The sequence below is a fragment of the Delphinapterus leucas genome, chromosome 3, assembly GCF_059928025.1.
Source record: "Delphinapterus leucas isolate spDelLeu-1000000601 "Yukka" chromosome 3, BTC_Dleu_Yukka2, whole genome shotgun sequence".
In the NCBI taxonomy this organism is placed as follows: Eukaryota; Metazoa; Chordata; class Mammalia; order Artiodactyla; family Monodontidae; genus Delphinapterus; species Delphinapterus leucas.
Window position 1 is genome coordinate 45,383,858 of NC_143131.1, and position 266,623 is coordinate 45,650,480.

General features: G+C 39.6%; 4 protein-coding genes and 1 non-coding gene across 12 annotated transcripts; 2 read left to right on the forward strand and 3 right to left on the reverse strand.

Annotated features, from left to right (window-relative positions):
• Positions 1-74,159: 74,159 nt before the first annotated feature.
• LOC149749554 (uncharacterized) lies at positions 74,160-80,894 on the reverse strand. The gene is made up of 2 exons (XM_089908877.1): positions 78,927-80,894; positions 74,160-78,270 (listed from the first exon to the last, which is right to left on the reverse strand). The coding sequence occupies exon 1, from the start codon at positions 80,569-80,571 to the stop codon at positions 80,104-80,106; it is 468 nt and encodes a 155-aa protein (XP_089765003.1). The 5' UTR covers positions 80,572-80,894; the 3' UTR covers positions 74,160-78,270; positions 78,927-80,103.
• Positions 80,895-80,997: 103 nt separating this feature from the next.
• MAP3K1 (mitogen-activated protein kinase kinase kinase 1) lies at positions 80,998-162,701 on the forward strand. 2 transcript variants are annotated; one of them, XM_022597267.3, is made up of 21 exons: positions 98,527-100,927; positions 102,384-102,465; positions 121,823-121,973; positions 122,620-122,820; positions 126,546-126,746; positions 127,172-127,288; positions 127,671-127,819; positions 137,131-137,252; positions 137,853-137,934; positions 138,049-138,232; positions 140,118-140,396; positions 149,925-150,046; positions 151,670-151,761; positions 152,033-152,222; positions 152,535-153,816; positions 154,192-154,344; positions 155,437-155,599; positions 156,741-156,872; positions 157,897-158,039; positions 158,652-158,783; positions 160,087-162,701. In XM_022597267.3, the coding sequence occupies exons 2-21, from the start codon at positions 102,416-102,418 to the stop codon at positions 160,234-160,236; spliced, it is 4,095 nt and encodes a 1,364-aa protein (XP_022452975.1). In that variant the 5' UTR covers positions 98,527-100,927; positions 102,384-102,415; the 3' UTR covers positions 160,237-162,701. The 2 variants fall into 2 exon arrangements, with proteins under 2 accessions (XP_022452965.1, XP_022452975.1); XM_022597257.3 differs by lacking the exons at positions 98,527-100,927; positions 102,384-102,465 and adding an exon at positions 80,998-81,494.
• Positions 161,919-222,678, reverse strand: MIER3 (MIER family member 3). 6 transcript variants are annotated; one of them, XM_089908871.1, is made up of 15 exons: positions 221,590-221,876; positions 221,142-221,166; positions 218,050-218,195; positions 209,573-209,707; positions 208,243-208,363; positions 207,212-207,297; positions 206,947-207,019; positions 205,053-205,204; positions 202,543-202,624; positions 201,095-201,189; positions 196,786-196,913; positions 196,560-196,702; positions 191,716-196,448; positions 181,133-191,437; positions 161,919-177,696 (listed from the first exon to the last, which is right to left on the reverse strand). In XM_089908871.1, exons 1-13 carry the CDS (start codon positions 221,710-221,712, stop codon positions 195,991-195,993), a joined length of 1,767 nt encoding a protein of 588 aa, XP_089764997.1. In that variant the 5' UTR covers positions 221,713-221,876; the 3' UTR covers positions 161,919-177,696; positions 181,133-191,437; positions 191,716-195,990. The 6 variants fall into 6 exon arrangements, with proteins under 6 accessions (XP_089764997.1, XP_089764998.1, XP_022452939.1 ...); XM_089908872.1 differs by having other exon boundaries at positions 181,133-183,169; positions 191,224-196,448; XM_022597231.3 differs by lacking the exon at positions 221,590-221,876 and adding an exon at positions 222,611-222,678 and having other exon boundaries at positions 181,133-196,448.
• Positions 172,204-172,367, reverse strand: LOC115801646 (U1 spliceosomal RNA). The gene has a single exon (XR_004021963.1). It is a non-coding gene; the product is annotated as a U1 spliceosomal RNA (small nuclear RNA).
• SETD9 (SET domain containing 9) lies at positions 181,075-188,345 on the forward strand. 2 transcript variants are annotated; one of them, XM_022597238.3, is made up of 6 exons: positions 181,282-181,440; positions 183,027-183,394; positions 184,607-184,730; positions 184,953-185,068; positions 185,788-185,893; positions 187,865-188,345. In XM_022597238.3, exons 1-6 carry the CDS (start codon positions 181,343-181,345, stop codon positions 187,950-187,952), a joined length of 900 nt encoding a protein of 299 aa, XP_022452946.1. In that variant the 5' UTR covers positions 181,282-181,342; the 3' UTR covers positions 187,953-188,345. The 2 variants fall into 2 exon arrangements, with proteins under 2 accessions (XP_089765002.1, XP_022452946.1); XM_089908876.1 differs by lacking the exons at positions 185,788-185,893; positions 187,865-188,345 and having other exon boundaries at positions 181,075-181,440; positions 184,953-185,780.
• Positions 222,679-266,623: the final 43,945 nt, after the last annotated feature.

Below are 266,623 nucleotides of genomic sequence, written 5' to 3' on the forward strand. Positions count from 1 at the left end.
ACTTTCAAATGCAACAAAATCATTCCTCAGATGTTGGTTGAAAAACGTGAAGACTCCAGAACCTTGTGGAAGCACTGGTTTTTAACTCAAGATGCATTAACTTTAGAAATGCCAACCAGGTAAAGCCCTTAGTTTTTTTTTTCAGTTTCTTCATAATAAGCACAATTGTACACTTTGCTCAAAATTTAATGAGTCTTAATGTTATCCTTTCAAGCAAGGTGTGCCTTGTATCCACAGAAACATCCCTATAAATCTGAACAGAAGTATATCTTAATTTCCTCCACTAGATAGAATCTTGGTTTAAAGTTTGCAGTGAAAAGTTGCACTGCATAGGAATTGAACGTTGAGTTCTCATCCTTTGTATATGGCTTATTGTTCTCAGCTGTGCATTAAGATCTCCACCTGATGTCAAATAGGTTGGCAGTTTTGGCAGATATGCTAAGTATAAACAGGGAGAGAGAATTAGATCCAAAATTCCATCAAGAGCATGTGTCATCACACAAGTCGAAGACCAAGCATCACAGGAGTATTATTGCCACAAAGGTCTTTACAAATCTACTTAATTTTTCCATTTGACAGAGGAGGAAACAAATTATAATAACTCTGGCTACCATCAATAAAGCACTTTGCTTTAATGCATCCTCTAATTCTCAATGCTACCTTATGAGGGAGGTACTATCATTATCCCATTTAGGAGGAGAAAACTGAGGCTGAGAAAGACTGAGACTTCCTTTAGATCTCCCCTCAAATGTTACCTTATCTGTGAAGTGCTCCTTTCATAAAATAGCAACCCCTCCTCGGCACTCCCTTCTCCCCCATTATCTTGCTTTATTTTTCTCCCTGCCATGTATTGCCAACCTGACACATCCTACATTTACATTTTTTGCTGTCTATCTTACCCTTGTAGCTTATAAGCCTCATGGGAAAGGGGCTTTTCTTTGTCCACTACTATATCCCCAGCACAGAGAGTACTAGGCACGTACTTGGTGCTTAATAAATATCTGTTCAATAATGAAATTGTTGAAGAAATCTGTCTAAGGCCACTGAGCTAGTATTTGGTGGACCCAGTATTTGGATCCAAGACTATACCTCTTGAACACACGCTTTTAAACATTTTGCTATTACTTGAGGTCACTTCATCTTCTCTAATATATTGGCTTATTTCACATCAAGATATTTTGCAGGAATTCCAGGTCGTCCTTCATTTTCTCTGGTTGCCTCTCTTGCTGTGACTACACTAAGAGGATACTTATTTGAAGGACTCCCAAACGGGCTGGGAGTCCTAGATGAGATTCTACACTCAGCTAACTGGTCATCAAATCTCTCTACATCTCATTTCATCAACAAGGAGCCTTCTTTCTGTTCCAGCTCGAACACTATCATTCTAAATTCTCAGAACAGAGATTTACAATGTGCTGAAGACGCCCCAGTGACTCCAAATGCTGGTGGAAGCCTCCAAACCAAATTCATTTTAATTGAATTAAATTAAAAACTGTGTGTTTACCACATTCCACCTTCCCAATGCCTGCCGCCCCCACCAAGAACAAAAACAAAAATGTACCTCTTGATGGAAAAGTCTGCAAGAAAATACACAAAGATATTAACAGAGGAGGTCTGTAACAGCAGGGATATTTTTTTTTTAATTTTTACTCTGTATTTACCATATTACTTTTGTAATGAAAAAAATACACTTTAATTTTAAAATAAATCTAAAAATAAAGATACAGCCAACAGAACTCTTAGGGAAAATAGAGTTTTATCAAGAAAGCAACAATTCATTTGTTGTATTATTTTTTAAGTGCCATTATGTGTTAGGCACTATATTATTCCTCCAAAAATAGATGATCAGTCTTTATAAAGTTTAAAAACAGCAAGAGTCCAGGATAAAAAGTTTTGCTAGATCTGATTTCATTTTAAGAATGGGTTAGATTTAATGATAAGATAGAAAGAAGAGAGACTACTCTGACCCTTTAACATTTATCTTTTCCACAGACACCATGCAACTGCCAGGTTTCATTCTGGTTCAGGTATGTGTGACAGTCAACTTAAGATTGACTTGAGTCTTGATCAGAGTAGAGACACTTTTCTAACGAACATAGGGTGGAATTCTCAGTTTTGAATTCTCCCCCTTTCCTTTCTCCCATTATGGTGGTCCACTTGACTCTCTTGCTCTCCTGGTCCCTGGAGTCTCCACCCACCTTGATATTTTCTTTATCAACCAGTGCTCTCAGTCATACTGACAGCCAGCTTCCTGGTGCCCATCCTCTCAGATTTGCCATAGCAGAACAACACACCTAACAAGATGGGGCAAGAGGAAAGCAGCCAGGCTCGCCTGCAGCCCCAGTTTATTGACTCATTAATAGCCTTGGTGTAACCTAGTCTTCCTAAAGCAATAGGGCAGTAATTAGCTTGGCCTGGCCTGTCAGCCAGCCCACAATAAAAGGCAATAAAATCGGAATAAATGGAAAGATAAAAAATAAAATCAGTTTATAAGCAGCATACCTTTAAACATTTTATTATCTTTTAAAATTAGAGGGCTTTGACTTTTAATTCCATAATGAATAGCCCACGAAGTTACTTGTCTGGACAAAAGGCATAGCAGCTTCAAGCACCAGAACAAGAGTGCCTGGGAGCACAGCAAGTTGCAAATTATAAATTCCTTTATAGACAGCAACAATGTCTCCAATCCTCTGATCTTCCTCATGAAGCTGCTTCCAGAGAGTAGTAAGTGTTCTGCTGTCCCTGAAGGAGCCTAGGACCGGCAGCCTAGGAACCTCACAGCGCAATTAGCAAGCAGTTCCTTACTTTTAGTGGAAGCAACAATGTTTATTTCTGGACTTGGTGCCCACTTCACAAACACCCCAGTATGTTTTCAGTGTATATACATGTATGTATGTGTATATATATATATATATATTTCAGTATATATGTATTTTTATAAATATATTTATATATATATACACACACAAATATATATATATAAAATGAACCAAGCACGAAGCCAAACAGAAATGTCACTTCAGTTTACATCAATGCTGGATTTCAATTTAGTTATTCAATTGTTTCCATGGTCATCCTGACTTGCAATGTTATGATGGAGAAGCCTCAGATGTTTCAAACTAGAAATGAGGAAGTGGGGATCTTACCACCACTGTCTGGTTCATCCCCAAATCTGTTTCCTCATCAGCGAAAAAAAAAGTTACCAGTGTCATTGAGAACGATGGTCTTGGTGGCATTGTCCCCACGGTCTCATCTGAGCAGGTGCTGCTACTGCGGTGTCTTGAGTGGGGCAGGAGCAGTGAGCTGTGCTGAGACCCTAAAGCCCAGAGAAAACCAAGAGAGGAAGGAGCCGAAGCTAAGGAAGTGTGGCCAGCAGGAAGTGAGCCCCTAAGGGGAGCAGCCAGAACTAGAGTGTACAAAGGAGCAAGGCGACCTCAGGCTCAGCACAGACCAGGATGCATGACGCTCTGAGTTGCTAAGTGGACACAGCGCCTGGAGACCCCAGACAGACAAGTACCAGCACACTAATTCTAGGCTGTCCTGGTTCAAAGCAGGATCTAGCCCAGAAAAAAATCTCTCTAGAAAGGATTAAGGAGTACACATATAGACTCCGACTATGCAGGCTACACTTCAAGCCTCGTTCCCAGAGGACAAAAAGTAAGGCATGAGGAGGAAGGCCGAAGCTCCTACTGCAATGCTCAGACCCACAACCATCCCAGCGATGAGAGCCAGGTGTAAGCCAGGAAGAAGAAGCAGAGCTGCTAATACCCTCCAAGCTTTGATCAAGATTGGCTCCAGATTGGAATCTATTGGTGGAAGATCCTTGATATTACAGCAGAGCCGGATTGGGGGAGTAAACTAAGGGAAATCAGAGACTACCTTGAGATTCAATGAAATTCACCAGTGAAGGTTCTCAGCACCCTGGCATTAAGTAACTGAAAGGCCCCAATGGGAAAGAAAATGTACTGAGATAACTACAATAGTTATTAACATTTGACATCTACCCTAGCCTGAGTGTTGGTGGAAAACTGCTTTCAAATCTTTGTGTTTCCTGAAAGTGAGCATTTGCATGAAAAATCAGTACTTTGAATTCCTCAGTGTGTGTCTGCTGTCATTGGACAGGGGACATGGCTCCTCTGGGCACAGGCCTGGGAACCGTCTCCTTAGATATCAAGATCACCGGCAGGGGCACCAATCTGCCAGGTTCTACATGGAGCCACCCTCCAAAGCCAGAAGAGAAGACTAGGAATTTTAACGAGCTACTGTCTTGACACTTTCAAGTGACTCCAGTGGTTTACTTCCGCTCTTGGCCAGGAGTTTCCTAACCAGCTGCTGGGTAAATGCTTAGTTAGCATTATTTTCACTCCGTCTGGGTCTGTGACTAAAAGGTTAGCAGTGTTTTGTTTTACAACATGAGGGGAATTTGGTGCCTTGGAAACAGAGTGGCTAACTCAGACCAGTGGTTTTCATCTTTTAGAAACTTAAAAAAAAAAAACAAAAAAACCGGCGTCAGGGCTCTACCCCTAGAGATTCTGACGTAATCTGTCTTGGGTAGGCAGTACGCCAGGGAATGTTTTAAAAGCTCCTCAGGTGATCCTTAGCACTTCTCAAACTCTAATGTGCAGCTGAATCCCTCAGGATCTTGCAGAATTCACAGATCCCAATCCAGGAGGTCTAGGCTGGAGCTTCAGATTCTGTATTTTTAACTAACTCCCAGGTGATGCCCAAGCTGTCTGACTATAGGCCATAGGTTGAGATGTCAGAAAATGGGGGGGAAAGTGTCAGGAAAGAGGATTCCACATTCATTTCCTCCTGGGGCTTGGGGGGCGGGGCAGTGAGTAGATGAGCCCTCCCTGACCAGGGCAGACTCCACACCCCTCCACACCCCAAGATCCATGGCTCTTTCTTCAACCATCTGCCAAGTTGAGCAGATGCTCCCAGATCTCAAAGATGACCTTCTGAGTTAGCTATGAAAATAAGCAATTATCCAAATGTCCAGTAAGGCCTCAAATCAATCAGGGCGACACTAATGGGAATCCAAGAGTCAAGCAGTGAACTTTAAAAAAAAAAAAAAAAGAATATGCCTTTGTTTCGCTTTGGCTCTGGGCCTGTGGGGAAACTCCGTAAGCAGAAGCTTAGGTAGCCCTTGCCCGTCAGATGGTGAGCAGGGGCTGAAGGAGGAAGAGGGCTCCGTGTACACACAGCGGCTCGGTAGGGCTCTCTACGCAGTCCACAAACCTCTGAAGACTTAAGTCTTTGGCCACCTTGAGACTGGACCCAGTGAGGTCCTCCTGCAGTGGGTACCACTGTCTCCTTTGCCTTCACCTTCCAGACATTCTGCTTTCCTCACCTCCCTCCCCGATCACACATGTCTAGCAAGTTGAACTGCAAACTCTCTGTGACCTCTAGATCTATGGGATCCTCAGCCTTACTTCCCAGGACATTCTTTTTTCTCCTCCCAAGCTCAGAAGCCGTCTCCTCAGCCAGGTCTCACAGCATGGATTCCCCTACCTGGAAAGTCTCCCTTTCACATTTCCAGTGACTGAAATACTCCTACTTCCCAAGGCCCCGCTTCAGTCCTATCTTTCTTGTCAATCCTTCCCACACCCACCAGGTCCCACCAGGTCCTGGACACTTCTAGGACCTTCCTTGTCATCCACGGCTTTTACATGCCCTGCTACTCCCGAGTTACTATCTTTTCACAAGAATATGGTGTATCTCCTTAAGCACATCATAAACTTCTGTCCGGCAGTACTGTGCCTATACTTCCTTGTACCTCCTGTCCCTGGTACAGTCCTTTGTAAATAGATGCTCAGTAAGATTTCTCACCTGTTTACCAGAGAGCTCACCACAGTTGATGAAACTGAGATTCCCAGAAGCAAGATTCTCAGGAGCGTCCGCTCACAGACAAGACTTCCTACCACTAACAGAAGTATCAGTTGCCTTGGTGCCTCAGATCCCTCTCTCATCCAGGGATGTTTGCCATTATGCAGCACCAAACAGTCCCTCTTCTGGATTCCCTGAAAGCCCTATGCTTTATAATCCGACAGGCCTCCTGTCCAGGCCAACCCTTGTGTTGGGATGTGCGTCCAGTTCAATAACTGAATCTCAGGCCTGTGCAATTTTTACTCCTTGTAAGGAAGTCAGACGTCTTTCAGGATCAGGCCCTCGGTCTGTTCCTCTGAAGAGAAAAACAACAGGGTGTGGTTGGGAGAAAAGTAGAGACCCAGCCAAACAAATGTCTCCTGGAAAAACCACTCATGCAGCTAGAACAAACAGGTATGACCACTCCACTAGCCCTGAGCAGAACCCTGCACCAGTGCAGGCCGCAGATGTATACCTAGCAGCACCATCCAATGCCGTCTATCCAGGAACCACCACCAAACTTTCCGATGGGGGGAAAATTTTCCCAAAAAACAAAAATGCTGGAAATTACCGTGTGATTATTGGAATGCACCATGGGAATACTTGGAAAGCAGAACCTTGCTGAGGGGTCTCAGGAGTGTCCTAGTGTTCTGGCAGCCCTTGACTAACAGCAAAAGAGAAAGGAGAGGGCCCAGTGCTCAAAGGCTCTGCTCCTTTCTCCCCCAGGACACAAGGCCAAAGATGCTGCCTTAAGATGCACGTGGGACTTGCCCTGGCCAGGTTCTCTGTTGGCCTTGGGCACTAAAGGCTGCTCTGAATCCTCCCCCGCTGCCCTCAGGCTCCTCTTTTGTTTCAGTCAGACTTCTCCCAGGACCCACTCCTCAGGCATTACAGAGAAGGAAGAGAGTTAGATTCAGTCAAGGTGGAGGGGGGAGAAGACTTTGCAATTAAATTGCTAATTAAGGAAATACCAACCTGAAGAAGCTAATTTGCACTGACCTATTTAAAATATCTAGCAGCAGATCAGGCATGCATTGAGGTACGGCCCTTTTATGCGCCAGCCAACTGGCTTTCTTTCAGAGCAGCGGCTATCAATAATTCCATGCTGAGGAGCATCTGATAGGAAATCAACCGCTGGCCCCTGGAATGCCAGCATTCCCCACTGCTCTGTTTTCCCAGTTGTCAGCTCTGTTTATAAATTGTCCATTTATAGCAAATCCAGCACCTGCTATGAACACCTCATCCTGCCAAGTGTTGGAGTGCATCTCAGAAAGAGCCACTATAGACTTTTTCAGTTCCTTTTAACCTTTTCCCAGTCCTTGAGTTTGAATATTTGCATAGGAATTCTGTACAGAAAAAAAGGCTAGATAGTCTATTAAAAGTTAGCATTTTGCTCCACTAAAAAAAAGAGAGAGCAAGAGAGCAAATCATCATTCTCTTGGGAGACACAGTGCTCTTTCTGAACAAGTCTGACATTGGGACACATTTAAAATAACCCTAAAAAATTCCACAGGGTAAAAATGCTCTGGAGAAAACTTAAGGAAGGCTTTCTTTTGAACTCTATTATGTAGCTTTTTAGCTCACTGTCTCTACAGCCACTTAGATAATGCTGCCTGCTGCTCAAACACATTATGTAAAATATATTTAAAAACACCTTCTTCAGTGCTGGAAACCCACTATGTGACCTAGATTTGGGGTTTTTTTTTTTTTTTTCCTTCTCAGTTATCCATTTGCAAAGTACTTAAAGTTAATTCTCAAAATTCCACCCCCTCCCCCCAATCCCAATATGCTTCTGTTCATTTTGTTCTATGCAAAACAAAATAAAATCAATGGCACACGTAGAATATTGGTGGAGTGTGGGTTCATGGTTTCTAGAGGGCTGTGAAGGTCAAACGAGGTGCGTGTGGATAACCTTGGGGTGGTGGGGCAACAGGCTTGATGCTTCAGTTTACAATTTGCCACAATAATCCTCCTCGAGCTAAGATGGTCACCCTTTGAAAGCCCTGAGGGAGACCCTGATTAAGACCACGTGAGCAGAGGCAGCTGGGCTGAGGGGGGCAGCATTCCTGAGCCCCAGCTCCGCCTTCATCCAAGTGGGCAGCCCCATATTTTTATGAGAGGTCTCAAGGGCTTGATGCTTCTTCTTTCTTAAAAATAAAGTTGAGGGCTTCCCTGGTGGCGCAGTGGTTGGGAGTCCACTGCCGATGAGGCCGACGCGGGAGAGTGCCCCGGTCCAGGAGGATCCCACGTGCCGCGGAGCGGCTGGGTCCGTGAGCCATGGCCACTGAGCCTGCGCGTCCGGAGCCTGTGCTCCGCAACGGGAGAGGCCACGGCGGTGAGAGGCCCGCGTACCGCAAAAAATAAAAAATAAATAAAATAAAATAAGGTTGAGTTATCTGGATATAAAAGACAACCCAGGCGAGGTTATTATTATTATTCGCGGTCCAGCAAAGTTAGGTGGTCGTGAAATCGGGAAAAACTGAAGTGATTCAAGAAATAGAATCAGAGGACATGGAATTAAATACCCGTGAAAGTGGAAATGTTGCTCTGACACAATGTGTTTTCCTTTGCACAGGTCAGGGTTGTCAGCATTCCAAAACATTCCAAAAACGTGTAGCTTTTGTTGCAATCCGTATAGATTAAGCTAATCTTAGATTACATAGGCATCAATTATTTCTTTCCAGAGTGGGATTGTGCTTAAGCAGTTACACGTTACTCCAATGCAAATCATCCTTGCTTACCTTTTGCTCATTCGATGGCCATCTGTTTTACCAACCTGGATTCTCTCACTCATCACGGAAGTCAAGCCCCTGGAGATGATCTCTGAGATGCCCCTGCTGGAGAAAGGAATGTGCAAATTACGAGACCACAAATCAGTTTGAAAACTCAATGACTCCTTCCCATAAATCTGTGTCCTTAATATTAAAAATCATTTAGAGGTGCTGAAAAGAAAGAGAACTGATCGCTAACAGAAAACAGCAGCCCTACTCTCTTCGGGGCTCGGATTAGTAGTCGAGAGGGGTAACGCAGGTCTAAATCCATATTCTGCTACCAAAAATAGAAGAGAGGAAACCTTTGAAGCCAAAGAAGGCCTAAGAATAACTGTCAGCAAAGAGCTAGAGGGACATGGGCAGGAAGCAATGCTCAAATGCCAGTTTTGTGCTGCCTTTTTTTTCTTCCCCTCCCAGTGGCTTTCACATTCGTCCTGTTAAAAAGATAGCTTTCAAAGACTTCCCTTCCTCACAGATACGGAGCCCTTCACAGCCTGCCTTTCCGCAGTGGCTCAGGGGCCTGGCACTCCACATTGCTTCCATGCAGCCCTTGGATTTGGTGCTACTTCCCCACATGGATCACTTCAATCTGTTTAAGGTTGAACAGTGAGCCCTTCATAGACCACGTTCCACAGAGAGCCCTCAGTAGGAAATGGTTGGCTGAGCAAACATTTGTTTCCTGTTTTGCTTTTGATAATTTTACACTTCAGCTCAACCTAGCTTTCCTCTTTTAAATTGTTTTTGTAGTCATAAAAATGAACGCACCAAACCAGTGAAGTTTGTTTGATCTCATGTGCTTTGAATGATGCTATTAAAAATATACTTGAATACATCTTATAAGAGGTAGTGGAATTAGAAGAGATTCCTTGGAAACAAGAGGGTGAGGGAGCTTTGGGATGGCCTTGGGATGCCTGGAGAGACACAGAGGGTAAGAGGGTTACTAGAAGGAGATCAGCTTCATGGGTGGTGATGAGGTAGCTTAAAGGCCTGAGAATGGAAAATAGGGTATGGGGGAGAATGTAGGTAAGACAGACATTAAGACAGCACAGCCTCTGCTAGCCGTACAACTTTATGCAAATTAGAAGGAGGCACCCCTTTTTCTGAGCACACACAAACATGTGAGGGCACAGGGCTAGATTTCAGCCCTCGCTCTTCCCTTTGGCCAGGTGCCCTTCTGCAAGGCAGAGCCTGCACATATAACATGTGGGGCTCGGGAAGAATGTGTGCAAGAGATTGAAAGGCCCAAATGGGGAAATTTAGAATTGGCAAAAAAAAAAAAAAAAAGGGTCACGACGAATGCTTCTGGTAGCGTACAGGAAATCCTGTTTTGAATCATAGATCTGTGCTGGCATGTATGGGTGGGAGGATGGTTGGCAAAATGGATTTCTCCACACCAGCTGTATCAAAACGTCTCCGTGGAATGTTTGATCCTTTGTCATGTTTCATATGATACATGTATTGTTCATTTCACAAGAACTTTGTGTTCCTTACATCTAATGAATAACGTCCAGGATTAATACAATTTAATTTGTCAGGATCATAACCCATGCCTTGGCACAAATTATTGTGACTAGTTATAATGTGAGCAATCCTCAGCCAAGACCTGAGAACATTTAGACTTCACAGGATGAACAGTTGCGGACACTTAACTGCCTTTATCTCAAAACTCTTGAATGTCTTATCGAAACAACTGGTTAAACTTCAGCCAGACAAAAAAATGTAACAACCTCCACTCCTCAGACAGATTGTTCTTCCAAGGTCATGGCCCCAATTTGTAATATAATCCTTTATCAATCTGTCTGGGTTAGGTCCATGAATTGCATCATGGTTAGCACAACTGAAGTGGGCAAAAATCAAAATCTCATAGAAAATAGAGAAACAAGAAAAAAAACAGAACATGACATTTCATACCGATAACATAATCAATATGTAGTAAATGCACTACTCTTGCTCAGGACCTGGGCATTCAGTGACTACTAGGGAACCATTAACGTTTATGTGACAATTTACAGATTTTACAGTTCCTCAGCAACGGTTCCATGCACCATATTGTCAAATCATCAGAACAGTCCTTTGAGGTAAGTATGGTTTTGTCATCACCTTTCGATAGATGAGAAAATTGAGGATTCAGACAAGCTGAGAGACTTGCCCAAGACTGTCCAAATAGTAAATGACAGAACCAGGCTTCAATCCCAGGCCTTCTGGCTCAAATCAAACGAGCAATCTTGCTAATATACCGATTCGCTAGTTCAAACGGAAGCATCTCCTAATGGCTTTCTGCATCACAGACAGGGTCTACCTATTTCTGGGATGAAAAATAGCCTGATATGCGATGGGATTAGCAATTATACATTCTGGCAACTTCAATGACTTAGCTTTTGAACATCTATTTTACTTTCTAAAGATTTTGGTCTGATTTTTATATGTAAAACAATATTCTCTGTTGCAATTGACCCAGGCATGTAGCAATCAAAAGATTCAATAAAGGGCTTCCCTGGTGGCGAAGTGGTTAGGAATCTGCCTGCCAGTGCAGGGGACACGGGTTCGAGCCCTGGTCTGGGAAGATCCCACATGCCGCGGAGCAACTAGGCCCGTGAGCCACAACTACTGAGCCTGCGCATCTGGAGCCTGTGCTCCGCAACAAGGGAGGCCACGACAATGAGAGTCCCACGCACCGCGATGAAGAGTGGCCCTTGCTCACTGCACCTGGAGAAAGCCCGCGCACAGAAACGAAGACCCAACACAGACAAAAATAAATAAATAAATTTAAAAAAGAAATTCAATAAAATCTATGGAACTATAAAAGCCAATAGCAATATTATTAAAAATCATAATTTAAATAGGATAGGTCTTTTGGGTTTTTTAAATTTTTAAAAATTTGTTATTTTTAGCAAATAAAAATTGTATATATTTAAGGTATACAAAGTAATGTTTTTATATATGTTTACGCTGTGAAATGATTACGCGATCAAACTAATTAACATATCCATCGCCTCCCATAGTTACGTTTTCTTGGTGTGTGTGTGCTGAGGACACTTGAGATCTCTTGAAAATTGCTAACTATAGTCACTGTGCTATACATTCATCTTATAACTGTAAGTTTATACCCTTTGATCAGTATCTCCTTTTTCCCCTACTCCCCAGCCTCTGGTAACTACCATTTTACTCTCCACAAAAAGCAGGTTTTGTCAGGTTTTGTTTTTATTGTCTTTGGCTGGTTTGGAATGTTGGGGAGTGTGATGTTTATTTTAACATGAAAGCATTTAATGAAGTTTAAAGTAGGTCTTGCAAAATCGGCTGAGGCCGATTCTCAATGTTGGTGTATAGTCGACCAGTTCTCACTGTTTGATGACCAGCCATCCAGGTGAGAGGACAGTCTGGTGTGCTGCCTCGGCATCCAGGTCAGTAATGCCACATCAGAGGCTAAGAATAAGGTCCTTTATGCAGTCCCTCTGCCAAACACATTTTTGGAGAAGTAAGAGGTTAACTGATTTCAGTTAACAACTGCCTCTGAGTTATCTGCTTCTATAATAACCACTCTATCTTAATTCAGATTCCTGATTAAAAAACTATTTTTCAAAATTGAGGATACCTTTGTATTTACCATTTCAGGAGTCTGAAACCAATTTGATTGGATTTACAATATCATTATCTCAAGTTGTCTAACAAGTGACAAAATACTTTGGGAAGTTGTAAGGCCAAGGCTGGCAGCAATCCATTGGAAGGCCTGCTTTCTAGAAGATTCAGGCATGTAATCAAATGATGACAACAGATGGTCAAACTCATCCAACATTACATCTTTACAATAAAAAACAGCAGCCCTTAGAATAAATCTAGTAGAAATGACACATAATCTAATCAAGTAACTAGTGATAGTTCCAATAAGTAGTCCCTTACTGTTTACATCCACTTCAGTTCTGCATGTCCAGGTTACATTGTTAAGTTATCACTTCCCAACCTGCTCTATGATACCAATTCCACTTCTAGCTTTCTAACCTAGAAAAATTCTTGTTTGCGTGAGATGTGTGCAAAAATGTTTGTGGCAGTGCTGTTTGTTATTTTTTTTAGCTTTTTTAAAGGTTTTAAACACCCTAACTGGCCCTCATGGAAGAAATGGATTTGAATGTTTTGACTCAATGTGAATACAGCAGAATGATAAACAATGAATACAATGAATAAACTGACGCACGCATTTCAGGATGGATAAATCTCAAAATATTGTTGAATGAAGAAAAGCAAACTGAAAAACGCTGTGTTTAGTGTGCTACTTGTCATAATTCATTCGGGCTGTTAACAACAAAATACCACAGGCTGGGTGGCTTATAAACAGCCAAAATGTATTTCTCACAGTTCTAGAGGCTGGAAAGTCCAAGACCATGGTGTCCGCATGATCAGGTTCTGGTAAAGACGCTCTTCCGGGTTGCAGATTGCCAACTTCTCACTGTGATCTCACATGGAAGGGGCAAGGGACCTCTCTGGAGCCTCTTTAATCCCATTTGTGAGGGCTCTGCCCTCAGGACCGAATCACTTCCTAAAGGCTCCACTTGCTAATACCATCATCCCGGAGGGTTAAGATTTCCACCTATGGATTTAAGGGAGGTGGCACACAAATACTCAGGCCATAGCACTAGTATCTAAGTAAAAAACTTAAAACGTACAAAATAAGTTATAAATGGGTACATACAAACATGTATCCTTCTGGGGAAGGATAGAAGAGATGAAGAGAGCTTTGCTCTCCCTGTAATTCTTTTCATCTTTAGCTAGATTTAAAACTTTTTTCACAGTAATCAAAACATTATGCTAGGGGCTTCCCTGGTTGCGCAGTGGTTAAGAATCCGCCTGCCAATACAGGGGACATGGGTTCGAGCCCTGGTCTGGGAAGATCCCACATGCCACGGAGCAACTAAACCCATGCACCACAACTACTGAGCCTGTGCTCTAGACCCTGTGAGCCACAACTACTGAGCCCACGTGCCACAGCTACTGAAGTCTGTGCACCTAGAGCCCATGTTCTGCAACAAGAGAAGCCACTGCAACGAGGAGCCCGCACACCACAAAGAAGAGTAGCCCCCGCTCTCCGCAACTAGGGGAAAACCCGTGCCCAGCAACGAAGACCCAACGCAGGCAAAAAAATAAATTAAATAAAAATTAAACAAAAAGGGGGGGGGGAAGGAACATTAATTCATTCATGTGTTTAGGGAAAGGGGCTAAAAATGTTAAAAAAAGAAAAAAAAACAGTATGCTACTGGCATAAAGACTGGCATATAGACCAGTAGAATAGAATACGGAGCCCAGCAATAAACACCCCTGTGTATTTGGTCAAATAATTTTTGACAAGGGTGCCAAAACCATTCAATGAGGGAAAAGATAGTCTTTCCATCAAAATAAAAGGGAAAACTGGATATCCATGTGCAAAAGAATGATGTTGGACTCACACTTTGCACTATATGTAAAACTAACTATATAAAATTAACCCCAAATGGATTTAAGACCTAAACATAAAAGTGAAAACTATAAAACTCTCAGAAGAAAGGATGGGGGAAAAGCTTCATGGCATCGACTTTGGCAATGACTCCTTGAATATGACACCAAAAGCATGGGCAACAAAAGAAAACATAAATTAGACTTCATCAAAATTTAAAACTTTGTGTTATCAACAGAATGAAAAGGCAGCCCACAGAATGGGAGAAAATATTTGAAACTCATATACCTGATAAGAGATTAATATCCAGAATATATAAAGAACTCTTATAAGTCAACAACAAATACAATTTTAAAATGGGCAAAAACTTAAATAGATAGTTCTCCAAAGAAGATATACTAATGGGCAATGAGCGCATAAAATGATGTTCAACATCACTAATCATTAGGGAAATGCAAATCAAAAAAAAGAGATCCCACTTCAAATCCATCAGGATGTTTATTTTTAAAAACAAAACAAAACAATAAGTGTTGGGGAAGATGTAGAGAAATTGGAACCCTGATGCATTGCTGGTAGGAATGTAAAATGTTGTAGCCATGGTGAAAGACCACATGTTGGTTCCTCAAAAAACTAAACATAGAATTATCACATGATCCAGCAATTCCACTTCTAAGTATATATTCCCCCCCCCAAAAAAAAGGTGAAAGCAAGGATTGGACAGTTGTTTGTACACCAACATTCATAACAGTGTTATTCACAATAGCCAAGAGGTGGCAACAACCCAAACGTCAATTGACAGATACCTGGGTAAACAAAATGTGATACATACACGGAATGGAATATTATTCGGCCTTAAAACGGAATGAAATTCCGATGCATGCTACAACATGGATAACGCTTGAAAACATTATGCTAAGTGAAATAAGCCAGTCACCAAAGGACAAATACTGTATGATCCCAATTATATGTTACCTAGAAAAGCCATATCATAAAGTAGAATAGTGGTTACCAAAGGCTGGGAGAGTTATTGTTTAATGGGTACAGAATTTCAGTTTGGGATGATGAAAAAATTCTGGAGATGGAAAGTGATGTTACACAATGGTGGCAATGTACTTAATGTCACTAACTGTACATTCAGAACGGTTAAAATTGTCATTTTTGTGTTATGTGTATTTTATCACAATAATTTTTTCTAGTGGGAGAAAGATGAATCAAATATGGCAATGTGCTAAAATTAAAATCTTAGTAGTAGGTTTACAGATCATCTATTACATTAGTTTCTGTACTTTTCTGTGCATTTGAACTGTCTCGGCTTAATTTTGGTTAATTTGTTATAAGTTTCAAAAGAACGGGGTTCTCTTAAAATTATTCTGACCCTCACTGTCAGGTAGAATGATGAGAATAAGGAATAAGGTACTAAAGGCTGAAGGCCAGCTCTTTAATTATTTGATTAGTTTCCTGTGATCTGAAACAGTGCTTCTCAAATTTAGTGTGCATACAAATTACCTACAGATCTTATTAAAATGCAAATTATGATTCAGTTGGTCTGGGGTGAGTCTCCAGTTCTAAAAAGCTCCCAGGTGATGCCAATGCTGCTGCTCCACAGATACTTTGAGTAGCAAGGATCAAAAGAATGATAGCATTCTACATATATTCTCTTTCATTCGAGAGTTTTCTTAATTATGTTCTTCTAGATAAAGGGCTGAAGCCAGCCTTGATTATTCTTAACCGAAAAATTCATCATCTTACAATTTGTTTGATAGACTACTGTAAAGCAAAATTAAACAAACCCAAATCATTACTGAAAATATTTCACAAAGACTACAACTACTTTAAAAATCCTAAACTGGAAACTGACTCAGCTGCCAAAGTCCATAATAAATGCATAGTTTAGGATATACTAATCCCTCTTCCCCAAACAAGTTGTGAAATAGGAATTGCTGTAGCACAAATTTCCACTGATGGCAAGTTACTTCACTTAATTATATAGCCCTTAAAAGATCTCTTTATTTTGTAAATCTCAGGATAATCCTATGTTGGGAGCTAATAATTTCACCTACCATAAGATGATGGATTAATTGCCTAAAATTGGAAAAAAGAAAAGAAAAGAAAAAAAAAAACCAGGAAAAAATTTCTTGCCAGAATGGTTTAGGATCTGTTCTGCCTGGTGGGTCGCAAGGCTCCAATCTAGTTAACTGAATTGAAGCTTCAGGAGATGTAATACTCCCAGAATGGGCACAAATGTGACCCACCCCACTGCCAAAAAGACAGAGATCCTCTATATCCTCCAGTTAACCACCAGCCCAATGAGCTCCTCTTCAGAATCAAATGGTAATGTTCTCTGCATGAGTGTAGTTGACTGTGAGTAAACTACTCCCAGGCAGAATTACACCACTACGGAGCTTGATTTTTTCAAATCCAGGAAAGTTTTAAATAACGTAAGGCTACGTGTAGCATTCACTAATTTTTCATCAGCCTATGATTTTGGAGGCATGAATTGTCTTTAGTCCAAACTGAAAATTTTGACAAATACCCTAGGTCAATTGTTCTTTGGAGCCTGTCCCCTGCTCTTGCAAACAGGATAATTATAATAACACATACATAGAGCTTTTATGGCACCCTAACTCTGTGCCAAGCCCCATTCTGCATGTTTCACGTGGGGCCTCTCATTAAATCCTTACAACAACCCTATGAGACAGGTGTTACTATCATCAGCTCACAGTTAAGAAAACAGACTCAAATCACTGTTGTACACCTAAAACTTATATAATATTGTACCTCAGCTATACCTCAATAAAAAAACACACAGACTCAGAAAATAAAATATGTCCAAAGCCACAAAGTAAGCAGCACTTTCTGACTCCAGAATCCTGTTCACCATGATGTTCGATTGCCAGTTTTAACTGTAATTGCTAATTCCAATCATAAATGGTGTCAAACAGGGCTGCTCCAAAGTACTTGAGGAAACTACAGTAAGTTGGAAGCATGCCCCTTTCTTACGGCAATCATTCTCCTCCTGTCTTTATTCATGCTCATTTGGAGCAGTCATTAGAAACATATGGGCCTGCTACTAATTGCTGTTAAGAAAAAAAAATTTGATATTTGGCAAAGAGTCTGCAATATTTAAGCGAAAGTTCACTAATGCCTCTATTGAATTACTCAGTTCAGTTTAGCCACCCTGGAGGGCTAAAATTTAGGGGTGTGCTGAAGTTTCTTTTTGAAGAATAGCTGGCTGTGGTGCAGGCCTGAAAATAAAAAGCTGGGGCTTGGATAGTATCAGCACATTTTCGTTTCTAAGGCAATTGAATTCCCTTCCAAATGACTTACTTCTCTCCACAAAAACTAGGTTCTTCCTTCCTAGGCTTGGTACTTCATTGGCAAGTAGAAGGGCTCTATATACATACAAAATATTAATAGCTCAAAAGGAGGTCACACTGAATCAAGAATCATCTATCCACTTGCTGTGCAAATGTCAGAGAGCTCATACTCTGCGTGGGTCAAAGGAGGGAAGGGCTAAAAAATATTGATAGTATCAAGTCAGAAAACAGAAAGCCAAATGTATTTCAACCCCATTTGCAGTCTTAAATTACAGCTTTTACTGCTGGAGTCACTATTTCAAAAAGACAGTCCTCAATAAAATGTAATTCAGAGGCAATTTGCTTACCAGAGGCCAATGGCTTATTCTTCTGGATTCATATTTCTCAGGATCTAAAGGCACTAAAGATTTCTTTTTCTTTTCTTTTTTTTTTTTTGCGGTATGTGGGCCTCTCACTGTTGTGGCCTCTCCCGTTGCGGAGCACAGGCTCCGGATGCGCAGGCTCAGCGGCCATGGCTCACGGGCCCAGCCACTCCACGGCATGTGGGATCCTCCCGGACCGGGGCACGAACCCGCGTCCCCTGCATCGGCAGGCGGACTCTCAACCACTGCGCCACCAGGGAAGCCCAAGATTTATTTTTCTTAAGATGGGGAACCGAGAGTCTTCCTAACAGTACAGAAAAGTGAATGACAATTCTTTTAAAATTAGTAATGACAAATAAAACACTACCAAAAAATCAAACAGAAGAAAAGCAATTACATCATTAATCAATGCGATTATTTATAAGAGCCTGAAGTATACTTCCCTTAACTTCCTCTATCTTCACAAATATAGAGAGAAAATGGCAAAGATAAAGGTTGCATCCCGAGTAGGGTCAGAACCACAGGATGGCCATTAAGTATTGAACAGAAGTACATTTTTAAATGTATTTATTTATTTACAGTTGAGTCCGCTTGATTACTTCTTTTACGTTAGGCTAAAGGCACCGGTTCATTTAATGAAAAGCTGAGTCAGAAATCCTCTAAGGCCACTCGTCACGGACGCATGTGCAGAGATTGATGGAAATGTTGGGTTAATGCACAGTCTCATTGTAATTTTGCACAGAGCACTGGACAATGGTTTACTGATGAGGGACAACACAGGAAACACAGGTATTGTAATACAAAGATCATTATTATACTTGCCATATTTCCAGACTTCACAATTACCTTGTAGAATTCAACCAATTATTCTAATAGACTAGGGCTTGTCAAGTATTTTGGTTTTGAGATCTTTTCACACTCTTAAATTATTGAAGACTATGGAAGACCCAAAAGAGCTTACTTTTATGCAAGTTATTTCTATCGATGTTTACTGTGTTAAAAATTAAAACAGAAAATTTAAAAATTTTACTCATTAAAAAATAAACCCATTACATGTTAATATAAATAACATTACAATAAAAGGTAACTATATTTTCAAAACCAAAAAAAAAATCAGTGAGAAGAGTGGCACTGTTTTACATTTTTGTCAGTCTTTTTAATGTCTGGCTTAATAGAATACAGCTGAGTCCAGAACAGAACTGTTCTGACATATTTTGAAGTAATGAAAAAGCTCCACCCTCATGCATGTATACAGTTGGAAAAGAGGAGCATTTTAATAACTTTTGCCAATAACTGTGGATATTCCTTTTTGATATTATACCAAAACTCAATAAATAGTTTTCTGAAGATTAGTTGCAATGTGGAATTTAAAACTGTGTCAATAAACTTTTCATATTGTTACATTAAATTCATTGATCTCATGCACTTTCACGCATCTTTTACCCATGTTATAATGTAACACTACACATTGTCGTTTAGGAAGTGTTAGTTCACTGAAGTTATGGAAGTCTTCCAAATTGTTAGTACATTTCTTTATGCAATAACAAAAATTTACACTTAATAAATAGTAAAAATGCTAGCATATAATATTAATAAACACTGATCTCATAAAATCATTAGATATTGGGAAGCTATCAAGCTCACAGTGATGGACACGGTATTAGAATTTTAATTTTTGCTTGAAATTTCAGATTTTGACATTAGCAAAATACCACCAGTCGTTTTCTTAAAAGTGGCATTTTCCCTTTGTTTACTTTGGAAAAAAATGTCAGCCAAATACCCAAATTTGAATATCCATGGTTTGTCCGTCAGTCATTCCTTCAAGGAAAAATGGTGTTCCAAAAATAAAGTTCTAATTCAAAAAATTGCAAAAGTTCTTTTTTCCAAGACAATGTACTTTCATTGATGACAGAAGTGCTTCGTGAATCAGACTTCCCATATCATCACACAGAATATTAAAAAATCGTACCAACTACATGGTGGTGAAGAATAAATACAACTAGTACAATTTAGTGCCACTGCCTTGATTTGTATTAAGGCACTAGCGCTTTTACGCACCATTGCTTTTGTGTCATCATTGCAAATGTCAATGCAGTTGAAAAGGTAAGTTCTTAATACATTATAAGCATTGCTCTGACCTTGCAGACTCCGCGCAGAGTTCTCAGGGACCCCCCCAGGGGTTCCAGGGTCACACTTTGAGAACCACCGGAGTGGACTACAGCCTACATAAAAACCTGTCTTACTTAAATATGTGTTCTTTAGAGATAATGGCTCTGCAATTCTATAGCATGTGGTTACTGAGCAGGTGGCCCACCAGGAGGAAGACTCTTGACAAATATTTTGTGTTGCAGTGCCACTTTCATTTGAAAAATTGTCCCTCTCCTTATATGTCATTGTATAACAGACAGATGATAGTAACCATGCGTGTTCGGGAGAGGGGAATTACAGCAGGGGGTCAGGGAGATGAAATTGGAAGGACCCAGGAATCTCAACGACAGACCTGACCTAGCTGATTCGGAGCCAGTGCCCAATCCCCACATCCAGCAGGGAGTGGAAATGCCAGGAGCCACTGGGAGGGAAGAGAGGCCCGGCATCTGGCATTCCAGAGAGCCTCAGGCAAGAGAGAGCTTGCACAGAGATGGCTGGATCTGTGAGTTGGGCATTTCCAAAGAGGACATTGTTATGCCAGAGGCCCCTGGGGGCCCCTTCCCTGTCCTTGTGGCTTAGTTGGCAGGACTTCTTTGCTCAGCATCCTTCTAGATCCCTTTCAACACACACCTCCATGCCCCAGTCTCATATTTACAAAGAAGTTCCGAGAGAGGAACTAAGTAGTTCCTCTCCTCCCCACACCCCAAAATTAGGCTCTCATTACGTGAACAAACATCTCAAGGTTTGGATCCAAGAATTCATGTTTATAGTGTAACCTTGCACTTTTTATTTTTGGTGTGAATCCCTTCCTTTGTAATGTATTTTTAAAACTCTTGTTATTATTCAGAAGTGACATCTCTCTCTCCATGGATTCTGACGAGATTTTTGTTGTTTGGGTAACAAGAAGGAACAGCTGAGGTAAGGGGTATATACAATGTCTTTTGTGTACAGAAAATACTTAAGAGGCACTGTGAAAAGTTCTCCCACATATGCTACATAATTCTATCTGTAAGCAATTCTTCTGATTCTTGTAACATCTGTAAGTAATTTATTTTTTAATTTTTATTTTTTTGATAAATTTATTTATTTATTTTTGGCTGTGTTGCGTCTTCATTGCTGCACGCAGGCTTTCTCTAGTTGCGGCGAGCAGGGGTTACCAGGCTTCTCATTGCAGTGGCTTCTCTTTGTTGCGGAGCACAGGCTCTAGGCACACGGGCTCAGTAGTTGTGGCTCGCGGGCTGTAGAGCGCAGGCTCAGTAGTTGTGGCACACAGGTTTTGTTGCTCCGCGGCATGTGGGATCTTCCCACACCAGGGCTCAAACCCATGTCCCCCTGCATTGGCAGGCAGATTCTTTTTTTTTTTTTTTTTTTGCCATACGCGGGCCTCTCACTGTTGTGGCCTCTCCTGTTGCAGGGCACAGGCTCCGGATGTGCAGGCTCAGCGGCCATGGCTCACGGGCCCAGCCACTCCGCGGCATGTGGGATCTTCCCAGACCGGGGCACGAACCCGTGTGCCCTGCATCGGCAGGCGGACTCTCAACCACTGCGCCACCAGGGAAGCCCAGCAGGCAGATTCTTAACCACTGCGCCACCAGGGAAGTCCCTGTAATTTATACTTTATAAATGGAGAAATTGAGGCACCCAGGGCTTAGGTGACTTGGTTAAATCAGCAGATAAATATTCGATGTGAATACTCTCAGCCCAGTGTGTTTTCTTCCAGGTCAGTGGTTATACCCCCCAAAAAAAAATTCACTCCAGTTTTTATCCATATTGTTGATACTATCTGAAATATTAATTAGGAGACTAATAATGACAGTGAACACTGAGTATCTGTCATCAACAAGAAAGGAGGTAAAAGTTTACTAGTGAAGTTTTTCCATGGTGGCTTTTTTAGTTACAAAAGTATGTCCTAAACATACACTTTAAAAAATATATTGAGTATTAATTCACTAGCCCATTCTACCTTACCCAGCAGTCTGCAGATACTACCTTGAATTAACGCTGGGAAGCAGAACTCTTACCTTCTTTCAATTTGATTGTTGGGTTTATATTTGTACTAGAGCAAGCGCTCTATAACTTAATACTTAGTTTTAAAACATGCTACTTTGAATTGACCTGTGAACCCAGTTGCCTTGTTTCCCCTATCTTTTTTCTGTAAGAAGAACTTCTGTTGGATTTTGATTTGTAGTACTAAACATACTATGACAGGACCAAGCCCAAGCCCCAGTGTTCTAAGGTGTCATTCAGTTAAAGGTAGAAATGACATTAGGCTTCCTGCAGTGTAGATAACATTCATACAGGATGAAACATTTTATTGGAACAGTGATGGTTTCTACTGCTGTGCATTTCTTCCTTTGTCATTGGACCTCCATCTATCACCCAGGCATTTAGCTCATTATGGATACCTGAATTATCAATAGTAACTAATTAGCCCTTGATTAGGGCATTGTGATGATGAGGCCGCAATTGCAGCTGTGTGTCTGTTGAGTGGTTTCTCTCCATTTGCCCCAGCCTGCCATCTTGCATCCTACCTTTCACAGGTTCACAACGGGCTAGTCAGCAAGCAATCAGTTGACTCAATAAAAATATAAAATAAAAAACGCTGCTGTCAAACAACTTCCAAAATGCTTAATTTATTGATAGGGAATCAAAAGCATGCCCTCCAAAGAGTATATAATTCTTATTATGTCTTGAATTTGTACAGGGCATTTCTAACAGAAAAATCAAAGCACTGCTGAAGGTATCTTAAATTATCTTAATATTTATCCAGTGCCTATGGTGTTCATGACATTATTCTAGCCACTGTGGGAGATATAAGACCTGGTCCCTGCCTTATTGAAGCCTAAAATAGATGCAGGAAGATAATAATTATAACTTGTATGCCAAGCCTTATCTTGAAGATACTGTTCTAAGTGCTGTATGTACATTATTGTATTTTCTTCCCAACTATTTGAGTAGGTATTATTATCCCCATTTTACCAACAAAGAAACAGAGGTTCAGGAAGAATAAACGATTTACCAAGAAAATTAAGTGCTTGGGCTATGACTCAAACTCGTGCCTTTTTGACTCCAAAATTAACTATAATACTACAAAGTATAAAGACTTAAAATAGTAAAACTCCCCCCTCCAAAATTAAAATGAACATATCTCAAATGTTCCTATACTTTCCCAGCCCATGGGTACAAAAAGAAGTCACAGAAATATCAATAATGCACAAATCCTGTTTTTGTGGCACTGTACCCAAAGAGTATCAGGCTGCCCTTTCTGAAATATACACCCCTCCCAGTTATTTTGGGAATCTGCAAAAAAGAGATGCAGTCTCACACCTGCTCACAAAGCACTCTATCCACTGCAATCACCAGGAGATATCTAACTGAGGGTTTATGGAACTTGAAGAGTTAGAAATAGACTTTGAAGAACAGGGAGCCTTCCCCTTGGTAGAATGGAAGAAATAGACCCTCAGCTGGCTATATCAATGGTGTTGAGAGGACACACAAATAATTCCATTCATTTATATTTAGTTTTGGGGTAGCCTCAGAGGTGGTCGCTTACATACACACAGGTTGAACCTGGTCCCCCAAACCTCTCAGTCATTACTAAGGGCATTCATGTCTTTGGAACTTGAGTCATAAACAAGAGAAGCATATGCAAGTGTGACATTGGGGAAGATGCTAATTTTTAGGAAAATGGGGAATTTTTGAGTTTGGTTTCTGTGACAAAGAAAATATCGTATGCTCACTATACTCATTTCTTTCTAAGCACACAGAAAGAACACATTGTCTGGCTCCTTTTGCAGATGAGTTGGGAACTGACGGCATATGGACGAAAGTAATTAAGCCATTTGTTTTTCTGGTCATTAAAAACATCTCCTTCGGGCTTCCCTGGTGGCTCAGTGGTTAAGAATCCGCCTGCCAATGCAGGTGATATGGGTTTGAGCCCTGGTCTGGGAAGATCCCACATGCTGTGGAGGAACTAAGCCCGTGTGCCACAACTACTGAGCCCACGTGACACAACTACTGAAGTCCATGAGCCTAGAGCCCGTGCTCCGCAACAAGAGAAGCCACCGCAATGAGAAGCCCGTGCACTGCAACAAGGAGTAGCCCCCGCTTACCACAACTAGAGAAAGCCCCCGCGCAGCAACGAAGACCCAACGCAGCCAAAAATAAATAAATACAAAAATAAATAAATTTATTTTAAAAAAGAGAATTATACTACAGAGAGCTACAGGTGTTAATCCCTGGCTCAGCATCTGCTTCCAGAGAACCCAACCTATGGCTGGGGTCAATGGGATACTTCCAATATTGCCACATGGTTAGGATGCACTATATTGACAGAAGGAGAAATTAGGCAAAAACACAGACTTTATAGGAAGCATATATTAGGTATATTTGTATGATGTTTCTATATTTAAAGAAGAAAAATTACTCCCATAAACAGATAACTCATTACTTCCCCCATGAAAAAGGTTCCAAAGAGTATTGCCAAGATTCTCTCCATGTACCTTTCATAGGAGGAGGCCATTGTCCTATTATCTTTCCAAAGTCACACAGGACCCAACACTCAAGCAACAGCGCCAAAGCCTGATCCTTGTATTCACTGCTGAAAAATGTCAAAGAACCAAAGAATCACAGAATATTTGGAAAGGAAAAGATTTTGCAGGCCTTTTCCCCATCTTCCTTTGTAACCATGGCTTGAGACCTAAGAAGAAATCTGCTGGGTTCTTCTAGGAAATATTTCCTCCCTAATAAAAAGACTCGCAAGGAAGTAACCTTGACTTCTCCTCTTTGATCTGATGGACTCTTAGACCTGGAATCTTGGCAGCCACCTACAGCTATCAGGAGAGACATCATGGTGAAGATGACAGTGCAGTAAGACAAAGCTGGTGTCTTTGAATATCTCACTGAGTTGTTGAACCAATCCATGAAATTACCCTAAGTCCAGAATTTTGATTTTGACAGATTATGTTCCTTATTTTTAAAGTCATTTTTATTCTTGGATAGTCTGGTTCATAGCCAAAGCACCCTGATTATGGATTATCTAATCTAATAGTTTGGTTTCACAGGTAAAGAAACTGAGACTATGAGTAAATAACTCACTCAATACCCACAGTGATTAAGTGACAGGACTACAACTCAAACGCTGGAGTCCTGATTCTTGGACTAAAGCACTTTGCACCAAACCTTAGAGAACATTCTAGCTGGAATCGAAAGGAAATGAGAAGACTGGAGAGAGGCCTGGTAGGCTCTGGAGGGAAGCAATCTCAGGTACCCAGGGAGAGAGGGCTTCTGCTAGTGAGTGAGGATCCCTTCAGGACAGGATTCCAGCCAACTGTGAGCAACTCTCCTCCCCTGTTCCCGACCTCTTAGACCACCCTTGTGTCCCCAGAAAGCCAATTAAAAATAAGCATTGACCATGTCACTGTCCTAGATACGTAAAAATAACATTACTGTACATGACCAAAAGTGAACCAGATTCTCTGAATTTTTTTCCAGCTTCCAAAAATAGTTAAGACTTTCTGCCAAAGAGAATGGGGCTTGAATTCCCATGAAAAAACATCAGTCCATGGCATTTGCTCCAGTGTAGAAATAATTAAATACACTCTGAAGAATGGAATTCTCAGCCCTCTCTCACCCCACCAGCCTGTTTTTTGAAAGTAAAGGGAGGGGGGAGTGGAATGTGGCAACCACGATGTAGTAAAGAAAGCACTAGACTTGGAATCAGGAAAACTGGGTTCTAGCCTGAAAGAAACTTTTGCCATTCTTTTTAGTCACCCAGTATCTGACCCTTTCTTTACAGAATTGCAGAATATCTCATTGTGTAAGTTTGAAAGGCCAGATACTTATTTTCCCAGCCTCCTTTGCAGCTAGAATTTTAGCATGTGACCTAAGTTCCACTGTGATGGTTAATTTGATGTATCAATGTACTGGACCACGGGGAGCCCAGATATTTGGTTAAAAGATACTCTGGGTATGTCTGTGAGTGTGTGTCTGGGAGGGTGTTTCTGGATGAGATTAACATTTGAATCAGTAGACTGAGTAAAGCAGATTGCCTTCCCCAATTTGGGTGCTGTCCAATCCACAGAGAGCCTGAATAGAACAAGAAGACAAGTAAGAGAATTCCCTCTTCCTGCCTGAGCTTACTCAACCTGGGACACCGGTCTCCTGCTTTCAAACTCAGACTGGAACTTACACCATTGGCTTTCCTGGTTCTTAGGACTTTGAACTCAGACTGAAACTCTTCCATCAGCTCTCCTGGATCTCCAGGCTTGCCAACTGCAGCTCCTGGGACTTCTCAGCCTCCATAACCAGTGAGCCGACCCCTTATAACAAACCATATATGTATAGGAGGTATATATATATATGTATATATATACACACACATATATATATAATATAACATAATACTTATTTCCTGTTTCTCCGGCGTATCCATATTAATACATCCACCAGTCAAAAGCACCATCCCCAGATTTTGAACAGGAAGCCAGTGTGGCAAATGAGGACCTGGAAAGAGGGGTTAGTGAAGAGAAGGGTAGGGGGAAGAAAGTTGATTAGATACCACCTGGCCCCCCTGCCCCCTGAGTTGAGGTTTGACCTGGAATCACAGGAAAGAATCCTGGATCTTTACAAAAAGACAAAAGAGGTGTGGGGGCTTTTGTTTCCTCTCTCGATGTTGAGGCACTGGACATTACTGATTCACAAGTCAGTCTTTGACTCTCAGCTGGACTGGAACCTCCATAAGGAGAGAAACTTCACTGACCTGTTCACCACGATATCCTCAGCACCCACGTCAGTGCCTGGAGCCCCCTATCTGCTCAGAAATGTTTGTGAAATGAAGTCTACTTTGTATAAGACATATTAGCCATTTCTGGCAAATAGGATCATTTTGTTTTGAGCCTTTTATACTGACCAAATCAAACCGTGCACAATCTAGAAACTTTTAGGGAACCTCAGGCTAACAGAAGCATAATAATAACCAAAGAAGTTTGGATTTGGACTTAACTTCAGGTTTGACTTTGATTGGAAGAAGTCACAACATTGCACATTTCTCTAAGATGAAGGGTCTAGTGACTGGTGCCTTGGCTGGAAGGGTGATATCGTCCAGCCATGCACATTCTCATACCTTGTGCCTAGATGCATGGGATATGGAGTGACAAGACCTGCCTGGACCACCCCCCACCAGACAAGTTCCACGGTCTTGCTTGTTACATTTTGCTGGTGCAATTAAAGAGTGAAAGGAGGATCAAGGGAGCAAGCAGATTCCCCCTTTACAACTTAGCATGTAATCAATCTTGACGTTTTTAATTACTCCTTGATATGTTTATTATACTCCAATAGAGTTGTAGTTCAAAAGGTAGCAGAAGCCTAAAGTTAGATTTGTACAAAAACTGAAAATGTAGCTTCTTTTGTCAGAATTGTACTTCTTCTGGTCAGAGTGTGGGTGTGGCAGTAAAAAAGGGCACACATAGACCCTCGATAGTGCTGAAGTGGAACAGAAACTTCTGGGCTGATCCCACATGTCCTAAGAAGCTTTAAGGCATAACCAACATGAGCTAAGGCCTCATGAGCACGTATTACAAGCCAGTCACTGTCTAAGCACTTTACATGTATTAACTCAGGTAATCCTCGCAAATCTCGATGAGTGTGTTACCATCACCATCCCCATTTTACAGATGAGGCAAGGCAGGCACAGAGGAGTAACTTGCTCAAGTTCACACAGCAAGGAGGGGAGGAACCAAGATTTGGATTCACGTCTGGCTCCAGAATCTATGCCCTTAGCTACTGCCCAAGTGAACACTAACTGGAAAACTCAGCCCCTCCTACCACAGATAACGTGGTGCTTACTTCTAAAACGATGAACCAGGGCTAAGAATCAGTGAGTAGAGAAGGAGGAGACACAGAGTTTTTGTGTTTGGTTTTAAGCCACCAAAAAACCCCACCGCTGGTGTTGTTTACTTCTGACTAAAAAATAAGATGCTCATAGAAAACATGGAAAATAATAAAGTATAAAAAAGAGAACGTATCTCATGTAAACTTGAGTCCTCTCAACCCATCCAAGGGTCTCACTCATTCATCAGCCCATCTACCCAGTTATTCAGTACACTTTTGCCTTGTGCTGCACTTGGCTCTGTGGAACAAGTAAAATTGTGCAAGTCACATAAACCAATTCAGTTTTAGTTGGTTCAGAAGAGGAAGCAAAGCATATCTAAGAAACGCCTTATTATATGTACAGTTTGAGACAAACTGCAATTAAAAGTGATACAAATGGAGCACACAGGATTTCAAGGCAGTGAAACTAAGCTGTATGATACCATGTTATACATTTGGTGAAACCCACAGATTGTACAACACCAAGCTTGAACCCTAATGTAAACTATGGACTCTGGGCAATTATGATGAATCACTTATAGGTTCATCGATTGTAACAGCTGTACAACATGCCGGTGGGAGATGTTGACAGTGATGGAGGGAGGCTGTGCATATCTGGGGGCAGGGGATATAAAAGAAATCTCTGGGGACTTCCCTGGCGGTCCAGTGGTTAAGACTACGCACTTCCACTGCAGGGGCCGCGGGTTCAATCCTTGGTCGGGGAACTAAGATATTGCATGCCTCATGGCATGGCCAAAAAAATAAAAATAAAAATAAAGGATTGTTTAAAATAAATAAATATCTCTGTACCTTCTGCTCAGTTTTGCTGTGAACATAAAACTGCTCTAAAAACAAAATTTTAAACTCAATTAAAAATTAAGAGTTTGAAAAAAAGTGATACAGAGGTAAAATAACTCATGCTTTGTGTTTACTGTGTGCAGCACACAGGTCTAAGAAACTACATGAGTTAGCTCATTCAATCCTCACTACAACCAGATGAGATGAAACTGCCTTTAAACACCCCTTTATACTGAGGGAACTGATGAGGATGATTACAATTTTTGTGACTTTCTGTTTGAATAATAAAAAAAAAAACCCACAAGAACTCAGAGGCAAAAAATATACAAATCAATTTTCACTACAAAGTAAAGGAGCTGTTACAGTGGAGGATTCCTGGACTGAATGTCAATATTATGACATAGTATGAGTGGGTTTCGTGTGTGGTAATTGCAGTCATTGTTGCTTTTGTTGTGGTCATGCATTTACAATGTTTGGTGTCAGTTTATTTATCTCTTGTAAAAATAAAATACAGTGTGTGTGTGTGTGTGTGTGTGTGAGTTGTGAAAACAAAACAAAACAAAAATTAAAACCAAGCACTCATATCCCAGGAAATCAATTAATATTGGCACTTACTTCCTTAACTACTCTTCATAGTATGTAATCCTGAATTTGATCCAGAGCTAGACAATTAAGTTTAGCTTTCAATACTGCCTCACAGTTCTGAGCAATATTACTATCAGAAAAGCGGAGCTGAGATTGCATCAATCTATTCATCATTCAGATTATTCCAAAAGACAAATTAATATATGGAGATTGGTCCTTTGTGGGCACATTAATTGCTTCAAGCCACCATTCTAACAATATTATTACTGTTGTTACAAAACACTTATGAATTTTTTTTAATACTGCTTTAATTCCTCCCCTCCACCATCACCCTCTCCCACCCTACCGTACCATATCCCCAAATCGTGTTAGCAACCTAGTAGCTCTGTAGTTTTCTCTGGGCTCATGTAATTATAATTACGTGTGTGTGTGCATATAAGTGTGTGTGTGTGTATCTATCTATCTATCTATATATATGGAGGGTTATTTTACAAAATGAAATTTATACACTTGTGAAAAAAAAGAAAAGAAAATGTCTGACAACAGTAGCAAAGCGTGGGAGGGAAGAACTGGAAACTGGAAATTGTTGTAAGATCCTCATGCTACACATGAAGTAGTATAATATTTGAAGATAGACTAATTAAAGATGATTTTAAACCCTAGAGAAACACTAAAAAAATTTTCAGAGTTATAAGTAATAAATCGATAGTGGAAATAAAATGGAATCATTAAAAAAAAATCCCCATTAATGCAAGAAAAAGAGGAAAAAAGAAACAAAGAAAAGTTTGGACCAAATAGAAAAGAGCTGGCAAAGTGGTAGATTTTAATCCAATCAATAATCACATTAAATGTGAATAATCTAAACATACCAATTAAAAGGAGACTGTCAGTTTAGATAAAAAGGCAAAACCCAACCAGATGCTGCCTACAGGCAAAGATGACGGTGAAGTTGTAAAGGGGGTGTGCATATTTGGGGTTTTGGGGGTTACTGATTTGGGTGCTAGTTGTACAAAGTATTTCCTTTGTAATTGCTTGTTAAACTCCATTTTATATACTTGATATGTATATTCCCAATAAATAAATAAACTGGCAATTAAAAAAAAATACCCCTTTTATAGATGAGAATGCCCAGGTGCAGAGAATCTGCACAAGTTACCAAAAGTCACAGCTAGTGAGTGGAGCCAGCCTATGAACCCGAAAAGCCCGCTCCAGAAGCCACGCTCCTAATTTCTATCGTCTGCTGCCTGCCTCCGTGGAGGTTTGGGACAGCTAAGGATGGGGGGATTACTTCCTGTGATGGGCAGGGGTAGATGGGGAGAAGGGAAGCTCAGGAGTGATAGAGAGGGGCAGAGGAGCCATTGAGGCAGGTGAAGGATGAGTCCTCATTTTTCCCATGCCTGAAGTATTTCAGAGCCTCAGAGTAACATGTGGTGGAGTTTCCACCAGGGTGGAATGCTAGATTTCTGGTCGTTGGGTGGAGGGTTCACACCAAGCGACATGACAGCCCCTCCCAGAAAGACAATACTGGCTGATGTGCCCAGCACTGACAAGCACTGTGGATCCACTGCATCTTTAGGCCAGAGTAGAAGATCTCTCAGTTAGTCATGTTGTCTTGGGCCTCCCTCTTTTTTCCCCTCACAGCCCTCTCTATCTCAAATCCCTTCCCAGCGAGGGCTCACCCGTGTGCCGCAGGACATGGCCCTGCGACCATGCCCCACCTCTCTCCTGGAACCTCTGCCCCAGTTTGGCCCTGGAGGCCTGGACAGCCTGAGCTGGACCTCGGAGAATGGGAAAGTTCAGTGTTTGCCTGAGGCATGGTGAATCATCCAACCGTAACTCTCACTTGTTCGTTCTCCATCCCAGCAATGTCCTCACCTTACATCGAGGCCTGCTGAGGAGGGCCAGTCTTAAGAGGCCAGCTGCCCTCACTCATCCTCCTTCAAGGGCCATTAGCAAGAATTCTTTCGGACAGACATTTCTTTCAGCCACTTCACAAGTTTAAAACTGTACCAAACTAAACTTGAGAACATTTTCAAAAGTGATCGTTGGTAACTTGACTCCCGAGATGGCTGCCATCGATGTCAACCCTCCCCGTAGGCACGTGCCACTCTTCCCCTGGGAGGTGGAATGTAGTCCTCCACACCCCAGAATCTGGGCTGGCCTGTGACTGCTGTAAACAGTAGAGCATGGTAGGAGTGACGTTGTGCCAGCACCGGGCCCTGGCCTTGAAGGGACTGACAGCTTCCCTTCCCATCTCTTGGAGCCCTGAGTGTCATGGAACAAATCCAGGCCACTTCACTGGAGAGAGGCCACATGGTGGAGGGAGCCCCAAGACATCAGACACGTGCGTGAGGAAGCCCTGCTGAATGTCCAACCTGGTGAAGCTTCCTCCTGACTCCAGCCCCAGCCTGCATTTGACTGTATGAAATCCCAAACAAGAACCACCAAGTTCAGACCATTCAACCCATGGAATCATGAATGATAATAAATTAAGTTGCTCATTTTGGGATCAGTTTGTTACACAGCAACAGATAACCAGATTATGATCATTCACTTTAACCCAGCAATTCTAGGAATCTAGAAAATATTCTGGAATATAGGCCAAGACTCACAAACAAAAATGTTTAATACCTCATTGATGATCGCTACAAAAAAGTAGAAAAATAGGACAATAGGTAAGTAAATTGTATAGGTGATGTACTATGTGGCCATTGAAATAATGCCCGAGAAGTGTATTTAATATCATTAAATGTTTACCATATACTAACCAAAAAAGGGGAAAAAAAAGAAATTGAGTCACCCAAATTATAAATATTGTATGACCACATAAGATACATATGTATAGAGATGACTGGAAGCAAATTTGCAAAAATGTTGGCATTTTTAACTGAGTGTTAAGAATGGGACGATTGTTAGTTTCTTTATACTGCTCTGGATTTTTTCAAGTTTTCTACAGTGGGCATGTATTTTTATTTTGCTGATTATAAAAGTCATGCATGCCCATCATAAGAAAAAATTCAGACAAGACTAAAGGTCATAAAGGTAAAGTCATAATCAACCCAAATTCACCTTAGAGAGTTAACCACTGTCAACATTTATTTTTGTTTATTTTTTTTTTTTTTGCGGTACGCGGACCTCTCACTGCTGTGGCCCCTCCCATTGCGGTGCAACAGGCTCCGGACGCGCAGGCTCAGCGGCCATAGCTCACGGCCCAGCCGCTCCGCGGCATATGGGAACTTCCCAGACGGGGGCACGAACCCGTGTCCCCTGCATTGGCAGGCGGACTCTCAACCACTGCGCCACCAGGGAAGCACCACTGTCAACATTTTAGTGTTAATATTTAGGATTTACTTTCCTCTGTAGATTTCCATATGTAAATGTACATTTTGAAATATGCTAGGATATTATACATGCTGTTATTTTCATTTTTGTACCTGTTTTATAACAAGAACATAAATCTTCAAAAATAAAGTTGATATAATTTTTCTGAGAAATCTCATTGCCTTTTAACCTTCTTTTTACATACAGGTTTGGAGAGATGTGCAGATACACACAAATAATGTAAACATAGGAACAATCATACCAGGCCCCAAAATAACAGTGTAAAAACTGTGCCACTAAACAGCAATCCACACATGAGGAAAGCCGCTATTTAGCAACTTGGAGGAGAAGGCTTCTTGGTGCTCCCTTTTCTCTTACGGTAGCAGGTCTGCCTTAGAGGACTTTGAACCTGACGCTCACCCACAGCAAGTGAGGCCTGTTAAGCATAGAGCTATGCCCAGCCAGCCTGCCTGAGTTAGAATTCTTCCTCTTCTTCCCCATGCTGGCTCTCTGACCTTGGACAAATGACTTAATTTCTGTAAACTTCCATTTTCTTATCGAAAAATCAGAGGCAATTCTGTTAATGACCTCAAAGAGATACTATGTTGAATTGGGCAGTCCTTGCCATGTGCTTAGCACATTCAGTTAATATCTAGGTGGTGGTGATGTCATTATTATTTTCTAGAAAAGGTTGTCACATTTGTTTTGACTTGAATCCCACCCAGACAACAGGTATTTAGTTCTTGCACATATTCTGTTCACATTATGATGAAAGATTTTAATATAGGAAAATGAAAAAAATCAACAGGCAGGGGCATTATACATTATATAGTATGTATGTTATAATAATGTTCCACAGTCTGTTAGTATCCCATGTTGAGCATTAACAAAAAGTTTGGAAATGGGAAGAAAGGTTAACCTTTAGGTATTTACACATTTCGTTAGGCATTAGACATAACAACAGGAAGAGAGGGAAAAAAGGGCAGCTACAATTTTTGCATGCTTTCCATAGGCCAAGCAGCATGCTCAGGACAGCTACAGAACCAAATTCTCCATACACATATTATTACCCCCATTTTATAAGTGGGGAAACTGAGGCTTAAAGAAATTAAGCAACTTACCAAAGGACATACACCTGGTAAATGGGTGACCCAGGATTTGAACCCAGTGCTTTTGATTCTAAACCTCTGAACTCAACCACAAGGATAACCTTCCCAGCAAACTCCATGAAGTAGGCATTACCTGCAGTGTTACCCAAGGTTACCAGCTAAGAGGGTGTCCATGCTGGAATTCACAAGATCTCTTCCGGAACAGTCACTCCCTCATGGCCCACATGTATTATACGCCTGTTCAGAAGCTGATTTCGTGGCTGCACATTAAAATTGCCTAAAGAGGATTTTAAACAGTCTCCCATTTTCTACGGTTTCCCCCAGTCAACCATGGTCTGAAAATATTAAATGGAAAATTCCAGAAATAAACAATTCATAAGTTTTAAATTTCACACCATTCTGAGCAGCTTGATAAAATCTCGCGCTGTCCCGCGGGGGATGTGAATCAGGCCTTGTTCAGAGCATCCCACCTGTCAGTCACTTAGTACCCATGTTGGTTATCAGATCAACTCTTGCAGGACTGCGGTGCTTGTGTTCAAGTAACCCTTTACTAATAATGGTCCCAACGCACAAAAATAGTGATGCTGACAGCTCAGATATTCTTACTGTGTCTAATTTATAAATTAAACTTTACCATAGATATATATGTATAGGAAAAGAACATAGTATGTATAGGGTTCAGTACTATCCATGGCTTCAGGCATCCACTGAGGGGTCTTAGAACACATCCCCCATGGATAAGGCAGGACTACTGTAGAGAGTCCTCTCTATGGAGATTCTAATATACTATGTCCTAGTGGCCCCAGGCTCATCTTGGCCCAACTGAGCCAGCACGGAGAAGCACTGCCCTCAAGGGTGCCAGGGACACCCTCTGCTTCCAAAGGGACGCTCAAGTAGTTTCCCCATCCCCTCAGCTCCCCAGAGATTTTCACTACATCCAGCAGCGCTTACAGCTTTTGTCCTAGGTTTGCTCTGCTCTCTCTCTCCTTGATTCTCTGCTCTGCCACCAGGGACCTTAAGTCGCTTTCCTAAATAATCCACCTCCCCGCTACGCCGCCACCCTTTCAAAGTTTCCTAGAAAGCTTTGGTGAAAGTATGTTCTATTTCTTTGTTTCAGTGTACTTGGGAAGCCACTCTCTCTGTGGTTTCAACAATAAAAAGGAAAAAAGAAAATAAACAGAAAAGAGAAAAGGGATGCTCAAAATCACCATTCATTGTTCCTAAGAACCTACCCTATCAGTGATCTTTTAAAAATATTTTTAAAAATTTATTTATTCTTTGTTTTTTGGCTGTGTTGGGTCTTCATTGCTGCACGCAGGCTTTCTCTAGTTGAGGTGAGCAGGGGCTACTCTTCATTGCGGTGCGTGGGCTTCTCACTGCGGTGGCTTCTCTTGCTGCAGAGCACGGGCTCTAGGTGTGCAGGCTTCAGTAGCTGCAGCACGCGGGCTCAGTAGTTGTGGCTCATGGTCTCTAGAGTGCAGGCTCAGTAGTTGTGGCTCACGGGTTTAGTTGCTCCATGGCATGTGGGATCTTCCCAGACCAGGGCTCGAACCCGTGTCTCCTGCATTGGCAGGTGGATTCTTAATCACTGCACCATGAGGGAAGCTCTCAGTGATTTTTAAGAAGAAAGGAAGACTTGTCAAACCCCTCTTGCCCCCAAAATTAGCTGGAAGGGATTTTGCTGGCTTTTTAGAAGTGTGTTCTTCTGGATAGGGGGGCTATCTTTGGGGCTGGCTGATCCTGAGGAGTTGTAACTTCTGTCTTCTAAAAGTTACCCCCTTACATTGTCTGTGGAAGACTCTAATTACATAGATCTTGTCCCTCAAAGAGGGTTCAGTTCTTAAAAATCTCAGACCTTGGGCTTCCCTGGTGGCGCGGTGGTTGAGAGTTTGCCTGCCGATGCAGGGGACACAGGTTTGTGCTCCAGTCCGGGAAGATCCCACATGCCGCGGAGTGGCTGGGCCCGTGAGCCATGCCACTGAGCCTGCGCTCTGCAACGGGAGAGGCCACAACAGTGAGAGGCCCGCGTACCGCAAAAAAAAAAAAAAAAAATCTCAGACCTTTTAACTGCTAGAAGGGAAACACCACACTGATTTTTTCCCCAGTAAAACCATATTAAACTATGGTTCCAAACTAATAAATCTAGTTTTCTCTGCTTTAAATGATGTGCCACTATTGTTTGTATTGACTACTCCCTCCAGCACGTTCTATATTCACGTATGGAATACAATTCTGAAAATACTTCTTTTGACCTACTTAAGTCTTTATCCTCCCATTTTAGTTGTTTATCTCCACCTCAGATAACTCACAGAGGCATCAGTCAATGTAAAACTTTTACTACTTTTCACTGATAAACCCACCCAAAGGGGCTTTTGTTTGAGATGAATTAACTGTTCTCTCTCCTCTTCTCTGACAGTTTAACATCTGTGTGGCCACAAGAAAAGCTTTCAATAGTTCAACCTTCAGCTCTTCCTCTGGTGGGAACTGAGAATAAGAATGATGACCTTGTCTGAACAACCTGAAACTGATTCCAGCCTCTACAGAAGGTTTTGCAGTTTTATATCCCAGTAGAGTCCAAGACTTTAGGCAGAATGTGAGAACTGAAAGCCCGATGTTGCTGTACAGGCTTCTCTTGAAAGGGCTTTGGCCTGATTCATCTGCACCTCATTATTAATTTACCTTTTGCTGCAGCAGAGGCCAAAAGAAAAATGCCCAAGGACCAAATCTCAAAGAGGCCTCACTGAGCACACTGAACAGGCTTTATCCTGCTGTTTCTGGAAAGCAGTCCCAAATTAGTACAGAAATAAGAATAAGTTGTTCCAGCAACACAAGTCTGCTTCTTTTCCAAACTAGTCTTTTAAAAAAAGTACATAGAAAAGTAAGAGTTAAACAATGCTTCAAAAAGTTACTAAATCCAGCAAAAGCGTTGGAACTTGGGTAAGTAGTCACTTAGGGATAACACTGATTGGAAGAGCAAAGTGACTGAGAATTTTTGAAATCCTAGTTTACAGATTTAAGTTCTTAACTATTAAAAGTCACTCAAATCATATTTATTGTGAAATCAGCATCTTCTGGAGAAGGCACAGTAAAATGCAGTGGATGTGCTCAGTTTTATAGATGAGGTGAAATAAATTGAAATCAGAATCAGACAACCAAAACGTGGACCAGGTTGTTGCAGTATTTAAATACACTTGTTTAAAACTGCTCTAAGGACACAGATATAGATGTGTATGAAGATACATTTTTTTCTGGACTGATAATCACGAACGTTGGCTATTTTTAGTTTTCATTTTATGTTCAGTGTAAAGCTACTCAGTTGAGCTTTCTAACCACATACTAGTGACAGTTTCTAATATAAAACGTTTTGTCTGGTCAGTGAGGCTAGAGTCCATTTTAATTTTTCTATATGCTTTCTTATATTAAAAACCAAATACAGGGTTTCCCTCGTGGTGCAGTGGTTGAGAGTCCGCCTGCCGATGCAGGGGACGCGGGTTCGTGCCCCGGTCCGGGAAGATCCCACATGCCGCGGAGCGGCTGGGCCCATGAGCCATGGCTGCTGAGCCTGTGCGTCCGGAGCCTGTGCTCCGCAGCGGGAGAGGCCACAACAGTGAGAGGCCCGTGTAGCGCAAAAAAAAAAACAAACAAAACAAAAACTAAAAACATTCTAAGTTAAATATCATTACCTATTCCATTATGCAAAAAAATTGGGGAAGTGGGAAGCCATCCCATTAAAGTTAGAACTAGTAGAAAAACATTACGCAAGACATTCTCTAGGAATCCAATGCAAGACATTCTCTAGGAATCCAAACATTTTTTCCTGGTAACATATTTATTTCACTGCCCATTCATGACCAGTAGATTTCAGTTGTGTTATGTTCTAGTTGTTAAACTTCCTGAAATAAAAAAAAAGCACCTCAAGACCCACCAGAATAGAGTCTTCTGAATACTAACAAGTTATTATGTGGTCATATTTTGAGTAGAGCCATAGGAGAGAAAAAGGAAATCTACAGTTTCATGAACTCTATTGCAGATTTTTGAGTAGAGTATGCTATTCCTCAGAGCTATGGGTACTTTTGTACTTCTTTACTTCTTTGTTCCTTACAAAGTATTATTGTTTTATGTTTTCCATTGTCCAGACCCCAAGAACCTTGAGTGAAGAACCAGCAGTCTGTGCCGGGTTTGAATTCACCATTAGCACCCAGGGTAACCTCAGTCCACAGAATGTAAGAAGACAAGCAAGGCAATGTTTGTGGAGTCCAGCGACTGAACCCGCTCCACTCCAGAAGAAATACCCCAATTGTCCTTCCTAAGCAAAAATTGCCACGATTCCCCATAAACAAGCAGTTGTCCGTTGACTGTTATAAATAGACTTTAATACACAACCAGCTGTCTGAGAGAGTTTATAACTGTTGACCAAAGACACAGTGGGGAAGGGAAATGGGAGATTTCCGCATAGCAGGAGAATGGCTTGTCTGCAGTGAGTGAGCTTGTGCACAGATCCCCCATTAAAAATATGTCAGCATGCCTGGATTCGAGCTAAAATTAGGGAAAGGCACAATGGGCTTCATGTTGGAGTCTTCTCAATAGTTACTGTATTCTTGTCTCATGGGCACCCTCGAATTCAGGATTGTGAAATAAGTGGCAGTCACCAGCAGATAGCCTGTAAAGTGCTGGTCAAAGGAGATATTTTAGACGATACAGAGCAAGATGCACCAGTTTGGCTGTGATAAGAGCTAACCTTTCCCCCTGGTTCTTCCCCCATTTCCGGTACTGTTTTCTTTTATCTTTAAGATGATTCTCCTTTTCCTTCTTTCCCAACCTCCCCAGATAAACTGTTGAGAACACCCCTAAAGAATGGTTATCTTCACCAGGCCCAATCCCTGGGGCAAGATGGTGTCTCAAAAATCTGATGGGGTGTGATAGAATGGGGCCGGAGCAGCCTGCCAGGAGCACACGCTTCCCTGTTCTGCCGCAGGATCCCACCCACGGCTGCTCTGAGTTCTGACCAGCCAGCCGGAGATCACCGGCTGTGGCTATGGCTGAAGGTGCAAGGGCTGTTGTTGCAAAGCTGAATGAAACTAAGCGTGGAAGGACAAACAGTTCTTAGAGGAACGAATATGGACACAAAGGGGCAGACCCAGAAGACAGACACAGGAGTAGAACCCAGAAGGGAAGACTTACATTTCTTTCCCCTGTAAACTAAGTAAGGACAGAGAATGAAGGCCATATTTGAAGAGAAAAGAGTAAGTTGTGTGTAGTTTTTAGATATACCTCTTCCCAAAGGTCTGTGAAATATGCTTTGAGACACTGAAATTTCTCTTCAAATTCCCAGTTTGATCCCCACCCGCTAAAAATTTTAAGAGGTATTATGAACTTTTTACATTGAAGTATAATTGATGTAATTATATTAGGCTCAGGTGTACAACATAGTGATTTGATATTTTCATATATTACAAAATGATCACCATGATAGATCTCATTACCATCTGTTACCGTACGAAGACAGTGCCTCGTTTACTATTTTTGCCCACACTTCACGTTTCATACCCATGACTCATTTATTTTACAACTGGAAGTTTGTACCTCTTCATCTCCCTCACCTATTTTACTCATTCACCCACCACCACGGCCTCCCCTCTGGCAGCCACCAGTTTGTTCTCTGTATCTACGCCTCTGTTTCTGTTTTGTTATGTTTGCTCATTTGTTTTTTAGATTCTATATATGAGTGATATTATATGGTATTTCTCTTTCTCTGTATGACTAATTTCACTTAGCATAATACCCCTTAGATCTCTCCATGGTGTCGCAAATGGAAAGATATCATTTCTTATGGCTAATATCCCATTGTGTGTGTGCACGTATATATATGTACACACACTGTGTGTGCGTATATATACACATTCTGTGTGTGTGTGTATATATATATATATATATATCCCACATCTTTAGCCACTCGTCAGTTAAACACTTATGCTCCTTCCATATTAGAGAGTATTATAAATTCTCTGTGGAGAAAAAGCCTCTCATGACTGGCTTTGAACTATCCAGAGCTAGCACCCATCCTATAATTCCAGCTTACCCTGAAATTAACATGAATGAGGAAGTTTATGGCTAAACGAGAATTTTTTTTCCTTCTGGTTGAGAAACATGCAATTTAACACCAGGTCCTATTTTTTTTAGGAATTAGAAGTTCTATTCTATAGACTGAAAAATTTTAAGCTGAGTAAACAAGGGCATGTACCTCTAGAGATATATACCCTGAAGATCTGAGATATTGGATATCTCCTACTACACACCTACATACAACTACTCTTTCCTCAATAAACCTGTTCATTCATTTCCTCTTTTAGAAAGTAGCACCTAACTCAGTATTATAAGAGGGTTAAATGAGTTAGAAGAGTGCCTTGCACCTGGCACTCAATAGTGTAACCTATTACAAATTCATTCGTTTCAAAACTTCCTGAGTCTTTTTCTTCCAGGATAACTTTGTACCAAAGCATAACGTTCAGACAGAAGTGCATGTAAGATACCTCTTGGTAAATCTTCATGAACTGAGGATAACCATGAGAGCCCTGCCTGGAATAAGAACATTCCCAGCACCTTAAGACCCTCCCCTCTAGCCATTGCTGCCTCACCTGCCAGCTAACAATAACCATTATCCTGACAATATTAGTTTTGCTTTTTTAAAATATACTTTTATATTTATAATTGTTATGCTTTATATATAAGATATATTTATATTTATGATATAATTATAAAATACAGCATAAAATTTGCCATCTTAACCATTTACGTGTATAGTTTTGTAGTGTTAGCTATGTTCACAGTGTTGTGCTACCATCATCGGCACTCATTTCTAGAGCTCTTTATCCGTAAACTGCAACTCTGTACCCATTAAACAATCTCTCTATTCCCACCCCCAGGTCTTGCCAACCACCTTATATTTTCAGTCTCTGAATCTGACTATTCTAGGTACCTCATATAAGTGGAATCGCACAGTATTGGTCCTCGTTTTGGCCGTTTGTTTTCTCTAAAAATGGAATCATCCAAGTGTGTATTCTTCTGTGTCTGGCTTTCCCCACCTCAATATCATGTCTGTGGGATTCATCACTCCTGTTGCAGACAGTTACACTTTATTTATTCTCACCATTACATAGTATTCCTCTGTGTGACCATACCATAATTTATTCTACTGGTGATAGGCATTTGGGTAGTTTCCAGTTTGAGGGTTTTTATATATAGTACTGCTATATCTTAGGAGCAACATTGCTAGGCCATAGGTGCATGTGTTCAGCTTTAGCAGATAGCCCCATGAAGTTTTTTTTACTACAAGTCACTATAGAGAAGTGATCTCTTGTATCATGTGACTTAGATAATCTTCCAAGAAGAGCAATTACATGTTTGAATACATATGATGCCACAGGCTCTGCCCAGAACAGTTCTTCTCTTCCCAGGGTCTATCTGCCCACCCCACTTCCCTCAACTTCCCCTACCTCAAATCCATGCTCCAGCTCCACTGGGCTTTCTGCACTTACCCAAATGCAGGTCTTACTCTCCCTTCTTTTCTAGGCCATTGTGGGTACTGCTTTGTTCAGCTGGAAAATCTCACTACCCCACCCCAATAGTGTTTCAAATCAGTGGGGGAAAGTGTGAATAGACAATAAAAAGGGTCAGGACAGTTGGCTATTTATGTATTGTTTCAGTTGGCTATTTAAAAAAAAAAGATTCTCATCAGGTAAGAATGCATTTAACTGCAAGTAACCAAAAAAACTAACAGTGACCTAAACAGCTAGGGCTACATTTTCTCATGTAAGTCAGGAGAGATAGTTGCTAGCAGTGGCCCACCTGCTCAATGATACCGTTGGGCAGAGGTTGGCCAAACTATGGCCCATGAGCCAATCACTACCGGGTTTTGTACAACTCACAGACTAAGGATGGTCTTTTTAAACGATAAAAAAGAAAGCAAAAAAATGTTATGTGGCAAGTGAAAAGTCTATGAAATTCAAGTTTTGGTGCCTATGAATAAAGTCGTTGGAATACAGCTCTGCTCATTTGTTGACATTTCCTCTGTGGCTGCTTCCACAGTGCAACAGCAGGGTTGAGTAGTTGTGGCCGACTGTATGGCCCACAAAGCCTAAGATAGTAACTATCTGGCCCCTTACAGAAAAAGCTTGCTGATCTCTGCCCTACAGAACCCAAGGTCATTTCAGTTTTCTCCTTTGCCATCTTTGCCACATGACCCCCAGTAATTTGCTAGGCCCCAAGCTCCAAAGCCGAGCTTTCCTGGAAACCATGCAGACCTCTACTTCCACCTCGTAGACCAGAATATCACAGGGCCCTAGATGCAGGAGGGTGTGGGAGATATCCATGTCTCCTCACTCAGAAACAAACTTCAGAAGGAGGAAACGTGTAGGTAAAACTATCAATACAAAACACAAAAACGAGGAAGTGCAGAATGTGTATGATCCTTTTACATGGAAAACTAAGCAAACATGAAACCAAGAGTCAATAAAGACAGTGATTGACTTGTCTATATAAAATCTCCATGTAGAAAAGATAAACTTTATATATTTGCCACATGCTAAGAGTTTCTACAAGAAAATAGAGAAATGATAGAGAAATTCAAAGAATTCACGTGTCCTACAAGATATTCAAATCTTCATTTTTAAAGATGCAACTTAAAACAATGAAATAATCAGATTAACAAAAATTATCTTGCTCAGTGTGTGTGGGGGGCAGGGAGAGAATGGACACTCACAGTGGATGAGAATATAATTTGATACAGTCCTTTTTAGGAGGAAGCTCAGTATTGCAGCAAGACCAAGACACATCTCTGACTAGCTGTTCTATGTCTAGCACTTTCCCCTAGAGAAATTCTCCTAGAGCATGAAGAAATGTACTCAAAAATTATCATAGCACTCTAACAGCATGTAACTTTAAATATTCTCTGAGGACCCACCAAGAATGCAATCCGTTAATTGGAACTTTGTTCATATGAAAAGCAAGCAATCTGGCAGGGCACAGTCAGGCCAATGGTAATGACTTCAGGATAGGATCAGTGGTGGAAGGTGGGCCTTTCATTTGTATACTTTGCTATTCTTTACATTTAAATCACAGACTACTTCCATAAATGTGTTGAAGTTCGGTTGCAGGAGTACTAAAAATCTAGCAAACAAGTTAGTGCATCCATTTAAAAAATGCCATAAAACTGAGACACAGCTTGGAACAGACAGGCGCCAGGGACCGTTATGTCTTCTAACTCAGTCCCCACCCCGACCACTATTCTTCCATATTGTCAACTTCATAAATTATGCTGCAAGGACAGGCTAACATGGAGAACTATGAATACTGCTGAGAACATTGAATGCAGTGATCTTAAGGTTATTTCCAAATGTAACTGATGTATTCCTCCCCTTTCCTAGGATTTTAGGACCCATCATACAATATTAAGGTATTCAGTAAATGCAGAGTGTCATCTTGAACTTTTCAGTTTCTCTTCTGCATCAACATCTAAGAAGTAATTTTTGCATGAATAGTCACATCGGAATACTTCCTTATATTTTTGTAGCTAGGTTTTAGAACTTAAAACCAAAAGTCATGAATAAATACTATAAAGGACAAACATTTCAAAGAGCATTTGAGTTACTTCTCTTTTCTGTGATCCTAGACAATAAGATTTGTGACCCAATACCTTTACTCATTCTGATTCAGACTCTCAAGGATATCAAAAGATAGCATGAGACCCACAAAACTAGTACAGATTGTAAAGAATATTAAAGATAGTAAAAGAGCTAATATAACTGAGTTAAACCATCTTTAGGCAGAAAGTCTCTTAAGTGATAATGAGAGACTTAATCTGTCTGTGAGGTTCAAGTTCTCTGCACCCAGGGTCAGTCTCCAGCGATGTCATCCATACCCAGAGGTTCCCAGGCTCTCAGCTGACACTCACTACTATCTAAAGCCTGGTGTCCTGCACCACGACTAGCCCATGCAGAATGCTCCCTTGCACAGAGTCCTCACCTACTCCAAAGAGGCCAGGAATGTTAGCTGGGGAGGAGTTGACAGTCTGAGACTTAAGCCAGCTTTGGGCCAGCTGCAGGCCTATGGTACAGAGACAGACAAGAGGAGGGGAATAGCTTGGAAAGGTCCAAAGCAGAGCCCTGATTAACACCAGTAACAGTTCTACCCCTACCCCAAGGGCAGGCACACACCCATTCCAACTCCTCCTTCCCCTCCTAAGTGACCCCCAAGGTGACACAGAACCTGGCCAACTCACCCACCTAGGACAGAGCAGTATCCAGACATCCTGACACACAGTGGGCCCAGCTCCCCCAGTGATGGGGTGGTGAGAACAGCACTAGAGGGGCCTCTGCCCACAAAGACAAGCATCCAAGGAGGAGTTACTCTCATAGCTCCATCCTTCCTACTGTGCTTTGACAAATAGAAACCAAAGAGCTTCAAAGAGCTCTCATCGCTATGAGGACTAACCCCAGGCCCTCACTAGAGTCCCGAGATTGCAGTGGCTGTGAGGCTGGTGGGAGGCTCCAGCGTATCTCAAAAGCAGCCTCACTTTTCTATCAGGGATGTGTTCATGCAATACACACTCATTGTGTTCACCATCCCGGACCATCAAGGAGAAAAGCCTGACCTTGATGGGACCGCAGACCTGGAAGAACCACGCATGTCTCCCGACATTAAGGGGAGTTGGAAGCTGGGTGCAGCAATACTCTTTGCAGGCATCTCTGAAGTTTCACCTTGTGATCCTGCAGGTGATAGAACTTTTCTGCTGGAGACTTGGCCTGGCCAGGTCCTGTCTACCAGTGACACTGGCCTGGGAACCCCAGGACCAGCTGCTCCACATCAGGGATAAAGGGTTCCTGCAGGTAAGGCAGGAGAAACAGAGGGGGTTGTGTGAGGAACCAGGACATAACCAGCATCCCTGTATCCTGCCTGCCATTGGTGTAGACACACTCATTCAGGCCGGTGTCAGTAACATCAGCGATGGAAACTTTTCCTCTGCCATGAGGGTGGGTACCAGCTCTACCCAATACCTTAGTGAACAGTAGATCTCCAATAATGATCCTCTGTCTGACAGATAGGATGGAAAGATAATGGGAAAAAAAACCCAGAAGGAATCTTTTGGTGCCCCTCCAATGATCCTCGAACTCTAGAAGTAGCTCAGCTGTGGTGGGGGTAATAGGTACTCAGGCCCACAGCTGTATCAAGGAAATCCCCAAGAAGGAAGCTGTTTCAAAATGGAGAAGCCAGTAACTGTATAGGATCTGGGAGCCTGGACAAAAGAACAGAGGATGCTCAAGGAGGCTGCTATCACAGAACGTCTCACAGAGGAAGCTCCTTCCTCCCCATGCACCCGGCCTCACAGGATAGGGCGAAGACTAAGTAGCCCCAGCACATGCACACCCACCCACTAAGCCAGCTCTGACTCCACAGCAGCCAGGCATGGACAGAGATTCCTCTAATCCCATCACCTACCACTTGTATTAAGGCCAAGAAAGACAGCTCCGAGGCTGACAATAATCCCAGTCACCATGACCTAGGATAAGCCACTTGCCCCGTCATGTCTCCTAAACACACTGTAGTTGCCCAGGTTACCAGATGTACACTTCATGCTTTAGAGCATCCTCGCACACAGAATATCAAGGACATCAGCCACAAAACTTAAGAACACCTCACCATCAGAGCTACAGAGCCAAGACCAGGAAACAGACTCCTTTCCTGCTAGACCAGCTCTGGAGTATTTCCTGTCCCCAACTCCTAGCTCTACCCCCAAGAGGCCCAAACATTTGCGGTCTCTTACACCCCACTCCCACACTGGCCCCGCAAAATGCTACCAGGCAGGTTCTGGAACATTCGTTCCCTGGCAGGGACCAGAGCTCCAGTTACTTACTTTTGAACGTGAGGGGGAAGCTGCGTTGCCTGGCAGAAAAGGTCTCATTCATCTGGGAAGGCAGAATCTGGCCGGGACAGTCCTATGGCTCTGGCTAAACCGCATGAACCAAAAACCCAGAGCCGAAAGCACAGGGACAAACCAAAGCAGCCCCTCCTACCGATACCATCCCCATTGTGCCTACTCTCAGATCCTGGACTGCCCTCTCCATGGCCTTTAAATATCCTTCTGCACAGGTGTAGACCCTTGTCTAACCCCTGCAACCTGGGGCCGATCCTGAATACAAGAAGAACTGAATTCAGGTGAGAGAACTTCCCTCTCCCAGCACAACTTCAACACCTACTCCTGCTTATAGATGGAGGTGCAAGAAGAGATAATACAGAGTATTTCTTAACCTAAACCCGAAAGCACAGCACACAGTTAGTAGGTAGATGCACTTATGAGGAGGGTGTCAGCCTATGTCAGCCCAAACGCTGGCAATAAGACAGAGGGGGGCAGTTTACAAGTTATATAACTTTACCCTACCTTTGACTCCTCCAGAGTGGTGCTCTTTAGCCTTTAGCAAACAAACAGCAGAATCACCAAGAGGGTTTGTTAAATCATCTATTGCTGGGCCCCATTCCCAGGGTCCCTGATTCAGAGGTCTTGGGTGAGATCCGAGAATTTCTCTAACAAGTTCCCAGGTGATGTTGGTTCTGAGGCTACACTTTCAGAACAACTGATCCAATCATCTACACCAGGACTAGTAGATAGAAGTTGCTCACTAAGTGTATATTGATTCATTGATAACAAGCCATGCCTGGTGTGTTTTGCAGCTCTAGAATTCTTTAAAACAAAAACAAAAACAAAAAACCTTTGGAGTTCCCTGGTGGTCCGATGGGTAGGACTCCGTGTTCCCAGTGCGGGGCGGTGGGGGGGTGGAGGGGGCGGGGTTCGATCCCTGATCTGGGAACTGGATCCCACACACGTGCTGCAACTAAGAGCTCACATCGCATAACTGAGTCTTCACACGGCAACTAAGATCCCACGTGCCGCAACTAAGACCCGGCGCAGCCAAAATAAATAAATAAAAATAAATCTTTAAAAAAAAACCCTTCAGTTTAAAAAGAGAAAATTCACTAAATCTGGAAATTATTGGAGGAAGTATCCGTGTAAGCAAAGTAACTGGTATTTGGAATTCATGTTCCCAACATTCTTTTATCTTGTTTGAGGAGAGGAAATAGCTGGATCTCCAAAATTTTTGAATAATGAAGACTTAAGAAGCCAATACAGTCCTCCTCATGCTTCTTAACACTTACAGGTTATTATGAATATCATAGTAATAGTCTGTCAAGTAAACATGCAAGGGAGGCATACTTCATTCACAAATTAACCCGCACTTCACAATATTTGCTTTTCTTAGAAGACCAAATCACATTGACACACACACACACTGAAAAGAAGAGAAACTCGAAGTTCATTTATTCTCACTAAAAAATTTGGAGTGTGTGTCCCAAATTATACAAATGTATCGAAAGGAGCCATAATCAGGACATTTCATCTTTTTAAAAAAGTAAATTTATTTAGTTTTGGCTGTGCTGGGTCTTCGTTTCTGTGCACGGGCTTTCTCTAGTTGTGGCGAGCAGGGGCCACTCTTCATCGCGGTGCGCGGGCCTCTCACTATCACGGCCTGTCTTGTTGTGAAGCACAGGCTCCAGGCGCGCAGGCTCAGTAGTTGTGGCTCACGGGCCTATTCACTCCGTGGCCCGTGGGATCTTCCCAGACCAGGGCTCAAACCCGTTGTACTGGCAAGCAGATTCTCAACCACTGCACCACCAGGGAAGCCCACCGGACATTCCATCTTTAGAAATGCTTCACCAACATTAGCTAATAGTCTCACACAGCAAGCTGGTAGGCGTGATTATCCTTGTTTTGCGGATGGAGAAATTGAGCAAGGAGGTAATGACTTGCCCCAGGCAGGCATGAGTCAGCACCAAATGCAGAGACTATGTTAAGACAATTGCTTTGGATTTTCGTCTCTTAAAAATCAAGAAATACAAAACAGAAACAAAGAAGAAAATAACTCAATTTAGAAAAATGTGCTTTGGTGTGAGAAATAGGCTTTTTTTTTTTTTTTAAACTAAGAACAGAATTTCACAAGCTAATAATTTGTATGCCCCCCAAGGTTCCTGCTAATTACCACCTCCTCCTCTGGGATGTCTTTCTAGTCAATGAGAGGTTGATGATAACTCCCTCTTTCTACCTGATATGCTTTGCTTTTTAATGAGTAGTTTTTTATGAAACCCAATTAAATATGTAGTGAGCTTATGAAATTTCTAGCAAGCATGGCTTTCCTTTTTGTTTACATAAATTAATCTTCAAATTCTGAGCAAAGAATAAAGGGGTTGCTCCCATGTAATCCCCAGACCTTCCCTAAATGGCTTCAAAAGCTGTATCAAGTATGAATGTGTTAATTAAAATCCTTCATGACTTTGTAAATTGCTCTGAATAAAGCCTTTCAATAGTAATCTTGAACGAGAAGCTTGTTTTAGTAATTTATAGCTAAGCAGCTGTTGTTCTGGTAGCATCTTCAGTTTCTTTTACACAAGAAAATCTGAAAAGGAGTCATGTAGACAGGAAGACCAGATTGCTTTCCATGGTAAATGTTTTTGTATGCTTATCTCATAGAACTCTTAAAGTTTCAGAGAAGTAAACACCAGAAAAGACCATTCGTTAACCATCACACGGGAGAAAATGTTGGCCAATAATATGTTCGATTCATATTCCAATGGATTTTCTATTTCATCATTGCCATGTGATAGCTGAGCGTGTGTGATTAGCACATGGGCTAGCAAAATACAAGTCAACTTCTCTGAGGCCCTGCAAAGCTTAGCAAATGCCTCTTCAAGGGTGTAAGGTAGGATTGACTGCTCAAGTTATTTCCTCTGGTATACCTGTCTGCACCACTCAGTTCGGTCCACTTGGACTTGGCAAGAATCAGGAGCTGATGAAAAGTACATAGTTACTAATATGCTCAGGATCTTCTTGGCACTTGAGGTAATTTATGTAAAGCATATATTATAAATTGTAAATTACAATTCTCTTCCGTATACAAGAATGTCATATACTTCAGTAATGCAATTATTTCTAAGCTTTTGATTGAGTACCAGCAAAAAGAAATTAACATTTACCCCCAAATCTATATGTGTGTTTAGTCATTCATTAATAAACTATACATGTATAATCTCTAATAATATATTATATAAGACACAAAAAATAGAATTTGAAAATGGATAAGAAAATAAATAGGAATAGTTGCTCTAGTATTTTCTTCCTTCTTTCAATGGATAATCTTTGGAGACTACTGCTCTAATGGAATGTTAAATCTATCTTGAAAATAAGGGGTGATAACTATAATTAGCATTTAACATCGTGTAAGTAAATACTGCAAAAAATCATTAATTCTCATGCTTTATGTATATTAACTTGTTTTATCTTGGTATCAGCATTATGCAAGAGGTATAATTATTATCTTCACTTCCCAAATGATGAAACTGAGCACAAACTTGTCACCTAACTTGCCTGTGGCCAAATAATTACAAAGTAAGAGGATGTGATTTAAACCCAGGCAGTCTAGACCTAGATTCCAGCTGAAACTGAAGACCTGGCAAGTTATTATCGTTCTAACCAGTGAGTGATAGAGGCCCCAACGCATTAGTTTCCATAATACCTGCATAATGGCATGTATCCTACCATATTAAAATTGTTCTTTTGAGTGTTTCTCTCTCCCACTAGAATAGAAACTTCTTGAGTCTGGTGACTGAAGCATTTTTATATTTGTATCACAGCACTGAGAACAGTGCCTGATATCTAGAAAGCACTTGGTATAGACACTTGTTGAATGGATGGCTGGATGAAAGAAGAAAAGATTTTAAAAATGGATGGATCAAGGGGTAGATTTACCTAAAGCTACTAGATATCCACTGAAAAAAATTTTTTTTCTTTTCCTTTTTTTTTTTTTTTCCTGCGGTACGCAGGCCTCTCACTGTTGTGGCCTCTCCTGTTGCGGAGTACAGGCTCCGGACGTGCAGGCTCAGCGGCCATGGCTTACGGGCCCAGCCGCTCCGCGGCATGTGGGATCTTCCCAGACCGGGGCACGAACCCGTGTCCCCTGCATCAGCAGGCGGACCTGCAACCACTGCGCCACCAGGGAAGCCCTCCGCTGAAATTTGAATGTCCTTGAAATAGGGACAGGAAGCTATCCTGCCAACAAAGATATTCTCAGACTTTCTTCTTAATGGGATATCGCTCCATTGCTAAGCCAACACATAGGAAAAAAATATCTGCTGATGTTATCCAAACCCCTTCAGATAGGAGTATTGTCCCATCCATGAGCTTTCCAATTCTTGACCCTAGAGAAACTGAAAAGATGAAAGAAGAAAAGATGGGAATGTTGTTTATGGAAATAATATGTCTCTCAGGAGCCTTATTCACAGTTTCTCTCATGAAAAGAACAAAACAACAAGCAAATCTGCCCTCATGCTCTGGAGTCAACAGGAAACTATTTCATTACAAACTTAGCCTGGATACCACTGGTGGGGGGGTAGGGGCATGTTGGGGGATGCATGGGTGAATGAATGAATGATGGGCTTGCTTCCTAAGAAATGGAATCCACATATCTAGGTCTCAATCCAGTCTCAGTCCAGCATATGTGGTTATACTTCCTTTAGCAATATGCTTTGTCATAACACGAGCTACCCAAGCTGCAAACTGACATTTATCCTCAAACCATGGGGGTTAGTGTATTTCCTTCCCTTCATTTTGAGTGGCACAAATCAGCACCAGAATGTGTCAGCCAAACCTTGAAAAGTTCCTTCTTATATTTGAAGCTGGAAAAACTTCAAGGCACTTTGACCCAAATGTACTTTCTAGTAAAACGTGTGTTTCTTTCACACCAGTTATTCTGTACATAGCTTAAAGCACAAAGGTCTCTGAATCAAAACAATGACTATGGAACTGCTTCAACAAATCAAACAATGTACATAATGTAATGTGATGGGTTCCATCTAAGTACTATATAATTTTGTCTGTTTTCCATTGCTTTATATTCTTTCAAAGGAAATGCAGTTTCATGTCAGTTGAATTCTGGACTTTCTTTGTTACAATTATATATATTGTATATATTAATTATTGAATATATAACATATTTTCTATATAATATATATTTTATTTAGGCTCATTAGTGTTGCTCTTTGGACCTTTCTTTTGTTTGAAGCAATCAGATACAACTATCACTGTTCTAAAACACTGCCAGTCAAACTCATCATTTCACTCTGAGAGCTGTGCCTGCCTGTCTTTATTCTTCCCTCCTCAGGACAATGTCCAGCACACCGTTGATAAATTTTTACTGAACTGAGTAACTGTTGAACTACTTCGCAAAGGTAGCATTTTTCAAAGATGTTCATTTTAATGAGTAGGGAGGGAGTAGAGTCCTGCTAAAGTGTGGTTAAGAGGACCAGCAGAGCAGCATCAGTGTCACCTAAGAGCTTCTTAGGAATGCAGAATCTCAAAAACTCTCTTTCATGTGCATTTGAACCAACTGGGGATTGTGGTAAAATGCAGGTTCTGACCCCAAGAGTTGGGGTGGGGCCCAAGATCCCGCAGTTCAGTGAGTTCCCAGGTGATGCCTACACAGCTAGTATGACTCCAAGGTCAGCGGCCCCAGCATCACCTGAGAACTTATTTGAGAAACAAATTCTCAGAGCCCACCCAAGACCTACTGAATCAAAAACTCTGGGCACGGGGCCTGGGAATCTATGATTTTAACAAGCTCTTTTGTGAATCTGATATATGCTAAAATTTTTAAAACCCCCGCTCTCTCTATAAAGTGTAACAATGATCATTCTTAGTCAGATTTTCCCAATTTTTAAAGGACTTTTATATTTAGTTACATAAGTTCATAGGGTTGCGTGGTACAAAGATTTTATTTTTTTAATTGATAAATTTATTTTTGGCTGCATTGGGTCTTCGTTGCTGCACGCAGGCTTTCTCTAGAGTTGCGGCAAGCAGGGGCTACTCTTCGTGCGGTGCGCAGGCTTCTCATTATGGTGGCTTCTCTTGCGGAGCACGGGCTCTAGGCGCATGGGCTTCAGTAGTTGTGGCTCACGGGCTCTAGAGCGCAGGCTCAGTAGTTGTGGCGCACGGGCTTAGCTGCTCCGTGGCATGTGGGATCTTCCCAGACCGGGGCTCGAACCCGTGTCCCCAGCATTGGCAGGAGGATTCTTAACCACTGTACCACCAAGAAAGTCCCCAGAGATTTTGTTTTAACAGTATAAAAGCAATGTAAACTGGTTCCAAGAACATGGAAGACTGGGGTACTGGAGAATCTCTCATATCACAGCATATAGAAATGTATAATACAAAACTAAGCTCCAAAGAAATAATAGGAAATCTCAAGATGAAAAAAATGATGTGGCAGAACAGTAAGCAAGGACGACAGAGTGTCCCAGGGGATGGGGTGTATTACCCACAAGGGAACAGAGATGTGGCCTGGGCCCAATGAAGTCAGGGACCTAAAATTAAGACTCCTTCAGAAAGCTGAGACACACACCCCCTCCCATAGTGAAAGGAGGTTTAGAAAAACGCTGCTCTCTGCCCAAGGAAGCTTGTCTTTTCCTCAGGCTCTGAGGAGGAAAAAGAAAGATTATGTGGGAGATTTCAATCCCCAATGGGCCGTGTGTGAATATGGAGACTGATTTAACACTGCAGGATGTGGAAATCCCAAAGTGAAATACCTGAAACTCCCGGGACCAGCGGAAGCAAAAATGAAACCTCCTTGCAGGAATGTTTCCACAGCCCAGAATAGCAGACTGTCACGAGAAGACAGAAAGAGAAAAGGTAAGTGTAAAAAAAAAAGACATTTTCAAACAAGGAAAGTCTACCATCCAAAAACCTTGGCCAAAGGAGCCACTAAAGATTGTACTTCAGTGCAAAGAAAAATGAACCCAGAAAGAATTTCTTACAATTCCACAATAAAAAGACAACCCAGTTTAAAAATGAGTAAAGAATTGGAATAGACATTTCTTCAAAGAAGATAAATGAGCAACCAATAAGCGTAAGAAAAGATGCTCAACATCATTAGCCTTTAGAGAAATGTAAACCAAAATCACAATGAAATAACAATTCATGCTCACTAGAACAGCTACAATTTTAAAAACCGATAGCAGTAAATGTTGGCAAAGGTGTGGAAAATTAGACCCCTTGTACCTTTCAAGTGTGAATGTAAAATAATGCAACCATTTTGGAAAATAGTTTGGCAGTTCCTCAAAATGCTAAACGTATAGTTGTCATGTGACCTCACAACTCCATTCCCAGGTATCTACCTATGAGAACTGAAACATGTTCACATAAAAACTTGTACATGAATATTCATAACAGCACTATTCATAATAGCCAAAGGTGGAACAACTCAAATGTTCATCAACTGGCGAATGGATAAAGTGTGATGCATCTATACAATGAAATATTATTTAATAATAAAAAAGGAATGAAGTACTGCTACATGCTACAACATGGATGAACCTTGAAAACATTACAGTAAGTGAAAGAAGGCCATCCCAAAACTTGGGAAAATGTCTAAAATCTTTATGGAGGAAATTATAAACATTTATTCCAGACAAAAATGAAGACTTAAATATTTGGTGGAAATCTCCCACCATATTTTCCTGTAGTAACTTTCCCTGTAGTAACACTTTAGGCCTTGCTTCCCACTCCTTAAGTGAGTTTTTAGTAGAGAGTTTGTCTGACCTCCATGGGTCCCATTTTCTCTATTGGATGCAGCTAATCTATTAAATTGCTCCAAGCAGTGCAGATTCTCCCTCTCTGTTGTCCCTCTTCACTCTATCTGACCTTAAGTAACAAAACTGGTTGGAGTGTTTACTTTGCAAGCCCAAACTTTCCCTATCCCAAGGTCTCCAAGACTGACTGGGGAAGAGAGTAGAGGAAACCATGTCTTCACAGATCTAAAGCACATTCCCTAACCACTTTTATCAACAATAAAAGCAATACTTTGATCACCATTTATCCATCTCTGCTAGAGCAATTTGGGAGGGAAAGGGGGGAATTATTTAATGATCTCCGAAAACCCCAACACGACATCATCACATTGAAGGCTTACTATGTGCTGTACCCTATTCTAAGTGTGCTTTGTGAATTAGCATTCTTAAGCCCCACCAAACTCTGAAATAAACACTATTGTTAGCCTTTTTGCATATGAGGAGAGTGGGACACACTGAGTAAATAAAAGGATGTATCACCTCATGAATGGAAAGATCCAATAAAATAAAGAGGTCATTTCTCTCCCAAATGATCCTGTAAATCCAGTGCAAACTACAATCAAAATTGCAACAGGTATTTTCACTAAACTTGAAAGTGGATCCTAAAATACACATAGAAGAGGAGAAACAAGAATAAAAAGCAAGAAAATTCAAGATTTTGAAGAAGAGTGGGGAGAGGGAGGTTAATCCTTCCAGATATTAAACTTAAGATAAATCAATGTGGTTGGTAGATAAATAGATCATCAATGGAGATTAACAAGTCCAGAAACAGAGCCAGTGTCCACAAGAACTTGGCGTGTGACAGAAGAAGCTTCACAAATCAGTGGAGAAAAGGGTGTGCTCATCTAATTAGCTGTCCATATAGAGCAATAAATTAGGCCTCACCTCACAAGAACATAGATTTATTTATTTATTTTTGCTGTGTTGGGTCTTCGTTTCTGTGTGAGGGCTTTCTCTAGTTGTGGCAAGCGGGGGCCACTCTTCATTGCGGTGCGCGGGCCTCTCACTATCGCGGCCTCTCTTCTTGCAGATCAGAGGCTCCAAACGCGCAGGCTCAGTAGTTGTGGCTCACGGGCCTAGTTGCTCCGTGGCATGTGGGATCCTCCCAGACCAGGGCTCGAACCTGTGTCCCCTGCATTAGCAGATTCTCAACCACTGCGCCACCAGGGAAGCCCAAGAACATGGGTTTAAATCAACACTTATTAAAGGTATATGTATGAAAAATAAAACATTTAAAACTTAAAAAAATTTTTAATACATTAAAATTAAGTGTCTAGACAACAAGAGACACAACATACAAAATTAAGACAAATACTAAGAGAAGATACATCCAATGTTAAGTTCTTAAAATCCAGTAGCCCTAGTATAAATTTCTTAGAACTTTACAAATCAATTTGAAAAACACTATCCTTTTTTTTTCAAATGGGCAAAAGATAACAGCTAATTCACATAAGAATGATCAATAAATATGTGAAAAGATTCTCATCAGCAATCAAGTAAACACAAAGGAAAAGAATATGGAATGCTATTTCTTACACAAAGGATTGGCAGAAGATCAAAAGTTTAATAATATAAACATTGAGGAGTTAGCAGAAAATCAAAAGTCTAATAATATAAACATTGAGGGGTATGTGGGGAAGCAAGCACCCTAAGTGTAAATTATAAAATTTGGCAATATCTAGTAAAACTGAAAATGTACATATCCTACAAACTAGCAATTCTACTTCTAGGAACTGACCTAGAGGCTCTCTTTCACATTTTCACTGGAAAGCTATACAAGGATATTCCAGGTAGCATCCTTTATCTTAGGGAAAAACTGGAAGTAATCTAAATGTTCAATGATAGGCCAATAGATTAAAATAAAATTGAAGAATATTTACACCTAAGTGTCCATCAACACAGTGGAACACTATAGAGTCTTAAAATACATAAGATAGTTCTACATGCATGAAGGTGATGAAATCTCAAAAACATTTCAAGATAGATTCATATAAATTTTTACAAACCATGAAGCAATATTATATTTTGTTTATGGATACAAACACACATAGTAAGAGCATGAAAATATGGAACAATTTCAGGATGGTGATTACTTTTGGGGTTCAGGGAAGGGAATAGGAAAAGGAAGATTTCATCCTTATCTGTCATACTCTTTTATTTCTGCAAAACAATATTTGAAGCAAGAGCAGTGAAATATCAGCACACATTAAAACTGGTTAGTGAGTATTTAACTCTTTAATACCGCCAGCAATTTTTGTAATTTTATATGGTTTAATAATTTAAGAAACAAAATATAAGCTTCATTTATTTCTGTGTTCCTCAAATTTTTTCTGTGCTCCTCAAATTTTTCTAAGTCATCAGCTACCTTTACGTCTCCGTAACTACATATGAGAAACATATGCTTTAAAAACTAATAAAAAAGTAACAAACTTCATTTTTATCGATTGTCACTATGATATCAAATATCTATAAAATTGTGAAGAAAACAAAAATATATATACAAATAAAACCTTTCTAGTTGGTTTTGGAGTAGGGAAAATGCCAAAGTAGAGAATTTTCTGCATCTTTATGTGGTGTAGAAATGGACTTGAAGGCTATAAGGAAAAAATCAAGACCATAATTTATTCCCATGAATCCATCTAGAATGCACTGCTTGAATGAAGGAAAAAGTAGCTGTTTACCAATCCAAAAATGGGCAGAGGACCTAAATAGACATTTCTCCAAAGAAGATACACAGATTGCCAACAAACACATGAAAGGATGCTCAACATCATTAATCATTAGAGAAATACAGATCAAAACTACAATGGGGTATCACCTCACACCAGTCAGAATGGCCATCATCAGAAAATCTACAAACAATGAATGCTGGAGAGGGTGTGGAGAAAGGGGAACCCACTTGCAGTGTTGTTGGGAATGTAAATTGATACAGCCACTATGGAGAACAGTATGGAGGTTCCTCAAAAAACTAAAAATAGAACTACCATACGACCCAGCAATCCCACTACTGGGCATATACCCTGAGTAAACCATAATTCAAAAAGAGTCCTGTACCACAATGTTCATGGCAGCTCTATTTACAATAGCCAGGTCATGGAAGCAACCTAAGTGTTCATCAACATATGAATGGATAAAGAAGATGTGGCACAATATATACAATGGAATATTGCTCAGCCATAAAAGGAAACGAAATTGAGTTATTTGTAGTGAGGTGGGTGGACCCAGAGTCTGTTATACAGAGTGAAGTAAGTCAGAAAGAGAAAAACAAATATATGCTAACACATATATATGGAATCCAAAAAAAAAAAATCATTCTGAAGAACATAGGGGCAGGACAGGAATAAAGAAGAAGACGTAGAGAATGGACCTGAGGACACGGGGAGGGGGAAGGGTAAGCTGAGATGAAGTGAGAGAGAGACATGGACATATATACACTACCAAATGTAAAGTAGACAGATAGTGGGAAGCAGCCGCATAGCACAGGGAGATCAACTTGGTGCTTTGTGACCACCTAGAGGGGTGGGATAGGGAGGGTGGGAGGGAGACGCAAGAGGGAGGAGATATGGGGATATATGTATATGTATAGCTGATCCACTTTGTTATAAAGCAGAAGCTAACACACCATTGTACAGCAATTATACTCCAATAAAGGTGTTAAAAAAAAGTGGCTGTTTAGTGCTTAGGGGCTTTTTTAGAGGACTTAAGGGACTTATTAGATGCTTAGATATTTGAAACAGGATAACCAGCTTTCAGGCACAGGTGGGCCTTAATTCCAGTTGGTTTCCTTCTGGTAGGACAAAGTTTCCATATGCCCAGCTTCTAAAATGTTATCTCAATTTTACCTGCAAAAATTAGATTATCCAATTTATGTGTGGGGAGTTAGAGAATTGTCACTTGACTTTGTACATATAGGGTGTGGCTTCTCACAGCCAGGGCCCTTTGGAGACCACAAACACTGAAAAGATTATGGAGTCCTCTCACCCAATTGGTAATTCAAATTTCTATTTTGACACAAGGCTTTCATGCATGCTGAAATTAAAAGAATCCCTCTCTCCATTTTTGAGTGTGAAATTCTAGAAAACTATGTCAAAGTTAACTTGTTTATTTGTAGAGGGAGGATGCCCTTGCTTTTCTGGTGCTCTGAACACATCATAATCTATGGAGTAGTCCTGCACTGTCTCAGCTATCTGTAAAGCTAAAGGGCTCTTTAAGGCAACCCATTATTTTAAACCTTAGAAGTGACTAGAAAAAGCTACTAGAAGCTGTAAGTTTTCTCACTGGTTTCAGGACTCAGATTCTAGTCTGAAAAAGCAAACACTCTAGTAGTTGAATGAGTAAGTACCACAGGGCTGAAGCCTAATGTTGAGATAGATGTTCATTTACACTCTCCCGTCCTCTGCCACAAAACGAGAATGTAAGACATCAGTGGAATTTGGACCTAAAACCTCATGAATATGCTACGTGAACGCTTTTTGAAAAAGGTATACACTTTAGCTTCAGGACTTCTTTTGTTGTGTTTGATAGAGTGCAATTACTGGAATAAGATTGCCAAAATGCCTTTCCCAACCAATGCTACAGACTTCTGCAAATAAAGGTCATGTAGACATGCTCTTTTAGGTTTCAAAAATAAGGTTAATTGTAACAGTAGGTATAGCTTTAAACCAATTAATTTTAAGCCCATGCAATCTTACCAAAGAGCTTTATATTTTTATAAACTTGTTTCAGCAAACTTATTGAGAGCCGGGTCTATCTATCTGTGACATTCTGCTCAGTGCCCAGTGAGGCGATGGGTAAAATGTCTAGTTGTTACATTACAAATCATAAGTCACCTGTTTTCAAGTTATGTAAAGACATTCAAAAGTATATGAGTTAGGGACTTCCCTGGTGGCACAGTGGATAAGACTCTGCACTCCCAATACTGGGGGCCTGGGTTTGATCCCCAGTCAGGGAACTAGATCCCACATGCATGCTGCAACTAAGAGTTCACGTGTCACAGCTAAGGAGCTGGCGAGCTGCAACTAAGGGGCCTGCCTGCCACAACTAAGACCCAGCACAACCAAACAAACAAATAAGTAAATACTCTTTTAAAAATAAATAAATAAAATTTAAATAAATTTTAAAAAAAAGTACATGAGTTAAAATTCACATTAATCTAAAAATTTAATTTTTTAAAACACATTCGTGGAACTGTAGTAGGAAATACCACCTGAGACCTTTTTGTAAAAAGTCCTTTTTTTGTGTGATTCTCCAAATCAGTTTAGTAAATCCAAGAACACCACCAATCAATCTGTCAATTAATCAATGTTCTTGAGTCCTTGTTATATGAAAAGAATCATAACAGTTGCTGTGTGGAATTTTTTTTTTTTAAGTATAAAGTGTTTGCCCTTAAGAGATTTATAATTTGGTCAGGAAGAAAAGGCTTAAGTGCATTAAAACATAAATTACCACGTAAGAAAACAACACAAAAGCAGACAAAGGCAATGTATGATCAGTTGTCCAATCTAAATAAATGTGATTCTTTCATAAAAGGAAGAAATCATTGTGGAACAAAATTTGGTATGTGAAAATTTCACTATTTAACCAAGAAATGCTAAAGGACAGGCCAGTCACAGACCAGTTGAGCAAGAGGGCTCCCTTGCTCCAATGTTAAGACCAAACTAGGTCAAAACTATTGGGTATTTACATGTCTTTAAGGTTGTGAACTGAGATTGTAAACAGGGGAAAGATTAGGATAGCAAGCTGAGGTTGGAGAACCAAAATGCTGAGAGCTCCTTGCGCACCTCCTGGGAACCCTTCTGGTCAGCAATTCTGACACATTTGACGTGCTTAATGCGGATGGTTACATTTGCATGTGTTCTCACAAAATGGATAGTATTGTTTTAACTGCAGTTAACTGTATCTCAACCTTAATGATATAGTTCACATACCATACAGTTCACTCATTTAAAGTGGACAATTCATTGGTTTTTAGTACATTCACAAAGTTGTGCAACCATCACCACAATAAATTTTACTATATTATCTTCCTACAAAGAAACTCTGTACCCCCTGATGAGTCACTACATATCTTCCCTCTGCCCAGCCCTTGGCAACCATGAATCTGCTTTCTGTCCCTATGGATTTGCCTCTTCAGGACATCTTGCATACGTGGAATCAGACAATATATGGCCTTTTGTGTCTCACTTCTTCCACTTAGCATAACAAGGTTTATCCATGTTGCAGCACAAATCAGTACATACTTCATTCCTTTTTATGGCTATATAATATTTCACTCTATGAATTTACCATACTTTGTTTTATCCACTCATCAGTTGACTGGATAACATTTGGGCTATTATGAATAATGCTGCTATGAACATTCATGCACAAGTTTTTGTGTGAACATATGTTTTCAATTCTCTTGGGTATAAACCCAAGAATGGAATTGCTGCATCATATGGTATGTCCATCTTTAGCATGTTGAGGAACCACCAAACTTTTTCAAAGTAGCTGCACGATTTTATATTCCCATAAGCAATTTCTCCACAATCTCACCAACACTTGTTATTATTTGTCTTTTTTTTAATTATAACCATCATAGTGGGTGTAAACTGTTATTTCAGTGTGCTTCTGATTTTCATTTCCCTGACAGTTAATGACGTTAGGCATCTTTTCATGTGCTCATTGACCACTTGTATATCCTCCTTGGAGAAATGTCTATTTCAATCTTTTTCCCCCTTTTTAAAATAATTAATTAATTAATTTTTATTTTTGGCTGCATTGGGTATTCGTTGCTGTGCATGGGCTTTCTCTAGTTGTGGTGAGTAGGGGCTACTCTTCATTGCGATGCACAGGCTTCTCATTAAGGTGGCTTTTCTTGTTGCAGAGCATGGGCTCTAGGCATGCAGGCTTCAGCAGTTGTGGCACGTGGGTTCTAGAGCACAGGCTCAGTAGTTGTGGTGCACGGGCTTAGTTGCTTCGCAGCATGTGGGATCTTCATGGACCAGGGCTCACACCCATGTCCCCTGCATTGGCAGCCAGATTCTTAACCACTGAGTCACCAGGGAAGTCCTGCCCCTTTTAAAATCAGGTTATCTGTCTTTTTATTATTGAGTCGGAAGAATTCTTCATATGTATTCTAGATACAAGTTCTTTATCAGGGTTGTGTTTTCAATTTCTTAATAGTGTCCTACGAAACACAAAAGTTTTTCATTTTGATGAAGTCCACTTTGTCTATTTTTCTTTTGTCTCTTGTGCTTTTGGTGTCACATCTAAGAAATGATTATGAAACACAGGTCACAAAGATTTACCTCTATGTTTTCTTCCAAGAGTTTTATAAGTTTAGCTCTTACATTTGGCCCTTTGATCCAATTTGAGTTAATTTTTGTATATGCTATGAGGTAGGGATTCCACTTCATTCTTTTGCTTATGGTTATCTCATCCCAGAATCATTTGTTGAAAATACTATTTTTTCCCCATTTAATTTTCTTAGCACTCTTGTCAAAAATCAACTGACTCTAAATGTGAAGGTTTATTTCTGGATTCTCAATTCATTCTATTGATCTAGATGCCTGTCCTTATGCTAGTACCTCAATGTTTTCTGGGTTTTTTTTGTTTTTTTTTGTTTTGTTTTTTTTTTGTGGTACGCGGGCCTCTCACTGTTGTGGCCTCTCTGGTTGTGGAGCACAGGCTCCGGACGTGCAGGCTCAGCGGCTATGGCTCACGGGCCTAGCTGCTCCACGGCATGTGGCATCTTCTCGGACCGGGGCACGAACCCGTGTCCCCTGCATTGGCAGGCGGACTCTCAACCACTGCGCCACCAGGGAAGCCCTCAATGTTTTGATTACTGTTGCTTTTTAAACTGTTTTGAAATGTTTGACTCTTCCAATTTTGTTATTTTTCAAGACTGCATATATTTTTTTATTTATAACATATTTCATTTTTTATCCACATATCCCTTTTATAGTTGATTTTGAAACAAAGTCCTAGTGATAATTTACATAAAATCTGTCTTTTCCTCTTTTTGGAGGTGTCCTGTCATTCTCTTCTTTGGGTTGATGTTAAACATCAAGGCTCCTCTTGCTGGAACTGACTGAGGCAAAGCTCCCGAAAAAAAGTCTTCTGTGATGGTGGCAGTTCTTCCTTCTTCCTCAAAGTTCCTTCTTAAACCAGATCTTGTCTCTTTGCATTGTTTTCTTAAACTCTTGAGACCTTCAGGACAATTGCTCTATCTCTGATAATTGCAGTTGAACTGCCCAAACTGAAACTGAGTGAGTGAATGCCTTAATAATAGGCTTTTTAACCACACTATAAACTTCTTTGCTTTATACCTCTTTCAAATGCCCTCTTGGTTCCACATAGCTAGGGATATAATAGATTCTCTATAAACAATCCAAATAATCCATGGTTAATTGATGATGTTAGGCGAAAAAACGCCAGCTTTAAATGTTGATAGCAGTTAGTGAAAAGAAATCCAAATCTATAATTTCTAAATTTCTTTACCTGTAACTACTTCATATATGTTGTTTTATATAGAAGTATAATAACTAACACTTATGTAGTACTCTTTGTGTTCCAGGCACTATTTAAGTGCTTTTCCTATTTTAACTCATTCACTCCTCTCACTGACACCACAAGTTTGGTATTACTATTAGTCCCATCTTACAGATGAGGAAAACAATATATATGGAGATTAAGTAATTTGTTCAAGATTACATGGCTATTAAGTTGCAGAGTCAAGTTCAAACCTGGACAGTCTTGCTCCAAAGTTTGTGTGTGTGTGTGTGTGTGTGTGTGTGTGTGTCAGTCGCCTGTTTATATCAACATGGTATGATACCATTATGTGGTAGAGGTAATTAGAGAATAGCATGCCATACCATAATGTACAGTGTGGTTCAGAGAGAGAATGTAAAAGGGATCAGAGAAGAGAGAGGTCCTTATGCATAGAAATGACTGGAAAAGAATTTCCTAAGTAGAGAAGATATGAGCAGGCCTTAGGTCCGTTTGCTCTAAGTCAATTTACCAAATGATCAATTTGCCAAATGACAAATTAGCTAAAATTTGTCAGAAAATTCATTGCAGCTATGTTACTACAAGAGCCATCCACATGGCCAAGAGCAGAAAGGGACAGAGCTAAGTTGCAAGATTGATAGCCAAAACTGATAGTCATTTGACAAGTCTAACAAGCCTCTATCTACAGAATTATGGCACAGCTTTAAGGAAATTGAAATGTGGGAAAAGTCCCCATTAAGGCAATGAATTGATGATTCAGCACATTAATCATTTGTGGAACTGATTTTTGGTGAACTGGCTTGTGGCAAATTCACTGTCAATGAGTTGATTTTTGCTGCATGTGCCTGATTCAGCATCTAGAACTGTAACGTATAAACGTTGGTTTGATCCTACAATCCCCAACCCAATGACCTTGAATCCTTTTTTACTGTAACCTACAGTAAGGAATACATTTTTACACTTTACAGTGTGACCACACACACACACAAGATTCACATTGCCCTTACCTCAGGCAATGCACTCTGGCATTTTCTATTCTATTCTATTTCTTTTTTTTCCCAATACTGATTACAACCCAATAACACGATTTCATCATCACTCAGTTGGTTATGACCTGCAGTTTAGAAAATCTCCTAACAGAAAACCTGTTGTAACTTTGAATATACAGTACAAGGCTAACAGTCCTATAGCACCAAACTAACATGTGTAATACTATTTTGGAGATAATAATGGATATAATTCCAACTCAGTGTTTCAGGATACAGTTCTCCACTTACAATGAAACCGGGAACATTCTGTCTACTCTAAATCCTGCTGTGGGGTTGTAGGGAGATCTTGCAGATCCAAATAGCTTGTATGGCTGCCATGGCCTGGTGGGTAGATGTAGAGCTAGTTAAGGGGCTGGGGGGCATATGCCTTGACCACCAGATGCCTCACTAGTGGGGCCATTTTTTTCCCTCTACCAAACCTGCAAGTCTCACTTTCCACTGCTAGAACTTGCTATCTGGTGCCCATAGAAATTGCTCTTTCCCTTGTTCCACTAATAAACCAAACATCATCTTTCAAGTCCTGGAATCAAGTCATCAATCCTTCGAGATTTTCTAGGGGGATATAGTGCTGGTGATAAGAAGGTAGAGATGGGATGGAAGTTTTATGCTGTGTTTGCCTCATGCTTTTCTTTTTCCCTTGGGCCATGTAGGAACGACAGAATTGCACATAGGTTCTTGTGGTGGGTTGTCAAGTACAGTAACATTGATTCATCATCATTTCAAGAAAAACCAGACTTGGGCGGGTCTGACTGGGCTTTCAGATCGTCTGGCTAAAATCACTATTTTATGATATTATTTCTAATTCAGTGACATATATTAGAGGGAACAATAATTTTAATAAGTACGCCATGTGCTATTTTATAATGTCCTTTCATTTAGCCATGCATTTAAACAAGTTAGATGCTGATAATACTTCAGGTGTAAAATGCTGAAGGCCTATTCTGCTCTTTTGAGTCCAATTAAAATTTTAATTACTTGGTAAAGTGAAGCACTTCAGGAAGGAGAGGTGACATTTCACCCAAAGATTTTTCTAAAGTTAAGGGTTGAAAAACAATATTTTTATGTGCTATTGTTCACTGATGAACAACCAGTGCTTTTCTTATGAGCTCATTTTGTTCAATTTTAACTCTCTCCATTTGTTCATCTTCAGTGGATTTGTATCAACGCTACTGAATGCTAATAGAAAAGATTTGAGTCAAAGACAAAGAATAAGGAAAATATCTGGGATTTGCAAATCTCTGGGATTACATCCTTTGTAGCTGAAACTTCCCATATTGGCGTCAACCCAAACTTAATTTAGCGAGAAAATTTGATTAGCATTCCTTCAGTTATGAGGACTTTATAAAGCAAAATGTTTTCTTGCCACTTTTGTTAGATTTTTTCCCTTCTTCATCCACGTGAGTATCTTTAGAAGAAGAAGGAGAAAAAAGAGCTGCCCTTTGAATCAGACTTAAGAAGATGTATGTGGGGACCCCCTGGTGGTCCAGTGGGTAAGACTCCGTGCTCCCAATGCAGGGTGCCTGGGTTTGATCCCTAGTCGGGAAACTAGATCCCACATGCATGCCGCAACTAAGACTTTGCATGCCTCAACTGAGTCCACATGTCGCAACTAAGAGTCCACATGCTGCAACTAAGAAGCCTGCACGCTGCAACTAAAAAAAAGATCCCACATGCTGCAAGAAAGACACGGCACAGCCAAAATAAATAAATAAATAATATAAATAAATAAGGAAAATGTGAAGTACTCAATTTGTAAAACTGAGAAAATACAAAACTGAGAGTATTACATCGGCATTTGAGTATCTTGAATGCCTACTGTGCGTGTTGGATGATCCTAGTGAATGCATGTGAATCTGTTGTGTAACTCCGGTCCCACGTTCTCTGGTGTGGCCCTGCTACCTCTGTGAATTAAAGTATAATGCTAATGAGGTGACATGGCAGGCAGGGTCCCTGTTTGAGTTACTCAGCATCATTCAGAGAAATTTTACTTTTATCACCAGCTAAACTTCTAACTCCAGTGAACTGCTGGGACATTTTGTGCTACTGCTGACAATAGCACTGGCCGAGGACTGTGAGTGATAATGCCATTGATACTCAAGAAATCTTCAAGTGCCTGGTACCTCATAGGCACTTGATAAATATTTGTTGACTGATTAAGTGGTGCCTGATTGTTATACGAAGAATACATTTATTCTCCCTGGAAGCAGTGACGTAGAGTGGGAAGAATACCAAATATAGGGTTAGCAGCCTATCCTGCCAATTTGCCAGCTAAGTAATTTGGGGCAGCATAAAAAAAAAAAAAAAATCTCCCTGAGGCTCCATTTCCAAGTCTGTAAAATGAGAGGAAGAACTCTGTCTCGAAAAAGAGTTGTGGGAAAATTAAATGGGGTGACAGAATGCAAAAACACCTGACACACAGGGGGGAACCTCAGTAAATGCTGGTTGAATCAAATCCCAAATTACTCATTCTCATGAATGAATTTGTCCCTAATTTTAGTCTTTCCACCAATAATTTTTATCTATATATTTATTTTGTTCTCTGCGTTATTTAGTATTCCTCCTCCCTTAAAAATAATCAACTCATTTTTGGCAAAGTACAGATGCAGGCAAAAATAATAAAAATATTACAATGTCAATAAAAAAAGATCAAGACCTTCTTTGAGATATTAGTAAGCTCACAGAGCAGGCTCCTAAGTGTACATTAGTAAGGGAAGCAATGAATCCAACAGTAAATTCCCTGGGTAAAAACAACTGTGCTCTTCACAGAGAACCCAACTGATTGTAATTTTATGCCATCCTCTCATCAAGGATGGCCTCTTGGCAGTTACCTAAGCTGGCATTATTATTAGGTTAATATGAAAATTTATGACAGATGCTGAGATACTTCCCTTCAAATAAAATGAAAATAGCGTCCAAGGAAGAAGAAAGACATACATGTGAAGGGGCCAAAAATCAGCTGAGTTAGAAAGGGGCCACTCTGAAGCTATGCTCTGCCTAATAGGAGACTGACAGCTCCAGTCTGTGACAGGCCAGACTTCTTGGGAGCTGCCTCTTCTCTTCCAGACCAGACCAGATGATAATCAGTAACTGTCACATGAATAGGCAGAGCTGGGCCTGGGCCTGAAACTGAAGTGAGGAACACCAGTTCCAGCCAACACGCCTGCAAAGCAGTTGGGAAATAGGAAAATGCAAATGTCCTGGGTCTCCTCAGCCTTCAACACAGAATCTAAGTACCACCCAACATACAGTCGGCTGTTTCAGGAACATAAAGAATTTCTTTTAGGGACTTCCCTGGTGACACAGTGGTTAAGAATCCGCCTGCCAATGCAGGGGACACAGGTTCAAGCCCTGGTGCAGGAAGGTCCCACATGCCATGAAGCAAGCAAGCGTGTGCGCACAACTACTGAGCCTGCGCTCTAGAGCCCGTGAGCCGCAACTACTGAGCCCACGCGCCTAGAGCTCATGTTCCGCAACAAGAGAAACCATTTCAGTGAGAAGCCCACGCACCACAACGAGGAGTAGTCCCCGCTCGCCGCAACTAGAGAAAACCTGCGCACAGCAGTGAAGACCCAACACAGCCAAAAATAAATAAATAAATAAATTTATTTTAAAAAAAGAAAAGAATTACTTTTAGGAAAAGATGGCAATTTAAAATTGGCTTTGAAATGTCCTTAATTTCAGAAGCTTTTGATTTCCAATGATATTCCCATATAATTTTCATCCCTGCAAATTTTAGTGTTTGAAAAATTAAAAAAACCTAAATCTTCTTGGAATTAGTTCAATTTACTTTGTCAGTATCTACTTCTAAAGAAGGAGATGACTCTTTTAAAAGAAAATTTTGAGACCTGAGATATCAAGTGATTTGAATAAGAGGAAGTGTTTATTTACATGGTCTCATTCTGCCTCGTCCACTGTTTTCTTATCTTAAAAGGAGTTGGCATTCCAATGTTTTCATATTACTAATGAGCTATAACAACAATTGCCCACCCACTTAAATGAATCTATTTAGTAATAAAGAAGGTAGTCTTGTGGTTTCCCCACCATTAGGAGCACTTCCCAAAGAAAAGCCGTTCTTAGTTTACCTTTGCCTCCTCTCTCAGACTGGGATAGGATACAACTTGCTTTGTAGACTACAAAGTTGAGGAGAGTAAATGCTCCTTTTTAAGCTTCCATATCTTGCCATATTCTCCTACAACCGGTCCTGCAGGCTCTCTGCCCACTAAATCATCTGAAGCAACAGATGCATTCTGCAATTGCCAGTAAATATGTGTGAGGGGAGGGCTCTCTGCAGGCGTTTCCTGTGGTTTAGAGCCATTACTATATTGACACTTTTACTTTTTCATCTTAGAAATTATTTTTCTTTATAATTTAATTAGAGATGGAAGTCAATGATAGGTGTCCTCTCAGGAAAGGCAGAGCGGTACTAAACCAAGTCCCCAGATCAAGACTGTTTCCCCCACCTCATGAGTTGTATTTCTTTTTTACTTTGGTTTTTTTTTTGTAACTTGACAAAACCACTTTAATTACTTAATGTACTGAAGAACATACTGTGTCCACAACGTGCACTGAATATATAGCAAGGATCAGTCTCTCTGTGTTGTAATTTCAGACTGAAATGCAAAGTCTTCATAAGCAATTCAAATGTTCACCACTAAGGTTTGGGGAAAATAAGTAAATAAAATCAGTTGTAAAGTTTTATACTTCCAGAAGAGAACCTGGCATTCTAGCATTTATTTATTTATATATATATATATTTTCTATTTATTTATTTGGCTGTGTCGGGTCTTCGTTGCTGCATGCAGGCTTTCTCTAGTTGCGGCAAGCAGGGCTACTCTTCGTTGCGGTGCGAGGGCTTCTCATTGCGGTGGCTTCTCTTGTTGTGGAGCACGGGCTCTAGGCACGCGGGCTTCAGTAGTTGCAGCATGCAGGCTCAGTAGTTGTGGCGCAAGGGCTTAGTTGCTCCATGGCATGTGGGATCTTCACGGACCAGGGCTTGAACCCGTGTCCTCTGCCTTGGCAGGTGGATTCTTAACCACTGTGCCACCAGATAAGCCCATTCTAGCATTTAATGTCACCCTGGTTATTTCCTAAAATGTAAACTTTGTAATGTATGTAAATTGGGGGATTCATTATAGAAACACTTATTTTCAAAAGTTAGGCAAGTTATATCAATCTAACTAAAACTTAGCCAAAACAATATCACTGATAATCAGGAACACTTTTTGGATATATTTATTATGTTTATACATATTATTTAAATGTATTATTATTTATTATTGAAAAACTGATACATGTCTGTTTTAAAATGTACAAATAACACAGAAATAAAAAGTGAAAATTCCTCCATCCAACTCCCTGGAGTACTATTAACCATCTTACATGTATTTGAAATATATTTTTTAAAATTTTATCATATCATATTAGCATTATATATAATATATATAAAATAATATATGTATAGATTTTACAAAACTGGAATTATATAATGTTCTGCTGCTTGCTTTTCCACTTAACTACATTTCAGATACCTTTCTTTCTGCGTCAATACAATAAATAGGCAGAATGAGCTATTTCACTCTTCTTTATTACTGAATATTAATTCAGTTTGCATAATTTTTTTAATCTAGCCACTACTAATTGACATTTGGCTTACTGTTACTCTTTAATGAATATAAACACTGCCCTAAGGGACATTCTTGGTCTCTGTAGAATAGAAATTATTCTCTGCAGAGTAGAAATGCTGCTTCAGAGGATAGGTTTATTTAAATTTTTGAACAATATTTCACATTGGCCTTCAACTATGGGACTATATTGGATGCCTCTTGTGCCCACCTCACATCTCAGCCCACCGTTTACTTCCACTATTGCTGCAGCTTGGTGCAGCTGTCTGCAGCCTGACAGCACCTCACTCCAGCCTCACCTCGTCTCTAACCTCTGCTCCAGGTTTCTTAGGCTGTGTGGAGGGTGCCTGTGGGACCCTGATCAGCTTTGGCACTTGCGCAAACCTTGGAATGTGAAAGGCTGACATCTCCTGGTACAACCCTTGTCCAATGAGGACAGGAGCTTGTGGGGAAATGGTCCCCTCCCCTCTCCCATTCTTTAAGAGGGCAATTGGGAGGCCAGATCTACATAGCTCCTCAGTAGGTCCTGGAAGAATCCAGCCCTGATTGTCCACAAGGGTGGTGACCAGCTGGAAAAGGGTCCCCTGGACTGGTTTTTCTCTCACTTTTTACTCCCCTACTCCTGTTCCCCTGTCTCAGGCTCTACTTTCTGGGGGGAACTCAGCTAACACAGGTACAGATTAAATCTTACCACTGATGACTGGTTCTTCTTGTCCTCAGCCACAGCAGGCACTAGCTACGTTTTTAAATATTGTCTAGCTGATAGGAAATCTCACTGTTTTAATTTGCATGTCTGATTAACAGTAAGTTAAACATAAAACATGTGTTTAAAATTCAGCAAGTGAACCACAATCAAGAATCAGTCATTTCGTCTAACATTAAAACCCTAAGGAAAAACACTTTGTTTCCTCCCTCCCTCCCCATCAGGGTAGTACTTTCTGATTTTCACATAATCATTGATATAACAAAGGCAATAGCAAGGAAACAACATGACCAGAAGTCTTTTCTTACTGCCTTATAGCCCTTGAAATGTTAAAAGAGGACCAGCAAATGATAACTACTTAATTTGAATTGGAGCTTTTGTCTATATGTGTTAGACTTTCATAAAATGTTAGAGCTGCAATAGATGTTAAATGTCCTCTGGTTCAGGATCCTTACTTTGAAAATGGAGGCACTAAGACCCAGGGAAGGGAAGTGCCTGAACGACTCACCCTATATGACACAGACAGAGGTAGCAACAACTTGGGACTCATGGCTCTTGGTTTGGCACTTTTCCTACTAAATCATAATGCCCTCTCCTCGGAAACTGATCATTTGGCTTTTCTAAAACATCCTCAGTTCTGGTATCTGTTAGGACCCCATTTACTTTTGTTCTTTTGTTTTTCTTTTAATTAATTAATTTATTTATTCATTTATTTGGCTGTGTTGGGTCTTCGTTACTGCACATGGGCTTTCTCTAGTTGTGGCGAGCAGGGGCTACTCTTCGTTGTGGTGCGTGGGCTTCTCATTGCAGTGGCTTCTCTTGTTGTGGAGCATGGGCTTGAGGCATGCGGGCTTCAGTAGTTGTGGCTCTCGGGCTCTAGAGCGCAGGCTCAGTAGTCGTGGCGCATGGGCTTAGTTGCTCTGCAGCATGTGGGATCTTCCCGGAGCAGGGATCGAACCCATGTCCCCTGCATTGGCAGGTGGATTCTTAACCACTGTGCCACCAGGGAAGTCCCAAGACCCCATTTATTTTGAAATAAGAAATGTTATTCATACTTTCACCATAAAGACACCACAAAGGACTATTTTTAAAGAAAAATATCCAGAGAGGTTATATCTTTGTAAGCAACTTTGTAACAGTGACCTCATGAAAGAGCTTTCCGGTGGCTCCAAAATTGTGATTTATTACTAGGATACTGGGATCCCGGCATACATCACTGTTCCAAGTTGACATAAAAATATGAGGTCAACACAAATATGTAAAATAAAAAACAAAATAAAATGAAACTGACAATTGCTAAGGAAACATCAAGATCAATTAGAGGTCAGAGGCCTTAAATTTATTAGAAGCCTATAGCTACCAGCAATGTAAAGGGAAACTGGAGATCTGTATCTCGCAAGACTAGATTCCAGAGTGAACTTTGTCTCTTTGGATGTATTAGAGATTTACCTTGAATTTTCATATGTGTAATTTTTATTTATTATGGTAAAACTCTATTTAAAATAATGAAAGTTTTAAAAAGTCATTGGAAGTGATTCATGTATTTGGGCAATTGAGTTTTTAATGCATACTTTCAATTCCTATTATGGTTAACTAACCTATAATAACTCTGCTGAGTTTGCTTTAGCCATATAGTATTTCAGCACAGGGAAGAGGTAATATTTGCGGTGCACCTACTAAGTGCTATGTACTTTGCATGATTTCAGCTTCATTGCTAGACCCTGCCCTAGTCTGAGTTCCCATAAAAGCAGACCTTGAGACAAGATTCTAATGCAAATAGTTGTTTGGGAGGTGAAGGCAGAGTAGTGAAGAAGTGATACAGGGAAGGCAGCTAATAAAGGTTTATTTCCAAGCTGGCTACTACTATGAGTAACTGGAGCTTAGTCTTGCTGGGAAAAAATCGAGAAATCATTGTAGAACACACTCCTGGGTTATCCCACATCGAGGGTAAGAAAGCTGGTATGTTGGTCAATGTTTAACAAACAGCTCTGGGAGAGGGTGGGAGAGTTTTGATTTGTAGCATTTGTTTATTCCTGTGGTGTAAATACTCCCATCATGGCCAATTTTAAGCTGTCAACGTGACATCACTGAACTTGGAGTTGGGAAGACATGTGCATTCCAGGTTCTCATAAGTTGGTGCAAACCACCTGTAGTAGTATACCACTGCAACTTCCAACATTGGTTAAGGACCACTCAGGATTGAAAATTGGGGTCCACTTCCAGCTGGCCACATGGTCAGCAAAGTGAGCTTCAGAGGCCAGAGAGATGCAGTGGCCAGCATGGCAATCTGGCTGCTATGTTCCAAAGTAGTGGTAAGGGTGAGAGGAAAAGGGCGAGGTTCCAACAGTATAGCCCCGTATTGATGATGACTAAAGTGTGTACAGCTTGCCAAAGGTCACACAGCTAATAATGGAAGAGCAGAGATTCAAACAGAGACCTGGCTAATACTAGAGCCCTCTTGTCTCTATGGCATGCTGCTTCTCCTATAGAAAGCTGTAAGTATTACAATGCATTAGTGAACAAAGAAAATTATACTGTGTTACTTAGGGTAGATTAAACTGCTATAACAAATAGATCTAAACAAGTACACTAGAATTCTATTCCTTGGTCAGCAAAATAGATTTTTTTTTCCCCTGGGAAGGAGTTCAGGAGGTTGTCTAATGGGGCTGTCCTCTACCTAATCATTTGGGGACCCTTTTATTCTGTGGCTCTGCCACCCCATGGGGCATTATAGTCATCTGTATCCAGACAGTGCCATGGCGCATATCCTATTGGTGAGAACAAGTTGCATGGCCATACCTAGCTGCAAGGCAGGCTAGGAAACGTAGTCTCTGGCTGGGTAGCTGCTTCCCAACTACAACTATATGGTAATGGATGGAGAGAGGGAATTTGGTGGGCAGCTAACTGTCTCTAACACATCTTTCCAGAGAATATTTAGGCTAGATATTAATTTCCATTTCTTTGTATAATAAATTTAAAGATCTATAGTAATTCAAAGGTAATTTTTATGTTTGATAGACAATGATTTTTTTCAAATATAAGATTTGAAACAGCTTGGAACTTTGGGTTAAAAAATAATACAGAGTATAATATCCTTTTTCCCATTCAAAGGGATGTGTTAGTAAAGATCCCCATGGTAAAATTTTCACTTGAGATGCTTAAATCATTGGGGAATAAAAATTCCCCATTCTCACTGAGGCAAGAACTCTGAAAGATCTCATGAATATTTTTATGGTCACTAAGAGAATGATATCTAACCAGTGAAAATCAACAAATATATTTAATATGTTATATTAGTATATATATCCAATATCTATAATGGATATATATTGCATTTTTAAGATTTGAAGAACAGGCTGTGCAGCCAGAGCATATAAGTTCAAACCCCACCTCCACCACTTCCTGGCTGAGTAACCTTGGTTAAGTTGCTTAACCTCTCTGTGGTTCAGTTTCATCTGGAAAATGCAAATGATGATAGTGCCTACTTCATAGGGTTATTGTGTAGATTAAATAAGTTAACATATATGAAGCACTTATCACCATACTGGCATATAGTAAATGCTCAATAAATCATTTATAACTATAAACTTTCTAGGATCCTGTTCCTACAAACTTTCAGATTTGTTTCATGTGTTACAGATATGGCTCCTTTTCTGCCATTCTCTTCTTCTGCATTTTAGATTCCCACTCCTCAGTTCTCTCTCATTTTCTCTCTGTCTCTCCCTTCTCTCCTTATGTCCCTCCTTCTCTCTCTCCCTCCCTCCCTCTCAATTATCCCCAATAAGAGACAATTAGAATGCATATAGAAATAAATTCTCACCTTCTTCTAAAGAAAGTGCAAAATTATATTTGCAGATGCATTCATATTCTTTTAAGGAAAGAGAACTTTTCCCCCATTAGGGATGGAATGTTGTGATTGAAGCTCAAATCCTAAGGAGTCTTGGACAGTTTGTGTTTTGTAACAACTGGAGTCAACTCCTTTTAATTGAGCATCAACTACATGAAAGGCACTGAGCTAGGGGCTCTGGGGAGGCAAGGATGATGAAGAGGAGATGGTTCCTCTCTCCAGGGTCTCATGAGCTGGTGGAAAATGCAGACACGGACAAAAGTGGCTCTCCCACAAGGGCAGCCTCTGGAAGTTCTCTGAGGGAAAGGGCATCGTCTCACTTTCTCTACTCCCAGCACCTGGAACAGGGCCTGCTCATTAGCAGGTGCTTAGCAGTACCTCCCTCAGACCTGGGCAAGAGAATACAGTGCACCATGCATCACAAATCTGGAAAAACAAATGTATTAAAGAACACACAGCTACCCTGGTCACTCAGATCTGGTGTGCAGTGCCGGCTTAGCACGACCCATAACCCTAAACATCTGCTCTAGAGACCAGTGCCTTTCAGGCCCCAGGGAAACACTGCTTCACATGTCTTGTCCCATGACCTTGACGTGTCGAGAAGGTCTGTGGCTGTGCTCCTGCCGATGTTGGACATCAACATTGATTTGCAGTCGGGGAGAATTTCACTAGTTGAAGTGTTCAGTAAGAGAAGAGATAAGCTAACTTGTCAAATCTGCCCCTCTGATAACAGGAATGCAATAGATTCCTGTATAACAACGTGTCATATCCTCTTCGTCGGAGTGCTCCTGTTCTTGCTTCTCTTTTTTTTTTTTTTTGCGGTACGCGGGCCTCTCACTGTTGTGGCCTCTCCCGTTGCGGAGCACAGGCTCCGGATGCGCAGGCTCAGCGGCCACGGCTCACGGGCCCAGCCGCTCCGCGGCATGCGGGATCCTCCCGGACCGGGGCAGGAACCCGTGTCTTCTGCATCGGCAGGCGGACTCTCAACCACTGCGCCACAAGGGAAGCCCTTGCTTCTCTTTTTGACCTATTTCATAGGTCCTGAGCTAGTCACCCATTAGGCCAGTATTCACAACAGTTGCTCACAAATGCTGAGAAAAATTTTGCAGTATTAAGCAATATGTATGACTTAGACTTGTATTTATGGAGGTATAAATAAAACATGTGAAGTATGTTGCTATTCCTTACATTGGCAACTATGGATGTTGAATGCTAGGACTGCAAACAGTTTTATCCTAATAAAATATTTGATGACATTTAATTAAATTTTCAGAGTTAAAGACTCAGCTTTATTTGAATAATTTTTATTTAACATTTTGATATTCATCAAATTTGTAGTTTAAAATAGAATTTTGCCTTTTAATAATAACAGATAATTGGATTGTCTCAAGTGATCAAATGCCAATTATGTGAAAATCCCAATTATAACAACATAATTAGTAATTTTGTTGAAATAAAAGTAGGAAGTTAATGTATGTCTTTATTTTAGTCCTCATCCAAACACTCTCAGCCCATCAATGGAACACCAGATATAAATACAATTGTCTTTAATATTTTGTTGCCAGTCATATAAAAATCACAACTTTACATGTAACATTCAAATTTGTCTTTATATATATCCAGGTAGGAGCCTAGAACATATTTTATTTACTGTTGGTTTACAATTTGACTTTTAACTAATTTAAAATGTTGTATGGGGCCTTCATGTGTACTCACCCTGGCCCTCCAAATGTTAGGAATGGGCCAGGCCCAGGGGTAGTGGTGTCCAGACTTTGGGGGTGGGGTGGATATAAGGAAGTGTTTTCAGAAGAAGAGGGCTCATGGGTGAAAGCATGGAGGAAAGAGAGCATGATCTGTTCCTAATCTGTGGCTGGAGCCCAGGTGCAGGACAGGGTGAGCTGTGTTGAGAACTGAACAGTCAATGGTGGAGGCAGAGGGACGTGGTAGACTGGGAGTGTGATAAGGGCAGATGGTAGGTCTACTCTGATCTCTGTGACATCCCTCGGCCTTGCATGGTGCCCAGCACATAGGAGCTAATGCATTTAATACTCACTGAATGAATGAAAGAAGGAATTTGGACCCTATACTGTATGTAATGTAGAACCACTAAAGAGTTCGAGGAGATGGGACAGAATCAGAACCGTAGTTTGGAAAGATAGCTGACAATGGTGCCTGAAATTTGTTTGAAAGTTTAGCTGCTGGAAGTAGAAAGATTAATATACTTAGTTATAACTAAGACTATACTTAGTCTTAGTTAAAGACTAATATACTTAGTTAACTAATATATTAGTTATATGTTACCAATTTATATCTATTGTGATTCTTTATTTCCTGAACATATAAATGTGGATATTTAAAATTATACACTAATCTGGCCTAACCAGACATTTAATGGGCCATGAAACTCCTAAGTCTTAGGTACAACGGCTCTAGGGCTATGCTGTCTGATAACACTGGCCACTATCTACATGTGCCCTTTTGAGCACCTGAAATGTGGCTCAAATTATGTTCAAGATGTTCTGAAGAGTAAAACACACCAGATTTCAAAGATCTAGTACAAAAAGAAATGGTAAAAGATCTCATTATAATATTTTACAATGTTGATTACATATTGAAATAGTAATATTTTGGATATATTGTGTAAAATAAAATATATTATTGAAATTAATTTCACTTGTTTCTTTTTAGTTTTTTTTAATGTGGCTACTAGAAAATTTTTAATTACATATGTGCCTTGCATTTGTAGCTTGCGTTATAGTTTATCAGGCGGCACTGTTCTAGTGGATGCCAATTTTGTATACATCTTTAGCAGTTTGGACCCCAAAACAATGCACATCGATTGCAAACTGAAGGTACAAATGTTGCAAAAGATGCAGAAGTTGACTAAGCCACAGGAAGTGGTACTAAACTTCCCAGATTACATGTAAAGTCTTGTCAGCATAGGATTTAGCAGAGTTGGATCAATGGACCACAAAGGAAGAGAAAACCAACAAGGACACTGATTCAAAGAAAGAAACTGAATATTACAGGAGGACCTTGGGGAAACACAGGAAGTCTTCAAATATTTTTTTGAAAAAATGATGGTCATGATTAAGCCACAAAAGTTAAATGGAAAAAGAATATCTCATCATACATCAAAAAAAAAAAGCAAGCAACAGGGCTCATGCAAAGAATTCAAAGAGTCAGTGCAGAGTTGTAAAGGTAAGCAGAATTTTGCTAACTGTGAGATAAATGAAACTTCATTAATTGTAGTTGTATTTTTAAATATAAAAATCCCAATTCAACTGGCTTTCATTATTTACCATAAAATTAGTTTCTGATTTTAAATACAAGTAAATACATGCAAAATGTTTAGATGGCTGGTTAATAAAAAGGAATCTCATATATATGCATATATGTATATATAATATAAAATATTTTCTTTTAGCCTAAAACATAAATAACAGGGTTTTGTTTTGTATAGTTGGGGGGTTTTAACAAGTATTTGGCTGTAGGGCCTTGGTCTTTTGAGTGTGGGTCCACTATTCAGAGCCCTATGTATCTTTCTCCCATATCTCATTGACAATTTTCACTTTTAATCTCTTTCAAGCAAAGTGAAAACTGATAGATACGTGCAAAGTTCTTACAGATTTGAATGCTTCTTTCCCCAATCTTTCACAATCATCATACCCACAACTAATGTGACAGAGATTCTTCTGTGTCTCACCTTCATTCATTCTTTCAAAGCATTTAACTTAGTTTTCATTGGAACAACTTTCATTTTGCACTTACATACTCATGTTTAATAGTATTTAATTAAATTCCATAAGGATAGTTATAACAGGTATAGTCAGATTTGTGAAAAAATATGATGGATTCTCTTGGGGTCCATAACTCTCCTGGTGTGCAGGTGTCATGAGCATTCATTGTGCTGTGGCATCCCTCTGCCTGCTGCACACTACACCAGGAACGACAGGTATCTGTTACTGGATGAGGCAGCTAAGTGGAGGCTTGTTTAGAAACTTTTTACTATAATGTCACCTACAGTGTACTTGTAGAGGGACAACTATCCCATAAATGACAAGATTTCCTGACTTAGGACATCTGGAACTACCTGGGAATTATGGTGTCTGGAAAGAGCACAGAGAAACCAAGTTCCAGCCCCAATTCTCCTGCAAGTATTCCATAATAATATTGATAACTCTGATAGGACACCAGCTTTTACTCTGTTCTCAAGGTTATCTTCTTACTCTCTCTGTCTACCTAAGACATAGATCTCACAGAGAAGTGAAACCACGCACACTGATGATCTGAAATTCTATCAGAGTCAGCCTGATAAATACCCACTAATAAAAATACTTGCAGATGGGAATGTTTTATTTATTTACTTTTATAAATATGAAAAACAACCAACAATATCCCCAGAGAAGAAGAAAACTTCTTGCATGTGCATAATAGGTGTTTAATAAATACATGATGAATGATACATGGGCTGAAATATTTCTGCCAGTGCATATTAACTCCATTCATTCTAATATCAGTGATGTTTATGCACGATGAGGAAATGCACCAATATTAAACTGGATCCTCCAAATGAATGTGATGTAGGAACTGAAGTGTGACTTAGGGATCCCAGAAGCACTATGTGGAAGCAGTGATCTGTAAAGCACTGGCGTAAAGGTTACCATAGCTGTCATGGCATAAATGAAATCACTGCAACATGTGTACCTGAGTGAGGATAGAAACAAAGAAAATGAAATCACTGCAACATTTGTATCTGAGTGAGGATAGAAATAAAGAGCTTGGAAATAGGAACTGGAATTTTCAGTGTACAAGCAACCTTGGAAGAGACACCATTATGTCATTAAAGAAATCAAATTAAGGCAATTTGACATATGCCTTTATGCATTAATATAAAGCAGGCTCCTACGGCACCAAACTAGAACTAGAATCTTAACCATGCTTAAGCTGCAAAAACTATGGTAGCAATTCGATGGGTTAAAATCTCTTCAAAAATACGTTGTATCAACATATGGCAGAGGAAGAACACCCTTTTCAGTCAAGCACGTCCTTTGATTATTTTTCTACCTTAAAAAAATGTCTGGGGCTTCCCTGGTGGCCGCAGTGGTTGAGAGTCCGCCTGCTGATGCAGGGGACACGGGTTCGTGCCCGGTCTGGGAAGATCCCACATGCCGCGGAGCGGCTGGGCCCGGGGGCCATGGCCGCTGAGCCTGCGAGTCCGGAGCCTGTGCTCCGCAATGGGAGAGGCCACAACAGTGAGAGGCCCGCGTACTGCAAAAAAAAAAAAAAAAAAAAAGTTTGTCGGTGTAGAGATGCATGACGACAACATTAATATTTACATAAAAGATTAAGGGGAAGGGCTTCCCTTGTGTCCCAGTGGTTAACAATCCGCCTGCCAATGCAAGGGACACCGGCTCGAGCCCTGGTCCGGGAAGATCCCACATGCCGCGGAGCAACTAAGCCCGGGCGCCACAACTACTGAGCCTGCGCTCTAGAGCCTGCGAGCCACAACTACTGAGCCCGAGTGCCACAACTACTGAAGCCCGTGCACCTAGAGCTCGTGCTCCGCAACAAGAGAAGCCGCCACAATGAGAAGCCCGCGCACCGCACCGAAGAGTAGCCCCCACTCGCCACAGCTAGAGAAAGCCCGCTCGCAGCAACTAAGACCCAACATAGCCAGAAATAAATAAATAAATTTTTTAAAAAAGATTGGGCTTCCCTGGTGGCGCAGTGGTTTAGAGTCCGCCTGCTGATGCCCCGGTCCGGGAAGATCCCACATGCCGCAGAGCGGCTGGGCCCGTGAGCCATGGCCACTGAGCCTGCGTGTCTGGAGCCTGTGCTCCGCAACAGGAGAGGCCACAACAGTGAGAGGCCCACGTACCGCAAAAAAAAAAAAAAAAGATTAAGGGGAAAATGACTCAAAGTACCAAAAGCTAGATGAAAGACCAGCACTTAAGGTTTCTCCATGGTGGTGTGATGGATGGAGGTCAGAGAACTGTGGCTAGTTGATAGTGTTGTATTTGGTGCTCCTCTCACTTGGTTCCATTTTCATCACTGTACAAATGAAGAGGCAAAAGTAAATGTTTTGCTGGAATTCCATTTCCACTTTTCTACTCTGGCCAAACTTCAAAACCGGAACAATTTTGAAAAGCTGAAGGCGTCTACTTACTTTTCTCATTTACAGTCACCTAAATATGTGTGTGCAAATTTAAAGGTTTTCTGATCTAAATAGGAAAGAAAAAAGTTTATCCTTTCCAGTGTAGGATTTGGTGGGTGTGGCAATCCGGGAAGACCTGGGAAATAACTACTGTTTTCTTTGGATGATACACTTGGCTACCGTTAAAAGAGTGTATAATTATAGCCTAAATGTAAACTTAAACTTTTAACAGATTTATCTAAAGTTTCAAAATTTGTGCCATTGGATGTAATTATCTAAAACTATCTTATGGCAGATGTTGCAGTACTCAAAACACTGAGCTAATATGAAATCTGAACCCGCTTTAAAAATCCCTCGGATATCACCATCCTCCTCAGTTACCATTTATAGCCAGGAAGGAGGTTTTCATTTTATCTATTTCCAAAAAAATCAAAGGAATTATTTTGTAGACAGTTTAGACTCCTGTCGAAATATATGAATACTGACAGGATACCGCTCTCCTTTCTGTTCCTGAGGAGCCCCCTGCCTCCCCCCCCAACCCAGCCCCCGCCTTAATTCCTGTTTCACAAAATAAATCTAGGGACTCTGCTCCCGGGTTGTGGGAGATTTCTCATCACAGACAAACCGGCTGGAGGAAGAGAAGGGAGGGGAGAAATAAACGCGACACGGAAGCCTGAAGAAAGGTCGAAAATCATTAACATGTAAATGGTGCTTTTTCCATTCCAAAGCACCTTATCGCCAGACGCCCCCAGGGACTGGAAGGGTTCGGAACTCCGCTTTAGGCAGCTCCGGCACTGCAGGGGCGGGGGCGGAAAGAACCCGGACGGCGGCCCGACCCTGCTGGGAAGAGGGACGTGCAGCTAAAGGCATAGGATTCGGGGAGGGCCAGAACCTGTCCGAGGATGACAATATCACACACTTCCTGGTTCCTTCCCCAAACGTGCTCTCTATGGTCCTGTATATCGCTGCCTTCCCCAAAGACACCGGAGGAAAAAATAGAAATCTATAGAGATCCCCCGGACCCCCGCCGCCCGCTCCTGTCTCCCTCTAGCCGGGGGCGGGATAGAGGGTGAGAAGAATGTCCCAATCGGTGACTTCAGGTTTTGAACAAGATATTCCAGGAAACTTTTATTTGTAGCATGATTTGGGGGGTGGGGGGGTGGGCAAAAGATGAGGAAAGCTTTTATAAAACTTGTTTTTTTTGGTGCACGGCACCAGGGCCGCTGAACGTTGGGTTTCTTTCGCTTTGCAGCAGGCGACAGCCCTGGGCGCCACCTGCGCGCCCCGTACGGAATGGAGGCGGGGTCGGGGGTGGGTTGGTCCGCGCCCGGGTTCCCCGACGCCCACTGCAACGGGCAATGCGAATGACAGACTGCAGACCCTCTCGCCTGCGTCCCCTTCAACGCCCCATACATCGAAGTTCGAACTGCGGCTCCCGTGAGGCGAGCCCCGGTCCAGCCGGGCCGAGATTGCGGCGGAGAGGAAGCGGCGCTCCTCCACCGAAGCTCCTCCTCTCGCCGGTGCAGCCCGGGACTACCTGGCGGCGCGGCGGGTGCGGCGCGCAAACCGCAGCGCGCCCCCACGGCGGCCACCTCGGAGCCCACCTTGCTGGCCGGCGCGCAGGACGGAGCGCACAACCGGCCCCTCACCAACCTGCGGCCGGCTGTCCTCCCTCCACCGAACCCCGCGCGCCCGCGCGTCAGTCCCTGCCGGGCGCCCAGAGGGCCGCGCTCACGCAGTTGGCGCAGGCGGCCTTACGCTAGAGGCGCAGCGCCCGCCCGTCCGCCCGCCCCCTGCACTCTCCCCGCCCCCTCCCTCCCTCGCAGGGGCCGAGCGAATGTAGCCCGCGAGAGAAAATGGCGGCGGCGACGGGGAATCGCGCCTCGTCCTCGGGATTCCCGGGCGCCGGGGCGGCGAGCCCCGAAGCGGGCGGTGGCGGAGGGGCCCTCAAGGCGAGCAGCACGCCCACGGCAGCCGCGGGGCTGCTGCGGGAGGCGGGCAGTGGGGGCCGCGAACGGGCGGACTGGCGGCGGCGGCAGCTGCGCAAAGTGCGGAGTGTGGAGCTGGACCAGCTGCCCGAGCCGCCGCTTTTCCTCACCGCCTCGCCGCCGTCCTCCTCCACTTCCCCGTCGCCGGAGCCCGCGGACGCGGCCGCTGGCGGGAGCGGTTTCCAGCCTGTGGTGGTGCCGCCGCCCCACGGAGCCGCGAGCCGCAGCGGCGCCCACCCTACAGAACCAGCGGCCGCACCGGACAGCGGCGCCCCGAGCCCCGCGGGGGCCGAGCCCGGGGAGAAGCGGACGCCCGCCGCCGAGCCGCCTCTTGCGGCGGCCCCAGCCGGGTGAGCAGCGCGGCCGGGGGCGCGATGGGGACTTCGGGGGCGGGCGGGCGAGGGCAATGAATGAACCCCGGGCACTGCGCAGGGCGTCCCGGGGCTCCGCGCAGCGAGGCTGCACGCCGCTCGCCGGGAGCCCTCGGGCACCCGCTTTGACCCTTCCGGCGTCGGGCGGCGCCCCGGACCTGGCCTGGGGTACGGGACGGGACGGGGGCCCGGGGCGGGGACATGCGGGAGAGTTTGTTATTGTTTGCAGACATGTGACAGGCGTGCGAGCCGCGCTGCGGGTACCAGTTGAGATAAGGTGTGGGGGCCCGTGCTGGCTTTTGGGGGCTCCCGGAATCGGAGCTCTCCGAGGAGCCCCGGAGCGGCACCCTGGCGTTGCTCTCCGGGTCGGGTTGGGAGGCGGGCAGCCGTGCAGCGGCGGCGACCCCGGACGAGAGTCCTCGGGGGCGCCGGGGTGAGGCCCGACCTTGCGGGCGGGCGGTGTAGGTGGGCGGGGTAGGTGAGGAGCCCTGCCCGAGGCCGGGGGTGGGGGGGCCGGAGCGCGGCGGAGAAAGCAGTGGGGTCCCCGCGGCTGTGACAGGCAGAGTCTCTCGGCAGGTACCGGGGGCCGGGCTGGGACGAAGGCTGCGCGCCCGGAGCGGGGCCGTAGGGGACTCCGGGTGGACGGCTCCGTAACGTCTGTCAAAGCGGTGTGGGCTGACCGGCTGCAAATGCTCGGGGGCTTGCGGTCTTTTAGGACGTGGGGTTTTCTGATTGCGTCCCCCAATGTCCTTGGGAATGAAGACTGCACCACTAAGACTTGAGTGACTTCTGTTTGGAGTTTGAATTTGGCCTTTGAGGTTTGCATTTGGCGGAGTGGTGTAAGAGCCAGGACCGGATGTGTCAGCCATTCAGTTTCAAAGCGGTGGTGACTGCTCCCCGCAGCCTCTCCGGCGTGGTTGGGGACCGCGGCGCGGGTGCGGTACTTCCTGCTCCGTGCAGCTGCGCGGGCCGCCGCTGACTGCCGGCTTCCAGGGGACACAGTGCTGTGGCTCCGGCTCCGTAAGAGCCGTACTGCCTGTGCGCTACGGTGTTTGTAAGGTAACTCAGACCAGCCGTTCCTGGCCTGACCCTTCTTGGCAACTGGAAATTTTTATGTTTAAGGAAGTTCTTTTGACTGTGTCAGCCATCATCCTTGTTTTTAAAAGAATCTGACTAGTGTATGCAAAGCACAAGTTTGAGAGGTATTTTGAGTTGCTGGAAATGTTTTTGTGATTGTCACCCGTTTCCCTATAGGGTTTCCTGACCTTTATTCTGAGTATTTTAAAGACTGCCTTAGGTTTGTTTCCCTTGTGAAACGAATTTGACAGTAGGACTCATTGGCTTTGGTTAATTATCTAAAGTGATTTTGGGGGTAACTTGATTGTTTAAAACCACAGTTCGTTGATTCCTTGGAAGTTGCCCGTTTCCCTCTCCCCGCCTCAAACCCCCCCCCCCACAAAAAAAAACCAACTAAAAATATGGTCAGCACTGTGCCATGGCAGTATTGATAGGAAAGATTTGTGACTGTGGTAGTTTTCTGTGTGCTCTTGTCCATGTAACTTAGTCTTACAGGGTTATTCCTCTACACCACTGCTCCTGGGAAGATTGGATTAAAACTTGACTAGGATAATTCGTTGTAGGCAATTGTTACTACAAGTGAGCTCCAGATAGAAATATTAAACCCAAAATTTGAGAGATTAATTTTGTCTGTTCTCATGAGACCGAATTTTTGGATACAGTAGTTTAGCAAGTGTCAGCATTCTAGTCATCTTAATGAGCTACTGAATATAGCAGAAGAGGAACTACTGTAAAATCAACATATAGATGTTGTTTAGTGTTGTCTCCACACAAAATAAGAGGATGAAGGTGTAAGCAGATAGAATTCAGGTACTGAGTAATCCATGCTTAATTTTTGCATTTTGTAACCTAGGTTTTTTCCCCCCTCTTTGTTTAAGGGGTGGATAATAATTGCACAGTATATGAAATTATGGGCTAATCAGCATAATCATTTTTTAAGATGAATGTCACTAGCCAGAATGCTGTTTGTTCATCCCAAATCTTATACCTAAACATTTCATTGATAGTAAAATGTTGATTCCCTCTCCTCTTGAAATAGTGATTTTTTTTTTTTTACAATTTCCTTGTTAATGGGGTTGAAATTCATTTGATTCTATTAGTATAAACACTTTGATTGTAAGCAGTTAGTAAAATCTCAGTTGAACTTTTGTTTTTTGACAGTAGTTGCATTCATACTTTCAGGAGGAAAATCTAACATTGAGATTTTGAAATATTTTTGTTTCAGTGGTACTATAGGTCTGGAGACCCCTTCTGTTTAAAGACTTATTGTATTCTTTTAAAGAGAATTCTGTGAGATTTTTAATTTCATAATTTCCTCCAGTTTTTGATCTTCGGATGTAGAAATTTAAATTGTAGAAAATACATTTTTGTAGTATAAGTTATATAAAGAACACTCATATTAAAACAGAAGATTTTAAGTACATCCCTCTTTTACAAGTTAGTAACTGAAATCAGTGGAAGTTTTTTGCCTGTAAGTGGCGCCCAAGGGTTTGGGATTTTTCCTTATATTACAGAATTAGGGGCATTTTCTTCCTATTTACGGTCTTTGAAGAGAAATTACAGTGTTACTCTCCATTGAACAGGCTATTATTGTGAGTTGGTAGATATAATTACTCCATTCTATTTTTGTAACTTAAAAAAAAAACAACTATCAATTTGCTGGCCCCATGAAAGAACAAGATATGCTGTACTTGTTAATGTTAGTTTTTGTGTAAAACTAAAGCTATTTCATAGGCTGCTTTTATATCCTCATAGAGCCCTCAGCTTTCACTTCCTTTTAGAAGCTGCTAGACTATAAATATAACTTAGTGAATTTTTACTAGAGGAGGTATAGGAACATTATTACCTAAAAATAAGTTTTTAAAAAAGTTAAGTTGGTGATTTTATAAAACAATAGAGGTAGTTACATAAGTTAGTCTTACATGAATTTGTAAGTTTTGTAATTATGAATTGTCTCCAAGTTCTGTTTTAAATTAGGTAAGGAAATTAATGCATTCTTCAAAGACTAACCTTATTAAATATAATTCTGAAAAGAAATATCAGAACTAGAATTGTTGCCAACTTTTGTTGTCTTTTCATATCTGATTTTGGCAAGGGTGACTGGTTAACCAACATTCCTTAATATATTATCCCCAATACACTATAATAACTCCATTTTGTTAGATACAAAAAACAGGAAGTAGCTCTGTTCATTTATATTCTTTCACATCTCCTGTAGCACCTCAAGCATATGTTGCATGTTTTAGAAATGGTCGCGGACTTATTGACATAAAGATTCCAAAATATGGAATGAAAGGAGTGTTCTTTGCTTTCAACAAGAACAGAAGAACCAGCTACAGCTTGCCTAGGCTGTCTGCTGATCAGCCCTTGACAGTTGCTGTGAGCATTCCAGAAGAAGAAATGATGGGGTGACAAGGCAGTTAATGGGGAGTGGATTCCCCTGAGGAAAAATGTAGGGCATTCAGAAGTGCTCTGAGTTAGAAGGCACAACTTTTGCATTTTGTACCCAATTTTCTTGGGTTGAGAGTTATTTCTTTATGAAGAAGGCAATAGGAGAACGTGGCATGGAAAAGTAATAGTCTCCAGAGGCTACTTAAGAGCTGCAGTATATTGCACTTCTAACCTTGAAATGCCTTGCTATATCAGATATACCAAGTATGTTCCTTAGACTTGGTTGTTTTCTTCAGTCTTGGCCTCCTTTTATGTCCTGAGTCAAAAATTAGAGCTACTTTAGAATGTAAACGGGTAAAAGATTAATGTGAGGAAATGTGCAGTATTAGGAATCAACCCAAGTTGTTTTTAAGAAATAATTTAAGAACATTTTTAAACACGAAGGAAATAATCAGGAACAGAATTAAATGTTCATTTACAAATGCTCATTGCAAAGCAGTGAGATGAGTTGGGTGTTCTTATTGCAAGAATATAAGAGGTTTTTTGCTGTGGCTAAACATGTTCATTGAGCATAGAGATGTATTTAGATACCTTTTATATAGTCACTTTTTTTGCCTTCTGTGTGTCAGGCAAGTTATATATATTATCTCATTTCATCATCGCTGCAGCCTTCCAGTGCATTGTAGTTTCTGTTTTCAAGAGGTGGAAACTCATGTGCAATGCTAAAGCCCCATTATCACACAACTAGAAGACAGGCTAGGATTCAAACCCAAGTTAGTCCCACTCCACAGTCCATTTCTTTTCACCACTCTCTAACGTCTCCATTTTCTTTTTCAAGTTAATAATCAGATTAACTAATGATTTTGAAGGAGAAAGCTGTTCTTCAAGAGTCAATAAGCAATTGATAGGTTTCTACCCAGTGCCGTTGCTAATACATTTGTCTCCTGATGTGTATGTAATGCATAGCTTTCTGTAACCTGGCCTCATCCATGTAATACAAGTAAGCTGTGCTTAGATCACCTTATCATGTTAGGCAGGGAGAATAATTGATTAGTGTTGAGTGTTTTTTAGGTTCCTTGATTTGTGCTGTTTACATCGTAAGTGGAAGGAAATAAAGAAGCTGAAATAATATCACATTTATTTTTAATCATCACACATGGAGACAAGCTGTTGCAGTATAGCCAGACCCTATCCCTTTGTACTTGTTTTAGATTTCATGCATCCAACATTTATGAACCTCTGCAAGGTGATGTTCTGGGTGGTAGAGAAAAATATCATCAACGCACAGCCTCTGTTTCTGTTGGCAGATTGTAGCATGAACATGTTTCACACTACCATGTTAAGCATTGTAAGAGAGAGAGGAATAGAGAGGGGCATCCAGATTAAAGAGTAGTGCTATGAATCTCACCCATGACATTCCACACTGTATTCCTTCAGTGAATACAGTAGTACCTCACTAACTTTCTGAGGAATTAATTGACCTTCTAGGTTTGTAGTTAAGGGTGGTAGCTTTGTTCTGCTTTCTGCTTGTACATTTGGTCTGCTCGTTTTTGCTCTTTCCCTTTGGTCTCTTTACCTTTTCTTAGGACAGATATATGCTGTAGCTTTTCCATTTCCACAGCAATGGCAACAGGAATTCAGATACAGATTAGTTTCAAACTATTTCTGCCTACTCTTAGGAGGTATATGTATGGAACTGCAAGTTCAGACATGATTTTTTTCTTTCTTGAAAGAGAAAATTAAAATGGGGGTATAGGAGCAAGAAACCGAGTATCTACCAATGCTGGCTTTACAATTCAGACTTTATTATTAGTAACAGCAACTCTGCTAGTTAAGAAAACAACATTGGGAAATGTAAAATATGCTCTAGGATGTAAGATAATCAAGAAGATATCCTTGTCTTCATTTACTCTATGACATATCATGGTTGGTTTAGGTATGTTTGGTATGGAGAGGAGCTCTGTACTGTTAGTGATCGAGTCCTTTGAAATACTAGTCTGGTTAGTTTTGGTTTAATAGATTGAGATGTTGTAGACTGCCAAGAACTCTTCAAGTTCTTAAGACCCACCAAGCGTGTGTTTCTGTAAGTACAGTCTGTCACCTGGGAATTATTAATGAGACAGTCAGACTTCTTGAAGACTGGAGGAAGTGCCTGGAGCTCACACAGCGCTGTAGTTAGTGTGTTTACTAAGTTTATCACATGTAAGCGTGATGATGACGAGTATATGCGGAGCAAGGAGAGGGTAGATACTGGGCGGTGGGCGGAGGTGGTACTCTTGACAGATAAGATGTGATTATTACCTTTCTTTATTGCTGAATAGCCGTTTGACTGATATAGCATCAAAAAATCTTCAGACTGGTCTTACAGCATTCTGAATACTAAATGTCAACTGCTGACAGACAAGGAGCTCTGTCTTATTCTTTGTCATTGCTCAGCACCTAGGCTAATGTCTAGCACCCATGAATAGTGGATGCACATGAGTGTTAGGATGAATTCGTTTTCCCAAAGTGGTTATTTTTACATAAGTGTATAAGAAGATACACTAACTCATGACTTACTGTGATGTGATGTGATTTTAATCATAATCTAGCTTGAGGCAGGTTTTGAAGGCAGGAACTATTTCTTATGAGTTTTTGTGCATTGCTTGGTATTTTGTAGTAGTAGTTGGTATTTAGCAAGCAGTAGTTAATAATAATGACCAATTTTATATACTGTAAACCAAACAGTAATTAGTTCAATAACTAAGTGTAGTTACAAAATAATTGGAGCCATGTATAAACTGTCAGATATTGAGAAAATTGAGTTTCTGGTATTTGAGTGTCTAGTTATTTGGGCTGATAGGTAAGCCCTGCTGATTTTCTTCTTAACTCTGTGGCAACCCTTCCTGAATGGCTTCTCCTCATCTTCTTGAACATTAATATTAGAACATACTCAGGCCCAGGCCTTCTGTCATTCCCTGTCTTCCACCCCCACCCCAGGCTCATTAATGCATTTAGATCAATTTTTGGCCATTCATGAATGATTGCAGAGTTTATTTTCCTAGCCATGATCTCTCCTAAGTGCCACACCTGTCTACATGACACATCCATACTCAGATATCTAAAACCAAATTTAGGATTTTCCCTGTACCTTGTCCTACTAATACATTCCCTGCTCATGAAATGGCAGAACCAGAACCTAGGGTTGTCCTTGACAACTTCTGGTCTTCAGGTGATTTCATCTATTATCACATCCCTAGTCCACCTTCCGTGATCTCTCATTTGGACTAATGTAATAGTAAGTAGCCTTCTAACTTGCTCACTCTCCCCTACTTTCTCTCTTCCAGTTGGTTCTCCATATTACGTGGCCAGAGTGATCATTTTACAATGTAAATCTTATTATAACAATTTTCCTCTAGAAAAGTAAATTAAATTGAATTTTAAAACTTTCAAATGCTTTCCATTTGGATAAAGACCACAGAATCCTTGGTCTTTATGCCCCACAGAGTCCCTGCCTGGTTTAGCCCGTGCCTGCCTCTCCAGGCCCATCTCTGATCCTGCTCGCCCTTGTTCTCTGCAGGATTGCCGTAACTTCCTCAGACTCAGCACACCACCTCCTGCCATAGGGCCTTTGCACGCACCGCATGCGCCCCCTGCCAGGAGCACTTTGCCTAGTCCCAAGCCAGCTCCTCAGTGTTCAGGTCTTAGCTCACTGATGCTTCCTCAGGGAAGCCTTCCTTCCCTGATCTCCCAGACTGGCTTTGTAGCTCAGTGTGCCTACTGTCAGTGTTGTGATTTTATATTTGTTATGTCATTTGGTGAATGGCTGCCTTCCCTGGAAGACTGTAAAATCTGAGTGGGCAGAGCCTTTGGCTGGTAGCAACCCAGCACCTAGCAAAATGCCTGGCACAGAGTAGACCCTCGATAAATATTTGTTGACTAAATGGATGAGGGTAATAATGACATGGCAAGTTCAACCTAGTCTATGGATTATCTGTTCTTCCCCTTTGTCAGATGTAGTCTGGGACCTAGCTAAGACGGGGTTAAATGGAAAAAGCCTTGTCGGTTTGTGATAGATTCATTAGGCCGTATTTGGACTATTAAACACACCAAGTGCCTCGGGTGAAGTAGGACAGCTTAATGTGGTACAGAGGAAATAGCTATATTGCATGATTATATGCTGTAGGAAGAAGTGTTTGCTATGTGTATTTAGTTCTCCTGCTCTTACCAGGGAGTTGAGAGAGAGAGTATATGTGTGGGCTCATGTGTGTGTGCATATATATGAATAAATATACACCTGAAGGTGTTATGCATTAATATAATGATTCCTTCTTCTGAGTTCTCAGTGTTATCTAAACTTAGGGTACCACTTTTAGGATTTTTGTGCCAATAACCCTGCTTCATCCAAAATTTAATTTGTTATTGATAATAATTCAACTTGGGATAAATAGTTCACATTTGCATTAAAGAAGAGGTTTGCTAGACAAGTACTATATGAGATTTCAGGAGCCAAGAACCCACGTAACAGAAAACGATTTACCGGTGGTAACTAAGCCTGGCAGCCTCCCTTATCTAGAACATGGTTTAGCACTAAGAAGTAAGTAAAAAAGGCTCTGAGCTGCCAAAGGGCCTGTAACAAAATCTGCACTTTGAAGTTCTTTGATTTTACACTTAGAAGAGTTCCAAGGGCATTCACTCAGAATTCACTGACATTTATTTAAGTTATTATTCTTGCAGTCTTGTCCATTTGGTGTCCCTAACATGCAGCAATTAAAAGCAGCCAATTAGAAGGCGAGTAGTGTGAGCAAGAGACAGGTTCCCTGAAGGCAGCATATAAGCAAAGACCTGACAGGTGAGGAGAGAGAAGGGAGGAGGAAGGGAGAGATAAGAGGACATTAAAACATTGCAGTTGGGGCCACCTGGTGTTTGAACGTTAGGTTCCACATACCTGGATTGCCTCTAAGATTATAAATTTATTAAATCACAGCACTTTCCAACATTACTTTTTGGGCATCAGCTTCCTTATTTGTAAAATGAGAGTGATCAAGGTTATATGATTGGCTTTGTTTTTTGTAATGCTGATTACTGTGGCTCATTATTGCAAGGTTGTTGTGTTTATAGTTTTAGAAAGTATTTTGATCCTGAGTGGTAAACATCTAAATTATCTGGAAGGGGTCGTCCTGTAGCATTGATGATGCTGAACAAATAACAGTGCTGTTTGGAATTACATGAAATTGGATGCTGCTCATTACAAATATCTTGTGGATTGGCTTTGTGGGAAAATCGTTTTGCTTTATTTGTTGGCCTGAGTCATTTTATATCCTGCAATTTTTAAAAAATGCTTGATAGTTAATCACCACCACCAGTATGTACTGCCCTTTCTCCTAGCTAGACTTTGAGAAGTCAGGCTGTAAGCGCCAGCTTTGCAATGTTGACCAAGTTATTTAATTACTGCAAGGACTTTGGTTTAATAAGATGGCTACTTGTGAAAGGATTCTTGATGTTCACATGCTCTTAAGATGCTTAGTGTTTTGAAAAAGACATTTCACAATTCCTTTTTTCTCTTTCAAAATAATTAATTGGCTCTACCTGTTATTTATGGTCTGGATTTTATTGGTATTCTTAAATTCTTCTTGGGTAATAAATCAAATTATTTTCACTGAACCTTAGATTTTAAAAAAGATGTGACATATTAATGTAGATGTTAATATTTCTGGAGAAGGTTTAGTGTCTTAATATAAATTTATTTTGAATTTTGAAAATATATTTCAATTATTCTGGTACACTGGCACCTCCACACTGTTATACAAGGTCCTTATGATTTATTTCTCTGGGATTCAGAATTTATAGAATTAAACTTCATTAATAAAATGACTAGACAGTCCTTTTGAAAGCAACAGAAAAATTTATTTTTTTAATTTATTTATCTTTTAACAAAAGAACAGTATTATGTAGACTGCTATATAGTTTGCTTTTTTCTTAATAGTATTTTGTTCGTTATCTTAATGATGAACATAGAGCTGTCATTTTCCATGACTGCATAGCATTCTATCATTTGCCTGTCTCATTAACCAGTTTCCTATTTTTAGACATTTATATTGTTTTGTTGTTATATCGAGCTGTAGTGACTACCATTGTACCTACATTTTCATATGTTTGTGCATTTGATTTTGTAAAATAAATATTCAGAAGTGAAATTGCTGAGTCAAAGGACATGTATATTTAAAAATTTTATCATATAGCCAAATTGCCCTGTAAAACACTGCCAGTTTACATTTTTCTCATGGTGAGAGTGCGCATTGCCCCACATTCTTGCCAGCGTTGGATATTATCAATCTTTCGTTTTTGCCATTGTGGTGGATGAAAGATGTTTTCTTATTTTAATTTGCATTTCTTAGCTTTTTAGCATCATAGTACAACTTGTGTTTATTAACAATTTCCTACTTCTTTTGTGTATTTCCTTTCACACATGGGAGAGAATTGTTTGTTTTCTCTTATTGATTTTTAAGCATCCTTTGTATATTAGAATATTAGCTCTGACATTTATTGGAATTGTTTTCTTCTACTTTTGTGTTATGAATTTCAATTATAGTATTTTTCTATAAATAAGCTTTAAATATTCCTTCAAATTTCAATCCCTTCCTTCCTTCCTCCCTCCCCCTCCTCTCCTCCCTCCCCACCTCCTCCCTCCCCACCTCCTCCCTCCCCACCTCCTCCCTCCCCACCTCCTCCCTCCCTCCCTCCCCTCCCTCTCCTCCCTCCCTCCCTTCCTTCCTCCCTCCCCCTCCTCTCCTCCCTCCCTCCCTCCCCCTCTCCTCCCTCCCTCCCTCCCCCTCTCCTCCCTCCCTCCCTCCCCCCTCTCCTCCCTCCCTCCCTCCCCCCTCTCCTCCCTCCCTCCCCCCCTCCTCCCTCCCTCCCTCCCTCCATTCCTTGCCTTCTAGAGAGGGTAGGCTGTGTAGTGGTTCAGAGTACAGATGCCTGAGTTCTAGTCAGAGTTTCACCACTATCAAGTAGTGTATCTGGGAAGTTACTTAACTTCTTTGCACCTAAGTTTCCTCAACTATAAAATGAAGATACTACTTCAGAGTTGTTGTGAGGACAAAGTGTTTGTATAGTTCTTAAAACAGTGCTTGATGCATGGCAAACACTGTATAGGTAATAGCTATTATTATTCCCTACTGCAAGATTATAAAAATTCACCAGTCTTTTCTAATACTATTTTTCTAGGTTTTAAAAAAAAATCTCTTATCTGTATGAAGTTTAAGGGGTGACACAGGGCCCTAACTTAATTTTCTCCAAATGATTGGCTAGGTGTCCCAGCACTGCTTATTGATTAAAAGTTTCCCCTTTATCATATACTAAATTTTCAAATATTTCAAAGTTCCCAAATACATTTCTTTAGATCTTATTCTTGCACCAAGGGCCTAAATTCCTATATAACCACATTTCAAGTTTTGTACGAAGATTCTAAAAGAATGTCATTGACTAGAGAGAAGAAGATCTATCAGAAGACTATTAGCTGTATCTTTGCTGAATCGTTCTTATTAATATTTTGGTGCCTAAAATATCTTGGCTTCAATGACAGAGCCTCTGGGATAGCTTCACCAGGAGGTACAGCTCTGCCAGGCACTGCAGCCGGCGCAGTGTCCGAATTGAATCCCTGTCTTCCGCAGCCTCTCTGTCTTCCCCTTCAGATCTCCTGGTCCTTTGCGGTGCCGTTGGTAATTCCTGTCACCATCTCCCTCATCACCGTGCTCTTACTCCTCTGGCTTTCTCACCCTCAGCTTCCAGTCAGCGTCTAGTTCTATTGCCAGTTGTCTGCTAGCCCTGGAATCACCCACGCAGCTGCTAACCCAGGGTCAGGCCTCTGTCGCCTTGTCCCAGTTCTTGCAAACCTTCTTCCTAACTAGCCTCTGGCTTTTGGACATGTTCTTCTCAGTCGTTTCTCTACACTGCAGGTAGAGTGAGGCTTCTATGATGCAAGTCTGATCTTGACACTTCAGTAGACAAAAATCTAATCTAGTCTTCTCATTTTAAAAATGAGGAAACTGAAACACAGGCTTAAACAGCTCAGATAGCTAATCAGTGGTAAAGCTGGGAAATCCCAAGTCCATCAGAAATAATTGGCACTTTTTCTGGCATTCAAAAATAATTTCTTTTCCAATATATGCATAATAGATTTTGCACCTTGTGAGTGGTGGATAATTTATGTGATTTGAATTGCTGGTGTTCAGCATGCCTTCTACACACAAACTGAGGCCAGGAGAATGATGAAATGCTGTAGAATGAACTCCTGCTTACAGTATACTATACAGTTAAAAAGATGCTTTTGTATTTGCTGCCATCTAATTGAAATATATAGGTTATTATAATCTTCCAACCTGAAAATCAAGCAGTATCACTCAACTTAGATACTGTTAGTTACTTGTGTCATTAGTGTCTTAATAAATCTTAAAATCTACAATTGTTTCTTTTAAGATACTTATTCATGTAAAGGAAATGTAACAATTCAATTTAATTCCCCAACTTTATTCTGTGTTGATATTGTGTTCCACACTTTCAAATGGCTGTGTTCTATCTTTAGATAAACGAATTCAGAGGAAGAAAAAAAACCAACAACTTTTCTTCATCCTGAGAATAAAGTCCAGACTCCTTAGTGTAGTTCAGAAGCTCTGGTAATTGGCTCTGCTCCCCTCTCAGCTCCCCCTTCCAGAACTCCCTGCTCCAGTCATTCAGTGCTATGTTCACATTTTTGTTTCCCCGGCTAACTCTTCTTTTCTTTCAATGTGCTAAATGTTGTTTCTTCTGTCTGGAACACTCATTTTGTCTCCGCTGTGAGATACTTTTTAATATGTTTTTATTCCCTCTGCAATAAAGAATTATTGGTATCCTACTAAATATAAATGTGTCTATTTACAGAAGTCAGTACTGTATTGTGAATTTTGCTGAACTCTTTGATTTAAAGTTCCTTGGTATCTGAGTTAGATATCCCACTTTTAAAACTTTTTAGTTTTTCCTCTGTCATTGCATACATAGTCATGTCTGACTGAACAAGTGTTTACGAAAAGTTCTTTTTAAATTATACATTATTGTAAAGTGAATCAGATTTTTCTGTTAATTTGTGTTAAAATTTCAGAGGTACAGTCTCAGGAACATATTTTGGTGCCAAGCAGTGTACAGTCAGCCCTCCATATCTGAGGCTGCAGAGCTCGCAGGCACCGAGAGCCGACTGTACTAAACAGTTTTACAGTATAAGGGCTTGAGCCTCTGTGGATTTTGGTATCCGCAGGGGTCCTGGAACCAGTGTCCCGTGGCTACTGGGGGACGACTGTATTGCTGTCATCCAGAATAATCCAAGACCATCTCAAGTCAGAGAACAAATATGCTCAAATGCTTCAAGCACAGAGCTTGATTGTGGCCTAGGCACATCCATCACAAGGTTTATATCAGCTGCCCAGCCTCCATGGGCAAGGTGCCGGGGAGCTGATAAGTTATAGGAAAACAAGCACATCAGATGTAGGGTCATTCCAAATCTTTTTGTCTGGTCTGTGGGTGCTCTTTCTAGAAGAACGAAAGGGCAGAGTAGTAAACATGCCAGGATGAATGCCCGTGGTCAGTGCTGTCATTGCTCCTGACACGGGCAGGGTCATGCCTTCATGAACACTCTTGGAGTGACTGCCGTGAGCCAGGCTCCAAGGTGCTGGGGACCCAGCAGTGGGGAAGCCCATGAAGGAGTTTAACAAGGTAACAGACTGCCTGGTGACAGATGGGAATGAGGAGGGTATAGGGAGGGTTTTCTGGGAAATGGGAGGTCCACCAAGTCGTGAAGAATGCCGAGGAGTTAAACAAGTGAAAGGGACTTGGAGGGAGACTGTGGCCTGCGGGTGGGGTTGTGTGGAGAACACACACAGGCCCGGAAGTCCATGGTAGGCTTGCGCGCTGATATGGAGAACTGTGAGTGTAGTTCAGGTAGCCCTGTCTGGGTGGGAGCAGGGTGCAGACAAGGCTCAGCAGCCAAGCCTGGGATAGGGTTCCTGGCTCTGGCCAGAGAACCATGCAGAGCTCCCTGCCTCCTCATTGCCGCCACTGGGCAATCCTTAGATCGCCGTGCTTGGGACAAAATAAAAAGCCTTTGTAGTTCGGTAAGTAACTACAGTGCCCTAGGAAGTCGGTCAGGAGGCCCAGAGGGGGAGTTACATCAAAGCTGGTGCAAGACAGTCTGAGTCTGAGATCACAGTCTGGGAGCTGTGTGGCTCTTGCATTTCCAATAGCTTCCCATAGTTTCAGAGGCTCACAGATTGGGAAATGTAATCAGGCAAATGCATTCCATCCACTCTGGTCATGAATGTGTTTTGGAACTGCACGATTACATTTCAGGGGCAGCACAGGGTAGTGATGAGGATGCTGGACCCGACGAGTCAGGTCCTCTTAGGCACTTACTGTCGCTGGACTCCAAAGAAGTCCCTTAACTTCTCTGAAACTCACATTTCTCATCTTGAAAATGGGGTGAGTGGGGGTGATTAGACAGGATAATGAAGTCCGGTTCTTAACCCAGAAAAGCACTCAGTAAAAATTAACTGTCTATAAGTGCAAGTAACTATGAAGACTCACTGCTTAAACCTTGACTGTACAGATGAGGATGAGGTAAAGAGACCCACGGTTCCCTTACTAGTTACCATTGATGTAACAAAGGCAGTTTATATAGATTATGCATCATCTTGGGAGCAGTATATTTTCCTTATTATTTTGAAATTATTAACGAGAATAATGGAAAATGCAACTTTCAAAATTATGTGATGTGGGATAAAGCATGTCATCGGTAGGACATAATGAGGGTTCTCATCACTTTGTGAGGACCTAAGGCTGATCCCCTGGGTCTCTTTCTCATCTGTGAAAAGAAGAGGTTGGCTTACATAATTTTTTCGTTCCCTTCAAGCTCTAGCAAATTATATTCCAAAATTTTAATTTGAAAATTATTTCTTGTGGCTAAATTTAGTTCTAATTGTTAAAACAAGTAGATTTTTGAACTTACAAACTCTTGAAATTTTAAAGCTGGGTACCTAACTATAAAAAGAAATGCAAATGAAAAGCAATGAAGGCTCAGAAAAGAGATAACCATATTTTTTACCTGACATTATATGATGAGAAGTATTTTTTAGAAAGCATATAACTGTTGGGAGAACAGTATTTTGCAAAATGGAGAAAATAAATTAGGGTAAGGTCGTTTGCATGTTAGTGTTTAGTAAATATGCTTAGAGAGTAGTTTTGAAAATAACTTTACGCCTAATTTTTAGTAACTTTACTGCTGTTAAAAACTATCTTTTTTTCCTCAACTTTAATTATATAAAGAAGGGACATTCCCTAGGGATAACCTGTAATAAGCAAAGCAATCCTTTGACTTTCTCCTATGTTTACAAAGACCTTTTTGTAAACATGCATGTGTATACATACTCTTTTGTTTAACTAAAACTTTTAAAAGACGTTGTATTGTTTCCTAATTGTGAAAATTCAGATTTCGTTCTGTTTCAGGAGTTCTTTTCACATGATTTATATAGAGTTGGCAGTTGCTGGAAAGTATGAATTTCACTATGAATTTTTTTTCTTTTTAATCTAGTAATTTGGGGGCTCAAGTGGTAGAAAATCTTGAGTTTCAAATAGTTTTGGAATTGAACTTTTAAACTGATTTAATCATTGTGGTTACACCAATTTGAAGCATATTCACACAAAACTCCCTTGCCCGTCACTATTCTTCATATATAGAACTGAAGCTGCTTATAATTCATTGCAGAGCACCCGGACATCCAACAGTAATTACTGTTTTAGATTCCTGGTAGTGAAGAATACTTGACCCTTCCTCCTTCCATTAAAACCCACACAGCTCTCTAATTCTGATTGTTGTGATCAGTTATTCAGATATTTGGGAGCACTTACTGTATGCTACCGGCACGTGATTTCCAGACAAGGCTGTGATAAGAAATAGAGCAAAGTCCTTTTGAGCCTTGGTTGCCTTAGCACCATTCTTCCATCCTATCGTGACTGATTATGGTAACTGGCTATAGGTTTTGTCACCAATAAATACGGCAGCTAGACTGTCATTTGCACAACGCAAACTGAAATCATCCTGCAGTTTTATAAGTGGATAGTAGAACATTCCCTCCACTGCAAGAAGATTTGCTAGGAGAGTCTTAAATAATGCCCAAAACACATGAGAACAAAGCTTTCCCTTTTGGCACTTAGGTCCGTAAAGGCATTTTTGGCATCGAAGAGAAAAGGTTTATGTTCAAGAACTTCTTGATTTCTATTCTCCCTCTTACTTCCTAGGCCAAGTTTTGGTGATAACATATAAAACCATTAGTGTGTAAAGTCAGCTCATCTCTAAGTACAGCAACTTGAAAAAGAAATGTGTTCAGAATTACATTGTATAATATAATGCTTTATTCTTGTTGAAGATTCACCAAAATAATGTATTTTAATTACTAAAAACAAATTAGTAGCAATTTCTTATCTAAGTAGAAAATACGGTCAGCCATGCACTGAGCCAAGATGAAATTGTTTTTTCTGAGTTGTGTTTTTGTTTCTTATTCCCCCAGTCCCCAACACATAGACTTGCCACCTCCCCCATACATACACACACACACACGCACACAACACACACACACACACACACACACACACACGTCTTGCTAAAGTATTGACTTTTCATTCCATGCTGACAAGTTGTGCTGGAACTTGCCATTACAGGGTCTTCAGTAAGCAACTTACACTGAATTCTGTGCTGTAGCAAGGCTCGTGTAGTGCCAGTGCATTCACACTTTTTCCTATATTTCTCTGTTCTTTATTAAAAATAAATCTCATTTTATAAATTATTTATTGAACATTTATAGGGTTTGCATTTTTTATCAAATCTGCTTTACACTTTAGATTACCTATACCATACTTTTACTCCTAGGCTGACTTCCCGTCCTTATACTGTTGGGTTACCCCTGCCCTGGTATATCATTTCTTGTGAATGTAGGGCATATACCCTGAAAAACCATAATTCAAAGAGAGACATGTACCACAATGTTCATTGCAGCCTATTTACAATAGCCAGGACGTGGAACCAACCTAAATGTCCATCAACAGATGAATGGATAAAGAAGATGTGGCACATATATACAGTGGAATATTAGTCGGCCATAAAAAGAAACGAAATTGAGTTATTTGTAGTGAGGTAGATGGACTTAGGGTCTGTCTTACAGAGTGAAGTAAGTCAGAAAGAGAAAAACAAATACTGTATGCTAACGCGTATATATAGAATCTAAAACAACAACAACAACAAAAATGGTACTGATGAACCTAGTTGCAGGGCAGGAATAAAGATGTAGACATAGAGAATGGACTTGACACAGGGTGGGAGGGGAAAGCTGGGGCGAAGTGAGAGTAGCATTGACATATATACACTACCGAATGTAAAATAGCTAGTGGGAAGCAGCCGCATGGCACAGGGAGATCAGCTCGGTGCTTTGTGACCACCTAGAGGGGTGGGATAGGGAGGGTGGGAGGGAGGCTCAAGAGGGAGGGGATATGGGGACATATGTATGCATATGGCTGACTCACTTTGGTGTACAACAGGAAACTAACACAGTGTTGTGAAGCAATTATACTCCAATAAAGATACATTTTAAAAAATACATTTTATTTAAAAGCCAGAGAGTTTTTAAATCTGTGGCAAAGGTTAGCCCAAAGACATAGAAAATTGCATACTATTAATTATTCATTTTTTAGATGCCTAATCTAGGATTTTTTTTTTTAGTGTGCTGTGGAGATTGCCTACATTAAAAACATTGAAAATAACACACAAGTTTTGTAAAAAGTTTTTACTTAAGGAATAATATATTTAAAATGTTGATTCATTCTTTACCATGTGCTTAGGCAGCCACGTGTCACATCTTTTTAAATACAGTACTGTCTTCTGTCCATAAACCATTGAAACTTCAGCATTCCAGCTCTGTCTTCCACAACTCTTACCCATGAAAATGAGATAAAATTTTGGTTTCTTAGGATCATGTGTGTGAATTTGAGGTTCAGAGACTGTGGTCACTATGGTGATCTGACAGCCATCACCAGCTCTCCTCCAGGATTATGTCACCTGTAATTGTCATGGGGGAAATGGTGACATCAGCACTCTTAGCTGCTATAATTTCAGAATCACAGCCCAGTAACTATTTTGGAGTCTCTCCTATAGGTCTGGGAAGTGAAACATCACTAGTCTCATGTTGGATCCTGGGCAGCAGAGGGATCCGCTGCTGTGCTGCAGCTGAAGCTAGGGTGAATTCCTTGGCATGGATCATTTCAGATGTCTCTAAGAGCTGTTCCTCCTGAATAAGGCTGGCTCAACAGGATGCTGAACTGTTCTTGCCTGCTGGAGCATAGAAGCAGCCACCGGGACGTTTTTTAGGAGACAGGTCAGGAATGGGATGGAGAGCAGGAAGGTCGGGCTGTGGTGGCGGCTAGAAATCAGTCTCTAGAACCAGTGAACTCCGAAACCTCATCGGGCTGCTTCCGAGGTAGTTAGACTCTGAGAGAGGGGGTGGGCCACAAAGACCTAGGCCTAAATTAGCTTTAACCCCTGATTTGTAACTTAAGTTTTCCTGATTGTTCATTTTGTAATTAAAGTTTAATTCGACTAACCACCAAGTGGGCCTTTAGACTGCCATTTCAAAAAATTGGTAGCATGCTAACTTTCACACTTATTAAATATTTAGAATCATTGACCATTTGTTTCCCTTAGAACTTTAAATATTTAAAAAAACACTTTTGAACATTCTAGTCTATTCAAAATATCTATGATTGTTTATGTAGGACTGATAAAAAAATTAGAAACAAATGAATTCCATGAGAATTCTTTTTTTTTTAATAACCATGAGAATTCTTTTTTGACCTCTCAATAGTCAAGTAGCGCTACTTGAAGATGAGATAATGTGGATAATACTTTAAAAACCAAAATTATTCTGATGCAAAACTTCTGTCTTTACTGTCTCAGGTAAAATGAAAAGCCTACTCAAATTGCAGTTCAAATTCAAGAGTTCCTTATGGACATATCTGATTCCTTCTTTCTTCCTTGTAACTATTGGATAGGGAATTGCCAGGTATCTTTAGTTGAAAGGTACTTAACCTGCTTTCCGACTGCTTATTGTGGTGAACTAAGTGTTGGCATTGGCTCAGGCCCATCAGGCCCGTCTCCAGTATTATCTTACCACTTCTGCAGGACATTGAGTAAAGTTATTTAACTGCTTTGAATCTGACTGTCCTCATCTGTGAATTAGAAATAATGATACCTTTCCTACTACCAGAATTTGAAAAGATCGAATGAGATGGTGGATATGAAATTACTTTCAAAGGGTGAAAATAAAGCCCTAAGGGACTTCCCTGGTGGTCCAGAGACTCCATGCTTCCAGTGCAGGGGGTGCAGGTTCGATCCCTGGTCGGGGAACTAAGATCCCACATGCCACGTGGCACAGCCAAAAAATTAAATTAAATAAAAAAATAAATAAAGCCCTAGGATTTATGGTCACAGTATTTTAGAATTCAAAAGTACAACCTCCTGACTCTTAGAGTGGCATTAGAGAGGTTCCGTCATTGTAAGGAGGTTGAGTGCTGAAGTGCAGTGTGGGGCTAGGGTGCCCCTGCGTAGCTTACCTTAGTCCATCCTAGTTTAGCTGCATTCTCCTGCTGTGCTTGTCTTATTGGAAATATCAATAGTAGTTAATTTCCTCTGTGCCTGGTACACTGGTACATTATATAGCTTGTCTCATTTTAAGCCTTGTACTATCCTTGTGAAGTAAGTGCGGTTTTTATTCCTATTTTACAGATGAGAAAACAGAGACCCTGAGAGGTGAGGTAACCTGGCACCTAGTGGGTGGGTGAAGCCTGGGTGTGAACCCTGGCAGTTTGACTCCGAGACTGTGCTCTTTAACCTTATGGTAATCTTTTATGCATATTTTAATATTTTTTTAAAATCAGGAGATGGGTTTGAGTTACATCAGAGAACAAATTTCATTGTCTATTACTCATTTTCCCTGTCTTGGCTGTTTAGGTCCTCCAAAATATACAGGAAGCATCAGTGAAATGTTTTAACATTTTTCGTTGTTATGTGAAGTTCTTATAAAAGAAGACCAGTTGTAAACACAAATTTAGACTTCAGTGTGTTTACTGTACCAGAAAAGAGAGTAGGCTCAGGGTGCAGGTGTGGCTGAACTTCCTTCATGCGCACACCTTTGCCAGCAGAATGGGAGATGTGCTTGGAGTGCATGGTCAATGTTAACACTTGTGGAGCCTTCACCCTTTACAGAGTGCTTGCACAGACTGTCTCATCCTCGCCCTGCGACACAAGCATCTTCCCATTTTACAGCTGGTGGGAATACCTCAGAAAAGTTAGGGGGCAAGAGGCAGAGTGAAAACTCCTGACCCTCTACTCTGTATATACACACGCTCCCTCCTCTGGGCTTCTCCTAGGCTCACACCTGCATGTCCTATTGCATGCTCTGAGGTAGCTGCCTTGGGTAGCTCAGGCATTTAAAATTTATTTGTTTACAACTAAACATAGCTGTTAGAGCTCTTTATAAATGGGTCATGAAAATAATAGCTAGTTTTCATTTCCAGTGGTTTCAAATTAAAGCTCAATTTAGACTTCGGCATTCTTTTAATTGGTGTGTTTTGAATGTTGGTTGTGCCTGTTTACTCATTAGAATAAAGATACTAATTTCTAAGGCACACATCCAATATAGCGTTATGCCTAAATGGGCTTCAGTTCATTTATTCTCTTACTGTTATTTGTTCTCTACTAGTAATATAAGTTAACGAATGCCTGCCTATCAAGTATTTTGTCTTCAGCATGCATCTTCTATAATTAAAAGAGCTTAGTGGCTCTGAGAGAATTCAGTAATTTCCCTGACCCTATGCCTCCCCAACAAACAAAGGAGATTATCTTTGAGTTTAACTAGAGAAAGGTCACTCAGGTAAAACTGAAATCTCCTTTAAGGCAAGATAAATATCTTTGCCCTTAACTGGGTCTCTAATATTCCATTATTTTGTTTCTTAAATAACAGTAGTAATGTGTTTGCAGTCCCAGAAATCTTATATATGTGCTGCTTCTGGAAAGTTTCACTGTCATTCCAAACTCAGTAATGTTTACTGATGTACCATGTGGCTACTACTGTTCTAGGAACTGAGTTATCCCCAGATAAGAGCTGGTAGGTAACAAGATAATTCAGTTCTTGTGTCCTCTAGCTAGTTACTGATTACCAGTAGCTAGTTTCATGAGAAACTCTTGGAGAAAACTGAGGAGTAGTTGTAGGTTCTACCTGGGTTTGACCGTTTTCATGTACACACTGGATATGAGACAACTTCATGAATGCTGCCTGTTGATTGTCCTTTTAGGGTACAAATGATGTAGGCAATGAAGAAAAAAGATGAAGAAAGAAATACTGTTGCGCTTTAAGAAAGCCCTCTTAATAAAAACGTGAGTTGACACCCCCCCAAAAAAAATCAAGAATGATTGTGTCAGACTCCTGAAAATGATTTTATTATGTGTATTGTATTTATATACAGCTTTTAAGAAAACAACTTGTAGAAAGTAAAATATGCTTAGCTTTATATCTTATTACATTGATAGTAATTCCGCCTCTGGGATTGAAGTTTCCTGGCTGAGACGCTTCTCTTTAATGGTACCTTTGCTCAGTTCAGTCTTGGGTTTCTCAGAATCTCTCACAATGGCCTAGAATTGAGGAATGAATGCGGACTTCCTATGGGCAATTTTGATTTCTTGATAGGCAGGCCCCGGCTTATATCCATACCTCTGAAAGGATAGTGGGGAATTCTAGCTCAGATTCCTCCGAGCAGTGCCAGGATTTCCTGGAAGAGAGCAGAGAAAAACCTGCAGGAAAATGATACCTGAGAGGCAGAGGAGACTATTTTACCCAAGGAGAAAATGGTCAGCAGTAGTAATGCCACTGGGCAGGATGCAAGGGTAGCTGTGACTGCCTCAAGGCCAGAATTTAGTGGAGTATTGAGCATTGGAGCCACTGAGCTTCCTTAAGGGATGACAGGGCAGTGAGGAAGCCCAGGCCCCTCTTGAGAAGCTGGAGGAGGACGGAGTGGGAGAGAGGCAGAAGCCTAAGGATTTGCAAAAGCGGGGAAGCGTTTTGGGGTTGGTTGGGTTGGTTTTTGTTTTAAGGCAAGAAGGGAGAATGCTCATAGGCTGAAGAGACGGAGCATAAGAGGGGAGGTTTGTTGTTAAAGTTGTGAGTGTGCTTTCCTGGAACACTGACATTTCTTAAGGGAGGGGCTTGGAGGGTGCTTGACTGCATAGTGAATAGGAAGCCAGTCTGTGATGAAGTTTGCCATGGTTATGAAATATGTTGGTAGGGGTTTTCTCGGTGTTTAAATTATTATTGCTCATGGTGTAACAAAACATTCAGCCACCTGGCAAATTTATTAAGAATTGGCTACATGCCAGGCACTAGGAATATAGCAGTGATGAAACAGACAAAAATCCCTGCTCCCACAGAGATTATGTCTTCACAGAAACATGGTTGTAAGTATTCTTGGAATCCATTTCATGGTTTCTGCTTGCACTTTTTTTCATGTTTTGTGGCCTTCCCTTAGAATGACATGAACACTAAAGTGACCTTCCTGCACCAGATGTTCAGAGGATTGCATTCTGTCCAAGCCTTCCGGGTGGCTCTTGCATTTTTCTACCCTCTTCCTAATTGCTGTTAGTAGTTACCTTATGGAAATACTGTCCAGGTCCCATTTTAACTTAGGCAGCATGTGTACCTGACTGGTAGCCAGTCAGATTTTGATGTCGAAGGTGTGGGTGTGGCGATAGTCTGGGGAGGTAACCCAAGAGTACTTTCTTAGTAATAATAAAATATCAAAGTTTTAAAATGATTTCTTTTTAGAAAAATAATTTAGGACATATTTAGAAATATCCTTGTAAATATTGCTTATTATCTTGCATAACTGATAGACTTTCTTGGATGGAAAGTGGTAGAGATATGGCTGATACTTTGGCACTTAGGCGGTTTATCTTTGCTTCAGGTAGAGGGTGACTTGTTGCTTATATGTCGCTAGTGGTTGTGCCATTGATAAACATTTGTTTATGTCCCCTAAACAAGTTTTGGAAGTTTTGTCATACATGTGTGATCGTCAGATTGTGGGAAAGTTGTTGAGAACAGCTGCTTTAGCTTATTGGTGAACATCCATTCGGCAAACTTCTGTTGAAGAGAAAGGACCCGGGAGCATGCTCTGCAGCCTGCCATTCTGGGAATGCTTACTTGGAACATTGAACAAAATTGATTCGAGTCCCTAGTCCTCATAGTTTACCTTAATTCATTTGAGTTTTATGTTTTAGTCATATTTGTTTTTTGTTTTTAGTTTCTTTTTGCGGTACGCGGGCCTCTCACTGTTGTGGCCTCTCCCGTTGCGGAGCACAGGCTCAGCGGCCATGGCTCACGGGCCCAGCCACTCCGCGGCACGTGGGATCTTCCCGGACCGGGGCACAAACCCGTGTCCCCTGCATTGGCAGGCAGACTCCCAACCACTGCGCCACCAGGGAAGCCCCATATTTGTATTTTTAACACAAAACTGTCACTGCACCCCTCTCCCAAATCTTGGAATAAAATTGACATTCTAGAAGTAGATGCTCTATTTTTTTCATGCTTATGCTGTGGTTTCAAATGCATCCTGCTAGCCGTATCCCCTCCAAACTAGGAGAATCCAGGCTTGAGGAGTCTGGGTTGGGGGTTCTAGCGCTGTCCCTTCCCTGGAGACACCCCATTCATTGACCTCAGCTAGTTCCCTTTCTTCCACTCAGGTTTCTTCCTAATAGGATGTAGTCTTGTCTTCTGCCTCTTCCCTCCCAGGCACAAAATCTTTTGGGATTTTCTTCAGAATTCTTTCTTCCTGTTAACTACAGGAAAATCAATAGGTATTAACAAAATTAGAGATATGGACAAGTTCCAAAGTTATGGAAAAGGTTTTTCCACTGAAATACATGCATCTAAGCTTATGGTTTTGGGCTTCCTTTACTGACCATCTCAGTGTTTTACTGGGGGTGAAATCTGTCACTCTTACTACAGCTGGTATTCCCAGGTCTTCTCTCTTTCTGCAGTGTTCCTAAAACTAATGGTGGGGAGTTAGTTTACACAAAGGCCTCAGTGAAGCTTATTTACATCTTAGAGATCTTTCGTATTGGAAGGGTGTTACTTCCTCATAGCCTGGTGTGTACAAGTACCAGGCATTTCAGAGTCAGTACTGTTAGAGTGGTGGATGAGTAGGACATAGGCCTTGCCATCAAGAAAAAACACAGCCCGAGGGGAAAGATCAATCTGTTCCTTTATTCAGCACATATTTACTGAGTGTCTGCCATATGCCAAGCTTTCTGCTGGGGCAAGGAGCATAAAGTTAAGACTCATTTCTGCTCTCAAGGATTTCACAGTCAAATGTTGGAGACAGACAAGTAAGAAACCATTATAACAGAGTGCTATTTGCTGAGTTGGGACTGAGGAAGGACCCCCCCCACACACACCAGCCCCGACTGAGTTAGAGGGGCTGTGACCAGTGGGGAAGGCTGAAGGCAGCTTCTGGGATAGTTTCTCCAAGGAAGGGAGGACCCTAGAACTTGTGATGAGGTGGGAACTACAGGATATACCTAAGGAAAATTAGACAAATTTTATTTTTATTTTTTCTTCTTCTGTATACTAGATAAACTCACATTTTATTAATTGTCAACATTTTTCTGTTTTTCAACGTAAAGGTTTTGAGTTTCAGCCAGAATGATAATGAATTTAGTCAGTTTTTTTGCGGTACACGGGCCTCTCACTGCTGTGGCCCCTCCCATCGCGGAGCACAGGCTCAGCGGCCATGGCTCATGGGCCCAGCCGCTCCGCGGCACGTGGGACCCTCCTGGACCGGGGCACGAACCCGCGTCCCCTGCATTGGCAGGCAGACCCCCAACCACTGCGCCACCAGGGAAGCCCTTAGTCAGTTATTTAATTAAAAAGAATATTAATATGCATGCTTATGAAAGAGTTGCTGTCATGTTTTAAAACAGAAAACAATAATACAATTTATAAAGTACAAGTATAGTTCTTTGCCCCATTTCCATTCAGGTTATTCTTTTATAATTGAATTCTTTAAAATTAGAAAATGGCTAGGAAGAATGGCTTTTGAAGCATATATCAGGCTAAACTGTAAGTCAAAACCTGCCAGTTTAAAATAAATGCGATTCTTTGGTTCTCCTAAATTGTAGCTTTTGCTACAGTGAAAAGAAATTAGCATATTTATGAACATCTACAAAATTCCATTGAAATGAGAAGACATTATTCAGGTAGACGGAATGTAATGATTCAGACTATATTTGGGACAGGATATCGGAATTAATGTGGCTTCTCTTTCAAGTTATTTGTGGGCAGATGACATCTTTAATATTAATAATTGCCTAAGTTACATTTTTAAGGAAAGAGTGCCACCTATTGAATGAAGGTTTTTTTTCTCTCCTCCCATTCCATTCCTAGAATGTTCTGTTTCACTTTGAATCCTTGGTTTCTCCAACTGTGTACTATAATTAATTCCAATAGGTAATTTATGCCAGACAGTGAACAAAGAAGTTAGATTCACTCTTGATCCTATCTTCCAATGGATTAACTAGGGTGGCTAGTATTCTTAGAGGGAGTTTGTGCCTCCAAAACCAACTGTAGAAACAAAACCTACACATAAGCATGATTCAGCTCTTTGCAAGTTTCAAAACCTTCCCATTATTTTAATGTATTCTCTAGCTGAAGGGTTTTTTGTTTGTTTTAAGATGGGTGTATGGACACTCAGTGAATAGGAATTATTCCGGAATAATTGAAAGGGATTGAGGAATTTATGACATTGGTCAAGATCTACTGGGGAGACCTCAGTCTCCCGGGGGATATTAGTACAGAGATTGTTGGATCACAACTTGGCCATAGGTCACTTGGGGAGATTCCTGAGGTTCAAATCCAAATACCTACTTCAAAATAAACCACGTGGTACTTTTCGGTAGTTCTTATCTGTGAAAGGTTGAGAACATGAACACTAGCAAACACACCAGTATCAGAGGTAAAAGATTTCATTTGAGAATTTACGTGGCCATTATTTGTAGTTTATTGGCACGTTTGTGGTGTATTGGCTTAATACATTGCTAGGCATCGATTGTCTCCAGCTTTTCCACTTGTTTATTGGACTGTGCAAGTAGGGAGTGATTTTTTTTAAAGGAGGTGAACTGTATGCTAAATTGATTTATACTTGCTGATGTAGACAGATTAATCGTACAGCCCACTGAGGGATGATATTTTGTATTAAAATCCTAAAGTCAAAAACAAAAAAATAGGGCTTCCCTGGTGGCACAGTGGTTGAGAGTCCGCCTGCCAATGCAGGGGACACGGGTTCGTGCCCCAGTCCGGGAAGATCCCACATGCCGCGGAGCGGCTGGGCCCGTGAGCCATGGCCGCTGAGCCAGCGCGTCCGGAGCCTGTGCTCTGCAACGGGAGAGGCCACAACAGTGAGAGGCCCGCATACCACAAAAAAAAAAAAAAAAAAAAACCAAAAAAATATATTGTGTAAGGTATTAAAATTCATTCCATATAAAATGTTTAAGTTGTCTAACCCAAATATGTCAAGCTTATGTCTTAAATACCAGATGTAATTAACCAAAGATGTCACTTTTTTTTTCAGTTTAAAGAATAAATTGCATCTGAGAGAGTAGATCTTAAAAGTAAAATAAATAAGTAAATAAATTGCAGTGACATCTATTCATGTCACTTAAATAAGGAGTACTAATTGGCTGAATGGCAAGCATTCTCTGAAAATATTATGATTTTCTAATAATACAAAAGCAAAAAAATTTTAGCAGTAATTGTGTTTTCATATTAGCAGTCAGAATGACTCATTAAATGTTAACACTGTATCCCAGCTTTTCTCCATTTAAAAAAAGCAAACTCTCACCTCTCTAACTTGACACAGATTAAGCATTTCTGAAATGATGATACCACATTATGGGAAAAGCAGGCTTTGTGGCCGCAGAGAGCCCTGGACTCGGGAGTTAGAATTCAGATTGGAACATTGTCACAACTGAAGCTGAGACTTGGCCAGAAAGCCACCATGCTTCATTTCTCATTTCAGGCTACTACTCCATATCTTTTTGGCTCAGAGCACTTAAATATGCAAAATGGTTATGTGTCTTTTAAGGAAGAGAAATCTGTGGTTCTTTCATTTAAAAACAAAAAAGCTAGAAAGGTTAATGTTTTCAGTGTTTAAAAAAAACCCTCTTGAAATCCATGTTTTGTGGTCTCTCCTTTCTTGAATGTTTCTCCTAACGGTTGTTTTTTCTTTCTGAGAGAGCTTTGATAGAGTCCCTTGTACATAATACATACCCTTTTTAGTAATTAGATTTGAATTGCTTTTATCATAGTGCCTATCAGGGGTACTGAGTCTAAAAGTTTAGTAATTTCTAGCCTGAGTTTTCACAGGGTCTGTGGATCCGTATTTGTTCTATGGTGTTGGTAATGTTGAGAAAGGATTCTCACATTTTAAAACACCAGGAGCCACTGGATTATAGATGTACAAAGAATATTATACAAATAAACTATTGGGAGGTATTCTCCAGATATAACAATTAGAGGGAGTTTGTGGATCCTGTTGAGCTTTATATTTTTTGATATTATTTCTCCCTCACAGAACTATAGCATTTACATAGTGGCATTAATAAATGAATCATGTTCATTCTGGATGGCCCTGAATCTTGTAGTCTGATCTGATTTGGTAAATTCTTAAATTCCAGAAAGGTTGTGGATCGCTTAAAGATTATGTAGCTGGCTAATGGCCTAGTTATGACTTGGCTCTTAATCTCAAGACTCCCCAGTCCTGTTATTTTTCTTTGGTTCTGTGAAGCCTCCCACAATGTAGAGAAGAGTAATTCAGTAGCACATGTTTATTTTTAAGGAATATATCAGCCATACAGAGGGAAAATATTAGAGCATAATATAATGAACAGCCATAAAACCGTTGCCTGTATTTAATGTTAATATTTTATCATATTTGCTGCAATTGGGTATCTGTGCTTTAAAGAAACGAATATTAAAGACACAGTTGGAGCCTCCTTTGTCTTCTTACCTCCCTCCTTGCACCCCACTGGTAGTGGGCCACGTAGTAGCCTTGTTTGGCAGTCTTCACATTCCAGATGTCTCTAATCAACATTGTTACCTCCTGAAACTAGAAAAAAATAGTTGTATTTTGCTATTTTCATCTGTTTTTCAACTAACATATTGTTGAAAGAAATTATGTGTAACATAGACTAGAAGGAAGAGCACAGGGCTTTGAAGCCAGAGAGACCTGGTTTTGAAACAAAGAATTCCCACTTACTGTGGTGGATCCTTAGTCAAGTTACTTATCTTTCTGTAAGAGTTTCTTTGTCTGCACAAGGGAGACAACGTGTCTTACTTACATTGTAGCCTCGTGTGAGAGTTGGAGCCCTTGTAAGGATAGTACCTAGCATGTTACCCAGTTCAGAGGAGGTGCTCCATAAAGAGTAGCAGATCATAAATAATGATCATAGTAATAGTTGTAGTAGTTGCATTTATTGTGTGCTTACCATATACTTGGCACTATTTTAAGTGCTTCATCCATGTTCATTCATTTTAAAACTGTGAGATGAGAACTATATGCTAAGGGCTTAAAACAGTGAAAGGCACAGAGAGGTTAAATAACTTGGGCCAAAGCCATACAGCTAGTAGGTGTCAGACCTTGGATTTTAACTCAGGCATTCTAGCTCCAGAGCTCATGCCACTGATCACCATGCCATCCATCTTGATGATGTTTGTGGTATGACTTCTTTATCTACCCTATCCTAGGAACATGTCCTTCAAGTTATGTCATTTCTGTTGAATAAGAAGCCCTTTTGATTTTGCTATGTATACGACCAAGATTTTACTGGTTTGGGTGGCTATTGCCCCATCAGTGCCCCTAACAAACCCCACCGCCATACTTTCTAAACTCCCCAGTGTGGGCCTGGCATGACTAGTGAACGGATTTGGTCAGTTCCCTGTAGCCATCTCTGGACAGCTCTGCCTCCGCGGCCATTGCCCTCGCCTCTTTCAGCCGCACTGGTCTCACTGCCTCTGCTGAGCACTGATGCTGCTTCTGCCCTGATCTGCTTCCCACCAGTCACTGCCAGGAGTGCTGTCATCAGTGCTGAAGACACACGAGTGCTTCCACTGTGCCAGAGCTCCAGGGGTTTGCAGTGAAGTGAGGTCCGTGCCCCAGGCCCCTTTTTTATTTCAGATTCTGGGGCTTTCCTCTAGGCATATAGAGCTATTTAGAGCAAATGGCTTATCGGGTTTTTGGCTTTGTTTCTTTGGCTGATACCTTCTTTGTCTTCACCCCGGACCTAAGTCCTTGGCAGAGAGTGAGCAGACTGGGCCTGGGGCAAATCTTAGTGACAAACTCTGGCCTCTGCTAGTGGTTAGATTGGGCCACATTTGTATGTCTGACATCCACTTCTCTTAAGATGAGTTTGTACCAGGTGAATTTACTCATCTCAAGCTGGCTGTCAGGTGATCTTTTCCCCACATATTTTGATTCTTGGAGGCTTAGTTGCACTAAAGACAATTGCTGAATTTTATGATAGCTCGTGAAGCCTTATATTAAGACATTAAAACAGCTGGTGTCAGTTTCTTCTCTGGATTTTTCTTCTTAGACCTATTGACTCATTTGAGCCAGAAAGGATATAGAGATGATCACATACACATTTCTCTCTAAGGACCACTACTACTCTGTCAAAGATGTTTTGCTTAAAGGACTTCTGTGCCAAATGAGTGCAAGGAGTACTGTGTTACCTTCTTTTTTTTTTCCCTCTTGGAAAAATATGATGCACATAGGTCTTTAAATGAACGTGTTTATTTTAGTGTTTCCTAAACAGCAGAATCATAAACTGTTTAATATTCTATAGAACATTATTTTCACCAGAGCTGTTTCTTTTGTCAAGAAAATCTTTCAGCCTTCATTGGCTCCAAGCCTGCCAGTCCTGTTCTTTCATTAAATATTATTCAGGCGGGCTTCCCTGGTGGCGCAGTGGTTGAGAGTCCGCCTGCCGATGCAGGGGACACAGGTTCGTGCCCCGGTCCAGGAAGATCCCACATGCCGCGGAGCGGCTGGGCCCGTGAGCCATGGCCACTGAGCCTGCGTGTCCGCCGCAACGGGAGAGGCCACAACAGTGAGGCCCGCGTACCGCACACACACACACAAAATATATATATATTATTCAGGCATCACCTCCTCTGTAGATCTTTCTAGGACTCTCCTAGATAAAATTAAGATGGAGATCCACTCCATCCTTGCAACTATTTATGGTATATTAAAATACATCTATTATAGCAGGGTTGGCATCTGTTTTCTCTGTTCTGCTAGACTAAGCACCTAGAGGGATAGAGATTCTGTCTTACTTTTCTTAATCCCACTTTGTATTTGTATCTCTGTTGCCTACCCCAGAGCTTACACGTAGTAGGCGTGCCAACATTCATTGAACAGAGTGGTTTTCTAGCATTAAAAGCATAGAGAAGAAAAGCTACATTTGTCAGGAAGTCATTCTTCCTCATTCTGAGCATCCCAGTTAACATGCCTTTCCACCAGCTAGGAGGAAGTACTGTAGAAATAGTGCTAGCTGTTCCACGGGGTTTGAAAGAAATCATTCTCCTAGCAAAAAGGCTGTAAGAGGGCTTTGTGCTCTACTTCAGCACTATATGCCTTCTCATCCATTAATCTGGGAATGTTAAAAACAGTCCAAGGGTTTTTATTAACACAGAAGGTACTCAAAATGTTACATTTTTAACTTTAAACCACTTTTCTTAAACTGTGGGAGGGAAAATGTGCAGTAACATACCACTTTTGCAATTATTAGTTTTGTTCATTTGATCTTTTAGAATATTCAAACTGAAGCTGCCACATTTCTTTCAAGATAATTGACTTAGTGAAAATGTAATCACACACCCATTGGAGAAGGTTCCAAAGAAAAACATACATCAGAGCCCCCCGTAACACTGACTTGGGAGCTTTTTGATGAAAACCAAAATGGTGAAGGAGCAGCCATCTTTTCCCCGTGGAATACCTGCTTTGTGCCATGGATTATGTACCAGTGCCCTTAGATGGAGGACAGGACACATTGCTTTTCTGAAAACTGCCCCAATAGTAGTAGTGTAGGGAGTTCCGATATACTTCTGTAATGTAGTATAAAAGCTCGCTTACATTTATGCATCAGTTGTCTTTTACACATTCCCAACCCTAGGTTTGTCAAGTAGCATGAAGGAGGAACTCTTGAAAGCAAATACACATTTAGCCAAATACTGTAAAAAATTAGCATCCTTTTCCTTGCTTACTGATCTATATTCAACAATTAAAGAAGAGGATGTTCATACGTCCCATTTTTCCCCCAAAGGTTTCTAAAAGGTTCTTCATCAGTTATCAAGGACACAACAAAGGAAGGAATAAACAGTGGAATTTTTAGCACTGAATATTAAAAGAATACAGGCTTACAGAGTAAAAAGTATTTGAAGCTTTCATGGGTTTTTATTGGAAAGGAACAAACGAGAAATGCAACCATATTGGTTTTAAACTCCCCCTGTAAACAATGACTCTTAAAAAATAGTTTACATTAAACCTGTAGATTTTCTTGAGTTCATGAGTGAGAAGAAAAGAATAGTGTGAATCTTATCCCATAGGAAGATGGGTAGAAGAATAGTAGTACTTAGAAATTTTGTTACAGAAGTGATTACTTTGATGAGTAAATAAAGTATTTTTGTAAAATATTTAGTTTAAGTAATAAACGTTCCAGGGACACCTAGCAACTTTTCAGTCCATTTGTTTTATCATTGGTAACAGAACTGCATTCAGTTTTTCTGTCACTAAGATATTCATATATTTTGTGACACGATGAATCTTACAAAATCACAAAACTCATTTCTGTCCAGTTCTATTTTTACAATTTTCACTTGTCTGCATAAATATTGCCATCAAATTTCAGCTCATAATTTGTGACAAGTCAGTGAATTTCATTGAACTTGAATCATAAGACATTATAGAACTGACGTGTTGGTTTCACTTTAGTCTGATTTGTTTTCTTTTATGCCCACACATGAGAGGTGTTCACTTGAAGAGACACCTGCCCTCACCTTCTCTGGTTTTCCTCCTTGACTACTTTTTAAAAAATAATATTTTTTATTTCAAATTGCTAAATCGTCTAGGATATTCATTTCCTTACTAACCTAACTTGATTACTGACTTGATTCATCTTATTTCCTTTAATTTTCTTTAAATTTCTTATCAATTTTAATAGTCATTGCATATACTTGATTGTCTCTACATAACTACTTCCCGCCTGAATTTGCTGTATGTTTGAGCTGTCTGAATTATCTTTTCCTCCTGATGAGTTTTTTTTTTTTTTAAATTTATTTATTTTATTTATTTTTTGTCTGGGTTGGGTCTTCATTGCTGCCCACGGGCTTTCTCTAGATGTGGCGAGCGGGGGCTACTCTTCATTGCGGTGCGCGGGCTTCTCCTTGTGGTGGCTTCTCCTGTTGTGGAGCACGGGCTCTAGGCACGTGGGCTCAGTAGCTGTGGCTTGCAGGCTCTAGAGCGCAGGCTCAGTAGTTGTGGCACACGGGCTTAGTTGCTTCGTGGCATGTGGGATCTTCCCGGACCAGGGCTTGAACCCACGTCCTCTGCATTGGCAGGTGGATTCTTAACTACTGCGCCACCAGGGAAGTCCTCCCAGATGTTTGTTGATTTGAAGTGATAACCAGCTGCTCTGACTCCAAATCATTGGTTGCTTATCAAGTCCGTGGCATCTGTTGCTCTGGTTGCTTTGTTTGTGGCTGCAGGACATGCCAGGGGAAAGGACCTGCCCTCAAAGAACTTGCACTTTTCTTGTCTAGGCTGACCTAGGTCAGCTAGAGAGCAAGTATTTGCAGTATGATTATCCACTAATTTTTTGGTTTAATTCTGGTTAATTTCAAACATGCTTATCACGATTCTGTACCATGTTCTACTTTTCAGAATTCTGTAATTTTTAGTGGAGAATAATTATAATCTTAAAACTCAAATGGGGTGATATTTTAATAGAAAGAAATCCTTGATATCAGATAAGTTGATTTTTAGTATGTGCAAGACAATTTAGAATAATTTATAAATATGAATCAATCAGAATAACTAAGGTGGTATTAAGCTGCTTGTAATCATTGTTGATAGTCAGCTATATTGTCAGCTTTGTTATCTGACCTCCGTATTATTTAATTTTTGATGTAGTTAACCACAACGTGAGCTTTTTGAGGATGAAATTCTGTGCCTGTATCCTTCAAAGGACTAAATAGGAAGGTTTGCACACAATACTAGAAATAGTCTTTCTCACCCTGATGAAGATTTCTGATAGAGATTCAACATATTATAAAACTGATTATACCACGGCCATACCCATATTAAGAAATCAACAGTCCTTTGTTGTGCTAAAGAGAGGATATTTACTCTGTATTGAGGGAAAAAAAAGTAGTTGCCTGTTTCTTGGTAAAAATAAATAGGAGTTGTGCCATCTTTAGTTCTTAGGGCCAAACATTACCGAGCACACCTGGAATGAAATCTTCTGGGGACTAATTTTCATAATGTGAGCCACTTTTATATATTATTTCTTATGTAAAATTAGACATGTTGTAAATGTTGCATTACATAAAGATGGAAGGGTTGGCCTTACCAATGATTTTATCTAATCCTTCTTGCTCCGAAGAGGGAAAAGGCCAGCAGTTGCCAATGACAATATATCTCTGGAGGAATTATCTTAAGGAAAAACAGAGTTGTTCCACCACTGAGATACAGAGTTTTTGGCCTCAGATCTAGGTGTATGAATTTTAAGCACTTGTAAATACTAAGTTTGCTTTTGCCCTGGAAATCATTCATATCTGAGTTAAATCCAGTATTTTTCACAGACTTTATCACCTTGGGCACATAACCTCCCTGCTTTTTTTCTTATCTGCCAGTGGGATAGTTAAGAGTCCCATTCTCATGAGAATTGACTGAGATGACCCACTGTTAGCACAGTGCCCTGTCGATGGTAAGGGATGGTTAGCCTCTGTTGTTAGCCTTTATGCTTCACCACATTCTCGTCATCCTTTCCGAAGTCATTCCTTCTCTTGCCTTTTGCCTGGCAACTTAAATTTCAAGGGTCCCAGAGTGGTCTAGTTTTGTTTTGGGAGATAGTTCCCCCCTTGCTCTCTCTCCTCTTGGTAACACAGCTTGTGGGTTTTAGTATGTGAATTCCTGCTGCTCAGATAACTTCCCAAGCAGACCTCAGTTGGGTGGCTCTGAACTGTGCCTGTCCCAAATAATTCAGTGCATTTTCCAGGGTTCTTTGAGATTGCTTAGACACTGAGAGAATTGAGATTCTCCCTAAATAAAGTTATCCATAATCTAAACTGTTCTGGAAATCTTTATGTATACTCAGGTAAAACCCCATTAATTTCCAGAAGGGTTTCATATAATCATTATACTCTTTGTTACTCCTATTACAGTGACGTACTCTACTAATGAATAAAATTAATGTGCTTCTTTAATTCTTATAACGAAAGTCACCATTTAAAAAACTTGTTTAAACTTCTTTGAATCCTCATCAAGTAGATATCAACTTAGATATCTGATGCTGACTCGCTGTAAAGACAAAATCAGATTTGACAGTGACCTGCTAGACCAGTGAAGAGCACAGGCTTCAAAGTCAGATTGAGTGGGGTTTGAAGCCTGTTCCTACCACTTAAAACTGTGTGACCCTGGGCTTGTAACCCAGCCTCTCCAGACCTCAGATGGTAAAGACCTGAGAGGTTTGTCGGGAAGATGAAATGAGTTAATACTCGTAAAGCACCTAACACCTTGCCTGACACATAACATTCACGTTTTCTGTTATGACATAAGTCTGGCAGTTACTTCTCCGATCACTAGTTGTTGACTAACATTATATTTTCACGCTAAAGATGAACCATTTAAGAAATACCTTAAAGAAATTATAGTAAACTTGTAGGATTCTGTTTTTCAGTGTTTATCGAATGTCCTCTGTTTGCCAGGGAATGTGCTGAGTTAGTGTTTTCATCCGGCTCTTCGGGGTTGCAGGGAAGAGAGACATGTTGGGGTTTATTTCAGTGCAAAATAAAGGACCCGTGAAGTTTCTGCACATACGTGTGGCCTCTGGAGAACATGGTGATTCACCACCTGGGGAGGTATGTGTAAAAGTAGCTCCAGCTGGCTGACATCATGGACAGGGGACCGAGGTACAACTCTTACGTTTATTGCTTATTCCCTTCTCCCTGTCTCTAACGACATCTTCCTTCTGACTAATTTCTCTCTTCTGCCTTATTTCTGTCTCATTGATCCTATTTACTACTTTGCTCTTTTTCTCTATTTTGATGCCATTCTTCCTGCCATAACACTCTCCGTGTATCTTGTACTCAAACTCCCATAGAGAGAAGGTCTGGTGAAGATGTATAGCACCATCCAGTGTAGAGGGTGTTTGGATCAGGGCACATTCTTACACCAGCCAGTTGTGGACTTCAGGATGGGTTCAAATATATAAAGCATGGTGCCGCGGGTGTCAGACGCCACCCTGGGAAGAGGAATTGGCTATGGCTGGATAGGCCCTCTGGCTTCTTGTAGGGCGCCTTTTGTGGCCTGTCCGGGACATTTGGCACTGACGATAGGAGAATGAATAAGATGTGGCAGCCTGTCCTAGAAGAGCTCCTAGTGTGGCGAGGGAAGCAGATATTTAAACAAATACTTGAGTTTATGCTGTATGGTAATTAATACTAGCATACGGGGAGGGAATGGCTAACTGCTGTAGAATGGCAGTAGGAAATTCTTTACTGAAGGCATGTGAGATGACAAAAGGCGTATTCCTTTCAGGATATAAATCATCTGCAAAGACAGAGAGATGGGAAGTATCTTGGTGTGCTTAAGAAGAGAGCATTTTAGTGCTGTGAGAAGAGGGCAGTGGCTGGCATTTAAGGGGTTCCAGGAAGAGGGTCTAGTATATGATACCAGTGAGGCTAGTCAGAGTGTTAGAAACAGAACTAGGGAAAAATCATCTCCTAGAAAACAGGTGGGGGAGAGCTACAAGAGTGGCAGTCTTATCAACAATGGCTGGTACCACAGTGGGTCAGATAAAGGCAGGACTGAGTGGCTTCACTGAGAAGGGGCCGTTGAAGCATCTCGTTTTATAGCAGGTAAATTCTGTAGGTCTAGGAAGAGTCTAAACTAGAAACCTAACCTCGGGAAAAAGGTTTTTTGAAGCTCTAGGTCAATCAACAAATTCATTCTGAGGAATGTTTAGAAACCAAAAAATGCAAGAAACCTCATGTTTTCTAAATAAATAGGAAAGGAGGATAAAGCTTAATCTGTAACAATGTTAAGTTTCTCATAGTTATCTGAATAAAATTTTATTAGGTCTTCAAAGTAGTTTCTCAAAATATATATGTTTGTTTTGCTAAAAAGTCAGAAATGTACAAGCTACTATTTTAGTTAAAATAAGAAGTATGGTTCTAGGTAATAGATAGGGCAAGAGTAACTCTCTTATTCATGTTTAACCAAAATGGATGAGAGGCCCTCTAATCTTGCAGTGATTTTACAACTATCTGTTTAGATTGGTTTGTGTTTAAAAAAACAAACAAACAACTTTCCTGCTATAGCTGTGATATTAATTGGATAAGATGCCTGATCACTGCTATATACATGTAGACATACACACATAGCTGGTAAAAATAAAAACCCTGTTTATGTCTGATCTGTGAAGACTATATGTTAAGGTTATAACAAAACGGTAAGTATGTAAGAAAAACTTGTTTTTCTTCCCAGTTTGGTTTTCTTTTCAGAGATAAATGAAGCTAAGTAGGTATGATTTTTTTTTTTTTCTGGCATGTAGAATAGAATTTACTGTATATTTCATTGAATCTAAGATTCCATTGGTTATAAATTGTACCATTATTTTCTATACCATGAAGAAATTTTTAAAACCCTGTCCATTAAATTATAACAGCATTTGATTCTAAGAGGCATTCAGATTTCAGAGATATTAAAATGTGAGGCACAGGCATGGGAAAGTTGAACTAAGAAAGGAAAGTTTAAAAAAAGAAAGGAAAGTTTATACAAGTTTATTGGAGATGGCAATGGAGCCGGGGACCAGGTGCCCCCATGGCAGGCTCGGAAGAGCCGGGGCTTCAGGAGGACACGCTGAGGGTCCTAGCTGCCTTCCTTAGGCGGGGTAAAATTTTTTTTTTTTAATGTGAAAAAATACACATTTTAGAATTAATGATATATAGTTATTACTTATGAAGACATTAGAAAAAACACTTAGGTTTATATTTGCAGATCAATTGAGGAACAATAAAAATTGTTCTACTGAATAAGATGTAAATTACAAACTGAGTCTTAATTAAATACAGAACTGTAAAAAGATTAACATGAGTAATCATTAAATTTTAAAACTAGGAAGATCCTTACAGCTGCCAAAGATGTTAGTAAATGATCATTCATTTAATATTTGTTTTAATACCTACTGTAAGCCAGACATTGTTAGATGTTGGTTGTATAGCCATGGATGAAACACTCACTGTTCCCTCCCTTTGTGGAGCTTACATTTTGGGGGGGGTGGGTGGTTTATAGGTTTGCAAATTGCAATGAGCACTTTAAAGCAAAAGTACAGAGCTGTGAAAGAGTGGAACTCGAGATTCCTAATTTGAGATTGGGAAGGTCTGTAAGGAGCTGAAGAAAAGCCAAAGAGTGGGTAGAAATGAACAAGGTAAAAAGTAGACAAGTAAGAAACAGCCTGTGCAAAAAACCCGAGCAGGAAAGATGTTGGAGCCAGGCAGTGAAAGAAACAACAGAAGCGGGTGGGCGGTCCGGGTGACTTCAGTTGAGGTAAGACTGGATGATGCAGGGCCTCACAGGCCATAACATGCTGGATTTTAGTCTAAGCCCAGGGGGAAGCCACCAGAGGGTTTTAATGGGGGAGGTGGCCTTGGCTGCTCTGTGAAGCCTGGATTGGAGTAAGATTCAAAGTGAAGAAGCTGTTGCTAGTTCAGACCAACTAAGTTGGCAACTTGGCCTGGGTGTTTTGAATGGAAGATCTGTTTTCTTGAAAATAATTTGTCAGTATTACCTGAAGTCTTAATTTTGTGTACATTTGGACCCAGCAGTTCCACTTCAGGGCATTTATTCTAAAGAAATAATCTTAGATGTGTGCAGAAGTTGAGCTACTAGTATGTTTATCCTCTATTATTTGTAATAAGAAATTGGTTGGAAAGATGATAGTATTTTGAAAACAAGTGGAAAGGAAAGAGGAAAATCATACTGACTTTAAGGAAGCCACATCATCCAGGAAGATTTGTTTAGATAAGGAGAGTTCTCTGTGTGTTTGAGCGGGTACTAGGGAAAAGACACTGAAAATACAGAATTGAGAAGAGATGCTCATAAAACAAATTTGGGGGAGGAGAGACATCTAGGACCAGGGGAAGATAAGCATCTTTGTCAGGGAGTGCTGCACCATCTGGTGTAAAAATGCACTGCAGTTCTACAATGGGACTTACTAGCCTGGGAACCTAAGCCATGCCTTGCAACATTGTTACAGGGGGGAAAGTGCTTTTCAAACCAGAGTTGTAAGTGAATTTGTAGTATGCAGTCAGCCCATGAATTTGATTGCCTATAAATCTGAGCTTCCCTGGGTAAGTACTGACTGAGCAGGATGAATTTTTGAGAGAGTATTGCTCTGTCTCTACCCTCCCCGCCTTCTTTCCCTCTCCCTTACTTTCCCCCTTCCCTTTCCTCCCTCCCTTCCTTAGCCTCTCATCCCTCCCTATTCCTCTGACCCACCCCTAACATTTACACTTCATGATATATTTAGGGAAGGAAAAACAGCCAAACACTTAAGTGTTTTATTATTTAAGTAAATAATAAAATCAACTTCCTCCCTCCTTCCCTCCCTTCCTTCTTCCCTCCCTCCTTTCCTCCCTCCCTCCCACATTGCTTCTTTCTTTGTGACAGTTTTTGTACCTGTGTGGTGGAAATATTTTACTATACGGTCTTAGTGCCCCTTTGCAAGTTTCAAATGTTAGTGTTCTTTGCATTACTAAAAATATCTAGGCCAGTCTCTGGCACAGAGGTATTTAACATACTGGTTTTCACTCCCCTCACAGTGTTGATGCTTAAGTAAAACCAGTTAACTGTTATTTCCTTTCTAGTGCATATTTAGTTTTAAGTAGGTTTTTTTTGTCTTGTTCTTTGGGTTTTTTTTTTTTTTTTTCTGGTTCTTTGCAAATACTGCTGCTTTATAGTTATGATTAGCTGGAAAATTCCTAGAGGAGTTTAAATTTGACTTTTTGGTAAGCTTGCATTTATCATCTCTGGTATTTCCTTGAGTATTTCCTTTTCCTATCAGTGTAAAGAAATAACTATTCTGTAGCTCTACAGAATTTCCAAAATAGTTACTGAAGTTAGCTTAGTATTTTTAAAATTGTTACTTCTCCCAGAATGCAGTTGCTTTAACTCTTTCCTTATGAACCAGTTTTAAAACCCATGGCTGTATATATATTGTGTGTTGCATATATCCATGTATGGATATGAGTGTATTTTGAAGTTAGTGGATGTTTTACCTATTAGGCTTTGTAGAAATAGTTCTCAAAAGTTACCAGCCTGCAGGTTATTTTATTATGGTAACTCCACAATATATTATGGAGTAAAGGTCAAAATGTTTGTACCAGGTAATTTTTACTATTTACATGTGGAGTACCCCAAGTACTATATCATGTTCTGAGAAAACAAATTTAATCATTGAGGTGTTGAAAAAATATTGTGGGATCACAGAAGATGTGGTTAGGTTTCACAGCTTATTAAATATTTAGCTGATTTCAGCAAATGAGCATATCCACCAGATTTTATCTATATTGACTTAAATTGTTGGAATTCCTGGGATAAATAGTAGTAAAATACTCTTCTAAATATTTGTCTGTTATATACTTGAGTATGTTAGAATGGTGTAATTAGAAACGGTGCAGTTTTCATGAATGTATTTGTTAATGCAGTGCTTAATGTCTTAGGATGCTTTTTATTAACTACCTAGAAACAAAGGTCTGCAGTATTATTACTAGTAAGCCTGCACCTTCTAAATAGAACCTTTCTGTTTTTTTTATACATAAATTTATTTATTTATTTATGGCTGTGTTGGGTCTTCATTGCTGTGTGCAGGCTTTCTCTAGTTGTGGTGAGCGGTGGTGAGCGGGGGCTACTCTTCGTTGTGGTGCGTGGGCTTCTCATTGTGGTGCTTGTTGCAGAGCACGGGCTGTAGGCGCACGGGCTTCAGTAGCTGTAGCATGCAGGCTCAGTAGTTGTGGCTCGCGGGCTCTAGAGTGCAGGCTCAGTAGTAGTGGCGCACGGGATTAGTTGCTCTGCGGCATATGGGATCTTCCCGGACCAGGGCTCGAACCCGTGTCCCCTGCATTGGCAGGTGGATTCTTAACCACTGCGCCACCAGGGAAGCCCAGAACCTTTCTTCTTAAAGGCTAATATTATTGAACTCATGTTATCAGGCAACATTCAACACTATCCATGTTATAATTTCAACAATATAATGTGATTCACAATGATATTTTCATATCTTGCTTAAATCATTTAGGGGTTTTAGCAGTTATCTTTTTAGTTACATGTCCATTGAAAGTATGAAATAGAACCGTATTGTTCTTGGAAATTTTTTTTCATATATAAATCTCATTCTCCTTCCATTTTAGTCGTGAGATGGAGAATAAAGAAACTCTCAAGGGGTTGCACAAGATGGACGATCGCCCAGAAGAACGAATGATCAGGGAGAAACTGAAGGCAACCTGTATGCCAGCCTGGAAGCACGAATGGCTGGAAAGGAGAAACAGGAGAGGCCCTGTGGTGAGTGACTGTGGGTTACCTGCTAATAAGGAAGAAAGCATAGGAGGAAATGAAAAATTAAGCATAAATAGATCCTCTTGTAAGCTTTTTTTTCCTTCTTCATTTTAAATGCAGTGGTTTTATTTGCCTTGATATTTTCTAGACAATTGAACAAAACATAGCTAAAACTATTCTCATTAAGCAACTTAATAAACTGTTCTAAGAACGAATCCCTTTGGTTGAGTGGGAGAGGTAATGCTTAAAGCAACACTGCCCTCTAATGTTAGTATCTAAAATCCTTTAATTAGAGATTTCCATTGTACTTAAAAAAGAAAAGCAGTTTTTCCAATTTTATTTTGATGTTTTATCTCTAAGGTAGGATCTAAGGATCTTAATTCCAAATCTTCTAAAATCGTGTATGACAACATTTTAAAATGTATTCTCAACATTTAGTTGATAAAGCCTAAATGACTAAAATCTGTGTGGGTAAAAAATAGTCTTCATTTATGGCTTAAAGTAATAATAAAGAGAAGCTGATATATTGTCTGTTGTATTTGTATAATACTGCATAATAAAAAACTCACTGAGCTCATGCCTTAGTCTGATGTTCAAATTTACTTATTTTTTTAATTTTTTAACTAATAAAAATATTGGCATTTTAATTTAGGTGGTAAAACCAATCCCTATTAAAGGAGATGGATCTGAAATTAATACCTTGGCAGCTGAGTCTCAAGGAGAGGGCCAGGCAAGCGCTGCTTCCTCAGCTCCCAAAGGCCGACGCAGTCCTTCCCCTGGCAGCTCCCCATCAGGCCGCACAGTGAAATCTGAATCTCCAGGAGTAAGGAGAAAAAAAGTTTCCCCGGTGCCTGTAAGTTAATGATTTAGCAAATATGTTAAGTCTCTACAATCTTTAAACTTATTTATAACACAGAAAAGATTGGCTAGCCGTCTATTAGAGCAACAATTCCCAAAGTATGGCCCACAGACCCTTGCTTGGGGGAACCTGCCCTGAGATGCTTCCTGTGGATCCATTAGGTCAAAACTAATTTTGTAATAAAACTGAGATGTTATTTGCCTCTTTTACTGCATTGACATTTACAGTGGTGGGTAAAACTGCTGGTGAATTTGCCTGAATTAAAGCTATGACTGTAGAAACTGTATTCTTCACTTGGGTATTTGGCAAACATTTTCCTTAAGAAGAATTAAGTAAGACTCACTTCAAGGAAAACAACTGATATGTTTCTTCACTAGTGGTAAAATTTGAAATTTCAAGCAAAAATTAAGAGTTTTGGAAAACTCATATCCACCACTGTAAGCTTGAAAGCTTCCCAATACTTAGACTTTTCTATAGGCCAGTGATATTATCAAATGTGATTTTTTTGGTATATTGCACAATGAAATGTATGAACTTTTAGAAGATCTGCATAACTTAGTGAACCAGAATTTTCCATATGACCAGTGAATGATGAAACAAAATCATTCTTTAGTAAATGATCCATTCCAAGTATATAAAATAGACCATCTAGATTTAATGTAACAGTAGGAAAAATTTGTTTATGTGGTTTCAGATTCCACATTACAGCCTCCTTTAAGGAAACCACTCCTTTGATGTAGTATCAAAGAAGAATATTCATCATTATTTGAAAAGGATTTTCCAAATACGTATCTGTGTGAGGCCAGATTTTCTTCATGTACTTTAACCAAAACACCGTTATCACAGCAGATTGAATGCAGAAGCATAGATGAGAATGTAGGTGTCTTCTGTATTGAGCCAGACATCAAAGAGACTTATAAAAAGATAGGTGCTAACACCCCTCTGAGAGAGACAGACAGACTTCCACTGGCAGAAAGCAAGTTAAACATTCTAACCTTGAAGAACAAATGAGTGAATGGCAAAATGACTGAGATATAGTGACCACAATGGGAGATTTGGTTTTCCTCACATCCGAGGTTGTTAAAGCATATAAATACTTCAAAAAGTAAATTTTAAGTAAAAATTTTTACAGTAAAGCCCAAAATTCTCAATAGTATTTATTGGCTTTATGTGGACACACCTTTAAATTAGCTGCTCAAAACAGGATCTTATTAGCTCAAGAATCTACAAATTGGGCAGGGCTCAGCAGGAACGGCTTATGTCTGCTCCCCATGGCACCTGCAGAAGCTGGAATATCCAAGACTGCTTCTTCACTCACATATCTGGTGCTTCATTCACCTCGAACAGTTGGGGGCTCTTGGCACCTCTTTCTTACAGTATGGAAATTGGGTTGCAACAAGTGTTTCAAGCCAGGAGAGCACAAGGAACAGATTCTCTCTCACAGCCCTCAGAAGGAACCAACTCTGCCAGCACCTTGATCTTGGACTTCAAGCCTCTGGAACTATGAGACAATAAATTTCTAAGTCCAAAAAAAAAAATTATGATTCAAGAGGGCAAATCTCAGCGTGGAAGCTCTTATCAAGCCACCACTTGCATCATGTTTACTAATGCCTTATTACCCAAAGCCGGTTACATGCCCAAATCCAGAATCCACGTGGTAGAGGACTACAGAAGGGTGTAAATACTGGGAGGTGTCGTTCATGGGGGCCATTCAAAGTAAAAGTCTACCACAAGTAAATACAGAATTGTGTCTCCCCTCCCCCTACACCTATTTTGGGATATGTGCTAGACAAAGTTACTTCCTCATTCTTTATAACAGCTACCTAACATTTCATTATCTGGATAAATCATGGCTTATTTGGTGAACTACATCCTAATGGACATTTATATTCCTTCTTAACTTCCATTACTAAAAACAATGGTGCAAAAATATTTTTTATGCATACATCATTTTGCACATCTTTGAGCATATCCATAGTCTGAATACTTAGCAAGTCCAATAGCAGATGCATGTGTACTTGTTTTTGGTTTTGTTTTACTTTTTAGTAATTGCCTATTAAAAAATAATGGTTTTATTAAGATATAATTCATATAATGTACAATTCACCTGTTTAAATTGTACTGTTCATTGAGTTTTGGTATATTCACATAGTTGTAGCCATCACTACAATAAATTTTAAAACACTTTCACCACCCCAACAAGAAACCCCAGGCTAATTAGCAGTCTCTCCCCAGCCCTAGGCAACCACTAATCTACTTTCTGACTATATATAATTTGCCTATTCTGGACATTTTATATAAATGGAATCATATAATATGTATGGTCTTTTGTGACTGGTTTTTTGCACTTCGCATCATGTTTTCAAGGTTCATCCATGGTATAACTCCATTTTTAATTGTAGAATAATATTCTGTTGTATGGATATACATATTTTGTTTATTCACTTCTCAGTTGATGGGCATTTTGTTTCCACTTCTGGCTATTATGAATAATGCTACTGTGAACATTTCTGTACACAGTTTTGTGTGGACATATCTTTTCATTTTTCTTGGGTATATACCTAGGAGTGGGATTGCTAGATCATATGTTTCACAAAGCAGCTACACCATTTTACATTCCCTCCAGCACTGTATGAGGCTTCCAATTGCTTCGTTTTCTCGCCAGCTTTTATTACCTTTTAACTATTTAGTTAGGCATCAAAAAGAACTAGAATTTCCACTGGGCACTGATGGAAAGACCAAGTTCTAGGGGAATCAGTGAAGTGGAGTGAGAGCGACATATATCACCCTCACCACAGGAGAGTTTTTATCAGCCTCCAGTGAGATGTCTTAATCTGGGAAGAGTCACTTGCCACTAGTTCTCTACAGAGTGTACCATGGGGGGAATTCCATGGAGCTGTTTGTAAATTACCAGTCACAAAAGAGCATTTAGTAATCCCTTAAGTGGAAACCAGGAAATTGGATGCTTAATTTTTATCACTAGAAACAAATCATTTTACCTGCTTATAAGGCGAATTTTCTGTGCTTTTTATTTTGATTTACATAATACTTTTCAAAGAAGTCAAATACTCACATAGTAATTCGTAAAATTACCACATGGTTGTCTCTCTAGGCCAAAGATTTATTATTAGTTACAGGGATGACAGATTTTAGAAGTTTACTCATAACGAGTATATCAGACAAATACATTTGCAAAATACATTTTGTCCCATCATATTATATATTAGGCATTTTTTCAGAATATGAAAATGGTGTCGGCTATGACCTTTTTTAGGTAACTTTTTTCTAATGGAGAAGTGAGCAATTTACCTAATTTTTATTTTTTTAAAGCATTTCTTAATTTTTTAAAAAATTTATTTATTGTATTTTATTTTTGGCTGCATTGGGTCTTTGTTGGTGTGTGTGGGTTTTCTCTAGTTGCGGCCAGCAGGGGTTACTCTTCTTTGCGGTGCGCAGGCCTCTCATTGCGGTGGCTTCTCTTGTTGCGGAGCACAGGCTCTAGGCGCGTTGGCTTCAGTAGTTGTGGCACGTGGGCTCAGTAGTTGTGGCTCGCAAGCTCTAGAGCTCAGGCTCAGTAGTTGTGGTGCACGGGCTTAGTTGCTCTGCGGCATGTGGGATCTTCCCGGACCAGGGCTCGAACCCGTGTCCCCTGCATTGGCAGGTGGATTCTTAACCACTGTGCCACCAGGGGAGTCCCCTAATTTTTAAATGTTGTGAAGTTTCAGAGCGGGAGAATCACACCACCTCGAAGAGCCCCTTCACCAGATGGCTTCTCACCATACAGCCCTGAGGAAACAAACCGCCGTGTAAACAAAGTGATGCGGGCCAGGCTGTACTTACTGCAGCAAATAGGGCCCAACTCCTTCCTGATTGGAGGAGACAGCCCAGACAATAAATACCGGGTGTTTATTGGGCCTCAGGTAGGAATTGTCACCATTTTACTTTTTATTAGGATGTGGTACTAACTCTATGCACTGTAACATTCTTAAATTTAGATCAGTTGTGTAATTCTCTTTAGTAAACTAAAGAGAATTCAAATTATATTTTGGGAACTAGTAAACACTTTTACTTAATGTGTTTATGAAGGGTTTTACTATGATTTAATATACTTCAGAATACAAATTTGGTCTTTTTAAGAAACCAAAAATAAGAGATTAATTCATGGAGATAGCTGTAGGCTTTTCTTGCGTATCCTTATATATCTTATTATATAAGGATAATGAAGAAAATTATAGAAAGTTTAGTATAATAAACTTGGAAATATTTAAAAGTGATCAACTTAGGAGTTCTAATAGAACACAGATTTATTAAACTATAGGTTTGTGTTTTTTTTAAACTTCTTTAGAACTGCAGCTGTGGGCGTGGAACATTTTGTATTCATCTACTATTTGTTATGCTCCGAGTGTTTCAGCTAGAACCTTCAGACCCAATGTTATGGAGGAAAACTTTAAAGAATTTTGAGGTAATTTTTTAATAAATCCTTTATAGTAAAATTGTCAACAGATTTTTATGATATTCCTGACATTTTTCCATGAGCTTTAAATTTAAATAGACAGTGGTCATTTTAAAGGTGTGAAGGTATGTAAGGATTACTTGATGTTTGTAAATAGTTCTCTTATAGTCTATTGACTAATTAGTTTTTTCTTCTAGACTAAAAAAAAGTAAACACTGACCTGCTGTAAAAATACTATCCTTAGTAAGCTATATGTATTCTTACTTTTGAAGCCCTTAAATTGGCTTTGTGAAAAACTTAGAAAATAAAAGGCAAATAATTCAATCTCTAGAACTCTTCATATGTATATTATGGCACAAATGTCATTGTTACTGTCTTTTTTCAATGTTAGGTTGAGAGTTTGTTCCAGAAATATCACAGTAGGCGTAGCTCAAGGATCAAAGCTCCATCTCGTAACACCATCCAGAAGTTTGTTTCACGCATGTCAAATTCTCATACATTGTCATCATCTAGCACTTCTACATCTAGTTCAGAAAACAGGTTAGTACTTTTTAAGGAATTAAAAGCATTAATCCAGTGTTACTTTTTAATTTTAGGGGTAATTTTTATATATATACTTGTTAAGTTGCTCTAAAATGATATAATTATTGAATCTTGGCTTTCAAGGTAAAATCAAGGGTAAAAAATAGTAAAGGTCATCTAAGTATATATATTTGGATATTTTGTCCTGAAAACTACAGTGTTGAAAACGGCACCTTAAATATCAGAATATAATAAATGTCCATTTCACAAGAAAAATCAGGTGGCAGGTATAAAATAAGTAGCTACTGTTTATCAATCATTACTTTGTGCCAAGCACCTTATATGTTGGTCTCATTAGGTAGGTTTTATCACTTTTGCAGATAATGAGCCTGAGGCATTATATAAAGAATATATCTATAATTTTTTGATATAAATAAATTATGTACAAGGCAAAGTGGTTATCCAGAATCACTTTCAAATATAGGATGTTTAAATTTCATGACATCACTACTTCTCTCATAGATACTCTCAGGGAATCCTCATTACAGCCTATTTTACATGTGAGAACATAAGCAGGCTCTTCTGAACAAAGAGACTAATAAGCTGTAATTAAGAGATACAGTAGCTGTTAATCATAGTTGTTAATTAAAATCTGCAGTGCTTCTCAAACTTTCCCATTGCTTAGTTGCTGATAAGAATAAACTCATGAAGGATCTGAGATGTAGCCCAATATGACAGGTGTGAAAAAATTAAGAGTATTATCATAAAAAGTCATGTCAGTTTTCTTTCTTTTCCAAGATTTCTTTATTGCTTTAATGAAAAAATGAGGTTCTTAAAAATTACTCCAGAAAGGAGTGCTGCTTCTCTTAGGAGGGCACCCCCTGTGTGTTCCCAGGAACCTCAGTCTGAGAAGCACTGGTGTAAGTGCTTTTAAGTCTCATTCTCATCCCATCACTCTTTTAAGTATTGTAACTACTTCAAAATTCATGAGGAATAGAAAGTGATGATATCAGGACAAGGGCATGATGAAGTAAAGAATTGAGAGAGAAGTTTTTTCATCTATGGAAAAAGTAAATGTTTGAATTTTATTATTTTATATTAAATGAATTGATTTTAGAATGAGAGTTTTATGAGTTTTTTTGGACATTAGAGATTTTCCAGTTTACATGGTTCAGTGATAAATAAAGCCAGAAGAGGTCATTTGAACAAAGGCAGAACTGGAACCTGAGTATCCTGATTTCTAGTTCAGGGCTCTTTCTCTTACCTGTTATCTCTTCTAAATAAATGAAAAAATTAGCTTTACTTCTCAAGCTTCCTTACCCAAACTTCTAGAGCCCTTCTCCTTTTGATTGATATTTCTGTAGCTTTTTATTTTGGAAAAAAAAAATAACTGCTTAAAACCAGGTGGCCGAAGTTAAAATAGAAAGTCTCTCTCTCTAAGATGAAAAAAAGTACCCTTTCAATATGGGCTGGCCATAATTGGGGGGTTTTATTGATTCATTTGAATTTTTTGTATCCAAGGGGGAAAACCAAAGAAGTTATAATCTTCCTAAGATTATACTGTGTAGGTAAGTAGGTTAATGTTTCATGTAATCACAAATTTTTATGTCTAAAATAAATATTTTAAGGCTAAAATTAATAAAAAAAATTATCTGGAGATCTTATTGCAGTATATTAATTTTAAATGGTATATAAGAAACAATGAAAAACAGAATTGGGACAGATTGAATATGCATATAAAAAATAATTAACAAAACCTTACCAACAAAATAAAAGCTGCAAACAGAAACCTAGGGTCCAGGACATAAATGGGCAAAGGACATGAAGAGAATTTCCACAAAAGAACAATTTCAGGGTGCTGACAAACATGAAAACTGTTCAGACAACCTAATAACTAAGGAAATGCTCATTTAAAAAAATATATATATATCAGATTTATTTACAGAATTAGTAGATCCTTTGTAATGCGACAGTTCAGTTCTTATAAGATGCTTTACTGTATGTAGTGGTATAGCCTTTCTGGAAAAAAATAAATGTGACTTTTTTAAATGTTTATAGTCATTGATCCAGTAAATGTATTTTTTTTTAAGAAAAAAATTTTAATTTGAGAAATGTACAAGACTTACATATATGGCTGTTTCTCACAGTACTATGGTGAAAAATTGGGAACAACTTAAATATCCAGCAAATGAATGGTTAAAATATACCCATATTATGAATATTTCATGCAGCCATTAGAATTATGCTTTTGAAGAACACTGAGTGGCATGAAATAAAATCCAGATTATAATACTGTCGTGCATGAACCCATTTTTTATATATAAAAGGTATTATAGGTACATAAATATTGAAATGAATAAAAAAATTAATGGTTATTAATGGGTGGTATTATGACAGGTGACATTTTTATACTTTAAATACTTTTTGGGCTTTGAGGGTCATTGGGTCTCTGTCACAACTATTCAGCTCTGCCCTTGTAGCTGAAGTAGCTGTAGACAATATGTGAATGAATTGGCGTGGCTGTGTTCCAATAAATCTTTACTTACAGAAGCTTGACTAATTTGATCCCCCTTTAGTTCGCTAATCCCTGCTCTCTACTCAAGTGATTTTACTTCTGAAGAAACTGCTAGAAAGAAAATCTGAAATGTCAAAAAAAGAGGGCACAAAGAGGTTTCTAACGGTTTCTTAAAATGTGGAAACAACTCAAATGTCCAGCAATAAGTGGGTGCTTAAGAAGTTAGGATCTGTCTAATCAATGAAAAATTATGCCACCACTTGAAGTGTTTAATAAGTAGAATTTTTACGATAAATCTCTTAAGAACGTGAAATTGTACATGTATATAGATAAATGATCTGAATAATGTTTACAAAATATGTACTTGGAAAAAAGGCAGAAAATACCCCAGAATGGAATATTTTTAAGTCAGAAAAGCATTTAAGAAATAAGTTGCACTTACAATTTGACTAAATTGTGGAACTTTATTTTTCCTGTATTTAAGTCTTTTGAATAAGCTAATTTTGGTGTAATTATTTGAAAAATTATTTGATCTTGGGTCATCTTTGCCATTAGTATTTTTATTTTAGATTGTTGTGTAAATCATTTCTGCAGTGTTTCGTTAATTTTTGTCATTAATACATGCATATTTTAATAGCTTTTCCCGCCTCCTCATAGCTCCATAATTATGAAAAGAGATAGAGAGACAGGATAGATAAATGGGAGGGAGAGAGACTAGTAAGTGTGCTTCAGCTCAGGAATCACACATCATGACATTGATGACATATTTCTTCAGCTTTCAGGGAAGTTTTTTGGGGAACTGTTATTCCCTGTCAGTCACTCAGACCTGTTTTTCAGGAATTATAGCTTAAGATAGTAGAAGTGTAATATTGAGCCCAGGGGAAAGCCTGAGCTTAGTAGAAGCACGAATTTGTAGGGATAAGTAGGTTATGGGATATTCTCCTCAAGTTAAAGCCAAATGATAGATTTGCCACGAACTGTTCTGTGATCTTGGGCAGCTTACTTATAATACCCCAGAATCTTGTCTTTATGTTGTAATGGAAATATTGTTATTTTATTTTTTTTCTTTTTCTAACATCTTTATTGGGGTATAATTGCTTTACAATGGTGTGTTAGTTTCTGCTTTATAACAAAGTGAATCAGTTATATGTATACATATGTTCCCATATCTCTTCCCTCTTGCGTCTCCCTCCCTCCCACCCTCCCTATCCCACCCCTCCAGGCGGTCACAAAGCACCAAGAGCTGATCTCCCTGTGCTATGCAGCTGCTTCCCAGTAGCTATCTACCTTACGTTTGGTAGTGTATATATGTCCATGCCTCTCTCTCGCTTTGTCACAGCTCACCCTTCCCCCTCCCCATATCCTCAAGTCCGTTCTCTAGTAGGTCTGTGTCTTTATTCCTGTCTTACCCCTACGTTCTTCATGACATTTTTTTTCTTAAATTCCATATATATGTGTTAGCATACGGTATTTGTCTTTCTCTTTCTGACTTACTTCACTCTGTATGACAGACTCTAGGTCTATCCACCTCATTACAAACAGCTCAATTTCGTTTCTTTTTATGGCTGAGTAATATTCCATTGTGTATATGTACCACATCTTCTTTATCCATTCATCTGATGATGGGCACTTAGGTTGTTTCCATCTCCGGGCTATTGTAAATAGAGCTGCAATGAACATTTTGGTACATGACTCTTTTTGAATTATGGTTTTCTCAGGGTATATGCCCAGTAGTGGGATTGCTGGGTCATATGGTAGTTCTATTTGTAGTTTTTTAAGGAACCTCCATACTGTTCTCCATAGCGGTTGTACCAATTCACATTCCCACCAGCAGTGCAAGAGTGTTCCCTTTTCTCCACACCCTCTCCAGCATTTATTGTTTGTAGATTTTTTGATGATGGCCATTCTGACTGGTGTGAGATGATATCTCATTGTAGTTTTGATTTGCATTTCTCTAATGATTAATGATGTTGAGCATTCTCTCATGTGTTTGTTGGCAGTCTGTATATCTTCTTTGGAGAAATGTCTGTTTAGGTCTTCTGACCATTTTTGGACTGGGTTGTTTGTTTTTTTGTTATTGAGCTGCATGACCTGCTTGTAAATTTTGGAAATTAATCCTGTGTCAGTTGCTTCATTTGCAAATATTTTCTCCCATTCCGAGGGTTGTCTTTTGGTCTTGTTTATGGTTTCCTTTGCTGTGCAAAACCTTTTAAGTTTCATTAGGTCCCATTTGTTTATTTTTGTTTTTATTTCCATTTCTCTAGGAGGTGGGTCAAAAAGGATCTTGCTGTGATTTATGTCATAGAGTGTTCTGCCTATGTTTTCCTCTAAGAGTTTGATAGTTTCTGGCCTTACGTTCAGGTCTTTAATCCATTTTGAGCTTATTTTTGTGTATGGTGTTAGGGAGTGATCTAATCTCATACTTTTACATGTACCTGTCCAGTTTTCCCAGCACCACTTATTGAAGAGGCTGTCCTTTCTCCACTGTACATTCCTGCTTCCTTTACCAAAGATAAGGTGACCATATGTGCGTGGGTTTATCTCTGGGCTTTCTATCCTGTTACACTGATCTTTCTGTTTTTGTGCCAGTACCATACTGTCTTGATTACTGTAGCTTTGTAGTATAGTCTGAAGTCAGGGAGCCTGAGTCCTCCAGCTCCGTTTTTCGTTCTCAAGATTGCTTTGGCTATTTGGGGTCTTTTGTGTTTCCATACAAATTGCGAAATTTTTTGTTCTAGTTCTGTGAAAAATGCCAGTGGTAGTTTGAAAGGGATTGCATTGAGTCTGTAGATTGCTTTGGGTAGTGGAGTCATTTTCACAATGTTGATTCTTCCAATCCAAGAACATGGTATATCTCTCCATCTATTTGTATCATGTTTAATTTCTTTCATCAGTGTCTTATAATTTTCTGCATACAGGTCTTTTGTCTCCTTAGGTAGGTTTATTCCTAGATATTTTATTCTTTTTGTTGCAATGGTAAATGGGAGTGTTTTCTTGATTTCACTTTCAGATTTTTCATCATTAGTGTATAGGAATGCCAGAGATTTCTGTGCATTAATTTTGTATCCTGCAACTTTACCAAATTCATTGATTAGCTCTAGTGGTTTTCTGGTAGCATCTTTAGGATTCTCTATGTATAGTATGATGTCATCTGCAAACAGTGACAGCTTTACTTCTTCTTTTCCGATTTGGATTCCTTTTATTTCCTTTTCTTCTCTGATTGCTGTGGCTAATACTTCCAAAACTATGTTGAATAAGAGTGGTGAGAGTGGGCAACCTTGTCTTGTTCCTGATCTCAGTGGAAATGCTTTCAGTGTTTCACCATTGAGGATGATGTTGGCTGTGGGTTTGTCATATATGGCCTTTATTATGTTGAGGAAAGTTCCCGCTATGCCTACTTTCAGCAGGGTTTTTATCATAAATCGGTGTTGAATTTTGTCAAAAGCTTTCTCTGCATCTATTGAGATGATCATATGGTCTTTTGTCTCCTTCAGTTTGTTAATATGGTTTATCACATTGATTGATTTGTGTGTATTGAAAAATCCTTTCATTCCTGGAATAAACCCCACTTGATCATGGTGTATGATCCTTTTAATGTGCTGTTGGATTCTGTTTGCTAGTATTTTGTTGAGGATTTTTGCATCTATGTTCATCAGTGATATTGGCCTGCAGTTTTCTTTCTGTGACATCCTTGTTTGGTTTTGGTATCAAGGTGATGGTGGCCTCGTAGAATGAGTTTGGGAGTGTTCCTCCCTCTGCTATATTTTGGAAGAGTTTGAGAAGGATAGGTGTTAGCTCTTCTCTAAATGTTTGATAGAATTCTCCTGTGTAGCCATCTGGTCCTGGGCTTTTGTTTGTTGGAAAATTTCAATTTCAGTGCTTGTGATTGGTCTGTTCATATTTTCTATTTCTTCCTGATTCAGTCTTGGCAGGTTGTGCGTTTCTAAGAATTTGTCCATTTCTTCCAGGTTGTCCATTATATTGGCATAGAGTTGCTTGTAGTAATGTCTCATGATCTTTTGTATTTCTGCAGTGTCAGTTGTTACTTCTTTTTCATTGATTTGAGTCTTCTCCCTTTATTTCTTGATGAGTCTGGCTAATGGTTTATCTATTTTGTTTATCTTCTCAAAGAACCAGTTTTTAGTTTTATTGGTCTTTGCTATCGTTTCCTTCATTTCTTTTTCATTTATTTCTGATCTGATTTTTATGATTTCTTTCCTTCTGCTAACTTTGGGTTTTTTTTGTTCTTCTTTCTCTAATTGCTTTAGGTGCAAGTTTAGGTTGTTTATTCGAGATGTTTCCTGTTTCTTAAGATAGGATTGTATTGCTATAAACTTCCCTCTTCAAACTGCTTTTGCTGCATCCCATAGGTTTAGGGTCGTCGTGTCTCCATTGTCATTTGTTTCTAGGTATTTTTTGATTTCCTCTTTGATTTCTTCAGTGATCACTTCGATATTAAGTAGTGTATTATTTAGCCTCCATGTGTTTGTGTTTTTTACAGATCTTTTCCTGTAATTGATATCTAGTCTCATGGCGTTGTGGTCAGAAAAGATACTTGATACAATTTCAATTTTCTTAAATTTACCAAGGCTTGATTTGTGACCCAAGATATGATCTATCCTGGAGAATGTTCCATGAGCACTTGAGAAAATGTTGTTTTTGGATGGAGCATCCTATAAATATCAATTATGTCCATCTTGTTTAATGTATCATTTAAAGCTTGTGTTTCCTTATTTATTTTCATTTTGGATGATCTGTCCATGGGTGAAAGTGGGGTGTTAAAGTCCCCTACTATGAATGTGTTACTGTCGATTTCCCCTTTTATGGCTGTTAGTATTTGCCTTATGTATTGAGGTGCTCCAATGTTGGGTGCATAAATATTTACAACTGTTATATCTTCTTCTTGGATCGATCCCTTGATCATTATGTAGTGTCCTTCTTTGTCTCTTCTAATAGTCTTTATTTTAGTCTATTTTGTCTGATATGAGAATTGCTACTCCAGCTTTCTTTTCGTTTCCATTTGCATGGAATATCTTTTTCCATCCCCTTACTTTCAGTCTGTATGTGTCTCTAGGTCTGAAGTGGGTCTCTTGTAGACAGCATATATATGGAAATATTGTTATTGATTTTAAAAGCTGTTCATCACATCATGATGGTTCAAACAAAAATCTGTAAAATAGAAACAAACCTCCTCCCACTCCAGTCTGGGCTGCACACAAAATGACTACTGTTAACAGTTTTTAATACATCTTTTAAAATTATATAAAGCAAGGAATATAAAACTCTTCTCTGCATTCTGGGTATGCAGACACACACACACCCCAATACTTCTCTCATCTTTCCTATTGTTAAGCAATATAGTCATGACATATATTTTGATCTGCAACTTTTTAAATTAAAAAAAATTTTTACTTTATATATCAAGAACATTTTCCTCAATACAAAAAATATACACTACTTCAGCTATATAAGATTGTATGGATGTGACACAATATATTTTGCCATTGCCATAATTAATGGACATTTAGTACACCTAATTTTTTGTTGGCCTATTAAATGCAATAAATTTTATATTTTTTTGTTTACTTAAAATATTTCTGAAGGATAGAATTCTAGAAAATAGGTTTTTTTAGGTCATGGATATATACATTTAGTACTTTAACAAATACTAGCAAATTCCTTTCTAAAAATTTCAGGGTTTCTTTTACTCCCACCGTTAGTGTATATGAGAGCCTGTTTTCCTGTGCCGTTATCAACCTACTTAATTTTTGTCAATCAGATTATCCCATTCCCCCCACAAAGACAAATAAAATAAGATAGAGCTTTATTAATTTAACATGTATTTTGTACTTCTCTTTTCACATTTATTGGCTATTGGTCTTTTTTATTTCAACTGCCTTTTTATCTTCTTTGCTTGTTTCACTGTTGAGTTAATATTTTTCTTACTGATTTTATATTCACTTTGTATATAATAGGAATAGTCAAATATATACAGTATAATTCAGATACACATAATAAAGTTACAATTTTGCCATAAATGGAACCATTCTATACAAGTTTGAATTCTGTCAGGTTATCTGCTTTTTTTCACCATATGGTATATTATGGATATTTTTCTTTGTCATCATTATGGATCTCTGATCATTTTCAAAGGCTTCATAGTGTCTGGCTGTACCATTTTTTTAACCTTCTTTTGATGTTCCTTTGGTTGATTTTTTTCCTTATGCTGAATAGTTCTGCAGTGAACATTCTCACACATATATCTTTATTATGTCTCTTTATTTCCTAGAAGTCTAGTTGAAAGGTTGTGTGCATTAAAAATGTGACATACTTGTTTCTAGGAAAGTTGGACTATACATGCACCAAAATTGTCTGAGATGGGTCTTCATACTTAAGGACGTGGAATAGATGAGTTCTACAGTCCTTCTAATACTTGAAATCTTGAAACTGTTGGCATGTAGTATGTTTGTACATAGTCAAATCTTATAGCAGTTTGTTTATTCAAAAGGTACAATAACAGAATTTGTGGGATACATCTCTCTCTAAGGTTGTAGTTCATATATTGAATTATATTCATAGCAAGGAAAGGTTAAACCATATCCACAACCTATAAATACGTGGTGGTATGAGTCTGATTCAAAATTACTGTATATTAATAAGAGAAATATTTCTCAAATAGTTCATATACAAGGCGCTCCTAAACAAGAATTTCTAATTAATTTTTTCATAGTCTAAAGAAGCCACAATTGTTTTTAGCATATGGTATTAATTCTGTTCTTTTGTGGTTAATGCTTTTGTTTCCCCTTCTTTATAGTATAAAAGATGAAGAGGAACAGATGTGTCCTATTTGCTTGTTGGGCATGCTTGATGAAGAAAGTCTTACAGTGTGTGAAGATGGCTGCAGGAACAAGCTGCACCACCATTGCATGTCAATTTGTATGTGGCTCTTTTTCTCTCTGTGCTTACTCAACATGGTTACTCTATCAGCTAACTATATTATTTAGGATTTTAACGTGGCCTTCAGCGAGACTGGTGAGAGAAGAAAAGAAGTATACCTAGGCCCTGTAAGAAGTTTTCAACAAGTAGGAGTTTAGGATCTCTTAGGGATGAGCAAAGAAATGTTATAAAGTGTGACGCGTGGTAATGGAAGGCGTGCACAGAATTAGAAACAGTTCTGATCTGGAAGGTGCACATGGAGGGAAGGAGGTGGAAGAAGGTCTGGGCAGGCCTTCCAGAGAAGGTAACGCCAAAGCAGGTTTTGGAATAACATTACCAGGTTATCAGGTGGGCAGAATGTTTTGAAAAACAGTAAACAAAGTACATGTTATATATAGCATGTTTAATAAAATAGCACTTGCAACAATTACAAGCATCAGAATAATTTAACCTTCCGTGTTTGCCTGCGTTTAGGTAAACATATAACGTTTTGAGGTTCCTTCCATATAAATCCTATACTAGCCATTATGAACAATTAATACATAAATACTTAATGGTAAACATTTATACTTTTCTAAGTTTTTTTCCATAATTTTTCAGGGGCAGAAGAATGTAGAAGAAACAGAGAACCTTTAATATGTCCCCTTTGTAGGTCTAAGTGGAGATCCCATGATTTCTACAGGTAACAATTATGACTTAATGATTTGGGTATGTTTAATAAAGAATAAAAATGCTCTCAAAGTGTTATTTAAATCTGTTAATTATTTTTAGCAAGCTTTGTTAATTTTTCATTTAGCCACGAGTTGTCAAGCCCTGTGGATTCCCCTTCTTCCCTGCGAGCTGCACAGCAGCAAACCACACAGCAGCACCCCTTGGCTGGATCACAACGAAGGAATCAAGAGAGCAATTTTAATCTTACTCATTATGGAACTCAGCAGATCCCTCCTGCTTATAAAGATTTAGCTGAGCCATGGATTCAGGTAAGTAGTTCTGGTTCTTCATTTCTCAAAGAAACATTTATAGACTAATTAATGTAGTTGTCTCCCCAGTTGTTTATAATTTAAGAAAGTACTTTTGCTTGCCTCCATCATGACTCGTATTCCATTGAAAATTTTAATTTTACCTTTGATGTTAATACTATGCCACTTATTATAAAGCTTAAACTTCAAAATTTCTTTGTAATCTCACCTCCCATCTCTAGAAACATCTTTCTAAACTAACAGACATAAAAGATTATTCAAGGATAGACACTAGAACCATTTAATGCTAAGTTGCTCCAGTGTTTAATCCTGCCAAGAATTTGTCATTTTCTTATTTGTTGCCATTTAAACTCAGTTTCTCCTATTCATATTCTCATGGCATATGTTAGGTACTCAATAATTGCTGAGTGGATGAGTAAGAAAAGAATGTGGTATTTACCTTGTATTAGTAATTTTTATTTGTAAGGACAGTTTCCATTCCTTTACTTTCTCTTCTGCTTAAATACTTTTTCATCCTTAGTAAATCGGAATTTCGGTTGGTTGGTTGGATTCTAATGATTTTCTTTGTTGTTATCTGCTTAGTCCATATGTAGAATCCAAAAGCAGACAACATCTCCAGATTATAGTGAAGTAAAAATGTTTTTGATAATCTGGTAAATTCTGTTAAATTCGTTAACAGACACAATAACTCATTAAGCTTATACATCAGAAGGATTTATCTCCTTTTTCTTTTTGTGACCATTATAGTCCTGCAGCTTTTGAATTCTCTTTTCTTAGCATGTTAACAGCCTAATAGGAATCTAATAAAATTTACAAGCTTAATAAATATATTATTTATTTTATCTAGTTCATTAATGGTATTTAACATAGGCCCTTACCTGCCCCTTCATGAGTCCTCAAGAAAACTCTCAATTTGATACTGAGCTATTGGATGCCATTTTTTCAAGGCAGTGGTTCAGGTTTGTTTTGCTTAAGCTTTAGGTTGGCCTAGGCTATATATTCCTAGTTTTTTAAATTAGGAATATCATATAAGACATCATTAAGACTTAATGGTATGCTGTTTAACAGTGCCAGGCATACAACAAATTCACTATACTCTAATTGATTTATTCTCCTTTACTGTCACTTTAAAACAGAACACATAAAAAAGTCATGATTTATTTTCCCCAAAAATGTGTTTATTCATCCCTAATATTTAGAACTTTTTCAGATGATACATTATCTTAGATATTAAGTTTACTTTTAGCTAACTGGTCCATAATGTCAAGACCATGCACCCTTTCTTTTCTTTAGGGATTCTCTGGCTTTGCAGATGTGATAATGATGACCATAATCACATGCACTTTAAGTATTTCATTATCCTTTGCTGATTTGAACACAGTGTTTTTCTTTAGTCTTGATTTTTCCACTCCATTCATTATATTTTTTCTAGTTAACCAAATAAGAGCCTTTGACTTACTACTATCATTGGTAGGAGAAATACTCTTATCTCTTGAACACCTGCCCCAGTGCCTTTCTTGATTTGGCTTTTTTTAATCTTCAGTTTTTTTTCTGTAAACTACCTTAACACAAATACAAATTTGAGGTTCTTCACAGATATGTTTATTTTGTTTTGTGGTAAGCGCCGGAGTACAGAAATGCATATATATCCATCTAATTACTTAATGGTGTTCACTCTTAGTTTTACTTGAGCTAATAAATGTTAAGGAGTTTTGCTAATTACCAGTTAAACTTGAGTATGTCCTTACGGACACATTTGAAAATTGTATAGTATGGTGAAGACTTGAGAAATGTCCAATTTTCCTTTAGTAACCAAAAATCATACTTAATTCAAAACACTTCAGTTTTTCTTCACATTGAATTCATTTTGTTTGTCTGATTATAGGTATTCGGAATGGAACTCGTTGGCTGCTTATTTTCTAGAAACTGGAATGTAAGAGAGATGGCTCTCAGACGTCTTTCCCATGATGTTAGTGGGGCTCTGCTGTTGGCAAATGGGGAGAGCACTGGAAATTCCGGGAGCAACGGCGGGAACAGCCCAAGTGCTGGAGCTGCCAGCGGGTCTTCCCAGACCAGTGTCTCAGGAGATGTGGTGGAGGCATGCTGCAACGTTTTGTCAATGGTCTGTGCTGACCCTGTCTACAAAGTGTACGTTGCTGCTTTAGTAAGTAGCTTTATTCTACAACCATAGCGTTATGGGTTTCTTGGGGTTTTTGTTTTTTTTTTGACAGTTTGCAGATATCATTTTTAAGATTCAGTAAAACTACTTTACCTAATTTAATTTTGGAAAATCCAAAATTTTTTTTTATTCCATAATCCCAGGAGATTGCAGTCTTCCATTTAATCTCTTCACTTGGATTTTACTCGTTTTAACCTGGTCAAGATTTCTTATATGCTGTTTACTTTTCTCTACTCTATAAAGTAGCAATAGTAGGACTTCCCTCATGGCACAGTGGTTAAGAATCACCTACCAATGCAGGGGACACGGGTTCGATCCCTGGGCCGGGAAGATCCCACATGCCGCAGAACAGCTAAGCCCTCGAGCCACAACTGCTGAGCCTACGTGCCACAACTACTGAGCCTGAGTGTCTAGAGCCTGTGCCCTGCAAGAAGAGAAGCCACTGCAATGAAGCCCCTGCTCGCCACAACTAGAGAAAGCCCACGCACAGCAATGAAGACCCAACGCAGCCAAAAAAAAGCAATAGCTTGCTATTCATACCTTCACGTTTGCCTTACATTATACATGACCAAATTAAAGATTCTTTATGGGATAGCAAAGTAACCAGAGTTACTTTGATTTTTTTAAATTTGATATTAGACATTTATTTTTTATTAATTTGATATTAGACATTAAGAAGAACTGATTTGGGGGACTTCCCTGATGGTCCAGTGGTAAAGAATCCGCCTTGCAGTGCAGGGGACGCAGGTTTGATCCCTGGTCAGGGAACTAAGATTCCACGTGCTGTGGGACAACTAAGCCTGCGTGCCACAACTACTGAGCTCACAGGCCTCAACAAGAGAGCCCATGTGTTGCAAACTACAGCTGACACACCCTGGAGCCCGTGAACCACAGCTAGAGAGAGAAAACCCACATGCCACAACTAGAGAGAAACCCGAGCACTGCAACGAAAGATCCCACGTGCCTCAACGAAAGATCCCGCGTGCCGCAACTAAGACCTGACACAGCCAAAAATAAAATAAATAAATATAAAAAAAAGAACTGATTTTTAATGAACGTTGTATGGAAATTCAGAAACCTTTTCACAAAAGAGGATTCCATGACATAGATTACTGAGTTGTTTTTCTAGTTTAACCTGTGAGAAGTTGTCTTTCATGAGTGAGATAGAATGACAAGGAGGCTGTTCTGTTTGTAATTTTGTATGCTAAAATTTGACTTTCTCCATTACGAGTATATATACCTTTAGAACAGGGTTTCTCAACCTCAGCACTTACTGACATTGACACATAATTATCTGTTGGGGGCAGGGGTGCTGTCTCATGCATTATAGGATGTTTAGTAGCATCCTTGGACTATACCCACTAGATACCAATGGCCACCCTATCCTCCCCTTAGTCATGACAACCAACAATGTCTCCAGGTATTGCTGAGTGTCCCCTGAGGGCCAAAACTGCCCCCAGTTCAGGACCACTGCTTTATTTATTTATTTATTTATTTTTACAGCAGGTTCTTATTAGTCATCAATTTTATAATTTTATCCACATCAGTGTATACATGTCCATCCCAATCTCCCAATTCATCCCACCACCACCACCACCCCGCTCCTTTCCACCCTTGGTGTCTATATATTTCTTCTCTACATCTGTGTCTCAATTTCTGCCCTGCAAACCGGTGCATCTGTACCATTTTTCTAGATTCCACATATATACGATAATATATGGTATTTGTTTTTCTCTTTCTGACTTCACTCTGTATGACAGTTTCTAGATTCATCCACATCTCTACAAATGACCCAATTTTGTTCCTTTTTATGGCTGAGTAATATTGCATTGTGTATATGTACCACATCTTCTTTATCCATTCGTCTGTCAACGCGCATTTAGGTTGCGTCCATGACCTGGCTATTGTAAACAGTGCTGCAGTGAACATTGGGGTGCATGTGTCTTTTTGAATTAATGGTTTTATCTGGGTATATGCCCAATAGTGGGATTGCTGGGTCACATGGTAATTCTGTTTTTGTTCTTTAAGGAACCTCCATACTGTTCTCCATAGTGGCTGTATCAGTTGACATTCCCACCAACAGTGCAAGAGGGTTCCCTTTTCTACACACCCTCTCCAGCATTTATTGTTTGTAGATTTTGATGATGGCCATTCTAACTGGTGTGAGTTTTGATTTGCATTTCTCTAATAATTAGTGATGTTGAGCAGCTTTTCATGTGCTTCTTGGCCATCTGTATGTCTTCTTTGGAGAAATGTCTATTTAGGTCTTCTGCCCACTTGTTGATTGGGTTGTTTGTTTTTATAATATTGAGCTGCATGAGCTGTTTATATATTTTGGAGATTAATCCTTTGTCCATTGATTCATTTGCAAATATTTTCTCTCATTCTGAGGGTTGTCTTTTCGTCTTGTTTGTAGTTTCTTTTGCTTTGCAAAAGCTTTTAAGTTTCAGTAGGTCCCATTTGTTTATTTTTTTTTAATTTCCATTACTCTAGGAGGCGGATCAAAAAAGATCTTGCTGTGACTTATGTCAAAGAGTGTTCTTCCTACGTTTTCCGCTAAGAGTTTTATAGTGTCCAGTCTTACATTTAGGTGTCTAATCCATTTTGAGTTTATTTTTGTGTATGGTGTTAAGGAGTGTTCTAATTTCATTCTTTTACATGTAGCTGTCCAGTTTACCCAGCACCACTTATTGAAGAGACTGTCTTTTCTCCATTGTATGTCCTTGCCTCCTTTCTCATAGATTAGTTGACCATAGGTGCGTGGGTTTATCTCTGGGCTTTCTATCCTGTTCCATTGATCTGTATCTCTGTTTTTCTGCCAGTACCATACTGTCTTGATTACTGTAGCTTTGTAGTATAGTCTGAAGGCAGGGAGTCTGATTCCTCCAGCTCCTTTTTTTTCCCTCAAGACTGCTTTGGCTATTCGGGATCTTTTGTGTCTCCATACAAATTTTACGATTTTTTGTTCTAGTTCTGTAAAAAATGCCATTGGTAATTTGATAGGGATTGTATTGAATCTGTAGATTGCTTTGGGTAGTACAGTCATTTTCACCATATTGATTCTTCCAGTCCAAGAACATGGTATATCTCTCCATCTGTTTGTATCATCTTTAATTTCTTTCAACAGTGTCTTACAGTTTTCTGCATACAGGTCCTTTGTCTCCCTAGGTAGGTTTATTCCTAGGTATTTTATTCTTTTTGTTGCAGTGGTAGATGGGAGTGTTTCCTTAATTTCTCTTCCAGATTTTTCCTCATTAGTGTAAGATTTCTGAGCATTAATTTTGTATCCTGCAACTTTACCACATTCATTGATTAGCTCTAGTAGTTTTCTGGTGGCATCTTTAGGATTCTCTATGTATAGTATCATGTCATCTGCAAACAGTGACAGTTTTACTTCTTCTTTTCCGATTTGTATTCCTTTTATTTCTTTTTCTTCTCTGATTGCCACAACTATGACTTCCAAAACTATGTTGAATAATAGTGGTGAGAGTGGACATCGTTGTCTTGTTCCTGATCTTAGAGGAAATGCTTTCAGGTTTTCACCATTGAGAATGATGTTTGCTGTGGGTTTGTCGTATATGCCCTTTATTATATTGAGGTAGGTTCCCTCTATGCCCACTTTCTGGAGAATTTTTTATTATAAATTGGTGTTGAATTTTGTCGAAAGCTTTTTCTGCATCTATTGAGATGATCATATGGTTTTTATTCTTCAGTTTGTTAATGGTGTATCACATGATTGATTTTCATATATTGAAGAATCTTTGCATCCCTGGGATAAATCCCACTTGATCATGGTGTATGATCCTTTTAATGTGTTGTTGGATTCTGTTTGCTAGTATTTTGTTGAGGATTTTTGCATCTATATTCATCAGTGATATTGGTCTATAATTTTCTTTTTTTCTAGTGTCTTTGTCTGGTTTTGGTATCAGGGTGATGGTGGCCTCATAGAATGAGTTTGGGAGTGTTCCTTCTTCTGCAGTTTTTTGGAAGAGTTTGAGAAGGATGGGTGTTAGCTCTTCTCTAAATGTTTGGTAGAATTCACCTGTGAAGCCATCTGGTCCTGGACTTTTGTTTGTTGGAAGATTTTTAATCACAGTTTCAATTTCATTACTTGTGATTGGTCTGTTCATATTTTCTATTTCTTCCTGGTTCAGTCTTGGAAGGTTATACCTTTCTAAGAATTTGTCCATTTCTTCCAGGTTGTCCATTTTATTGGCATAGAGTTGCTTGTAGTTGTCTCTTAGGATGCTTTGTATTTCTGCAGTGTCTGTTGTAACTTCTCCTTTTTCATTTCTAATTTTGTTGATTTGAGTCCTCTCCCTCTTTTTCTTAATGAGTCTGGCTAATGGTTTATCAATTTTGTTTATCTTCCCAAAGAACCAGCTTTTAGTTTTATTGATCTTTGCTGCTGTTTTCTTTGTTTCTATTTCATTTATTTCTTCTCTAATCTTTATGATTTCTTTCCTTCTGCTAACTTTGGGTTTTGTTTGTTCTTTCTCTAGTTTCTTTAGGTGTAAGGTTAGATTGTTTATTTGAGATTTTTCTTGTTTCTTGAGGTAGGCTGGTATTGCTATAAACTTCCCTCTTAGAACAGCTTTCGCTGCATCCCATAGGTTTTGGATTGTCATGTTTTCATTGTCATTTGTCTCTAGGTATTTTTTGATTTCCTCTTTGATTTCTTCAGTGATCTCTTCGTTATTTAGTAACGTATTATTTAGCCTCCACGTGTTTGTGTTTTTTACGTTTTTCTTCCCTGTAAGTGATTTCTAATCTCATAGTGTTGTGTTCAGAAAATATGCTTGATATGAGTTCAGTTTTCTTAAATTTACTGAGGCTGATTTGTGATCTATCCTGGAGAATGTTCTGTGTGCACTTGAGAAGAAAGTGTAATCTGCTGTTTTGGGATGGAATGTCCTATAAATATCAATTAAATCTATCTGGTCTATTGTGTCATTTAAAGCTTGTGTTTCCTTAGTAATTTTCTGTTTGGATGATCTTTCCTTTGTTGTAAGTGAGGTGTTAAAGTCCCCTACTATTACTGTGTTACTGTTGATTTGCTCTTTTATAGCGGTTAGCAGTTGCCTTATGTATTGAGGTACTCCTATGTTGGGAGCATATATATTTATAATTGTTACATCTTCTTCTTGGATTGATCCCTTGATCATTATGTAGTGTCCTTCCTTGTCTCTTGTAACATTCTTTATTTTAAAGTCTATTTTATCTCATACAAGTATTGCTACTTCAGCTTCTTTTGATTTCCATTTGCATGGAATATCTTTTTCCATCCCCTTACTTTCAATCTGTATGTGTCCCTAGGTCTGAAGTGGGTCTCTTGTAGACAGCATATATATGGGTCTTGTTTTTTGTATCCATTCAGCAAGCCTGTGTCTTTTGGTTGGAGCATTTAATTCATTCACGTTTAAGGTAATTATTGATATGTATGTTCCTATGACCATTTTCTTAATTGTTTTGGGCTTGTTTTTGTAGGTCCTTTTCTTCTCTTGTGTCTCCCACTTACAGAAGTTCCTTTAGCATTTGTTGTAAAGCTGGTTTGGTGGTGCTGAATTCTCTTAGCTTTTGCTTGTCTGTAAAGCTTTTGATTTCTCCATCGAATATTGCCAGGTAGAGTAATCTTGGTTGTAGGTTCTTCCCTTTCATCACTTTAAATATATCATACCACTCCCTTCTGGCTTATAGAGTTTCTGCTGAGAAGTCAGCTGTTAATTTTATGGGAGTTCCCTTGTATGTTATTTGTCGTTTTTCCCTTGCTGCTTTCGGTAATTTTTCTTTGTCTTTAATTTTTGCCAATTTGATTACTGTGTGTCTCGGTGTGTTTCTCCTTGGGTTTATCCTGTATGGGACTCTCTGCGCTTCCTGGACTTGGGTGGCTATTTCCTTTCCCATATTAGGGAAGTTTTCGACTATAATCTCTTCAGATATTTTCTTGGGTCCTTTCTCTCTCTCTTCTCCTTCTGGGACCCCTATAATGCGAATGTTGTTACGTTTAATATTGTCCCAGAGGTCTCTTAGGCTGTCTTCATTTCTTTTCATTCTTTTTTCTTTATACTGTTCTGAAGCAGTGAATTCCACCATTCTGTCTTCCAGATCACTTATCCGTTCTTCTGCCTCATTTATCATGCTACTGATTCCTTCTCGTGTATTTTTCATTTCAGTTATTGTATTGTTCATCTCTGTTTGTTCTTTAATTCTTCTAGGTCTTTGTTAAACATTTCTTGCATCTTCTCGATCTTTGCCTCCATTCTTTTGCTGAGGTTCTGGATCATCTTCACTGTCATTATTCTGAATTCTTTTTCTGGAAGGCTGCCTATCTCCACTTCATTTAGTTGTTTTTCTGGGGTTTTATCTTGTTCCTTCATCTGGTACATAGCCCTCTCTGCCTTTTCATCTTGTCTATCTTTCTGTGAATGTGGTTTTTGTTCCACAGGCTGCAGGATTATAGTTCTTCTTAGGACCACTGCTTTAGAATAATTCTTATCTGGTCTGTTTTTATTTTTATTTTGGGGGTAGGAGTTTATTAATTTATTTTTGCTGTGTTGGGTCTTTGTTTCTGTGCGAGGGCTTTCTCTAGTTTTGGCAAGCGGGGGCCATTCTTCATCGCGGTGCATGGGCCTCTCCCTATCGCGGCCTCTCTTGTTTTGGAACACAGGCTCAGTAGTTGTGGCTCATGGGCCTAGTTGCTCCACGGCATGTGGGATCCTCCCAGACCAGGGCTCAAACCCGTGTCCCCTGCATTAGCAGGCAGATTCTCAACCACTGCGCCACCAGGGAAGCCCTCTGGTCTGGTTTTTTTTTTTAATTCCACTTCATTTTTAAAATTTATTTATTTATTTTATTTATTTGTTTTTGGCTGCGTTGGATCTTCATTGCTACACACACACACTCTCTCTAGTTGCAGTGTGCGGGCTTCTCGTTGCAGAGCATGGGCTTTAGGCGTGCAGGCTTCAGTAGTTGCAGCACGCAGGCTCAGTAGTTGTGGTTCGCGGGCTCTATAGCATAGTCAGTAATTGTGGCACACAGGATTAGTTGCTCCACGGCATGTGGGATCTTCCCAGACCAGGAATCAAACCTGTGTCCCCTGCATTGGCAGGAGGATTCTTAACCACTGTGCCACCAGGGAAGTCCCTGGTCTGTTTTTAAAACTCATTTCATTTCTCTGCTTCCACTCTTAATCTTTTTCTAATCCATCCTATAACAACTATGCCTAGCAAATCTTCTTTTTGAAAGGTAGTATAGTATAGTGTTTATGAACATTAGTTTGGAGTCAAAATTGAGTGACCTCATAATTTATCATCCCAACTGGGATACTTGGATAATCTGCTAAACTGGGCCTAGCCTAGGCAATCTGGATATATGGTCAAAATCAGAGAGACTTTGATTCGAATTCTGGTTCTCCAGTTTGCTAGCAGTGTTAACTTTTTAGGACTCTTAAACTTCATCTTTTTCACCTATAAAAGAATGAAAATATGTACCTCTTAGGTTTGAAATGAGATTGTGTAGATACCTCTAACTGTAATGTCTAGTACATTGTGAGAACATGGAATATAATAGTCATCATTATTCCTTAAATGCCACTTTATTCCCCAGCTCAGAAACCTATAGAGGTTTCTGTTTCTTCAACAGCATTTCCTAAGGCATATTCTGTGGAAGTTTGGCTGGATTATGAAAAGTTCCTTCCCTTTCTTCCCTGAAGAAAGAGTTCTGTGTTCAGTTAAAATTGGTGAATACTAAATTACATGAGGTTAAATGGGTCTGTTCACTGAAAGGCTTCTAGGAACCTTCATAAGTTAACATACATTGGAAATCTAATCATGGCATAAGATGCATTATTTCCCAAATTTATCTTAACCGTGGTCTTTTTTTTTTATATAGCATCTTGAGGGACCAAAAGACCAGCATACTGTAGAATAAAGACCAGCATAATGTAGAATAAAGACCAGTGTTCTTGGCTCAACTTTTTACCTCTTTCTTCTTACTATTTTCCAACACAAACCTTCAGACATATTTGACTGTTCAGTATAATGCCTTACTATCTGGTTGTTTATGCCTTACTATCTGGTTGTTTATTATCACTTCACATGGTTTCCCAATGTGTTCATGAGCTCCTAGAGTGCAGGGACTCTGAATGATACTGTATTCTGATTCCTCTACAGTTATTTAGTGTGCCAGGCACAGTGAGGGCAGACATGGTTCCTGCCCTTAGAGCTCTCCCTTCCCTTTCTCCCCTCCCTCTTGCCCTTCTTTGTTTTCCCTTCCCTTCCCTCCCCATATATAATTTTTTGCTGAACAATTTGAAAGTTATGTGCAGGCATCATGACATTTCACTTCAAATACTTTAGCATGTATCTCTTAAGAACAAATAACATTCTTCTGTATAATCACCATGCAATCAGCAAACTCTGAAAATTTAGCATTAATTACAATATTATTATGGACTATAAAGTCCATATTCAGATATCCCCAAACTGTCCCAACAGTGTCCTTTTCAGCTAAACTACAGACTTTATTCATATTTCACCCATTTTTCCATTAATGTCTTTTTTCTCTTTTAGGATCCAATCCAGAATCTCACATTGCACTTAGTTATCATGCCCCCCTAATTTTCCCATCTGTGACAATCCCTCAGTCTTTACTTGTCTTTTGTAGACCTTGACACTTTTGAAGTCTATTGGCCAGTTATTTTGAAGAATGTTCCTCAATTTGGGTTTATCTGGTATTTTCTCATGATTACATTATGCATTTTTCACAAGAACACCAGAGGTGATGTGCCCTTCTCAGTGCATTGTTATCAGGGGGTATATCATGTCAGTGTGTCTTATTATTGGTGATGCCATCCTTCATCACTTGCTTAAGGTGCTGTCTACTGGGTACTGTAAAATTACTATTAATAAATGTCTTGGGGGAGATACTTTGAGACTATGCAAATATCCTGTTTCTATTCACAGATTTTAGCATTTGTCAGTGGATCTTGCCTACAGCAATGACTACTGTGGTGTTCTAACGGTGATCTTCTATTTCCCATATTCCTCCTTCATTAGTTAATTGGAATTTGTCTATAACAAAGAGCTGTCTCTTCTCTCCTATTTATGTATTTATTCAGTTTTTTTATTTCTATCACCATAGACTCATGGGTATTTATTTTATTCTATGGGTTATAATTCAGTACTATCATCATTTACTTTGTGCCCAAGTTATTCCATCTTTAGCCATTGGGAGCTCTTTCAAGTTGGCTCCTTTCCTCATTTTCTTTTTAAAATAACTTTTTATTCTGAAATTAATTCAGACTTAAAAATTACAGAAATAGTCGAGAGTTCCTTTCTACCTTATCTATCCAATTTTTTATTTGTATCAGTATCAACTCATGGATTCTTATTTTATTTATGGGTTATAATCTGTTCCTATCATTATTTTATTTCTCAAATTGTCTCAGATTAGGCCATTGTCCCTGATGCTTTTTAAATGTAGTTAAACTGACCTTCAGTTTTTTTCCCCCAGAAAACGTTGAGAGCCATGCTAGTATATACTCCTTGCCACAGTTTGGCAGAAAGAATCAAACTGCAGAGACTTCTCCGGCCAGTTGTAGACACCATCCTAGTCAAGTGTGCAGACGTCAATAGGTAAGGCCCTATAAATGAACTGCTTCAAACCGCCTTGTCCTGAAAGCCTAGCACAGAGCCTCAAACCTAGTAAGTATTTGATACATACTTACTAAATGAGGCTTTGAATACTGTTTTATAATGTGAGATTTGAAATTAACATGTAACATTTAAAGCTCTTAAGGACTAGGAAGAACTAATGGCAAGTAAAAACCAGGCTAACAAACTGCATGGACCTCCACATTACTGTATGGTGATTGATTCTCTTTTATTTTAAAGTAATATTCTTAAAACTGAAGTCCAGTTGATAAGAACAGCAGGTGATATATGAGATATTATCTCATTTTAGAGAATGAGTTACACAGGATAGGAACCAATAAAATCATTATACATGCTTTGCATTATCAGGACCAAAAAAACAAAAACCCCATTCCATTATTTTCTTTGTGATGGAATTTTACTCTGTGATAGTTTTGTCAAATAACAACAACAACAATTCCATATATCCCTGCAATATCCTTAAAAATCAGCAAGGAACAAGAACAGCCCTAACTGGAGGTAGAGAAATGAGGGTATGGTGATAGGGAAAATGAGCACAAGCCATGCTTTTATTAGACCGCTGGTTCTCTCTATATATTTTTTCCCTTTCCATAAAGTGGGAGGAAAAGACCACTTTTCATATAATGAGCATAGCCACAGTAAACACTTTTTTGGCAGTTCTCATCTCTTCGTGTCCCAGCAGATCTCAGGTGGTAAGAAGCACTGACTCTCCCTTGGTTTGCCTCTGCCATTACCTCCTTTTGGAGCTCTTCTAGTCCAATTTTGTCTTCCTCCCTAAGTCACATGATGTAGTCTGTAGAGGATCTCAGAAATTAAGCACTTAACTTTGACTTGTTTCTCATCTCATAAAGTCTGTCTTTTGTCTCCATTGTTTCTCTACACAAGCCTACAGATTGTAAGTATTAGAGGTTTTCTTGTTGCTTAGAGAGAATACTATAAATATCTGAAAAAAATTAACAAGTAATTTGAAAAATGCATAGGAAAATCATTTCATTTCTTAATATTATAATAGGGTTTTTTCCCCTAAGAATTTCAATGCTTTTATGGCATTTATTTTGTTGTCCGCTTTCTGAAATTCTAAAGTTAGGTTGTTTACTTGGTCACTTGAATGACTGAACATCATAAGAAATATGGTAAAGAGATTTTATGATATTTAGAAGTCATTCTGGCTATATAAAGAGAATATAAAGGTTTTGGATGGGAAGACTTTGTTTTTAATTCAAGAGAACTTAATGAAAATTCAGAAATCAAAATGTCTTAAGTCTTTTCTTTCTTATTTTAACAAGATATGATAATGAAAATAAGCCTTTTATCTGGTTTCATATTTAATACTTGCTGTTTATAAGAGCCAGTAGTGAAGATTCTGTGCTTAACACAGAAGATAAGGTAAAATTTATGGAATTAGACCTAATAATAAATATTATTACTTATAGTGACATCATTAATGCAGTTTTAGTGGTTGAGAAGCAAACACTCCTAAAAACATTTTTCCCCACCTTTTCACAAGGCATTACATTACTACTCTCCTTTTAATATGTATTTTATCCAAGATTAAAGTCTGATGTTGCTTCCTTTCATTTTTAGTCGCACAAGTCAGCTGTCTATATCAACGCTATTGGAATTGTGCAAAGGCCAAGCAGGAGAGTTGGCCGTTGGCAGAGAAATACTTAAAGCTGGTAATAACTTTTTACTTAAAATTAATATAGCATGTTTTATCATTTTCCTTAGACGGTCTAATCTCATAATCTCTAATAGGGCAGTTACAGGATTTTGAAATAATTTTGTAAATTGACTCAGCTAACATTAGAAATAGGAATTAATCTAAAAGGGAGATTCTTGAAATTAATATAATTCAAGTATTTTTGTTAACCTTAAACCATTTGATCAAGTTTTGTTTTAGATTTTAATATCACTGTTTTTCATTTATTTTTACTTTACCTTCTGTAGGATCCATTGGTATTGGTGGTGTTGATTATGTCTTAAATTGTATTCTTGGAAACCAAACTGAATCAAACAACTGGCAAGAACTCCTGGGCCGCCTTTGTCTCATAGATAGACTGCTGTTGGAATTTCCTGCTGAATTTTACCCTCATACTGTCAGTACTGATGTTTCACAAGCTGAGCCTGTTGAAGTCAGGTAATTTTTCTTCTGAAAATACATTTCTTTCCTCCTTTTACCTACCCCATCCCACCGCCCCCCCGCCACACCCATCCAAGAAGGACACATTTTAGATGAATGAAAGACTCAAATTACAGCACACATGTAGGTTACTGATACCTTAATATTTGATTGGCGAACACCTGAAGTCTAGGCTATTTAATTAAAAATTTTTAGATCCTTTATACTGATTTTTTTTAATGTAAAAGCTGTGAATTAGTACCATTTTGTTTGTATATATTTTGCAGTAATTTTAATTTGTTTCATAATTGAATGTGTTTTTTCTTTCAGGTATAAGAAGCTGCTGTCCCTCTTAACCTTTGCTTTGCAGTCCATTGATAATTCCCACTCAATGGTTGGTAAACTCTCCAGAAGGATATATTTGAGTTCTGCAAGAATGGTTACTGCAGTACCCCATGTATTTTCAAAACTGTTAGAAATGCTGAATGTTTCCAGTTCTACTCATTTTACCAGGATGCGTCGTCGTTTGATGGCTATTGCAGATGAGGTGGAAATTGCTGAGGCCATCCAGCTGGGCATAGAAGACACTTTGGATGGTCGACATGACAGCTTTTTGAAGGCGTCAGTCCCCAACAGCTGTCCAGAAGCCACAGAGAACAGTTCCTTTGAGCGCACAGACCATTTAGAGAAAACTGGAAAAGGATTGTGTGCTACAAAATTGAGTGCCAGTTCAGAGGACATTTCTGACCGACTGGCCAGCATTTCAGTAGGACTTCCTAGTTCAACAACAATGGAGCAGCCAAAGCCAATGGTTCAAACAAAAGGCAGACCCCACAGTCAGTGTTTGAACTCCTCTCCTTTATCTCATCATTCCCAACTAATGTTCCCAGCCTTGTCAAGCCCTTCTACATCTGCCCCATCTGTACCACCTGGCACCGTAACAGATGTCTCTAAGCACAGACCTCAGGGGTTTGTTCCCTGCAAAATACCTTCTGCATCTCCTCAAACACAGCGCAAGTTTTCTCTACAGTTCCAGAGAAACTGTTCTGAAAACAAAGACTCAGATAAACTTTCCCCAATCTTTACTCAGTCAAGACCCCTGCCCTCCAGTAATATACACAGGCCAAAGCCATCTCGACCTACCCCAAGTAATACAAGTAAACAGGGAGATGCCTCAAAAAATAGCATGACACTTGATTTGAACGGTAGTTCCAAACGTGATGACGGCTTTGGCAGCAGCAGCAATAGCAGTAATGCTGTTATACCTAGTGACGAGACAGTGTTCACCCCAGTAGAGGAGAAGTGCAGATTAGATGTCAATACAGAGCTCAACTCCAGTATTGAGGACCTTCTTGAAGCATCTATGCCTTCAAGTGACACAACAGTAACTTTTAAGTCAGAAGTTGCTGTGCTGTCTCCTGAAAAGGATGAAAATGATGATACCTACAAAGATGATATGAATCATAATCAGAAGTGCAAAGAAAAAATGGAAGCTGAAGAAGAAGAAGCTTTAGCGATTGCCATGGCAATGTCAGCATCTCAGGATGCCCTCCCCCTAGTTCCTCAACTACAGGTTGAAAATGGAGAAGACATCATCATCATTCAACAAGATGTAAGTATAGTCTTTAAGAGGTTAGAGAGTTTCCTCGGGCCGTGCTAAAATAAAACTAATTCAGAAATACAGCTTTTAACGTGAGTTAACTGTTAGAAGCAGAGTTTTCACATAGAATTAATTATACAACAATTTTTGTATCATTATTTGAACAGAAATACTCACTGCCTATTTCAGAGGCGCTTCTGGTTGATTCTACAGTGGTGATCACTTATGTGTTTGACATTGGTCACCAACACTGTCCACTCAGAGGTCAAGTTTATAGGTGATTTGGGGAAGCCAGACTGAACAAGAGTAATATTTTGCCAGGCTGATTTCACAAACTCTTACTCTTTTAACTTAACAGTAAAAGGATTGCTCTCATTTAATATGCAGACACCAGAGACTCTACCAGGACATACCAAAGCAAAACAACCTTATAGAGAAGACACTGAATGGCTGAAAGGTCAGCAGATAGGCCTTGGAGCATTTTCTTCTTGTTATCAGGCTCAAGATGTGGGAACTGGAACTTTAATGGCTGTTAAACAGGTAAATATCTAGTGAGCATATAAATGATTACAATTATAAAAGTGAGCAAATAAAGGATATATCCCCATATGTATATATTTTAGTTTTTAAAGTTTTCAGAAACCTAAATTTCTTTTTTTTAAATATTTATTCTATTAATTTTTTTGCTGCATTGGTTCTTAGTTGCGGCACGCGGGATCTTCATTGCGGCACGTGGGCCTCTTTCTAGTTGTGGCTTGCAGGTTTTCTGTCTCTAGTTGTGGCACACAGCCTCTCTCGTTGAGGCATGCGGGCTCAGTAGTTGTGGCGTGAGGGCTTAGTTCCCCGACCACGGATCAAACCCACATCCCCTGCATTGGAAGGCAGATTCCTTACGACTGGACCACCAGGGAAGTCCTGAGAAACCTAAATTTTAAAGTAGATGTTGCCACAGCACCAAAGGTATCATGAGTTCTATTTGAAAGTTGAAGCATGATTATTGTCATGGTTCATCAAGATGAAACATCAGGATGGGCCCTATAAAGGTTGTAGTTTTTGTTTGCACTTTTTTATATTTATTAGAGGTATGGTTTTATACTCCCTTCAGCAAAGTTACTGGTGCAATGTCATCTTGGGATTTCTGTGGTTTACTTTTTATAATGAGCATGCTTATCAAGATATGACAATAGTTGGGAACTCCCTTGTGGTCCAGTGGTTAGGACTTGGCGCTCTCACTGCTGGGGCCCGGGTTCAGTCCCTGGTCGGGGAACTAAGATCCCACAAGCCTCATGGCGAGGCCATAGTAAAGTTTTCATGTTTAAATCATGTTGGTTCTTATGATTGGGCTTTTCTCATTTTTTTAGTCTGCCTTCAGACAGTTTGGAAAGATTGGTTATGTCTCAGTCTTCTTTCATCTCCTGATATTTTACTGCTGCTTGTTAGATTCTTATTATTTAAAAGAGTTTGATTTGGTTTTTTTATAAAGTATCTACATTGCATCCATGAGCATAAATGCCTTCTACTGTTGATATATAAGTTAATTTGGGTTTGTCCATTTTAGATTAGTAATTAGTGAAAATTATAAATAGAAACTCATCAGAATTCAAAACTCTGTAAATATGTTTACTGAAATAGGTGACGTATGTCAGAAATACATCTTCTGAGCAAGAAGAAGTAGTAGAAGCATTAAGGGAGGAGATAAGAATGATGAGCCATCTGAATCATCCAAACATCATTAGGATGTTGGGAGCCACATGTGAGAAGAGCAATTATAATCTCTTCATTGAATGGATGGCAGGTATGTTCATGTTTTAAATTACAAATAGTGATACATAGATTTAACTTTTGCTTGATATTAAATTTAGGAAAAACCGTTTAATGAACACTTATTTTTATTAAATAGTTTAGATTCCTAAAAGTAAATTGCCTCAACATAGTAGTATGAACTGTAAATAGCTTGTCTTTCATTTAAATATAAATAAAATATTCATTACCTCTAACTTTTAAACTTTTTCAGTGTGTCTTTTAAAATGATTGTGTACCATTGTTTTATAGGAATAAATTTTTTAAACCTGCCATGGTAAGATCCATATTTGTCCAGTTGGCCATCATTAATAGGACAGATTTAGGAAATATTTTAACATAACAATATAAAAATAAAATTAGTTAAGATATAGCTTTAAAAACTAACAGGTAAACTAGCACTGAAGCGTAAGTTGAACCTTGTCATCTACTTGAACAAATAGAGACTGAGTTTTATTTTGTATTATACCGTATATACAGTAAAATAAGTGACTTGGGACGTAATGAATACACAAGCACTTGGTTTCTTATTTTTTTGTGTTTGAAGAGTGTATTTCTATTTACAAATCAGTTCTTTAGTACATTCTCTGATGTTGGTTGTTACCTGGGTTGATGGTTGTATATAGGTTGACTATTATAAACAATTTTAGATGAGGCTTATTGAGTTTGTGACTTGTCCTAGGTCAGAGCTGGTAAACGGTAGGATATGAAGCCTAACTCTGGGTCTTCTGGCTCCTCCCATTCTTTTTACCTTCTGTTAAATAACATGTTACCACTGTTTACTTACATCATTAAGAAAGAGATTTTGTATATCTTGGTCAAAAGACAGAGAGGTGAATTGTACATAAGAGGAATAGTTCCATCCAAAATTGTTAACTTTTAAAGCTTTCTGAAATCTTGACCTTCCAGAAAACCAGTTCATGAGGGTTCCATGAAAATGTCTCCTAACTGATAGGTTTTAAGATTACTGGAATGTGTTAGTTTTTAAACCAGTTTCACTTCTGAAGCAGATGATAAATTTAATATTTCAAATGTGAATGTGAGTTCATGCACTGCAAGCTTATGCAACCAAAGTGTAATAAGCAATTTTAATTTTGGCTTAAGTTTATGACAAATTATTATTATTACATGTTTAGGGGGATCTGTGGCTCATTTGCTCAGTAAATATGGAGCCTTCAAGGAATCAGTAGTTATTAACTATACTGAACAATTACTTCGTGGCCTTTCATATCTCCATGAAAACCAGATCATTCACAGAGATGTCAAAGGTAGGAATTCTTTTAATTATTATCTTATTATCAATAAGCAGAAAACAAATGTAATTTTAAAACTTAGACCTTTGTTGATAGTTTCTAACTTGAAATCAACTATGGGATTGTTTCTCCTGAGTAACTCAGATCACTAGAATTATCAGAAGTGAAAGGAACTTTTCAGGGTAATATATTCTGCCTTCTTTAGGCTGAGACTTTTTCCACAGTCTTACTGCTAATTGATGGCAAACCAAGTACCGAATCCAAGTCTCTGATTCCCCTGTCTTGGTCTCATGATGTACTTACTGCCTCCCCAAAGGTTCCTGTTCCTGGCTTTATTTAAAATAACTGGGATACTGTAAGACTCCTTTTAAGAAAAATCCTCTCTAATCTTTTGCAGTTTGGTTTATTAAAGAGCAACTTCGGGGAATTCCCTGGTAGTCTAGGTTAGGACTCCGTGCTTTCACTGCCGGGGTGCAGGTTCGATCCCTGGTCAGGGAACTAAGATCCTGCAAGCTGCGTGGCCAAAAAAAGAGAGCAACTTTGGTTTTCTGACATGAATGCCTTTAGGATTTGATATAACACATTCAAGTAATTTTATAACATTAATTTTTTATTAAGCTATAATTATGAAATTACAGTATAAAGTCTGAATTGGTCTAGGTCAGTATGTTCCAACAGAGCTTTGTCTCAAAGTGTAAACTACACTAAAATTGGAACTTTGAGTAAAGATTTTGCTAAGAATCATTATATTAAAGGTTTAACACTTACTATTTAAAAGTTTTACGAAATCTCTGCTTTTGTTCCTTATGCCTTGATGCTTTGTCTGATTTTCCCTATGAGGCTTTGGATTTTTTTTACACTGCAGAGACCTATGTGCCTTTACTAATGAAGTGAATTGAGAGGAAGAGTAGATTTCTCTGACACACAGTCTGCTTTCTTTCTTTTGTCATTATCCTATTTTATTAGTAGTATTTTACTGAGTTTTTAATCTGTTCTTTTGTTTTTAATATATAAGGTCATTTGCTGTTTTTGTTGACAGGTGCCAATTTGCTAATTGACAGCACAGGTCAGAGACTGAGAATTGCTGATTTTGGAGCTGCAGCCAGGTTGGCATCAAAAGGAACTGGTGCAGGAGAGTTTCAGGGACAATTATTGGGGACAATTGCATTTATGGCACCTGAGGTGAGAAGCAGCTTTGAGTGTGATGAAAAAAAATATTTTGGAGTTCTGTGTGACAGCATTACACCAAATAATTTTGCAGTGTTATCCACTATGTGATTACTAATTAGAAGTCCACGGCCCTAAAACTAAGGTCTTAATGATATCCTTGATTTCAGACCCTTAATCCCTGCCTTTCCATAGCCTTTAAGCAAATCTATTAAAACCTATTTCTAACAAAGGATTATTCGGTAATTTATAGTAGTTGTTTTCTAGTAAACCCAAGGTGCATAATTGCTATTCTGAACTCGGCCTCTTCTGTTATGTTCAGAATTCTTCACGTTCATATGTAGTGATAATTGGTTGTCCTCTTATGTAGTTTACTACGTGTACTGAGGCGGCTTTGAAATTCTATGATATGCCTCTCCTTCAGAACCTCACAATTCTCCAAAATATTTTTGTCCCACATAGGAGATTGAGCGTGTTAATGAAATAAATGAGACATCAGGTAGTCTGTGGAATTGTTCTTTGTACATTGTTTTGCTCTGAAGTAAAAAAACCAGAATCCATAACTACAGAATGGCTTTCTCTTTTTCTAATGAGTCATATTTCCAAATTAACTCTGCTTTATTTTAGGTCCTAAGAGGTCAGCAGTATGGTAGGAGCTGTGATGTATGGAGTGTTGGCTGTGCTATTATAGAAATGGCTTGTGCTAAACCACCTTGGAATGCAGAAAAACACTCCAATCATCTTGCTTTGATATTTAAGGTAATCATGAGATAAAAATTACTTCTTTCTGCTAAAATTGGCAGAAGGCAAATTTTCATGGGTTCTCCTTCCCTATCAATCTAACGTGAAGGCATATCTTCTTTGAAATAAATGTATGTGTATATATCTCTAGGAATTGATATGATGTGGTGAATGTTGGCAGCATGAACAGTCAAGTTCTCATTATTCACGGTAGTCATGCTCTATCAAGTCACTGAGAACACTGAATTAGCAAATACTGAATCATTGCTCTTGGGTGAAATATGTACATATATATATATATATATATATATATATATATATACACACACACACACCAAACTTTTAAATTAAAATACTTGAAGCTCTTTATGTATTGTACTGTCACAAATTTTTTAATCTGTTATTTCCTGTATTTAAAAAATTCACACCTAAGTCAGAGGCCAAGGCTGTTCTACCTTTCTGACAACTTCCAAATCCATTCTCTCCACTTCCACCAGAGAATAATGTAATGTTTGAGATTTAGCGTTTGAGTTGCACATGTGCTCATTTAAAAGCTTGGGCTTTGTAGTTATACAGACCTGGGCCCAAACCCTGGTTCCATCCTTTAACAGCCATGTGACTAGGAGAATTACTTATTCTGTCTACTGTCTGTTTTCTTGTTTATAAAATGGGTGTAATAATAGCACCTCCTTGATGAATTATTTACATTACATCATATTATGAGGATAAACAGAATTACCTCTGGGCCTGAGAGTAAAGCACTTAAAACACACACTCTGTGCAGAGTGGGTAGTATTAGTCCTCCGAGCTGATCCCCAGCGCCTCTCCCCTGCCATAATCTCCTCCAGGTCTCCCCATGCTTATATAACTTCCTCAGTCACCTGAAAATAAAAAATCAGTGCAGTTGTGTTTCTGATATACTATATTGACTGGCCAGGTTTAGTCTTACTTACTCTGAATAGCTCTCTGTGCTGAAAAAAACAGAAAATGTGCAATGAAGGAAAGAGGACAAACCATTTTGGAGAGTGAGTATGAGGAAAGCAGAATTGATTTGAGTGACTATTTCACCTGCCTCATCATTGTGATGCACTTCGCCTGGTTCATTTGAGACAATAAAGAGAACTGTAGCTCCATCTGATCAGCATGTATTGGTCAAATTCATGAGTTTTTCCATAGACAACTTGTTAGCAAAAAGTCCACCCACTTTTAATTCTTCTATGTATAGGATGCATATATAGAGGTTATGAAATACATGCACGTGTACTTCTGTATCAGAAGCTCCAGTTGTGGAGAACTTTAACCCTAGTGTTTTCTCTTACAGATTGCCAGTGCAACTACTGCTCCATCAATCCCTTCACATTTGTCTCCTGGTTTACGAGATGTGGCTCTTCGCTGTTTAGAACTTCAACCTCAGGACAGACCTCCATCAAGAGAGCTACTGAAGCATCCAGTCTTCCGTACTACATGGTAGCCAGTTATACAAATAAACTGTAATGGAGACAGGATGCTCAACAAGAGAAAAAACTTTTGTGGGGAACCACATTGATAATCTGCTGGCCTTCATGCCACTGAACAGCTATGAACAAGATCAGTGGGGAACCCTTACCTAAGTATGTGATTGACAAATCATGATTTGTACCTAAGCTTAGTATGCAAAAGTCCACAATTTGTGCAGAAACTGTAAACTGTGCCTTTCAAAGAACTGGCCCTAGGTAAACAGGAAAGCAATGAAGTTTGCATGATTAATTAACAGAAGCATAATTTTTTGGAGCACTTTTTCAGCAATATTAGCAGCTGAGGGGCTCAGGATCTGTTTTAATGTTTCAGTTATTCTTCCATTTCATATTGTGATCACAAGCAGGGGGTTCTGCAGTTCGTTTTTTTGTTTTTTGTTTTTTTTTTTGGTCACTGGCTATAAAAATCAGTATCTGCCTCTTTTAGGTCAGAATATGCTATAAGTAGCAGTAAATAAATATATTTTTAAAAGTTGATAACTTCTTTATGACCCACAATTGACCTTTATCTTTTTAAATGCCTGGGCAATTGTGGTTCATTGTGCATTTTACTGTTGGCCCATTCATTTCGTTTTTGGAAATTATGGTTCTATATTTTCATTTCACCTTCATTTATGTTTAATATTCAGGGAAAGGTGATCTTTTCAAACCAGAAAAAAAAAAAAAAGGAACTAGATGTGAACCAGAGTTTATTAAATATCTTGCTATTGCAAGAGTTTTTTAAAATATAGATGCAATTTTGTTTGTTTTTAAAATTGGAATATGATAAAATACTACCTTCATTGAGTCAGTCACTGCTCTTCTTATGCAGGTTAAATATAAATTAAGTGAAAATCAACTGTTCTCTGTGATGCAGCTCACAACCAAGATCAAGATGACCTTGAAATGTATTTGAATTTTTTTAATATATCGGTTTCTTTTGTAGGAAACTTCACACCATTTAAGTCTTACTCTGTATGTAATTATCCATCATGCATCATCACCACTGATAACAACGTTAACTGCTGTTTTCCTTCTACCATGCATTATCTCTTTACAGTAGGCCTGGCTGATAGATAGATAAAGAAAAATTAACTTACTCAACTACGAACGAGTGTTTCTAAACAATAAATTTGCTTTGAGCTTGGAAAATGTGTTCAGAAAGATAAGTGAAACAATTTCATTTACACACTAATTCCTTGGATTTTGCACAGTTATCTAATGGTTTTTGTCTAAACTGAATTCAGATGCATGGAATCCTGAAGGAAAATGGCAGCTCTTTTACCCTTTTTTCTGTGAGTCTTTTAAATTAAGTACTGATTAAGTATTTAATACAGCTTTTTGAGATGTTAAGTTTTAACTCTTCAGAAGCCAGTTGAATTGTTGCAGAGTTAAATAAAATTGGTTATTCTCAAAGACTCAGGATAAGCTAAATAAGCTATATAGAGTACATTTTAAATGTACAACACAAATTGGAAGTAAAATAAGTTACAAGATAAGTTTACAGGGATATATTGCATATAATTTTTAAAAGGCAGTTTTTTTATATGAATGTGTTTCTTAGTGAAATTTTACATTCCTTTGGTTGGAAGATTGGCAATATTTGAAGAGTTAAACATAGTACAGAAATGTGAAGTTTGGTAGCTCTAAATGTGTTGTATTTTCTTTCTTTTTTTTTTTTTTTTGACTACTTAGAATTTTCACAGTTCTAATAAGATTGTTTCCAAGTCTCTCATGTGCAAGCTTTAAAGGATGCACTCTTGCCATTTTATGTACTGGAAGATCATTGGTCAGATTAATACTGTGTCTGACAGAGATGTAAACTGTATAAACTGAGGAACCTCAGCTAATCAGTATTACTTTGTAGATCACCATGCCCACCACATTTCAAACTCAGACTGCCTCTAGATGTCAGAAATCCATTGTTTGAGTTTGTTTGCAGTTCCCTCAGCTTGCTGGTAATTGTGGTGTTTTGTTTTTTGTTTTGTTTTCAATGCAAATGTGATGTAATATTCTTATTTTCTTTGGATCAAAGCTGGACTGAAAATTGTAATGTGTAATTATTTTTGTGTTCTTAATGTTATTTGGTACTCAAGTTGTAAATAACGTCTACTGCTGTTTATTCCAGTTTCTACTACCTCAGGTGTCCTATAGATTTTTCTTCTACCAAAGTTCACTTTCACAATGAAATTATATTTGCTGTATGACTATGATTCCTAAGACTTCCAGGGCTTAAGGGCTAACTTCTATTAGCACCTTACTGTGTAAGCAAATGTTACAAAAAAATCTCTGGGTTAAGATAATTTGGCTTAAATGTATCCTTTGTTATTTTAAATATATCAAGATATTTTAATTAAAATTTTTACCCCATTGAACCACTTTTATAGTATTTGTACCTATTTTGGTGTTTTGTCTTTATAGTAAATAAAAGTTTTTGAACAAAGGTTGTTATTTTTATTTATTTTGAAATAATTTCATACTGACAAAAAAGTCCTAAGAACACCACAAAGTGCTCCCATATATACCATTCACCCAAAAGCCCCATTCAGATTTTGCCAGCAGCCCAGTTATATCCTTTATAGCAAAAGGATCCAAACCAAGATCAGCTTTGCTCTTGGCTATGTTTCTTGAGTCCCATTCAATCCAGAACCATTCCTTATGCCTTCCTTGACCCTGACGACCTTAATTTACTGTTTTATAGAAGTCCCTCAATTTGCATTTGGTGATTCCTCATGATTCAATTCAGAGTATGCACTTGTGACAGGAATATCTCAGAGATGATGGTGCAGGCAGTGTTCTTTTCACTGTCTCCGGAGGTATATCCGGAGGTATATCCGGAGGTATACAAGGTCAGTTTGTCCCATTGCTGGCGATACAAACTGTGATCATCTGAGAAGGCTTTGCCACTGTAAAGTTACTCTTTCCCTTTATAATTAATATCTACCTTTATATTAAATATTTTGTGGAGGTGACACTTTGAGGCTACATAAATAGCTTGTTATTCATCCAACTTCAGCTCTCTGCTCTTAACTTTCTTGCCTGAATTATTACTCTGATGGTTGCCAGACACTGGTTTTCTGGTTCCTGCACTCCTTCTGTATTCTGTTAATGGGCATTTTTCTATAAGGAAGACCTTTCTCTTCTTTGTTATTCATATATATCAAAATGGGTTTGTGGATTCCTATTCAGTGAGATAAAATCCATTACTGTCATCACATATTTCCTCAAATTGTCACATTTAGCCATTGGGAGCCTCTCAGAGCTAGCTTCTCTACGGACTGACAAGCCACCATTATTCTTTGAACACTTCTATACTTCAGACCCATCTCGTGAGTTTGGTTCATCCCTGGGATCAGCCATTTTTCCAAAGAGCCCTGACTGGTATTTAAAAACTGGGTGCTAGATACACTCATTACTCCTGGGTATCACTGCTCCCAGGCCCTCTTGGTAGACAAAGCTAGAATATATGTTTTTTTGCATACGTATGCAAAATACATATACATATACCTACCCATACACACACATAAACCATGAGTTCACACCAACCTTTCCATTTCAATATACCACCATCCAGGTTCATTCAAGCTTTCCCTCTTTCCATATTTGTAACTCCTTTTCTGGACAGTAAGAAACCTGGCTCCCATTTGCCTCAATACGTTGACTGACTTGCTCAAGCTCTCCACCCACCCATGTAACCCATCTCCTGATCCCCGTTAGGCTGCCACCTCAGTCGGCTGCCTTCTCTGCATGGGCCCCAACCCCTGCTGGACTGCCCTTGTTCCAGCTTACCTAAAGCCAGACATACACGTATGTATACTTTATTTTTTAGGGCAGTTTTAGGTTCACAACAAAATGCAGCAGAAGATTCAGGGATTTCCCCCGTAACTCCTGGCCTCACATACTGCACAGCCTACCCCACTATCAACACTGAAGGGGGCTTTTTGACAAAATAAAGGAAAGCTTTATTTAAAATTGTTCTTAAAAAAATTAATGGAAAATTATACCTTTTTTAAAAAAATCTTATGTGGTTTGACATGTTATATACTTGCACATAAATACTACTACTGTTCCCAGACAGCACAGATTAAACTTAATTGATCCTGTTCATACAACTCTTTTTATATCAGACATAAAAAAAGCATAAAAACCATCCTCTTATGTTAAACTGTTGGGAATAGGAATAAAGATTTATTCAACAGCTACTATTTGTCAGGCATACTTTACAACACAGTGATTATACTCCATTTCGCAAATGAAATAAGGCAATTTCAATCATTCTGCAATTCAGGCTGTACCAGGGAACTCACTTGGCCTACCCAAGAGTTTTAGTCTTAGATTGTACCTTGTGGTTGTGTGTTACTGTTTTCTACTTTCATCCTTCGTATTTCTGCTCAGTAGTTGTTTCTCACATGATCACCCTGCAAGATAGGTAATGTCACTGAAAACTGTGAGTTCAGAAGCTATCTTGTGTCTCTACATTTGTTTTAAACTTTCTGTATAACGTGATTTAAAATGAACACCTTTTAAATAGGCTCTGGATATTTTCCCTAAAGGGCACACACCAGTCATTTCAGGAAAATATTAACTTTGAGAAAAGCTTTCTGTTTCAGAGGAATTAATAAATTAATTCTGTTCCTTGATTTTACTTCAATGATATTAACAGTTTTACAAAATGACCAAATCTGCAGGTTAGATGGAATCTAGAAAAATGCTGGGGTATCATGCCCACATGGAAATGCCAATGAATGCATTTGTGAACTGATACAGTAATTCACTTGTTATACAACAAAATGCATGAAATACTGCAGTCACTGGAGAACACAGTGACAAATGTATGCAAACTGCCATATTTCCGTGTCATGACAATTTTTAGGTTTGTCATTTTAAAAATTTCTGCTATAAGCAAAAATCACATGTTGAATTGAGACGTAAGGTAGGAAAGGATGGGTCTTTTAAAGTAGGTGATGATGATGGACTTCGTGACCACAGAGCCTGAGACATCACCTGGGTCAAGTCTGGCTCTGCCACTTGCTAGCCGTGTAACCCCACAACAGCTTTGTAAGAAGTAAGAGAACCTATGTAAATGGCTAAGAACAGTACCAGGCACAGTGGATGCACAATATGTATTTTATGAATGAATGAGTGACCCAAAAGTCACAGACTCAAATGCCTATGGACCTAGAAGTGTCCTTAGCAGAGCTTTTGGCTGACCTGAGAGTTCATGCCAAATTCATGTCCAAGCGGGGTCCGTGTTACCATGTTGGAATGAAAAAAAAAAAGCCCAGTGTTTCCAAAGCCTCTGAATTTTCAAAAGAAGCTGGAGAGATCTGGATTTTACATGCAATTTCTTGATGTTTACATATTGGAAACTAATTTTAAATTTTATAAGGAACAGTAGGCTAAACAAAACTCATATGCTTGATCTGGCCTGTGGCTAGCTGCTTTTTGACCTCTGATCTGGATCCAGGCTTATAAAACAAAAAATGAAGCAGAAAATCAGAGTGAAATCTCAGCTTTAGGAAACTGGATCCAGGACTTTTGTCTTCTGAGACATATGAGATAAGGGGGAAATGGAGATGCTGATTATAGATGCTAGAGAACTAACCTATGAAGAGAAAATTAATGTCTAGTTTTATGCACTAATGTGAAATGCTTACCGCTAAAGCCTAATTATCATGTAGCAAACTATGTATATAGCATTCAAATATGCAGGACTTCCCGGTGGTCCACTGGTAAAGAATCCGCCTTACAATGCAGGGGACATGGGTTTGACCCCTGGTCTGGGAACTAACATCCCACATGCCGCGGGGCAACTAAGCCCGTGGACCACAACTACTGAGCCCACACGCCTCAACTAGAGAGCCTGCATCCCGCAAACTACAGAACCCACATGCTCTGGAAACTGCACGCCACAGCTAGAAAAGAGAAAACCCACACACAACTAGAGAGAAGCCCGCGTGCCACAAGGAAGAGCCCGCACGCTACAACAAAAGATCCAGCATGCCTCAATGAAGATCCCGCATGCTGCAACTAAGACCCAACGCAGCCAAAAACAAATATGCCATCACAGTGGTATAGCTAGTCTGTGAGTTTCATTTTACAGTAGGTACTCTGCATGATCTGTGACTAAAGAACTTCATCCACAACTGAAGCCAGTCTCATCACTTGCGATCAACCTGGTATTACTGTGGCCCATGCCCCATGGCCCTCAGTTCAGAACTTTGCCAAACCTGTAGAGATAAAACTAGGCTAAGCCGATGACATAAGAGGCAAAGTCTTCATGCCCCAAAGTTCCTTTCCCACAACGCTGAAATTCGTATTGGAGTTTATTTTTGAGATAACTAAGTGCTATTTTCCCTTAAAGTCAATTTGCTTAATGAGATCTCACAACATCTACGTAGACATACTCAGAGGATGAGGGTTGTAACTAGGATGAAAGGGAAAAAGAAAAGGAGGAGGAATAATGAGGTATGGGGAAATATTGAAAAATCTTTGGCAGGGAGTAGCACAACTATATTTGCATTTTATAAAGATCACTCCAGCAGTATCTTGAAGAAGGAATCAAAGGGGCGGTACCAGAGGCAGAAAGAAAGTCCGAAGACAACTGCATTATCTAGATAAGAAAGTGTGAGGGGAGGGCTTCCCTGGTGGCGCAGCGGTTGAGAGTCCGCCTGCTGATGCAGGCGACACGGGTTTGTGCCCCGGTCCGGGAAGATCCCACATGCCGCGGAGCGGCTGGGCCCGTGAGCCATGGCCACTGAGCCTGCGCATCCGGAGCCTGTGCTCTGCAACGGGAGAGGCCACAACAGTGAGAGGCCCGCGTACCGGAAAAAAAAAAAAAAAAAAAGGAAGTGTGAGGGGAGAGTGATGTCAGCATCAGGGCAGAATACAATGACCCTAACAACACTGAATCATGAAGAAAGAGAAAATCTGAACAGACCAATAACAAGTAAGGAAACTGAATCAGTAAACAAAAACCTCTCAACAAAGAAAAGCCCAGGGGGGCTCCCCTCGTCGCACAGTGATTGAGAATCTGCCTGCTAATGCAGGGGACACGGGTTCGAGCCCTGGTCTGGGAGGATCCCAAATGCTGTGGAGCAACTAGGCCCGTGAGCCACGACTACTGAGCCTGCGCGTCTGGAGCCCGTGCTCCACAAGAGAGGCCGCGACAGTCAGAGGCCCGCGCACTGCCATGAAGAGTGGCCCCTGCTTGCCACAACTAAAGAAAGCCCTCGCACAGAAACGAAGACCCAACACAGCAAAAATAAATAAATAAATTACTAAACTCCTACCCCCAACATCTTCTTAAAAAAAAAAAGAAAGAAAAAGAAAAGCCCAAGACCAGATGGTTTTGCTGGTGAGTTCCATCAAACATTTAAAGAATTAACGCCAATCCTTTTCAAACTCTTCAAAAAAACTGAAGAGGAGGGAACACTCCCAAGCTCATTTTATGAGCCCAGCGTTACCCTGATATCAAAGACAGATACGGACACTACAAAAAAGAAAACTACAGGCCACAGGTGGTCCAGGATGGCGGTGTAGGAAGATCCTGAACTCACGTCCTCCCACAGGTACACCAAAGCTACAACTACATATGGAATATTTCCCTCTGGAAAAGACCTGAAAACTAGCTGACCAGCTCCTTCACGACAAATGATAAAAGGGCCACACTGAGGCAGAGGCAGAGAAGTGATCTCACTAAAACCCCACCCTCAGTGCAGCGACCCACAGTCAGGAGGGATGTCAAAAATGCAGAGCTTCTCCCTGAGGAGTGAGGGGTTTGTGCCCCACATCGGGTGCCCCGGCCCTTGGGACCTGCAGTGGAGAGATGAGCCCCCAAAAGGTCTGGCTTGGGAAACCAACAGGGCTCACGTCCAGGGGACCCAAAGGGCTGTACAGAACTGAGACATTTCTCTTAAAGGGCTCACGTGCAGACTCACTTGCCCTGGGGACCAGTGTAAAAGCAGCAGTTTGAAAAGTGCGGGTTCTCCACCATGGCTGTATCAATTTACATTCCCACCAACAGTACGAGAGGGTTCCCTTTTCTCCACACCCTCTCCAGCATTTGTTGTTTGTAGACTTTTTGATGATGGCCATTCTGACTGGTGTGAGGTGATACCTCACTGTAGTTTTGATTTGCATTTCTCTAATAATTAGTGATACTGAGCATCTTTACACGTGCCTGTTGGCCATCTGTATGTCTTCTTTGGAGAAATGCCTATTTAGGTCTTCTGCCCATTTTTTTGATTGGGTTTTTTTTTTTTTTGATATTAAGCTGTATGAGTTGTTTATATATTTTAGAAATTAATCCCTTTTTGGTCTCTTCATTTGCAAATATTTTCTCCCATTTTGTAGGTTGTCTTTCTGTTTTGTGTATGGTTTCCTTTGCTATGCAAAAGCTTTTAAGTTTAATTAGGTCCCACTTATTTTTGCTTTTGTTTCCATTAATCTAGGAGACAGATCCAAAAAAAAATATTGCTGCAATTTATGTCAAAGCGTGTTCTGCCTATGTTTTCCTCTAGGAGCTTTATAGTATCTGGTCTTACATTTAGGTCTTTAATCCATTTTGAGTTAATTTTTGTATATGGTGTTAGTGAATGTTCTAATTTCATTCTTTTACATGTAGCTGTCCAGTTTTCCCAGCACAAATTATTGAAGAGACTGTCTTTTCTTCATTGTATATTCTTGCCTCTTTTGTCATAGATTAATTGACCGTAAGTGCGTGGTTTATTTCTGGGCTCTCTATCCTGTTCCACTGATCTATGTGTCTGTTTTTGTGCCAATACCATACTGTTTTTTTTTTTTAACGTCTTTATTAGAGTATAATTGCTTTACAATGCTGTGTTAGTTTCTGCTGTATAACAAAGTGAATCAGCTATACATATACATACATCCCCATATCTCCTCCCTCTTGTGTCTCCCTCCCACCCTCCCTATCCCACCCCTCTTGGTGGTCACAAAGCACCAAGCTGATCTCCCTGTGTACCATACTGTTTTGATTACTATAGCTTTGTAGTAATTTATAGTATAGTCTGAAGTCAGGGAGTGTGGTTCCTCCAGCTCCATTCTTCTTTCTCAAGATTGTTTTGGCTATTGGGGGTCTTTTGTGTTTCCATACAAATTTTAAAATTATTTGTTCTAGTTCTGTGAAAAATGCCATTAGTATTTTGATAGGGATTGCACTGAATCTGTAGATTGCTTTGGGTAGTATAGTCATTTTCACAATGTTGAATCTTCCAGTCCAAGAACATGCTATATCTTTCCATCTGTTTGTGTCATCTTCAATTTCTTTCATCAGTGTCTTTCTTTTATTTTGGCTGCACCAGGTCTTAGTTGCAGCATGTGGGATTCTTGTTGCAGCATGTGGACTCTTTAGTTGTGGCATGTAGGCTCTTAGTTACGGCATGCACGTGGGATCTAGTTCCCTGACCAGGGATCGAACCCAGGCCCCCTGCATTGGGAGCACAGAGTCTTAACCACTGGACCACCAGGGAAGTCCCTCATCAGTGTCTTATAGTTTTCCAAGTATGACTCTTGTATATCTGTAGGTAGGTTTATTTCTAGGTATTTTATTCTTTTTGATGCAGTGGTAAATGGGATTGTTTCTTTAATTTCTCTCTCTCATATTTTGTTGTTAGTGTGTAGAAACTAACAGATTTCTGTATATTAATTTCCTTCAACTTTACCAATTTCATTGATATGAGTTCTAGTAGTTTCCTGGTAGCGTCTTTAGGATTTTCTATGTATAGTATCATGTCATCTGCAAACAGTGACAGTTTTACTTCTTCTTCTCCAATTTGAGTTCCTTTTATTTCTTTTTATTCTCTGATTGCTGTGGCTAGTACAAAAGTGGCGAGAGTGGACATTCTTGTCTTGTTCTGATCTTAGAGGAAATGCTTTCAGATTTTCAGCATTGACTACGATGTTAGCTCCTGGTGTGTCATATATGGCCTTTATCATGTCGAGGTATGTTCCCTGTATGCCCACTTTCTGGAGAGTTTTTATCATAAATGGATGTTGAATTTTATCCAAAGCTTTTTCTGCATCTATGATCATCTCCATATGAGATGATCATATGGCTTTTATTCTTCAATTTGTTAATGTGGTGTATCACATTGACTGATCTATGGATACTGAAAAATCCTTGCATTCCTGGGATAAATCCCACTTGATCATGGTGTATGATCCTTTTAATATATTGTTGAATTTGGTTTGCTAGTGATATTGTGAGGATATTTGCATCTATGTTCATCAGTAATATTGGCCTGTAATTTTCTTTTTTGTGGTATCTTTGTCTGGCTTTGGTATCAGGGAGATGGTGTCCTCATAGAATGAGTTCAAAAGTGTTCCTTCCTCTGCAATTTTTTAGAATAGTGTTAGAAGGATAGGTGTTAACTCTTCTCTAAACTTTTGGTAGAATTCACTTGTGAAGCCATTTGGTCTTTTGTTTATTGGGAGTTTTTAAATTACTGATTCAATTTCAGTATTCATAAAAGTTTTAGGTCATGAAAAACAAATAAAAGCAGAGGTAGATTAAATTAGACTAGATTAACTTTGACCCAGTTTAAAAAACAAATAATAAAAGAACAGTTATAAAAGGTATTTTTGAAATTAGAGAAATTTAAATATGGGCTATATTCATGATATTGAATTACTGTTCACTTTTAAAGATACAATGGCAATGTGATTATGTAGAAAATGTCATTCTTATATATGTGTGTGTGGAGAGAGAGAGAAAGAGAGGGAGGAATTGTTACAAAATGTTAACAACTGGTGAACCTACATAAAAGATATATGGCTGTTCACTGCACTTTTCTGTAGGTTAGAAATTTTCAAAATAAAAAATTGGGAAAATATTTATGTTTGTATATTCTTTGGTTTGTTGTCGTTTATTTTTTTGTATTTTACCTTGATTTCCTTTTTTTTTTCTTTTTTTTTTCCTGCAGCCGGGCTCCTGTATTTCAGTGGCAATTCAGCCTACACTAATTGACCACCAGTGAAAGAATTATTTACGGAATTACACAACATCCAGAAGAGGGCAGCAGAGTAAAAGTTTTCTTTAATTAAAGGACGATCTTAACAGTGTACTGACTTTGCCAAATATCTGAAAATCAGAGTTTACATCACCTCTTTCTCAAGAATAAGCAGTTAGCTCAGTGTTCCTCTTAGAAAACTGAAAAAACTAAGGCAATTCACCGATAACTCCATGTTCCAATCAAAAACTTAGACTCAGTTTAAGAATAAGAACAGGACATTCTTATTCTCCTATCCCCTTCAGACAAGAGTAACAGTTACAACCAAGGAGAGGCTCTAAAAAGACACTTGATGCCTTTTTCCCGGTTTCCTGTTCTCAAGACCACCTTGCTCTTGAATTGCCACCCACCCACCCATCCATTCACCCATCCATCTTGCCAACCACTGTTCGTCTTGAGCTTCCCAAACTATTCCTACATGCTAGTGCTCTGCTTAAGAACCTTCAATGACTACCTACCGCTTACCTCAAGATTTCCTAATGGTCTGATCTTACTCTGCCTAAAAATTTTATTTCCTACTATTCCTAATGCAAATTTTTGCTCTACTCATATTGTTACACTCTTGTTCTCTGAACCCACAGTATTCATTCCCACCTCTGCAGTTTTGCTCATGCCAATGGTTCTCAAACGTTTTGCTCTCATACTCTGGTCTGAGAAGCAGCTGAGAGCCAATGGCATAGAATCTTCCAGTTGATATATTCAAAACTGCCATAACGAACTGTGTACTAATACCCAGCTCTCTGGGGCATCATTCCTAAATATTTGTGTGTTTATTATAATCATTTTCCACTAGATGGCAGTAAAGTGGCTGGAGGCAGAGGTGAATTTTGCTAATTCAGACTAGCAGAGACAATTTTTTTCTTCTCCTTTTTAGGCAGTATGTTATTTTCTTTTACTTTCACTTCTTTTTTTCAGGGGAGAGCATGAACACAGTCCCCCACTACCACAAATTATGCAGTCGAGTTTTCCACATTTGGGGAAATCGCAGGAGTCAACATATCCGGAGTACAATGGATAAGCCTTGCCCTGGGAAAACCACCTTTGAGATCATGGTATCTCCCCTGCCAGGTAAGTATTTCATGTAGTATTTTATAAATTTATTTATTTATTTATTTTTGTCTGCATTGGGTCTTCGTTGCTGTGCGCGGGCTTTCTCTAGTTGCGGCGAGTGGGGGCTACTCTTGTTGCAGTGCACGGGCTTCTCATTGTGGTGGCTTCTCTTGTTGCGGAGCACGGGCTCTAGGCGCGCAGGCTCATAGTTGTGGCTCGCGGGCTCTAGATCGCAAGCTCAGTAGTTGTGGCACACGGACTTAGTTGTTCCGCAGCACGTGGGATCTTCCCGGACCAGGGCTCGAACCCGTGTCCCCTGAATTTGGCAGGCAGATTCTTAACCGCTGCACCACCAGGGAAGTCCCTCATGCAGTATTTTAGACCCTAAAGCACAAAATAACTTTGAAATACGTTGCGTCTAATTTTATCAATAGGCAATATACTACTGTAATTCATAGAATTGACATTAACTTCAATATCCAAAGTTAATGAAATGCCTTGTCACAAACTTTCCTTCTCAAAATTTTGCATCACAGTATGTGGCTCTAACACTCAATTCTCAAACATTTTTGTCTTCAGACCCCATTATACCTTTAAAAATTACGAGAATCCCCAAGGAGCTTTTGTTTATGTGGGTTATATCTATTGATATTTACTGTATCATATTAAAACTGATAAATTTTAAAATATTTACTTATTAACTCATTAAAAATAACAATTTAAAAATCTATTACATGTTAATATAGGTAACTTAACTTTATGAAAAACAGCTAACCCCCTCAAATAGTGAAAAGAATGGCATTTTAATATTTTTGCAAATCTATTTTATTTCTGGCTTAATAAGAGACAGCCAGATTCTCATATCTGCTTCTGCATTCAATCTGTCTTACCACATATCATGTAACCCCTAGAAAATGCCACTGTACCCTTGTGAGAGAATGGAAATAAAGGCAAATAACCTTTTAGTACTGTTATGAAAATAGCTTTGACCTTGCCAATCTCTAAAAAGATTGTAGGGACCCCTGGCGTCCTTAGGCTACACTTTGAGAACTGCTGGTTTATGCTATCCCTTCCTTTCCACCTCTCTTCTACCTATTTCTCTTTGAGGCACTCCTTACTCCAGTAACTCATGTTCAAATTCTATAATAATATTTAAGTTTTTCTAAATTATATGTTTTTCCAACTACACCATAATCTTTTGAAGCTGTACCTAGGCACACAGTTATCAATGAATAAATATTTGCCAGTTATGTTACCCACATTAGATGATGTACCTATTCAAATAGCCTCCAGAATACCCACTAACTTTAAACATCCACTCTCTTACAGCAGAGAACTGTGAAATCATGATTCATGCAAAGTAAGCCTGTCCTCCAGTTTATAGTTTGAAAAACAGTTCTTTCTTGAACAAAGTCAAAGCTCTTAGTTATTTACTGATCTTGCCCATAAAGAATATTAAGCGGATAAATACTGCCAAGAATTCATAAAATGTTTGAATATCTGCTAGTTTGTCAACATAAACTCAGTCTTTTCATCACTTTCCACAGAGAAAAAACCTTAACGCCCTCCTCTAAGGGTGGGAAGAGGACCCTTCCTTGCTTGCCCAGGAGCAGATAAACATTGGTGGGTTCACTCAAAGTAGTTGAGCAGTTCCCTCCTGCATTTCCCTACAAGGCTGGCTTTCCAATTCTGGGCTATTTTAAATCTTACCTTCTCATCTCAAACCTCCAATATTCCCCTCTAACTATTCTCAGTTGAAGATCTTGCCTCATAGGTCAGTGAGAAACTAGAAGCCATCAGATTTAGCCCTCAACTTTCTCCAACCAAATCCCCTAGTATCCATTGAGTGCACATTCTCCGCCTTTCCCCTTACTACAGTTGAAGATGTATCCCTGCTCCTGTCAGAGGACAACCTCTCCACTTATGCTCTGAATCCACTCCCACCTTTTCAAGAACTTTATTCTGGAAATTACTCATACATCTATATAAATTTCTTTCTTTCTGTTGGATCATTCTCACCAGCACACAAATATGCTATAGGATCTTTCATCTTACAAAATTTCCTTTCACCTTTGGCCCTATTTCTCTGCCTCTCTTTCAGTAAAACTTACTAAAAGAGTTGTGTACATTTGTTTCTCCTTCCTCACCTCACATTTTCTCCCCAACACACTCAAACTTTTCACCAAAACTGCTTTTAATCAAGTCATCATGGGCCTGCATCTTGTAAAACTCATGGTCACTGATCCATCTACATTTTTGCCATCTCCTTTTTCTTCATGTCCTCTGGCTGAAGACTCTGAATTTTATCTCCAGCTATGGCTTCATTTCAAAGCTCCAGATATGGATATTCAACTAGTTACTTGTCATTTCTCACAGGTATTTTAAAACTTCACCCTCCCACATCCAATCCATCATCAAGTCTGGCCAGCTCCTCCAAAATATAATCCTAATCCCCCCACTCTCTCCATCTCCACAGCTACCACTCTAGCCCAAGCTATCATTATCTGTCACCTAAACTACTGTACTAGCCTCCTAATTAACCTTCCTTGTGTGGTAACTGCCCATCTAATTGTCCATAAAATACTCAAAGTGATCTTTTAACAACAAGAATCAAATCATGTTACTTCTCTGCTCATAACCCTCCAGTGACTTCCCACGCACACTAAGAATGCTAAATCCTCACCCAAACCTGCAAGGCCCTCCATGATTTGGCCACTTCCCTGACATCACCTTTCCCCTCTCCTTTACTACCATGTTCCAGCCACGTGGCCCTCTTTTCCTTCCCCACCTCAGTGCCTTTGCATTTCCCATCCAGAGACTCTCCCCATAGATCTTCCCAAGTTTGGTGCCTTCTTGTCATTTAGGTCTCAGTCATACATGGCACCACCCTATCTAATGTTGCTACCCCTATTCCCACCCCAAGTGACCCTTAAGAGGGTGAAGTCCCAGGAGGAAACAGATGACACACACAGAATTATCCATTCCACTCCCTTCTCAGTACCCTACCTCATTTTCTTCAGGGCACTAATCGCTATCTGATATTACTTATGTGTTTAATATCTGTCTCCTACACTAGAGCCTGGGATGCAGTAGGTGTTCAATAAATTATTTGTTGAAATCTCATTTTGAACTCTGGAAGTTACAATCCATTTAGGGACACTATTTGTGGATTTTAAGGATATTAATAATAAAGTTTATCTATCCTACATGGCATTTTTGTGATTAATAGCATAAATGGCCTTTAAATGAAAAAATACAGCACACATATCTTTAGTTGGGTAGAGTATTTCAAGAGACTGGAAACAACAGGAAGTAGGGGTAAAGAATCAGCAAAGAAGGCAATTTTGGACAGCAGCACATCTCTATGCCTACCAATGCTAACCTTTTGCTTGTTGTATATTATATATTAGAAAATTGTCTTCCTGTCTGTTGTTTCTCATTTATTTGTATTTAAAATTTTATGTAAATCATTAAAGGCAAAACAACTACAAAATATACACTCTTTTCAACTGCATTTGGTATGTTCATCAAGAGAGAGCATACCCTGGGACATAAAACAAGTCAATAAATTTAAAAGAACTGAAAACATACTTGTTCTCTGACCACAACAGAATTAAGAACCAATTACAAGATATCTAGGAAAACCCAAAATATTTGGAAATTAAAAACACTTCTAGGGACTTCCCTGGTGGTGCAGTGGTTAAGAATCCGCCTGCCAACAGGAATAAAGATGGAGACATAGAGAATGGACTTGAGGATACGGGGAGGGGGAAGGGTAACCTGGGACAAAGTGAGAGAGTGGCATGGACATATATACACTACCAAATGTAAAATAGATAGCTAGGGGGAAGCAGCCGCATAGCACAGGGAGATCAGTTCCGTGCTTTGTGTCCACCTAGAGGGGTGGGACAGGGAGGGTGGGAGGGAGACGCAAGAGGGAGGAGATATGGGGATGTATGTATATGTATAGCTGATTCACTTTGTTATACAGCAGAAACTAACATACCATTGTAAAGCAATTATACTCCAATAAAGATGTTAAAAAAAAAAAAAGAATCCGCCTGCCAATGCAGGGGACATGGGTTCAAGCCCTGGTTCAGGAAGATCCCACATGCTGCAGAGCAACTAAGCCTGTGCACCACAACTCCTGAGCCTGTGCTCTAGAGCCGAGCCACAACTACTGAGGCTGTGTGCCACAGCTATTGAAGGCTGTGCACCTAGAACCCATGCTCCGCAACAAGAGAAGTCACCACAATGAGAAGCCTATGCACCACTACGAAGAGTAGCCCCCACTCACCACATCTAGAGAAAGCCTGAGCACAGCAATGAAGACCCAACGTAGCCAAAAATAAATAAATAAATAATAAAATATAGTTATTAAAAAAATAATAAATAATATAAAAAACACTTCTAAATAATTCATAGATCAAAAAATAAATCACAAGGAAATTTAAAAAATATTTTATACTGAATGCTAATGAAAATACAATATATCAAAATTCCCAGGATTCAGCAAACATAATGCTTGGAAGGAAATTTTTAACTTTAGATACATATATTAGAAAAGAAGAGAATTACAGTAAATATTAAACTCGATTAATATCAGTGATGTTAAGGTTCCACTTTAAGAAGCTAGAAAAAGGGCAAAATAAACCCAAAGTAAGTAGGACATATAAAATAATAACAAAGAGAAATGGCCAAAATAGAAAATAGACAAACAACAGAGAAAATTAATAAAGTCAAAAGCTGTTTCTTTGAAAAGATCCACAAACTTCCAGTTACAATGATAAAAGAAAAAAGAAAACATATCACCAAAATCAGGAATGAATTATCACTACAGATCATATAGACATTAAAAGGACAGTAAGATTATATTTATGAACAATTTTATGCTACTAAATTTGACAACTTAGATGAAATGAACAAAATTCCATGACTAAACTTGAAACAAGATGAAACAAATTCTGAATAACCCTACATCTTTAAAAGAAATTGAATTCATTATCAAAGAAAACTAGAAACCCACAGTTTCACCAGAGAATTCTATCAATATTTAATAAAGGAATAACACCAACCTTATATTAAAAAAATTTTTTTTTAGAAAGTAGAAGAGAAGGAAACCCTTCTTAACTCATTTTAGGATGTCAGCATAAGCCTAATACCAAAACTTGAAATAAAACTACAAACAAGCCATGAAACCAAAAATTTTAAAATACTTCAAAATAAACATGGGATGACAACAAAAGCATATAAAAACCGATAGGGTATGACCAAAGTATTACTCACAATTGAGTAGGGTTATCTCAGGAATCCAAGGATGGTGCAACATTTGATAGTGTGTCATTATAATTCACTCTATTAACAGGAAAACAGAGAAAAGTCATGTGATCATCTCAATAAATAGCAAAGAAAAGCATTTGATATTCATCATTCATTTAAAACTTAAGGCAAAAATTCTTGACAAATCAAAAATAGAAGAGAACTTTTTAAACTCTATAAATTATACCTACCAGAAAATTACAGTAAATATTAAACTCAAAGGTGAAACCTCAGAAATAGAAGAATGAAGTATATTCATACAAAATAATAAGGGGAGATTCCAAAATATATCTTTAATAAATAAAAGTTGACTATACAAAACACACTCACACACAATTCTATGATTTTCTACAGGAACATACACAGATAGGTACATACATAGAAATAAGATTGGCAGAAAACACATCAGCCTGATAACCTCTGAGGACAGTGGTAAGGACCAGGATTGTTGGAAGCACAGGTTACAGGGTGTGGTTATAGGAGACTTTTTAGCCTTATCTACCATGTTTCTATTTGTTAAAAGGAGAATGCTGTTTTCACGAATTACTTAGATAACCAACAGGTAATTTTAACACCATAAATTTAAACTCAACATAGTATTGGAAGTCCAAATCAGAGCAATTAGGCAAGAAAAAGAAATAAAAGACACCCAAATTAGAAAGGAAGAAGTAAAACTGTCACTATTTGCAGATGACATGATATTATATATAGGAAACCCTAAAGACTCCACTAAAAAACTGTTAAACTACTAAACAAATTCAGTAAACTTGTGGGGTACAATTTCAACATGGAAAAATCTGTTGCATTTCTATACACTAATAAAGAACTAGCAGGAAGAAAAATTAAGAAAACAACCCCATTTACAACTGCATCAAAAAGAATAAAATACCTAGGAATAAATATAACCAAGGAGGTGAAAGACCTGTCCAGTGAAAACTGTAAGACATTAATGAAATAAACTGAAGATAACATAGGAAAGATATTAAATTATCATTGATTAGAAAAATTAATATTGTTAAAATGTCCATATGACCCAAAGTAATCTACAGATTCAATGCAATCCCTATCAAAATCCCAATGTCATTTTTCACAGAAATAAAACAAACAAGTCTAAAATTTGTATGGAACCACAAAAGATTCCAAATAGCCAAAAAGTATTGAGAAAGAAGAGCATAGCAGGAAGCAAAATACTCCCTGATATCAAACTATATTACAAAGCTATAGTAATCAAAACAGAATGGTATTGTCATAAAAACAGACACACAGATCAATAAAACAGAATAGAGAGCCCAGAAATAAACCCATCATATAAATAAATTTACAACAATTAATTTACAAGAAAGGAAAGAAGAATATACAATGGAGAAAGGACAGTCTCTTCAATAAATGTTGCTGGGATAACTGGACAGCCAACATGCAAAAGAATGACACTGGACTACTATCTTACACAATACACAAAAAATAACTCAAAATAGGTTAAACACTTGAATGTAAGACCTGAAACCATAAAACTCCTCAAAGAAAATATAGGCAGTAAGCTCCTTAACATCATTCTTGCCAGTGATTTTTTGGATCTGACACCAAAAGCAAACGCAACAAAAGCAAAAATAAATAAGTGGGACTACATCAAACTAAAAAGCTTCTGTACAGCGAAGGAAACTATCAACAAAATAAAAAGGTAAGCTGCTGAATGGAAGAAAAGGGGTTAACGTCCAAAACATATAAAGAACTCATACTTATCAACAGCAGAAAAACAACCTGATTTTTAAAATGGCCTCAAGATCTGAACAGATAATTTTCCAAAGAAGATACCTAAATAGCCAACAGGTACATGCAAAGATGCTCAACATCACTAATCACCAGGGAAATGCAAATTAAAACCACAATAGATATCACCTCACACCTGTCAGAATGGCTATTATCAAAAAGACAACAAAAAACAAGTGTTGGTGAGGATGTAGAGAAAAGGGAACCCTTGTACACCATTTGTGGGACTGTAAATTCGTGCAGTCACTATGGAAAACAGTATGAAGGTTCCTCAAAAAATTAAAAATAGAACTACCATATGATCCAGCAATTCTACTTCTGGTTATGTATCTGAAGGAAACCAAATCACTGTCTTGAAAAGATTATCTGCACTCTCACGTTCATTGCAGCATTATTTACAATAGCCAAGACATGGAAACAACCTAAGTGCCCATCAATAAATGAATGGATAAAGAAGATGCAGTATATATATATATATACAATGAATACTACTCAGCCATAAAAAAACACGTTATCTTGCTATTTGCAACAACATGGATGGACCCTGAGGGCATTATTAAGTGAAATAAGACAAAGACAGACAAATAGCGTATAATCTCACTTATATGTGGAATCAAAAAAAACCAAAACAAGTTCATAGAAACAGAGAACAGACTGGTGCCTGCCAGGAGTTGGGGGGGTGGAGGAAATGCATGAAGGGGGTCAAAAGGTACAAACTTCCTTTTATAAAATAGTAAGTCATGGGGATGTAATGTACAGCATGGTAACTATAGTTAACAAAATTGTATTGTGCATTTGAAAGTCACTAAGAGAGTACATCTTAAAAGTCCTCATGACAAGAAAATTTTCTATATATGGTGACAGATGTTAACTAGATTATTGTGATCATTTTGCAATATATACAAATATCACATCATTATGTTGCACACTTGAAACTAATATTATATGTCAATTATACCTCAAAAACGTAAAGAAATAAGTAAATAAGTAAGGTCTGGGCAAAACGGTCCTTTGTACCAGAGGTACATTGTAGATGATTAAACTATATGGTAAAAATTTTAAAAGCACTGTAAATATATACAAAAACTACTTTTTTGTTTTTAAAGATAAGTATATTACTATAGGTAAGAAGTCAACTAGTTCCTTTTAGTTCCTTTTAAGTTTGGAGACCTTAAAGTTACTCTTTGAATGCCATTTGTTACACATCCTGGAACTGAATTGCTCCCATTTAGCAAATCAGGTAAATCTGGAGGATGTCAATTTACCAAACACAACACCTGACAGCACAGCCTCTAGAGTTTGCCAACTATCCTATATAGTAGAGTGAAATAGAAACTTTGACAGGTATTTTTTTCTTTTTATTCCTTTTTTGGAATACAACAAATCAGTCCTAAGGCTACTTGAATTTGCCTGAATTTTCACTAGATCTGACTAGTTCAATTTAGATTTTTAGGTTAGGATTTACCCTCACTTTCAGGCAAAGAACAGGAAAGCTGACTTTCCAGACTGAGGAAGCGGCATCAACATTTATTTTTTAATAAACACCTGCTGATTTGAAGATGGTTGAGTTATTCTAGTATACCCCTCCTGCAACTAAGCGTGGTCTAATTAATCCTCTCCTAAATGTGCGCGCGTGTGTGTGAAAATACACGAGCGAATGGAGAAAGGAAAAGGGAATAAGGAGCCCTCCTACAGCTCTACGCACCTCTGTTTCAGCGAGCTGGGGTCAATAAAGCAGAGGCACGGAGACACGGCGACAGGAGGCCAGGAGGTACCGGCACCGCCGAGCGCGGCACTGAGTGTTGAGACCGCGAAGGGGAGGGACGGCGCGGCATCTGCTCCTCCTCGGGTCGGGGCGGGCCCGAGAAAACCCGCCTCCCCAGTGCCGTCCTCTTCACGGAACCACAGGACAGCCATGCCGGGCCGCCTGCTGCGCGGCCTCTGGCAGCGATGGCGTCGTTACAAGTACCGCTTCGTACCCTGGATCGCGCTGAACCTAAGCCACAACCCGAGGTGAGAGGGCTGGGCGGCTCGACCAGGGCCGTTTTCCTCTAACCCACCGACGCCATCTAGACCGCTGGGACTTGGGTTAGAGGGCCGAGGTGGGCGGAGCTTCCGGAGGGCGACGCCTCAAGCAGGCGGAGCCTAAGACGACCCAGGCACCTGAGTGGGCGGGGCCCGAGGTGCGCAGCGCCCGAGGTGGGCGAGGCGGAGGCTGATGGAGTCCGATGGAGTCCGAGTTGGGCTGGGGGCCTGAAGAGGGCGCGGGGCTTTTAGGTGGGCGGGGCCTAAGGCCTATTTCCCGTCGTCCCTGGCGCGGCGAGGTACGCTAGGACCCGATCGCCCGCGGGCTTTGGCTGGAGTTCTCGCTTTTGCTTCTGCAGGGGCTGGGGTGCCTGGGTTTGGGGGAAAAATAGGAACTTTTGAAAAAGAAAAGAACTTGTACAACATGAGGGTGCGTGGACTTCTCTCCGCCAAGGCAGTTAGAAGCTTGAAGTTCCTTAGAAAAGCCAAACCGTGGTTTATTTTCACAGCTCCGTAGTTGGTATGGAGAAAACAGCGCAGCTCGGCTGTGAGGATAACAGCTTGGAGTAGCTGATGTATAAAAACGAGCAAAAAACCAATAAAAGCATGTCGGAATATTGGATTTAGAATACGGATTCAGCGCTTGAAGAAGGGGATCTAGCTGAGTGGGTGGCCGTAGGATCATTGTTATTGCCGGCTTTAGTAAGTGGCCTGCTTGTGGTCTGGAAGAAGTCAACGTAATGCTCACTTAAATAGGCAAACGAGCTCCATTGAAGGCTGGTTAGTAACCAAAGAGCTTTCCCAGAGTTTCATACTACGGAAACGTGAATTCAGCTGCATCATTACTAGAATTGTGAGGCGGAAATTGGTTCAAGTAAAACAAGAAGTAAAAATAATAATTAAAAACTATTTACGGAAATAAAAAGTGATCATTAAAGAAGTAATTACTGTGGTGGTGTGATGAATTGGGAGATTGGGATTGACATATATACACTAGTATGTATAAAATAGATAATAACCTGCTGTATAAAAAAATACATAAAATTAAATTAAAAATAAAAAAGTAATTACTCCTGGGAGAGAATGTGACAAAATATATAATGTTAACTTAGATTTGTCTTTGAAACTACACGCGTGTGAAAAGAGCCATTGCAATATGAGGATTCTCATTATGTAATAACATTCACATAATGGCTTTGGGTGTAGTGGGAAACGAGCCCTGTTTCCGCTTCTGGCTCTCCCATTTACCCGCTTTCGGACCATGGGCAAGTTCCCTAACATCTTCAAGCTTGAGTTTCCTTGTCTGCAAAAATGGGGTAATGAATGTAAGGACCCAACAGAATTTGGTATGTAATGGGCCTTTCATAAGCATTAGCTGTTGTTGACTTGTGTAGGTATTGTTGGGATTCAGGTAACTAGAACTAAACCTAAAAAACTCTTTTCTGAACTTCGTAGTTTTATGCCCTTCAAACACATGAGAATAATCTTCATACAGGCCAGTAACCCAGAAGACATCAAGACAGTCTGGCTTTTATCAGTTGAGGGTAGTGAATAGAAACTTTTCCCATTTTCAGGACCCTCCGATATGTTCCAGAGGAATCCAAAGACAAAGTTATCTCAGATGAAGAGGTCCTAGGAACATTACTGAAAGTTTTCCAGGCTCTATTCGTAAATGATTTCAATAAACAATCAGATATCTTGACTGTGTTTCCAGAACCTGTTAAAGCAAAATATCAAGACCTACTGTCAGTTCAGCATCCAGGGGTGAAACAGCTTGAATACAGACATCAACAGCAAAATACCTTTACACCAGAAGAAATTCTTTATAAGACATTGGGTTTCAGTGTCACCCGAGCACCTAGCACATTGATTTCGGCTGGAAAAGGTGTCTTCGTTAACAAAGGATTGGTACCAAAAGGCGCGGTTGTATCTATGTATCCTGGTAATGACATAATTAGTACTTGGCCAAGAGTTTCTTATAAAAAAATATAAGTTCAACAAAATGCTTATCCCTGTAATCCTTGGAGTAAAGTGTTGTATTGGAAACTCTGATTTCCACAGATTTTTCTTTTTTCCACAGATTTTTAAAACCTGATTTGGAAATTAACTGTTTGTAAATTATCTCATGTATTAGAAAGTATCCTGGAGTATTTGTTGGGATAAATGCATTTTTCTTTTAAGGAAATTTTTCTAATCAATGTTTAAATTTAGGAGATTATAGTATGGCCTACTTTGATAAGACTGATTACTTAGAAATCACTAGAGAATAAGTCAGTTTGGCTTAGCTAACTAATAATTAAAGGTAAAAAATGATATGGGTTAAAACATGAAAGATAAAATTTAAACCTATAAATCACTGAATAAAGATCTTCCTGCCATTTCTAAACTTGAAAAGTAAAGAAGCTTCTTTTCAAAAGATCACTGACTAGCATGCTAAGTAGAATGTTACTTGTTAAACATATTATTTGGTGTAGTGGAAAGTATGCGTGAATGTTTGTCAGATAGACCTATGTTTTTAAAAAGTCATTCTACTATTTTTTAATTCTGTGTCCCTAAGCAAGTGAGTCTCAGTTTCCTCCTACACAACTATCCTAACTCCATAGAGACTAAATAGGACAAGCCAGCAACAAACAAATTAATAGTAAAATAAATAGATTAACATGCCTGGAACATAGGAAGCACCCTGTAAGTATTAATTTCTCCTTTCCTTCATTGCCAATAAAAGGAAAAACAACCTGAATGTCAGACTCATCTATTCCTGTATATATCTACATTATTTAACTATTAATAAAAATACTTTTCTTAAAAGGCTCTTTAATAGATGACAAATCACACTCTACTTTAAAAAATAAAAACAAAAACACAGCTTTGTAAAACTGAACCTAAAATGGGGTGTTCACATTTTTTTAACCAAAATAGTCATATTTTATTTGGCTGTGTGGACAAGTTGGTTCTGTGCTCCTTCTGCTATTGGCCACTCTTTAATGAGGGAAGGTAGCCAAAGAGAATCTGATGGTCTAGACTGGAGGTGAAACTTTAGAAAAAGACAGAGAAATTAAAACAAATTCTTCCATGTTATGTTTATGTTCCAGAGAAAGGTCCTTATCATGATGTTTATAGGTTGCTGTAATAATGTCTTTGTCTTGTATACTAGGTACAGTATATCAAAAGTATGAGCCAATCTTTTTCCAGTCCATTGGAAATCCGTTTATTTTTAGATGCCTGGATGGGGTACTCATTGATGGAAATGACAAAGGAATATCAAAAGTCGTGTACAGGTAAGTTGGTGCCATGTTCAAATTTAATTATAGGAGGTAGAACCACACCACAATGACTCTGACCACTAGCGTTTGTACTTTAAAGAAAAATCATTTAGGCAGCTGCCCTATTGATTAGACAAAAGTTTTTTAAGAAAAATTTCACTGTTCAATTCTAGGGTTAACTTTCAATTTTAAGATACAGAGGAACAATGTCTTAGCTAATGCTTTCACCTGTTTCAGATCTTGCAACGGGAGGGATCAACTTGGCCCTTTAAAAATGAGTGATAGTACATGGCTAACGTCAGAAATTCATAATCCACTGGCTGTAGGACAGTACGTCAACAATTGTTCAAATGGTAAGTTGGTACCTTGGGGCTGTGAGATATAAATACAGCAGTGGTAATGCTCCTCCTTTGCCATGTGACTGAGTGCCAGAGGCAGTTGAGTTAACATTTCAGCTATTCTAAGCCCTTGAGTAAACTCTAACTTTATAATAGCTGATATCAAAGAGAGAATTCGGGGAGATAATGATATACATTAACTGGAATTCTTTAACTTACTATTTTTATTCTGATTTTTCAGTAAATATAGGCAATTGATAACTGCCCTTTTGATCATTATTATTTTAATATTTTTTAATACTTAGAGATTATTTTGTCAGTGCCTCAACAGAGCCTTATAGATTACTCACTAGACACTAGACTGGTATCCTCTTTCTGTTGCTAAGTTTGTGAGTTACCTACCTTCTCTAGGACTTAACTTTCCTACAAGTTTGATCATCTGGCTACATTTAACATAGACTTTGGTGTTAGGGAGACATGAATTTGAAGCCTGATTCTTCTACTTAACCTTTACCCTTTCTGAACCTGTTTCCTGATCTTCAAAAAGTAAATGAAACATCCAAACATATGTATATAGATATATAATCTAGCAGTGCCTGGAACATAATAGTGATTATTAATTTGAACATTTTCTGAAAATTTAGAAAACCATACATCAAGTGCCATAATTCAGTACATAATTCATGACCTTATAAAATGTCTCTGTTTCTAAAAAATTCTGTACTTGTTCCTAGACAGAGCAGCTAATGTCTGTTATCAGGAATTTGATGTGCCTGCAGTTTTCCCTATAGAACTGAAGCAGTATCTTCCAAACATTGCGTACAGCTATGACAAACAAAGGTTAGTCTTCTGGAAGAGCTTTTCCTGTCTTCTGTCTTATGCTGTACCTAAAATATATATATATTTTCTATGAAAAAACTATATAGAGATTGGGGTAAGTTTTTTAGTGAAAAATTATAACAGATTTTTATGTGCATTACACTTTAGTGTGTTAATGTAGGTTATCTGAAATTTAAAATTTTCCATTAACTTAGCTTATTCTGATTATTACCCACTTTTATTCTGTGTAGTATTTTATAAGTTATCAACCTTAAAGTTTGTTTCAGGTGACTGTTGTTTTTCCTACGTACAAAATCTTCAAATAAATTTTACTTTAAGGATCCTGTTCTCCATTTTACATGGAAGCACCCAGTTGAAGAAAGGGACCAAATTAGACTATTACTTCTTTTGCCTACTTCACTATTAGGTTCAGAAACTTAGTCAAAAAAAGGGAAATATTCAGAAGATATGAATTTTTAAATCTGCTTTTGTTTTTACCATAATTTAATTTTTTATACAATTGTTAAAGGTTACTTTCCATGTACAGTTATTACAAAATATTGACTATATTCCCCATGTTGTACAGTACACCCTTGTGGCCTTACACCCAGCATTTTGTACCTCTCATTCCCCCGCCCCTATGTTGACCCTAGTAACCACTAGTTTGTTCTCTATATCTCTGTCTGCTTCTTTTTTGTTATATTCACTGGTTTGTTGTATTTTTTAGATTCCACATATAAGTGATAAGAATATATGTATTTTTTTAAATAATGTTATTTATTTTGGGCAGCATTGGGTCTTCATTGTTGCGCATGGGCTTTCTCTAGTTGCAGCGAGCAGGGGCTACTCTTCGTTGCAGTGCACGGGCTTCTCATTGCGGTGGCTTCTCGTTACAGAGCACGGGCTCTAGGCGTGCGGGCTTCAGTAGTTGCAGCACATGGGCTCAGTGGTTGTGGCATGCGGGCCCTGGAGCACACAGGCTTCAGTAGTGTTGGCACGCAGGGTCAGCAGTTGTAGCTCGCGGGCTCTAGAGCACAGGCTCAGTAGTTGTGGTGCACGGGCTTAGTTGCTCCGTAGCATGCGGGATCTTCCTGGACCAGGGGTTGAACCCGTGTCCCCTGCATTGGCAGGAAGATTCTTAATCACTGCGCCACCAGGGAAGTCCCTGTATTTTTATTGTAACATTTCTTCTCTGATCGATCATTAAGTGGAAAGTACCGAGAATACTCAAGTAACAATTTTTAAATATAAGTAATTCTGTAGAGCTAAGAGTTCTTTATTAACAATGCTATAGGAAGATATTGTCTTTATATCATTTCACTGAGCTGCCAATTGCTAGCAAACTTTATTTTGTACAGGTCCTATTAAATTGTCTTTTGAAGATGAATGATATTTAAAACTTAGACTATTCCCTGTACTTAAACCTTGGTAACTTTCATGTCTATGTGTGTGTATTTAACAATGAGGTTTTTTTAGCCTTATACTCTGGGGCATAATATTATTACTATTCAACAAGTACAAGAAAAGTTAAATGAGTAGGAACATTGAAGGTGTGCATTATGTCTTGTGTCCATAAAAAGTATTTTTTTAATTCCCATAAATTATAAAGTAATGTTTCCAGCTTTGCAGAATACAAAGATACAAATTAATTTTTTTAAGTGTTGATTATAATAAGTTATAATAAATGTCATTTTAAAATGCTTTTTGTGATACCAGTTTTGAGGGCTTGAACATAGAAACAACATTTTCAAAAGAAGTAGTCAGTTGTATAAACAATTGACTTGTGGTCTTTTTAAATAATACAAAATAAACATACTCTAAAATGCCTTCATCAGTGATAAGAACTATTTCCTCATGGAAATGAGATACATAAAGTAAGATGATAGTAAGGAATCTGAATAAAATTCTCTAAAATCCATATTGGTTGTATTAAAACATGAGCTTGTATCTGTTAATACTTCTAATTTTGTCTATGTTTCTTTTTGTTTTCAGTCCACTTCGATGTGTCATTCTTGTCGCACTCAGGGACATCAAACAAGGAGAAGAGCTTTTTTCAAACTACTATACAATTGTCAGCTAACTGTATGAAATTAGGTTTTCTATTCAGCTATTGAGTTAATTCTAAATGTTTTTGTTGTTTCTCTGAGTTCCACCTGCAGAGCAAATATTTTGAAACCTAATTGGAGTGGGAACTTTTTAGTTTTTATTGATATTTGTGTTTCAGTTCCATCATGAAAGCTATTTGCTTCATTACAATTTCAAATTTGTAATGCAATTCCAGTGTTAATTGGTTTTCACCTAAGTACACAGTAGTTTACTAAATTAAAACCCACTGTCTGAACTTACAGTTTCAACTTTTCTTTTGTATATTTTGATTATCTCTGTGGTGGTTTATCAAATTTTAGCCAAGTCATCAGCAATTCTTGTACTATTGATGTGTACTAACTTCCATAAAGACTTAATTTTTCCAGAATATTCTAAAACCAAAAATATTTGTTGTGTTGTCATGAGTTAATTGGGGTGTGTTTGTGTGTGTGTGATTTAAAGATTGTTTTAGGGACTTCCCTGGTGACACAGTGGTTAAGAATCTGCCTGCCAGTGCAGGGGACATGGGTTCGAGCCCTGGTCTGGGAAGATCCCACGTGCCGTGGAACAACTAAGCCCGTGAGCCACAACTACTGAGCCTGTGCTCTAGAGCCCACGTGCCACAACTACTGAGCCCACGTGCCACAACTACTGAAGCCCGTGCACCTAGAGCCCATGCTCCACAACAAGAGAAGCCACCACAATGAGAAGCCCGTGCACTGCAATGAAGACTAGCCCCGGCTCGCTGCAACTAGAGAAAGCCCATATGCAGCAACAAAGACCCAACACAGCCAAAAATAAATAAATTTATTTTTTAAAAAAATTTAACAGAAACAAAAAAAAGATTGTTTTAGCTGGTTAAGGGGAAAATGGGGGGTCATCATACTATTTACTGTATGTGAACATTTACACACACACACACACACACACAGTTTAAGAGTGTAAGATTGTTTTGGCATGGAATTATAGTTAAAAGATGGTGGTGGGAGGAACACCTTTCCCCTATTCCACACTTCTCATATTTGGACAGCTTCCATAAGTAATTCTCCTGCCTCTTTCTCCACCCACTGGCGAAAGAGTGATTTTCTGAGATTATCTTTAGGGAAGAACTAGGCACCCATGGCCCAAACCCCTCTAGTTCCTTTTCTGTGGACTCTCCCAGCTGAGTCTGTTCTGGGCTGCTCTCTGCCCTGTACAGGGAGTAGCCTGTAGTCAGTCAGCCCAGCCAGTGAAGGAGTGAGTTTAGTTCAGAGGTAGAGTATTAGTGAGCTGACCTGGCCTCAGCTCTGAAGCCACATTCTCCAGTTTTATTAGTAAGAGTTACTTTGATCTCCATCAACCTGACTCCTGCATCCAACCCTCAGTTCCAAACTTGGATAGGGAGGAGGGTGTTATTTTTTGGGCCCCTCAAATCCTAACATGGCACCTATACAACCAGATTCTGACCATCTCCACTGCTACACCAACAGCTTTTCTCAGTTTATTGCAATTTCAGTGGCCTCCTAACTGCCTTCCCTGTTTCCATTCCTGCCCCTTTTACAGAATAGAACACCAAGAGGGATTCTTTCAAACACAAATCAGATCCTAACCCGCCTCTGCTCAGAACTCTTTGATTACTCCTGCTTTGGAGTAAATGCCAGTCTTTCATTACCTCTGATCTCACGTCCTGCTCACTCCACCCAGCCACACCTGCCTCCTTGCCACTCCTAGAGCCTGCCGGGCACACTCCCACCTCAGGGCTTTTGCACTAGTTCTCTCTGCCTCCAAAAACCTCCCCCCAGATAGCCATACAGCTCATTCCCTGTCACCTTGCCTAACCAACCTATGGAAATTTACAATCCCCAACCGCCAACCCCTAAAATCCCCATCCATTTCTTCTCTGTAGTATTTATCATGTATGTCCATGTAAATCCATGGAAGCATCTCTTTTTCTCAGGCTCATTTGTTTTTTATTTGTGCCGCCAAGATTCTGAGATGCCGGGGGACTCATATCGTTAAAAAAGCCAAGCCACTTGATCAAGAAGATCCTATTGGGCTTCCCTGGTGGCGCAGTGGTTGAGAGTCTGCCTGCCGATGCAGGGGACACGGGTTCGTGCCCCGGTACGGGAAGATCCCACATGCCGCGGAGCGGCTGGGCTCGTGAGCCATGGCCACTGAGCCTGCGCGTCCGGAGCCTGTGCCCCGCAACGGGAGAGGCCACAACAGTGAGAGGCCCGCGTACAGCAAATAAATAAATAAATAATAAGATCCTATTACTCAGAACTTTATGTAAAATACAGAAACTTAACTCCTGTGGCCGTATTAGGTATTTAGGAGTGAAGTATTGCAATGTAAAAGACTTTTTAAAAATAAGTCAGAGGACTTCCCTGGTGGCGTAGTGGTTGGGAGTCTCCCTGCCGATGCAGGGGATATGGGTTCGAGCCCTGGTCCGGGGTGATCCCACATGCCGCGGAGCGGCTGGGCCCGTGCGCCACAGCTGCTGAGCCTGCGCTCTAGAGCCCGTGCTCCGCAGCTGAGGCCGCCGCAGTGAGAAGCCCACGCACTGCAACAAGGACCCAACGCAGCCAAAAATAAATAAAAATAAAATAAATTTATAAATAAATAAGTCAGAAAAAAACGCATATTATATAGAAAGAGAACAAATATGGTAAAAAGTTAATTGTTTAATCTGGATTGTTCTTCATACTGTTATTTTAACTTTTGTCTTAAAAGTTTTATTATTTTAAGTTGGGAGAAACGTCACCATCAGCTTAAGAGTCATCAAACATTTAGTGAATGCCTACTATGTGAAGGGTCCTGGAAGATTCAAAGAATAAAACATAGTTCCTGCTGATAAAATGCTTACAATGGTACTATAAAGCGTACCCAGTACCATGACTTGGTCTGGACTGGAGAGGTGAAGATATTTTTAAAAAATAAAACATTGGTTTTTTTTTAAAGAACCACTTTTTCCTTACTAGAATATTTTTTAAGGTTTATAAATGACATATCATTTCTGACATGCTTATGAAATGCTTTTATTAATTCTACACCAGGAAACAACTTTGTGGCAGTATTGGCTTTTTGTGTAAAAACAATCTCATCAAAATCGAGGTACACTATAGAGCATGTGTCTCTCTAAAGTGAATATGCCAGCTATAGTATATTAAACCTTGAAAAATGTGAGCATTTCTGGTCTAGGACTATGACTTCACTGCCCTGTGCACTGTTTTGTCAGAGAACCCAGATAGCCACAGAGAAGAGAATAAAGATCAGAGATCACTTACCTGGGTGGGAAACTGTAAACAGTGCTATATCTCAGGGACTAATTTAAGTTAAAAATGAAAGTGTGGGGCTTCCCTGGTGGCGCAGTGGTTGAGAGTCCGCCTGCCGATGCAGGGGACACGGGTTCGTGCCTCGGTCCGGGAAGATCCCACGTGCCGCGGAGCGGCTGGGCCCGTGAGCCATGGCCACTGAGCCTGCGCGTCCGGAGTCTGTGCTCTGCAACGGGAGAGGCCACAACAGTGAGAGGCCCGCGTACCGCAAAAAAAAAAAAAAAAAAAAAAAAAAAGAAAGTGTGTATAATGAAATACCCAATTTACAGATGACATGAAATCTTTAAGTCAGAGAAGCAGCTGGCTCAAAAAGTATACCATTGATGGAAATCATGGCCAAAATGGGTAAGGTCTACAAGTGACTAGATTATTCTGCTCCCACAAGGCTCTCCTCCCTCCCCTAAAAGACTAAAGCGCTATGCTCTTATATGGCGTTTGGCTGACCTCTTGGCTGTATTCAAAACACTGGTCCTTGTACCTCCTTTGAAGGCACTTCTGTGTATGTGTCCACCAGATAGCCCTGCACATTAAGGAAGAAATGTGGTTTTAGATAAGCAACTGAAGCAGAGACGTCAAGGTTTTTATCCTCCTCTTGTCCTTGTACAAAATCTGGACATTATGTGCAATCTGATCACTGCATATTAAGAATGGAACTACAGAGAGAAAGCTCTGGTCAGAGCAAGTGAAATATGGGGACAGACTTGTGAAATTAGGCTAAGGTGAGATATTTAGCTTGAAAAGATGAAGACTTAGGGAAGATATTTCTAGAGTCTACTAAACTATGAATATTATGATAAGGAAGACTAGTTTACTATAAATATATTGTCAAATAATAACATCTGATCAAATTTCAGATTTCATGTCTTCCTAAATGACAACAGTTACTGAGAAACTTGTTTGAAACATAACAGACATTCAATAAATACTTCCTGAATGAAACTAAAAGTACGTACAATCCCCACTTTGGGATAACGAGAATTTTATTATAGATGGAAATTTATTTTAGAGGAGTTAAAGAAAACTTATTTTATCTACCAATTTTATTACTTACCTATCAAATATCTTATTTACTACATCTAAAACCAACTTAACAGTGGTTAAATATCTACCCATGTGTTATAGCTTAAGAATTATTAAATAAAAATCTATTTGTGGCAAATACTCACACGAACCAAGAAAAAAAAAGATTTCCAGATTTTTATTTCTGGAACTGTACACCAGGTATTAAAGTACAACAAATACAAAATAATGCTCAAAAAAATCAGTGTTTATGTACAAATATTAAAATCAATGCAACAATAGCAACTTCCTCTTGAACATCTGATACTAAAACTTGTTCTGATTGTCACTAATCAATCTCATACTCACAGCGTACTTATTTCAAACTGGGACAACTGGAATCACTGGTCATCTAAGAGGAGTTTTAATATCTACCATATTTAACAATAAAACTAATAGTTTCCTCCTTTTAGTGAAAAAATTAAGAACTTTTTAAAAAACATAGTAATGTCAATATTTTTATAAATTATTTCGATTTCCATTTGTAGACAATGTGCTTTGAAACTCTGGGCAAACAATCTCCTTGGTGGTCAGGTTTATTTGTTGGTTTACATTCAAAGTTGAAGTATTCACTAGAGACTTTGGTTAAATTAAACAGTATCACTATGCTCTATTCGATCTGACGTTCTCAAATATTATGACCCTCAATTGTAAAAATTAAAAAGGAAACAATTGCACAATTCTTTGACCTAATTGTACACACTTTAGTATTGTTTAAACAGTATTCTACATCCTTCAAGTAAATTCAGCAGTTGACCATGACAAGAGGAAAACTAAACACTGAAAAAGCTAGCATGAAAAAGTGGAGTACAACTAACAAAAGTAAAGTATTGCTATAATCACAGCACCAGTTTCACTTCTAAATGAATCCGCTGTCCTCTTCAAACCCCCTGTACATAAAAGACACATCAGCCAACACTGCAACTGCTCACCATGGATTTTTGGTTTGTTCATACAAAAATAATATGGCAAAGGAAAAAGAAAAAAGAATTTATCACAGTTTGTTATAAGAATTGTGCTTAACACTTGATAATAAAGGCATTATTGTTTCTTCTTATGACTGCAAATCAGTTATTTTCATGCTCTCAAACGCAATTCTTCTAATAAACAGTAACAAATTCTCTGTTAAGATGCTTAAACGGAAAGGAAAAAACCCAGTAAATCCAGATTTAAAAGGAAATTCAATAAATAGCTATTTTACATGAATAAAGTCATAGTGGTACAATTTATGAATGTCACATCAAGCATGCACAAAAATGGTATTATACATGGAGGAAGCAGTCAGAAAATATTGAATTAGATCTAAAAAGAGATGAAGACTTTACATATATATACAAAAATCTTGCAAATTATTGCCTCATTTTAACAAGGAATTAAAAGTAAACGTTACCAGCCAGTTAGCGCTCTCTAAGAGGCTAAAATCAGATTGGCGTTTAAAAATCCATTAAACTAGCTGGAAATTATTTTTCTCTCATATCATTTCTGGATTTTGGTCAAAAATCTTTATTTAAATAACTAAAGTGTCCATTCAACTTGCTGATAATCAAAACTTCAGATAAGAAACACTGTTTCCATCTTATATCAAGATCCCAGCAATGCATAGATAAACTGAATATATTACTGCATCAGCTACTGAGAATGGGCATGTTCATTTAAGTGCAACTGGTATTAGCATTCAGTCATCTTTGTGTAAATTATTTTATACAGACCAGCCACTGTAAACCCAGGGTAAAAATTAAAGTTATAACAATGGAAGATTATGGCCAGTATCTTACTAAATTATAGGTGTATTCATTTTTAACAAAAGAAATTAGGTTCAAAGTTTAGCACAACACCACAGCAATAAGAAGCTGACAACTTGGAAAACAATATCTGAAAGCAACATAGAACCCAGGCTACCCATTATTTACTGTGTGCATACAGGAATGCTAGACCTTAGATGTATAAATTAGAGACTGACTTTAAGTTATTAATTTAACTACTTTTCGTCCACTGTGCTAAACTAACTTTTATAGTAAATGTGCTAATGCGTAAACACTTCAAAGCAATCTTCATTAAAATGCTGCAAAGAAAAGAATACACATCATCCAAAACTAAGGATGTCATTGCAGTTCACAGTTTGTATAATAAATACCCTCCCTTTCCATCACTACTAAGGTAACTACATTCTATCTATTCATCAGCACAACCTTGAAGCGACTTATACTTACAAATATCAGCAATGTAGCCAAACATTTAAGTTTCTGCAAAGCAAGACAACTAGTAGAAACTGAAAAATTTAATTGACAGTGCAAAAAAAAAAAAAAAGTAAAATTCTGTGTTTTAACTGAACTATAAAAGCAAAGCTTATCACATCCTAATACTGCATTACATATTGTTTGAATTCACCTTATAACTTAAAGATGCATGTCTATACAGCAAAAATGGCCTAAGTTTAAGACAATGGCTTCTCATTCACAATGTTTGGAATAAAAATAAAACTGAGTTTGAGATGCAACTGAACGTCAATCACTTTTTAAAACTTAAAGTGGTAACGTACCATTCTATTTCAGATAGGAACTCACATTTTTCTTGCCAGTAACTGTTCAAGCTAAACAGAAAAGTTTAAATATACTTCAAGGTTCTACTGCATTTTATGTCTAAAATCTAGAAATCCCTCCTAAATATTAACACTTTGAACTGCACCACTATAAAAAAACTTAAGAGGTGTCCCAAAATGTAAACCAATGAGTGGCAACATCCTAGGCTTTGTAGACTGTGCCCTGCAAGTCAACTGCCTCAGGATAAACTAAATTATCAATGACTGGTATGATTTTTATGATTACAATCTTGATAATGGTGGACAAAACCCCATCTAAATACCACACCTTCAAATGCCAAACTTTTAGCCAATAACTGAAGTTACACAGAAATCTTCCGGCAGTAAAATGACCAATTCTGTGTAAGGTAGCCCTGGTCTAGAATTCTGAAACAGGATCCAAGCAAGCGTCTTCATAATTTGCACGCAGTTCCTCGTGCTGGCTTCCATAAAGATGGACTTGCTGTTTTGTAAACTGAAGTGCTCTAGTTGAACAACATGAGAGAAGTTTCCATTTTTAAAAAAATCCTTGCATGTTTGTGCAGTTTAAAGAAACCTACCCCTGCTTTTATTTAATTAAGAAAATAAAACCAAAAAATGCTACATTGAGCAGGGATCAGGATCGGTACCTGTAAACATTGTTATTCCACTGCATCCATTACGGCAAAAGGAATTTACATGAATAGAAGCCACTCCATTCAGTTCAGAACATCTGTGCTGGTTTTGAGCTGGTGGCCTCTGTCTACAGGTTTTAAAATTGGGAGTGAGGGCAGTGGGGAACAGAAAATAGAAAAAGAAGGGAGTGGGGAAGAGGTACTGGGGATGAGGAAGAGATAAGCAGAGCTTAAAGCTGCACCACAGAGTTCAATCTTAGTCCCCAACTCTGCTGATCATAGTTCATTTCCACATTTATGGATTGAAAATGAAAATACTCTTGATAAATCAAGATATAGTTCTATACATACTGACATCACTGATGTCATAGTGAAAAAAGTTCAAACTTCCAGTGAAAGACTAAGCAAACCTGATACTTTCCTGGTGCTGGTACTGCACACCCACTGTTTCTGGGCCCCTCGCTCACGTCACTCAGAGTGAAGGGCGGCATGCTGATGCAGAGCGTGGGCACTGATGAAACCATTGGTCTCGCTGGCAGACAGACTGCCAAAGTCAGCCACAGACACGGCCATTTTGGCACTGGTGATATGATGTGTGTGATTTTCAAAGTCCACACCCAAATTACTTGCAGAAACCTCATTCATAAAGGATTCGGGAACAGCAATGCCCATTTTCAATCTCTTTGCTGGTCTTTCCGTCTCTTCACTGCACATGTTCATGGGGTTTAGCTCTGAGTGATAAAATCCAGTCTCAAATAAGTTAAAACAATCACTTTCCCCATTGCTGGGCAGGGTGAGTAACTCCTCTGTTCCAACAGGCACATGATTGACTTGTCCACGGGGCGTGCTGCCCAGTGGAGGAAAGCTATCATCCAAACAACTCACATCCGCTGGATCGCAGACGGTCGCTACACCGCTGGTCAAAGCTAAAAAAGAGACGGAAAATGGTTTAAGTAAGCAGTCTGACGTCATGCCACAAAGAGGATATAAGTTTGCCCCAAGCTATGGTAAAAAATGCAAAAAGATGCTCATGTTACCTGTCAAGTCACTGGCAGTGAAAGAGCTGAGAATGTTCAGCTGTTGATCAGGAACAGGCTCAGGTCGGTTAGATGTTAAGGCTGAAGAATTTACTGTCCCACCCAGAGCTTCTGTTTCATCTACCAAACGATCCATATAGTCCCTAAAAAACACACCCCAATAATTTTATGACTGCATATCACAGTTAAAAACAAAAATCCCAGAAGTCAATCCCACAGTACTTACGTAACTCCAGGGTGATGGTTATATCGTTTCTTTCCAAATCTTGTCTGTTGAGCAAAGTAATCATAACGTTCAGATTTCTTCCACATATAGTAGAATGCTACACATTCAGCAACTGTTCTAGTTCTCACCTAACAAAAAAAGTTGCATTTTAAAAAATCAACATATTCTATGCATTTTTTAATACCTATTTTTTTTTACAACCCATAGGTCTTATTTTCTATCTTCCCAATTATGAAATTCTGAACTTTTTATTAGTGAACTGCCGTTACATTTACACTATTTAACAATGAGGCTGACTTCAAAAGCCCAAGGCTTTTTCTTTAAATCAGAATGTAATAATAATAATAAATGCATATCCAGAAATTATCTTTTTTTACACCTTTACCGAAAATCTTAAAACACTGACATCCTTTACTTTTCTTCACTGAACTTTCACTGTGATTCTGACTGTAGCAGGGGTCCTTCTTAACCCTGAGGGATCCATGAATGAGCTTCGTTGGGATCTATTAATTCCCCAAATTTCATGCAGGTATACTTTTCTGGGGAGAAGGGTGCAGCTTCATCAGATTATCAAAGGGTTCCAGGGCCCAAAAGAGATTAAGAACCATCTGCAAAGGGATCAGTACTCTACCGCATCTGGAATTTAAGATGATTGCCAGATAAAGGCAGAATTTTTTCCTTTAACATGCACTTGGCTCTTAGCGCCAACAGAGTTTGGTAAGAACAACAACAACAATAAAATTTGAGCCTCGTTCAACTTGGCTCCACATGCAGACTAGGGCTCTTCTAACTATATATAGGTAAAGGTATGAGTTCAGATGTACAGACAAAATTCTGTATCTTTATCCAATAAACACTTTCTCCCTGCTTAATCAGTACCCAATAAGGACGTTTCAGAATCTCTATCCTGATTAGTGAGCATGTTGTGATATAAGATCATAATATAGGAACAAGCTTTTTAAACCAAGAAGTAAGGTATACCTTTCAATAAATACATTAGCCGTAAGTCTTCAAAAAGAATATAGGCTTCTTGGGAACAGAGACCTTTCCTGTCTTATTCACTGATGTATCTCTAGAGCTTAAAATAATATCTGGTAAATGATAAAGCTTATTTGTGAAATAAATGAATATATTTCATAAATTATTGCTAAACTGAGATTTTATTTTGACTTAAAAGGGCAACTGCTTCACCTTTCAATAAATTAAACACTTAATCTCATCTGTGAGAAAACAATAGGTTTTCATACATACAAAAAAGCACTGAAGTATTCAACATCATACTGGAAGATCTAGCTAAATGCAATAAGAAATAAAAGATATACAGATTGAGAAGAAAGAAATAAAACTGTCTGTTCACAGATGACATGATTGTCTATATAGAAAATCCTAAAGAAGCAACAAAAAACCCTCCTGGAACTAATAAATGATTATAGCAAGGTTGCAGGACACAAGGTTAATATGCAAAAGTCAATTGCTTTCCTATATACCAGCAATGAGCAATTGAGATTTGAAATTAAAAACACAATACCATCTACATTAGCGCCCCCAAAATGAAATACTTAGGTATATACCTAATAAAATACATGTAAGATCTATATGAGAAAATCTACAAAATTCTGATTAAAGAAATCAAAGAAGATTTAAATAAATTGAGAGATATTCCATGTTCACAGATAGGAAGACTGATTATTGTTAAGGTGTCAGTTCTTCCCAACTTGATTTATAGATTCAGTGAAATCCCAATTAAAATTCTAGCAAGTTATTTTGTAAATACTGACAAATTAATTCTAACGTTTATATGCAAAGGCAAAAGACCCAGAATAGCCAACACAATATTGAAGGAGAAGAACAAAGTCGGAGGATAGATACTACCCAACTTCAAGACTTACTATTAAGCTATCGTAATCAAGATAGTGTGGTACTGGTGAAAAAATAAACAAATACGTTAATGGAACACGATAGAGAGCCCAGAAACAGATTCACACAAATATAGTCAACTAATCTTTGACAAAGGAGCAAAGGCAATTCAATGAAGGAAGGATCATCTTTTCAACAAACAGCGCTAGAACAAGTGGACATCTATATCCACCTTTCACAAAAACTCAAAATGGATTATAAAACCTAAAAGTACACTACAAAACTATAAAAGCTCCTAGAAGATAACACAAGAAAAAAACCTAGATGACATTGGGGATAGTGATGACTTTTTAGGAACAACAATACAAACACAATCTATGAAAGAAAAATTGATAAGTTGGACTAATTAAAATTAAAAACGTCTACTCTGCAAAAGACACTGTTAAGAGAATGAAAAGACAGGGCAAAGACTGGGAGAAAATATTCAAAACTCACACATATTTTTTTGGACTGTTATCCAAAATATATAAAGAACTCTTGCAATTCAACAATAAGAAAACAAACCACCCAATTAAAAAATGTGCTAAAGACCCTAACAGACACCTCACCAAAGAAGATATATATATGGCGAATAAGCATATGAAAAAATGACCCACGTATGTCGTCAGGGAAATGCAAATTAAAACAAGATACCACTACACATTTTAGAATAGCCAAAATCCAAAATAATGACACCACCAGATACTGGCAAGGATGTGCAACAATAGGAACTCTCTCATTCATTGCTGGTAGGAATGCAAAATGGCACAAACACTTTGGAAGACAGTCTGGCGGTTTCTTACAAAACTATCCATACTTGCTTAAAGAAAAAGAAAAAGAAAAAAAAAAAAACATTGTAAAGCAATTATACTCCAATAAAGATGTTTAAAAAAACCAAAAAAACAACAACAAAAAAATATCCATACTCTTACCATATCATCCAACAATCACACTTACTGGTATTTACCCGAAGGAGTTGAAAACTTATGTCCAAAAAAACCCCTGCACACTGATGCTTACAGCTGCTTTACTCGTGACTGCCAAAACTTGAAAGCAACCAAGATGTCCTCCAAATGGTGAATGGATAAACAAACTGGTACATCCATACAATGGAATATTATTCAGTGATAAAAAGAAATGAGCCACACTAAGACTCCATGCTCCCAATGCAGGGGTCCCAGGTTCGGTCCCTGGTCAGGGAACTAAATCCTACCTGCTGCAACTAGAAGTTCACATGCTGCAACTAAAGATATTGTGTGCCGCAACTAAGACCAATATAGCCAAATAAATAAATAATTTTTTTTAAAAAAAAAGAGAGAGAGAGAAATGAGCCACAAAAAAACATGGAGGAACCTTAAATGCATATTACTAAGTCAAGAAGCCAATCTCCAAAGGCTACATACTGTATGATTCCAATTATATGACAAGGGATTTTTTGATCAGTGAAACTATTCTGTATGATACTACAATAGTGGATAGGTGTCGTTATAACAACAGAGTGAACCTACTGTAAACTGTGAACACTAGGGGATAAAAACGTGGCAAAGTAGATTTACCAGTTGTAACAAATGCACCACTCTGGTCGGGGGGCTGGTGGGGGGAAGCCCTGTGTGGGTGGGAGCAGGAAGTACATGGGAACTCTCCATACTTTATCCTCAATTCTGCTGTGAACCTAAAACTGCTCTAAAAATAAAGTCTATTATTTAAAAGTGTCTGTATAGTCTAACAGTTTGGGATAATTAAATCTCATTAAAATATGCTTTGCTTATTCTTTCTTTTTGTCCTAAGGAACATACGATTCTAAAATATTTAGGTGGATAGGTCAATATTCTATGCCTACTGCTTTTTTAAAATTTTAAGTTTATTTATTATATTTATTTGTTTTTGGCTGTGTTGGGTCTTCGTTGCTGCACGCAGGCTTTCTCTAGTTGCGGTGAGTGGGGGCTACTCTTCCTTGCGGTGCAGAGACTTCTCACTGCGGTGGCTTCTCTTGTTGTGCAGCATGGGCTCTAGGTGCGCAGGCTTCAGCAGTTGTGGCACATGGGCTCAGCAGTTGTGGCACGCGGGCTCCAGAGCGCAGGCTCAGTAGTTGTGGCACACAGGCTTAGTTGCTCCGCAGCATGTGGGACCTTCCCAGACCAGGGCTCGAACCCGTGTCCCCTGCGTTGGCAGGCGGATTCTTAACCACTGCACCACCAGGGAAGCCCCACCTATTGCTTTTTAAACTAGATTTTATATTTCAGAGCAGTTTTGGGTTTACAGAAAAATTGATCAGAAAGTAACAGAAATGTTAATAGCAGGGGAGCATTAACAAGTTATAGCTTTTATTCCCTACCCAAGAGGCTCATAAATTAGTTGCTTATATTCATTGTAATTACTAAGCAATTTCTCTATACTAATTTGCCTAACTTACCTTATTCTTCTGTATAAGATGAAAATCTTTTCCAAAAAGCATGAGTGCATGTTCAAAGCTCCGGCATTCTTCTTCTGTCCATGCAGTCATTCCTTCTAAAGAAATTTTAAAACAAAATAAATTGGCCTCAAAACTCTTATATATATAAATGACTGATTTACTTTCAGTAGGTTTTCCTAATAAAAAGGCTATAAACTTCTGCACACACACACACACACACACACACACACACACACAGAGACAAGTTCTTTATGTGGAGATTTTAGTTAGTAATCTTAACTAAAAAAATCTAGAATACCAAAATATAAACAACTGGGTTTTTTTCCTCTGCATGATGAGACAAGAATTTTATATTTTCTTCTATAATTCAAGCACATTGTTTTTCTGATTTCTTTAAGCAATGAGCATTTTTTTTAATTAGGGGGAAAAAAAGGTTATTTTCTTTATAGAAAAAAAAGCCTTCCTTTGGTCTTATGTCAAAACCATAAGCTCTTTAATTAGAGACCATAAATAATGAACACATATTTATTTAGGGTCAGTTTGCAAAGTGCTATACTGTAGGAATATAAAGGGAATAAAAAACAGCCCATGCTCTCAAAAGACTAAATCCCATTCAACTTCCTGGCAGATGTCAATGTTGATGAATCAAATCTACTTGGGGCAGAGGAGACTTGAAGTGCCTCACAATGGGAACCAGGTCCCCAAAGCCATTAAGAGTAGCCCACCACAAAGGTGAAAACTTTGTTCAGAGTTTTGAGAGCTTAAAGTAATTTTTTCAAAGAAGCAGCTTTTACACGGAAACATTTCAATAGACTATCTCACCTACAAGTTTAAATGCATTGTTTCCAGCTTCTATATTTTTCCAAGTCATTTATATAATATTAGTAAGCATTATTTCACTCTATATATACTTAATGAAAGCTATGGTGCATGCAATTGATTTATATAATGACAAAAATACTGAAATTAAACTTAACCATTTTCCTTGACACACACAAACCAAAACCTAAGCACTGCAAAAATGTTATTACATGATTACTAAACATACACTTCTTGCAATAAATTGAATGGAATATATTATACATGTTTCTTTTTTTAAATCTTTAATCTCCTTTTCATTTCCTGTCTGGTTTAAGAAAAAGAAAAAGCAACTTTTTTCCCCCAATGAAATCATAAAATCATTCTTATTAATTACTTTGGATATATTGTCATCTCTGGGGTCTGCTTTGTTCTGGAGGTGACAGGGGGGTAACTAATTTGTATTTGAACAATCTCTGGTACGTCTAAAAATAGAGGGCAAGAAAAGGAAAAAATTATTTGCTATGAAGATGAAAATAGATCTTATACAAAAGTGTTATAGGATTGCTCCGTCCTTTATACTTTGCTTATTCTGATCCCCAAATGACCATCCCCATCATTTCCCTCTCTTTATCCCAAGTGTTTCTTACCTTGAGAGGCCTTTCCGTTGCAGCAGTACCTTTCAATTGCTTCCTTTATATTATGGTTACACTTGAGAAGTTCATATAATGCCTTAGGGCAAGGGAAAAAAAAACTATTCAATAAAACTTACCAAAAGTTCATACTTAAAAAAAAAACAACTCAAAAACAAACAAACAAACAAAAACAGGTGTATTGTAAGAGTCCTGACAAATACTAGCTGAAGTGCTCTCTAATTTCAGGACATTTGAAGCGTATGTTTGCCCAGACATTTAATCTACGTAACTATCCTGTAGATTGACTCTGGTATCCGAAGAGTTTGTTCATTCTCATTCTACCTCTCAGAAGTCATCTACCAGTATCATTCCTCACTTTTTTTTTTTTCATTGCCAGGCCTTCTGAGCTGGGAGAATATCCCTATTTTAGATGATTATTTCTAGTCAGGAAAAGTCAAGAATTATGGTCTTCTCTCTTGATAGCACCTTCTGCCTGCCTTTTAGAGTTTTAATAAAAGAGAATAGCAGCAGGTTTAGAATAGAAGGATGGATATTTTAGTGACTGGAGTTTATAGTTATTTCCATCTACTATGGAAGATACCATTTTTAAAAAATTAGAATTTCTTCCCATTAAACCTGTTTGGAATTATGAATATACTAAATAGCAGCAGACAGAACTCAACTGAAAGTTAAATAATAATCCACCTTCCCAAGTACGTTTCAAGAAAGGCAAGGATATTTGTAAACCTATTAATACATCAATAGGTTAATAATCAATACATTAATAATCAATCATTAAAAACAGCTGCTAAAAAAGCTTCAGATAAATCAGTACCCATTTCTATTTTTAAAAAGACAAAACCTGTAACGGTTATAAGTAGATGGATACTACCTTACTATAAGAAAGACAGCCTGTATCAAACCAAGGCTGGTATTATTCTTTTTTTAAAATTTTTGGCCACACCCCGTGGCATGTAGGATCTCAGTTCCCTCACCAGGGATTGAACCCGTGCCCCCTGCATTGGCAGGCGGAGTCTTAACCGCTGGACTGCCAAGGAAGTCCCAAGGCTGGTACTATTCTTAATGTAAAAACCTTACATGTATTACCTTTCATCAAAAGCAGGCCTCAAACCACTGTAACTACCAAAAGTCTCTGAGAGTTATAGCTAATGCGGTAAAACATGTTCTAGGAATAAGAGATATAATAATGGTAAGGAAGGAACAAACGTATAATTCAGTAATGACTTTAAAACTAGAAAACCTGAGAGAAACAACTGAAAAATCATTATACTAAATTAAATAGTTTCAGTAGCTTGAAAAAAAATTTTTTTAATTTATATTTCTCTAAATCAACAATATACAAATACAAATATAATAGTGATCCCATTTACAACAGTGCTAAATACTGTATTTAAAAATAAGCATGTGATACTTAAACAAGCAAAAACATTTGAGTGATTAAAAAAAAAGTCAAATACAGAGAGAATCAGAACATGTTCTTGAAGTAGGTTTTATGTTTTAAAGGTACTAATTCTTCCAAAATTAATTTACAGTTTTAATGGAATATCAATAGGAAAAGCCAATGGGATTTCTTTTTGACAGCTGACAAAACTACTTTGAAGTTCAGCTAGTTTGACTTCTCTGTGTTATTCGGAAATTCAAGTTTGAGTCCACCTATCTCTGGGCACTCATTAGCTGGGATTAGCTAGGCTGGAGATAGAGTGTAAAGGTATATGAGAAGGGCAAACAACGTCAGAGAGAAAAAACCCTAATAGGCAATACTTCCACCCTTAACCCACACACCATCAGGAGGGTACTCCATCTACAAGCACACAGTATTTAACGAATGCTCCTAAAGCAAATTTATACACTGTTTTTTTTGTTTGTTTGTTTTTGTGGTACGCGGGCCTCCCTCTGTTGTGGCCCTCCCGCTGTGGAGCACAGTCTCCGGACGCACGGGCTCAGCGGCCAAGGCTCACGGGCACAGCCGCTCCGCGGCATGTGGGATCTTCCCGGACCGGGGCACGAACCCGTGTCCCCTGCATCGGCAGGCGGACTCTCAACCACTGCGCCACCAGGGAAGCCCTATACACTCTTAATAGACATGAACTTTAATCACATCCTGAATAAAGTTCAAGAATAATCCAAAAAATAACTTTAACATAAAATCTAAAAGTCCGACCACAGAGAATGTTTAAATAAACAATGGAACATACAGACATCAAGAATGAAGTATTAAAGAAATCTCAATGGCAAAGAAAATAAGACTAAGTGATTAAAAGGATATAACATGGTAGGTAAAGTAAAATATATGTGTGTGTATACAGAAAAAAAGGCCAGAAGACATGAAACAATAGAACGGTTATCATTAGGTCTTGGGATTTTTTTTAAACCAGTATTTTCCAAGTTTTAAAAATCAGAAAGAGATAGCCAGTTCACATGTAAGAAATATTTGAATCAAATATAAGAAAATCAAGAAGATACTATATTAGTTAGCTGCTGTTTCAACAAAAGTTGATGTATACCTGTTCATTGTCCCTTGTGTGCGTTCCTGCAGAAATCCTATCCATTATTTTTTCGTTTCCAGTTCTTAATGAGGTCTCAACAAGGTACTCCTTAACTTTGCTCTCCAAAACCACACCAGGACGCCAAAGTAATTGGTCTTCATTTTCATACACTGATAAAGAAAATCCCATCAACACATTAAAAGTAGCGAACACACTTTAAGATGTATACAAAACTGTTTTTCCTCTTCCTATACAAGTAACTAACTTTGAGGACACCAGTAATTTGATTGTCTGGCAAGCTGAGTCATTAGTAAAGGTTTAAAACAATTTTTTTTTTTAACTTTATTAAGGTCCAAGTATTCCAGTCACTAGAGCAAGTAGCTTTTTTGGTGATTGGATTTACTAACAAGTTAGAAAGCTTTCTATGCCTAGTAGTCTAATATAAAACCTGGTAGTGGTGTCTTACATTCTTCTAATGAGGGAGTAAAAATAACCTGTGTAAATTCTTTAATAAACTTATTACAATTTTCTCTTAAACTCCCTAAATGGCTCTATGAAAATGTCTACAGGTTAAAAATTGCAAACAAATTAAAACAAACAAAAATAAATAACAATCAAAATATCTGCCAATACTGAAATACCTAGGAAAGATATAGTTTTCCTTTACTGATTTCTTCCCAAAAGGTAAATTTTTATTTTAAAAAGCAAAAAAATAAAATAAAATAAAAAGGAAGCAGACTAATTAAAAATGGAAAACAGTGATAAACAGTAAGATAAGCAAACTTTCCACCTCTTAGAGAAGCTGATATTTAGTAAGCGAAATGACACTAAAACAAACTGTACTTTATTAACGCAAACACTGTTGCCATACTGAAGGTTTCTACTTCACACAATAAAGTCATACAGATAGCCCAAGTATTTATCCCATTGCTTCCATCCTTCAATTGTAAAATAACTACTAAATATAGCGAATAAAAGTAATTTACTGAGAGCTCACTATGCAGCAGAGACGGTGGTAAGTGCTTTACATTCACAGCTGTATAAGGCAGGCATTTCTATTCCCAATGAGCAGGAAAGTTAAAAATAAAGTGTGCCTGTGAAGCAGTAAGACTGACTTTTGAGGTAAGTTTCTGGAACCAGTTTCATAAAGAAACTTTGGTCAAAACTGAAATAGGTAATATAGTTTGAGTTTATTCCCTCAAAAGATAGAGAAGGTATGCGTTCCTTTCTGAAGGTGTAGAACTGAGAGAATATTACCTCCGCTATGTTTCATCTAAGGACCAGCAGCTGCTGAGCATGTACTTTTGCCCATGGCCAAATCTACGTGTTTCCCAAGTATGGCTAGGAAGGTGTACCTGGACTTTTACTTCCCACCACCTCACCCCTCCATACTTTCAGAACCAGCTATAGTTGGAATCGACCAAAAATGTGACTTAAGTAGGGGTATGTAACAAAAGCAACAGAATCTTTACGTTCTACCACCTTATCTTTCAGGGCTGGGGCAAGAGAATTTCTTCTAGTTTCTTTTTTCCTTAAGTGTTTCTTCCCAAGAGGATTATATTCCTAACGTTCTCATTATCTCAGGTGATAGTATGCTACCAACTTCCACTTCAGTGGGATGTAGGCCAAAGAGCTGTACTTTAAGAGCAGCTCCACTATTTTAACAGGTGCTTAGCATACTGAGTAAGAAGCACCGTAAGGGGCCAGGGTTGGGGGGAAGGGGGCGGTAGTTCTCTGAGTCTCATGGTTAATTAATCTCATGATACATTACTCCTAAGTCAGGCCTAATTCTTCCCTGACTCCAAATCTATCTTTATACTCACAGGATGAGCATACAATCAGATATTTAAATAAACATATCAAGCGGTAATTTGGCTTACCAAATATTATCAAAATTAAAAGGCTTCCTTACCTTTCTCATTACCAGCATACTCTCCAAGATAAGGTGGAATCTCTGCTTGATATTGTAAACCAATCATTATTTCCTACAGGAAAATTTAGAAGTAAAGACAACTTATTACAAAAATAAAGACTGAAAAAAAAATGTTCCAATTCATTAATCAGTTACTACAAATCTAAAGTTATCTCACAAAATTATCGTAAATTATTTCAGAAGTGTTTTTAAAAGCTACTTTAATCCAAATGGTCTACTAAATTATGATGGTAACTTAACATACCTTCCTCAAATCTTCAGGTGAGTTACCACTGTCTGTTTCAACATCTTCAACCTCTGATTCTTTATCTCCATCACACGTAGTATTTGCTTAAAAGAAGAAAGTTAAATTTTAAAAAAGGGTTTTGTTGCCTATTTTTGCAGCACTTGAAAGAGTGCCTGATATTTTATGTTTTACTTATGATAAAAATTTGTTGAATAAATGAGATCAGCACAAATATACTAAACCTCTTGTACTAGTCTCACATTTTGAAACTAGTCAAAACAAGACACTGAAAACACGAAGAAAGTGCATAATATCCTTATAATTTTCTGGTGTACGGTCATATAGTTTGGAGAGGCAAGAGGAAAACCACTACGGTCCCCTTAAAAAAAGAAGGTAAAGCACTAGATTACACTGATTACATTAATCCAGAGTGAGACATACACAACGAGCTGCACATTGAGTCCATAAAAATTATCTTTTTGCACACATATGTTTATGTGTATTGGAACTTGTTATCTGAACAGTTCTTCTACCATAAAAATACCTGAGAAATAAGCAAGATTGCATATAAGAAATTATTTCAGTTCAAAGACCTTTTAAATATTACTGATATACATTAAGGGATAACACCAAGAACTAAAAGAAAAGGATTAAATAAATCACTAAAAATAAAAAATACTTTTGGAGCAACTGATGGTAGTTTTCAAACTGACAGTAGTTTATCAGGAGAGTAAGAGCCTTTTAACAGAAATCCAAAAAATGTCTATAAAATTTCATGGCTGAACTAAGATTGGTTGCCCTAGCAACAGATGAGTCTTGGGAAAGAAAACAGCCCTGCAAAACCAAGCAAATGCTTTCGTTTTTAAAGAGCATATTAGTTTACATCTCCCCCAATAAAAAAAGGTTATAATCTTGTTCAGATTATAATCGTATTTTATTTCAATTAAGTAAAACACTCAGATATTCTGACATGACTACTGAATGTAACAAAATGTACTCAAGCTGCAGTATCAGTGCTACTACTGATCAGTAATGATTGGATTTCTTACATCGTAAAGGCCTAGGGAAGAAATCGGAAGTTTCATGGGAAGTCACAGATGGTGTCAGATCATCTGCAGAAGACTGAGTTTCCTCATCATCACCTGACAATAGGTCTTTTGCTATTTCCTCCTATAAGAATAGGAATGCAATGCTAGGGTTAGAAATGATTACATCCCATCAATTTTGAAAAAAAAAAGTCTTTATAACATTATTCATAAACATTATGGTATTATAATACAATTAAGAACTAACTGAAGTCTCAGTTTTGAGAAAAGTAAATTTGAAATTCTCCTATAATTTACTTCACGTACATAATTAGTTAATAACATTTACTAATTATATATAATATTAATGCTATACTATTATACATTTATGATATAGCAAACAATTTGCTTAATTTGTGGGTATGTAAAGAACTTATCTGAAGCGGTAGACTAATTTTTAGTGAATTTACAACAAAAATAATCTTACTTCTAAGTGGTTAAAAATTAAACTCACTTTCTGCCAACTTAAATAACTAAAAGAAAACAAAAAAGTCTCCAAACTCCACTCTTCCGATAATTTTTTAGAAGTCCAACTAATGCACCACTCCGACCAGTGATATAATTTTAAAAGAAACAGTTCAGAATTAATTTTTATGTAAGTATATAGTCATCCTTGTGCCTGGTACATAGTAGGCACTCAATATTTGCTGAATGACTATGGTCATTAAGGTTTTTGGTACATTAATATCACATTTAATTGAAAAGTGGGAACAACGTAACTCACAGGAAGATGTGGAGTCCTCTCCCTGCCTGAGACCTGAAAGATGAGGAAAGTTTCCCAGGGATCTGTTAGCAGAGACCATGACTGAATTCTCCTTGGCAGGGACTAGGCCTCCCCTACAACCAGCCTATGTTAAAGACGTATCACTGAGGCCTTGGCTGCTATGGTCTCTGTCACTCCCAGAGCCCAAGAAAACAGAACTTCTCTCCAACCACTCCATGCCTAAGCCAGATTGGTTTGAAAACTTCTGGGGGATTCATTAATCAATGCATTCAAGTGTCCACAGGATCAAAAGAAGTTAGGGCAAAATCTAAGTTTAGATACAGTATGTCTACACAGGAAAGATAAAAAGTTATGGAAGAATACTCAAATATGCAAAGTATTATGAAGCTATTACTACTTTTAAAGTAGTGAGATCAAAGCCAAACAATATTCAAATCAGTCACCAAAATGATAAGAGCAATGCATCCATAAGAAGTTTACAATTCAGAATTACGAAATGCTTTAAATTAAACTAATAAAAACAGTCAATGGTAACAGATCTGGAATTTTTTTCTACATGCTTGTACTTACTTTGTCTAGTGTCATATCTGGTAGTTCATCTGCAAGTTCACTTGGGGAGCTATTTGCACTGGAATTTGCAACTGCTGGAATTGTAGGTTCATAGCCATAGAATGCCAATAAATCTTCTAGAGGCATGTTTCCTTCCTATTCAAGCCAGAACACAAACATGAACTCAGCAGATGCCACAATGCTGAACCTCAGATAAACCTTGATGCCATTAATGTTCATAAAGCACATTATCAAAACAGCAGGACCAAATCAAAACCAAGTTTTAGTTTTGCTTTTTGTAACTGTATCCAGAACACAGGATCAAACACCTAGAGCTATAATTAATATATGAACAAAAGTCTAACAATTAACATCTTAATTTTCATTTTCCAGCATCATTTTACTTTTTAAAAACTTCCTCAAATATTTGCCTTCATGCAGACATTTTTTTCGCTTTTATATTACTATAACGATTCGCCTTGAAAACATTTCCGATTAATCAATCAATAACTTCACATAATTTTTAGCTTGTTTCCTTGCAATTAACAGTTGACCACTTGGTTTATTCTTCATGTTATTTAGAAGATACCTAATGAGAAAACCTTTGCTGAACATTTACTAACACTATTATGTTTATATATTAATGTTCAAGACACAGTTATCCTTTGATATTCCTACTACTGTATCTATATTCTGTACCAGTTGTTTTTTTCCCACAACTATCTGATGAAGTTTGCATTACCACCATCTTACAGATGAGAAAATTGAGGCTTAGTTCTGGGTTCAAATCCCAGGCCCCCAAGTTCTCTTACTGGCAGTGCTGCTTTGATAAAATTACAGACTCTGGCTGCAGGGCTACCTGTGTTATGAATACTTATGCCATGCCACATAGTGGCACCCAGTCATTGTTTTTTCCCTCCACTAATCTGAAAATAAGTGCTATATTTCCTTTTTTAAAGTAGTTTAATTCAACCACTAAAATGCATAGAACTGTTTATAATTATCATTTAAATGACTTCAAAACCATATATTCATGAACTAGTTAATTTCTTAAATATTTTAAAGACGCTTATGTCCATCTATTAAGAGATTCACTTTTAAAACTAGCTTACGGTTTAATTTTCCCTTTAAAAAAAAAATCTAAGTCATGAAGCACACAGCATGAAAGCAGAGTATGCAACACATGCCTACAGTTGATCACAAAGTGAGCTGAGGAGAGCCAGTGATGTCTCCCAGAGAGCCAGCTGGCTGCCCACCAGGGCCCACAAGGGACACAGGTTCTGGGGGTCCCTAAGAATTGGCCTTCACCTTTGCAGTATAGAACTTACATTTTTCACTATGCCTGAATGAAACAGATTCATGTTATGAGATGAGAATAAGGTACATGACAGAATGCTAATTTGTGAATCTGCAGTAGCAGACATGCACCTTTCCAATGACCATGCCACTCATGAAAACTTTTCAGCTTGGAAGTGGAATCAGTAAAAAGCTGCTTTGGGAGCATGGACAAATTCAGCACAAATTAAGTTGGATGGTCAGGATGGACAGAAAGTCACCCATGCCACGGGAAAACCTCATGAAGTATTCTTCTCGCAAATGAAAGAACCCCTCGAAGGTGCCAGAACCACATTGAGAGTTTCTCCAGTCCTGCTCCTTGCAGAGTCCATGCAGCCCATTCCCTCTGGTTCACACTAGTTGTAAGAGGAGACTGGTTACAGCCTTTGCCAACCACCTGTTAGCAATATTTCTCCAAAACTTTACAGTTTCAGATTCCCTCCATGAACTGGGGAGATGGCAACTTTCACTCATCACGCACTGACAGTCCACCTTCCCATCAACACAGCATTTACTGAGCTCTAGGTACCATGTGAAGGACTACTGGCTATGGGTAAAGAAATACAATTTCCAAAAAAAAAAAAGAAATCCCTGCTCTCAAGAAATTCAATCTTGGTGGAAGGAACTGATAAGTTAACAATTGTAAAACACAGTGACAGCTGCTTTAATCAGTTCTGGAATTGGTGCTGTGAAATGGTAGGTACAGAGAAGGGAAGACCTACACTCCAGGAATAATAGTATATGGTAGGGAAGTATCACACAGAGGACAAAGACTGAGCTAAGTCCTGAAAGACGAAGAGGCTTTTAACAGATAGGGTTGTGTGCTAGGGACTTGTGGTTCATCGTCAGAAACACTGACTGAGCAGTGACTGTGCCAGGAGCCCACTGTGCCAGGTGCTGGTATGAAACACAGGTCTTGCCCTTCTACAACTTACAGACTAGGGGGATACCAACAATACTCAAATATGGAACTGCCAATTAAGATGAGTGCAAAAGAAATCAATAGGGTCCTGAGATACAGAATTATGTGGAGGGCCTACTGTCATAGGGTTACAGAGTCAGACAGTGAATGACTTCAGCTGAGGCCCAAAGTCTGAGAAGTGACCAATCCTGTGAGGAGCATTCCAGGCAAAGGAAACAACACACTTGAGGCCTGAATATGGTTTTCCACTAAGCCAATGGCCAGAGCACAGAGAGTAGAATGAAGAATGGCTCAAGAGGAGATTAGAAAGACAAGCAGAGGCAGATCACAAAAGGCCTCATGGGAAAGAAACTTGGACTTCATACTCCCAGGGCAACGGGAAGCCATTGGAGAATTATAAAACTGGAGTGACATGACTTTATTTCTTCTTAAATCCTGGGCAGCTGTATGAAGAAAAGTTTGGGGAGATGAAGAGGGAAGAGAAAAGCAGGGAGACCACTTAGGAGTTGCATGCTGGGTTAGGGTAGTGATACAGACATGGAGAGAAGTGAATAGATGAGATGTATTCTGAGGTGTAATCAAATGGGCTACTGGAGTAAAAGGGAGAAAGAAGGACAACTCCCCAGATTTCTATCTGAGCAACTGCCTATCGTGGTAACTTTTACTGAGGTAGAAAAGACTAAAGGAAGGAAAGGTTTATGAAGGAAAAAAACTAAGCTCTGCAGAGGGACTTCCCTGGTGGTGCAGCGATTAAGAATCTGCCTGCCAATGCAGGGGACACGGGTTCAAGCACTGGTCCAGAAAGATCCCACATGCCGCGGAGCAACTAAGTCTGTGCGCCACAACTACTGAGCCTGCGCTCTAGAGCCCGCGAGCTACAACTACTGAAGCCCGCGCGCCTAGAGACCGTGCTCCGCAACAAGAGAAGCCACTGCAATGAGAAGCCCGCGCACCGCAACGAAGAATAGGCCCCGCTCACCGCAACTAGAGAAAGCCCGTGTGCAGCAAAAAAGATCCAACTCAGCCAAACATTAAAAAAAATAATAAAAAAAACCGAAATGTTTGAGAGGAGAAGAATACGGTGAATTTCATAATTTAAAAGAAAAGAGTTTTGCAGAGGACACAAAGTTAAGTTTGAGAGGACTATGAAACATCCAAGTGGAAAAGTCAAGTTGGCTAAGAGCCTGGAGCTCAGAGGATCAGGCTGGGCTAAAGATATAAATCTGGCATTCATTAGCATCTAGATGATATTTAAAGCCACAGGAGTAGATGAGCTCACTCAGGGAGAGAGTAAAGAGAAGGCGATCTATGCTTTATTAGAAGAATTTTCAGATATATTACCCTATAGGCAATGGGACACGTCTGGAAAATTTTAGATATGATTTGCATTTTGAAAAAGACATCCTAGGGGGAGTAGAAGAATAAGAGCCTGAACTAAGAAGGGAATTAAAGAATCTATTTCTTGACTTACGTGATAGAGGGAATGTAGGTAACACAGGAGTCTAAGTGGATTGCCCATTTCTGGCCTGAGAAGGTTAAATAGCTACAGCATCATTATAAGACCAAAACAAAAGACAAATAAACTTAAGGGTAGAGGGTGGGACAGTAGATGATTTAAGGTGAAAGTCGAAGCACTGGGCTTGAATGAGTTATCCAGAAGAGGAATACAGAGTGAGAAGACAAAAGCTAGAACCCTGGGGAATACCATCAATTAAAATGAGGGTAAAGAAAGAAAAGTCCATAAATACTACAGAGGGAAACACCAGAGGGTAGAAGTAGAACTAGGGGAAAATGCAGGATTATGTAAGTTAAGAAAGAAGCAAGGGTGGAGAAACCACGGATGGTCACTTGGGTCAAATATCAAAGAGAGATCAAGCAAGATAAAGCAGACATGAATTCTTTGTATCTGTCAATCAAGAATTATTGGTGACCTTACAACCTGTTGGGAGAAGCAAAGCTGAGGACTGAATGGGAGGGCAGAAAGTACACACACTATAAAAAGAGAATGTTGAAGGGCAACACAGGGTCAAAACAGAATTTCCAAATGTGGGAAATATATGAGTAGGAGGCCATACTGAAATAAAAAAAATAAGTAGAAGAATAAACTGAGGGCTAAAGGGGTGGAATCTAGGGACTAGCCTGGGATGTGGAAGATGCTTTTGGGACTGGAGAGAAGGAAGGAAGAATTAGCATAAAAGTTAAGTTTGCATGTGTGGGGCAAACAGGAGGTTCTGGGTAGTCATTCACGAAAATCCTACTTTCTCTACAAACACACAAGGATGATCATCTGTTGAGGGAGAAGGTGACCTTCTTTGTGGAAACCTCCTTAATACAGTCAAAGGATGACACTGTAATGACCCCTAGAAGGGGCTGGTGCTAAAACACAGAAATGATCTGTACTAAAACTTTAAAGCAAAACTGGAGAAGATTAATCCAGTCTCTGAAGCACTTTACAAATGAGCTTTCTGTTAGAGTCTATTAATAAAGCACTTAGTCCTTTGAAGCATAGAAGAAATGTTTTCAAAATTGAATTAGCAAATCTCAAAGTCTCTGAGGATCTGTGGTGGCTAGATCAGCTTAGAAGTTTGATCTAGCACCTTATCCCAGGGATGAGGATTTTTCTCTTCTACAATATTTCTCAGGCATTTTGTTGAACCTATTTAAATTTCAAGGGACACATCTGAGTCCAGTCACACTTATAAATGAACTGTTTTGTAAGTCAAAGGATTTGTAACAGGAAGAGCACAATATTTAGAGGCAGAGGGCTCACTAATTGCTAACTACTACTGTGGGCAAATCACCTAACCTCTCTCACCTCTATTTCCTCATCTGTAAATAGAAAAACACATTATTTCATTAATCCTATGATGCATAACCTCACGTATCAGAAATCAGGATGCACCTCATCACCACTGTACAAATTTCTCATAGTAATGTCCCTCCCTGCTCCCATCTATGCTACTTCTAAATCTACGGTACATCTTACAATCAACAAGGCCTCTGAGCCAAGGAAATAATGCTAATACATGTCTGACACACCTGATGGTGTTGCTGAATGGGTCAAATGACATTGTCTAAGTGAGGTACAAATTAATTTTCACATAACACCAGTCTGGTATCTTATAATACTGGATGCAAAACCGCATACATATAACTTTTTAAAATGCTTTTTCATTTCACAATGCATATCAGAGGAGAAATCTATATATTAATAAAGGCAGAAATGTAAATTACTTTTTTAAAACTTATAGGTCTAAATCTAGGATTATTAAATTAAAACCTCTCAGGAAACAGTAATGTGAATAGATTAAAATGTAGAACGATATAACATAAACCTTATTTTAGTATGGTTAATAACTAAAATCTTGTCACATAATCTATTCTCTATACTTACCAAAGTGCTACTGTAAGAAAACTGATTTTGTACCGCTCTTATTTTCCATAACATATAATGCACTAAAAATTTGTAAGCACCAAAATAAAGGCCATATGTATACACTACCAAATTTATTTACTATGAGCATAACAACTTGTAGTTTTTTAAAACATTAACACCAAGGCTCTAAGACTGTTACCATGTACCAACACCTAAATCACTGTTCCAATAATATAAGATTAATACATTATTTTAAATTGTATAGAAATAATTTCAAACTTCTTCTAAAAATAAAATGATCCTTACTCTTTATATTTGTGTCTCTATCTACTGTTTCTTTTCTTTGTTTTCATGTTTCATTAAACATCAATAAAGAACAGAGACCACATCTACACAGTTATGCTTTACTGCAGATAAGAATCACAGTTCAGATGAAGTGAGCAGTCAGTCACTCTTAGAAACAGCTCCTCTTGTCCCTTGCTCAATGAGAGAAGGATTAGCCTTCTGAGCAAGGACACAGCTCTTAGGTCTTCACTAGAATTTGTTTAAAAATCACCTGGATTTTTCTGTCTCAATTTCCAAGAATGCGACAAAATGCCAAGAAGCAAAACTGCCTAAGTACAGAGAAGTTGAAACATTTAAAGGCCTGTAATTTTTCAGAATCTACAAATTCAGTGACAGGTATCATTACAAAGATTTAATTACTGGAGTTTACTAAACAAAATGAAAATCACAGGAATAGAAACTAGGTATTTCTGTGAACAGCTAAGTGAGTAACTCTTTGCTGTTGATTATTTCTCTATATCTTCCCTAATTTTCTTTTAAAACTCACCACACAGATTAAAGCAGCTATTACTATAATCTCTGGAAGAATAAAACCTACAAATCTGGAAAACAAAAATTTACCAGCCCATAAAAATCTCTACCAGATTACCCATACTCAAGTAGTAACTACATTAACACATTAAATTTTAAATTCTTACTAGTTTACTGACAAAACATCTATTTGTGTGGTTAAAGCACAGTCTAGCACATTTATATTACCTTCTTATGTCATGCTGTAAACAGACTGCTGTCTCCCTATCTTTAACAGCAAACACATAATTAAGGAAGGTGCATTATGAGACCACCTGGGACTTTTGACCAAGCCCACAGCAGTGTCCTGACATAAAAAACTACAGGAGAGAAGTATTCTAAGAAGCCTTCCATGAACTTCCACATGAGGCTAAACACATTGTACTAGACATAAATCCTTTCTCCCATAGCTCTCACTGCTTACTGCTTTCATAGTTCTTAGCAGAGGACATCAAAAAAATCTTTGCTCTCATTTGTCACCCCACACTAGACCATAAGCTCCCAGAGATCAGAAACATTGTCAAATTGCTCATTTTTGCCATCCCAGGACCCACCACAGTCCTTGGCTTAGTGATAATGCTAGCTGGATTATAATTCTCAATTTTTCTAGGCTACCTACTCATAAGAGGTAGAAACGAATTCCCTGAATAAAGTCAAGGCAGAGCTTGAGACTCTTGGGTATCTTTTCTCATCAACAGGCAACAACTTATCATCACCCCTGAAAGAAGTGATAGGTAAGACTTTTCTTCTTGATTATTTCGTAACAATTTTATCTCTATATTCCCAAATCTGTTTGGCTTTTATAGGAGATATATGTATTTTTTTTAATGATTAAATCTAACCGCAACCATGTTGGATTAATCTGCCAAAGGAATAAACATGTTTAGAATATTTCATGTCTACAGGAGCAAGCCTGGGGTCTAGGCCCTGAAGACTCTGCTTCTGTTTCCCTGTGTGTTAAGATGAAAGAAGAAATGCAATAATAGCACAGCCCTGCCTCACAAAGATAGCAGAAGAGATTACCTAAGAATGTGCTTTGTCTTCTTCAAGAAAAAGAAGTATGAAAACTCAGTATTATTCCTGAAAACTTTTGTTATTCTGGGCTGATTAGAAATTTGCAAATAAGGTTAATTTACAGATAAGTATAATCTTTTCAAGGAACCCCTCTCTCTGTAGTTCCTGGTATAAATATATGTTTAAAATCCAGTTCATTTGAATTTATACTGATTTGGGGTTTTAAAAGTTATAAACTACATTTACCTTCCCGACTTTCTAAAAGATGACTGGGTGGGAAGGAAACAGGATATTACTAATTCACATTTAAAAACAGAGTAAAACTTTTTCTCTCTCAATTTCCTTATAGTAATCTATCAGATTTTAAGTTTCTTGAAGGAGAACTTCTCCCTGTATCTACTGCAGTGCTTAGTTAAACTCAAGTTTGCCCCTCAGTAAAATAGTGTGATATAATGTAAAGAGGCTGGACTAGGATTCAGAACTAAGTTTCCTACAGTTCTCTATATCTCAATATTCTCATCTGTAAATGTACCTAGTTCATTGTCCTGGTATAAACTTAAAAACAGGTTAACAAACATAAAATAATTTTTAAAAGTTATACGAAAATGTACTTATTAGGCTATCCTTCAAAATAACAAGAAAATCAGTAACTTTCTGTACAAGTTAGGTCAAAAGGAAATACGCTGATACTATTTTTTTAATTGAAGTATAGTTGACTTACAATGTTGTGTTAGTTTCAGGTGTACAGCCAAGTGATTCAGCTGTTTATATATATGCGTGTGTGTATATATCTTCTTATAAATATGTGTGTGTATATATATATATTCTTCTTCAGATTCTTTTCCATTATACACTATTACAAGAGACAGTTCCCTGTGCTATACAGTAGATTCTTTGATACTATTTTTATTTCAGGTAGGTTATAAATAATTTATAATAGAATGTCAAAATCTTTACTATAAGTTTGTATTAAAATACTAAAGTAAAATCCTTTACCTTTTCTAAGTCTTCAATTTCAGAACTGAAGTTTTTACCCTCATCCATCATTTCCTCTTCTTCAAGAGTTCTTTCATCATCATAGTCATGGACCAACATCTCAGCAGTGGGGTCAAAATCATGATCCTCAGACGACAAAGACCCAACTGGAAGGAAACAAACTGAATCACTTTACAGGTTCACAAGGCTATTTACAAAAGAAAATAACTTGTGTTCTACTGCCAGTTCCTTAATACACTTGTCTAAAAGCAGTAGAAAAATGTGAGAAGGATTATGAAAGGAAGACTTCACAAGAGTCTTACATAGTGAGGCTAAAAACTTCAGTAGAAGGGAATATTAACTTTACTCAAATTCTAACCCTCAAATAAAGGTTCAAATCACAACAGAAATGTGGTTTTTAGAACAAATACAAATTTCTGTGAAGCAGCTATACAGCAATTCAGTCTTCAAAAGCACTACCTCACTTTTCACGTCTATAACAGTATTTCAAGCTCCCCAGCATTAAACCATAAAAGCATGCTTTTCTTTGGACTACTAATAAAGTTCTTAAGGTTATGTGAAGGGAATACAGAAAATCATATCTAAGAGCCTTGGAAGATGTATCCCATTGCAAGTTGTTTTAGTCAATTCCAACTTGTTTATAAGATGGTAATGCTTGGGAATTCCCTGGTGGTCCAGTGGTTAGGACTCTGCACTTCCACCACAGGGGGGATGGGTTCGATCCCTGGTTGGTAACTAAGATCCTGCAAGCCACGTGGTGTGGCCAAAAAAAAAAAAAAAAAAAGATGGTAATGCTTTTTAATGGCAAATCTGAAGTCAACAGGATACCCTGAAAACCAAGTGGAGAAATGAATACTATCCATAATCCCGAAAATGAAGTCAAATTTATGAAAAACAGGATTTTCTCCCTTTGTTTTACTCTACTATGTAATTTAATTAGATCACTCTCAGAGCAGGCAAGGAAAGAAGTATTAGAATCTTGGAGTGGAGAAAGGGAGAAGTGGAAGGAAGCATATTCAACACAAAAAGGTTGATGTGTTTTTAGTCAAGCTATTTAATATTTTAAACATTTAAGGACATTAAGATCATTACCAAAACACTGAACTAGACCAAAGATTTTTCACTATGGAAAAAAACACAGACAATTCAATGTTTTTCATTCTGAGTTCAGAGAACTCTAATCATTAGCCCTAAAAATAGTAAAATTCCTATGGGACTCTATTCTTTAGGAGGTTTACATTATAATGTTATTTTTTGAATGCTGAAAGATATTAACCTGCTCATTTTAAAAGCCTGTTGAAGTATAGGTAGTTTAAGTTAATTTTAGAGAAAGATGAATATTTGTTAAATAGCTGAAAAGCAGAACATCAACCATTACAAATCTTCTTTGAGGAAAACTTTTGGGGTATGCCAAAGTGTAAGGTATGAAGTAGATGGTAACTTTTCTACCTCCTTGAAAGCAGAGCTCTACCCTCTTTCTAATCCACGTATCACTTGGCACACTTTAAGGCTTCCCCTGAAAGAGGAAAGTATTCATTCAATAACAGCCAGAAACAGAAGGGACTGAGGGTCTACTCTTGGCTTTGTCCCTGGCTTTCTGGGACCTGAGGCAAGTCATTTAAACCGTCGGGGCCTGGGTCCAGTTTTTCATTTATAAAATTCATAGGGTTGGTTTAATGACCTCTAGTCTCTTCTGGTTCTAAAATGTTCTTAAAAATTGGCTAATTGATTATAAACAAGTTATAAGTTTGTTTAAACACCAAAACCACACTTTTTGCTTTTTATTTAGATTGCAACTTCTTAAAAGCAGACAGTGATACAAAATGGAAAAATTCCATTATCATCCAGATGTTTGGCATCATGTACATAAATATTCTTTCCCTGAAATCAGCTATAACAAAGAAATGTTTGTCTCAAAATTAGAGAAACTTAAAACAATTTTTAAATGTAAAGACATAGCTATTTTCAAAATAGCCACAAATTTCTTCTACTTGGTGTTAATTATTTTATAATACCTTAAATAATAATCAAGTGAGACATTAAAGGTTGACTAAAGACACGAAGTAATACGCAAGAAAATGGACTCTAAGGCAACATGTGGTAACAGAAGACTTGGGAGCCCATCCAGACTCTGCTATTAACTAGGTAACTCTCGGTAGAGTTATTTAGAAGTCTCCTCAAGTGTAAAATAAGGGAGTTGAACTAGTTCAGAGGCACTTTTCCTGGAGACTATGAGAGGGAAAAGAGGCAGCCAAAAGGGGGCTGGAAAGAGAATAAGAAACTGAAACAAAGCTGTCCTTAACATTTCAGCACATGAGGAAAGGTCTCTGCCATAGATGGGTTTCAGGGGTTCCACAAACCCCAAGTTATATGCAATTATCCATTATGTGCAGAGTTCTGGAGACAGAGTCCCTTGCTTTCATCAGATCCTGACAGGGGTTTCTAACACCAAAATGGTTAAGAAACACTGTCCTAGATGATCTAATGTTGTCTCACCTCAAAAATTCTGTATTACCACTTTTCTTTGCCAAACTCAGAAAGTATGTGTTTCTTTTAATTAGGACAGCTTTACGTAACTCTCAATTTTGCATTTAATACAATCCACAGACACTTCTCAATTATGAAAAATGTATGAGACAAAACAAGGGGAGATGGAGAGTCAGGATTAATGATCAATATAAGCACCCCCAAAGTTCTGACAAATTAAAGAGACAATTTCTCAAAAAAATTAAAATCTAAATTAAACTGCTAAAGTTAGTGGAAAGTTTGGGAAAGATTTGGGATTAACCGTTTCAGGCTTGGAGAAAAAAACACGATATGCGAGAATTAAAGATCTATTACTTAAAAAGAACGTTTGTCAATTAGCAGCTCTGTAACAAAAGTATTTTTTTCAACATGCCAGATAAAAGTGAGAAAAGAGTGTAACTGTTCCTTCCTCCAACAGCTTAATTACCAAAATGAACACTGAAACCTCTTAAAAACAAATGATGAAAAACTCGCAAGACAAATTTCTGTTGGAAAAATTGAGCAATAGATCTTTGGGTCCCCATCACCCTTTGGGACCCACTGAAAAGTAAGAAAAGGGGACAAACCTGGGCTCGAACTTCCAAAAGAAGCCTAGGAGAGAAAAGAAAACGTGCGGTTAGATCGCGCAGCCAGGGAAAGAGGCAGCGCCGGCAACAGGGCGCAGAGGAGGCGGAGCCCAGCGCTCCTCCGCAGCTGCCAAAAGTGCAAGACGTAGCTTCGCTCCAATCGCTCCCGGCCCCTTTCGGGCCCCTCTTGGCTGCCTCGCCTTCCTCCCCGAGTCCGTAGTGTACAAACTCGCACACCGGGGACGAAGCCCGGTGTCTAACTGGCAACTCCAAGACTCCGCTTGGAGCTCAGCAAGTTACAAAGTAGAGAAGCACAACCCAGAGCAGTCGGCTCACAGCATCGGTCCCCCATACCCCGGCATCTCAGGAGTCCCCAAAATCCCACCTGGCTCTCCACGGCCCCAAACAACAACTCGCAACCTAACACCCTTTCCTGGAAGGGACTCACCCTGCGCATCCAGTCCACCTCCTGGGGCCCGGTAGCCCCAATTCCTGGGCTGTCCTCTGCCCCCGAGCGTTGCCAGCTCGCAACCGGACACTCGCCCCCAAACCAAAGCTCAAGCCCCCCCATACTCTCTCCGGCGTCCGGAGACGCGGATCCGCAGTCCCAGAGATGCTGGTTCCTTCCAGGGTGTTCAGTCGCTCCCCGGGCCCGCCAGCGAGCCCCTCGCCCTAGCGTGCTCCAGCCGAGGGGCTTCTGCTGCGCCACCCCCTCCCCCCAAGCTCACTAGTCCCGGGGGACACAGCCAGGGCAGCTCCGCTCGCCCTGCCTCCCCCCTTAAGCTCGGAGGAAAGTGGGGCTACCGAGAGTCCGTGGAGAGAGCGTCGAGGGTCTTGGTCCTCCCCGTTTACCCACAGGAGCTCCCGCACCTCCCGGGCTGCGGGGCGGGGAGTCCCGCTCGGCTCTCGCGAAGCCCAGCGGCCGCGCATCCCGCTCGCCTCCGCGCCCGGAGCAAAGTGGAGCGTGAGGTTCCTCCGCACCGCAGCCTGGACCCAATGGGCCGGGGGCACAGAACACTCCTCCAGCAGGGCAGTGGCGCAGCCCGCTCCCCGCTTTGCAATCCGGCCGCGGAGGGGGGGGATCGGCCGGTTTCCACCCACCCCGGCCCCAGGAGGCGGCGCGGAGGCTCCGGCGGCCCGCGTCAGCTGCCCGGGGGCACGGCACGGCGGCGTCCGCGGGCCGGGGTTCGCTGCCGCCGGCCGCCGCCTCCCGTCCGGCCCCGTCGCCCGGCCGGGTCGGGGCAGGAGCCGCCGCGGCCTAGTCCCGGAGGGAGACAGCTCCCGCGCCCGCTCCCGCCCCCCGGCCGGCCCCGCCACCGCCCGTCGCCGCCCCGCGGCCCCGCGCCGCCACGCCGCCCCCCGTAGGGCCGCGGGAAGGGCCCCGGATCCCCCAAGCCGGCTCGGGGACCGCGGGAGGCCGCCGGGCACCCGCTCCAGCCCGGCCGCTCCTGCCCGGTTTCCCTGCTCACCTCCGCCATATTGGTACCTTTAGGGCGAACGAGCAGCGCCGAGCCCAGTCCCCGGATGGGGAGCCTGAGCCAATAGCAGCCGCCGCCGCCGCCGCCGCCGCCGCCGCCGCCGCGGTCCGCCCGGCACCCGCCCGGCGGCGGAGGCGGCTCGGCCCCTTATAGGGCAGGGCGGCCCGCGACACCCCCGGCCCGCTTGCAAGCCCACCCCATCCGGCGCCCCTCGCCGCGCCCCGCGCCCGCTGCGGGCGCCTCGACCCGCACCCGCGCTCACCCGCCCTTCGCCTCTCGGCTGGAGTAAAGTTCCTGCCGAATTGGAGGCAGACGGGGGACGGATGGAAACATCGGCGCAGGACAGACCCATGTCCACCCAGTCGAGGCCCAAGAACCGGCCGGGGCGGCTGCGGACCGACCGACAGACGCTCCGGTCCGGGAGGGCGTTGGGGAGAGGGGCAAGAGACTTGGAGGGACAACTCGACAGACTTCTCTAAGTAAGAAGAGAGGAGGTGGTGGATGGCCGAGAGGAAGCCCCGAGAAATGGAAGAAGTGGCTGATGGACTGCAGTGTCAGTCCAGAATGAGAGGACAGCGACCAGGCATTTTGCGGTTTCCCCTAAGAGACCTGCAGGAATGGGGGATGCAGATCAGCGTACACTGGCCCATGGAGTAGACGGTGGAAGTGGTCATTTGCCAAACAGGCTTTGGAAGATAGTGACAGTACGGAAGAAAAGGCAAAAGATCAACAGGGCAAAGAAGTGATAGTGAATAGAGTTGCACGATTCAAAGAAGATGCTTGTAAAATACAAACTCTGCACGTTCGGGAAAAAAAGTTAGAACAGTACTAGAGGTTATTAATTGCCAAATAGGGTGGTAAGGGAATAGGGTTGATCCCAAATAGGGATGACCCAGAGGTACACACTTGATAGACCTGTGGAAGAGCAGGAATACTCAAGGGCCTGAAACTGACCCACCTCCCACCTCCCTCCCAAAAGGTCAAACATTTGCTTAGGGTCAAATGGGAAAGTAGACCTGTGGGCAAGTGGATGGGTTGAGGATGGAGGACAAGGTTTAAGAGGTGTACCTTCTTCTAGGCACGTCTTATGGCCGTTTGGTCTTCATTGGGAGACCTAAGTCTAACTCCTGGCAGTTCAATTTTCACACTGAACAACTCTGAGCAAAGTACACAAAAATATTCACCAACAACTCGTTGGTAGCCCACAGAGGTAAATCCTGCAAGAAGTTCGAGTCCGTATTCCTAGTTTCCTTGGCACACAGGTGTCTTGAGGCAGGAGGCCAGAAATAATATGTATAGAAAACAAAGTAAAAAGAAAAAGTGGAAAAGAGAAGTCGACTGTAAGGTCCTGGATAAGTGAGATGCAAACACAATTAGAAAAGTATAGCAGGGCCCTATACAAACTTGGAGAAGAGTGTAATATCAGACACCAGAGCTCTTCTATCAACTATTGCTAAAACACGTAATATTAAATAATAGAATTGAGGTTATTTGCCGTAATCTCACAAATTGAGAGACTTTTTAGAAGCTTAAACTTTCCATTCTTTTAGTCCAAACATGAAAGGTCTGGATTTTAATCTGGGGTTGCCTTCGATTCTCCCCTCCAATGGTGGAGACTGGATTATGGATAGGAGGGGAGATGATTACTTTCAACCTTTTTAAGCAAGGCATCTCAAAATTAAAGTTATTCCACTGGTGAACGTTATTTATTTATGGAAATTTTAGGAGAAAAGTCACCTCAACCATTTCAAAACATCATAAAGACATGGAAAATTACACTTTCCCTGCTGTGAAAAATATCTTTCGACATTTTGTCGAGTCAAATAACTCAAAAACAGCTGAACTTTGAAACCAGAGGGCTTGGCACACATTGTATGTACTGTCCTCAATGAGGCGTTTAGAGTTTTCAAAGTAAAAAATGGCTTGAAATTAAGTGATTAACTTTAGAAAAGTGGTAGTGAACACATCCCATGGACAGAGCCATTAAACAATGCCCTGAGCTGGACCACAGGCCACGCCACCACAGAATGGGGTTGGGATCGAGTCATGAAGAAAGTGTCTCCAGCAGCCTGTCTTGTCATACTTAACACTAAGGAGAAACGTTTCCTTCATAGCAAAACGTGGCTAATCCAAACTATAAATGTGGCCTTAGGTTCCATTTTGCCCTATCTAAGAAATATACAGACTCCTGCACTTGCGTAAACTTAGTAGAGAGTCTGCAGATTCTCTTTTTATTAAACTATAAAGATTTTGCACAGGCACTTGTAATTTTGGCTGCTTATATGCTCTCCATCCTAGTACGTAATTCATGTAGTCTATGTCCAGGCTATTAAATAAGGATTCATAGAAAGATAAGTGAAGCTAAATTAATTTGCAGATTAAGGAAATAGAGCCACTTTCCAATCCTAATCCCCAGAGAAAAAGTATAGCACCCAGTCTTATATAACACATTCCTTTTATGATAAAGTGTGTAAAGTCTACTGTTTGTACATGGATCTTTCATTCTTTTTGATGACAAGGCTTCTAGCAGTTGGTACAGATAAAAAGTCCCCTTGTTCTAGGGAGTTGAAATAAAAAATTACTTTTTACTGTTGTTATTATTATATACAACAGGTGGCATTATATAGAAAGTAAGTCCTATGCTGGACTCTGGGCACAATGGGATCACCGTAAAAGTCCTTGTCAAAGCTTACTGTGTAACTGAGTAATTTTTATACGTGGTGGATGGGAATCAGAGCAAGGAAAACTCAAAACTGAAACCACAGTAACACCTAAGGAGAACCAAAATGTAATAACATCCTCCAGCCATCTTTAGAAATGAAATAAATCAAGAAAAGATTATAAATGTATGGTTTAAGATGTCTTACAATATATACAATAAAATAAGAAAATGTACGTATAAAAAATGAGGGCCAGTGAAACTAATTAGCCTAGGAGATTAACACCAGAGAAGAAGTTAGAACAAGAATATGCAGGTAATGAGGTGTGATACACAACATGAGAGTTAAACCATAAATTTGGCTTAGAGCTTTCTGGAGCTAAAGCAAAAAATAAAAAATAAATACAATCGTTGCTTGATTCTCACTGTCCTTGAGAAGAACTGTACAAATTCTTCCATGGAAACAAAGCTTTTCAGAACCTTTAAAAAAATGTCTTGCCTGAGCTACATAATAATGTAGTACTGTAGAGGGCAATATCCTCTACCAGATCCTCAAAGGGCACGGGCAGGGTTTGCAACACTGTTTCTTTTAGTGACCATCCATGAAAGTTGAGGGCATCCTATAAATGTATGACCTACTGAAAGCAGTTTTAACAGGGCCACGGTAATGCAATACAAATATTTAGCTTTCTACAGATTCCATCTAACCCAAATAGACTATCCAAAGTTAATGTCTCAATCTCAAGTGCCTGTGCTAGTCAGGCAGGCACAACGAACAAGTGAAGCTGGCCATTGTGAAGACTAAAGTAGGGGCAATAGCAAACCAGCAGACAGTAACCCTACCGGAATGGAGCAGCCACTAACTCAGTCTCAGCAGACTGGCTCTAGCCTTGTGAGAATGTGGGCCCAGTGCTTCCAGGCATTCTCAATTTCCAAGAACATCTGGAAAGCCGGATTTTTATGTGACATCTCCTGGTTTTCAAAATTTATCAACTAATTTAAAAAAAAAAGTTCAACACAATGTAGGTTAAATAAACCATGTTAAATAAATCACGTGAACTGTGAGCTTCCAGTTTGCAGACTCTTAGAATCTCTTAACCTTACCTCTCAACATGGCTTCAGGTAAGACTGTAATACCAACATTTCAGCTCGCTATCACATCAAACTTCTTGCATTTTTCTAAACATATCCATTTTTCCTGGGTGAAACTCAAATATTTCTTGACGGAATGGATGATTACTCCGTGAGAAAGCTAATTCACTGTAGTAAGCTTTGCCTAAACAAAGATTGTTAACAGAAGGGAGATGGTCTATGTAGTTATTAAAAAAAAAAAAAGGGTTTCCCTGGTAGCGCAGTGGTTGAGAGTCCGCCTGCCGACGCAGGGGACACGGGTTCGTGCCCCGGTCCGGGAAGATCCCGCATGCCGCGGAACAGCTGGGCCCGTGAGCCATGGCTGCTGAGCCTGCGCGTCCGGAGCCTGTGCTCCGCAACGGGAGGGGCCACAACAGTGAGAGGCCCGCGTACCGCAAAAAAAAAAAAAGAAAAGAAAAAATAATTCTTATTTCTCTAAGATTGACCAAAACAGGTTGAACAAAACAACCATAAGTACTGACAATTGCTTTGTAGTTGTATGTTGTACTGTATTAGAATGGAAGCTAGAGAAAGTTCTGAAAAAGCTGAACTCAACAACGTCAGAATTTTAGCAAAAACTAACTGGGGAAACCAGCTTGGAGAACTGGCTTTGAGATGGAACACACAGGGCAAGGATATAGTGACTTCTCTTGATGGAGGAACATTGCCACTTCCCAAGGCAAGTATTAGCAGAACTAATTTAACGGCTGCATAACTTATCTTGAAGAAAGAATGCACACGGGGCTTCCCTGGTGGTGCAGTGGTTGAGAGTCCACCTGCCAATGCAGGGGTCACGGATTCGAGCCCTGGTCCGGAAGGATCCCACATGCTGCGGAGCGACTGGGCCCGTGCGCCACAGCTACTGAGCCTGTGCTCTGGAGCCCATGAGCCACAACTACTGAAGCCCCCGCACCTAGAGCCCGTGCTCCGCAACGGGAGAAGCCACTGCAACGAGAAGCCCGCGCACCGCAGCGAAGAGTAGTCCCCGCTCGCCGCAGCTGGAGAAAGCCCGCGCACAGCAACGAAGACCCAACGCAGCCAAAACTAAATAAATAAAATAAAATTTTTTTTAAAAAAGAGAGAAAGAAAAAAAGAATGCACAACTCAAGGAGTGCCAGTGACTTTGCTCTCCATTTCCCTCAATCAATATACTCTGGGTTTACCTTGAAATGGGAGACTCTAACCTTCTGTACTCTTGGTTGGCTTCTCACAGTGTGAGCACCTTGCTGCCCTGAGTATAATTCTGGTGTTTAAAGCTACTTTTTTTTTTTTTTGGTACAGTATGACCTATAAATACAAGCCATAGTATTTAGGCTTAAAGTATAGACACTTTCCTAAGCCTTTTTTTTTTCAGTTCAATTTCTTCTAAAATTATTATCATGAAATGTTTCAGGAATATCAAAATATATGCTATTTAAATAGTTTTTCCTCCTTTTTCATTTAGTTGCACAACCAAATGTAAATACAGTGTGATTCCACATTACATGCATTTATTGAGTACCTATATATTTTTTTTTTGGCCGCACCGTATGGCATGTGGGATCCTAGTTCCCCGACCAGGGATCGAACTCGTGCCCCCTGCAGGAGAAGTGCAGAGTCTTAACCACTGGACCGCCAGGGAAGTCCCTTGAGTACCTATTAAGTACATATTTTTTCGTATAGTCTTCTTCATCATCACCTTGGAGGTAGCTGTTATTGTCTCCAGCTTATAGATAAGGAAACTAAGGCTCAGAGAAATTCAAACTTATCCAGCTTTTAAATGACAGAGCTGAATTTGGGCCCAAGGCTGCTTGAATTTAAAGCCTGAGCTCTTTTCTTCATATTAAGATGTTAATGAGTGAACCAAGAACCATTAGAAAACAAAAAGATAGCATTTAAGTGAAATCTTGATAATTTTATAAACGAGACTAAGCAATCTCTCTTGGGAAAAAACAAGTGCTAAACTAAGGGACCAACTTTTAGAATAACCTATGAAACTGGATAAAAGAAAAATGTGTATCAGATCAACTTATTGTAACAATACAGTAAGGAAAATAATCTGAGGTATACAGTACTTAAAAGATGGTAAGCGGAGGGCGCAGAGACCATGTCCGTCTCAGTCCATTTTTTTGCAAACATCTGGCCTAGCACACTGCTTGGCACACAGTGCATGTACACTCAGTAAATATATTTGAATGAATGAATCAGGATCTAGTTCAATGGTAGCCACTTCCTTAGAGAGAAATGACCTAAGGTATACAATAATGAGGATAATAGGCAATGAGTCCTAATGCATCATTAGGAACAGTATTACAAAGGCAACAGTCATTCACTTATTAATCCATTTACAAACCATTTCCATCCCTGGCCTTTGGTTAGATTGGGACTGCCCATGTGGTACATGTACCAGAAAGCCCAGCCACAGACACCAGCCCTCTGTCTTCACTGTGCAGTCAGGCAGCCCTACTGCTCACTTGTTCTGACCTGTTGTGGTCCTTTCTCCTTCCTCCACCTCAGATACCCAACTCTCCTCGATGTCATACCACAGAGTAACGTCCCACAGGGATCCCTTACCTGTGTGACTCACTGGGACATGCTTCTTTGGCTTTTACTCTCAGCATCTCCCTAAGACCTCTACTCACCCATAACTGAAAGTTTTTCCTGGCCCATACTGGCCACATCAGCTCTACCTGGCCTTCCATCAGGGAGAAGAAGGGACATATGATCTCACTGTGCTGGGATCTATAAGGAGATTCATCGTAAGTCTACACTGCAAAACAGCTCTCCTCATTCACTAACTTGTATTTCAACTTTTGAAATATTTATGCCCCGACATTTATATTTACACACAAATGAATTCACCACACCACTGGGTGGATTTCTCTCCAAAATTACCAAGTCAAAGTTGTACAAGAACAAGCTTATACTTTGGGAGAACTTCTCTCAATAGAAAGAAGGAATTTTAGGAACTGATTTCTGTATCAGAAACATCTTATGTGCTGTGTTAGTTTGCTAGGGCCACCATAACATAGTACCCCAGGCTCGGTGGCTTAAATAACAGAAATTTATTTTCCCACAGTTCTGGAGCTAGAAGTCAAAGACCAAGGTGTCGGCAGGTTTGGCTTCTCCTGAGGCCTCCCTCCTTGGTTTGCAGATGGCTGCCGTCTCACTGTATACTCACATGGCCTTTCCTTTGTGCACACGTATCCCTGGTGTCTCTTTGTGTGTCCAAATTTCCAATTATAAGGACATCAGTCAGATTGGATTAGGCCCACCCTAATAGCCTCATTTTAACTTAGTTATGTTTTGAGAGGCCCTATCTCCAAATATAGTCATAGCCTGCAGTACTGGGAGATCAGGACTTCAACATATTAATTCGGGGGAGGGGGGAAATGATTCAATCCATAACACGCGCCCCCTCAGATTCTTTCCACCCAATCTGCCCTCTCACACTTGCAGCCTCCACTGTGGATGACCGATTCCATGCACACAGCTCCTGCTGGTATCTGGCTTCTTCTGCCATTTCTGCACTCAGACAATAAAGAGCTGCAAAGCATGGAATCTGGCTTCCTGAGTGACTGTTAGGGGGATTGGATGGTGTAAGCCAAAAACGTGGAGGTTTGAATTCCATAGGAGGCAAGCTTAGATGAATGGGGATGTGGGAGACTGCAGGGCGCCAGGTAATTAAATTCCCTTTCCTCCCGCCCTTGGGTGGATGACTCTGGGGCACAGTTTCTCCACCCAGCCTGTCCTGAGATGTCCAGTGGTTGAGCAGATGTACTTGCTGAGTGACCTGCTGGGTCTCCCGTGGCTTTGTCAAGAAGCAATGACCAGCATGGTTATGTATCACCTTGCACTGCTTCCCATCCTTCCCTGTTTAACTTCCCTCTTTCTTCACTCTTGCTACCATGGCTTTGCACTTCCCCAAATCACCATCTCTTAATCCTTGTCTCAGGCTCTATTTTCTAGGGAACCCAGGAGAGAACACTGGCATACGTGCCAGCTGGAAAATGAGACTGAAAAAGCAAAAACAAAAACAAAAAAACAACCCTGTTAATTAAAGACAAACATTGACAAGGAAACTTGGGGCTGATGGAGAGCTGAATACCGTGTAATCAATAACATGCTCCTGCATGATATACATCATGTTCAGAGGACTCACCACTCTTTACGAAATAGGAGATTATAAAGTGTATCAGTTGGTTCCAACTGGGAACCATTCTAAGATTTAAAACAAAGGAAATTAATCCATGAATTGGTTACATAGGCCATAGGTTTGGCTGAGATGCCGAACAGAGGACTGTGAAGCAATCCATAGATTTGCAAAAGCAGAAAGTGTTACACCTTCTAAGCTGGAAAGACAAAAGGAAGAATCAATGTTACCGCAGCCCAGAGGCCAGTCACTGGGGGAAGCTGGCACTACTGTATGCTTGACTAGCTACAGCTGGAGATACAGCTGTGCTGGAGATGCAACTAGGCATAGAGAGAAAAGGACAAATGCCCTGGTTTTTCTCTTCCCCCTCCAATTTCCTGCCAGTGCCTGCCATTACCTGAACTGGGAAGAAGCCAGCGGACCCAGGAGCTCGGAAAATGCAGCCTGCAGGAATTGGCACCTGTCATATGGAGCAGTTCAAGGGAAGGATATAGAGTGAAATTAACAGCACAGGGTAAGGACTGGCCCAGAAAACAAGACAGGTTAACTTGGAGAAGTTGTTAGAAGGTCAATAACTTGGAGAAGTTGTTAGAAGGTCAATAACTTTACAGGTCAAGGTACTGTACCTTAGGGGAAAAATATATATGTAACACAGCTATAGCATAGTGCACATTGGAATAAAACAGCCCTGAGTTCAAATGTTATTCGCACATGCGACCTTGGAAAAAGTCATTTAATTTATCTGAATCTCAGTTTCCTCTTGTTAATCTGTGTTGTAACCCTCTTAGAAACGATGTGTAATGCTTTAGCATTGTCCCACTGAGGGGTGAGGAAGTTGGAATTTTATCCACTAATTCCCGTCCCCATTGAAGGTCACTCCTGGCATTCACTCCTGGGCACTTTTGGCCTGCCCTTCCTTCAGGAGGGCCAGGCCCACTGTCTCAGGCAGAGAACAACCTTAGGCAGAGAGATGCGGGAGCCAGGTGTGAACAGGTACTGTCCAAAGACAACTCCAGGGTAGACTGAGGAATATGGATCAAACATTGGCAGTATCTGTTGCTGATATATAACTGAAAAAGATCTGGGAATCATAATGGACCACAGTCCAGCCTTAAATCAGCACAGTTGTGCTTTCATGTTTCCCTAGACCAGTGCTTTTCAAACTTTTCTGACCAATATCCACAGTTAGAAATATAATTTTACATTGTGACCCAGTACACGTGTGTTCATATACTTATATATAACTTAAACAAAAGTTTCATTAAACGATATTTATTCTAAGTAGCATGGGCTCTGATATCTTTTTATTTCATTAGACTTTTTTAAAGAAAGGTTGCAAGTCACAAAATTGATTTCATGACCCTCTAAAACCCTCAGTGTATTTTCTTAGCTACTCTAAGTGTGGGCTGCTGCCGTGACAAGTTAAGGAACTGGAGCCAGAATGTAAGTAAACTTTGTCACTAAGCACTAAAGTCATTAAGCACTAAATTCAGCTGACATTTTTTCATAGCAAGATATTCTCAGTGAAGGAAGCAGTATGTGTTGATTCATATATTGGCTCAAGCTCCTTCTCTAGTCAGAGACCAACAGCTCATGGATCCATACTTTGAGTAGTACTACCCTAGACCACATTTAAAAAATGGCTTGTTTTAAGGGTAAAGAAAGAATTTTTCTAACATATGCCCTTCTCTCTTGTTAAAAGATCCCTAGTCCTCCAAAATCTTCCTCAGTTTTTTCTTGGGGTCTCTAAGGGTCATCTCTGTTGATGTCATCAAACCACATTTACAGATGGTCCCCACCCTCTCCTTAGTGCCGAAGGCTAGAAGCGAGGGTGAAGACGACTGCCCACCCCCTCTGCTCACCCCTGCAAGAAGGACCACGTGGTCCATGCTCCTGGTTCCCTGTTCCTGCTACCACCCAGCCTATGGGGAAATGAGACTCGAGTTCCACTTCTGTGGACCAGAAAAGGAGGAAAACGGGGTCCCACACTGCAACTGTGGGCCCCTTCTCCAGGCTGCAGGTGAGTTCTGTGAAGCTGCTACCTTCCAGGACAGCAATCCTCAAACTGGAGGATGCTAGGGCAGTGGGCCTCAACCAGCAGCGGTTCTGCTGCACCCCCCCCACCCCCGCCCAGCCCCTGGAACATTTAACAATATCTGGAGATGTTTTTGGTAGTCAAGCTGGGGCGAGGGGGTTGCCACTGGCATTTTAGTAAGCAGAGGTCAAGGATGTCGGTAAATATCCTACAATCCACAGGATAGTCCCCACAACAAATAATTAAATAACCCAAAACACCAGTAGTGCTGAGACTGAGAAACCCCACCCCCAGGGTACATGCAGGCTTCCCAGGGGTGAGCAGGCAGATTGTTCTAAGCTGATTGGTTACTTATCTTCAATTCCATTTGTAATCTTTCCTAAATTTGGTCTTCCACAGTCTGCCAATTCTCCTTTTCCACCTCCCTTTTTTTTTTTTGCGGTACGCGGGCCTCTCACTGTTGTGGCCTCTCCCGTTGCGGAGCACAGGCTCCGGACGCGCAGGCTCAGCGGCCATGGCTCACGGGCCCAGCAACTCCGCGGCACGTGGGATCTTCCCGGACCGGGGCACGAACCCGCATCCCCTGCATCGGCAGGCGGACTCTCAACCACTGCACCACCAGGGAAGACCCCCATCTCCCTTTTACAATGACCCTTTCCCCAAATCCCAAATAAACATTCCCAGGTATAAAAACTTCCAAGACACCCCGTAAGGGACAATTTGAGTCTACAGCTCCCTCCTGTGAGAAGGAACTGTGAGGCAGTTCCCTGGGTGCAAAGCAAAAGAGCTTCATAAAAACACTAAAGCAGCAGCATCTTGTTTCACGCAGGTGACAAACTCCTGCAAGCCTCTGAACCTTATGCAGCCATCTATATGTCTTAGAATTATAATCCAAAAGTAAGATAAGGTGATCACAGGGAGACATATGAACACATTTATATTAATCAATAAATGATGTCATATTTTTTTTCTGACTGAAAATTCAATCTGGTTAATGGGTCTGACAATGAGGACTGGCTTCGCCATTTCAATTATACAGCAGACATTTCCATAAACTAAATTGGCTAACTCTGCAGGCCAAGGTACAATATATGATGTGCCAGAAATGACATCTTTTCAATTATTCAGATTTATAATAGAAATATTTACATGTTAACTTAAAGATGTGAAAGGAGGGTGACACTGTTGGTGTGAATGTAAGCTGGTGCAGCCACTGTGGAAAAAAGTATGGAGGTTCCTCAAAAAACTAAAAATAGAATTAACACATGATCCAGCAATCCCATTCCTGGGCATATATCCGGACAAAACTATAATTCAAAAAGATGCATGCACCCCTATGTTCATAGCAGCACTATTCACAACAGCCAAGACATGGAAACACCTAAATGTCCATTGACAGATGAATGGATAAAGAAGATGTGGTACTAAGATCAGGAACAAGGCAAGGTTGCCCACTCTCACCACTATTATTCAACATAGTTTTGGAAGTTTTAGCCACAGCAATCAGAGAAGAAAAAGAAATAAAAGGAATACAAATTGGAAAAGAAGAAGTAAAGCTGTCACTGTTTGCAGATGACATGATACTATACATAGAGAATCCCAAAGATGCTACCAGAAAACTACTAGAGCTAATCAATGAATCTGGTAAAGTAGCAGGATACAAAATTAATGCACAGAAATCTCTTGCATTCCTATACACTAATGATGAAAAATGTGAAATTGAAATTAAGAAAACACTCCCATTTACCATTGCAACAAAAAGAACAAAATATCTAGGAATAAACCTACCTAAGGAGACAAAAGACCTGTATGCAGAAAATTATAAGACACTGATGAAAGAAATTAAAGATGATACAAATAGATGGAGAGATATACCATGTTTTTGGATTGGAAGAATCAACATTATGAAAATGACTCTACTACCCAAAGCAACCTACAGATTCAATGCAATCCCTATCAAACTACCACTGGCATTTTTCACAGGACTAGAACAAAAAAATCTCACAATTTGTATGGAAACACAAAAGACCCCGAATAGCCAAAGCGATCTTGAGAAAGAAAAATGGAGCTGGAGGAATCAGGCTCCCTGACTTCAGACTATACTACAAAGCTACAGTAATCAAGACAGTATGGTACTGGCACAAAAACAGAAATATAGATCAATGGAACAGGATAGAAAGCCCAGAGATAAACCCACACACATATGGTCACTTTACCTTTGATAAAAGAGGCAAGAATATACAGTGGAGAAAAGACAGCCTCTTCAATAAGTGGTGCTGGGAAAACTGGACAGGTACATGTAAAAGTATGAGATTAGATCACTCCCTAACACCATACACAAAAATAAACTCAAAATGGATTAATGACCTAAATGTAAGGCCAGACACCATCAAACTCTTAGAGGAAAACATAGGCAGAACACTCTATGACATAAATCACAGCAAGATCCTTTTGACCCACCTCCTAGAGAAATGGAAATAAAAACAAAATAAGCAAATGGGATCTAGTGAAACTTAAAAGCTTTTGCACAGCAAAGGACACCATAAACAAGACAAAAAGACAACCCTCAGAATGGGAGAAAATATTTGCAAATGAAGCAACTGACAAAGGATTAATCTCCAAAATTTACAAGCAGCTCATGCAGCTCAATATCAAAAAAACAAACAACCCAATCCAAAAATGGGCAGAAGACCTAAATAGACACTTCTCCAAAGAAGATACACAGATTGCCAACAAAAGCATGAAAGGATGCTCAACATCATTAATCATCAGAGAAATGCAAATCAAAACTACAATGAGATATCATCTCACACCAGTCAGAATGGCCATCATCAAAAAATCTACAAACAATAAATGCTGGAGAGGGTGTGGAGAAAAGGGAACTCTCTTGCACTGTTGGTGGGAATGTAAACTGATAGAGCCACTATGGAGAACAGTATGGAGGTTCTTTAAGAAACTAAAAATAGAACTACCATACGACCCAGCAATCCCACTCCTGGGCATATACCGTGAGAAAACCATAATTCAAAAAGAGTCACGTACCACAATGTTCACTGCAGCTCTATTTACAATAGCTAGGGCATGGAAGCAACCTAACTGTCCATCAACAGATGAATAGATAAAGAAGATGTGGTACATATATACAATGGAATACTACTCAGCCATAAAAAGAAATGAAATTGAGCTATTTGTAGTGAGGTGGATGGACCTAGAGTCTGTCAAACAGAGTTAAGTAAGTCAGAAAGAGAAAAACAAATACCGTATGCTAACACATATATATGGAATCTAAAAAAAAAAACAACAACAAAAAAACTGGTCATGAAGAACCTAGGGGCTAGATGGGAATAAAGACACAGACTTACTAGAGAATGGACTTGAGGATACAGGGTGGGGGAAGGGTAAGCTGGGAAAACGTTGAGAGAGTGGCATGGACATATATACACTACCAAATGTAAAATAGATAGCTAGTGGGAAGCAGCCGCATAGCACAGGGAGATCAGCTCGGTGCTTTGTGACCACCTAGAGGGGTGGGATAGGGAGATTGGGAGGGAGGGAGACGCAAGAGGGAAGAGATATGGGCTCATATGTATATGTATAACTGATTCACTTTGTTATAAAGCAGAAACTAACACACCATTGTAAAGCAATTATACTCCAATAAAGATGTTAAAATAAATAAATAAAAATGTATGGATAAAGAAAAAAAGATATGGTACATATATACAATGGAATACTACTCAACCATAAAAAAAGAATGAAATAATGTCATTTGCAGTAACATGGATGGAACTAGAGATTATCATACTAAGTGAAGTCAGTCAGAAAGAGAAAAACTAATACCATACAATATCACTCATATGTGGAATCTAAAATATTACACAAATGAACCTATCTATGAAACAGAAACAGACTCTCAGACATAGAGAACAGACTTGTGGTTGCCAAGGGGGAAGGAGGTGGGGGAGGGATGGATTGGGAGCCTGGGGTTAGTAGATGCAATCTATCATATACAGAATGGATAAACAAGGTTCTACTGTACAGCACAGGGAACTGCATTCAATATCCTAAGATAAACCATAATGGAAAAGAATATAAAAAGAATGTACATACATGTGTAACTGAATCACTTTGCTGTACAGCAGAAATTAACACAACATCGTATTATAAATCAACTGTAATTCAACTTAAAAAAATGTGAGAGGAAGGGTGATAGAAGCCAGAATAGAGGTTACCTATGGGTAAGAGAGGGCAGGTATCAATAAGAAGGGAGCATGAGGGAGCCTGCTAAGGTGCTGGAAATGTTCTACATCTTGATTTTGGTGGTGGTAATGTGAGTGTATAAATATGGAAAAATTCATTGAGTCTTACACTTAAAATCTGTGTACTTTAGAAAAGTTATATTTTAATAAAAGCAAGAAAAAAGTAAAGGTTTTTTTTCAAAATTCTTTTGTGAGAGTATTCAAGCAAAAAATGTTGCAGACTACTGCTTTGGGAGAATGAGAGGACTAGATTTTCCTGGTTTTCCTTGTTTTCCTTTAGCCATGGTCTAAAACATGTCTCTTCTGTCCTCTATCCTCAAGACTCCTTCTTCCTAACCTGTCTCATTTGCTTCCCAAGCCCTTCCACTAAGCCCCTGGAAGTTATATTCTGTGATCAACACACCCCTACACCATGAATCACTTCCCAGGCATTTCCCTCCACCACCTGACTTAACTGAAATCTACCTCCTCTCCTTGACTGCTCCGGCCCAGGACACCATCTTTTCAGACTGCACAGACCTCAGTGTCAGGAGGGGAGGTCTATGGCCTTGCTCTTCTGATAGGAAGCAGGGTGCTGCACCCTCTGAGAATCCTAGCACTCAGTCATACAACCTTCGCCCCCATCACTGTCATTTACTGACTGCCTGGGCACTGCCCTTCACCCACCGAGGATTTGGTGTACACACAGCCTTCTCTGCCTCAATCCCTGCTATTCTCTTGATTACATTTACACTTAACAGAAGATTTCAATTTCGATAAAGTCCAGTGTATCCCTTTTTTTAAATGGTTGGTGCTTTTGTAGCTTATGTAATTTTTGCCCACTCCAGGTTTTCAGAGATTTTCTCCAATATCTTTTTTTCAAAATATGTTATAGTTTTAACTTTAACATTTAGGTCTATGATCTAGTTTGAGTTAATTTTTATGTATTGTGTGAGTTAAAGGTCAAGATTAATTTTTTCTATATAGATATACAGTTGTCCCAGCACCATTTGTTGAAAAGCTTCCCCCAGTGAAATAACTTGGCACTTTTGTCAAAAATCAACTGAGTACAGTGGTCCCTCAGTATCTGTTAGGGGTTGGTTCCAGGACACCCCCCCCACTCCCACCCCCACTTAGATACCAAAATCCACAGATGCTCAAGTCCCTTATGTAAAATGGTATGGTATTTGCATATAACCTAAATCCTCCCATACACTTTAAATCATCTCTAGATTACTTACAGTACCTAATATTGATACTGTAAATGTTATGTTAATAGTTGCAAATACAATGTAAATGCTATGTAAATTGTTACTGAAGTGTGGCAAATTTAAGTTTTGCTTTTGGGAAATTTTTGGAATTTTTAAAAAATATTTTCGATCTGGGACTTCCCCGGTGGTCCAGTGGCTAAGACTCCACACTCCCAATGCAGGGAGCCCGGGTTCAATCCCTGGTCAGGGAACTAGATCCCACATGCCGCAACTAAGAGTTCGCATTCCACAACTTAAAGATCCTGCATGCCACAACTAAAGATCCCACATGCCACCGCTAAAGATCCTGCATGCCACAGTGAAGATCCCGCATGCTGCAACTAAGGCATGGCAGAGCCAAATAAATAAATAAATATTAAAAAAAATTTTTTTGATCTGAGGTTGGTTGAATGTGTGGATGTGGAACCCACCGATACAAAGGGCAAACCATACTATGCAGTTTTACATGAGGGACTTGAGCATATGTGGATTTTGGTATCCTTAGGCAGTCCTGGAACCATTCTCCCGGATACCCAGGGATGACTGTATATATAATATATATATTCAACTGGATCAACCGAGATATTTATATTACATTATATACATTTTATATATATACATCTAATGCCTATTTCTGGGCCTCATATTTTGTTTCATTGTTCTATATGTCCATCCTTAAGACACTTCCACACTGTCTCGATGACTTATAGTAATAAGATGTATAAAAAATCTTGAACTCAGGTAGTGTAAACCCTTCAACTTTGCTCTTTTTCAAAATTATTTTAGCTATTCAACATCCTTTACTTATTCCATATGAATTTTAGCATCAGTTCATCAATTTCTACAAAATGCCTACCAATATTTTCACTGAGATTGCACTGAATCTACAGATCAATCTGGAAAGAAATGACGTCTGAACAACAGTGAGTTTTGCAATCCACGAACATGGCGTATCTCCCCATTCATTTAGGTCTAACTTTCTTTCAGGAATGTTTTATAGTTTTCAGTGTACAGGTCTTGCACATCCTTTAGTAAGCTTATCCCTAAGTATTTTATGTGTTTTCAAGACTATTTTAAATGACATTTAAAATTTTTCATTTCACCATTGGTTGTTGCCAGTATATAAAAACTTAAATTTTATATATTGACCTTGTATCCTACAACTTTGCTGAACTTATTTATTGTTTTAGTAGCTTTTTTGTAGCATCTGTAGAATATTCTATGTTCACAAATTTGTCATACATAGTTAGGACAGTTTTACTTCTGTCTTTCTAATCCAAATATCTTTCTCTTTTTCTTGCTGTAGTACAATGGCTAGGACCTCCAGGACAATGTTAAAAAAAAAAAATGCGTTAAGAGTACTTATCCTTCCTTGTTCCTGATATTCCTGGGGGAAGGCATCTTATTTTTTACTGTTGTGGTGGTTATGAAATATATTCATGATTTCTCTGACACTCCTCCCTTCAAAAAGTGGAGCCTTAATATTCTCCCCTTGAATGTGGGCCGTAGTTAGTGACTTGTTTCTAATGAATAGACTCTGGTGGAAATGATGGTATGTGACTTCCAAAAGACCAGGTCATAAAAGACATTGTGGCTTCCTCCTTGCTTTCCCTTTCTCTTGGATCACTCACTCTGGGGGAAGCCAGTTGCCAAGTCGTGAGAACTTTCAAGAAGCCTTGTGAAGAGATCCATACGGTAAGGACCTGAGGCTTTCTATAAACAGTGAGTAAGAACCTGAAGCTTTATCCCAACAGCTTCATGAACGAACCATCTCGGAAGCAGATCCTTCAGCCCTAGTCAAGTCTCCAGATGACTATAGCCCTAACTGATGTCTTGAATGCAACCTCATGAGAGAATCTCAAGCAGAACCACCTTGCTAAGCTGCTCCCAAATCCCTAACCCTCAAAAATTGTGAGATGATAAGTATTTATTGTTTAAGCTGTTCGCTTTGGGGGTAATATTTTACACAACAATAGATAAATAATACAGTCATTAAGTATCATCATGTTTCCTTATATGCCCTTTATCATCATTCCCTTCTATTACTAGTTGGCTAAGATTATTTATTGTAAATGAGTGTTGAATTTTGTCAAGTACCTTTTCTCCATACATTGATATGATCATATGGTTTTTCACCTTATTCTGGTAATATGGTGATTTTCAACGTCTAACCAACCTTTCATTCCTGGGATAAATGTTACTTTACCATTCCCACTCTACGATACATTCATCTTGTTGAGCAGTAAAAAGGAATGAACTGATACATGCAACAATATGGATGACTCTCAAAAGCGCTCTGGTTCCATTTATATTAAATTCACGAAATAGCAAAACTAATCTAGAGACAGAAAGTAAGTCAGTGCTTACCTGGTGGCAGAAAGTGGGTGGGGATTGACAGCACAGGGCAGGAGGAAAGGGTGATGGAAATATTCTGTATCTTGATTATGGTAGTGCTTATACAAATTTACATTTGTAGTGGTTATACAAATGCATAACTCATTAATCAAGCCCTTAAAATGGGTGCACTTAAATGTAAGTGAATTTCACCTCCAGAGAGTTGATGTTTAAAAGTTTATACTTGAATTCTGTGAAACTAAATATGTTGAGAATGTATTTCCTTGTCATGCCCATTAAAATAAAAATGCTAAAATAGTAGGTCTAGGTTATCTTTAAGCATGGTTATCTGTGTTACAACTAAAACTAGCAATTTGGTTAATGACCACAGTAAAAGAGAAAACACTGGCCTAGTTAATGGATTTAATCCATTTTCCAAGTCTAAATGGTTGTTAAGTAAAGGCTTCTGCTGTGTATGGAATCATTACTGTAGGGAAGTGTACTCACTGGGCCTATTTTCCTAGGGTGAAATTCAAATATGTTTGAGAAATCCAAACCCAAGTCAGTTTTCCAAGGGAGAAACCTCTACTTAAGTGATCTCAGCCTGAGAATAAAGGGTTAAACAGAAACACAATCCATGACTTTTCTGATGGTTTTTCTCACTGTGCTGAAAGCATTTCTTCTTTAGCTGCGATAATCTTGAAATCTGTCTCACCCTGAACTAGGACTCTTCAGCCTGGAACACACAGAAATGGTACAAACGCCAACACTTGTTTCTAAATAAACCAGCCATAAAGGAGAAGTTGTTGATAAGAGGAACAATCAACAGTATCAATTGTAAGTTATTGTCAGTAAAAACTGTGATTTTTTACAACCAAGCCTAATGCTGACCCTCCTCTCTCTTATCTTTGCATTTGCAGAAAATGAAAAGACTGGAGGAAATGAGAGTCTGCCTCTAAATTGGTAATTGCACTGGCCATGTTCTCATCCTTGTCACTCTCAGGCTGGAATTCCAGAATAGCTTCTGCCCCCAAGTCAGCCCCTCCTGCACCCCTCAGCTTGTCATTCCAGCAACAAGAGCAAAAGAGAAAGAAAGGGGCTAAGGTAACTGTCAGTCACATTCAACTTTCCTCTTTCTCTACTCTTTTATTTCGAGGGTGGAATCTGAGAACCTCATTATCTGCAACCCCTTTTTCTTAAGCTGGAGAAGCCCAGAGCTAGTTATGCCTCTGTGATGGAAAATATCTTTTGCAGGAAAACGTGAAGAGCCCTGATATCAAGGAAGTGCAAGACAACTAAGGTCCGGAAGCCCAGGGGAAGCCAGGAGTCAATAGCAAGAACTACGGGGGCCATAATCCAAAAGACAGATAACTCTGGATGAAGATGTGAAAAAATTAGAACCTTCATCCACCACTGGTGGGAATGTACAATGGTGCAGCTGTTTTGAAAGGCATTCTGGCAGTTCTCAACAGGTTAAACATAGTTACCACATAACCCAGCAATTCCACTCCTAGATGTACATCCAAGAGAAAGGAAATCATGTGTCCATACAATAATTTATATACAAATGTCAGAGCAGCATTATTCATAACCACCAAAAAGTGGAAACAACTCAAATATTCATCAACTGAAGAAAGGATAAACAAAATGTTGTATATCCATACAATGGAATATTACCTGGCAATAAAAAAGAATGAAGCACTGATATAATATGGATAGATCTTGAAAACATTATTCTACATGAAAGAAGCCAGTCATAGAGGACGATATACTGTATAATTCCATTTAAATGAAACCCCCAGAATAGGCAAATCTATTGAGACAGAAAGTACAACAGATTAGTGATTGCCTAGAGTAGCAAGGGGGAACAGGCACATGGAAGGTTGGGGGTTGTTGGCTAAGCAGTACAGCGTTTCTTTTTGGGGTGATGAAAGTATTCTAGAATTCATTGTGATGATGGTTGCACAACTCTAAATTTATTAAAAGTCATTGAATTGTACACTCAGATGGGTGAATTGTAGGGCATGTGAATTATATTTCCATAAAGCTATTATAAGAAAAACAAAAATACCCAAAACATACAGGGGACCAGGGCAGGAATGGAAAACCTGGAAATTAGCCAGAGGGAAAGAGGAAGCAGGCAGGTGGCCTGAGGCAGTTCCTAGGCCTCACTACAGTGCAGCTGCTGTCGTCTGTATTTGCTACAACATGAGGCATGGATGGGATGAGCTGAATTTAAAGGGCCAGGGATGGGCTAGACACTACTGTACAGCAAGCTGCTGTTTTTATGGCAGACGACTGCTTCTATAGCTGCTATTAAAAAGTGCCAAGGGCTTCCCTGGTGGCGCAGTGGTTGAGAGTCCACCTGCCGATGCAGGGGACACGGGTTCGTGCCCTGATCCGGGAAGATCCCACATGCGGCGGAGCGGCTGGGCCCATGAGCCATGGCCGCTGGGCCTGTGCGTCTGGAGCCTGTGCTCCGCAACGGGAGAGGCCCCAACGGTGAGAGGCCCGTGTACTGCAAAAAAAAAAAAAAAAAGTGCCAAGAGGCTGCTTCTGTGTTCAGGTCTCTTTAGGGGGCAGATGGTGAGCCCCATGTTCATTTGTTTATTTAGGTCCTCAGAGTCAGGAAGTTGACTTACTCATACTCAGTTTAAGACATTTTATCCTCTTCAATCCCATATAAGGCCTTTGGTGGTGGGTATATTCTTTTATATTTATTCCTTTTTACTCCTATATTCTACCCAAGCAACCATTCTAGTGGGTATAATGAACATCTTTTGGATAGTATGTGCATACTTGCATATTGAGTGTTACTGATTTGTATGCAAGTATTCTTAAATTTAGCAAATATTATTGCATTGGACAGCTCATTCTGGTTCTTTTTTTTCCTCCCCTTTTTTTTTCACTCAGCACACTGTTTTTAAGGCCTAGCTATGCTGTTGGTTGTACATCTTTGCTTCTAACCGGTGTGCATCCGCTACATGTTACCAAACTTCTCTCTATATGTGACTGACACATAGGCTGCCTTCCTCTCTCTGCTACCCCCAGTAAGGTGTGGCATCCGTGAGAAAGCTCCTCACAGACCTCCAGCCACAGGCAGGGTAACTGAGCAAAGGCCCCAGCTGCTGTACTCTGAAATCCAGCGCTGTGTTTCACCTGAGGTCATGTTTCCCACGGGCTGCTCCCAGCCAGTGACAAGTGCAGCAGGGACACTAAGACAGGCCCATTCCTGGGAGACATGGGATTCCTCTCACAGCTGATTTTGGCTTGAAGACTTCCTGCTGGACTCAAAGAACCTTCCCTAGTTTGTACAGCAGTCTAGGACACTTCCACCAACAGCCCTTCCGTCTCTCCTTCACTTGGGATCAGACTTGCAACATGGTATGACAGTTCTCCCAACCCTCCCCATTTTCGCTCACAGGCATATTCCCCAGTAAAATCTTTGTACACTTAATTGATTCAACCCACATCTTGGCATCTGTTTTTTGTAAGACTCAGGCTAATCCATAATGCTGTACCAAACATTCTCATACGTGTCTCCTATTAAGTTGTGTAAAGACTTCTTGGGGATGTACATCTAGGAGGGAAGTTGTTGAATCCTAAAGTGGGACCAGATTGCTCCCTGGAGGGGCTGCTCCCATCTGCATTCTCAACAGCAATACATGGGATTCCTATATCTTCTCATCTCTGACTCTCTGTGGCATTATCCACTCATTTCTGTCCATCTAACAAGCATAGAGTAGTATCTCTTTGTTGTTTTAAATTTCTTTTCTCTGATTACTAAAATTACCGATCATTTCTTCATATGCGTTTTAGTCTTTAGGAGCTCCTCTTCTGTAAATGGCCTGTTACAGTCTTTACCCATTTTTATCTTGGGATTGCTTTCTTTTCCTTTTTGGTTTTAAGGAATGCCTTGTATATTCTAGATACCGAGCCCCTGTTGATTTTAGACTTTGCAAACATCTCACAATTTACCATCTAGTAACTTTGTTCATGATATCCTTGACTGAACAGAAATCATTCATTTTAATACGAGAATATCTTTGGGGAAGGGGAGAGCTGTTAACATTTCACATCATGGTCAAAAATTTGAACCATGGCCAGAAATATCCAGACTTCATTCTAGGCTCACCATCTCCTAGATGTGTACATCTACGCAAGTTACCTCTCTTTCAACTTTTCATCTCTACAATGGGCATAATATAAGAGAATCCCACCCATCTGAAGCAATTGGGATAAACAGATCAACTTAAAATGGAGAATCATAAAATGCCATACCTATGTTAAACATTTTCTTTTAACTTAAAACATACAAATATGTATTTATTTATACATCTTTACATAGAGCATAGGTCTTTTCTTTGGCTATACTGCACATCTTTCTTCTTACCTAATCCAATCCACAATGCATTGGCAATAATTTCCAGTTTGGGATTCTTTAAGGTATATCAAGAATTTATACCTTCTATATTTTTACAAGTTTTTTCTACCTGCTACAATTGTTCTTATCCATATTTAATCGACAGAAAGTTTTTTTATAATACCTTTCCAGAGCATTCCACTTAATTTTCTTAGGAACAACTCTTCACACTCATATCTAATGTTTATATACTAATTAATCAAACTGCACAATTGTAACAAGCACAATAGGCACAAACAGGTTTGAGAACAAAGATAGTTTCGTAAGCATATGACTCAACATGGGGGAGCAGAAGTACACAGGCAAACCAGAGTCCTTGGCTGTAAATATCCCATGTGTCATCGGAATTCATCCTTGTGGGTCATGGAGGAAATGGAGAGCCCTGGAGAATCTGATGAGTTGTTTTAGTGGATGCTGCTTAGGAGTTTCCATTGTTATCTGCCTTTTGGTTAGTTGTCCTGAACACTGCACCTGGCACCTAGTAAGTGTTTGGTAATTGTTAATCATTATTAATACTAAACTAGTGGTTCTTTTTTTTTTTTTTTTGTGGTACGTGGGCCTCTCACTGTTGTGGCCTTTCCCGTTGCAGAGCACAGGCTCCAAACGCGCAGGCTCAGCGGCCATGGCTCACGGGCTCAGCTGCTCCGCGGCACGTGGGATCTTCCCGGACCGGGGCCGAACCCGCGTCCCCTGCATCGGCAGGCGGACTCCCAACCACTGCGCCACCAGGGAAGCCCTAAACTAGTGGTTCTTAACCCTGGGCAACCTGTCTCTTGCTCCTGCCACTCTGTCCCCCAGCCCAGGAATATTTGACAATGTCTGGAGGCTTCTTTGGCTGTCTCAACTGGAGAGGTGGTCTAGTGTCTGGTGGAAAGGTACTAAATAGGACAGTCCTCACAACAAAATGTCAGTAGTGCCCAGGTGGAGAACCCTGTACTAGACTATGCACTTCAGGAGAACAGTAACCACACAGGTATTTATTCACAATTGTATCTCTAGTACTTAACATCTCATGGTCCATAGTAAATAATAAGTATGTGTTGATTCATGCATGCAAACTGATTAAATGAGAGAGAAGCCTTTGAGAGAATTGAGGGCACATTCCCAGAGTCGGGGCCCAAGACTTCAAAGGGGCACAAACAGACCCCTTCCCAGAAAATTAATGTAGGCTACTCTAGCATCGACATATATACACTGCCGAATGTAAAATAGCTAGTGGGAAGCAGCCGCATAGCACAGGGAGATCAGCTCAGTGCTTTGTGATGACCTAGAGGGGTGGGATAGGGAGGGTGGGAGGGAGGCTCAAGAGGGAGGGGATATGGGGACATATGTATGCATATGGCTGACTCACTTTGGTGTACAACAGGAAACTAACACAGTGTTGTGAAGCAATTATACTCCAATAAAGATCTATTAAAAAAAAAATTTAGACTACTCTGTTCCTGATCCAACTTCTGCATATTACAGCTGGTCAGCTGTAGTTGGTTTGATCCCCATCTGCTTATACTGTTTTTGTCTGTCATATTTACCCACTAAGAACTTTATTATTATTCTTTTGGTAGTTGATCTCTGGCTAGATACCTGGACTTTGCTCTAACCCGGCAATTCAACGTTTGTCCACTTCTCTGGAGAGCCCAGCCCTGCCATCCATTAGTGCTCAGCATCTCACCCTCCTGCCTGGCACCTGAATGCTTGCTTCAGCTCTGCCCCTGGCTGTCAGGAGATTAGATGAAGGGAGAACACAGTTATTATAACTGATTAAAGAAAGGTCCTGAATGAAGAGAATAAAAGAGGTTTGGCCCAGGGAAGCAGAAGAACTATGTTCTCACCCTGGTTCTGCTGCTTATCAGCAATATGTTGGGTAAAATCTCATAGTTACTTTTTCTTTACCTCAGTTTTTTCATCCATAAAATGGAAACAATAATGCTTTTCAACCTATTTTATATAAAGTGGTTTGTAATAAAATGATAACATGAAGGTGATTTTCAGAAAGGTTTACAAATAACCTAAAAGTCTTTAGTGACTGTCAAAGAAACCAACTTTTTAATAAATGGATATAAATATAAATATATATATATATATATACCACATCCCCACACCCTGGCATTTTCCCAGGCAGGCAGAGAAATGCTCTTCCCATTTCACAGATGGGAAAACTGAGTCCCTCACAGGTTAATGTTTTGCATAGTTCAAACAGCTGGTATGCTCCAGAGAGACTGGGCCGGGACACAGGCCAATGCTCTTTCAACTAAGATACTAGGCTACTGAGCAGGTCCTTTGAAGACATGTGAAAATGACTTTGATAAAGTAATGCAAAATCACAGTATAAAAGGGTTTGGCATGAAAGGAAGCTGCACAGCATACACCCTAAGGATACTTTTATAGTCATGTCTCAGATGTAAAATTGGGAAACAGTGAAACTATGCAGCTAATTGTCTTTTTTTTTTGGTTTGAAACATCCCACTCAGAGAGGATTTGCATGTGGCCCTGAAATTTCTCTGCTCATTCAAGTTTTGGCCATTCTTTTTGTGGCATGGATCTACAGAATAGCAAGTGCCATAACCTTTAATTCACACACGACTGTCTCCTGTGTCACTCTGTGGGATTCAGCCAGGCCTGACAATACTCACAGATGGATAGAAGGAAAGGAGGCAGCAGGACTTGAACGCATCTCTGTCGGGCGGGTCAAACACAAGGGAGGGAAAGGGAACCAGCAGCTGCAGCTGCAGGGAATTCCAGTTTTGTGCATGCTGCCGGGGCGGGTGGCCTGGAGAAAGCTGAGCAGGTGGCTGAGAAGGAAGAGGATCCCAGCAAGCATGTGAAGTACAGGAGTGGGGCATTCAAGGTGGAGCACACTTAGAAGTCTGGGACACCCAGCCAGGAATCTGTCAGCACTGGGGATATTTGTGATTCTGATCCCTGGGATCTGGACTGGCAAGGCCAAGGGAGGCTCCTGTTCTAAGAAGAGATGGGGACATCACCAGGTTATCGAGAACAGGCTCAAATACAGAAGCCCAGACTCAAGACATGGGGCCTGTGAAAGAAGATGGAGAATTCAGGAACAAATTAGGCACTGCTTATGGACCTCTACAGGGGTTGCTCAGCTGGAGTAGAAAGACTGCTCTCTGGGGAGAGAAAAAAGGAATAAACCAGGCGCCAGACTGGACGAAGCAGGAGGGGGCTGTTAGCTAGCTGTCAGGAGGCAGTGGGACCCTTGATCGCCTCTGTTGCCCCACTGTGACCACAGTACCCCACACGCTAGAGTCTCTGGGCTGCAGAACATACCTGCTGCCCCTGGAGTAGCCCCATGGGTCATACCGCAGAGCTATTACTAAAGAGATAAAGGAAAACTTGGGAAACGCTCTGGGTTGAGATTTTAAATATTTACAGTATTCTCTGCAATTGATTCTCAGTCGACTTCTTTGCTCCCTGGTGCCACCTTGCACCTGCCACTAGAGCTCCTTCTAGGCAGCCAGCCCCGACCTCCTAAACCTGTAAGCATTCTCTTTGAACAAAGCCCATCAGAGGTGTCTAAATGGGAGAGAGAATTGGACGAAAGGAATGGGGGAGAGAAAAGGACCAGCTCTAACTGAAGTCAAAGTTGGAAGGAAACTGAAAAGTAAGTGGTATAAAGAGACACTGCAGGTTGCTCTCCAAAGCATTCTGTGCTAGGATTGAGTCATCCTTGGGTATAAATCTTTTTGATGCTGATCTACAAAGGAATGAATAGATGAATGAATGGACAAATGAATAAATCAGTGAATGATTCAAAGAATCAATGGACTGATAAACAAATGACTGATGAAGATAGGAAAATGGCATTGTGCAACCATCACTATACAGATATGTGTATGATTGTGTATATGTGTGTGTGTGTATGAATGAGGAAGAGTTCAAAGCGTTGATGGGTATAATAGGTACACAGAGGGCTACTCTGGCTCTTAGAGAGGGATTGGTGACAAAGTAAAGGGGAGTAACAAGACCTAAATTGCCTCAGAAACCCTCAGCCCTCGAATGTCAACAGATACATGTGGCAGCTGCATCCTGATAGCTGAGGGTTGTCATGTTCAACTCTCTCCTTCCCCCATGGGATATGGAGCAAAGCGGGGCCCAAGTCAAAGGATGCTCCACTAAACCAGGCCTTTCTCTGACAAGCCCCTTATGTTTACTCCCTGACACTACAAAAAGAAACAGAATCACTCACAGATTTTATAACTAATGCTTTCATGCAGATGAAATCCTGTGCCTCTGAAAGACCAGCCAGCTACCCAGCATTGGCTAAAATAGTACTTGATGCACGCACTAGGCAGTGGAGTGGTGAAACTGTGGCTGCGAAGAGTGGGGTGATTTCCGGCTTGATTTTATCTAGCCGGTATATAGGGGAATAATGTAACCTAATGGCCTGTTGTGGATAACATTTTCAGAATGAACATCAAATTCTCAACTGATAGAGGGAGTGAGGACCAGGATCACCTGGGGAGCTTTGTCGAACTTCACATGCCCCAGGCATCCTAGCCCTGATTCTGGTATTTACTGCCTGAGACATAAGCTACTAGAGCGCAAGGAATTAGATCTGAAGTTGTTTGCACCCGACAGAATTCCTACCATGCAGTGTGGGCTCAATACATATTTTTATAATCATAGAATTTGGAGGGATTTGGTCTCCTCTTTGCTTGAAGTGGCCTTAGAGCTCAACCAACGATCTTATTCAATGGCAGAAATTAGGTCCGGAGTAGTGAAATGACTTGTCCAATATCACATGTCTAACTAATGGCTCAGCATGGCAACTGAAATTGCAGGAGAATGCAGAGAGGTTAGTATAAAAATGTATATTAACCAGTGAATGTAATTGTTTTCTGAAAAGGGCAAAGCACCAGTTTTAGGAAATTGGTCAGATGGTCTGATTGAGGGAAAGAAAAGATATGCTAGGCTCACCCATCAAATGTGGGGTGTATGGGCCATGGGTCTGTCCTATCTTTAGGTTCCTGGCCTCTCCCTCCTACTGCCAACCAAGCCTTGTCACACAATCCTAAGCCACAAAGTAGAGGAGATGGGCATGGTTTATTAGAAGCATCTCCTGCAGCAGGAGAAAAGGAACCAGGGTCAAATGCCAATTCAGTGCTTCAAAGAAGATTCTCAGAGAGAGGTTCATTGATCAGGAACAGTTTAGGTAAGCTTCCATTTCAAGATATGTAATCTCTATTATGAAAACTCTCACCACCGTTAAAACCTCTTTTCCTGAAGCAACAGCAAAATGAATATGGCTACCGATTTTAGGGGGGAGGCTACTTACTTCTATTGTCAAGAGCCAAGAAATCATTCAGCACTGAAACAGTTACTTCTTTTTCACTGGGCAAAGGTCAACATAAAAACCGCAGCCTCGGGACTGCCCTGGTGGCACAGTGATTAAGAATTGCCTGCCAACACAGGGGACACAGGTTCAATCCCTGGTCCGGGAAGATCCCACATGCCATGGAGGAACTAAGCCCGTACGCCACAACTACTGAGCCTGTGCTCTGAAGCCCGCGAGCCACAACTACTGAAGCCCGTGTGCCTAGAGCCCGTGCTCCGCAACAAGTGAAGTCACCGCAAGAAGCCGACACACTGCAACGAAGAGTAGCCCCCGCTCGCCACAACTAGAGAAAGGCCTGCGCACAGCAACGAAGACCCAAAGCAGCCATAAATAAAGTTAAATCTTTAAACAAAACAAAACAAAACACAGCCTCTGCTTTTAGGTTAAGTTCTTTTCAATACTTCACACTCAAAGGATTTGAAACATAAATCTGCTTGGCTTTGAGTTGCTGGAAAGCAGGTTGTTATTTAAACAAACACACCACCAAGAGTGACACTTTGCACGTGGCCACTAAGACACCACCTAGAGAAGGTATAGATGAGGTGTAATCATCTTAGACTGTGCTTCGGTGCTGCAGCAGCACAGGGAACACTGATATGGAGGGGGTGCAACTTTGTCAAGCAAACGGCCCAGTCCTTTTGTTACCCTTTTGACAATAAGGGCACCTTATGAAACTGGGCTCCGTGAAGCACTTACATCATGTCTTAGGATTCTATCCATTCATTCAAATGATTTAAACCAACACCAACATTGCCATACGAAATATTTTAAACGTACATCTGTAATCCTGATAAAAAAATGTCTAGGAAGGCCTGTTCTTGGCCACTGTATTTCAAAAAATATCTCTTGCATACACCAACAACTGAGCACACAATCTGTGTGATCTGTGCCTTCAACCACTTGCACCGTTCTTCATCTTTGAAGCCTGCTGTTGAAGGGCATTCATCGCAAGGTCACACAGCCTCCAAAGAGGATCATTTGACAATGGCACACAAAGCCATCCACAGATGGAAGATAAGAGCCTTTGTAACTGTGTGGGGCCTGCATGGTTGCAAAACAATGAGACGAGAGAGGTGTTACCAGGAGAGCATGGACTCCTTTCTGATATTGAAAAATGAATACTACTGCCTTTTTTGCCCTGAGATAACTGATTTGTGAAATCCACCAGTCAACTGAGATTTAAAAACCTTCCAATGGTAAGGCTTGCAGTATATACAACATTCTATGAGCTATCCTAAGATAAATAAAATCATACCCAATCCCTCATATTTTCGTCTAACTCTGGTGTTAATAGTTAAAATAATCAAATTTTAAGGAATTTTTTTCTAACCAAGTAATTTCTCAAACAAATTTGAGAATAAAAGGCTCCTCTACCAGAATGATTTCTACAGAATGTTAAATGGAGCACTTGGATTAACATGTATCTCAGTATTTAACTGCACCCTTCCAGGCAGACCTCAGACAGAGGAAAGTGTGGAAGATTGGCAAAGAGTCTCTCTACCCCAGGATAGGCTTACATCTCACTTTCCCAAGAATTTCAGTTGTAATAAACTTTACCCGAAATTATGTTATGACAAGAGATTGTAATTCTAAGTAATGAAACTCAACATTTCCTTCTTCTATTGCCCATGGTATAATGATTTAAAGTTGGCAAGCCCTCCCTTGGTCACACAATCAATGAAATTAAAATATGGCTGTGGTTTTGGTCAAGGCCAATGAAATGTGGCAACCCTGAACAACTTATAAGAATAAAATGTTAAATTAGCAATTCCAGGGACTTCCCTGGTGGTGCAGTGGTTAAGAATCCACCTGCCAGTGCAGGAGACACGAGTTCAAGCCCTGCTCCAGAAGATCCCACATGCTGCGGAGCAACTACGCCCGTGCACCACAACTACTGAGCCTGCGCTCTAGAGCCCATACTCCTCAACAAAGAGAAGCCACCGCAATGAGAAGCCCACACACAGCAACAAAGTGTAGCCCCCGCTCGCCGCAACTAGAGAAAGCCCGCGCACAGCAACAAAGACCCAAAACAGCCGCTAAATAAATAAGTAAACAAATTTATTTTTCAAAAAAATGTTTAAAAAAACAAATTAGCGAGGAGCTTCAAGATGGAGGAAGAGTAAGATGCGAAGATCACCTTCCTCCCCACAGATACACCAGAAATACATCTACACGTGGAACAACTCCTACAGAACACCTACTGAACGCTAGCAGAAGACCTCAGACCTCCCAAAAGGCAAGAAACCCCCCACGTACCTGGGTAGGGCAAAAGAAAAAAGGAAAAACAGAGACAAAAGGATAGGGACGGGACCTGCACGAGTGGGAGGGAGCTGTGAAGGAGGAAAGTTTTCCACACAATAGGAAGCCCCTTCGCGAGCGGAGACTGCGGGTGGCGGAGGGGGGAAAGCTTCAGAGCAGCGGAGGACAGCAGAGCAACAGGGGTGCAGAGGGCAAAGCGGAGAGATTCCCGCACAAAGGATCGGTGCCGACCGGCACTCACCAGCCGGAGAGGCTTGTCTGCTCACCCGCCGGGGCGGGCGGGGCTGGGAGCTGAGGCTCGGGCTTCGGTCAGATCGCAGGGAGAGGATTGGGGTTGGCGGCGTGAACACAGCCTGAAGGGGTTAGTGCACCACGGCTGGCCGGGAGGGAGTCCGGGAAAACTCTGGAACTGCTGAAGAGGCAGGAGACTTTTTCTTCCCTCTTTGTTTCCTGGTGCACGAGGAGAGATGATTAAGAGCGCTGCTTAAAGGAGCTCCAGAGATGGGCGCGAGCCGCGGCGATCAGCGCGGACCCCAGAGACGGGCATGAGACGCTAAGGCTGCTGCTGCCGCCACCAAGAAGCCTGTGTGCGAGCACAGGCCACTCTCCACACCCCACTTCCGGGGAGCCTGTGCAGCCCGCCACTGCCAGGGTCCCGGGATCCAGGGACAACTTCCCCGGGAGAACGCACGGCGCGCCTCAGGCTGGTGCAACGTCACGCTGTCTCTGCCGCCGCAGGCCCGCCCCGCACTCCGTGCCCCTCCCTCCCCACGGCCTGAGTGAGCCAGAGCCCCCGAATCAGCGGCTCCTTTAACCCCCTCCTGTCTGGGAAGGAACAGACGCCCTCAGGCGACCTACATGGAGAGGCGGGTCCAAATCCAAAGCTGAACCCCAGGAGCTGTGCGAACAAAGAAGAGAAAGGGAAATCTCTCCCAGCAGCCTCAGGAGCAGCGGATTAAATCTCCACAATCAACTTGATGCACCCTGCATCTGTGGAATACCTGAATAGACAACGAATCATCCCAAATTGAGGAGGTGGACTTTGGGAGCAATGGTATATATATATTTTCCCCTTTCTCTCTTTTTGTGAGTGTGTAAGTGTATGCTTCTGTGTGTGATTTTGTCTGTATAGCTTTGTTTTACCATTTGTCCTAGGGATCTGTCTGTCCGGTTTTTTCTTTTAATTACTTAAAAAATTTTTTTCTTAATACTTATTTTTATTTTAATAACTTTATTTTATTTTATTTTATCTTCTTTCTTTTTTTCCTACCTTTTATTCTCAGCCATGTGGAGGACAGGCTCTTGGTGGTCCAGCCAGGTATCAGGGCTGTGCCACTGAGGTAGGAGAGCCAAGTTCAGGACACTGGTCCACAAGAGATCTCCCAGCTCCACGTAATATCAAACAGTGAAAATCTCCCAGAGATCTCCACCTCAACGCCAAGACCCAGCTCCACTCAACGACCAGCAAGCTACAGCACAGGACACCCTATGCCAAACAACTAGCAAGACAGGAACATGACCCCATCCATTAGCACAGAGGCTGCCTAAAATCATAATAAGGCCACAGACACCCCAAAACACACCGCCAGACGTGGATCTGCCCACCAGAGAGACAAGATCCAGCCTCATCCACCAGAACACAGGCACTAGTCCCCTCCACCAGGAAGCCTACACAACCCACTGAACCAACCTTAGCCACTGGGGACAGACAGCAAAAACAGTGGAAACTACGAACCTGCAGCCTGCGAAAAGGAGACCCCAAACACAGTAAGTTAAGCAAAATGAGGAGACATAGAAACACACAGCAGATGAAGGAGCAAGGCAAAAACCCACCAGACCTAACAAATGAAGAGGAAATAGGCAGTCTACCTGAAAAAGAATTCAGAATAATGATAGTAAAGATGATCCAAAATCTTGGACATAGAACGGAGAAAATACAAGAAACGTTTAACAAGGACCTAGAAGAACTAAAGAGCAAACAAACAGAGATGAACAGCACAATAAATGAAATTAAAAATTCTCTAGAAGGGATCAATAGCAGAATAACTGAGTCAGAAGAACAGATAAGTGACCTGGAAGATAAAATAGTGGAAATAACTACTGCAGAGCAGAATAAAGAAAAAAGAATGAAAAGAACTGAGGACAGTCTCAGAGACCTCTGGGACAACATTAAACGCACCAACATTCGAATTATAGGGGCCCCCGAAGAAGAAGAGAAAAAGAAAGGGACTGAGAAAATATTTGAAGAGATTATAGTTGAAAGCTTCCCTAATATGGGAAAGAAAATAGTTAATAAAGTCCAGGAAGCACAGAGAGTCCCATACAGGATACATCCAAGGAGAAACACAAGAAGACACATATTAAACAAACTATCAAAAATTAAATACAAAGAAAACATATTAAAAGCAGCAAGGGAAAAACAACAAGTAACACATAAAGGAATCCCCATAAGGTTAACAGCTGAACTTTCAGCAGAAACTCTGCAAGCCAGAAGGGAGTGGCAGGACATATTTAAAGTGATGAAAGAGAAAAATCTACAACCAAGATTACTCTAACCAGCAAGGATCTCATTCAGATTTGACAGAGAAATTAAAAGCTTTACAGAAAAGCAAAAGCTAAGAGAATTCAGCACCACCAAACCAGCTTTACAACAAATCCTAAAAGAACTTCTCTAGGCAGGAAACACAAGAAAAGGAAAAGACCTACAATAATAAACCCAAAACAATTAAGAAAATGGTAATAGTAACATACATATCGATAATTACCTTAAATGTAAATGGATTAAATGCTCCCACCAAAAGACACAGACTGGCTGAATGGATACAAAAACAAGACCCATATATATGCTGTCTACGAGACCCACTTCAGACCTAGGGACACATACAGACTGAAAGTGAGGGGATGGAAAAAGATATTCCATGCAAATGGAAATCAAAAGAAAGCTGGACTAGCAATTCTCTTATCAGATAAAATAGACTTTAAAACAAAGACTATTACAAGAGACAAAGAAGGACACTACATAATGGTCAAGGGATGAATCCAAGAAGAAGATATAACAGTTGTAAATATTTATGCACCCAACATAGGATCACCTCAATACATAAGGCAAATACTAACAGCCATAAAAGGGGAAATCGACAGTAACACAATCATAGTAGGGGACTTTAACACCCCACTTTCACAAATGGACAGATCATACAAAATGAAAATAAATAAGGAAACACAAGCTTTAAATGACACATTAAACAAGATGGACTTAATTGATATTTATAGGACATTCCATCCAAAAACAACAGAATACACATTCTTCTCAAGTGCTCATGCAACATTCTCCAGGATAGATCATATCTTGGGTCACAAATCAAGCCTTGGTAAATTTAAGAAAATTGAAATCATATCAGGTATCTTTTCTGACCACAACGCTATGAGACTAGGTATCAATTAAGGAAAAAATCTGTAAGAAACACAAACACATGGAGGCTAAACAACACACTACTTAATAACCAAGGGATCACTGAAGAAATCAAAGAGGAAATCAAAAAATATCTAGAAACAAATGACAATGAAAACATAACGACCCAACACCTATGGGATGCAGCAAAAGCAGTTCTAAGAGGGAGGTTTATAGCTATACAAGCCTACCTTAAGAAACAAGAAACATCTCAAATAAACAACCTAACCTTACACCTAAAGCAATTAGAGAAAGAAGAACAAAAAAACCCCAAAGTTAGCAGAAGGAAAGAAATCATAAAGATCAGATCAGAAATAAATGAAAAAGAAATGAAGGAAACGATAGCAAAGATCAATAAAACTAAAAGCTGGTTCATTGAGAAGATAAACAAGATTGATAAACCATTAGCAGACTTATCAAGAAAAAAAGGGAGAAGACTCAAATCAATAGAATTAGAAACTAAAAAGGAGAAGTAACAACTGACACTGCAGAAATACAAAGGATCATGAGAGATTATTACAAGCAACTATATGCCAATAAAATAGACAAATTCTTAGAAATGCACAACCTTCCAACACTGAACCAGGAAGAAACAGAAAATATGAACAGACCATTCACAAGCACTGAAACTGAAACTGTGATTAAAAATCTTCCAACAAACAAAAGCCCAGGACCAGATGGCTTCACAGGCGAATTCTATCAAACATTTAGAGAACAGCTAACACCTATCCTTCTCAAGCTCTTCCAAAATATAGCAGAGGGAGGAACACTCCCAAACTCATTCTACGAGGCCACCATCTGATACCAAAACCAGACAAAGATGTCACAAAGGAAGAAAACTACAGACCAATATCACTGATGAACATAGATGCAAAAAATCCTCAACAAAATACTAGCAAACAGAATCCAACAGCACATTAAAAGGATCATACATTATGATCAAATGGGGTTTAACCCAGGAATGCAAGGATTCTTCAATATACGCAAGTCAATCAACGTGATACACCATATTAACAAACTGAAGGAGAAAAACCATATGATCATCTCAATAGATGCAGAGAAAGCTTTTGACAAAATTCAACACCCATTTATGATAAAAAACCCTCCAGAAAGTAGGCATAGAGGGAACTTCCCTCAACATAATAAAGGCCATATACAACAAACCCACAGCCAACATCATCCTCAATGGTGAAAAACTGAAAGCATTTCCACTAAGATCAGGAACAAGACAACGTTGCCCGCTCTCACCACTATTATTCAACATAGTTTTGGAATTTTTAGCCGTAGCAATCAGAGAAGAAAAAGAAATAAAAGGAATCCAAATTGGATAAGAAGAAGTAAAGCTGTCACTGTTTGCAGATGACATGATACTATACATAGAGAATCCTAAAGATGCTACCAGAAAACTACTAGAGCTAATCAATGAATCTGGTAAAGTAGCAGGATACAAAATTAATGCACAGAAATCTCTTGCATTCCTATACACTAATGATGAAAAATCTGAAAGTGAAATTAAGAAAACACTGCCATTTACCATTGCAACAAAAAGAATAAAATATCTAGGAATAAACCTACCTAAGGAGACAAAAGACCTGTATGCAGAAAATTATAAATCACTGATGAAAGAAATTAAAGATGATACCAACAATTGGAGAGATATACCATGTTCTTGGATTGGAAGAATCAACATTGTGAAAATGACTCTAGTACCCAAAGCAATCTACAGATTCAATGCAATCCCTATCAAACTACCACTGGCATTTTTCACAGAACTAGAACAAAAAGGTCTCACAATTTGTATGGAAACACAAAAGACCCTGAACAGCCAAAGCAATCTTGAGAAAGAAAAACAGAGCTGGAGGAATCAGGCTCCCTGACTTCAGACTATACTACAAAGCTACAGTAATCAAGACAGTGTGGTACTGGCACAAAAACAGAAATATAGATCAATGGAACAGGATAGAAGCCCAGAGATAAACCCACACACATATGGTCACCTTATCTTTGATAAAGGAGGCAAGAATATACAATGGAGAAAAGACAGCCTCTTCAATAAGTGGTGCTGGGAAAACTGGACAGCTACATGTAAAACAATGCAATTAGAACACTCCCTAACACCATACACAAAAATAAACTCAAAATGGATTAATGACCTAAATGTAAGACCAGACACCATCAAACTCTTAGAGAAAAACATAGGCAGAACACTCTATGACATAAATCACAGCAAGATCCTTTTTGACCCACCTCCTAGAGAAATGGAAATGAAAACAAAAATAAACAAATGGGCCCTAATGAAACTTAAAAAGTTTTTGCATAGCAAAGGACACCATAAACAAGACCAAAAGACAACCCTCAGAATGGGAGAAAATATTTGCAAATGAAGCAACTGACAAAGGATTAATCTCCAAAATTTACAAGCAGCTCATGCAGCTCAATAACAAAAAATCAAACAACCCAATCCAAAAATGGGCAGAAGACCTAAACAGACATTTCTCCAAAGAAGATATACAGATTGCCAACAAACACATGAAAGAATGCTCAACATCATTAATCATTAGAGAAATGCAAATCAAAACTACAATGAGATATCAACTCACACCGGTCAGAATGGCCATCATCAAAAAATCTACAAACAATAAATGCTGGAGAGGGTGTGGAGAAAAGGGAACACTCTTGCACTGCTGGTGGGAATGTCAATTGATACAGCCACTATGGAGAACAGTATGGAGGTTCCTTAAAAAACTACAAATAGAACTACCATACGACCCAGCAATCCCACTACTGGGCATATACCCTGAGAAAACCATAATTCAAAAAGAGTCATGTACCAAAATGTTCATTGCAGCTCTATTTACAATAGCCAGGAGATGGAAACAACCTAAGTGCCCATCATCAGATGAACAGATCAAGAAGATGTGGCACATATATACAATGCAATATTACTTAGCCATAAAAAAGGAACTAAACTGAGTTATCTGTAGTGAGGTGGATGGACCTAGAGACTGTCATACAGAGTGAAGTAAGTCAGAAAGAGAAAAACAAATACCGCACGCTAACACATATATATGGAATCTAAAAAAAAAAAGAGAGAGAAAATTGTCAGAAGAGCCTAGGGGCAAGACGGGAATAAAGATGCAGACCTACTAGAGAATGGATTTGAGGATACGGGGAGGGGGAGGGGTAAACTGGGAAAACGTGAGAGAGTGGCACGGACATATATACACTACCAAGTGTAAAATAGATAGCTAGTGGGAAGCAGCCACATAGCACAGGGAGATCAGCTCAGTGCTTTGTGACCACCTAGAGGGGTGGGTTAGGGAGGGTGGGAGGGAGGGAGATGCAAGAGGGAAGAGATATGGGGACATATGTATATGTATAACTGATTCACTGTTATAAAGCAGAAACTGACACATCATTGTAAAGCAATTATAGTCTAATAAAGATGTTAAAAAATTAGCAATTCCACTTCAATTAATTTATCTTAAGAAAATAAAGATGTGAGCAAAGATTAATGTACAAGGATATTCATAACAGTATTTGTTTAATAGGAAAAATTGAGAACAATTTTAATGCTCAGTAACATAACACTAAATACAGTAAGTGCCAACGTGCACTCCCATGTCCAATCACATAAGTTATTTCACATGTCTGGTGTACATTTTCACGTGCGTGCATCCTCTACAAGTGGTTATGCTTTTGTGTACTTTACTGTACAGTATTGTATAGAGTACAGTATCTTTATCTCAAGCCCAGGATGTCTGGAGTCAAGCAAAAAAGCAGCGGTGATGTAGCTGGTACTACTGTACTTTTCAAGGTATACTGTACTGTAAGATTAAAAATGTTTTCTTTATTTTTTGTGTTTGTTTTTTATGTATTATTTGTGTGAAAAGTATTATAAACCTATTACAGTACAGACTGTATAGCCGAATGTGTTAGTTGGGTACCTAGGCTAATTTTGTTGGGCTTAACGAGCAAATTGGACTTACGAACGTGCTCTCGGAATGGAACTCATTCGTATGTAGGGGACTTACTGTAGATGATGGTATAGCCATTAAAAATGATGATCAAAATGTAATAGTATTACCTTAAATATTAAATAATGGGGAATGTTATAAAATACTAAAGACAGATAAGCTAATTTTTATGGGAAAATGTACCTATATACATAAATAGTCCAGAAGAATATACGGTATAATTATGGCTTATTTTAACATTCTTCCTTCTTTCTAAATTTTCTGGAATAAATATATGAAGACTTGTATAACTTTATTATTAAAAACACATTTTATTTAAAAAAAGAATAAAAGTATCAGAGACCAAAAATGCTACTGGCCAAATGTTTGTCATTGATACCTGCAGCCCCTCCTTTCTACTTGAAAAGTCAGGATAGGCTAACTGATGAAACAGATAAACCCTAAAGCTTGGCAGCTCTCTTAGGCAGCTCTTCTCTGAGCAGTGACTTAGGAACCAAGGCTCTTTCAATCTACAGGCTTCAGTAAATCCTTTGCGTTAGAAGAGAGAATATTTAGGGTTACACAGGTTTTCTTAGACAAGCCCAGATGGAACTCACAATATCACCCAATTCCATTGGCCATACCTCGGTCATAATGCCATGTCTAACTACAAGGAAGACTGAGAAACAACTAGTTACATGACTAGGAGGAAAAAGAGAATAATTTGGTCATCAACTAGCCAGTTGCAGCTATACTAGCATAACCAATACCAGGACAACTTCACATGGAAACTCTACTTGTTACATAGAGGTGGGAGTGAGGCATCCTTCCAAGAACTAGAAAATGAGAAAATGAAAATTAACCTAGCTAAAGCCAACCCCAGTACATAAAAGTGTATCCAATTCCTACCTTTTTGAGCAATGAACAGGAGAGAATCAAATGGATATTGCAAAAGAGGGCAGGCATTCTCACCTATACTCTGTACTCCAGGGCTTATTTTTTCAACCACCAACTCATGACCACGTTGCCAGGACATAAGGGTTTCACACTATCCATGACTGTAACCCAACAGGTGATAGATAGGCTAAAGATAGACCGGCATTATGCTTATTTTGATAGACCCAGAATGAATTGGGCTCATAGGGTCCAGTCTTCAGAAACATGACTATACCAATAGATCTGAAATTGTAGCACCATCAGACATTAATGTAGTCAAATATTTTAACCCAAAATCTAACAATATGAAACATTCTGTCTAAAGAAAGAATGTATTGATAGATATTATCTTCAGAGAATTTAGTAAAAGAAAGAGCTAAGAGTAAGAATTTCGCAGTTTATTCATCAACGTTCAGTAACAGACATTAAATCATAGTTTTAGCGAATAGTCATTGCACTCTGTGGCTCTCAGGCTTCTAAATATTTCACACACATTGTATCACCCAATTCTGTAACAACTCTGTGAAGCAACTTCTGTCATCATACCCTTTCAACAGAGGAAGGAACAAATGGTTAGGGAGTGTAAGTGCCCTGCTCAAGTTTTCAGTTTGTGTCAGAGTCGGGAGTGAACCAAAGGCTTCTGATACCAGGAGTTGAGAGTCAGTTCACTCACAGCATCACATGGGACATGAAAATCATGGTCACCCAAGAGGTGTACCCTGCGGCAGAGCAGAAATAATTCATCATGTTCCACCTTGGCCTGGATGAACTATTTCCCCAACCGATTGTTTCTAAACTTGGCTGGTGTCACCGGGGAGCTTATAAAAAATACAGTTCTCAAACCCTATCCCAGCCATTACTAAATGAAAATCTCTACAAGCAGGGCTCGAGGATCCATACTCTTACAAAGCTCCTATGGTGATTCTGATGTGCAATTACATTGGGGAATTAATACTCCAGAATTTCCCTCCCTTGGCTCTGATTCACACAGTTGAAAGATTCTATTTAAAAATTCAGCCATGTTGGGCTTCCCTGGTGGCACAGTGGTTGAGAGTCCGCCTGCCGATGCAGGGGACACGGGTTCGTGCCCCAGTCCGGGAAGATCCCACATGCCGCGGAGCAGCTAGGCCCGTGAGCCATGGCCGCTGTGCCTGCGCGTCCGGAGCCTGTGCTCCACAATGGGAGAGGCCACAACAGTGAGAGGCCAGCGTACCGCAAAAAAAAAAAAAATTCAGCCATGTTGACAATGGGACACATATCCTAGATGGTGTGCATAAAATTCCACTCACAGGAAAATTTATACTCTTTTGTAAATTAATAAGTTAGCTTTCAGTTTTATAGATGAGTCTTTTAGAAACTTGATCGACATAAGGAGAGCCCTCCGCCCCAAATCTGTTCATTTCACTTTGTGGTTTGGTTGGGTGAACAAGAGTTCTGGCTTGCCCAGATATTTTCTAGTTTTCACAATGAAAGTCTCACTTCCCAGGAGATTCCTCTGGTCAAACTGGTATGATTGGTAGGGTGACCACCGCATCCCAGTTTGCCCGAGACTGCGCCATGCTTTAAAATTGAAGGTCCCATGTTCTGGGAACCCCCTGAGTCCCAGGCGAACTGCACTGGCTGGTCACCCCAACTTGTTCACAAATCATTGCTTCCCTATAAGACTCCCTCTGCATAGTCTGATAACCTCAGACAAATTCTCTACTTTACCTTTTACTAAAATATCCCATCCCAAGACTCAATGATATCCAGAGTTTCAGGAAATAAGGATTTCACCCCTATGGAGGCCTCATATATAGCAAAACATACAGCTTATAGGCCACAGTGGGGACTTATTCAGAGAAAAGAAAATCATCATGTAGGATTTCTCAAAATTGGAATGCTCTGTAATTTCCTCTCATCCTTTCATAAATAGGATTGAAAAAGCAAACAAAGGTGTGTTGCTATTTAGTTCCAAACACTGATGGGAAGGAATCCAAGGGTCACACCAGATATGTGATCATGGAAACTCCAAGGTCTCTGGAGTCTGCAGAAAAAACTTTGATGTCACCAAGTGTTCCCGATCAAAGAAGAGCCCCAGTGCCTCCCTCCTTGACCGAATGTCTCTCTGATGTGGGGTTCGGACTTCATTACTCATCTCTCACACTGGTTGTGTTTCAAGTGAGTGACCCAAGTGAATGAGTTTGCTTAATTAGATTTCCACTTTGTTTCTGAGACCTTTTCTTCATGCAACAATTGGTGAGCACTGGGCCGGTCATTTATAAATTAACACATCTGAATATTCATAAACAGCATCTACTTTAGTGTTCCCAAACTCTGCTTCATGAATAATTCACGTCTGACAGCAACCTGCGTTACTCAATTTATTTAAAGACTACAATCAATACAGCATGCTGCTCTAAAACACAGCAACCAATCCTTTAACTGGAGTGTGCTTTACAATTTCTTTCCAGTTATTTCTCCATCACACTGAACCACAAATATAGGGTAATTACTAATAATTCTATCTCCATTTGCATGTCACCACAATCAACATATTGATTGCTTTTTGATTATAATAAATGGTTGGTTAAATTGAAGGTTTGCGATTAAGAATGTTAAGTTCTGATATTTATTTAATTCAGCTGCACCAATTTAGGTTCTACACGGTAATTTCATAAAAAGCTTTTGAGAATCAAAGTAGTTATTTGAATCAAGCTATAAAGAAAACCCAGTTTCCCCAGGAGAATCTGGCATTTGAATAAATTACACCAACTAGGGGTTTGGTTTTCCCTCTTGGAGCATACAAATCATTCCAGCATTATGCTTATTTTGATATGTAAATAGAATGGAGGAAAACTTAGGGAATTTCTTAGGTTAATTTCTTATTTTAGGATTTAAAGAAATAAGCTCCAGAGAAAGACTAAATAAAGACTAAATGAAACTTTGCTCTAGGCATAAATAAGGTCTTAAACTGGCTGGGTAAAGACAAAACAAGAATTATAGGAGAAATATGATAGGATAGTCACTTTGGTAGAGAATTTGAGAGATTATCAAGATTTTGGCTTATAGCCAGGAACCTCATTTCAAAGGAATGAAAATCCACTATATTTTAGAGTCCCTTAGGAGGAGACACCAAATTTTTATATAAACTCAGTTTTGTGATTAACAAAAATCAGCCCAAACTAGAATGATCAGTGTTAGGAAATTCTTACTGACATCATTCAGAGTGCACTGTCATCTCATTTCCTCTTATTCTCTTTGAATGGCCATATTTCAATGCCTTCCTCATTTAAGAAACATAAGTTCTGATGAGGACTGTGGCTCTCCCTCCACTAATGAGGGACATGATGAAGTTATACAGAATCAGCTTTCATACTTTCTTAATTTTAAGACATACATGTTTCATATTGTCATGTTTCTGAAACCAAGATGTATGATTAATATATTCTTTCCTCCTCCTCCCTAAAAAAAGCTGTTATTAATTGCATAATCTCACAATTCATACTGTCTCAGACTGAAACCATGATACTATCATTGCTCATGGGCTCATGTAGACTAGAGTTTTCTTGGAAGTATTAATCAACCTGGACCACGCCTGACTTTTTACAGAAACCCAACTCTTTCCTATTCGTAAAGCCACTATGGGAACTAAGGCTTCCAGATACCCTACTTTCAGTTCATCATGGTTTACTTCCACGTCAGCATTGGACACCACTCAAGATGAAACTTCTTTGTCATCTCTCAACTCTTAAACTGTCTTCCCCAGACTACTTTTTTCCCCTTTCTCCTGCCCCAATCACTGCTTTTCCTCTCCCTCCTAAATCTGCCCATTGTGCTCTTGGGAAACCCTATTTCCTATATACGAACTCCACTGGGTTTTCAACATCACAAAGTGTTCCCTAGCTCTCCTTGCCTAAACTGAAACCCAGACCTTCGCAAAGGAAACTGCTTGCCCTGTCACCCTCCGAACAGTTGCTTCTCACTCTTCCACGCATGATGTACCCTGAGGTCAAGAGATTAGCTTGACAGCATCTTCCCTAAATAATGATGCATTCAGGCCATTATTTTTCCATCCTCTTTTAAGGACCATAACCTGGTTTTACTGTCCCTGCTTCCTCATCTCTCTTATTTGTTAACCTCCTCATTATGTTCCATCATTCATTATGAACCTTGACTTCTCATTCCCTCTTTCCCCCAATGTATCATCACTGATGGTTGCTTCAACATCCATGTGAAAGACCCATTCAACACTTCAGTGTCTTGTTTCTTTACCTATTCAACTCCAAATACCATCACCTTCACCTACTTCAGTTTATGCATTTTAGACCTCACCACCTCCTAAAATGATTCCACCTCTAAAATTTTCAAACATTCCATTAACTGCATAATCTCCTATCCTCACGTTTCTCCCACTCTGTCCCCCTGTCCTTGTCGTTCTTGTTTCTTCATCCTCTCTGCACTTTCTTTTCTACCTAATCTAGAGCCTACAGTCCATCACTTCTACCACTCTCTATCCAGTTTCCTCCACTACCTCCCTCTTTTGTGCTTCCATCACACATGCCCGGCAAAACGCCAACCCTGGAGAAGCCAACGTCATGCCTTCTGTGCTCCACACCTAGTCTGTGGGTGCTGATGGGAAAAAAAAAAAAAAACCCAACTCTACAAACACGTATAGTCAAATCACTCTGAACTCCTGGACTCCAGCCAGGTCCTCAGTGGCTGCCTGACAATCCTATTGTCTGGGTAGCTTTACTCTCACTCTCTACAGAAATCATTTCAAACTCCTCCACCCTCTTCTTTACCTACAGCCCATCACTCCTCACTCTCTATTGGAGACTTCACCTCAAGGAAAATAGAAGCCATCATTTGGGAGCTCCCTCAACTTTCTGCTACCTAACGTACGAATTTCCTAGTGTCTCTACCTTTTCTTCCTTCTTTTCCCCATCGTCAAAATGGGAAAGATGTACTGCCTCTTATTTAAATCTGTTCTCTCTACCTGTAATCTGATCTCATTTGGTTCTACTGTCTCTCAATATTGTATCTTTACTCTTGCTCTCACACTAGCTCCTTCCTGGAAGAATTTAAACAGGTCATCCTCTTTAAAAAAATGAACCCGCTCTGAACTCCATATCTACGCAGACTTATTTTCTCCCTTTCATAGACAAGACTCTACACAGAGGTGCCTGCACTCAATATGTCCTCATCCTCACCTGTCATTCATCACCTGGCTACTGCAGTCTTGGCTTCTCATGCCACTGAAGTGACTCTCACTAAGATCTCCAATCCCTGTTGTTAAACATTTGACCTCTGTAGTGTTTGCCCATATTAACCATGTCACTGTTTTGAAGCTCTCTTTCCTAGAATTCTATGAAGCCATGTTCTCTTCGTTCCCATCCTGCTTCTCTGACCACTTCTCAGTCTTTTTCTCTAGACACCTCTTCCTCTGCTTATCCTTGAATGTAAGTGACCCTCAGGGTTCTGTTTTGGCTCTATTCTCTTCTCTCCTGGATGACCTTCATCACTTCTGTGCCTTCAATTATCATCCATATTGTGTCAGTTCAGGTTTTCCAAAAAGCATTCACCAAGATGTGATAAGATGTGCAAGAGATTTATTGGGGGAACATCTGTAAAGGATACAGGGAAGGGAGAAGAAATAGTCTGGGAAAACATTTAGATCATGACGTCATTCTGACACCTTTGGAAGAAGAGGGAGAAGGAAGGAAGATCGGTAGGAAGAGTCTCAGACTGCCAGCCAGTTCTCAGAAAGTTCTAGTCAGTTCTATGGAGAATCCTGGAACCAAAGTCACCTGTTAAGTAGTCCTGTGGCTGGCTGGGAAGTGTGGCCTTGGTGTGAACACAGTACAG

What these genes read in the sequence shown, in the direction of transcription:
- MAP3K1 (XM_022597257.3), top strand. Translation starts at nt 81,013, where the DNA reads ATGGCGGCGGCGACGGGGAATCGCGCCTCGTCCTCGGGATTCCCGGGC. An exon ending in GGGTGTTTATTGGGCCTCAG is followed by an intron (nt 126,747 to 127,171) that starts GTAGGAATTGTC and finishes AAACTTCTTTAG; the next exon opens with AACTGCAGCTGTGGGCGTGG. An exon ending in AAGTGTACGTTGCTGCTTTA is followed by an intron (nt 140,397 to 149,924) that starts GTAAGTAGCTTT and finishes TTTTTCCCCCAG; the next exon opens with AAAACGTTGAGAGCCATGCT.
- LOC149749554 (XM_089908877.1), bottom strand. Translation starts at nt 80,571, where the DNA reads ATGTATGGGGCGTTGAAGGGGACGCAGGCGAGAGGGTCTGCAGTCTGT.
- MIER3 (XM_089908873.1), bottom strand. Translation starts at nt 222,071, where the DNA reads ATGCGCGGCCGCTGGGCTTCGCGAGAGCCGAGCGGGACTCCCCGCCCC. An exon ending in TTTTGGAAGTTCGAGCCCAG is followed by an intron (nt 218,196 to 221,141) that starts GTTTGTCCCCTT and finishes GTTTCCTTCCAG; the next exon opens with TTGGGTCTTTGTCGTCTGAG. An exon ending in GTATGCTGGTAATGAGAAAG is followed by an intron (nt 205,205 to 206,946) that starts GTAAGGAAGCCT and finishes TTTCTTTATCAG; the next exon opens with TGTATGAAAATGAAGACCAA.
- SETD9 (XM_089908876.1), top strand. Translation starts at nt 181,085, where the DNA reads ATGGAGAAAGGAAAAGGGAATAAGGAGCCCTCCTACAGCTCTACGCAC. An exon ending in AACCTAAGCCACAACCCGAG is followed by an intron (nt 181,441 to 183,026) that starts GTGAGAGGGCTG and finishes TCCCATTTTCAG; the next exon opens with GACCCTCCGATATGTTCCAG. An exon ending in GGTTGTATCTATGTATCCTG is followed by an intron (nt 183,395 to 184,606) that starts GTAATGACATAA and finishes CTTGTATACTAG; the next exon opens with GTACAGTATATCAAAAGTAT.